Genomic DNA, 271,515 nt, shown 5'->3' with positions numbered 1-271,515 from the left:
TATTTGCCAACTCAAACGTATTTAAAATACCAGATTTTTTCTAATTGATTTCTTTATGGCTTTATTCTTTAACTGCTGAAGTAAGAGAGGATAAGGGGTCTTAGGATAGCATTTAATGTATCCCCATTTGATCTCAATTAGATACCATTCTTACAACGTACAGTTTTATAACTGTGTTACCTTTGGAGTCTGGGTTTTGCATTGTTTTTTGAAGTAGGGCTTTCATTTGAAGCCTGGCTGAAGACTAAATCTTGCTGCTTATTGTCAGAGCAGTCTCTGTCAGTCTTTTTTTTTCCAAAGTGTTTTTTCACCACTAATGGGATTATGCCAACACCACTCTAATCCTTCCAGATGTAATGACATCTGTCGTTCAACTGCAGTTCGTTTCACTGTACTATTTTTTACCTTCATTGTGGATATCTAAAAATCACAGAAGTATATTTATAACAAATTATTTCTTAGAGTGAAGACTTTTATGGTAATTTTGATGTGAAATGCCTGTACAATTAAATCTTTTTACATGGTGTAAACATGCATGTACTTGGTTAACTTTAAGGGCAATCTGAAATAACAAGGTAATGCATAGAGATGAAGTGCTGAAAATACACTTTGCTTTCCAAGTCGTACTGAGTGACCCATCCACTCCCATAGTTAAAATCCCCTCTCTGGAGATGGATGCTGGTCGGCCGGTATTTTAAAGTGCCTTTTAGTGATATTATTTCTTAAAAATACAACTGGGTGTATTTGGTTTATACTTTCTTGTTTTAGTTTTTGTTCTTAGTTCAGTTTTGTACAAGAAATTGTAAACAGTAAGTGTTCTATTCGGACAAGTGTATTTCAATAACAAATTCAAAACAAAGCTATTGATAAATTGTAAAACAAAAAATCTTGATACACAAACTTATGTGGACACACAATTGTGTCATGTTAGAAATGCTTTTCTTTTGCTAGAGGTACCAAATGAAGCAGAACTGCACTGCAGACAAGCCCTCCAGACACCCGAACAGAAGACGTGTTTGGAATCAGCAGCTGGGATGCTGCTTTTCAAGCTGCAGGAGTCAGTGCAGGAGCTGGCAGGATTTAATGTCAAGGTAAAGAAAACTCCTACCTAGCAGGCATAAGATGATGATGGAGACAATGGTTTGGACTATCAAAACAAGGAAGGCAATCTGTTCTACCAAACCACCTTGCTTCCTGATTTTTCCAAAGGCTTGTTCCCGTTTCTCCTAGGAATCCTGCTGCAAGGTCCCTGCAGATAGGGCTCCTCCACATGTCCTGCCTGACCAGTGCCTGAGGACTTCATGCAGACTTTTCCCCTCAGAGGAACCAGCAAACTCCAGGTGGGCTGCCCTGATTCAGCAGGTAATGTTTTCTGAGAAATACGGTGTTCTAGGGAGTACAGCACTTCTGAAAATGATACATGGCAGAATTCACCCTGCAAAACTTCTGTTAGTAGATTTTGTTCTGTTTTGGGCTGCTCGTTTCTGAGAAAATTTTTGCAGGATGGAAGTTCTTTCCTTCTGGGCTTACCTTGTCAAAACTTTTAACAAGACGAAAAGGTTTGTACTGGGAATAAGATTTCTGATGCACTGTTCTCTGTGACCTGAATTTGGCTGATTTCAGCAAATAGTTTTAATCTTAAAACACTAAAGCAGCAGCTAGTAAAATTTCCCATATATATGGAGAGTTAACACATTGCTTGATAAGTGTGGTGATGCAATACTAATGCTAAAAGCTGTTCAGTTAAAGAAGAAATGTATTTGCTTTGCAGCCACTTCTGCATTTATCGCTAGTTGATTTTGGAAGGGAGCAGAGAGGAAGTGAAGCAATGCTTAAGAGATCAAATTGCTCTTAATGTATATATATAGAATAACTTCTGGCTTTCATTTTCTGTTCCAAATTGTTCTGTTCATACCTTTTGCAGCTTTCTATAATTTCTCCCTGAGGTGGCTGTGTGTATGTTGCCATGTAGCTTAAATCAGTTCTAGACAATAGGTACGTGGAAAATGTAAAGTACTTCATATATGGCACAGGATTTCTGCTGTGGTAAGGGAAAGAGTCATAAAGAGACTCGGGAAGGAGGAAACTGAGAGAACACAGGATAAGGGTAAGGTAGCAAGACTTTTTACAAAATCTGAGAGAGTGCAAACATGCTTAGTGGTAGGGAGAGAAGTGTAAGTAAGGAACAAAAACCTGTTTTTTTTTTTCCAGGACTTTTCTTGGGAAAGTGCATCTGCCAGTGCGTCAGCCACCCATTCCAATTCTCTTTTACCACGATATACCTCGTTGCTGGGTTTAATTGGAAGTCTGCAGCTAGCTACAAAGAATTGTTCTGCTGTTTCCCCAGTTCCCTCTAGGCAGCAGCAGTAACCCACCTATGATTTAGGGAATTATTTGACTACAGTCAGCCTACAAACAGCACTGTAGGTGCAGCACAAATACAGTCGTCTTGCTGCTTAGTATTTCAGTGCTATCCTGTATGTGCCAGTTAGCAGTGAGCCATGGAGAAGACAGACAAATAGAGCCTTAGAAATTCGAGTGATAGTTTTTTTTTGTTAAAACCCACATTACTGCTTGGATTTTTTGTTGCAGTTTGCCTTCACGTAAGGCAGGGAGTACTGTCATTTTCCCTCACAGTTACGCTTTTCAAGGAAAAGCCACTGTCATTTCAGCTGTAAGACAACCAGCATGGGTTTCATAGTCTAGCCAGTTAACAGCGCCAGTGTTGGCAACAGGAAGGCAGCAAAGTAGTTCTTTAAAAAAGTATCACAATATATATACAAGGAGCAGTCCTATCCCACTGTAATGACTGTTTAGTGGGCTCTTAGATACACATTATGAATGAAGTTGATGTTCACAGCAGAAAAAAAAAAAAAAAAAAGCTCTTCAAAAAAAAGAAAAATAGAGAACCAAAGGGTTCTCTATTTGTCCTCACCACAGCTGCATAGTGAACGTCTGAGAACCAAAATGAGCGTGCTTTTCTTTACCTAATGCATTAACAAAGCTCTGTAAGCTTCGGCTAAACCACACAGATGCACAACAGTAAAGATGTGGCTTCAGGTGGCCACACATACAGGGCTTGGCATTGTATAGAATCAGAACAACATGGAGTGCTACTACCCAAAAACAGGGTAAGCTTGGGTTGATTCATATTAAAGCAGAAAGTGAACTCTTCAAAGAAGGAAGTTCACGGTGGCCCAAAAGAGTTCCAAGTCCTATGCTGCAGTTGATGAGACTTTTCCATTTTTTTTGAATACTGATACAATATGTTAAGGGTGGAAAATAAGGACTGGCAATTACAAACAAACAAAAAAAAAATCCACAGGATTAGTATTCTGTGTAATATGAGACCCTGAGATAATCTGAAGTACTGTAGCAATTCACACCAACATGTGTGCATCATGGGGAAAGGAGGTTAAAACTGGTGGGTTATGCTGATAAAATTGTCCATGTATGGACCTTTTAGAGCATCCATTGATTTGCTTTCATGTCACTATAATCACACAAAAATAAGTTAGGCTAGACAGAAGAAACTAAACAGTTTAAAAGTATTTCAATTTTGATGTAGATGTGTTATTGGCCCAGTATCAATTCTAGGTCTACAGTGCTGTCAGAACGTCTCAGTGTGCGTCACCAGGACCTCTTAACCACCTTCTGTTCCAGAGCATGATAATGGCCCTTCACAACTTGTGCCATAGCCAACAAAGCCTACATCAGAGCGCAGTGTCATATGTTTTCACAATCCCTTCCAAGGAGTAGGGGAGTGCACAACAAAAAGGCACGATTAGGTGTTCAATTAATTGTGTGCCTTACCCCATCCAATTTTAACTGCAAGCCAGACACCATTTGATTGCGGAGGGGTTTTAGACCAAGGGTGCCTTGCGTCTGTTAGGGGAAAAAAAAAAACAAACAAATAACAGATTATGCTGCTATTGCCAAACAGCCTGGAAAGGAGGGGTTGGCTCATTTTAACACATGAGTATAGGAGTTCTGCTCAGATCAAGCTTTACTATTCAAGGATTTCTTTCATACGAATTTTCCAAAGGCTATATTGTGAGCATTAATATATAAACTATCTGGCAAGAAAGGAAATAGAAGTGCGTTTTGTTTATGTTTGTATGCTGAAAAGCTATGGTATTGATTTGAAATTTACTTTTTATTACTTATTACAGGTTCCAGGATTCCATAGCAGGGTGTGCTTTACTTTGACTGTAGCTGACCCACTGCAGGTGGTGTCATCTGTCTACTCATACAAGAAAACGTGTCTGTCCTTGGGTGGGGAGAAGGGAGATAGCCAGCTTAAATTGCTCACAGAAAATTTCAAGTCTCATAACCAAGGCTGCGATGCAGCTTTACAGCTTTTTTCTTCTCTGTGTCTGAGAATGAGGAAGTCTTTCATTGTGTATGTATTGGCACTATAAATTATGCAAATACAATCTCACAAGTTTATGTAGAAAAAATATTGGCGTTTTCTGCCACCCTGAAACGGGATTTTTATATTTTGTTCTCCCATCCAAATTCACAGAGCCAGCCAAAGTCCTGAAGACTGTGGCTCTTGCCATTTCTATGCAGGGTTTTGAGTGAGGACAGCCAGTCTTGCCCTTGCAGCTCAGAGCACATCACTTAAGATGTGTGTTTGTCTTTTTTTTTTTTTTTTTTCCCTGCATATCACTTTATATCTGTGCTGAATTTCTTTTGCCAGTCATTCAGTCTTAAGGAGTATTTCTGCAGTTGTTCATAGTCATATCCGTTCTTCTTGATTCTCTAGATACCTTAGTTTTATTGCAAACTTTCCTTACTGTTCATTCCTTGTTCCAGGTCCCTAATGCACTTGCTGAACAGCACAGGCCTCCTGGAAAGAACTATTTATTCATGGTCATTTGTTAGCCTACTTGTCCCAGTTAGCATCTACAACTGAGAAAGAGATTGCTTGAGCCCTAAAGCTTCATGAGAGCTGAAGCTTCATAAATGCCACAAGATGGTGCATCATGGTGCACTGATGCTGAAGTCAACTGAGTTTTTTTAGGACAGGGAGGGTATGTCAAGACTTGACTGATACTTTATTTAGCTATGTGAGAATTCTTGCTGCAGTCTCTTTACCACATAATTTTCTTACTGTGTGTGTTTTCTAATGAAGTATCCAATCGTTAGTCATTGTGGCTGTCACATACAAATCAAGTTTAGAAAGGAGTGTGAAAATGATCAAATACCAGATTTAGTCTTTGAAGAGGATCTCATGGCTGTTAGGTGATTCTTCTGACTGTCTTGAATGTTTTCAGTGATGATTTTGGAACTCCGGAGCTCAGCAGTAATCTCAGTAAAATACAGATGTATCTTTCCATCTCTGCTGCACTGAAATGGCTGTTTAGGACAACTTTTTCCCTGCTAGTTGTGGGGAAAAAAACAAAATCTCCGTCAAATAGTGTCAGTCTTTTTTGGCTGTGTGCTAGCCAAGGAGAACAATTAAATTCAGTGCAGGAGAAATGGTCTTAACTTCTTTTAGAGGAAAAATATTCTAAAACCTTCAGAAAAGCTCACTGGGCCTCTTAAAATTTCAAACAAAACATTTTATTCTAATGCGCTGCATTATTTCTGAAGTATTCTAGAGAAAGGAAAAAAAAAAGTGCTTACTGCCGGGAATAGGACATCTTGCTGAGACAGTTAAAATAGCAATTATTACATCAGGGTGTATGCAAAACCAAAAATGGCTGACAGGACTGACCAGAGCAGAAATGCAAGAGAATATCTATAGGATACAGCTATTTACAAATAAACACATGAAAAATAATTTATTTGAAAGTCTACTGCATGGATGTTTCCCGTAGCTTCTTAAATATTTTTCATCGAGATAAACACAAAAGGAATATGCAAGACAAAACAGAAATACCTAACTTTGTTCATAACGGCAATATCACAGAATCTTTTTAATTGACAAAATATGTGCAGTGGTGGGAGATAAAGTTCAATAATGTGTAAATGCACGTCTTCCGTAAGTAACAGCAAAGGGCTGTATTAATTCAAAGTCATACTGCAGGCAGTCCAAAATTCCACGTCTTTCCAATGTCCTAGTAGTTTCCATGGAGTGAATCTTCTGGTTTCATTTAAGGTGAAAAGATGTTTGAAATAAGTGATCTGTGGTACTTCTAAAAACAGTTTTAAAATGTTAATTGATTTAGTCTTTCCTCTCTTTTTGAAAAAGCATATGATTCAAGCTTGGATTTTCTTTTCCCCCCTACTGGTACACTAGTGCATATGGAATTTGTAGCATAAATACATGTATACAGTATATGCATGGAATTTGATTGTCTTAGCTTCTGATGAAGTGATAAAGGCACTCAGGAAAGTATGGACAGATAACCATTTCTCCCTTTAACGAGCATTTCTGTGTCAGAAGGACAGCAGAATCTGAGGGCAGGGGTTGCAACTGTAGTAGCTTGCTGTGTATGGTACTCTTGGACAGGACTAGGGTGCTCTGAATGCTACTGTCCCAAGATGGAGTTAACAGTGATGGAATAATTTTTTTTTATAAGATCATGTCATGGTTTCAGTGAATGGTAGGCCCTTTTTTCTGTTCACTGAAGCAGCCTTTATTTATAATTAGGAATGTGAAATCAAATTGTGTTTGAACGAGTATGTATATGGCATTCACAATCCTGCAGTTACTGGCTGTAATAGCTCATGGTTGGAAGGGCTCTACCATTATGTTTGTTTGGAGCCTACTGACTCTCATTGTAAGAGTCTTGACTGCTGTCTGCTCAATTTAATCACTATTCTCCAAAGACTGTAACTCCATTAAAATTGTATAGATACTACAAAAATGAGCTTTAAAATACCTACCTGAAGGCAGAGACTCACTCAGTATTCTTTGTTCTCATGGTAGGCATTCCAAATAGATAGGTGAAATAATCAATGGCAATCTCAGCACCAGTCCTGCAGAGCTAGTATCTACATTTGGCTGAGAACAGGTCTGATCCTGCTGTCAGAACCAGGCACTTGTGCCACACAAGTGTTAACAAGCTGATGCAGAGCAGCTTCTAACCCGACTCCTGATCTCTGCAGGAGATGCAGAGAGCCAGGCCCTGGCTTATTTGACTGTGGCATGTGGGTGAAGTTACCACAGCCAAGCCTGATCTAAAGTTTGGCTGTATTTAGCAGCAGGTGTGCCAGAAGGGTGCTTTAGTGCTTTGCTGTAGCAAGAACCTGTGTAATGTTCCTTGTGTCTGAGCTTGCATTTCCTTAAGCACAGTGTGGTGAGTATGCACCTAAGCTGCAGGCATGCAGTGGCCAGCCAAAAGATAACCATGTGGTATACGTGGCTGTACTGCAGACCTTACAACATTCAGATACAGATCTCCCCACAAGATGGAGAGGTATTCTTAAAACATGTTGGAGGAGCCAACAGCTGGCCTTCAATTCAGTAACCGAAGGGCATGAAGTAACTTGAAGACACAATCCGCACCCTCTGTCTAAGTGAGGCAGCTCAGCATAGCAAGTGCTAGAAGGAAAGTCATTCTAGCTGTGTAAGAGAGAGGTAAGTAGGAACAGCAGTGGTAAGGAAGCAGTACTTGGTGTTCAACATAAATGTGCTCAGATTCGTGGAATCACAGAATGGCTGAGGTTGGAAGTGACTTCTGAAGTCATCTCATCCAAACCCCTGCTTGAGCAGGGCCACCCAGAGCAGGTTAACCAGGATCACACCCAGGTGGCTTTTGAAGATCTCCAAGGAAGAGAGACTACAGCCTGTCTGGGCAGCTTGTGCCAGTGCTCAGTCACCTGCGCAGTAAAGTGGTTCCTGATGTTCAAATTAAACAGCATTGTAGTTAGGTGAAGAATGGAGAGCTGCATTAAAATTTAGTACAATCTCAAATTTTCAACCATCAAAAAAATATGAACAACATTAACTTGGGTAGACTGAATTTCTTTACAAGAAATTCATATTAAACCATCTCCTACGTAGGTTTATCAGAAAGTGAGAGAATGTGATAGCAAGAGGTATTTTTGCAACACACAGACAAATGTCCTAATGTTTGTTACCAGTTATGAATAACAGCAAAATCAATGGTATTTGTCTTTTCGTATTTGCCTTTATAGCAGTAAGAAGCTTCTCTTCTCACTTCACCTAAGTAAACCAAAAACTGCAAACAAAGTCTTGGCTTCATTTCAGGTCAGGATGGTAGGAGCAGAAGGAATCTGTTTCGTTTCACACCCAAGTGGAAGTTTTAAGAATTTGCTATTATAAAACCAAAGCTTTTGACACACAGGCAGTTAACACTGAAGAGCTTCAACTTTTAGTATTTTTTAATCTCATTTTATCTCTAAGACTGTACGTCCATTTTAGTCATAACAGTACCCTGACAATGGTACTCTGACGTTTTATGCTTGGTCTCCTGCTTCCTTATTTTATTTTATTTTTTAGATGAAGGTACATTTAATATTTGCTGACTTTATTTCAGTATATTAAATTTCCTATTTATATAGAACCTTCACATCCATTTCCAGCAGCATCATTGGAACACTATCTTGTCACCTGCACTGATAAGAATGTGAGACAAGGTTCAAGTGACTCATCTTTCAGAAGCTATTTGAGATATCACAAGGATAGGGTAGGGAAAAAAGGATAAGGAGAAAACATTATCTTTTCACTCAACTTTCTGTATGCACAGCCAGCTGTTTACTAGATTGTGGTTGTGATACTTGGAGATGTCATAGCTCAGTTTGCTTGGATTCCTCGACAAGAATTTGGTTTTGTGTTGTCATAGCAGGAAGGTAATCATTGACTGGGTCTTGAATGCTCGTAAGAATCTGACCTACCCCTCGGCTGATTCTCTGCCCATAAGAGCCACTGCTGTTTTTGGCTGAGATTGTCTGGCCTCTGTAGACTTGAGCCTGATGCTCACATATTCCAAACTTGCTTAGCAGGATAAACACATCTCTTTGGAAAGCTTTGGTGAAAATAGCATATAGAAATGGGTTGGCACAAGAGTTGAGTGGGTAGAAGAGTACCAGCAAAATCTTTGAATTAGTGACAGTTATCAATGGTTTGTTCATAATGGCAGATAAAGCATGGAAAGAGATGGGAGCCATGCACAGAAAGTCAGTGAAAATCAACACAGCCATCCGTTTGGCAATCTTGGTGTCTTTGTCCCCTGACTTGTACTGAGGGTTTCGCACAGTGATGTAGATTTTTATGTAGCAGGCACAAATGATGACAAAAGCGATGATGTTACATATTAAAACAAAGACAACGTAGGCTTCAGCCACTGGTGTTTCTGTGTCCATAGGCAAGCAGATGCTGACTTTGCTGTAGCTGCTGACTCCAACCAGTGGCATAAGGGCCAGAAGAAAGCACGAGAGCCAACCTCCCAGCATGATAACCAAAGCATGCCGGAGGCGAATCTTCCGATCTGGGCGCATGGCAAACGTGATGGCGTACCAGCGCTCCAGGGTGATCACAGTGAGTGTGTATATAGAAAGTTCACTAGCAAAGACTGTGAAAAAGCCTGCTGTGTTGCAGCCAGGCCCTGTCTGCCACTCTATAGCATGATTATAGTACTCTGACCTGGTGTAGAGATCCACTGAAGCAATCAGGAGAAGGTATAACCCCATGCAAAAATCAGCAAAGGCCAAGTTACACATAAGAAAGCGTGGTACAGTCAATTTGTAGTGGCTAGTCAGAAGGATGAAAAGGACAAAAATGTTACCTAGGATGGCCAGCAGGTTCACAAACCATACCACAATCCTCAGAAATTGATATCCCATTATGTCCTCACAGGGATTAAACTCATCAGGTTCTGGAGTGCATATTACATCCTCGTTGCTTCCACAGACAGGATAGTCATAATGACTGTCAAAGGTCTGCATGTCGTCCGTTTGAGGGTTCTTCAGCTCTTGGCCAAATCCAACATTTCCTTCCCCATGATCTTCGAAAAAAATGTAATATTGGGAATTTTCATGAAAATTTCTGAACTTGGTGTTTTTGTCATATGTAGTATCAGTGTGGTCTGTGTATTCTTCTGTATAATCTTTGTAAAGTGGACCTCTGAGAGTTTTGACTGATCTTCTCTTACGAAAGCTGTGACTGCTGGTCTGGTTACACATCAGATACTCCAGAATTCTGAAAGAGTACAGGGGAGAATTACCACTGGCATTTACAGTCTGAGGTAAACAAAGGGAACACTTCAAAAACAAATCACTGAATAAGAATGTAGCTATAAAAGTGTAATCAGACATATTTTTGTTAACATAAAGTGAACAATAAGCTTGAACGTTTCTAGGGTCAAACATCTCAGGAGACTTCATCATCACAATAGCTATTTTTTTTTTCAGTCTACGTCTTTCCTTTCTCTATTACTGTCAGATATCCCCAGTAGTAAATTGGCCTGCCACCATCTATAATCCCTCTTCCTTCTTGGTAGTAGTTCACAAGATTGTTTATAACGCCTTAGATGATACACGCAATGTTATTTTCCTTTTCATTTTTACTCACAAATCACTTTCTGTAAGAATTTTAATCACTTTCATTTCTGTTCTATGTATTTCCTCTACTTTACTTACAGCTAACTAGTACCATAGTAGTTGGGAATACAGTGCATCATGGTGTGATGCACCTGCATTTGTAGTCAAAATTAATTTGTATTTATTAGTAGAAAAAAGTTGCAATTCAGCATCATTTTTTGTTTAGAACTTGAAATCACTTAAAATTTAAGATTGCGTAAAATTCAGTCTGAGATATGTTCATGTTCGCTAATAGACATGCATGTCCGTAGTGTTTTTTTTATTAGGTTGTGCTGGGTTCCTTCTGCACATTATTCCTGTCCAAGTTTTGAATCTCTCCCGTCTTATTTGATTGTCCTCATTTTTCCCAGTCCATTTTAACTGTGAATGTTATTGGTACGTGAGTTTTTTCTTCAACAATTCATGCACTTATCGTAGCATATTTTCTAATATACTGTACACTGCAATGGCAAATACTGCATTACTGAAGATTGAGGCTGTTTTCCTGAATTGAGGGCTGGCCTCAGTAAGAGTTCATGGCTCTAAACCTTATTAAATTTTGTAGAAAATTACACTGAATTTGAATTCTGAAGTAGAATGCTGCTAACCACAGCAAGCCATTCCCTCTTGTGTGCTCCCCTTCCCCCCATGCAGCAGATTAGTTGCTGTGTTGAAACAGGACATCTATAAATGTATTTTTTCCCTCCAGAAGCTATCAGCACCTCTTCTGATGGGAAGCTGGAAATCCTGCTAAAATTACTACTGCAGAATATCGTACATCCTTGGTTTTTCAGTTAGAAAACATCTGAAACATGAGGTTATAAACCCTCAAAAAAGTTATTTTTCTAGTCCTTGCTGTAGCATATTCTGGTTGTTCTTTCTACCATTTTTTTTTTTCCTTCTGGGCTTAGCAAAAGGAAGAAAAAGGTCCTACACATTGTGTATCAAAAATTATATCAAAAATTCTTTTTTCCCTCAGCTGGAATTGTAACCTCTGTTTCAAAGAATGTCCTCTATACCTAGAAAAATGTTCATAAGTGTCAATATATGTAACTTTATATTAGTACTAAAACATTGTCTTCATTTAATTCCTTTAAAAACTCACCCACTGCTTTTTTTCATGTGCTTGAAAGCACAGCAGTGACTTGGATAGGACAGATCAGCTCGCATTAGTTGAAAAAAAATCTTTACAGCTGGTAACTTCTTTAAAGTCCATGTGTTTTTGGCCATTAGTTCTTTAAGGCTTTCCAGTCCTTTGGCTGGAAGATTAACAATCTCTGTTCTGGAGATATCCCTAGGTAAAGGAAGAAACAGACAAACTTCAGAAAATAAAGTGACTGGCTCTGAAATTTCAGATTCTTACAGTGATTGATGAATTTTGTAGAATTCTACAGCAAATATCAAATCCAGGGGAGGTTTTAGCAAGCTGCACAGGTATTTTCCACTTTTGAAGCACAAGAGCAGTTACTACATATTCTTTTGAACTATATGTAAATAAACCCTAACTTGACACCAGGGACTGATTCAATCAATTCACAAGCTCAGATTCAACTAACAGTTTAGCATATAAATAACTTTATGTACAAGAACATGTCCATTTCCTTCATTAGGAATACTATGTATACCTTCCAGGCATGTACATATACTGTCAGTATGTTTCAAAGATTTATTATATCACTTTGCTAGGTTCTGATGCCATTCAAATTCAAGTACAAAATTAATTCCTTCTATGATTTTCTCTGTGTTTTAAAGCTTATTTTTAATGTCTCGGAGAACAGACATGATGAAGAAATACTAGGACTTCTAAAATAACACCTTTAGAGCCAACCATGTAATGCATGTACAACAAAAATACAACAGTTCTTCAATAAGACTGGATCTTCCACTGGAAGAGCTATTTTCTTTTGGGCTTACTCATTTTAACCTATTGGGATACTTCAAGAGAGAGCACTATAATTGCTAAAACAACATTTTTCATAACCTGAAATTAAATTCCTCTACCTCAGCATATCCTGAAACTCTCAGGAAATGTAGTATGTTTGATGCTTTCTCTTTACTGAGTTCAGCTCAGCAGTTGCATTGCCCGGTTTGTGGATTTCCTTTAGAACTATAAGCTGCATGCCAGCTGATTCTGCTAGTGTTTTCCACTCATCTGTTTGCTTTGTCCCTAAACCTCTCTGTAAAGAAATAAACCAGTAAAAACGTTTCAAGTGTAGGAGGAACACTAAGCACTTGCATCATGAACACCCATGCTAATAAATAGTTCAGCTTTTTCTATGCATTGTTTTCCAAGAGTGCTGTTCTTGTCACGCTGTGTTTTACCCGCTCTGGCTGGTTTCTTGTGTCTAGAAGAAAATTATTACTAATTTTATTCTTTAAATAAATTGCTTCTCAATCTCTTGGTTTTACTCTGCCTTATTTTTTCTTTTGTTTTGCTAGTGTTTGTTTATAATTAAGTTGCTTCCACTGTTTGAAGCAGGGCTTTTTACTTCTAATAGCTTCTTTGCTATCATACATATTAAAATATGTCACAAGGAGTTGATTTCAGTAACGTCAGCTTCTTTTTTTTTTTTCCCCTCAGATCTGTTTTGGTAGATTGTGTTTCTGCTAAGGCCTTGAGATGGGTCTTAGAACAGTTTGAATGCTGCCTACTGTCATTTTATCTTTGAATCCAGAGATCATCCAGTTTGACCTCTGTCCTCAAAGCAGGATCATCTAGAGCCAGTTGCTCAGAGCTAGGTCCTGTTGAGTTTTCAGTATCTCAAGAAATGTATACTTCACAACCTCTCTGGGTAGCTTGTTGCAGCTTTTGACTACCTGCACAGTAAGGACGTTTTTGTTATGTTGAACTGGACTTTTCTGTATTTCAGTTTGTGCTTTTTTGCCTCTTGTCCTGTTACTGGGTACCACTGAGAAGAGGCCTGGATCCATCTTCCCAGCTCCCTCCCCACCTTTCAACTATTTATACACATTGCTAAGTTTTTCTTGAGTCTTCTCTTCTCCAGGCTAAGCATTCCCAGCTCTCTCGGCGTTATCATGAATGACAGTTGCTCTAATCCCTTATTAACTCAGTTACCTTTACCTATTTATTTTTCACCAGTTTCCTCATTTTACGTAGACCTCCTTCTGATGCAAAACATCTTGTTAATGCACATCTTGGACAAGACCTTACTAAGACGTAGCTGGCTGTTTGGCAATCCCTATCAAGTACTCATGGTGGTGGCAGCTACCTGCAGGAATGGACCATGGCTAAACGTCATGTGATGGGAAACGTTAATGCTTTTTGGAAGGGAAGTGACACATCACAAACTCTTGGGAGTTCTTTGAAGGTATTCTCACACAAACATAGGGAGAAAGGTGATGCTGTTTGTACAATGAACTTTTTTTCTGAAAAGCCTTGTCAGTTAGATATCAATTGCGATTGAGGTAACTAAGATGTTATGTGACAAGAGGAATGGCTCTCATGGATTAATAAAAAATTAAAAATAGGGGAGGAGCTTGGTACCTAGCGAGAAGTATTCATACTAGGAGAAGAACAGAAAATGAACTGGTATCAGAATATACATGTTACCACAGCAGAGGCCCACAGAAGCTAAATTAGTGCTGATAATACTGAAATATTCATAAACAGTCTGAAAAGAGAATGAGTAGAAGCAATGAAGTTTGTTCCTGCCACAAAATTACACAGGGTGGTGAAAGCTAAAGCTAACCATGAAAAGGAGCAGAAAGATCCTGTAATACTAAGTGACTGAGCGGTAAAATAATAGATGTGATTTAATGCTGATGAACATAAGGTATGCTTAGGAAAAGCAATCTTAACAGTATGTAGATGACAATGAGGTTTAATTTACCTAGCACTCTGGAAACATCTTGGAGTCCTCACTGTAAATGTCATCTCAGTGCTATTCAGTAACGTTGAAGGGAAATAGAATGCTAAGGATTTTTAGGAAAGAATGAGAAAATAGAACAGAGAAAAATCACTCTAAATCTAACATGACTACATCTCAAATACTTTATGCAATTCTATAAATACTACACGTATTTTACAGTGTGCAAATAAAGTAGAAAAGCATAGAAAGGATGATCAGAAGTATCAAAAACTTCCTATATGAAGTAATAAGGAGTAGGTATAGAAGCTTGATAAAGAAGGCTCAGAAGTCTGGAAGTTTCCTGGGTCCCCAGTTTGGGAAGTCCCTGAACTACTGGTACCGTGTCTGCCACCGAGAGGTCTTACCGCCTGTCTGTACCACTGCTATTGCAAATAGAAAACCCTCTTGGGAGTCTGGTGGTAATTTGTTCTCCTCTGGAAGGTAACGTTGCAGTTACCCTACCTAAGCCCACACTTTGTTAGCAGAGCCTGTCAACTGGCCAGAGGAAAAAATGTGGGCTTGGTTGGGATTTTTTTACCTTACCAATCCAGTATTGAAGATTATATGTTAAGATTCTCATACAACTTCAAACAGCTCAGCAGCTGTCTTGAAACTAGAAAGCAGAGGATTGGAAAGGTTTTAAATAATAACTATTAATCTTCAGAGCAATGTGTATCCAAGAAGTCAGAGTTACCAGGCAGATAATTGAATCTGTGTCTGTATTAATATAGAGGACAAGTTTTCTTAAGTGTTTTTCTTCTGTTTCACTGTATGATCAGCCCTTACTCTGGGCTGCTCAGAAAAATGGGAAGTGACTGCAGCTACGACAGCCTCACTAATACATATTTATATAGATAACTAAGACATTATTAAAACACAGCAAGTGTACAATGCACAGAGTATCCTGCTACTACTGCTAGGCTGTAGCTGGCTCAAAGACGCACGAGAATATACAAGAGATCTGATAGACTCAGCAAGAGCATCTGTCACAAAATTAAGTGACTATAGAAGAGGTTGGGCAAGAAAACTGAGACAATGAATGATAATGAGTCAGGAAGGAAATGGTCAAATTAGCAGAACAGGTGTGCAGCCTCCAGCTTAGCCCTGCGTATTCGCAGGATAGTAAGGTAGCCAATAAGCCACCAATTCTTGAAATGTTGGGGAGGATTCTTGAAATGTTGGGGAGGACAGTGGAAGCACAGGCCTGTCAGTCTCATGTCTGAACTGGGCTTTTTCTTAGAAGTTCAAGCAAAAAGTACAGTTAATGAAGATATGGGTTAATATGATATACCTGAGGGAAGTTAGCATGTAAAGGGCTTTTGTAAAGTCCCACTTGAGAAATGAACCTGAGTGTTATGAGAAAAATTTGCTCTTAGAGCATCCTAGGACTTCTACAAGGCCTTTGACAAACCACCACCAAAGGCTAATATATAATATGTATATAATATCATGTCCAATATTTTATATAATTATATATATTTTTTGAATGTAAATATATAATATGTAATTACAATGTTATATATTATAATATTAACAAGCAAGCAGCATTATGTGAGACACTGAATGTTCAGGGTTATCTTGAAGTGCTGGAAAAATTTCCTGCAAGCCCAGATCCAGACCAGACTCCAGCATTTAGCTGGGATATAGAGCTGCTCAGGTAACTGGTAGTGGTCGATCTTCAGTAGTACAGAGCTCTGCACTGCGGAGTGTAAAAGTAACCAAAGTGCATTCGCTCACTTCTAAAACCATGGCTCGTTAGCTGTTTCTTTTTTCCTCATGGTTTCTCATAAATCTCAAGACATTTCTAGGAATGTCTTGACATATCTAAGTAAGCTGTTGCTTAACTTACATGAAACTTGCACATTAGATTGCAGAGACATGGGTGAGCTTCAGAGGAATATGGGAGTAAAACATAGTTTATGACCTAGGAGATGTTTTCTGAATGAACTGTATGTATGATACAAGTATCAAATCTGGGCAGCTAAATATTTGTCTTATACTTTTTTCTGGATTATCATTGTTGGACTATTTCTTTATGAAGTTCAGAACTAGATGTAATGGGTAATAGCTTTTTTCAACAACCTCTTTCACAGCCAGAAATGTGGTTGTAGTATGAAATCAAATAATAAGAAGAACTTAAAAGGTTGAGAAAATGAGATTGAATGCGTAGTAGCACAATTAAGAATTTTTACCTAATCACACATAGATTTCTGAGTATTGCAGTACTATAATAGTTTAAAAAGCACAAGATATATGTGCTTTTTATATGTGCTTTTTTATATGTGCAAGATGGGCTTAGATTCCTCATATTATTTCTGTTTACTGAAATAGTCTTTAAATTGACAAATTTGCACTGTTTGATTAGCAGAATGTGGAGTGTTCCCGTTCCTTGGAGACTTGCTTGTGCTCAGTGGCAGGAAGAATGGAACCTCCATAGGTAGGACTTTTTCCTAGACCGGGAAGTGATATTTTAAAGAGTGCTTCTGCTTTCTAAAGATGATCAATTGCCCACATATATCCTGTACGACAATAATGTTTTGAATTTGGGCTGCATGTTTTGCGAAAGCCAATTGCACAATAAGCCTGATTATGTTTATATTTTTGTTGTATTCTACTGATTTTGTGTTCTAGGCAGCAGCTCTTCTTGAAGTATTTTTGTAAATCGGGTCCATTGAATCTCTGAATACTAGCCAAGAATCCATTGTCAGGTGAAGAACAATATGCTGCTAAAATAGTTTTCCAAAGGTAGCAATCTGTGTATACATCTGAATGTACAGCAGTGACAGAGGAATCAGAATGACCGGCGTGTGTTCTGTCTTCAGTGATGCCACCCCCCACTTCCTCTGCTTTTGCAAACTGCAAATACGTGAAAAAAGTACCTAAATTTTTAATATCTACTTAAATATACCACCTAACCAGGTGGTCTGAGAGCATGCCTAAACTCATGTAACATACCTAGACAAGGGTAATTATTTTGTAGTTAAATATTTTCCATTGGCTTTCATTAAAGTTAAAATGGAAGAAAATTTCCCCATCAGGGTAGATCCAAGGTAATTATTTTGATCTCCAAGTTGCTGTTGCTGCTGAAATCCTGATCAGGAAAAAAAGCATTAAACAATAGATCTGTGGCACAGACATTTGTTCCATCAACCACAAATTCTCTCACTTCAGGAGTGTGTAAAAGGCAAACCAGAGATGATGAGTTCTGACAGCTTGGTAGGGAGGCAAGGCAGAAAGACAATCTCATTTTTGAGCTCGATAGATACTTCCACCCCCTCTCCTTTTAATTCTGCTACCATTGTAGGCAATGCCCTTCATTGCCCCAGGAAAAGGAATATTCATCTTCTGGCAATCATTTTCCATGGAGTTATTTTTCAAGAAGGAAGAGTATTTAAGTGGAACTTTTTTCTTGAGGAAGGTCCAATGTCCACAAATTCCTATGCCAGCTAATGAAGCTAACAACAGCGAGATGCCTGAACCAAAAATGACTTAATTTATTTATTAAAGTAAGCCAACTCATTTACACTACCCAAGTGGCATATGGAACAGCCATATTGGTCAGACTTCTGAGGCTATTATGCAAGTTAACAAATCTCTCATCTCTCTATAATTAACTCACTAATGTTAGTCTTGATGGTGCAGCAGGGTTGTGTAATAAAGCACTGATTGCAAACACATTTCTGTCCCCCGTGGGAGATGTTACTGGCCCTCAATATGACACAATGATAAATCACAGTGTTTGACTCAGTTCTCATCCATTTTGACTTCAGCCTTCTTAAGGAAGCACATAAGTGGGAGTTTCAGAATTTTTTTTCCCCATTAAAGTAGTTTCTGAATATCAAATAAGGGATCTGTGGAGGTGGAAGGATTCTGCTGTAAATTGGTTTTGGAAGATATCTGCTTAATAACAAACTCTTCTTGCGTCACACATGCAGAATAATTCCTAGCTGTTCACAGATAATAGGAGTCTCTAAAATTGCTACTACAATTCCATTAAAATTAAATTAAAAATTAATACTCTAAAGATCTTTAGCTTAGTACTAGCAAATCAAAAGAATGTGATGTGAAATACTCTTTTTTAATCACTGTTGATATACTGATGCTTACATGCTATTTTATACCTTCTGCCTTTGAGAACAATACCTCTCTGTAATCAGTGAGTGTAGTGATAGGACAAGGAGTAATGACTTTAAAGTAAAAGAGGGTAGATTTAGGTTAGATATAAGGAAGAAATTCTTCACTCAGAGGGCAGTGAGGCCCTGGCACAGGCTGCCCAGAGAAGCTGTGGATGCCCCATCCCTGGAGGTGTTCAAGGTCAGGCTGGATGGGGCTTTGAGCGACTGGTCTACTGGGAGGTGTCCCTGCCCATGGGGTTGGTATTAGATGATCTTTAAGGTTTCTACCAACCCAAACTATTCTATGATTCTATAATATCACTGTAGTATCACATCCCTCTTTAATTATAAATACTACTGTAGCTATAGTCTACCATTCTAATGGGAGATGGATAATTGGCTGTTTAGATTGTAGATGTAAAACATGCCCTGAGATGAAGGGTCAGTGACAGCTATGCTAGCGCTATAATTACAGAAGATCAGAAAAATTTCAAGTCATTTCAGAATCTGTCTTGAAAAGAGAGGGTAAGGTGAGAAGGCAGTTTTCTACAGTTACATATGTATATTCTAGGAAGTGATCTCTAGCCCCTGACACAAGAGGTTTGTGTGGCTTAAATACATCAGCATACAGCATTATTATTAACCCACAACTCTTTGCAGCATGTCATCACTTGTACACCTCTCTGGCATAACAATGACAGTGGTGCTCTAAATGCCCACAGTAACTCCAGGAGTCAAAATCTGCTGCTGCAGGCTCTCACCTCCCTTTTTTTCTTTTGCCATTCCTAGGAGGAGCTTTTCAACCCTTTGTGCCACCTGTAGTCCCAGAGGGAAGATGTTCAGTGAGCTGTATGAGACCTCAAACATAGCAGGAGAGTGTGACTTGGTTTGAGACTGCACATTGCATGTGACAAAGTAGTATCATAATGAAAATATGGTGTCTAGGTAGCATCAGATGGAAAACTTATTTCTGGTCAGATACAAAACGAGAAAGGGATTTTTTTTGTTGCCATGTGCAATATTAAGAAAAAGGCCTCATCAACCGAATACTAATGAAAATAGTGGCTGACTCAGCACCAACACAGTCTCTGCCAGTTGTACTACCATGACTGCCTCAGTACAGAGGTGGGTTGCCTGAGCCTTCCTGGAAGGCAGAAGGCAGTCCAGCCAGCAGGGAAGCAGAGCAGCAATGGCCCTTTCTGGGACAAAACTACCACCCAGGTTCCCTGAGCAGGAAGTTTAACAGCCTCTCTGTAAGCTTTTCCAGTGTTCCCTCCTGATCTATTGCCTTCTGATTCCAGAAAACACTCTTCTGCTCTGCCTAAATGGGCAATTTTCCTGCTGATTGTGGACCATGATCTTAATTGTATTTTTTGTCCAGAATATATAACTTCTAGGAACCAGTTGGAAAACACTTCCTCCTCGTTGTCATCTCAGGATCTGGTCACTCCTGGCATAACTGAAATTTAGCCCTCAGGTGACTCAGTGACAGGATAAAAAAAGTAGGCATTTTAGTCTTTGACAGCATCTCGAGAGACAGTGCAGTGTGTTCCTGCCTTTACCTATTCTCATACACACCTGTATCCCAAGGACTTTGCAAGTTAAAATGAAGAGGGTTGGACTAGATTCCTCCCTTTGCAGGCTCCCTGGAGAGAAGCACTGGCTGAGATGTCCCACCAGTTGGCACCTTTGAGGTGAGAAGGTTGTGGCATAATGTTACCCTGTTGACCTATGCAGTCTGCAATATTTTTTTGCAGAGGGAAGGGGAATGAAAGAAGTGAGAGGACGGGAGGAAGAGTTGGCCTGCGTGCCCTTATAAGCATGGCTGTAGGATTGGTGCTTCCTCTTTCAGATCTGGGGTTAGCTGGTGATGCATCATGTGCCACTGGGAAAGTGAGGAGAATTTAAGGAAGCAGACAAAATGTCAACCCTTGTGTGATAGGAGTATTTTGGCACAATTTGTTGTTGGAATGACTCTGATTGTTATGGACTGCCCCCCCAGCATCCAGTTATTTCAAGTATCTGCTTCAGAATTAGGAATGCGTGGTCTGTGCTTCTCCCTCCCCCCAGGCTGGTGAAAGGAAAACCTGATACTCACCAGAGCTTGTCTCAGACCCTGTTCTCTGCTAGCAAGTCCAGTGGACCTTGTGGTAGAGAGTGATGTGGAAGAATAATGTGGCCCTGAAAGGTGGGCCCTCAGCCAGATTTTCCTCTTCATCCAACAAGGCCAAGTGATTTAGACAACTGAAGCAGAAGACAGGCTACCATCCACACACAGGTCTCACAATGCATCTGCATTTAGATGCAGGGAACAGAGAGAATCAGAGATTTGATAATGACCTCACTATCAAAGGTGTGTTGCAACTTTGCACAGTAGGTACACAACTCTCCTTAGCATAAAGTTGTATCTGAAATGTCTGCATGTAGCTGGTAGCCAGCCTGATTTTCTGGAGTCAGCAAGATTCTGGGAGAAAAACATCTGTATTTTTTCATAACTATAGCTAATTACTAGGATTCCTTATGGAAACCACACACCATTATGCTGATGTAAAGGTGCCATTCTGAAGAACAGAAAGTGAAACTGATTCTTCCGTGGAGGAAGCACTGCCAGCACCATCTGGTTTTGCAGTGGAGGAGGGAATCTCACTTTTGGCACCTCAGTTTTCCCCATGATTGGTTCTACGTGCGATGTTAAATACTAAATGAATAGAGTCAGACAATATGGTTCTTCTTAAAGTTGTGTCACTCCATATTGCCATTTCTAATTTTACTGGAGAGTTTTTGGAGGATTATGAAATAAGACTGGAAGCTGAGTTATGTGAGAAAGAAGAAAAGGCAGCACCAGAAGTAACTATTCTGTCTAAAATTCCTTTAAAAAAATCTTTTTCCATTTCCTTTACATACATGCTACTACAGTCCTTAGTTTTACAATTGCACTCCAATTGTATAGTCAGGAGACAGATTGTAGCACAGAGTCTTTCAGAAGAAAAACCTGTAGGAACACTATTTCTAACAATAAATGAGTTCCCTAAAGAACAGCTTTCACTGCTGATCATCTTTTTGTAAACATGCCATTCCCACTCTTGCTGCTCAACTGCTGATAACAGTTGGAAAGAAAGCATTGTATTATTTTAAAAGCTTTCTCTACTTCATTTTCTCCTACTCACAGTAGAGTTGGTCCGCTGTGTACTCCCAGAAATGCGTCTTCATTGATAACTTTCAGGTATTTGTTCTTGTGCAGATAGCTGCAGAAACAGACAAAACACAGGTATTTGGAAATAGTTACCCATGGGTTAAAGATCTTCAGTTTACTTGCCTAGTAGATTTACAAAAATCATATGTAAAGGGCCACCCTGTCCCAGTGTTGAGTTGAAGGTACATGGTTGAATGTAGATAATGCAGTGCTAATGAACACTCAAAACAAAACAAAACAAAAACAAAACAACAACAAAAAAAGCACCCAAATGGAACGTTGAATTTTTAATTCAATTCTGTGTTTTTAGATTACATTTTAAAATGATTGATTAGAACATTTTTTTTAATATATATATTTTTAAGCTGGATTCCTGTTTACCGTGGTCTGAAACTGTCGTTTGAAAAGCTTAAAAGTATGAGTTGTTATTGGAGGTAATTTGGTCAAGTTCCAAATTGCTTTATATTTATCTCAGACTTTGTTCTCAGTGGCCTAATACAGTTAATGAAGGTTTTGTGGGAAGATCTGGGAGAAATAATTTGTTTCAGTAATTCCACAGTTGCAGGTGTACAAAGAGAAAGCATAAAAAACCTTCAGGAGCAATAGAAGCACCAGCATCCTATTTTTATGCTGGAGTCACAGTGAATGTATGGCACTGAGCACTTTTTAATGACATTCTGCAAAGAGCAGATAGACATGGAACATGATGAAATGGAAAAACAAGCATTATTTTTATGCATATGGTGCCAGCTTGTGCGTGAGTTGGGTTTACTTGACACAGAGTTAGAACAAAAATGTGGTTTTGGAACAACTGTCCAGCTAAAAAGTACTTCACAAAATGCTATGGGCATGCTAATTTCTTTGACGAGGTGGTACTACAATGCCAATCCCAGTACCTCCCTGGTTAGCCAGGAGGACTGCAAGCAGCCACATCTTCTAAGCATAGGCAGGAATATGTGGAATTTGCTGAGCAATGAAGAGAGACTGAAGATGAGGTTGTGATACGTACACGTGTGTGTGTGTGTGTCTATATATACACAGACACCCCATACACATACATGTAGGGATACAGGTAGGACTTTACTGTGATAATTCTTTCTCTCAACTAGGGATTAAAACCTAGATGGTGTTTTTACTTAGTTCAATCTAGTTCTGTCACAATGTTTACAAGATTAATAGCTTGCAGGCATCAAATCTAGTTGTGCTCGTTAACTTAATTGAATTGGAAATTGATGTCTTATGATGGCAGTCATTTACGAAATATAGTAGTCCCTGGAGAAAGATGAACGAACATCTCTCTCTCTTGGCAGAGGGACACTACATAAGCAATGAGATACTACAGTCCAAGCATTTTGTATCTGTATTATGGTAAGTCAAGACCTCTGAGAGAAGCTTGAACTAAGGCAGCAGTGGAGATGGTGAAAAGCTGCAGGGCTGAGCTTCAGAGCAGAAGTGCAGTGCAATCCATTAAAGAGAACACAGAAAATTGCCAAGGGGAATGTGTAATCCCCTTGATGAAAAGGCTGTAAAATGATCAATGCTATAAAGGCCCTGAAGGAACATAGTGCCTTAGGCACCTGTGACTATCCCATTTATACTCAGAAGGTTTTTCCTCTTTGTATCAATTTTCTGTGTAGTGAGAAAGGTAAAGTCTAATGGCCCAGTAGCAAGCCACAGATTAAAACATGAGACTGTGGTCTAGGAGCAGCAACAACAGCCCCAAGCTGCAGTATTACAGGCAGCTCAGGTTTGGCAGAAGCAGGAATGTCACCTATCATGTTCAGAATGTCATTGTTCAGAATTGTTAAGATAATTATAAGTATGATAATCTTAAAAAGAGGATTTTTGTAAAATTTCAGTGTTGTTGGCACAGAAATGATAAGATACCCAGACCAGACCTATTATAGAAATTCAATGACATGAAAGGGTAAAGAGTTTGATATTACTGATTCAGGCAGTAATACTAAAGGTGAAGAGGGAAGGTAAATGTCAGGATGCTGGGTACTATAACTATTATAAACATTTTAAAGCTAGCTTGTGATGTAGCTAGGAAGGCAAAAAATATGAAAGGAAGGTTGTACACCTGCTTTCAGAGTGTGTCAATGTAGATGCTGTGCCCACTGTGCCAGTTAATGGCAGAGGTATATTCCCTGTCAAACCTTTCTTAATTCTAATCTCTGTAACAAAAACACCATTTGAGGTGGTGGCTGTGGAGATATTTCAGTCAACTCAGAAAATGCAGAAGACCACCATTTTACCTCTGTGCTGCAAGAATCTTTCAAATTCAGATAGGTGAACTGGGGTTTGGCTGTAAAAACAAAGTCAAAGCACTTGTTTGGTTTGGAAAAAAAATCAGGTAAAAATTCGAATCCCATCCTAGTTGATGTCATTGGCAAATTTTCCTTAACAGTCGTTGTATACAAGCTTACATTGATCACCATAGTGAGAAATGAGCAGAAGTAAATGCACTTCAGCTGGGTTATACAACGCTAAATCTTAGGGAGCCATGCCAGGATAAAATTTCTGGCATGTTACTTATTGGACATTGCCCATGCCTAAAGCCTTGCTTCTTAGAGAGAAAAACAGCCTATTCTTTCTCCTCATCTATTGGTGTTTGAAATAAGCTTTGTTTCTTCAAAAATATATGACATTATAGTATCACATTACATTTGTGCTTTCTCAGAAGAACTCAGACTTTTATATTCAGTAAATGACAGCCTAGTCACCTTTGGTTTGAACTATTGCTTCAGTTTGCAGATTTCCTCATGATTTTGTCTGCTAATTAATGCAAACATCAAAAACAGAGCAAGAGCTAAGAATTAATCTAAGATTTCAACATCTAAGTTGTAGTTTTGAAGGACAGAAAAACCTGCCTGACCTAATACAACCCGTCTGCTTTAATAATTAGACATTGTTATACAGCCAAGTTTTCCCCAACATTTGAACACTATAGTGAGTGATAAACCTCAAATATAATAGTTTGCATATGCAATAAAAGTCTTCAAACTTACAAATAGAAAGAGCTAGGTGGAGACTTAGGGAAAGGTCATAAGCGTGTGTTACCAAGGAGGGGCTACAACGTTAGCTGCCAGTTTCCACATAGATGAGTCAGGCCCATCAGAATGTACAGTTTCCTGACGCTAATTGATTTCAGTTGTTTAAGCTTTTACTTTGATAGGTACCTCTTTAAAAATTGAAAGAAATAAGACTCTAGTGAATAGTTATTTGATAAAGAAAGTTTATGTATAGCCAGCATAAGTCCTTCCAAGAGTTCCTTTAATCCTGCTTTTACGCATGGCCAAATGGTATAGAGTGTCATTTAAATACAGGGCAGAAAAGAAAACCACAATTGTGATACCCATGTGTATAAACAAAAGTCGAAAGGCTAACAAATCACATGGGTGAAGTGGAATATCTGCCCTTGGTGGGGACATTAGAATAACAGTCATTTTGGAAAGTTGGTGGAAGGCAATCAGATAAACATCACCATCACGATGCAAAGTACGCAGGAAGTCTAGAGTAGGATAAGCAGATGGTTTCATAGTGCTATCAGTAAAAGAAGGGGTTTTGATCATTTTGTTTTAAAATCAGATCAATAAGCTAATGATAAGCTAATAACCAATGACTAATACTGAATCTTGATGGGCTCAAGTTCCAGGGGTAGGTGGGAAATATATTTTTTCAGGTCTGTACTACCACTGCCCCACCAGGACAATGTCACTGTAGTATGCAGAGGAGCATCAAGAAACCTTAGGAGGACATGAGACAGTAATAGGGCATTTAAACTACTGTGTACAATAGGACAATGTCATGTCAGGGCATGACAAAGATATGAGTATTAAGACATTATCAATGCATGCTTCATAAAGTAACAAGTTAGAGAGTCCATCTGAGGAAAAACAATTCTTGATTTCAATTTGAGTGGCTTACGGGATCTATTTCAAAATGTTACTGTCTGAAGTCTGTTTTGTAAGATCAGCCACCAGGTACTGATAATCAGCAACTTTGTAGGCCCAAAAAAGACAAAGAATATACCACAGCTAGAGTCTTCAAAAAGGAGAAATATGTATGTATGAGAAAAGTTCTTTAAAAGTAAACAAAAAGAAGCAGGTATAAAAGTTGAATTACCACAGGTGTTCTGGGAACTCTTTAGGGATACCATTTTGGAGATACAGAGAACATGTGAAGAGCATGAGATGGTAAAAGAAAACCAAAATACCGATGTAGTGGGTTTATGTGGCAAGGTTTTGGTAGCAGGGAGCCATAGGGGTGGTTTCTGTGAGAAAGATCTAGAAGCTGCCCCATGTTTGGGAAGGGCCCCATTGTTTTCAAAGCTGAGCCAATAAGCGATGTTGTTTTGCGCCTCTGTGAGAGCATATTTAAGACAGGGAAAAAAACGCTGCGCCAGACAGCAGCCGGGAGAGTCAAGGGAGTGAGAAACAGCCTGCAGGTGCCAAGGTCAGTGTAGAGGGAGGGGGAGAGGTGCTCCAGGCGCCGGAGCAGAAGTCCCCTGCGGCCTGTGGTGAGGACCATGGTGAAGCAGGATGTCCCCCTGCAGCCCATGGAGTACCACGGTGGAGCAGGGTTCCACGCTGCAGCCCGTGGAGGAGACCACGGTGGAGCAGGTGGCCCTGCACCGATGGAGGCTGCCGCCTGTGGAAGACCCCTGCCGGAGCAGATTCCGGGCCAGACCTGTAGCCCGTGGAGAGGAGCCCACGCCGGATCAGTTCATCAAGGACTGCATCCCGTGGGTGGGACCCCACAGCACAGGGGACGAGAGTGACCGAGAAGGAGCGGCAAAGAAGAAGTGCTGTAGACTGACCATAACCCCCATTCCCTGTTCCCCTGCGCCGCTCGGGGGGAGGAGGTGGAAGAGGGTGGATGGGGGGGAAGGTGCTTTTGGTTTGCTTTTTCCTTTGTTTTCTCACTTCTCTCGCTTGTTAGTAATAGGCAATAAATCTTACTATCTCCTTATGCTGAGTCTGTTTTGCCCGTTACAATAATTATTGCGTGATTTTCTCGTCCTTATCTCAATCCTTGAGCCCTTTTCACATATTTTCTCCCCATTCCTCTTTGAGGAGGGGGAGTGAGAGAGCGGCTGTGGTGGAGCTCGGCTGCCCACTCGAGCGGAACCACGACAACCGAGTATTCAAACTCCTCAACTGAGATGAAAAACTGAAAAATGCCAATAGGTCCAAAGATATTTTTACAAAATATTTTTACTAAAACTGTGTTTTCCTCTGGGGGTTAAAGATACGAATGAAAAGTGCTGACCAGCTATTTCAACTAACATATAGTTTCACATACCTTTATTTTTTCAGAAAGTGTTTAAAAAACTTTTATTTCTCTTCTTTCATAGTCCAAGGTTATTTATGCCATCCCCTATATTGTAGCTGGACACAGCTTTCTCAAGGTGTTTTTTTTTGTTTTGTTTTGTTTTTTAAGCTAGATTATTTCAGTGACAAGGTTTACTGTAGTCCTACAACCAATTTATGAGCATAAGGAGTGATGGAATACGAATAAACAGATTAGAGAAGAAGGGAGTTTTCTCAACATTTTCTTCCAAAGGATCACTTAGTTAAAACCAACTAAAGTTACAGTTTTATTTCAGCTTCTGGTTTTAAAGTAAGCCCATAGATTTTAACAAACAGGGAGTAAAAAACAAAACAAACCCACAAAACAACATTGGCCACACATTTACAGAGCAGCACTATAACATTAAATGGGTTCTGGACATAAAACATGTTAGTCTGTTTAAATATTGTTGGTTTATGAAATGAAGGTTAAATGATGAGCAGACAAAAGACGTGTGTTGGTAAATTAGCAATATTAAGGATTCATCGTGTGGTTTTACCACACCATTGCTTATCTTGACTCTGAGCTCAGCCAACCATTATAAATGATCCCTGGGAGTGTATACCAAAGTAAATATATTCCTTTGGAGTTTATTTTTGTAATTAGATTTTGTGATTGCACACTCTCCGTTTCAGTACTTTAGCTCATGTCAAATATATTTTGCCATTTGCTGGAACTATATTTTTAAGAAACGTCTTTCCTTCCTTGCAGAAATAAACACTGGTGCAGGAGCACCACATTGCAGAAAGTCTGCAGAAGTGACACAGTTCAAACTGTATCTTAATGTTGTGTTAGATCAGGGATTCAATTTTCAGATGAACACTGTTCAGTAAAAGTATTCACCTCTTCATTCATGATTCTTTACTTCCCTGCCTTTATACAACAATTATATACTTTTATTATATATTATATACTGTGGCTTGCTCTAAAACACAAATCCTTGTTGAATGAGAAGATTTAGTAGGTAGCACCATTATTTAATATGATGCAGGAAATCATTTATGCAGAACTGCACACCTATATCTGTGTTAGTTGTTTTCACCTCATTGAATTACATAAGTCAATACTGCAAGAGTGGTTGAAAGACATGCTATGTTGTAGAAGGTATCCTCAGAGATACCCAAAATTTCTGAAAATTTCTAGATGGTATATGGAATCTTTGAATGATTTCTCAAAAAAAAAAAAAAAAAAAAATCCCAATGTTTTCCTTTTTTTGCCTTTTTTCTTCCTTGAGGTCATCGTTCAAAACCCATTAAAATCTCTTTTTCTTGTTCTTTTTCACTCTTCATTACATTTAGTCCAAAGGGCCTTGCATCAGACGCAGAGGAAAACAGCTACTTTCTTTGCAGTTCAGCGTTAGATAAACAGGACTTCAAATTAGAAATGTCAGAATACAGAAAATGAAATATTTGCCTTTTGCATTAACTTAATGCTGCTGTTAGAAACAACAAGTCTCCAAGCTTGCACTCAACAGAATTACACCTTATCTTGGCATATGGTAATCAAACTACTTCAGAAAATTAGTTTAGAAATTTCAATATATTTTATCAAACAGATAAAGACTTCATCACTGATGTTCTGCTCCCTAGTTTGCCTTGTAAATCTGGAGTAGTGCTTTGCTTTAGGTAAATGTCATATGATTTAATTAGGAGAAAACTGTTTGTTGTAATGAACCATTTTTCCTGCTGGTAGACAAAGCCCTGAAGGTAAGCCTATTTTTAATTCTTTAGTATATATTTTTTGTCTTTAATGCTTTTAACTAGCACATCATAACCAGTCTCTGGAAAGATTCACTTAAAAAATACTACTTATAAACTTTTTCTGAAAAAAAAGTAAGCAGTATCTGCAGAACCTGGTATGTGTTTTCTCCTTTTCTACTTCCACCCATTCAATAAAGCAGATGTTTGAGCCCCTGAATCGCATAAAAATACATTTTCACTTGATAATAATAAGGAAAATTCCAGTAAGACCAGAAACAATAGTCCTTACACACTACCAGAGAAGCAAAAAGAAAAATTTCTACAAAATCATCTATAAACTGTCAAAGTGGAAGAGCTGCACAGTTCATATATATTGGCTAATACTTAGAAAGGTATTAAGCATTTCATATACAGATTAGCAGGATTTGGTCAAGACACTGAATTCATTTAGCCATACTTTGCATCTTGTGATTTTTGTAGGCACTAGTACAAACACTATGTCATCATGAAAAACTTCTTTTTCATATGAAATAACTGAACTAAAGTGAGTAAAATAAGACCTATCCCGATTCTTTAGTTTAATTTCAATCTTTTCAAATTAAGGTGTTAAGGAAGAAAAGGTGGTTTGCAAAGATTCAGACCATGTGAAAAATGGTCTTACAGACTTTTTTATACAGTTAAAGTCCTATTTAAAATAAAGAAGTACTGAAAATAATTGTGTATCCTCATACCTCTCTGCTTAACTTAAGAGCTCACAATGAAGAAAGCTCTTTAACTCATGAGATAGATTGCCAATCAGATTCTAGTCAGGCCTCTGTAGGAGCTGAGTAAGCTCTGCCAAATCGAATGGAGCCTCTGAAATCTTTTGAGATGTGTTTTGTGTTAATGATTGATTAAGATTATTTTGGGAACAGTGTAAAAAGGATATTTAATCACTAGATAGTTGTTTTCCAGAAACTACAATAAGGTGAAAGGAAAGCTGGAATGGTTGCTTCATGTTTTGGACATGCACATCTCATTTCTAGTGCAAATGACTGTTTCTTCTCAATTGCTTCCAGCACTTTTTTATTTTTTATGTTTTTTTTTTTTTTCAGGTAAGATATTTCTGTGAAACGGCTGCTACCATTATCAGTATTACAGTTGTTAAAATAAACTGCCTTGTAGGTAAAACAGCATAATTGTATTTGAAATAGTCTTAGAAATCTTACTGATCATAATTTATTTTATTATAGCTTCAAGCCAGAAAGTTAAACAAAATTTACAGTAGAATTACCTGCCATTATTTTATATATATATATGTATTAACAGCTCATAAATAACTCAAAGCACACTGCAAAAGACATTAAAATGCCCATATTTTTATTGCTGGCTGAAATTAATATCCTTTTTTTTGCTCCTTAAAAACAATTAGAATAAGATATGCATTTGAGAGCCTCCAGCAAGAATACAGTATTAATTATAGTTGTGTTTTTTGTATAGTTTGTTTTATTTTTTCCCTGAAAGAAGAAAATGATCTGCTACTTACATAGCATCTAGATTTGTCCCATTAAAAGCATGGCCTTGGATGCTGGTAAAACCATTATTGTAGAGTTTGCTGCAAGCAAAAAAATAAAAATAAATTAGTGTATTTTGGGGATGCTTCAATAACTGAATACCTATCATCTTATGTATCATTTTCCTTGGCAACAGCACATTTATGGATGAGTTAATTTTAATATCTTGAAGAAGTAGCAATTATAGTGCAAGGTCAAGCAGATGCCCAGCAGCATTCTTGTAGAATTAAGAATACTGTGTGGCAGTTGTGCTATCTTTTTACTTCTTTTTACAGCAAAGATAGAACTAGACTAAAATGTCTTGCCATAGCTTTCCTACTCCCAAGGTAAAAACAAGGAAACGGAATTCTGCAAGGACCGATTAAGGAAATAATGCATACAATATAGGTACCTTTTTACTCTAAGGCCTGTGTGAATATTTCTAATTTATTTAGAATTCATTCTTTACCCTTTTAGTACTGCCCTCCCTAGTTGAGATCCTAACTTATTACAGTCATTTTCTCTCCCCTCTCCTCAGTCCTTTTTTGTGGCTCACATCGAGTATGACTTGCATAACTGAATTAAATATAATTCTTATATTCTTATATAATTCTTATATTCTTAAATATAATTTTAAACATTTTTTCTCTTAAATAGGACTTCTGGCACTTGCCACCCATTAGTTTTCATAATATATGCCACTTAGGTTGCAAAAAAGTTAAAGACAATTCTAACCATACTGTAGCTTTAGAGAAGGAAAACTAAAAGTTTTTGCCTTTGATTTTCACCAGTATAATCATTTCTTGCCATTGTCATACCAGAGCAAGAATGTTTTAGTAAGCCAGTTTACAGAAAAGTAGCTTGATTCAAATTACTGCCACGGTAGAGGATTTATGCAAACTAGATTATGGATACTACATATGATGCTTCTCTGTTACAAACTACTTAGAGAGTAGAACCAAGTTATATTTTTTAACATTACCATGTGCCTGAGAGACCAAGGCAAAATAATTGCCTTGTGACTTAAACTGGAAGGACTTACAGGGTTAGAGATTCATTACAGAGCCCATGGAAAGCATTTGCAGGCACTGAAGTCATGAAAGGATTATCTGCAATTTCACTGGAAAAGGAGACAAAACATCACAGTCAAACATCTGCCTAATAGAACTTCTCCAGAACAGTCTTGTTATTAATTCTTCTCTGCCTTGATAATAAATAAAAGTGTAGAATAATTGTTTAGTTACACCTACGGTCAGAAGTGGGATGATAAAGAATCAAGTAGGTTCCAGCAGTCAGGAAGTGAGCTTGTGAAGTAGTTGGGTTTTAAAGTCCTGGTGAGGTGTGCCAGCCTGTGTGAATCCCATGGTTAACAGCACAGACAGATTAATTTTCCCAAAAGCCAAAGAATTAACAAAGTAAATAATGCTGCAATGTCAATGGAGTCAACCCAAATGACTTTAGAGTTGAGATCCTGCTGTTTAGCTATGCTCGGCTGAGCCATCAGATAATACGTTGTTCAGGACAGGCATTTCACTTCACAGAACTGCATCTAACGCAAGTGAAATAAAAATTTACTGTGTGATCTAACCTAATTAATTTTCTCAACTCTTGTCCAAATGAGTGTTTCACCGTCTGTCATTTCTTAAATACTTAAGAAATGCTTTAATAAAGAAGTAAGCTTAATAAAAGAAATACTTAAGAAATTTGTATTCTCAGAGCAAAACTCTGTTGTGATAAAGAGACAAAGAAAAAACAAAACTTATGACTAAAATGGAGAGGAGAAAAAGCTGGCAGAAACAAAAGTGTCTGATAGTCCCTTTCCTGCTTTTTCCTGAATCATATTACAGTCTGGAAAATGAAATATTCTGCAAATTCTTGTTTTTGTCAGATGACATTCTTGTGGATGAGACATGATCTATTAAGGCCAGATTATAATGTACATCAGCTGAGAAGTCCTAACAATAGTTCATGTGACAAGAACAATTTTGTTCCTTTCCTGTGCATATCATGTGTGTTAACACTGAACTGTACTACAACTATCTTCATTCTTCATTTCACCAGTAGCTGTTTTCCAGCACAAATTATTCTGGTTTGGCATTTTTCAGATTGCTTTACGTTTCTAAACAAGTGTTTACTTCTAAGTTGCTTATAGGCCACTGTTGTGGTTTAACCAGGCAGGCAGCTAAGCACTATGCAGCTGTTTGCTCACTCCCCTGCAGTGGGATGGGGGAAAGAATCAAAACAGGTAAAATACAAGATGTCATTGTTGAGATAAGGACGGTTTAATAAAAAAAGAGAAAGAGGAAGAAGGCAATGCACAACACAATTGCTCACTACCAGCCAGTTAACACCCAGCCAGTCCCTGAGCAATGGCAGCCCCCGCCCTGGCCAGCTCCCCTCATATTACTGTTCAGCACAATGCCATGTGGTATGGGACTTCCCTTTGGTTGGTCTGGGCCAGCTGTCCTGGATGTGTCCCCTCACAGCTCCTGGGGCACCCCTGGCCTCCTCGCTGGCAGGGCAGTATGAGAACCAGAAATGTCCTTGGCTTTGCAAGCACTGCTCAGCAATAACTAAAACATCAGTGTATTATCAACATTATTTCCATCCTAAATCCAAAACATAGCACTATGCTGGCTACTAGGAAGAAGACTATCCCAGCTGAAACCAGGACAACCACAAAGGTGAATACTGATATAATGAACACTTTTTCCCCAGCTATACTTTATATATCACTTAGAAGCCTACTATTCTTCAAGAATAGGTTCTTTTTCTTGATAATAGAAGTGAAAAGATTATTTTTCATCGAAGTATACACCGGCAATTTCAAGATAGGCATTTCTAAACATTGATGATATCCAGTTCTGTTTTCACTTAGTGTAAGAGTCATTCCAAGAAGTAATCTCTTGGCTAAGAGCATCTGCAATCAGGACGCTTCAGTTAAGTGCTGCTGTCACTGGGAGGGCTGAGCTCTTGTAAGTTGCACTGTTGGGACACTTCTGTCAGTGTCCATGAGGCCAAATTACTCACTTGGAAGCATAGACACAATGGTTGTATGAACTTTTACTTCTGTTTCATATAGCCTGTTTATTTCTTGTTTCTCTCTATATAGTAAGAGTAGGGTTTAATTCGCAACACAGTAATGCTTAAGCTGAAGCCCATTTGATCTCTGAGGATCTCCCTAGTAGTTCTTCAGATTAAATATATCTCACTCAGAGCTCTAGCTAACTCAGATTTCCATCCTAGAGGCCTACAGCTAAGGCAAACAGCATCTTCAGGTTATGGAGCAGGAGGTAGTACAAGGTTTACCTCTAGTCTCAGAAGATCCTTGGGAAGTAAAATCTCCTTGCTTAATGCAGGTCTAGACTTTTCAGCAAAACAGCCAGCATTTCCAGCTCTGAGGGTCACCTGGCACCCGGCATACCATGAATACAGTGGGGACAATGACCATTCACAGAATCACAGAGTAGTTGAGGTTGGCAGGGATCTCTGGAGGTTCAACCCCTCCCCTGCTCAAGCAGGGTCACCTAAAGCAGGTTGCCCAGGACCACATCCAGGTGACTTTTGAAGAGCTTCAAGGAGGGAGACTCCACAGCTTCTCTGGGCAACCAGTGTGAATACTTAGTCACCTGCACAGCAATAAAGTCTTTTCTGTTGATCAGTCATAACCTCTTGTGTTCCACTTTGTGCCTGCTGCCTCTTGTGCTGGCACTGGGCACCTCTAGAAAGAGTCTAGATCAGTCTTCCTTGCACCCTTCCTTCGGGTACTTATAGACATTGATAAGATACACCCTGAGCCTTCTCTTCTTTGGGCTGAACAGTCCCAGTTCTCTCAGCCTTTCCTCATAGGAAAAGTCCTCCAGACCCTTCATCACCTTGGTGGCCCTACATGGGGCTCTTTCTGACTTGACTCAGAACACCACTTTGCAGCACTGCAACAACACCTACGGTATTCCACCAATCACCTCTCTGCAAGTTACCTTCTAGAATAATACCTCTGATTTTCAATAACCTCTTACTTAGCCCATCTAGCTGTCAAGCCTCTTCCAGCTGAACGCTGCTACCATATAGAGACTGCAACACCTAGGTAGTGACTGAGATACTTTAACCAGCCTGCAAGTCTTCATCTGAGCTGCTCCTTCTTGGCTTGATTGCAACCCTGAATTTGGGCTCAAATTGTAGGTTAAGGCACAGAGAAATAAATAGGGTTTGCTTTCTAAATGGAAAGAAACACTTGCTCTTTTAATGATAGTACTCTTTGTTTCTGAAATACCTTTAAGGATAGCAATGGGATATACACCACCGCTACCCCTGCCACATTTGCACTCCCTTTCTCCAAGAAGCCATTCTGCAATTTGCTTCAAGCCATTGAAGCAGTGAAGGGTGGGCAGGAGAAGAGATCTTAAATTCAGCTAAAGTAAATGGTTTTAGTGTGATGTAGGAGTGCTTCGTGTGAGCAAACTCAAGTAAATTAGCAAAGCTTGCTAGTAGGACAATTCTTTTCAGCTGAGGACTGCAGTTAATAAGAGAGGGCTCCACCTAGGAAGTCTTGCTTAAAAGTAGTTAATTATCACTCCTTGTGCTTTGCTTGTTCAGTGGGATAATAGAGTTGTGCTTAAAATGTGACTATATAAGTAAGGTTAGGCAAGAATATTTAAGCAAAGTATCTATTCATATAGGCTTATGCTGTGACTCTAAAAGAAGATATGTACCTTGTTCAACTACTGTGAAACCAGGTGAGTGACAGAAAGGAGACAGGCACTCTCTCTTAAGGGTGTTTTCTTAAAGTAAAGCCAAATAGTTTCCAGGAAAGATGTGACCCTTTGTTCACAGGAGGCTTACGGGTGAAAGGCTTTTCTGCCTTGGCTGGATTGGTACTTGCAGGCTGCTGTCTGATGTTTTGATAACAGAAAGAAGACTTACTATCCATCGCAGTAAGGGCAGAAGTATGAGAAGTAAGGGAAAGGAAGGTGGCTGCAAGTAGGAGAGAAAGAAAGGAATTCAGAATACCTAAACTAGCGAGAGGCATTGGTGCTACCAGAATTACATCAATGTCTACGGACACAAAAGGCTATTCTGGAGGTTGCTGCATCCACTTACAGTGGATATCCATATTCAGTTTCCTCAGTGTGCTGCAGTCATTACGTACAGGGGAACAGTGATGGACCCTGAAGAAGCCTTATGATGTTAGGGAAGGGAGAAGTGTGCTTGTTGCAGTTATGAAATAAGGATATTACAGTCGGGACTAATGGAGCCCATCAGCTGAGGATGTGAATTTATACATAGGATTGCTGTTGTGCTAGAGGTACTGCTAGCTCTTCCCACGGACCCCCAGGGCTCTTCCTAGTGTTAGCAGCTCATTAACAATCAACCACAGTCTGAGGCGTGGTAATGTATGTCCAGAAGCACTGAGATACAATAATTAAATTTCAACAGTGCAGGTAGGTTCTTAAAAGAAAGAGTGGTAGTGCCTGATGTTAGTTCCTACTAGTTTCTTACAGCACAGATCTCTTATTTTTTTCCCAAACTGACACCAAAATTGGGTGTCTGCCTGTGACTATACTGGTGGTGTAGTAAGAGCAGTGTGAATTCAGATAGCCTGCGGTGAACTCAGGCTCTTAAAGGAGGCCTGTGATGGGCTAATGTAGAGGAAGTAGTGCAAATTAGCTAAGGTACAGCTTGCTGTGCTGTGGCCTCCCAGGTTTTCCAAGGCTTTTTGGTATTTGCTGCAGCACAGACATTTAGGATGTTCAGAAGTACTCTTAGGGCTGCAGGTATGGATGAACGCATGTTGTGCCAGCCTGAGCTGACCTCATTGTCATGAAACCAAGGTGCTCCTGAGTTACAGACTTAGAAACTCTATTTCTAAGCTTTGGTAATTTGCTTTTTTAAACTCCTTTTCTGTTTTGGGATTTCCTGTATTAAAACATGAGTTGTATGAAGCAACATATTTGGGGTAAAATAAACCTTCACCAAAATGTGAAGGCTTCCTTAAAATCTTTCTTCTTGTGAAGCCTTCCTTAAGGTTCAGGCCAACACTGAGCTTTTTTTAAAAGTGTAAAGATAAAAAAAAATTGCTCTAAAGATTTTCCAGTTCTCCTGCTCTTGAGCTGTCTGTACTCAAAAGAAAGAAAGCAGATAGCCAGCTGAGGTTACGATTCAACAATGTGGGACATTAGTGGATGCTAGTATCTGAAAATGTGTACCACAAGCTCACCATGCCAGCACAAATTTGTCAGAAAGATGTTGACAGGCTGACTACATGTTAGCAGGCTGCATGTTAGACCACGTCCCATGTGTTATACTATTCTGATGTCAGGCTAATTCAGCTATTGCACAGCCAGCGTTAAAACAAAATAAGAGCAAAAGGCCCATAGAAATTATGTATCATGTTCTTTGGGTAATTTAAGAGAGATGTGATTGTGTGTCTCATCCAGGTCAAATTTTATAGTGCTAGATGACCTGTCATTTTCCAGATTTGATACTAATGATCGTTGAACTACAGCTTGAGGAAAAGTACTTTGACAGGCGTATTTGATATTTTTCTCTAAAATGTAAGCCTTTACAGTTGGTTTTCTTGGGATCTGAGGATGGCAGAATTCTAACCATGATACTTACAGTAAAAAGTTCACATCAGATGAGTAGATTTTGGTGAGGTCAGGAAATACTTTGAGTCCAGTATTAAAAATACCACTAAAGCAGAGAGAGGAGAAAGAATTACATGTAGGGGATCACCAGATAAAGACATACAGTGTATTTAAATCATTCAGCAGTGCAGTATCAGTATTTCTTTATTGTCAATCAATTCACTGTCCAAATCAACTCTCCAAAATATTATGATGGAAGAATAAAATAGAAAATAAATCAGAATACCAAATTTATGGTAAATGATAGAATCTAAAAGATGGAAACACAGAATAAAATGCAGATAAGTAGGTGTGCAGGGGGAAGTAGCCTGTGAAGTAAGTAGGAAGGAAAAAAAAACAAAACAACTTAGTGCACATTTCTGAGATTAAGGCTGCTTCAGACTCTTGTCTGGGCCCCAAATCCTCTGTCTTTCATTGAGGCTCAGAGCTGTTGAAATACCTCTAAAAAGGAAAAAATGTTGTCTTCTAACATGAATACAGTTAATTCCCCTTATTTCTGAACTTCTGTAGGGTTCAGGAAATACAGTTCTCAAATTTTAAAACTATTTTGAAATTAAATAGTGTTGATTACATTCTTTTTTTTTTAATCACTTTTGATATATAGGAAAAATCTGGGAAGTCTTTCTTCCTTGTTGCTATCCCCACCACAAGCACACAACTCTTTTCAGAGTCTTCTGAACATTACTAAAAATTACAGAAGATAATCTTTCTCTTCTTCTATTTCCCGTGCAATAATTTTATAATTCTGTGGTTTGGTTACTCTGTGCTGCTCCTCATATATATAGAGAATATATATATAGATATAGAGAATCCCCAAGGATTTCTTTCTACCATAGAAGTAATGAAATCAGATATAGACTTATTTGTCACATGTAGCTGATGGATATTCTCTAAAACCCTATATAAATATCCAGCAAATAGAAAAGATGTGTAATTTCTGTTATATCTCTCTTCACAGTATTCCCTAGATAAATATAGTATGACAGCACCATCATTAGCAGAATACTAGCTGTGGAATGTGGTCAGGCAAAAATTTGTGTATTGCACTTAATAGATCACAAGAATAGTAAAACTACTGATGAATTTGTGAACCTTTTCCTTTCTTGCAAAAGTAGTTAAAGTTCCAACCACTTATTATAGCTGATGTTCTGTCATTAAAATAAACATGGAAAAGCATTGCAACCATTTCTAAAATGAAATGCAAATAAACTGTTGTGTAAAAATAAATAAATAAAAAATAAAATAAAAAAAATAGAGTTCTCTGTAAGGCTTAAGTGCCAACAACTTACAGATGCTAAATACTTACAGGTATTTCAACAGTGGGAGGTTCTTAAAGGCATCTGGATCTATGTAATCTAAGTTTCTAAGATTTCGAATTTCACTGTAAAGAAAGGGGGAATGTTAGCACATTGATAATTATGACTAATCATTTCTTTCTTTATTTTAACAGAAACTAGCAACGTTAAAATGAAAGTTAAAATGGGTGGCATGGTGGTGTGGGTTTTGTGGGTGATGTTCTGGTCTTAGGTCAGGCCAAAAAGTGGGCATAGACATGGTGCAAACCAGTAGTACTTGCATTAGCATGCCTTTGCTTTGGGTTACTTGGCAGTGCAGTGATCAGCCTAGACAACATAGGGTATCAGGAAGCTGGATTTTAAGAACACCTCTGCGACTGGAATCATTCTTACATAATAAAATCATTATAACCAAGTTATCTGAGAAATGAAAGTGGGAAAGGGTAAGACAATAGATAAATCAGTATGTGGAGACCGGTGCCAAGACTTTATCTTCTACGTATGCTGCTTTACTGAGAAAACAGTTCTCCATCTTCCAAGCCTTCATTTTCTACTGTTAACGTGGTAGGGAGACAAGGGTTTAGCTTCTACTTGCACGTTAAACTGATTCAGTTAATATCTGTAATACTACTATTAGAGCAACGTATTCAAATGTTCTTTGTGTCTGTTAGCTTCTTTGAACAGTACTGTTTCTGCTATTAAGAGAAATCTTCTGTGTCAGTCTCTTGCTTCTCTCAAATTATTTTATTAGTTATGTAGCAATCACACTTCCAACAGTGGAATTTGCTCCACAGATCTGAACTGACAATGTTTTTTTCATCACTGGCTGCATTTGAAAAGCTGGAGTCAGGAGCTTCTTGGCTATATATTCCTTTGCTGTGGACCAAATGTATTCCAGGGGAAGAGAGTTTTCAGATCAACATTCAGTCTGGAAATGGATAATACATTGGAGTACCATAGAGTCATTGAGTTCTGGCTTGTTTCTATTCATAGTACTCTGCAGTTTGGAAGAGGGTATTGAAAGTAAGATTTCAAAATCTGCAGATGGTACTAAAATTGGAAGCACAGAATAATGCGATGAGATCCAAGCAGATTTTATTAAGTAACTAGGCCAAAAGAGGGCAAGTGCTGTTTAACAGAGCAAAATGAAATACTAGTTAATCTGTGAATAAAAGATTTAAAATTGCCAGATGAGACATTTGGCACAGTAATATGAGAAAAGCTTAAAGACTGTTAGTGAGGAAATCAATATATACACTGAACAATGAAGAAAGGCTTATGCCATTGCTGTTTCATTTCCTTGAATTGGTGATGCTGGGATTAGGGAAGAAGTGTACTTTGAAATATAATGTTTTTTTATAATTGCATTTTGTCCTACAAGTTGTATTATAGAGGTTTCTTATTTTCTGGAAGGATGAAAAGTGCCCATTGTGGGCACTTTCGACAAACAGTTGCCCATAAGTCTCTTCTCAAAATGGATGAGAAAGAGGGTTAGAGAGGTATAAAAAGGGAAAAAGTGATTTGACCCAAGTGAATGTTAAGCTTACAAAAAAAATCAGGAGAAAACTTCATTTTTCTCTGCTTCTAGTCCAGTCAAATGTGTTTCTTGAACTTGACTGGCTGAATATGTGGCCTCTCATTTCACATGCATGAAAAAGAGAAAGATCTTCAAATTTAGTTCTATTCATGAAACTGTCCTTGTTTGCATACTCAAACATCATTAATATCACAATACTGGAAAGAATCTTTTCTAAAACCTCAGATTTAAAGGATATCTGTAGCTCCATCAGCATTGCAGCTTATGAAGTAATGAAAGTTATTAAATAGTTCTGCTCTCACAAGCTAACAGGACAGTGATACACAAGATAGATTTCATAATTTATTCTATGTGAATCAATCATGAATAGTACATTCAAAGGTGCCTAAATGTTATGTGATAGCAATTTTCAAATTGTAATCAAAAGACTCCTGTGGTTTAAAGATTACTTCTAAAGGTTCCAAAAATGAAGAAAAGATTGTTGATTATCAGTAGATTCATTAGACAGGGTTTGTATTTCTATCGGTAATCTTTTCTAAATCAGTGAACTGAAAAGATTGAAACACAGATTTTGAAACTTAAGGTTCCTTTTAAAAGTAGCTCTGAGAAAAATGTTAGTAGTTTTAGCTGCCTAAAACACAGAGACAGACAAAGTATATACTTAAAAATGTCTGGCAGGCTAATTCCCTGGTATATAAGTGCCTACGAGAACCAACTTTAGGTGACTTTTGAAATGGAACTTTGATACACAATATAAATACAATTTAATCTTAGCATACAGGGCTTAAATTCTGTGCCCAGCAGCAATGTAACAATTCTGAGTATTTCTGGGAACAAAATGATTAAAGATATACTAAAACAAAAAACAAAACAAAACAAACAAAAAAAAAAAAAAAAACAAAAACCAGAAAAAGATATTTAATAGGTATCCTTGCTGAGCACTTACACAGAGCGGTGAAAGGTGTCCTGGACAAATCTTTCACTTCACAGTCCTAACTAAAATTACTTAGAAATGCTAATAAGAAAGAAGGCTGATGCTATCTACCCTTAAGATAACAGAATTATCTGTGGAACACTCATAAAATTACTGAAAATTACAATACAAAATATTCATCTTCTGTTTTACTTTTAAAAAGTACGTAAAACCATTAAGACTTGGCTTATGTGTGATTTAAAGTCAAAGTTTTACATTTCATTTCTGGCCCTCAGACTAGTAATTAAAAATGTGCTAGGTTCACAATCAAACCAAAATCTTACTGTCCATGAATAGCACTTAAGTTTTGCTATTTAAAGAAATTACTTTAAAAACCTCAAAGTGTCAGTAACACGTGCAGAGAAAATTACTTAGTGGCATACTTACAGTCCTGTGTTAACACTTATAAGTATGTTATTTATAGTTATTCATGTTCATGAGCAGACGTAAGTATTCAGTTCCAAATCAAAATTAATCTAAAACTGAAACTAATAATCATTTGAATATTAGTCTGACAAATTAGTTAATGAGCTGCAAGTTTGCAAAATAAACCCTAGAAAAGTTAATAAGTGACTTCACGTCTTATATGAATTTAAAAAAGGAAAAACATTCACATATTTATGCTGCTTCTAAAATTAATTTACCAGATATCTTTCATACCTGCCTTGCAGTATTGACACACCCCTGAGTTTGTTCAAGACTAGAGCTCAGCTATTGCAAATCAGAGCAAAGTCTCTATATAATGCCACTATGCTGAAACATGTATGAATAATAAGGATATCTAGGTCAGCAGTTCTAAAATGTTTTAAGTCAGCTGTTTTCTTTGTCTTAAAATAACTAGACCGCTCTCCACTTTGATTTACTTTGTCTATAGCTTCCCTGGTCTCTATGATTTGTACATAGACTTCCACATTTCCCTCTCCCTGCGCAGCCTAGCTGCAGTCCCCCCAAATTGAGCTGTCTGTGGCATTCCACCTGCACACAGCTGTCAAGCTTTTGCATCACTAGCTCCAAAAAATTGGCTCAGGCTCTAGCCTGTCTATTCCCCACCTCCAGACAAAAGCTCTTAACAAGATTTTTTTTCTGCACAGGTCTTGTTCCAGTGCCCTGCAATTCACTGCAGGTATACAGTAGTCCCCTTTATTCAGATTCCTATTAGGGCCAGCTCTTCCCTCTTTAACCTTTCTCTCCAGTTGCTTCTCTGACCCTTCTATAAAATCATATCTCCTTTCTGCAGCCTGATATGCCATGACTTGGCTCCCTGAGCTGGCTGCAAGAATTGCAGCATTTGCCTGGAGGCTGGGGGAGCTGCCCCAGCACTTGACCAGTGCAGAGATGGAGAGCAGCCCCTGCAAGCTCTAAATGATGTTGCATGTACAAGGGCAAGCCACTTGAACCGCAACCTTTGGCACTACTCCCATATGCTCAAAGGGCTTTTCATGTGGTTGTTCAAGAGGAGAGAGCGTTTGGAGTAGGGAGGAGTTGTGGAGAAGTGAGGGAGAGATGAGGAGAGTGAGCAGAGACACAGGGAAAGGGAAAAGAAACAGTTTTCCTGGTGTTCCTTACATGAAAATGTTTTCCTGAGAAAAAAGACCTTGCTCCAAAAGCTCTCAAGCCTGATGCTACCAAGCTGCAACACACTAGTAAGATATGTACCCAGAGACATTGCTCATCTGGCACTTTCACATTTATATCTACAATACAGTTTTGTCACTGTATGGGAAAGACAGTCCTGAATTTGTAAACATGTTAAATTTGTCTTGCAGGTATACTTAGAGACAGTAATGACTAAAATAAGGAAAAATAAAATATTGTTAGACCAACAATCCCCATCACTGGGGAAAAATTAATAAAAGAGTGGCTATTAATTACAACTGAAATGAGATCCATCTCATTAAAACACAGCAGTTGATCAGTATCCTCATTTTGCAGAAGTTACTCAGCACTCAAATGGATTAGGTTCATATAAATATATATATATTCAGAGTTGCTTGTAGGGGAATATGGACAAGCTGCATACATCCAGCTAAGGTCTGGAGGGAACAGAAAGTCGGAATGGAGGCACAGAAGCAGAACCGAACAAGGACCAGGAAAGCGGAGTGCTTAAGATGAAAAGTGAGGCACACTAACAGGCTTGGCATGAAGTGGTGACAAACACAGGATGCCTATTCACATGACACTTGACTCAAGCCAAGCAATTAGTTCTTCCTTTCCATAAACACTAAATTTTCTCATATGAAGTTCTGTAGAAAAACAAATGTTTTAAAAATTAAACTGTGTATATAAGTTTAAGTTAGGGTAAAAAGATTATTTATTTAAAACCGTACTCTATGAAAAGTCCATGAAAAATGAACCTATGAAAGCTAACCTCTATGAAATGACTTCTTTTCAAAACTGTTCGAGTAACTTCAACTTCCTTGAACATATCCTGTGCTACTCTTTATCCAGTATTTTAGCAATAATAGTTTGAAAATAACTATGTAAGTGGAGAACATTAAACAAATGCATAGCACAAGACATACATTTATCCCTAAATAATCTTGTTCTTTGGAAAGTAAATCAAACCCAACAATAAGTGTTAACAAATCAGAGGAGTTATGGAAGCAATTGAGAAAAATAGTCAAATTTATAAATAGCTTTCTTTTTCTGTTTATATTCAACTGCCTAATTTGCCAGATATTTGTGTACTCTCTGATTAAATAATGTGTGTGCTGTACTTCCAAACTGATTTTAAAAGTGTATAAATGCTTTTGAGTAGTACAGTTAGCCCTTCTTCATGGGATAGCTGCAGAGGTTGGGGTTTTGCCTTTGCAAGTAAGCTTTTGGTTCTGGTGTGTTGTCTTGAAGTATTTATGGTTCTTTCATAATTATATGTATATAGTTTGTCTATGTACATTTTCTTTTTTTTTTTTTTTTGGTAGTGCCTTGTGAGAAATAGAGTCTTACATTACCCTCTATAACAAATGAGGATAACTCCTCCCCACTGTGCCCTCCCCAGAGCCTGTACCACAGATGAAGAAGGTGTAATTACCATTGAGCTCCACTGACTCCTACACAGGCTGCAGCATCATGGGTGGCACATGCAGGCCATGGATCTGACATGAGTGTGATAATGTGTTGGCTTCAAACCTTGTTGGTGTGCTTTGACAGGGTTTCTGGGAGAGAAGGCCTGTAGGGTGGGTGTGGATGTAGTGCCTTACAATAGGTTGGGTGCTTGGTGCTGAAACATTCTGTAGAATACCAGAGGGTTTCCAGAGGAGCCTTTATGTGCCAGAGGAGGCACTGAAAACACCATAGCTCCATCTACCACTCCTTTAAAGTAGTCACATTTCAAGATGCACGTTTTTAGGGAAGTGTCCTTTATATGCAAAGGCTTACATTACCCTTTGAAAGAGATCCTTTGTGTTATGAATTACTATCCTGAAGTAGACTTTTCTAATCCATTCTTCACTTTGAATCTAATACAGAAATAATAGTAGCTATCTAACCAGCTAGTTCCTCTTTTCCTCAAGCCATTCTTAGGAAAACTTTATATTCATATAATTTAAAAAAATATGATACAACCCTGGGTATTGCATAGAAGAACTCTGCAATGAAATGAGATGGCCCAAGAGTATTTTATTGTCTTTAATTTCTAATAAGGTGAACCACAGGTGTATAGTGCCAAATACTCCATTACTTATAAAATGGGATGCCAGTGTTTCATTAAATGTTTTTTTGTTAAACAAGAAATCCTAAAGACACAACAACTTTGAAACAGGAAGGGAGAATGAGTAACATGGGCCTGGAAAAACAATTTAAAGAAGAGACTGGCTAAATTCAAACCAAAGATAAGTACTGTTATAACACTAAAGCTTTCTTGTGACACCATTTCAGGAATATTAAAGGAGCATGTTATTGGACTAAACTAAGTCTCAGGATCCTGGACTCTACTCTTAACTTAATCTGCCAGGGATTTGTAGGGTAGATGCTTCCCTTTTCCAGCATTAGTTGCTCTCTATCTACAGTAAGAGTAATGATATTATCTCCTTTATTTTTATTAACCCTTCTGTTTCATAATGTATAAATTAAATGCAAAAGAAGTATAGAAAATAGAGCAGTGTTGAGAGATCACCTAGTTCAATCTTTTTCTCTGAGTGAAGGTTAAATAGACCTATGGAGTTTCTGATTACAGACTTAAAGGCCTCCAGTGACAAAGACAAATTCCCTAGGAAAGCAATTGTATTTATTTATGCCAACCATAAGAAAGCTTTTTCTAGATTGCTCCTTAATCTAATTTTATTATTAGTTTTGCTTTGTCAGTGTGAAAAATGCATAGTAGTTTTATGCCTTGCAGCAACCTTTTATACGCTTAAAAGATGTATCTGCCTCTGCCTATTTTAGTTTTGGACACTTTATCTTTCAGATAAAGTTTTCTGGACCCTTAATGACTGGCATTGCTCTCCCATGGAGTCTCTTCAAACAAAAATCTCCAAAATGTGCCAAACTGCAGCTTATATGAGCTTTTTGATACTGACACACTTTTTATGCCCTCATTTGGATCAGAGAACCAGGTGAAGGATGGATCCTGTGAAGCCCTATTCAGTATATTAATTTCTTATTTTGACAGGGTAATGCTGAATGACAAGAATTCTCTAGGTGCAGGTATCCTGCCACTTTTATATCTGCCCCAGTACTATTTCAGTTAGGCCTTGTTCTGCAAGCCTTTTTATAGTGCAGTCTTGTACCATATAGTGCCAAAAGCCATAGTACTGTAATTTTGACACCTTCTTCCTGTTGCAGGATAGCCTGATCTGATTTGTTCTTAAATCCATGTAGCTGTAATTTCATTTCACAGTATTGTGTTTACACAATTAGTTTGATTACTGGTTCCAGATTTTTTTTTTTTTTTTTCAGGAATTGAAGTTAATCTGCCTTCATCACAGTTTCTTTTAGAAGACAGACCCAGTTTTTGCCCTTTTTTCTTTTCTGAAAAAGAAAGTTTTCTTTTCTTTCACTCATCCTTTGCAAGTTCTCAAAGATAGCTGACTTTGTTTCATACAGGACTTTAAACATTCTAATGTTAGGTTTGTTTGACACAATCTGAAAATCTCAAGTAAGAATAAGCAAAGAAGAAGTTAAAGAATATTAAGTTGGTATCTCTTCCCTTTGTCCTTGATGTTAGTTGCACTTATGTTTTTTTTTTGTGAGGACTGATAAGAACAAAAAATATAAAAACTTGTCAGAAACCTTTACCCATTCCATTTAATAACCAGACAAATACTCTTTGTTATTATACTATTATACTATGCTATACTATTATATTCTACTTAGTGCACTTCCAGAATGATTACTTGTTACTCTTCATGTCTCTTGCTAGTGCCATTTTGCTCTGTGCTATGGCCTTTCCAATTTCACTTCTTATGCTTATGTTACTGTTTTACACTTACATGTATGTTTAGTAACTTGACAGAACCAATTCTTAAGTTGCCAGTTCAAATAAACTTGCCACCAAGCCAGAGCTTGCAGTGCAGTCCCACATATTTTTCTTACACTTAGGAGGATATGGAAAAGCAAGGGAACTAAAAAAGCACAAGAAAAAAAAACAGACTTTCTCCACAGTACGGAGAAAGAAAATGAGAAAAAGAATCCTGTTCTGCAAAGGAGAAGAGAATGACAACTCATAAATCAACCTGTATGTTACTCCATACACCTTGAAATTTATTCGAACAACTGCATTCATTTAATTATGTTTAATTAACTGCAGTACTTACATATGAGTGACTTTACTTAAACTGTTGAAGGAATGGGCCTCCAGACTCTGAAGGGTTTCATCTATGGAGATATAGCTAAACACCAGCAAACAGAAAAAAGAAACAAGTCACTGACCTTGGCAAGCAATGGCTAGTACTAAACAAGTCACTTTATTTTTCCTCTCTGTTCTCATCCACCTCATGGAAGGTGGCACCGATGTTGTGTGACAAAGGAACTTTTAACAGGACTTTAATTTGGGCTGATGTTCTAGATGTATACTATACTACCATTTAAAAAAAAAAAAGCAATGTGATAAGTACTAAATATTCAGATTTCACATTTTAGAATCATATTCCTTCTCTTTTCCCACTTGGTATTCACCTTGGTGTTCTCTAAGGAACCAAGATCACCTTAGTGTTCTCTAAGGAGACCTAATTCTCAGGTAAATTGGCATATTTTTCTACATCCATGAATAAAAAAAGGAAAGACACAAAGATGGTCCTTGGGCCATCACTGCAACAGTTCTCACAATTTCTCTATCATCAGGGCAAATGATTTACTAATTGCTGAGGAAAAAATATGCTGTAACATGAATTTAGAAAGAAACTCTAGCCACACAGTGAATGTCATAAAGGGTATAAGGTGTAATGTGGCTCCAAAGCAAAACAAAACAACAAGCTTAAGAAATATTAATTTACAAAACAGTTTAGACTGAGTAGCAATTATACTGCTGGTGATCTACTGAATGTGGTAAAAAAAAAAAAAACAAAAACAAAAACATCCTTTCAGAGTTTCTCCATCACTAGGAATATGGTAATGTTGGAACTACTCTGTTAAAGGCTTTGAAGTGTTGAATAAAGCTGCAATACAACTTTCAGAGTAACATTGGCATTACTACTCAGATTATGCGATTCGAAATCTCAAAATTTTTAAAATGTTTTAAAATTGATCAGTACTGGAATAACATTTAAATGATGTATTCTTGTATTTTATTTACTTTTCTAATCACAATTCACATAATATTTCTAATCTATAGATCTTTAAAAATAATTGGAATGCCTTGCATATTCATTATATTTATTATATTAAAATATTTAACTGCTATCTTTACTTAATTTGCTACTTAACCAAAAGAAAGTAAAAAGAAACATTTAAGTTTTAAAAAATGACAATATTTTTCTCAAACTGAATGTCACATGATCATGTGTGTACAAAAGTAACGTCAAAAGATTTTTAAAAAATCTGGTTCTAATTGAAGTTACTGACTCAGTTTTTTATATTTTGCATGTTTATGCATCCCCTGAGCAACCTGGCCATTAATTTAAATATTAAATTTAAATTAAATTGACCAGAAGAGACTTAGAAGTTAATTTTAAATGTCAAAATAGAGTAAAATATAATAATAAAGAGAGTATTATATGCTTTTCCTCCTCTTTAGTAGGCCTTCAAAGACCCAGAGTCAGATCTTAACTATCTAACTGGAATTTTGCATTTATTCTAATTGGGTTGTGTTGTGCTTTGTAAACAAAACAGAAAAAAATCTGTTAAATAGAAATGTAAGTATGATCTTTTAACTCAGGAGGGCTTTTAAATGAAAGGTATTATGGATCAGATTTTTTTATTCTTTTGTTGAACTTTTGTGAAAGTTGAAATTTAACTTATTTCAATGGATATTTCAGAAATACTTGAAATGCTTTAAAAAATTGGAAGCAATACTTTGTGAGCATTTTATGCCTTAACAACCAGCAGATGACTAATGCTACTCACTGTTTCAAGGGAATTTAAGTCCTGCCTATTCTGGAGCTAAAGACATATTACCTGAACTATTTTTAACTTTTCTAACATGAGATCTACTTTTTATTGCATATTTTGGAGATGTATTCAGCAATGTTTGAAAAGATAGCAGAAGTTACAAGTAGAGATTTCATGATCAGTGGATTCTCTTTCCACAGTAATAGTACTTTTAAAAAGCTACTTCAGATCCAAAAAGGAAGGAAAAGAAAAAGAGGAGAATACAATAATGTATTTCCAGTCTGTATCTGAGATTATTGCAGCATTAGATGCATATGTGAGATGCTTTAATTTTGTTTTTCTTGTAAGCAGTAAATGCCTACTGCCCAAGAAACTGAAGTTCCAGTCTTTGCAGAAAAAAATAATTATTCCATTTTAGCAGAGCCTACATTTTAACACACCAAAAGATAGGTGATATCAATGACAAATAATGATAATAAAATGCTGTTCTATGTTGCAAACAGCTGTATATAAATCAGCTTGACAGAAAATGAAATGAAAACCAGAGAATGAGCAAACATCGCATCCTCATGCCAAGCAGCTGGGGTTGAGAATTAGAGAGCACTTTTCATGTGCCCCATGGGTCAGCTCACCCCAGGCAGGCAAGCACCTTTTTCTCATGTATGAGAGGAGGCAGAAGAGCAGCAACAGTGGTGGTGGTGGTGTTTCCTCTTCCCCTCCCTCACGCCTGCAACCACCACTTCCCTTCCCAGCACTCTGCATGTCACATTTTTACTGCACTGGCTGGCTTGGAGCTGGCTGAGTTACAGTTTTACATCTTACAGCTGCAGGAGTAAAGTGGGAAGGAAATGGCTTATTTTCTTTGCATGTTGACCTCCATTCTCCTGCTTTGTAAACAGGTATAATTGTGTATATTAATTAAACAACATCATCAGTAATAACATGCATAGTTTTACAGGTATTTGTTTCAGTGTCACCTAGATCAACACTTGATGAACATGCACAAACATGCAGTCTCCTCTGAGAAAGAAATATCAAACTGAAAAGTATTAATTGTACATAAATATTTACTTCCAAGTGTTCAAAGTGCTTCTGAACTAACCAATGCCTTGGCTAATGGACACATAATACAACACATTTAAATGCAAGAAAATCCCAGCAATCAGAACCAGAAGGAGTTACCCAGGAAAGAGAGGAAAAGTGTGCTGAAATTCCCAAGTTGAAGACATCTGGTAATTCGGCACTGTCTCTCTGTACCAGCTGTGTTTAACTTGCAGGATTCCAAAATGCCTCTGACACCCATCATGAGTACAGCCACAACCTAAACACTATGTGCACAAGTTCTCTTTTGGAGAAAGTCTGTTTGCAGTTAAATAACTTTAATCGTTATTGAGAAGAAGCCTGAGAGCACAGGATTTTAAACAAGCCCATGGCAGTAGCCTCAAGGACTTCTCCCTGCCCTCACTGTTCTTCTTTCTCCCTCTCTTCACCTTCCTTTGTTTTTCTCCAGCCTCAGTGCTCCCTGTCCTGTGCTGTGTTGCTGCCTGCCACTTGCTGAAGCTCCCATCTTGTGCTGCTGGAGGGCAGCTCAGTGATGTGGGGTGCCTCAGGGGAGCATAGGGGCTGGCACTGGGGAGCAGGGGAGTTGCTGTGCAGTGTAGGAGCAGTGTGTATGGGGTGTGAAAAGGTACTGGAGATTTGGAAAGATAAAGGAATTGTGTAGAGAAATACAGTGCACGGAAGAAATGTTAATGCTCTGTGTGGGGCTGCTGGCAAAGGGAACTGTGCAGTGCAGGGCTGCTGCCTTGTTTGGAGAAGCTGTGGAGAAAACTGCTTGGGGAGCTATGCAGCAGGTGTCTATAAGATACTCACAAATGTCCTCTTCAGTCCCTCTGAGCCCAGGAAAAAAGTTCTTTATGTTTGACCTTAAAAGTACTGTATGTTCCACCTGTCCTAAGTCAGAACGGGATGGAAATACCAGGCAAAGCCTTTCTACCAAGATTTTTCAACATTAAGATGAAAAAAAAAAAAAGAGAAATTTCTATTGCATCTGAATGCCTTATAAAACATTTTTTTCAGTGTTGTTATTGTCAGAATGAAGCATATGCACCTGAGTGCACTGATGCATTTCTGATAGGAATTAGCTTTGCACTTGAGCATTTCATTGAAATGCTTTTTGTTTCATTCCTGTGGCAAAGGGAAACAATCTCTACTTCTGGTTATCAAGAGTACATAGACACACATTAATTTAAGAGAATAGTAGCTTTAAAATTCTTGTTTAAACAAGGTTCGTAAAAGAGGCCAACTAAATCTTTTATTCAGCTCAGAGAATAAAAAAAAAGTTAATTTGTGGAAACTGTATAGTAGAAACCATATAGCAAAACAATGCAGTATATTTGGAACAGTAAACATGGTCTCTATCATCTTATTGAAACTTCAGAACATTTTCTAGATGAGTTTACAAAGCAAGGAATGATCTAGTAGTTTTCATTACTAATGGCAGTTATGGGCTGGGAGAACCAAATGAGGTGCGTGGTATATTAGAGGCCAAGAAAAACACACAAAGAATTGTAGTTAAAATCTAGGTACTAATTCCTTAAGCCAAAATTTTTAACAAGAATGTGAGAGTTCATTTCATGATTTGTAGTAGTAATCATGCTATAAGAAAAATCCAGAAGGACGTTGATGTTACTGAAATTTAAATCTTTATTCTTCATAGGCTTTTGCAAATTAACAACAGAAGATGTTGTAATTCAGGAAGAATTCCACAGCAGAAGTGCGGTACTGATGCCTTCTGGAGGAGCGTCTTTGTTTTTCTATTCCTTCATACCATGAAGCACCTGGCACCAAGCGGAAGACAGAACAGGCATGTTTCATCTAACGGTAGGAGAGAGAATGTAACGCTACCATGTCAGGTCATAATTTTAGATAGGTTATTGCTATGTCAACTGTATGCATGCTGTATGTATGATTCCATAAGTTATTTTCCTACGCGTAAATGTGGAACGGGGGAAGGTAAAACTCTATATTCAGTTAATATCTCTGAAGAATAATTCTGAAAAAGATACTGACATTAGTTTGCTCAGCTAGCCTTGAAATCACCAACCAAATAAACTGACACGGATGTCAACGTATTATTTCAAGGTGTATAAAAAGCACCTATTATCTCATTCACGGCCATAAGGACTTTGCAAATGTGACTTTCCTTTTCACTAAATTATCTGCTGGTTATCTGCTACCATGTTACTACCAAACAGTATAGGCAAAAGGTTGTCATTGGTTCATAAGCTGGGTATATTTAAGAGAAGAGTTCAATTAATTCTTTAGATGAACACCTATACTTTTACAAATTCATAGCTATTACAATTTGAGAGTTTTGCAATCTGAAAGGCGTCTAAGCAACAGATAAAGTGTTATTCAAAGCCGAAGCAGAGATTACTTCCTTTTACATTTAAAAGAAGCGTGTTTTGAATAAAGTTTATCAGATTTACATATGATACTGTAAGTCATAGGAGAAACTTATCCCCCAACAAAACCAAAACAATACACCATCTATGTGATAAAACTGAGATGCCGAATTAGGCTGCAGATATTTAAGAAAAATTATTTTTAAGGATTTTAGAAAGTAATTAATTCAATATAGTTGGGTAAAATTATAAAACATAATTAGGCAAGCCTCAATGTCTCCCCATTTTCATAAATTCTTAATTACTAGTCCATCTCAGCAATTCAGCCAATGCTGAGCTGGAGATTAGACTTGCAAGGAATGTTAAGCATAACAAGAAGGGCTCATATTACTACATTAGTAATAAAAGGCTGAAATAAAAATATGGACTTCTTGCTGATGCTGGTGGTTTATTTAGTTACCATTGGACACAGATAATGTTGAGCACCAGGCTGGATAAAACCCTGAGCAACAGGGTTGGACCTCATAATTGGTCCAATTTTGAGCAGGTGGTTGGACAAGAGGCCTCAGGTCCCTTCCAAATTACATGACTCTATGATTCTAGGGAGTGAACTGGGAGATGCCAGAGAAGTTCCTGCATCAACTGGCCATATATAGGATTAAGAGCAAGAATTAATAAACCTGGGACACCTTTGCCTCAAGACTGCTGACATCAATGAACAGGGCAGTACAAAAGCAGGCAGCCACTTGTTAACAAAAGCTGATCTGAGGCAAGTGTGTAGAGGCTGTTGGCCTCCATTTATGGACTGTATCCATGCGTGCATTTACATATAAAGGAAGTGACACAACAGAAGTCCTCATTTCATCACAAAAATACTAATGTTTTAGTGAAAATTCATTCCAATTCTAGAAAAAAAAAATCATTCCTGTTCTAGAAAAGCCACAGATTCTCCAATAGAATGAGTTAAAAATCATGCTGGGAGCTAAAACAAAAAAACTTATTCTACTCCAGCAATAGGATACGCAATTTATTATGAATGGAGACATTTTTCATATTTTGTTAATGAGAAAAAAAAAGACTTATCTTTATTGAAATAGATGTGATAGATAAGTTCTCATCCACTAATGCCTAGCATGCCTTGTTATGGCCAATTCAGGTTATAAACAATTGAATAATTACCTGCAGTTCTAAAATGTGAGTGGTGAGGTAGCAAATGTGCAAGAGTACTGCAGGAGGGGAAGAAACATTATTTTTAATAGAAGAGCTAAAAGAATAATATCAAAAACAGAACTTACATCCTAGAGATGTTGGGGAGATTAGAAAAAGCTTCACTTGGAATTGTTCTTAGATGAGTCTCCATAAACCTCCTATAGAAATAAAAGTTTGAGTTAATATCCCCTGTTAAGTACATTTCAACATTAAAAAGTCCTACACAACTCCACCTCTGCTCCAATATTTCTGTTTTTATCTTCTCTTTTCTCAGTGTTTCCACCTTCATATTATTCTTATTCCTGTTTCATGCATTGTGGTTTGCTTGGTGTGCTCTCTCAATCTAAATTAGGACCTTCTGCATCATCTTACCCAGGAATTTGGCATTCAGTGGTAATGACGGACCTTCCAAAAACCCAGAGCATTACTGGCAAATACATCTGTTCATTGAAGTAAACGACATACTAAGAGTATAAGCATTCTTTTAACCATTTTAGGCTCTTCAGAGATGACCCATCCCTGCTTCCAAGTAAGAAATTCAGGTACACCAGCTGAAATGCAATTAGAGCAATTGCATGCTACCTCCATAAAATTCTCTACATGCTTTGTAGTAAATACACTGTTTTTCCATAAACATCTGATGTGGAGATGGCACAGTACATTGTTATTTTTTAACAAGCCCAGTTAAAGCTGCTCTTCAGGTGAGAATAGAAATACATATCATATCCATCTGCAGAATTTTCAGAAAACCAGACAATATTTAAGGGAGACATTTATCAACAGCCATGTTCTTAATGGAATGAATTCCTAGCAGACTGACTGCTCAAAACAAAACAAACAAACAACAAAAAAAGAGGAGGAAATGCTTTAGAAAATTAGAATATAATGTCTGTTATATTTAAAGTTACAATATGTCATGGCTGGATGAAGGCATTTTTGGTTTTCCAGTACATCTGGGAATACACTTACAAAATACATAGTAAATGAACAGTCTGAAGAGTAACCAAGAACAAATGATAAATGTTTCCCATAGCTGCTGTTTGAACGGTTCCATAGAGCATAAATGAACAAGCATTAATGTTTTCTGTTTTGTAACATGAAGTATCAGATTATAAAATTATATTTGATTTACACAGATAAAATATTATTTTAAGATTTATAACGTTTCTGGAACTTGTATGCAAGAAATAAAAATATCTGTAGAGATTTTTAAAACTTCCATCTTGAGTAAAAATACAAAGCAAGAAAACATACTCTTGTACCATCACAAGGGAAGGCTCTTAGGCATAAGGCTCTGCTTGTTCTTAAGTATACATCCCTTACTCCATAGACATGTTACATGAATGAGTAGAAAGAACCTAAAGACAGGTTTATCTAATGGATTGATGTTTTTCCTGACTTCAGTGCACCCAGCTTCCACTGAGCCCACAACCAGAGGAACATTGGTTGGTCTATGGGTGTACTAGCCTATTCCCCTGCACCCAGAGCACCTTAACACCCATACCACTCCCTCCTCCATTTCATAATACTTCTTCCTCCTATTACCACAGTCCTGAACAAAATGTTTGTAAAGAACAACTATGGTCTGCTGATCTTGCTGTTGTAATCTAACATCTGTCTGTATTTCGAGCCCTTTTAGGAAGCTGAAAATGATGACAGAACTTTCTGGTTCCAAACAGATTTTAACAAATCTTCAAGTAGAACGGAGTGGAGGGATCTTAGCAGGCTGGAGAAATAGGCTGACAGAAACCTCATACATTTCAGCAAGGGTAGCACAAAATACTGCCCCTAGAGGAACAACCCCAGGCCCCAGTACAAACTCAAGGTAACCCAATTGAAAAGCAGCATTGCAGAAAAGTACCTGGGGGCCCTGATGGACACCAATTTGAGCATGAGCCAGCAGTGTGCCCTTCCCATAAACAGGGCTAACAGTACCCTGGGCTGCATTAGGAAGGAGATCTAAAGCTTCTCCCTAAGACTGTTAGAACCCAGAAGTCAGGGAAAACATAGCTTAAGCCACTTCCAGCTATCCAAGCTCACTTTTAACCTGTCTCATATTCCTCTGGTCTTCTGTTCACCTACAAAATGCTGGCTCACGACATCATAGTTGCCTCCCACCAGCAGTCACACTTAACCTATAATTCCATGTTTCAGGAAAGCATGAATTTAAACACCGTTGTAAGTCCCCTCTTGACCTCCTGCTTTTATGTCAAACATTCATCCCTCTCCATCTTTGTCATGGAATGAACTGAGTCAGACCCATCATGGGCTAAGAATTCATGTTAATCTTTTATTGACATAGCTGAAATTTACATATCCCATCAGGAAAATGTGGAAATTCTGAATAATATATGAATCAATTGCTATAAAAGTTACTATACTATGAAATGGATCTGCATTTACAGCTTTCTAGATAAGGCTTCTAATATCTCAAGTACAGTACAATGAAGATCATTAGCTTTGAATATTGTATTTTGATTGAACAGCTCATCAATCTATTTTATAGGTTGAAAATGGTAGCATCATATTTCTTCCCATTTATTTGCTAACATTTAAAGATATAACAACATTCTGCAAATATGATGAGAAACCATAGGTGATACAGAATGTATCATAAAGGAAATAGAGACAGTGAAGTAAAAGGACAATGAAGTATGAAGAGAGAGAAATCTTAGGCAGAAGATCAAAAATTGCACATTTCTTGACAAGAACTTAGTTGTGAGATGAAACAGTATTAGAGAAGATCAACAAAAATAAAAGACTCCAAGTTCATGTAATACACCTACTAGATAAACAAGACACTAGTAATAGCATATATAACATATAGAATCACAGAATCACAGAATTTCTAGGTTGGAAGAGACCTCAAGATCATCGAGTCCAACCTCTGACCTATCGCTAGCAGTCCCCACTAAACCATATCCCTAAGCTCTACATCTAAACGTCTTTTGAAGACTTCCAGGGATGGTGACTCCACCACTTCCCTGGGCAGCCTGTTCCAGTGCCTCACAACCCTTTCAGTGAAGAAGTTCTTCCTAACATCTAACCTAAAACTCCCCTGGCTCAACTTAAGCCCATTCCCCCTCGTCCTGTCACCAGGCACGTGGGAGAACAGACCAACCCCCACCTCGCTACAGCCTCCCTTGAGGTACCTATAAAGAGCGATAAGGTTGCCCCTGAGCCTCCTCTTCTCCAGGCTCAACAAGCCCAGCTCCCTCTGCCGCTCCTCGTAGGACTTGTTCTCCAGGCCCCTCACCAGCTTCGTCGCCCTTCTCTGCATCCGCTCAAGCACCTCGATGTCCTTCTTGTAGCGAGGGGCCCAAAACTGAACACAGTACTCAAGGTGCGGCCTCACCAGAGCCGAGTACAGGGGGACGATCACCTCCCTAGCCCTGCTGGCCACACTGTTCCTGATACAAGCCAGGATGCTGTTGGCCTTCTTGGCCACCTGAGCTCACTGCTGGCTCATATTCAGCCCACTATCCACCATCACTCCCAGGTCCTTCTCTGCCTGGCAGCTCTCCAACCATTCCTCTCCCAGTCTGTAGCTCTGCTTGGGGTTATTGCGCCCCAGGTGCAGGACCCAGCACTTGGCCTTGTTGAACTTCATGCAGTTGACCTCAGCCCATCAGTGCAGCCTATCCAGATCCTCCTGCAGAGCTTTCCTACCCTCAAGCAGATCGACACACGCACCTAACTTGGTGTCATCTGCGAACTTACTGAGGGTGCACTCGATGCCCTCGTCCAGATCATCGATGAAGATATTAAAGAGGACCGGCCCCAGCACCGAGCCCTGGGGGACGCCACTAGTGACTGGCCTCCAACTGGACTTGGCTCCATTCACCATGACTCTTTGGGCCCGGCTATCCAGCCAGTTTCTAACCCAACGAAGCGTGCGCCAGTCCAAGCCAAGAGCAGCCAGTTTCTTGAGGAGAATGCTGTGGGAGACGGTGTCAAAAGCCTTGCTGAAGTCAAGGTAGACCACATCCACAGCCTTTCCCTCATCCACCCAGCGCGTCACTTTGTCATAGAAGGAGATCAGGTTCGTCAAGCAGGACCTGCCTTTCATAAACCCATGCTGACTGGGCCTGATCACCTGCTTGCCCTGCAAGTGCTGCGTGATGACTCTCAGGAGGATCTGCTCCATGAGCTTCCCTGGCACTGAGGTCAAACTGACAAAATATTTGTGTATATAGTGACAAAGTATTTGGTGTATGCTAGCTGCCATTCTTCAACTACTTGCTGTGTAAACAGATTGGTGACTGAGTTCAGTCAATGCTTATGCAGACCATGAAATAGAGTCAATGCCTGGGGCTAGGGGCAAACTTTTAGGCCAGCCTTTTTGTACAACCATCTGCAAAGCCCCAGTTCTTGCTGAAGAACCTGTGGACTGATACACCAAAGCTAGTTATAAGTTGCCTTCTAAGAAACATAAAACTCAGCGGGAAAAAAAAAACAACACAACAAAAGACAGCTCAGGGCTTCCAGACAGACAACCTGCCAGTTTCTGGCACCCACCTTAACGTACAGTTTGAGCATATGATAAATAATTGGGAATTCATAATTGGCTGTGATTCTTCCTGTCTTGCATGTATTAGAAATTGCTTTTTAACCTGAACGTTCCAATTTGCAAATTGGCAAGTGAGTCCAGTATCTAGACACCCACAGGGTCTTCATTAAAAAAGTTTTTTCCAAATGAAGGCAAAATACACGTTACTGGCAAACATATACATTTTACTGGCAAAATATACATTGCTTTTCCATGCGAGAAAAAAAAAAAAAAGTAACTATAAGTGCTCACATATTTAATAGCTCATTTAATTTCCTTCCTATATTAAGGCAAAGACAACACACACGAGAATGTTCAATCTTATTTAATGAAAAATTGCTCCTGAGTACTTCCATTTATTTCTACTTTTATTTTCTCATTCAGATTGAAAGCTTCAATAAATACTAAATCTGGAAAAAATCTTCAGACTGTATTTCATAAAGTCTTTCAAAAAAGAAGAACCCAAAGTCTGAGGTCATTTTCATTATAAACATGCCATCCAGATTTGCAAAGATGCAAAAGCATACAAACCACATTTTTAGTAAATGAGTTGTTTTAAAAATGGCAATAAGATGTTTGAATAAAACATTTTAAGTTTTTTAGTTTGCATTTCCTGGTTTCACAGGTCAGTCAGTTGAAGTTTTTAAATTTTCTTTCTGCTTTGATATTTACACCAAGTTTACCCTGCATGTTCCTTAAAGACTATGTCCTGAAAAAATCTCTCTACCTGACAACTGGTAAGCAAAAGAAAAATATTAGCGTTTTGTTTGTTTGTTTTTAAGTGTAAGATCATGTGGATAGACTATAAAATATTTTATATCTGCATAGGAACAACTCAGTTTCTGACTAACAGAAATACAGGTACAAGGACTGTGAAGTATTCAAAATGACATGTATCTGCTTCATTTTAATGACTTTACAATACTGATGCACAGAGCATTACCCACAAATCTGGTAGATAATAATGTCATATCTCTTTTAAGCACTGCATTCCTAGTACTACTATGCACAAATGTATTAGTTCTGCTTTGCTCTTCTATGACAGTTAATCTAGTGTCCTACCTGATAATGCACCAGGGAACTCTATTCTTGCTGTTGTTGGTGCCTATGTTCCCATCAGATATGAGCTACCTAAGAATAAATATTTTGTTGATTTCAGTATTAATTAGTCCCATAAGAGCAGGCAGCTTAAGGTAGGCATGAGACAATGAATCTGTCAACTAAGCAAGTGATGTTACTTGCAATGTAATTAATGTTAATTGTCTTCGGTCTATTTGGTTGCATCACATTCTTTTTTTTTTACACTGCACTTTTAAAAATATTTAAATAAGAACCATTAAAATATTCAATTTACAGATGGCTTTAAAAAAGCCACTAATAAAAATAAGAAATAATTTCACAGAAATATTCCATTAATAAATAAAGATTAAAAAATAGGTGTAAAGCTTTGCTATTATATGAAACTCTACTAACTATTCCGATTATAGTTCTTGATTATCCATTTAGGAGTCCTCTACTTTAATGTTAAGTAAAGCTATAGTTTCATTTCAGAAACCAGGAGTTCTTCACTTCCATTTGTGCATTTAAGTGAAAATTGCAGAACAGCTGATTTTTTTTTCACTGAACAGTAACTACAGTTACAGAAAGACTAGTAACAAGGAGTTACAACAAAACTCAAGTGATGATCTCAGTTCTCTTTTGAATGCATAAATGCACAAGAATAGAAACTGGCCCATGATTTACAAAAGTCAGTGTTTAGCATATAAGGAGGTTAAACTCAAAATGTTGATAGAAATGTATTTTGTTTCTCACAGGTGGTCATTTTCAAACATTGAGATTCGTGAATATCAGATACACCTAGCAAGCAGGACCAGAGGAAAAACATCAAGCCATTTTCCATTTGACAGGTACAGACAATCTGGGTGTAACTTTGTACTGCTGCAGCCTCTGCCTACTTGTGTTTGACTGTATCAATTTCATTAATCTCTTGTGTTAGAGAGAAAAAACAAAACAAAACAAAACCAGGGGAGAATGTATACAGCACTCTTAACACCTCTTCATCTGATAAGTAGCAAGTAGCACTAACAGCTTTATGTAACCAAAATATTGGCAGAGTGTGAAGGACTTAGAGACTTAGGTCTGATAGAATACAGGAAATCTAAACAGAAAACATTTCTACTGCTCTCCGCCTTATTTGGTGAATCACTTGAAAGCTTTACCTCTCATTGCTGATGAATCCTCCCTCAGCGCTGAAGTTCCCACAATAGCTTAAAGGCATATGTAAGATATCTATTGCCTTACACTAAAGCCATCTATAAAAAACAGTCCCCTTTTTTTAGAAGATGTTTACAATGGTACTTAACCACCAGCTTCTCAAGAGTCTCTCTCTTTTTCTCTTTTTGGTTTGTTTGTTTCCAAAGCAGGAGACTGCTCATATAGGTCAGAAGAAGGGGATCCTTCCTATCTATTATCTGGTGATAGATAAGTAATAGATAATACCTGATAGATAGATAATACCTGATAGATAGATAGATATCACCTTGTGGTGATGACACAAGAGAGCATGCCTTCTTTGAATAACATGTACAATGACTTCTTGCCCTTATTCTCCAGTACCCTACACCAGGCAGACATCAGGATGAATAGTCATGTCCATCACCTGAATTTACAGACCAGAAAAAAAATACAGTACACTGTGGTAAATGTGGAACCTAGACGCTTAAGTGCAGAATAGGAGATGGGAAAAACTGCAAGAGGAGTCTGGTGCACATTAGCAAGTAGATCTAACTAAGGTAGTCAAAACATGGTCCTCTACAATATAATGGCAGAACTAGATGGAGAATTTGGGTGTTCACTTCTTAGCTGTCCTTCATAAGCCTCAGCATATGAATATGAACTAGCCAGGGACCTGGGTGATAGAAAAAATGAGACATTCCTTTCAGCCTTTTATGAGATGACAAAGTACCAGAAAAAATGGTAAAAATACCAGATTCTAAAGTGACTGGACATATTCATGGAAGAAAAATACATCTGGGTGTAGAGAATACAAAACCTTGGTTTCAGTAAGTGCATGAACCACAAATATATAGGCTGGGACAGTACTCTGCGACAGTGTCACTGAATGTTTGTATCATATACTCTTCATGGGGCATACTTTACTAGTCACAGCTGCAGGCAGAAGGTGGAGAGATGGAGATGGCCTGATCCTGCACAGCCAATCCTCTGTGCTTATGTGTGCAAGCCACTGGACATGGGGAGCTCTTGCAAAGTTCAGTGCTGAAGAGCCCTCATCCCAGCACAGGCTTACTTAATCATCTGAAATGTACAGGTGGTAGGTGTTGAATATTTCAAAAGAGACACAAGATAATGATTACTTGTGAGAGTTTTCTTCTTTCTCCCCTTTTGGCTTTCCAGCACCCTGACAGAGGCAAAACTAAGCATGGTAAAGTAAGCCTTTTATTTGCTGTCTTCCTCCCCTCTTGTCATTTTATCCATACTTTCTTGTCAATGTCCGTACCATATAGAAATGTGACCTTCATATTCTACATGTTATTTTTCAGCAAAATCAAATAGAATTTCACTTAATAGATAATATCATGAGGATTTACTACGTAGATAGGGCAAATTACAGTGATCAGATACTGGGCTTGGTCAGACAAACATACTGACCAGCCCCATTTTACACCTTAACTGTACACCCCTTTTTGTCTTCTCCTCCTTTGTTCCACCCAACCCCCATCCCTTGCACATTGCCTCATCTGTTTGCATGGTTCCACCAATTCCCACCCTCAATATGCAGGACCCCCGGGTTTGCACACTTATCTGTTATTAAGTCCAGGTTGGCCCCTCTTTGAAGTTTCTTGATAGCTCATTGATAGCCTGCAGTTTCTTGATAGCTCATCAATTAGTATGACTGCCCAGGCTGGTTTCTTGTCATTATTTTGTTGTTCTTGTCATTCCTGTCAGGTCTGCATCTCTGAATGTCGTGGTTTAACCCGGCTGGCAGCTAAATACCACGCAGCCGTTCGCTCACCCTCCCCCCTCCCTCTCTGGGACGGGGGAGAGAAATGGAAAGTGAAGCCCATGAGTTGAGATAAAGACAGTTTAATAAGACAGGAAAATAATAATAACAAAATAATAATAACAATAATAACAATAATGTTACAATGGTGATAATAGGAAAATAATAATAATATGTACAAACAAGTGATGCACAATGCAATTGCTCACCACCCGCTGACCGATGCCCAGCCTAACCCCGAGCAGTCCGGCCCCCTTCCCCCGGCTAGCCACCCCTATATATTGTTTAGCATGACGTCAGATGGTATGGAATACCCCTTTGGCTAGTTTGGGTCACCTGTCCTGGGTCTGTCCCCTCCCAGCTCTTACTGCACCCCCAGCCTGCCTGTTGGCAGGACAGAGCAAAAGTCTGAGGTGTCCTTGGCTTGGTATAAGCACTGCTCTGCAACAATTAAAACATCGGGGTGTTATCAGCACTCTTCTCATCCTAAGCCAAAACACAGCATTCCACCAGCTACTAGGAAGAAAATTAATTCTGTTTTAACTGAAACCAGGACAGTTTATCACTTCCCTTTGCCTTAGCATCCCATTTGACAAGTCATTGATCAGATAACCTTAGGGATGCAGACACACTCTCTCCTTCCCCATACCCTTACAGGTAATTTGAACAATTCGTCTGCATGATATAACAACCCAGAATGAGTTTTTAGTATTTTAAAATTTTAAGTGTTTGAAAACCTCAAACCAAACAGAACTCTTGTTTTTCAAGCTCCTTTGTCTACTCAAGCATGAAAATTCGTAAAATACCACCCCATTAGAAAGTACATGTTATAATGCAAATGGAAATATTTGACTAACTACAAATATTAAACTATTCACCTAAACAATTAATTCTGATATTTATTAGATTAATTCAGTGTTTGTACTGTATTAGGTTTCTCAAATCTGCCCTAGGAAGAAAACTGTACAAAATATGTAGCACCTAGTTTAAAGCATTATTTATTACATACACTAAATTTTACCCCAGAGTCTCCCACTTATAATTTACACTTGATCATTTCCATTCACAGCAGACTACTGAAGAACTCCACCTTATGTTCAAGACCTGGATATTATTTGTTCGCTAGGATGAGTGGAAGGCCTGATGGTTCTTTCTTCCCTTTCACTGTCTCCTGAGCTTTGAATCTACTCACTCCACCCCTATGGTTGCACTGTGCTGTCTCATGGACTACTCCTGCACTCAGGCTTTAAGAAATCTACCATAAGACCGGTAAGAAGGGAACTGACCCCATGGACAATGAGGTCAGCCAATGGTGATACGGCAGTAGAAACTTATTTTTGTCTTTTCAGTGTCCATGAAGATAATTACTTGTGATCATCTCAATAGCAAAGAATTTTTTTTTCACCACAATTTAAAAACTCTATCTTAGGAGAATATTTCAAGAGTCATTTAATAAGTGTTACAGTTCACTGAATCTTGAATTGCTGCTGCAGTCAGTTTTCATTACGTTGTTTTCTTTTGACTTTAAGTTTCCAACCCATTCCACTCAGAAGCACACAACAGCCTTCTTCTGAACTGAGAAACAGTTTATTGATATAACTGTAAAAGGAAAGAAAAAGCTTAAAGATTACCAAATGCTGTAACTATTAAGGAGCTGTTTACGAAGCATTTTTTAAAAGCTAAGAATAGTATATATATTTTCTACTGGTATCAGTTAAGAAAGCAACTTTTCACAAATCTAACTTGTGCAGATGTTTTATATATCTGCAAAATCAAGAAATGTTTGTTATTTTCCATAACAAGGGTTTACAGAACCTCAAAACAGTCTAAAAAAGGTGATTATGTTTTGAAAACTGGACATTGTCAGGAAGTGGTTTAAGGAAATATAAATGACCTGCCTTCATCAACAACTGTTATGGAAAAATTTAACATGTGCTACAGATAGACTACTGTCAAATGCTGATTTACCAAAATAGGGATGAGAAGTATGTAGCACAATATCAGTTCCTCAAAATCTTAACTTTAAATATGTGCTTTTGTGTTCTGCTGGAGTCAGCCCTTGCACATCCTCATGTTGACAGGATAAACATTTCCACAAAATGATTCCACAAAATCCAATGCTCCTGACTGAAGTAGACACAGTGAAAGCACCTATAGTGAATTTGTTGCAATTTAAATCTCTTTATGATAATGAGCTATTGACACATGCTAAAATCAGACCAGTCTCTCTTGGTTTCAAGGAAGCATGTGATCTGCCTGGATCTAAAGAAAACATCATAGATTACTTTTATGGAATTCTTCTGAGCTTGTTTTGAAATAAAAACTAATGTGGCAATATATACAGCAATTACTATCCCCACTTAATGAAAATCATTAATTTAATGAAAATCGCTATATTTCTTTACTAATGTCTTCAGCATAATGGCAAAAAAAAAAAAAAATGATGGTCTTAAGACTACTGAAGACCTCAATCTTCTACTACAGAAATAGTGCAGATTTCTCCCCTGGTATTACTTCTTATCCCTGATATCTAAGACAGAGTACCATTGGTGGAAGAATATTTTGTTCTTAGATTTATTTCTGACAACTACTAATAACAGTTTCATAAAAATACTGGTATATGCTCACTATAATCTGCGCTAAAGCTCTTAACAGCCTCAGATCACACCCAAGCGTTCTTTAAGACCAGGGTGACCTGTTCAGGCTGACTGATGATGGAGAGGCTCTACCTGGTACTGCGGACCCCACTGCTGGCCACTGCTCAAAGAGCCCATTGCCTTGCTCCACCTGTGCAGGATGGAGCACACACTCTGAATGCGCTTCTAAATTATCAAGATGAGAGTCTATTAACGGCTGCAAAGAAAGTTCAGATGGGATTGTGAAATTTCAGAAAACAGCAGCCAGAAGAGGTTCACTTCCTACAGGAAAGAGAGCAAGAACAGGCTGTAATTGCTGGCTACTATTGTTTCTAATCAGAGGACCACTAAGTGCCTATAATTGCTGCCAGCTGCTCAGCAGAGGTCAAAAAGGCAATCTGAATGTTAGGAATTACTACAGCAGAAATAAAGAACAAAACAGATAAAATTGTTTTTGCCACTGTGTGGATCCTAACTGGAAAGGCAGCATAGATAGCACTTGAAAAAGGATGTTCCAAAGTATAGAACGGCTTCCATACAAAAATTACTCCATAGGAGCCACCAGCTCTGTTTCCCCAGATCCTCCTTTTTGCCTTAATGGAAGGTGTGCGTGATGTTTGCCTTATTTGGCCATCATGAATCTCCCTTGTTCACTATGACCTTTCAAAGGTAATAGAAAAAAAAGAGTGGCCTCACAATGACACCAAAAAGCTTCCTAGTACAATAATTCTTAAATTTCTCTGCTCCAGGACACTCCAAAGGCTCAGTACACACACTTGTCCCACAGGAGGTAATGACGTAAGCTGCTTTCAACTCAGACCCCTTTGTCAGAAAGGAAATGCCCACCAAAACAGTGTAAAAGACTGTTAAAAAATGCAGTTTTGTCTTTAGCCATCTAATTACAGAGTTTCCACAAATGGTAATACAAACTAGAACTATACAAAATAAAATTTTCTTACAGAACTTCTCTGCAATGGTGAAATTCCTCTCCCTTCCTTGACAAGGACAACATGCAAGCTGGGAAAAGGGAAGTGTCTGTCACAACAAGAGAGTGAACAGAAGCTAAAAAATTAAAGCCTAAAGCTTAACACAGCTGTGAGGAAATAATTTTATTCATTTATTGGTAAATTCAGTTACAAAGAAAACATCATCCAAGAATGTCTTCACAGGCTATCGCCATTACTATATTTTGTCATGCCTGAACGTGGCTCCATAGATGCAACCAAGGCTGAGACAATCCTGATGACAATTCTTAAATTTGTGTAGCTCACAACAAAATGTTTGTTCCCAATATAATTTTGAACATATGTATCTACATGGAGTGCAAAATCACAACTCTATGCCACAGCATTAGTTTTTTACTACAGATCCACAAGAAAATGTTCATCCTCTCCACCAAAATTAAGTATTCTCTTCCCACTTAGCCCTTCTTTCTCACCACTTCCATATATTACAGATTTTTTCAGCTTTTTTTTGTTCATTTTCTTGATTTCCCTATGAGTCAGACATATGGGTTAAAAAGTAGTTACAGTACAGAAGCCATCTTCCTAGACTGTGACAATGCTACAGTGGGTTGTATTTCCAACAAAGACCAGCTTTAAAGTAATCTTTGCAGGTTTATTTGGGAATAAGGAGGGAATCTGACCAGTTGAACAGGGATTATAGAACAGCATGCTTTAGTTAATACTTTTCTTTAAATTTCAAATGCAATTCCATATGAACAAAAAAGTAACGTGGCTTTGTGAGACAAAAAAGCAACTCTGTGCTGAGATCATATGTATAGGAAGCAAACAGGCTTTAAAAATCTTAGAGGCCTTTATAAACAGTCAGAAATACTTTAAAATTCAGAATGATCTCTCAAGTCCACTCTTTCATACATATGGCACACATTAAAAGCACACATGAAAGTGTAAAGAAACTTTTGTTATAATACTGTTAAGATTCACCAGAGGTCTTTTAGAAATAAAATTACACAGGAAGTTACTTCAGAACTGCTTGAATTTCTGCTTAAAACAAACACAAATAGTAATTTTGGCTTCATTTACCTTAGTGTATAGGACTTTCATTTATGAATTACAGTAGTGCCAGTGCCTACCTTAGGGGAAGGAAAAAAACTTCTGTAGAAATCTGCATATATTATATATGTATTATATATGTAAATATATATGTAATTATACAGCTTTCTACTGTCTTACTGATGCCATGCCTCCTCACCCCAGCGTTTGTCTATATCTATCTGTAGTCCCCTGTTATTTTCAATTTTTTTCCAATATTTCCAGGAACCATTTATGTCCTGTCTTTGTACAATGCGTACAGTTATAGGGGTTTGATCTACAAAAATGAAAATCTACAAAATTAAAATCTTAGATGAAGAGACAAAGATGGCAAACATGGTATTGCAGTTATGTGATAAGGCTGCTAATATACAAGTAAATAGACTCAGGGTTTGAGGCCAATCAAAGAGAGAATATTCAGTAATTCCTGAAGTAATATTTTTATTTGTTATTTTCTCCTAGATCTTCCTTAAGAAATAGCTTTAACTGTTACTTTTATCATGCATAAATGTTTATGTCAGGATTTTACATATCAAAAACAAGTTTATGTAATTATCTCCTCATGAGGGAGACACTTCAGTATACAAGGAAAAGTTAGTTCTCCCCTTGGAGAAAAAATGTTTAGTTAATTTCCAAGATTGTGACAGTTTGGATAGACACACTGCAATTAACTTATTAGTTAAAATAGAAAACAAAGGATAAGAGTAAATGAAGTTCCACAAGGATTTTCATAGAGGCTTATGCTGTTTAATACATTCATGAATGACCTAGAAAAGGGAGCAAACAGTAAGGAAACAATGCTTACTCATGCTAGAAAGTTATGGTAGTAATGCTAAGAGCTGACTGTGAGGATTTTCAGAAGGCTCTTATAGGACTGAGTGTTTGGAAAATAAAAGGGTAAATGAAACTTGGTGTCAGTAGATCTAACTGGGGAAGTTCAATTCTTCTGTTGCATATATTGAAAAAAATAACAGGTTTAGAACTCACTATTTTCACTCCAGAACAGGTTTTGGCATTATGTTAGATCCACGAAAACATGGATTCAGTGCTTAGGAACAGTCAGAAATACCAAATCAAATATTAGGAAATACTGGGAAAGGGATAGAGAACATACTTATGCCACTGTAGAAATGCAGGGTTTGCCTGGACCTTGAATACCTTCAAAAACAAGAACAAAATGCTTTATGTATGAAGCCAAAGAAAACCAAATTGAGAAAGATAGGAAAAACAAACAAACAAAACAACAACAAAACCAAAGAGAAATCTTTCATCATACAACAGGAAGTAGACCTGTGAAATTCCTTGTTGAAAGACATTATGGGCACCAGGTGAAATTGGACATGCTGTTGAAAGAGAGATCCACTAAGAATCATTGAATAGGCAAAAAAAGGTGGTGCAGTTGAGGCAGTCTAGTAGTGCAGGTAAAGGATGCCATCCAGAGAGATCCTGACAAGCTTGAGAGGTGGGCTTGTGTGAACCTCATGAAGTTCAACAAGACCAAGTGCAGAGTTCTGCATCTGGATCAGGGCAATCCAAGCACAGATGCAGGCTGGGCAGAGAACAGATTGAGAGCAGCTGTGATGGGAAGGACCTGGGGGTGTTGGTTGATGAGAAGCTCAACATGAGCTGGCAATGTGTGCTTGCAGCCCGGAAAGCCACCAAATCCTGGGCTGCATCAAAAGCAGCATGGCCTGATTCTCCCCCTCTACTCTGCTCTCATGAGCTCCCACCTGCAGTACTGCCTTCAGCTCTGGGCCCCCAGCACATGGACCTATTTGAACAAGTCCAGAGGAGGGCTACAAGGATGATAAGGCACTGGAGCACCTCTCCTACAGACAGGATGAAGGAGTTGGGGTTGTTTAGTCTGGAGGAGACTGGGGAGACCTTATAGTGGCTTTCCAGTCCCTGAATAGGCCTACAGGAGCTTGGGAGTGACTCTTTTTCAGTGAGCGTAGTGATAGGACAAGGAGCAATGGTTTTAAACTGAAAAAGGGTAGATTTAGATTAGATATAAGGAAGAAATTATTCGCTGTAAGGGTAGTGAGGAACTGGAACGGGTTCCCCAGAGAAGCTGTGGATGCCCCATCCCTGGAGGTGTTCAAGGCCAGGCTGGATGGGGCTTTGAGTAACCTGGTCTGGTGGGAAGTGTCCCTGCCCATTGCAGGGGGGTTGGAATTAGATGGTCTTTAAGGTCCCTTCCAATCCAAACCACTCTATGGTTCTATTAATGAACAGGCTCAGAAAATTCCTTCAGTTGAAAAAGTTCAGAAACTGAGAAAGTATTAACATGTGCTTGACTTGTTCATATCCTTCTGGTCCATCTGTGGTCTCTCTCAAGTGGAGGATAGTTGGTGAAATGGGTCCTTGGTTTCAATCAGCAGGGTTATTATGTTCTTACTGTCATAGCTGTAACCTAATAAAATCAGTGTTTCTGGTTTAGATGAAGACTAACTTCACTCCTATAACACAAAAAAAAAATCTATTTAGGTAAGTAATGGAATTTTTGCTAATTCCATCCCATAGCAGCTAGAAATAGTTAACTGTGTTGTTGTTGTTTGTTTTATTTTTCCAGGAAAAAATACATCTCTTTCTGACCTCCCTACATGTGTCATTTTACATCTAGCAACATCAATTCTATGCATAGTACCTAAACAGTACAGATACTGATACATGTTGGAACATCATATGTCAGGAGAATTGTCGATTACTTGGAAAGAATCCAAAGAAAAGCATTAGGAAGACAGTGAAGTAACGGAGAAGATTGCTGAGGGGAACCTGTAAATACTTCATCTCTGAATGTTTTTAAGAATAAAATATCTTCTGGAAATAACATGAAGATACATGATTCTGCATAGGGACAATAAGAACATCTGGCTCATGAATCACCTTATTGTTAGAGGTAAAGAAAGTATTAGAGGAAAAGTATAATATTCACTTCTCTTTTTCTTATACTCTTCTTAGCACCTACTTATGAACCGTACAAGGAGCAGGACAGTGGACCTTTGGCCTGACCAAGTACAACTATTCCTCTGTTCTTAAAAGGATTTCCTTTTGAGGTACTTTTAAACAATATTTTTTCCATGGGTTAATGATGTCATAGACTACTTTTCAAATAATTCAGTTACTAGAGGAAGGTGGACAGGAAACCTGAAAATTTGAGGAGATAGAAAAAAGGACATGTGATCAACTCTTAGTGAAAGTGCCTTTCAGTGACAATGTTGTTATACTGATCTTCTGTTTTTGTGATGAAGGGAATGGTTATCTTTGTGAGAAGAAAAACTTATCTCAAAGATAAAAAGATTTGAAAGTTTCAGTAAACATTTATTATTAGATTTTTAGATTATATGATTTTAAAATAGTTTTTAGTTTTAAGGAATATTCAGATGTAGACTCTAGTGTTTCTAGTCAATAAATGATTCTTGAATACTAGCACCATCTTGTTTTTATTAAGTTGGTAAGTGAAAATTTTCATCTGAGGAGCTGAATAGAGTAAAACAGTTTGAAAAAGAAAGCAGATGAGGGGAAGATATCGTGTGCAATCCCTACAGTAAGAGTAGCTATTGTCAGGTACAAGAATAAAGGAAAGTAGATGCTCTGATGTGCTGAATGGGTGTTGAATTATGTAACTCAAGCAGATAACAAAGTTTTTGTGAATTGTAAATTATGAAGATGACACTGAAAAACAGTGGTTGGATAAACAGTCAGTTTGGTAAACTGAACACATGCAGACCACACACACTGAAAATAGATGAGCAGAAAAAAATGTAAGAACAGTGAACTGCAAATTCTTTGTATATGTTTAGCAGACACTACTCTCAGTAACAAAGGCTATGAAAAAAACTTAAGGGATATGCTCAACTGATAACTGATTGGCACTCTATGCCCAAAAATGTTTCATAGAACATATGGGTAGTTCAATTGTAATACTCATAGTTGAAAAAGGAGATAGAAATATTGCAGACAGTATGTAAAAGGATTACAGGGTTAAACAAATTACTGAAAAAACATGCCTTAGAGTGTAAGACACTAGATCTTAACTTTCCCAATTTATTAAAACAAAAAGGAGTGATTGAATCACAATGTTAACTGTGAGAATGACACCTTCATCTGACAGGTAAAGATCCCACAAAATCTGGTGGTGTAAAGATACAGTTGCACAGATTCCATCCTCTGGCAGAAAGGATTTATCCCTGCTAGTTGCTTCAGGGTGGTTCTGGCACTGTCCTTATGTGCAGTTCAGTGCATCAACATAAGAAGCCTGAATTTCTTGGAGTCAGTACAGAGTGGTTGGTGCCTCCAGAGTGGCTATTAAAAGTGAATAAATTCACCTCTAAGTAACTGTAACAATTGAGATGTTTTATGCTTTTATCTTACAGAATGTCAGACTAGATGATCCCATGAACCCTCATGGCATTAAGCTCTCATTAAGATCTATGTATCTACAACTTACTAAGAAATGAAAACAAATGAGACTAACAGAGAAGCACCTACTATTTTATCATAGTATATTATATCATGTGACAGTTTACAGACAGTTTCACTTAAACAGTTCCTTTTCAAAGAATTATGCTACACTTGTGACTTTCCATTGTTCTGGTGCCATAGCTGACTTTAACACTAAGCTCCATACTACTGTACGTAATTCAGCAATTTTGTATTTTAATGTTTCTGGAATTCTTACTTTAGTACTATCTGGTTCAGGGAATTTAATTCTTTTTTTTTGTGTTTTGTTTTGTTTTGTTTTTTCCCAATTTGTTTCAAACAAGCTTTATACTGATAGTTCAAGCTTGATGGAAGTTTTTCCAGACATTCTCTTTTGTGTTTGAACAAACATATTGAGTTTTTAAGATTTGACATGTTTCTCCTCAAAACCCTTTTTGTATTATATTACTTTCATTTCCCAGAGATTCCCTTATTTGGACATGATTTCAGTTTTCCAAAGGATGCCCTAATAGCTTCCTCCAGTCGGCTATTTCACCATGTCATTGTGTTTCCTGTTCTTTCAGAATTTCAGTACTTCATCATTAAAATAGAGGTAATAATTATGTGCTTATGTTGCGAGGTTATTTATGAAGCTGCATTTATGAGACTCCATACTCGATTCTGAAGTAAGGAAGTGTACAAAAAGATCGTGATAGAATTACCTGAAATCACAATATCTCTGAATTTCAGACAGTTCCTAAGACAAAGACTTGGGAAAAATATATTTTATATCAGTTATTTTTTAATATAAAATAAAGACATCATCATCTTCAATTTTACTTGTAGCTTCTGTGAGCTCAGTATGGCTTTTCTAAACTGCAGAAAAACACGGTAGTACACCAGGCAGGATATTGAGAATATTGGGGCTGGGAAGAAGAGATTAATTTATTTTAGTAAGTGAATGCAAGAAAAACTTTATTTGTTTTATTGCAAAAGAAAAAACTAACAGCAAGCAATGTTAGACTCATAAAATGAAAAGCATTCAGAACTCTGTTGAGATGATGTTGGGATACTCAGACACCATCTGAGAATTTCATCATAATGATGCCAAGAAAGATATTGCTTTCAAGATATTACTTGAAAAATACTTCAAGCATTATGATGCAAGCATATATTTGGACAAAGGTTCAGTGGTGGTTTGGTGATCTACAAATTTAAGTTGTTCTTAGCAGTCATTAACCCCCATGTCCTAGTAGATCTGCTGGCACTGAAAGGCCAGGATCTTCCATGGCATGTTCCACCAAACAAGGAAGAGGTCAGAGCACCAACTACTGCTCTGCTCCAGCACTGTGCTGGTGAAAGTGGAGAGCAATGACAGCTGTGGGACTGGGACAGGGGTTCCATCATCACTGTGCACATACTGCCACTGTCTGAAGGAAGAGGAAGGACAGGCAGAAGCAGAAGCAAAGGAGGGCAAGGAAGAGGCGAAATGGGGCCAGCCCAGGCCAGGCTGCCAGCTGTGCAGAGAGGCACAAAAATATTACAGCTGTCACAAAATTATCAACACCTAATTTCATATTGTTTAGTACTGTATTTCAATGCCACTTAGACCTTCTTTCCTACCATAGTATGGCATGGGTATATAATCCTTAACATCAGGCAACAAGGCAAGCTTTGCCCATAATACACAAAACCTTTTTCTCTCTACTTATTGAGTTTACTCGACAGGGTGAAAATAAATAAATAAATAAAAATCTTGTCCTGAAAAAAAGCAACATCAGAAGCAGTATCTATGCACTTAGCCATTCTGGGTAAGCACCTGCATCAACTATATTTGGACAAATACATTAAAAACACTTTAAAACAAACACTCTTTCCTGGCTGGAGTTCATGACACTTTTCTACTAGATGAGTTTGGAAATAAATATTTTTACAATTTCTTATAAGCATGGCTTGTTTAAAAAAAAAAAAAAAAAAAGTCCACACTGCTCTTTTAAAGTAGGGCAGAGAAATGAGAACAGTCCCGACTGAATAATTGGAATGAAACTTTAATTGGAGTTTCAAGATCCCATGCATTGAAAAGAGCTCATCGTCTCCAAGAACTGGCAAAGTGTTCCTAGATTCACCACACCACAGCTGCTGAGCTTTACAAATTCTACAAAACTGAATAGCCACATAAGGAAGTTTTAAAATCAGTAATCTTGAGATTCACACACAACAACCCAGAAGCAAAGTTACTTTACCTGAAGTAACAAAGCTGCTGAATTTGGGGAAATTTTTAGATATTTTCAACATATAATGAGCAAATATGTACTTCACTTCAAATGAAAGGTTCAGTTAACAGAAACTTTGCTTATTTTAGAATCTTTTGTCTCTAATTCAGAGCTGTTGTCAATTGTAAGGCAGAAGGATGCAAAACACGATAGAAGTAGCAGCACACACCTTACAATTCCTCATGAAAATGGTTTGTATTTTATCCTCTATGTGAAAATCATTCCAAGGTGTCTGAAAACACTGAATGGAATACAGATGAAAGTAACTGTTATAACTTCCATTTAATGTACAGAGGGAAAGAAAGTCATTTGCTAAGAGCAAGGGACTACAGCATTTGACACAGTCCACTGGACTTAAGCAGTTCGGATAATAACACAGACAGAGAATGTACACACTTTCTTCAGAGAGAAAACTATACACTGAAGTGAAAAAAGCTTTTTTTTTTTTTTTTTTTTGTGAAAAGAGATGTTTTCTTCCTTATTTTGCTAGAGAATTTTCCTGTTAATTTTCAAATCAAACAGACTACACAGTACATGTTCTACCTTTTCTAGTACATACTATAAATTACAATTGTCATTAGCTGAATTTTTTATTGTATTGTAATGGCTATGTTAGGGAGTACACTTCTTCAGTTTGCAATGGTAATTCCAATTGGTTCAGATGATTAAAACACACCCAAATAATTATAAAACAATTAAGTACTTTTTCATGGAAAGAAGATATTCACTATTTTTTTTTTTTTTAAATCTATGGCTTATGATCTTAGTGTCCCTTAGTGTTTAAATTGTTGAATAAAACACTGGATGTGCAACAGCCCACGGCTTTACCTGTAAAGCTGTATATGGAGAGGTACTTCTCGGTCCTCATACCAGCATTTTTCATAGAAACCATCCAATTCTATTATATTATCTCACTGTGTCTATTAACTATTTTAAATGCCTGTACAAAGATGGATTTCTCCTATAAGCTGAAACTGCTTTATTTTCTAGCTTGTCATAGCAGATTTTGAAGAATATACTCTATATTACATATATTACATATATATATTACATACCTTACTACAGTTTCAAGATTTATAAACATTATATACAAAAGAATAAAATACAATAAAAAATGTTTAAGATATTACTTATCAATTGAAATGCTTGCATGTCTGCAGTCTAATTATCCAAAAAAAAAAAAAAAAAAGACAATATTTCCATTCATGTTAATGGAAATAACATGAGTTTTCTCTGTCTTTTCAGGTAACTGGTTAATTTGCTAAGCTTTTACTTTTAAGTGTTAAAGTGCATCTTGAGAAAACCCATTCAAATAATTTCAAAAAATGTCATGGTTCTTATTTTAAAATAAAGTCCTGAGAATCATTATCAAGATATAAAACTATCAACCTGTAATGTTTTTATCTTGAAGTTAAATCAAATGAGTTTGAGTTTGTTTCTTTCATCAGGAAGTAATTTATATACAAATGAACTTCCCTTTGGAGACTAGAAACTTTTTTTAACTTAGGAGACAAAGGAAAAGGCAAGGAGTGATTCAACTGCTTAGCTAAAGCTGACTGGTGCCATTTCGGTTTCCCCACAGTATCTGTCTCATACACCTGTATGGAGCTGACAGATAGAACATGCAGCACTCTTTTGGACTGGCAGTGAGAATCCAGACAACATAGCCTAAAGTGCCTGTAATGGTACTAAACCCTACGGTTTAGGTACCTGAATGGCTCTGAAATGTCTATCACTTTGGAAAGCCCCAAATTTGCTGATCACATACTGTGCAGTTTTGTTTTCCTGAAGTACTTTGTCTTCCAGATGGCATGTTGGGATTCCCAGTTCCCATGGATTCTTTTTGTCAGGCTTTGTTTGGCAAAGCAGCTGAAAGTGTGCAGAAGCTTTTATGAAACTATTTGCGACATGGTACATCCAATTCCTATTCCTTTTATAATGTAAAACTGTGTTTTTGTGTGTCCCCTCCACGCATGGGACACACAAAATCCAGACTTCCAATCAGCTTGCTCACAGTCTGGTGACTAATGTTCCCACATCCTACCCTGAACTTTTAAAGTCAAGCATCTCTTCACATCCCTGTAAGGTTTAAGGGACACTTTCCTTAGGTCTGCTAGACACACACAGGTTGTGAGCGCTGCCCTTCCCCTTATGTTGTGCTGCCCAGGTAAGTTACAGCACTTCCCCCCTTTGGCACTTCCCTCTCTCCTCTCCCAGGGCTTTAGCTCAGAGCATCTCCTGCTTGCACGGTACAAATAGACAGGCTTAAACCACCGCAATGAACTCACAGGGTCTGAGTGTGCTCCGGCAGGCTGGGGATGAAGTGGATGTCCCTGCAGGTGATTCTGTAGTCGTCCCAGTCGGAACACTCGCAGAAGGCTGAAGGGCACGGCTCCGTGCCCTGGCTGCACAGCACCAACACCAGCACCAGCACCAGCTGGAAGGCTACCGGCAGGCACTGCATCTTCTCTGCCCACTCTCCCCCCGGCTCTGCCCCTCGCTCCTCCGAGGGGCCGGCAGGAGACGGGCGAGCCGCGGGGCGCCCGGCGCTGCCCGGCCGGGGGGCGCCGCCCGACAAAGGCGGCACCGCGGGACTGGGCAGCGGCGCCTCCGCCCTCCGCAGGGTCGGGCAAGGTCCGGCCGCAACCCGCGCCCTCCCCCTGGGGCACCATCCCTCTGCCTCGCCCCGTTCCCAGCGCCCGGCCCGCCCCGGGGTCCCTCCGGCATCCCCGCTGCCCACCGCCGGGCTGGCTCCGCTACGGGCGGCGCGGGTGGGGTGGCCCCGGTGGTCCGTGAGGGGCCCCTGCAGGCACAGCCGTTCTGCCGGGCCGTGCTTCTCAGCAGGTGGGAGCCCGCTAGCTGCCAGGTAGCTGTGGACTAAGTGCAAAGAAGTTGATAATACTGTTTTGTATTAGAAATTGCAGCGAGTGGTTTTGAAAAGCACACGATAAAAGAGAGCGAAGCGGAAAGAATAACTTTTCCTGAATGATCCGGAAAGATAAAAATCCTTACGCCAAATGAGAAAGGGGAAATATCTACCCTTGAGAGAAATGGGGTGGGACCATTGCCACCTCCAGTAGCAATCTCCTGTGGTCACTGGTAGGACACGGGTACGCAATGGGCACGATACAGAGGCTCCCACACTGCAGGAGTTGTACCTGCATCTGACAGACACAGTGAAAGCTGAAAAAATCTGGTTAATGTTCATTTAGTTATGGGTTTCTTCATAAACAAAAGATGCTCCTTCTAAAAACAAGTATTTAAAAGTAGAGAAAGACAAGGAAAAAAAAAGAGATAGTTGAATTGTTGAATTCAATGAGGACAAAGAAAGCTCTTTAATATTTGCCTCAATTCCTTTTACCTTTTTTTTTTTTTTTTTTTTTTTTTAATGCCAATGTTTTCTCCTTCATGCAGATTTTGTGCATATGTGGGTACATGAGAAAAATGCCAAGAGAAAGTCAACAAAAATGTTTGTAACTCTCTAGGGAGAAGGAAACTGAAAAAGGCAACCTACTCACAGTGAAAAACTAGATCATGCTTTTGGGTAGATAGCTCCCCTGCAGCCTGATCAGTGATATCAAAAAGATATGAGTACAAAACAGCAGATGTTATGTCAGTGTAACTTTTTACCAGTAATTTAAGTAGTTTCATCCACAAATACAATTAGTACCCTTAGCATGTATTTTTTAAGGTGAGGAAATAATACCATGCCCATGAAGAAACAAAATATAAATCCCAGTTCTGCAGACCTGTTAGAACCTAGACTGTGTTTAAGTGAGGCATCCCATCAGACACATTTATCCCTTTTAGTTAAGGGTGTTTATATATATATATATATATATATATATATATATATAAAGGACATCCCAGTGAGGGTAAGGCAAGCTGAAGCATTCTCCACAGCTGGACTGCCCTAGGCAACTTACAGTGCATTGACTGCGATTCCTTTGGCATTTGGGACTTATACTGCTGTAGCCACACGGCCGTAATTTTAAAAAATGAAATGCACATACATCAAAGACCAAACAAGAAGAAAAGTTTAGTTTACTTTAGAAAAGCAGAGCTAGGCTTGGCTTGGGTCCTCTACCCAAAGACAGTAATCAACCACTTAGTTTCATCTAATGCTCTATGTGTTATAAAATTCAGACAGTGCTTCAGCTGCCTACGGGATTTTCCTAGGATATCAAACTTCTCTGCTGGTTTTCTTGTTCTTGCTGCCAAAGTAGCCAGCTTGTCCTGGGGACACTGTATTCCATATTAGCAATAGGACATGAAAACCTCCATTCCTTTTAGCATGGGCAAAGAAATAGTTTGGATGACACAGGCTGACACAGAGGAGTACATCTAGCAAAACAAATGGATCACCAGAGGAATCTGTCTTCTCTTGGATCAATGCTCTTAGCTGTCATGAGTCTATTTTACACTTGATTTCCAGGCAGTGGGTAAAAGCCATAGCTGTTTCACACAGCAAACAACATTGCCTGACACTGCCAGAGGCAGCTTGTCAACTTTGAGCACTAGCATTAAACTCTTCTTCCAGCTTAATCTCTGTCCTCTCATAACTGCTCCTGAAGACCCAATGCTACTAGGAGCACAACAGAAGAGTCCTTGCTTTTCACAGCAAGCAAGACCTGGTTAGCAGGAAGAGAGCGGGGAGGTGCATCCCCTCTTTAATGAAAACTGGGGTGATTTGTTACAACCTCTTATGTGCAGTCTTGCAAACTCTCCTCCCTCACTTTTATTCTGATGTCAGCATTACTTTTTATGTACTTTTTGTGAACTAAGCAAAAGAATAACAGTTTTATTGGGGGACAGGTAAGTAGTCCCAGAATTTGAGTCATTTCAGTAGGTTTTCATGAACCCAACCATACTCATTTATTTGGTGTACTAAAGATATCCTTATGCTACTTATCTTTACTAATAAGCTACTCTATTAGCTGCTCCATTGTAATAATGCTTCAGGCTCTTTAACTAGAAGATGGCTAAATTGTTTCATTCTCTTTCACTGAAGGCAAAGTAATTTGAATTACATTTTAGTTAGTGGGAAGAAAAGCATGTACGCAGATATTGGTATTAAAAACTTTGTTATGTCAGCTGCTCCGTGGCAGCCACAGAAGTCCAGAAAGTGTTAATGGAAGGAACAAATACCTTCCCAGCTATTACTAACAGAGCCAAAATGGCAACTATTAAAGACTGCAGACCAAAGAAATGATAAAGCTGCCATCGAAGTTGTAGATGTTCTAAGTAGATTTCAAAAGGATTAAGAACCATAACGTGTTTTCTGGACTTGAACCTGAATGACAGAAGCACTGGATTCAAGGCCTGATAGCCTTGAAGGAAACAGGACAAAACTTCAGCCTCAGGAGAGCTCCAAGTCTGGGTGTGTTGCCTCCTGGGCTTTGAGACCTGTCTTGCATGTTCAGAACTGGGAACACTAAGAGTTTCGGGAGAAAAAGGGCTCTTGCTAACTGCATTGTTTTTCCATGGGCACTTGCTTAGCTCTCAGAAAAGTTACGCTCTGAGCAAGATGACATTGTTTACATTACAGTTTCTCACATATGCCGAAATGTATAAGGACCTTGCCAGCAAGGAATCTGCAGTCAGAGTTTGTTTCATTCTCTCAAGGCTCTGCCCTGGCCAACCTCCCCACCCCATTGCCAGACACCCTCTGCACAGGCCCCAGGGCTCCATGCCAGCATAGGCTTGGGCACCCAAACTTGGCAGGAGCTATGTAAAGGTTGAACTCAGGCCTACTCCTGCAGCCCTTGCTGCTGGCTGGTTTCCCTGTGTGTGCTTGGGACCTATACAGAAGGTAGCATTGTCTCTGATCTTCTCTCTGGTCCTTTCTCCTGGATGGAACATCAGTCCAGTGATGCCACACCAGGCCAGTCTCCAGATCCCAACATCCTAGCCTTGGGCCTCAGTGAGCCTGGCCTGATATCTGGCTGATGTCCCAGCTTGGCCACTGCCAGACCTCATCCCCATGGAGGTGCCCAGTGCCTGGGGCTGCTCTCAGCAGCCCTGCTGGGGCGATGACATGGGTCCCAGTCAAGTTGGTCCTTGCCCTGCACATGTTGGCAGCCATGCTTTGGCTTTCCCATGACACCTCTTCGTTCTTCTGTTCAATGTTTTCCTTAACAGGCTGGTGGATGGCAGAGCAAAAAGTACAGTTGTAAAGCTACCTATAGCCCCAGGCTAGTGAGGTATGTGATCTCTAGATCAGATTTTAAAATTACTTTGGTAGCTTACCAGGTTGTAATTCAGAAAAGAAAAATGCAAGTAACTACATGCAAGAAGACTCCTCCTGCCTGGCAGAAAAATGGTACTATCATTCAATTATTCCACTTTGAATTTATAGTTATTTGGAATACTTTATCTGGGTTTGTGCACTAATTGCCGAGGCACATGTAAAAATACTGGGGATTATTCAGAGGGTAGTAAATAAGGAAAATAGAAGGATTAGGAACATAACCTGCATCGAAGGAATTATGGAAGAGTGTTGTTTAGCATAGGTGAGACTTCAAATATTTTTAAAGGTAGAAAAGAACAATAATCAGTTCAAAAAAAGAACAATAATCATTTCTGAAAAGTGACATTTAACAGCTCAGATTGACTGGCAACTTGCCAGACCATGTAGATTATGAATAAATATTCCTTTCTTTTATGCTTAAAATCACAGTGTATTAAAAGTATCACCCACACTTGTACATACGCAACTATATATACATCCTAAGAACAGACATTCAAAATCCCGTATGCCTTGAGTGTAACAAAATGATGTGGTTTTAAGTGATGGGTACTGCTTCTGCTCTAGTCCTAATGAACAAATAAAACAGAAGTCAGCTGTAAAACTGCAGATTGCAATTTGTTTTCCTGGTGCTTACCCTCCCTCCCCTTTCCCCCCCCACCTTCCCTCCCCCACCCAGTTCCTATTATGTTAACCATGGCAAAAATTGACAAGTATATTTGACAAGTATATTTTTCCACTGTTACAGACACTCCCCCTAGTGACAGCCATGGTCACTCATCGTGTACTTATCTCAAGCACTGTAAGGCTCAGAATTCCATTTTTTTGGGAGGTTATTTAAAAACAAACAAACAAACAAACAAACAACAACAAAATAAATTACTCTCTGCTGCCAGATCTGATATAGTATCTTGGGTATCTTTGCACTGATTATATGTTTAACATGCAAATCAGATAAACCACAACAGGTTCTTCCAAAGAAGCAATTAGTTCTAATTGCTGTTCTACATAAACTCCCTACGGGATTACAAGATGTCAACAGTTAAATCTTGTAATATCTGTATGAGGAAGTGTTCAAACTGGAGAAATCATTCAATAAAGAGTGAAATAAAGACTTAGGATTTTTTTTTTCTTCTGATTAATCAACAAATTTAGCCATTCTAGACATTTCTAAGATATGCCAGTTACAATCTTTTTCTATTTCAATATTTGAAATAATTTCTGTCAGAAAAAAATACATTAGAGATACTGCTTTGACGTTGCACCAGTCATCAGTCCAACTGTTTGACTAGCTACATGAAGGAATGTTTTCTGGGTTCTTGAAGATTCTTGTCTCTATAACCAACTTATCTCCAACTTCAAGAACACACAGTTATGGAATTTTATCATTATGGGACTTAAGGAACTCTTGTGCTTCTCATTTTGCTTTATTTCACACACACACACAAAAGCCATGAAAAAGCTGTAAAAAAAAAAAAAAAGTACTCAATTGACTGAAGACTAAATACTTCTTCACACCCTCCCTTCAGATAGCAATATGGATTGATAAGATTCCCCTTGAGCCTTCTCTTATGGAGTTATCTCTGGAGCTGAATACTCCTGGCTGTCTCGGCATGTCAGTAGGTCCCTCAGCACATTCCATTTGGGCCAAGGACCTACATATGTCAAGTATGCTTTACCTTATCTTTTTCCACCAAAGGTAAGTCTTCCTTTATCCAGACTTCCTCCTAGTTTTCTTGCTCCAGATTTTCCCCCTGGTTTCTGAGGCCTTGGATTCCCAAAGGCCAGTCTTGGTAGAAAAGACTCAGGCAAAGAAAGCATGTAGTACCTCTGCTTTCTCCATCCCCTGTGTCATCAGGACTCCTGACCCCATGAAGAAGTGGGCCCACATTTTCCCTAGTCTTTGTTTTGCTACTTACATACTTTTAGAAGTCCCTCTTGTTGCTATTGTCATCCCTCACCAGACTAGGGTACAGAATAGAATATAGCTGCTCTATGTACTATTACAAGACCTTTTCTTCTTGTCTGCATTCATCCCATTTATCCTAAAAAACTTACAGTTGTTTCACACCCCCAGATTATAATGCCTGTATCTCTGCATCTAAAGTCAACTTTCTAGACATCTTTGATTCCATTCTGTTCAACCTTCATCTCTTGCATAGGCCTCCATACTGAGAAATAGCATCCAGCAAAAACTACTCTGCCCTCATAATTCAGACTCTAGAGGAATCTTGCACTTTTGTTTGACTTGGGTCACGGCATATACCTGCCTTGGTTTGGAGACCAGCACTGTTTAATAAAGAGACTTGACTCATTATTATCACACTCATACGTCAAAAATGGGTTTGAAGTTTACTGACTTAGGTGACAATACATCTAGTCCACAATGCTTTCCCTTCTTTTATGATAAAATAACTAATTTTTTGAGCTCAGTAAGTGATGATTCTTTAAGCCATTTTTTTTTACATACTTAGGGGTGTCTTCTCTTTTCTTTTTGATTGATTACTTCTGAAAGAAATATCTAAACAGTCTCCTGCAAGCCACAAGAATGATGATGACCTGTCATGGATAAGTGGTGTAACACAAAAAGAGACCACTCATGACAAATCCAATAATTAAAAAAATTCAACTTAAGCCTAACAACAACAACAAAATTATAAACAAACGTTTTTTTTTCTTTTTTTTTTTTTTTCTGGATTTTCTATTCTTGAGGTCTGTGTCCTGAGACTCCCTGTACATATATTTTTATATATAGCAATGTGATGGTTTGTAATAATCTTCCCTTTTATTAAAAATGGATGCTCATTCTTAAGTTTATGAGTCAAGGGGTACAACGACGTTAAACAAGCAGCACTAGCCTTAGGGAAAAAAAAGAAAATGCTGGCCTCTCTAAAAGCTATCATTGTCAAGTGACTGTTGCAACTCAGTGCCTTAGATAACAGAGTACAGTTTTTGATTTCATATAACATGAAAGTGTTCTGTGCTTGAAAAGTTAAACAACTTCCTTAGAAATATGTCTGGTACAGTAGATTAATAATGTAGGTAAATCATTGATTTCTCACACATACTCTAAACTGAAGAGAAATTCTGTAGCAATCCTATTCACTTAGATTTAATATCTTTATTACAAAAGCAAACAAATAATTCATCATATTATTTTTCTCCTCTATAGATATCTTAAAATTAGTTCCTGGTTCCAGCCACATCCAGGACACACTCCTTACCCCTTCAACCACTCTGTGATTGCCCGAGAGACTACTGAGTCAGGAAAGTAAATATGCATATGGATGAATTCCAAAAGACTGTGAAGGAGCAAGCCCACTGCCAGGTGCAAAGGTGGGAGGATAGGAGAGCTTTCAGAGAGCTTGGGAAGTTTCAGGGCATGTTCCTCAGAGACCTCTATATGCAGCCTCATGAGATGAGACGAGAAGCAGAAGCTCTGACTCTTGCCCTGTATTTAGGCCTGCCAGCACAACTTGACCACGCTGCAGTTTGCTGAGCAAAGGCCTTGGCAATGGTCATGTGCTGAAAGCCAGGGATGACATTTCTTCACTAATTATTCACTAATGCTTCAGCTCACAGTGACGTGAGTTATACCATCCCATTTCTGTTCTATATCCCAGAGTAACTCACCTGCCTTCGGCTCAGGCAGCAGCAGGGGCCAGCAGCAATTGCCAGGGCTGTTGGTGGATGCTGCCAGTGTGTGGGGCCTGTCTCATTCCTGAAGTGTGCTGTAACTGTACAGCATGCAGTCCTGCCTGCTGCATTAAAGGCTTGTGGGGGAGCCAACAAACAGTCCTGCAAGTCAGGAACGACGCTAGCCGGTATGGATATCAGCCACACTTTATGACTGTGCTTAGAGGCTTGGGGTAGCTCCTTGGAGTGGATACCAAAGGCAGCATGGACATACGTTGGTTTAAAATCATATGTACCTTGGGCTTGAGTGCTTGCTTACAGGTGACTTGCAAACAAATTTTAAGACTTTAGGACTGTTGCAAGCTCCATCCAAGTTTCAGAGACACAGTCAAATGTTTCCTGTGATCATTCAAAACACACTTTCACTTTTCTCTCTTTAAGGCTTTTCAGCACTGTAATCTGTTTTTGCTCATTGTTACCGCACACACTGGTGGTAGATACAACATTCATGACCAGGGAGATGCCTGGCAGAAAGCAACAAGTTAGGAAAAGCTGTAGGAGAGAGACAGAGGTATCATCCTTGCCACAAACGCGTGCTGTTTGAGGTGGATCATCTAGGCGTCAGTCTCCTCACGCCCGTGGCGTGTGGCACATACACCTGCTTTGACAGGGCAACAGCTTTGGTTTCAGCACTTCTTGTTTATTTCACTATCATCTTTGGCAAATGTCAATGTTTGTAAACGTTAACGTGCATTTTGTAAAGGTGTATCTTTTACAAGCCTTTATAAACACCAGTCACGGCCTGTGAAGGGCCCCGCCCTCGGCTCTGCGCCGCGGCCTCTGAGGTGCCAACGGCCGGCGGGCAGGGCGGGGCCGTCCTTCAGTCACCACCCCTGCAGCCACCCGCCGGTCGGCTCTGCCGGCCGCGCCGCAAAGCCTCTTGGGAACTGAAGTCCTCCGCTATGCCTCCTCCATGGCCGACACCGGCCGCATGACTACACATCCCATGGAGCTTTGCGGGAGTGCCCGAGCTCCCGGAAGGCGGCTGCGGCCGCCGGTGGCAAGGCGGCTAGTTCAAGTTGCCATAGCGGCGAGGTGAGGGGAGGGGAGGGGAGGGGAGAGGAGGGGGTGCTGCGGGGCGGGGGCTGCGTGCCTGGGGAGGGCGGGGGGCTGCGTCGGGAGGGGAGGGATAAAGGGAAAGGGAGGGAGCCCCAGGGGGTCCCTCGGGGCTGGGGTGGGCTGTAGGGTTGGGGGTGGGTGGGCGCACGGCGCGGGGAGGCTGGCACGGCGATACCTGGGCGCGGAGGGGTCGCCCTCTGTGCCCGGGTGTGGGTCGGGCAGGGGCCGTGCCTGGAGGGTGGGTGCAGCGGTGGTCCCTGCAAGCGCGGCGGGGGGATGTGGCCGTGGTGTGTGGCCTGCCTGCCGCCTGCAAGCTGCTCGTGGCTCGAGCAGAAGTGCTGAATGGAGGGGGCTGTCCTGTGCCCTTCTGCAATGGCCGTAGGTTTTTTTTTTTTTTGTTAAGCTCAGCCTTAGCGATAAGGCTCCAAACGCGGCTTTAGCCACAGTTTCCTAGCGATGGAGTAGCGCGTGTGGAGATAAACAAATAAAACCCCTTGAGAACTGATCAGGCTGTGTGTACTGAGTTTGTCTTTTCCTCACTTGAGCTGGAGCAGTTGCTGTGGAGACTGTCAGCTGCCTTCGTGCTTGCTCTTATCAGGAACGTCTCCACGAAACAGAAACGCCTGTGTTCCAACAGGGAAGGCGGATGCTGAGCGTTGACGTTTTCCTTGGTGCAAAAGATGTTTTAATCTGTCTAGGTGGACTCAAAGTAACAATAAAAAACAAAAAAAGGCAACCAGTAATTCTCGGTCAGGTAGGCTTTATGATTGTGTGCTAAAATCGGTTTAGCGGTTTAGGAAAAGTGTTAATGCTCCTCTTTTTTTTTTATTTTTTATTTTTTTATTTTTTTTGTAAATTATAGCAAACGCTCATGCAGAATATTTCTACAAATTTATTCTTCTGTATGGTTTTATTTTTTTTTTTTAATCTAAAATAAAACTTCTGCAGTTCCTTTTAAAATGAGGATGTCACTTTATGTGAAGCGAGACTTCTCCAACTTATAAGTGCCTACAGTTCCTCTTAAGTTGCCCGCAGGAGCAAAGAGGAATTCTGCTCAACCATAAGTGGAAAGTTTTCTGCAAGTGCCCTTGTGTATAGCATTTCTTCTGTTTCCTTCACTCACTAGCCTGTCTTTCTACTTTGACCAGTACCTTAATGAGCTATTTTTGGCCAGCTGAAAACAAACATTGATATCTTCTGCTGTAAATCATCATTTCCTTCTTTATTTTTATTTTTCCTACAGTGTCATAACTTTTCTGTGCATTTCTTATGATTGAGATGCTTCTCAGAATTATGTTTTGAGTGCATCAGTCAACTATTGTTTTTCATTGTCTTTTTATCAGTGCCTATCTTTCCTCTGACATGAGTTGCCATATTCATCTACCTAGAGGTAAATGTAGCATTGTGTTCAGAGACTTGGTTGCTTTTGAGTTTGGGAAATTTTTAAGGATGTAGTTCCCATCAGCTGAGTTGCAATAACTGCCCTTTAGTGTTCTGCTGGCTTATAGCATTTCATCTTGAAATGAGTTAAAACACTTCTGACCATTTCAGTGTTCTGATGTGTACTTCATTTCTCTATCTACTAAGGTATACTTAAAAAGCACGTTTTTACTAATGTGAAACTGGTAATGTTGTAAATGATGTTATTTGGGGGCTTGTGGATCTAGAAGGAAATGTGACATGGTGGAAATAAGAGTTCAACGCAGACAAGCTGTATGAATTGCATAATGTTAAGGTTGCTTTTCTAAGTCTCATGGGGTACTGCTGTGCAATATTCTACATACAGAGTCGATCCAGCCTATGCTTTTCTGCATGGTTTGGGAGGAAAAGAGAATTTGCTTCCTGTGAAACTATTACTGCGGTTTTGAAGAATCTAATTTGCCAAAACAACTTTTATTATGACTTTGTAGTTGAGGAAAAAATATGACAGGCACAGACCATCAACCATTTGGTATGATCATTAAAATTAAACGTGTTTCAACTGTAAGTGTGATGGGTCAGGCAAAATATGCTGGTGCATAGGTACGTGAACAGGTAAAGGCTGGATTCATGTGGATTAATGTCTCAGGGTTGGATTCCTGTTCCGTCTTGGGACTGATCTTGTGTTTCGTTGTTAGTGTGACCACTAATTCCATCCCTCCTTTGCTTGGTGTCTTAAAAATATCTTCCAAAAATGCTTTGAAACTGAGAACCTTTGTTAAGCTTTGCGGAAGCTGTTGTTTATTGGGTTTTGAGTGCTTGTGCTGCTTCTTGTGCATGGCGGATGAGAACAGGAAGAGATGTTTAAGCCCAGAGAACTGACAGTGTTGTTATAGGGGAACTTAAAAATTACTCTAGAACAGGTGATGCCAGATCTGTTCAGGAGAAGTATTGTTTCATGCTTATCAGTGATACTTCTGGTTTGTGCCCTAGAATGGGGATCTCACTGATACCTACGTGAAGTTCCAGTAAAGACTGACAAGGAAAATAAAGCTTGTTATCGTGATTAACAAGACATAGTAAAAATGAAAATTAGTACACGTTGCTTTGGTACCAGTGGTTAATTCTTTTCTTTTTCTCTGCCCTTCAAAATTCTCCATGTTACCTTTTTGCTAATGCACAATGTTTGTGCTTCCTCAGCCACATTTAGGCTTCATTTCAGCTGATTGGAGTGAGAAGTTCTGGAGCAGTGAATGCTGATATAGGCAGGAAGAACAGGCTTTAGTGAGATAAGGGCAGAAAGGATGTGATAAATTCATCATTTCAGAAAAGAGTTGTAAGGAATATTGGTGTACTTGAGCACAAACTGATTATGTTGATTTACTCTTTCATGTCAAAAAGGTTTCTGTACAAGTCTGGCAGACAGAAATTTACATCATAAAAATGTAGTATACAACTCTGGAAAAACGTTGAGTGGCACATATATAAAATATATCATAGCAATTGAATCTAGTTCCACTGGGTGTGGTGGTTTTACTGTGCTGGTTTTACTGTGCTAGGCAGCTAAACACCACAACCACTCTCTCACTCCCCCTCCTTAGATGAGGAGGGGGAGTTAAACTTCTGCATTAATGGTTAGAAGAATGATACCTTTACTGTGGCTTTATTTATTTATTTTTTGTCTGCTACAGGACCAAAAGGAATTCAAAATTTTGCTGGCCTATTTCCTTTTCCCCAAAGTAGATTCAGACTTACTCTCCAAATATACGTGGTCAACACCAATCTTATTGACAGTGATTCTGTGACCTCTAGGCAAACTGCTGCAGTGCATAATAGTTTGAGCAAAAAAGTTCCATATAACTTCAAGTGGATTTTCTTTCCTTTGCCTTCTTTTAATGACACTGCATTGCCTTCTTCCGTAGTATCTCCAGTTCTCCTAAACTCCTTAAATACACTGGTTCTTAGACTTGCTTCCCACAATTAATTATCTGGAGTTACTGTCCTAGTTGAGCCCAGCTGGTCTGAATATAGCTTAGAAATTAGTGTGAGGCAAGGAGGAAATTCTGTTCTGCTAGGATAAAAAGACAATAGCTCAGCTGGAAGGGACCTACAAAGATCATTGAGTCCAACTGCCTTGCCTCCTGAGGGCTTCATCATCAATTTTCCTCTGCTCTCCTGATGTCTCCACTGTATGTTTTTCAGAGAGAATTTGTTTTGGGCTATGGTCTTAGCCTGGGTACTGAACACCTGGCTGTGATGAGGGTGCATCTATTAGTTTAATTCTGTCCTACTGGGCTCTGCTTCTTGCGTCTTGGCCACTGCTTCATGGTGTGAACAAGCATAATAACTGAGGAACAGTTGGTAGATCAGCTCCAAAAGTACATCCTGCTTCAAAAGTACATCCTGCTAATGAATGACAAACACCTCTCTTGTGAAGAAAGGTTTAGAGAGCTGGGCCTGTTCAGCCTGGAAAAGACCCAGGGGCGACCTTACGGCAGCTTTTCAATACTTAAAGGGGGCTTATGAAAAAGATGGAGAGCGACTTTTTGCTTGGGCAGATAATAAGAGGACAAGGGGGAATGGTTTTAAAGTAGAAGAGGGGGGATTTAGATGATAGGAGGAAATTCTTCACTTAGAGGGTGGTGAGGCGTGGGAACACATTGCCCAGAGAAGTTGTGGATGCTTGATCCCTGCAGGTGTTCAAGGCCAGGCTGGACGAGGCCCTGGGCGACCTGACCTAGTGGGTGGCATCCCTGCCAATGGCAGGGAGGTTGGAACTGGATGGTCTTCAAGGTGTCTTCCAACCCAAGCCATTCTGTGATACGATTCTAATACAGTAGTCTGAGTAGTTTTGCTTTGGCAATGTTGTGCAAGTTGAATCTGTTCAGTAACAATCAGGATTTAACATTTGTTACCTTTTCTGGTCTTCCTACCTAGGTTTCAAGATACTAATGGCACACTCATCCAGTGATTCAGATGACTTTCTTAGGAGTCGAATAAGAAGGCAGCCACCTTTGAGGGCATCCCTCAACAGAACTCGGAACAATGGTGCTGAAGAAGTTACAGAGAAGATACATACTTTAGCAAGCACTTTACAGGTTGCTTACAAAATACAGTTTTAAAGTATATTTAGAGTATGTAAAATAGAGTCTAGTTTCCACTTCTGAAGTTTGGCAAAATACTGTAGTGCTGGGAAATGTTGCTTTCTGTGCAAACCAAAAGGGTTTATGAAACTGATCATATTGCCTCTGAGCTGAAAGTAGGTGGCTTGCTGTGGTCTGAGATAACAACTGTATGAAAGTGTAATAGAATATTCTTAGAAACAATGATGTGTTTGGCAATGGTGTTTATAAAACTAGCAAAATGAATAATGCAAAATTAACCTTTACAGATTGTTAGAAGAGGCATTGAATTTTGTAGTAGAAAACTCCAGCCCCCTCTTAACTGTCTTGTACTGTATAAAATTTCTAAGTTCTAACTAAAGAAAATATGTAGGTACTCTATTGCTCATAATAGAGCTTACAACTGAAATTATTTCTAGATGTGGCACAGCATTGTGAGAAGCAGTGTGTGTAAACTTATAATGGATTCATCCCTAAGTAGGAGAGCGTTCATCTGCTTCCTGCTTCTTCAGTGAAGGCAGCAGACAAGGCTTCTGAAACTGTTTTGTGTATAGGAGGAGACATTTTGCTCCCTTGACACCATTTGTCACTTCAAAATTCATTAACATTCTTCAGTATGGAAGAAAAAAAAAATCTGTATGGTGAAAATAACTGTTCTAGCTGATAGTTCTGAGGACTTAAAGGGCTTGTGCATTATCACTTGTGTTTAATTATTGTTTGGCCTGTATATATACACTGTGAGAAGAGAAAAATGCATATTCAATGGTTAATTTATATTTGAGAACTTTTTGTCTGGAAAATGATCATTAAGCTAGAAAGAGATGAGTTAATAAGAATGTAAACTGACAATATTTTTTTAAAAGGCACTCTTCAGAATTGTCCTGTTCTTGTCTAATCTCTTTCTAGCTGCTCTTCTAAGATTCTGATTTTAAGCTAATTGCTTATTTTGTACTGCTTTTTAGCAGATCTGCTACCTGATCCTGTTCATCTGGTCACAGGAGTGCTTGTATAGAGGAGGAGGAGGAGGAAAAAATATGTTGAAGGGAAGGGTAGGACTGTCACAGTCTGGTTTAAGGTGCCTTGAGCTGCTAAGAAATTGTGCTATATAAACTAAATGATGGAACTTGACCAAGGTGTTCCACAGTAAAGAATGCAATAAGTATGTTTTGACTTGGTCATCTTTAACCAGGCAGTCCTTTCCATTATTGTATAGCTTTTGTGGTTTATTACAGGCTGTGACAAATGCTGTACATGGCACAGACAAATGTAGTCTTGAGGGCTGAATAATCTTGCAGTGGCTTTTGGAGAGCATGTTAACATGGCCAGTTTTTTCCTCTTAAATCCTATTTAAGAGGCCTATTTCCTGCCATCAGAGGGATGTCACCTTACAGCCTTAATAATTTCTTATTTTTTTTCTTGAGGTGAATGTTTTAATGGGTGTCTTTAGAATATCTGCTGTAGCTCTGTTTTCGGTTGCCTGCTTGGTGAACTTCCTTACCTTTGCTCAATATGCTCATCTTCAAAAACTTGCTATTTCTCAGTTTACCTGCCCACAAAATAGAATTAAGTACTGTAAGATCTTTGGATAAAAATATTTTTCTGGAGAGTGGTTGAAAATGTACACACTTTTTGTCTGAACCTGAGTCCTCGCTTGCATATGTAGTGTTCAGTTTTGTTCCTTTAGCTGCACTGTACATCTTCGGATTCTGTCTACTTGACTAGGATTTGGAATTTTGGAATGCTAAGACCCTACAGAAAAAATACTTGTTTTATTAGTGTTTTATAAAATACATATATATATAATATATATATATATATATTCTTCATTTTATAAATGAAGAATAGTAAAGACAGCTGTTGGAAGTTTCTATTTTGACTTTTCTTCCTCAAACTTTTTTTTTTAAGGATACCAACAGAAATCTGAGACATGTTGACCATTTACTAGGACAATACAGAGAATACAACAAGGAACAAACGGAAGCAATAGCAACTGTGAGCAACTTTCAGTTTATCTTAACTTCTTACATCTTTTTTTTTTTTTCTTTTTTTTTTTTTTTTTTTTTTTACCTAATAGCATTCATAGCTGGAAACTTTGAAGCAATGCACAGAATATATCAAGAGTTAAGAAGACACGAACAGAAACTTTTCATATTTATTTGAACAGTATAAAACAAACTGTAGTAGTTTGTTATATAACTACACTAGCATTTTTTGTAGCTTTATTACTCTTCTATTTGGAGCTTATAAACCAGTTTATATTATAGTATGGTAGTATAGTATGAGATAAATAAGAAAAGCTGTTATTAATCCATAATGGCACTAGGCTAAAAAAGGGCTCTGATTTTCTTAATGACCATTTTTTCTGAAAAATATCTTGCATATGTGTTTTCGTATGTGTCTGTGTTCATATTTCAGTAAAATGTAATTTCTTTGCAGTTAAAAGAAACGCTGGAACAGTCTATAGGTCAGTTAAGGAGTCAAAGATTAAACCGAAGCTCTGGAATGAGAAGTGCTTCTCTCTCAAGCTTGTACCCTAGTGATCTGGATGGAGAAGCAGTTTCAGGTAAAATACTTAAGGTGCTTGAGTGTACTTAAATTATGTTGTATTGATATTATATTGAATGAAGAAATTGAAAATAAAAATGTATAAAGGTATTGGCATGAAGATATATCATGGATTATTTCAAAGAAATTCAGTTTAGAAATCTGTGACACCTGCATTAAGTTAAGCAGTTGTTTATTAGGTAAATGATTTCCATTGCATGTTTTGTTTTTTTCCTGCTGATATCTCAAGAGATCAAATGAAACATTGATACATGAAAACTGTCTTACCCACTTTATGATTTGTAGGTAAATGTAAGTCGAATCAAAAATGTTTTGCAGTTTCTGAAGCTTGCTTCACAGCAAAATGAAAACATGAATTTTAAATGCATAAGGTTATGGATATGTAGGTAAAATTGTATAAGGCTTAGTGGAAAAGGAAAAAACTAAACCAATGTATAATATACAGAAAAGTAGTTTTTTTTTCTTCTACATCTCTTAAATTTCATTATTTTGGAGGGCGGGAAAGGTGTATTTGAGAGGAATATTCTTTCCAGAAATAGCATTTAATATATTTTAGTAGAAAACTTTTTAAAGTTTTCTGTTTTTTTCTGGTGTAAAATCTGTGGCATAGTTTGAAACTGCAGTAGATCCAAATAGAGGAAAAAACATTGCTTGGGCAAATAAAATTTGAATAAAAAAGTCTACCTAATTCTTGGAGGAACAAAGGAAAGCTCCTTCTCTTTATTGCCCATCTCATATATCTAAATATTCAAAAATATTTCAACTATATGTCCATGCATTTTATGTACCTTTAGTAATTCTTTTGTTTATAACGTATTTCATATTGGCAAGATGAAACATGAGTTTTTCTCAAAGTAAAATTAAATGTTTCCTGTACAAAGCTTTGTCTTTCTTATTTATTTCTTTTATAAAGGGAACCGCCACTTCCTGCCTACTTCTCCTCTCAGGGATTATGGAGACTCACAGGACAGTAGACATCGAAGATCTAGATCTGCAAGTGTTCGATTCGTCAATGAGGCAGATAATTTGGACCAGGTAAGACCACTAATGGGAAGCTATTTCCCTACGCAAGCAATACGTGGTTACCAGGCTCTTTAATGTTAAATCAAATGATAAAACTAAGAATTTTACAGCTGTGAAGTGCCCTTTCAATGTTCTGTGCCACGTTTCATGACAGTCATCTATCATATCTATCAGTGTCAAAAAGTTTCATGCAAATTTATCTTTATAGATAAAAAGGTACAGATGGTAGTAATGTCAAAAGTTATGAAAATGATTTCTGTAACTTTTTGGGCAACATAGGAGACAGAAATAATATCTGAATATTTAATTAGCATTATGCATATGCTGAAATCTGGTGTAGCTATAGAGGGGATTGCTCTTTAGTTAATAGCACTGGATCTCACTGCTTTTGCCATTCACTTCAGTCTAGTCTGAACTGATCTGTAGTCAGCTAGTTCTTCATTTTAATTCTAAATCTGACCTGTGAGTAGGATAATTTAACTCAGTACTTCAGGCAATTGTTGTGGGTGTGAGAGGATGTGTATGGCATGGTTGATTTTCAGACCTCTCCAGTCATGTCTACCTGCAGACTCTTCAGAAAATATGAATTAACTACTTTAATGGTTTACATTAAGTGAAGGTGTAAATATATAGTTTTTTTTCTTATTTTTATGATGACTGCTAGTTTATTCCTTACCCTTGCTTTTCATTGAGTGAATATAGCTTTACTGGATCATCAGGTATTTTATAAAAAACAAACAAAAAAACACTACAGTGTTTTGAGGAATGTTGAACTCTCTAGAAATAGCCATTTGTTATGACCATAGGCAGAAATTGGGGCAGAGATAGAGTAGCACTACTCAAATAAAAAAAAAAAAAAGCTTCAGCTCTTTCTTATTTATATAACCACAGCCCCTTTCTTCTGTTCTGACTGCTTCTGGCGAAGGTAATTTTCTAGCGAAATGGATTTTTGACACATTTGAATCTTTGTCCTTCTCAAACTGATACATTCTGAAGATGTATTGTGTTTGTCAAAGCCTCCTAGACCAGGCTGAAATTCCTGGTCTGTCACACAGGGGAGAGGTTGATGCCTGTGCCTGAATATTGAGGGCAATCAGCTGGGCTGTGGAAGATTCAGTTTAAAGTCTTGCATATAGAACAAGGAGATGTTATAAGTGAGGGTTTTCCCAAACAGTGGCCCTAACCACTGAGCTGTTTACAGCACTCTGGTGCTTAAGCTGTTGCTTTTTTTTTTTTCCTCCCATGAAGGGTGGATGACCTATTACCTTTCTATTCTCTCTCTTAAAAGCTTTTACTATAATGACTATAATGTTATTATACACATTATATGACTATAATGTTAAGTCATTATAAACTATATAGTTTATAATGACTATAAACTAGTCTGCTAAATAAGGGAAACAGGAATCTAAATGTGACATTTTATTGAGGAAAATGGTGGTTTGTTTTTTTTTTCCAACTCTGGAAAAAACCTTTCTAAGATAGTATATAGAAATCTTGGGCAAAGTAAAATAGAATTCCTCAGTGCTTTGGTAGTTTCTGAAAACATCGTAGTGCTCTACTTGGTCACTTGCAATTTTACATGCTGTGCTTCTATAGTAGTTTACGTAGCTGAGCAGAACTTTGTCTCATTCATACTAGTATTTATTTAGTTTGTCCTGATGCCACCTGTTCAGATATTTCAATTTATCTTGTATTAAATTAAAAAGATGGTACAATGTAAAGTAACTGAAATGAACAAGGTCTGAAGAATAGAAAAAATATAGTCGGGAAACTTGTTTTAGCAAATCATGTACTGGAAATTAAACTGGATGAGCAAGTTTTGTGAAGAGCTGATAGAAACAGAAGCATACAGGCTTCATCCAGGCTGCTCTTCAATTCATGCAATTTTGTTATTTTCCAGATAAAAATAATCTGCTGCACTTCATTTAATATTTTCTTTTTAAAAGCGTGTATATATGTATTTTTGGAATATCACAGATAAAAGCATCCTTAAAATTTGGTGCAATTTCTGTACTTTAATTTACAGCTGCATTCTTTCCACCAGTCTCTTCGAGATCTCAGTAGTGAACAAGTTCGTCTAGGAGATGACATCAGTCGGGAGCTTTCAAGAAGAAACCGGTATAAACAGAATATAACTTCCATGTGAATAAATAATTCTTAAATTCCTGTGTTCTTTTGTATTAAAACAAAATAATGTTGGAGAGTGGTACAGGTGAAACCAGTACTATGAAAGGTTCATTACCCGTAATCTCATCCAATGTTTATATGTATAAATGATGCACACACATTGATTTGTATAGTATATGTGGCTACCTCCCTCTTTTTATATGTGGACAAAAAGACAGGGACTTGGGAATTTCTTTTACTAAAACTTTCCTTTATTTTTCTTGATACTGGAGTCTATTGAGGATAAGCTCTTATGCAGGCCATAATTTTTTTTTTTAGTATGTGCTGTCTCAACATACGGTGCTTTGTCTAATCACAGTAACAGGAATTAGTCTTCTAATTCCTAGTAAGAACTAGTCCTATTCAAAAGGATTGTGTTGACATGTTCATAATTTTATACTTGTTGACCTGATACCTAGTCTTTCTACTTAGATGCTCTGATGTCTTCACTAGAGGAATGGAAATGCTTTCTATAATGAATTTTCCACTTGAGGCTGGTCTCTAATTATGCTAGGGTTTTAGAAGCCGTAGAATGACTCGGAGTAACCTAAAAATCCATGAAATTGTTGCTGCTTAAAATTATCATAGTTGATATTTAGTTTTTGCACTGCAGAATATAAGTCTTACCTGTATTTTTCTGTGAAGGACTGATGCAGAAATGAGAAAAACTCTAGCAGAATTGTCTGAAAAGCTTACTGAGTCCCAAAGACGAGAAACGGTGAGTGTGAATAACATGAAAAGATTTCTATTTAATGGTCTATGCAGGATATGGGTTACTAGTATAATATATGTTTTGGTAATTAGTACTATGTATTGGTGTATATCTGAACAGGATTCTATCTAGGTTAGGATTGGTGATTGTTAACCTTCCATAATGAAATCAGCAAAACAAGTGCCTGTATCTCAGGTGCTTGTTTAAACTGAAAGTGAATGTTTTACAAATGTGTATATAGTGAAATTCTCTCTGAGAAATCATGTTTTTAGAGAAAACTGTTGTTTAACTTTGAACATTGGTGTGAACAGATAGCTTTTGAAATATACAAGTTAGTTTTTGCCATGTTGAAGAACTTCCATGATAACCATGGAATCTGAGTAATAATATTGATTCCTCTTCCTCCTTCTCTCCCTGTCCTTTTCAGTCCTTATCTGTGAAGCCTTTTGAAAGGGAAATGTCTCTTGTGGCTATAATTTTCTCTGGAGGCTCTGACAAATCAAAGGAGGAAGCGCAGCCATGATGAAGTCTCTTACTTTTTGCCTCTTGTATCTGCTGGAAGGAGATACTCTAGTCTATATCACTCAAATATGGAGGAGATCAGCTCTTGAGACGCAAGTCAAAGCAGTATTGCTGTAGGCACAAGGGAAGCTGAAAATCTAGTTAGGAGGTAAAAATCCTGCAGATAGGTCTTGACTTGAAGACTTGAGTCTATGCTTTATGTAAATGCTAATGTGATATCAGTAGCCATGCTAACATCTCAGAGCAAGTGTTATTTTCTCCTAGGTGGATCATCCTTCCCTAAAATTGCATGAATTGGTACTAAAGGACCTGGCAAGAGCTTTAGTGATGCATGTGTCACCGATATCAGTATTGTTGGCAAGGGCTGCTTCTTGGCACCAACAGACTTAGTAATTGTTTTTGTGTAAATTCCTGACTGTAGATGAAATAAGAGAGGGATTCAAGAGGCTGTGATCTCTCAAGACCAGTTATACACTTAACATGATAGAATCCATCAGTGGAAGACGACTTTCCTCTTCAGCTGTTGTAGAAGAATTTAACAGGCTGTCCTTGTTAGAATGTTAGCACTGTTTATATGGTAAGGAATTCTTTGATACTTACAGCTTCCTATGAGTGTTGTGTCCTGCTTCTCTACATACTTTTTTTTCCTCTGATGCACCAGGAAATAAGCAAGCTCTAAGTTTTAAGAAGGACAATTCACAAGAAAACAGCTGCTGCAGCTGTCTACGCCACAACTGTTCTGTGCTGTTGAATGAGAGAAACAAACCGTCCTCCTCAATCCTCTGGAATGCTGGCAACCACTGTATTTACATAAATGAAAGAAATAACTAGTTTTGGTTTGTGACCTCCTATAGCAGGATTTCAAGATTTGAAATTGGTTGCTACAATTTTATTCTGAGACAAGCAAAAGAGAGAACTGTAACAAAGAAGCCTTCAGTATTCTTCTTTGATATTCCTCTTACTGTTAAAAAGAAGTCTTCTATTTGTGAGAGAAACTATCATCCCATAAAGCTTTGAAAGCTGAAATGTTTAATGAAACACTTTTAATGAAGATAAGATTTCTGCAGTTGGCTGCAGTCACATGGTTTTCCTGGGTAGGACTAATACGACTTCAACAGGAATGTTCTACTCATTGCTGTTCATTAACTGTAGGAAGAACATGGGCAAAACAGAGGGAAAACCAGAAGGGTGGAGGATGGAGAAGGCAGGTCATTCATTTAGATCCCTCTTTTGAAGGTTAAAGCAATTGCTGTTGTTCAGTTTGCAGAAGGGTTATGCGGAAAGGAGAGACCTAGCCCTGTATGATGGAAGGTCAAAAAGTAAATGTCTAGGGAACAATACTAGGATACAAATGCATCTAACGATAGTTCTGTACGATACTACTTTACTTATTAGTTGTGTCTTTATTACTTCACTTCAGAGAGGTTGTTTATCATCTTCAATGTTACCATCTTTTTATTTGTATTCTATTTTAGGGGTTTTGACTGTAAATTGTCAATTTGAAATCTTGATAATTTGACAGAATGAGTTTGTAGCAGGAACATTTGTTTCAGCTTAGGGTCCTTAAGCCTTCATTTCTGTAGGGACTTGTAACCACATTCTTACAGCTGTACTGTTCAGAATGGTCAGTACTGTATGAAAACTGCTTATATATAAACTACAAAAATGTGATAATAAATGTCCAAGGTCTCTTCGATACAGTCAGTCTGAGTTACTTGCTTAGAATTTATTTATTAGAGGTTTATGATTTGAGAACCTTTTTGATGTTGAAGCTGACTGCTTTTTTCCCCCTATATTAGAGAGTTACACGACACAATGTGGTGGTTTTACTCAGGTGGGCAGCCGAGCTCCACCACAACCGCTCTCTCACTCCCCCTCTCCTCAAAGAGGAAGGGGGAGAAAATACAACACAGAGAGCTCGAGGTTTGAGATGAGAAAGGTTTAATTAGAGGGAAAGGGAATGGGGAGGAAAAAAAGAAACAACAGAAACAGTCAGTCCACGTGGAAGCACAGAGAAAGGGAAAAAAAAATTATTCTCTACTTCCCATCAACGAGCGGTGTTCGGCCATGTCCTGGGAAGCAGGGCCTCAAAACGTGTAGTGTCTGTTCAGGAGGAACAGCCCCCTCCCCCACGAGAGCCCCCCCTTTTATTGCTGAGTGTGACATCAGGTGTTATGGAATATCCCTTTGGTTGGTTTAGGTCAGCTGCCCCAGCAATGTCCCCTCCCCATCACTTGCCCACCCCCAGCCTGCTGGCTCTTGGGGGCTTGGGAGGAGTCCTGATGCTGTGCCAGCACTACACAGCAATAGACACAACACTGGAGTGATATCAGTGCTGTTCCAGGTACAAGTGCAGAGTACAGCACTGTGTGGGCTGCTGCAGGGAAAAGGTGACTCCAGCTCAGACAGACCCAACACACACAATCGATGCACATCAATGTTAACTTTAAAGGAAGCCTTTTCCAGTTTAGCATAAAAAAAAAAAAAAAAGATGACTGAGGTGGTGAGGCATAGCTGGATGCCTCTTTCAAATCAACCATTCCTTGTGACCGTATACTTGAGAATCTATGTACAGCTTTGGTAAAAAGGCTGTGGACTCTACAACTTCTGCTGTATTAAAATCTCTTATTTTTATCTAGAAATAGCTCAATAGATGATGGAACTCATAATTCTATGTTCTCCTCTTAGAGTATTCTCTAAGATGTTTCTAAGAGACAGTATCCTACACATCTGTTCTTTAACACTAATGGAAATCTTGGGATATGTTCTGAGATTTTTTTTCTTGAAACAAATTTGTATGTTTGAACTATACATTAGTTCAAACAGCTATAGAGGATGTCCATAAAGACCTATAAACAACTGAAAAAATGTTTATTTACGTTGTTTATATAAAGTATCCCTCTTTTTTTGTTGCCATCTCCTCATATAAAGGCTCATCCCAAATAACATAGAAAGCAACTGCTGCAAAGCACAGAGTTGTTCAAAGTAAGTAGATGCATAGTTGAGATGGTGCTGTTGGAAGGTTAGTGTAGGTTATGTCTGTGGAAAAAGACAGATGTCAAGTAAAACAAATCTCACATGGAGTTCATGTGGTTAAGATGTCCCAGAGAGACACAGTTACTTTTAGATAAGTAACTGTCCCTCAGAGGACCTGATGTAGAGATTTTTGGCCTTGCAAAGGTGACTGTTGTAAAATGCATTTCATGCATTAGTGTTTGCCATGAGGGGAATGTTTAACTCAATATTCAGAGTGAAATCTGTCAAAGGACTTTGTAATTTCTGTGTTTTTTATGACTTCTGCTTCAAGTCTGCATTGACAATAAAATAGATAATAACAAAAGCAACAAAGGTCTGTTGAAATAGATTTCAGCCAGTAGGACTTCTGCACCAGAAATAACAGTGGAAAGCTGAAAAACGGGGGAGAAATTCAAGAAGTAGGATACTGCTTTTTGTAAATTAGGCATCCAGCATCTTCTACAGAATTAAATTTAGCTACGACTTAAATGTTATCCTGGTTTTAAACAGGACATTCTTTTCTTTTTGCTTAATTGGTGATAGGAGAACTTTTTTGGTAGCCTAATCCATTTTCATAGATTTTGCTGCTACTTGAAAACCTAACACAGAGATAGAGCTCCTAGTGTCATGATTATTGTTCAGGTAGGCTGTGTTGCTGAAAATACATCCTTCAATCATGTTCTAATATGCACTGAATGCAATAATTTAGTTTTAGCATTTCATGTCATTATGTAGAACCTCCATGTTCCTTGTTACTGTACTTCAGTGAATCACTTGTCTGCACTACGGCTTTTAATCTGGGGACAAGATGTGTACTGTTCAGGTAGGAATGTTGTCCTGAATAAGGGTCATTTAGGATAGAGGAAGAGAAGTGAATTTTAGTCTCTTCTTCATATACAACTTACTGCTTACTTGCCTACTGCTTCTAATATTTCTTTTGTTGTTATCGCTCTTGTTGCATGTCACAGGTTCTGTGACAATCCAAGGAAGATCAGAGAAGCTACAAAATCAGGAAACACAGTTCTCATGGAAGATAATGTCTAAACCTGTAGATGGGTAACTGTCATGTTGGGGGAACTACATTTTTAGGTAGCATATTAACTACTTTGTAGAGCAAATAAACACAAACTATTCCAGAAGAAAAGCAGTTATTTGTTATAAACCACGTCCTGTGTGTGGCTTTTAATCTATGAAAGACTCGCTTTGTAACAATCACCAAAACAACAAACATAAGCTTGGCACCTCTACCATAGCAAAAAAAAAAAAAAAAAAAAAAAAAAAAGTAAGCTTTTTACAATAACATCTGATTTCTAAAAGGGAGTTGCACAAAAATGAGGAAGCTTATTTGAATAATGTCGGGCAATGAGGAAGGTAAAATAGTTCAAGACAATGTAGAAGAAATTGGAATACACTACAGTAAGGACTTTAATGCCTTAGGAGATCTGAAGGTGATCAAAAGATACCTGATGGGACTATACAAGGTAAAAGGAAGTCCTTCCAGAAGTTATAGCCAAATGATAGAAGTGGAAAGGTTAGATAAACTTCATCAGCTAAATATAAAAATGGAGTAAGGTAGGTTAAAAATAGTTTGATGAAGAGGTTCCAAAGTTACACACACTGATAAACCCTGTTTAATGCCATAGTGTCACTAGGAGAAAATATGATTAAATGAGAAACAACGTTCAGAAAAGAAAACACCTGTGGAGAGGATGGGAGGCAGAATCTGTTCCTTGTTTTGCATCCATTTTTACCAGAGAGGCTTCTGGAAAGTTCCAGTGTAGAAACACATAAAAAGATTGGTGTTGGATCTGGAGGGACCTGTGCTTGGACTTCAGCTGTTCCATAGTGTAAATGATAATTAGTTTGGAAAATATGGTGATATGTGACCCAGTTTGTGGTATTGTGGTGGTGCTAAATTTTCCAAAACAGAAAACGTAAATTTACTGCTTTCCAGAAAGTCTTATTACTAAGCATGGCTAGGACATGAATGTGACATAGCAGCTGTCACAGAGAATGCAGAGGAAGTTGCTAATGATAGTACTTGGTTCTTTTGCACTATTACAAGATACAACATAATAAACCTGATCTGCTGTGGACTTCTGTGCTCTCTGCCTTCTTTGCCTAGTCTCCTCCCTGACTACTTGTGCAACCCTACAAAAACTTATGTTGTATCCTAGCTATGTAAATCCTTGTACAAGAACTCCTATGTTTTTCCCATGTTAAGCTTCATCACCATACTAGCCCTCCTAAATGCCACGTTGCTTTCTTTCCATAACGCTGACTTCCCCACTACCTTTAATTCCTTATGCTACCAACATATGTATTTTTTAAATACTAAATAGCCTAATACTTCATTTCAGATTTTTTTAAAACTTTATTTCAGGTGTATTTAAAGTACACAAATGACAACTGTGACTGTCATTCCCTAATTTTCTGCGGAGATGCAACAAGTTTAATGATAGTGTTATTTTTTGTTACTGTTAGATAGAATCATTGTTAGCTGTATTTTGTGAATTATTAGAAGTAACAATAAGTAGTAGTTTTCACAATAGAAATGCATGTGTTGTGACATGATCATTATTTTTATGCATTAGTTTACAGTAATTACTCTAATTATGGCTGCAGAGCGTTCATAACTTACATGAAAGAACATGATTTGATGAAGTACATTTTTTAACATCTCATGATGGTTTTAAGAGAAAATAGAAAATTCCAAGTTGTGAGCTGACTACTCACCTGGCTGTGCAAACAAGGAACCTTTTCAACGCACCACTTTTTGTTATAAAGACAAAATGACTGTTTCATTCTTTTAAACCTAATGTTTTATGGTACTCATGAAGTATGAATGTGTCCATAATTATGTATCTGTTGCTACACAACTGTGTTGTTCCTGTTAAAATTCTATATCCATACACATGCATATATCCTAGTAAAAGCATGCTTATTGGTGAAAGTAGATATGAGAACTTGCTCCCCTCCACATACATCAGAAACTTGTAGTTGTACAAGTCTTTTAAATCTTTGTTTTATCTAGATACCGTTTAGTAATTTGGTAATACTGCTTTCTAGTGACTCCTTAAAGCTGTTAGTTTTGAAGTAGGGAGGATACTAATACATAAGTATTTTCCTTGCTGGTCTGTAACTTCAACGATGTAAATTTAATTTGCTGCCCACAAGAGGGTGCTCTCTGCTAGTAGCTAGAAATGCAAAAATAAAGTAGTTCTGGGTGTAGTTTAAAGTTGAATTATTGTACCTGTAATCCAGATTGCTTTAGCAATTGACTGGTGTTACTTATATTAGTTTGAATACGATTTGAAAAAATATTGGGGAAAAGTCTTATTGATGTAAATATTTTGTGCTATTACAGTCATTCTCATACTTGTCAGTCATGGATTTCTGCGTATGAAGGAGGCGAATGGTGGTCTGTTTTATAGACAGGAGATGTGAAGGAAGTGGCTCTCCAGAGATTAACCAGACCAGTGGCAGAGAAGCCAAGATTTTTATATTGCAGCCTCAGCTTAGCCTGTACCAAACTTGATATATTTAGCACTTGATCAGAACCACCACTGTAAAGAAAAATATCATAGATGTAAAGGAAGATATTGCTAACAAAATAGCAGGCCATTTCCTTGCTTGAGTACTCAGTGTTATAAATCTGGTTATTTTCTATACCATTCTAAATCTTCACAAAATACAAGTTGTTTTGTTTTTCTTTCTTTCTGTCCCATACTTTTTAATATTTTCTCAATTTCTCAGTATGTGGTAAAATAAGTTTCTCAGTATGTGGTAAAAATGCGCCCTAACTTCCTGCAGGTTGTTTTTCCTTTTGAAGGTGTCAGCCCGGGTAGAAAGAAGACTACAGGAGATAGAACAAGAAATGCATGCTGAAAGACAGCTTGTAGAAAGGCGCCAGGACCAACTGGGACAGATGTCTATTCAATTACAAGAGGTATGCAAATGAAAACTTCCTGTATATGTATAATTAAATTAGGATCTTGCTGTGTTTGTGACCCTGTACCTGTCAAACTGGCAAAAGTGCTCATATTTTTGGCAGGTTCTTTTAACTGTATCCAACCCACTTCCTCTTGATTTGATGACCAGATAATAACAAGTAGTCTCTGTTATTTGTGGTGCTGCTCTCAATCATGATACTGATTTAGACTTTTTTGGTAACTGGCACAAACATTATTTGAAAGAAAAGCAAATTAGACCATGTTAGGCCTTACCTTTTGGAAAACACTCTTTTTGAGAACAAAATAATAGGAATTCTGTATATGTTGCCTCTGTGTACTAGCATCCCAAGAGATATTTGTGTGAGAGTTTTGTTAAGAAATTTACTTTTGTTATTGAAAGTAAATTATACAAGAAATAGGAATATGAGAGTTTCTAAGGAGACAAAAGGTTTAGAACTGGTCTAATCTTGAATTTAAAACAAGCAGAGGAAAAAACGGTAGCAACAGAACAGGCTAAGAATTTGAGTTCTTGAGCTGTATTTTTGGACTATTTAATTTTTTTCTTTGAGTGCAGTGATACAGATGAATAGATTCAGTATGGCAAACTAAATAGAATGAATAATATAACTTGTTACTATGAAGCATTTAACATTTATGAATAGTTTTATAAGGTTGTCAACAATGTATTTTTTAAGTTGAATACTAGCTGACTTTTTGCGAATTTGTTCATTGCTTGCATCAGTGTAATTGTTTGATGTATTGTGCTAAAGTGTTTGTCTATTTCTCTGTATTATAGAAATATTAAATTTACCATTAGAGATCTTCTCAGTTTACGCTATTTCTCACAATTTTTATATATCCTATATTTAAATAGGCAGTCTTTGCAAAGCTGCCAGCTTACAAGGTAACTATTCAGCAACAACAACAAAAATTCCTTGTAAGAAATGTTAGATTTTTGTGTGTAATATATGTTGTCATTTTACCTTTTTCTTACTTATTACCCATTACTTAACAGTAGCATTTGCCATAAAGATTGCTTGATAGACAAGTTTCAAGACCAGAGATTCTCAGAGAATCCAGTGTAGAAGTTTACTTATTTCTTGACTGCTTTACACTGTGCATTTGTTAGACTTCATTGTACATTAAGAACAGCAACTTAACACAATAGATGTTGCTGATTTTCTCTTTTATTGTGACATTTGTCATTTGATACTTCTTTGAAACTCAGCTATTGCAGATGCTCTTCTCAAGTTTGCAAGTCTCATTAGTGCATTCCTTTGACCTCTCATGGGATGTACAGAATATCGAGGACCAGCTACTTAAAAATGTAGATCTCTTCACTTTTTTTTTTTATTTTTATTTTTTTTTACATTAATATGACTCTGTACTCACTCAGTTTCCTAGGGGGACATTGTAGGTGAAAATATTCTTAACGAACACAATCCACACAGGGAGAGGCTTGCTCCCTAGCTTCTTCTGCAGCTTGACCTTTTGAGCAGCTGTGCCTCTTCTGCCTTCCATTTGGCCTGAATTATCAGGAGTATTAGAACCAAGCAGCCAAGGTGCTTTCCAAATAAGTGAGGAATGTTCTTCACTAATGAAACATGAATGCATTTAGGGATAAAACATGGAACCCAAGCCAGTAAACTGTAAAGATCTGTTCTGGTCCACTGGAAGAAGGCTTGGAGATGGTGGTAACAATTTAGATTTCATTGTCCTAACATTTTTAATGGTGTTCATCTTCGATAATAACACTAACCTGGATAGTGGTGGTCTTGGAATGTTTTTGGTCCCCACTCTTAATGGTGCATGTATTCAGCCATGTAAATGTGTGAGCAGTTGCTTGAGAACTGAATGTTGTTAATCACTGTATTGTTAGAAACAGTTTAATAGGATTGAACTCGCATTGTTGTGTGTACTTTTGCATATACCCTAGTGAGAATAAAGCAAATAGCTAAATATTTTACTGAAGTTATTTGTGTGAAGCATGTCTCTACATCATTGTAAAAAGGAGGTTTTTACTTTGTTATTCTTTTTCTTGCCCTTTGTACTTTGAATTACGAGTTAGATGGACTGTTAACTCTGTCAGTGGCCTCAGTCTTGTGGTGACCATTGCATGGATTTAATGCTCTATTAAAGTCTCTTTCTGTCCTTTTTTATTTCTCCAAGATTCTTCCCAAGTAACATTACTGGAAGGAGGATGGGGTTTGGACTGAGTTCTGAAATCCTGTCATTCAATATGGCCTGGATAATTTACAAAGAAATGCTATTTAAAGCATTTGTGGCTATTTAATGAAACATTTTTTTCATTAGCTTTCCTGTTATTACATTTCAAACCCAACGAAATCAAATTTAAGTTTTGGATTTGATCAGCAGTTGTTTTAATTAAGAAATCTTGTGAGACTTAAGAGTCCTTATCTCTAGGGAAAGTGCAGTGTCCATAACTGACCACTACTTGTCAGTATTTTACCACCTTAAGAGTCATCTTCCTAAATCTCAGTTATTTAATTATATATTCTCAGGATCTAACTGAACATGATGATACATGTGTTTCTTTTTCTCTTTGTCTGATTTGTCTTTGCTTTTCTCTTGATGTGCAAACTTTTAAATTTTATTTCATTATCATCATCATCATGGTCTGATCATTAACCAAGATGATATCTGGTTATAAACTGACTATAAAGAAAGCTTGGCATATAATTTTTGCATTTTTAGTATCTAAATCTGTGTTTTTTTGAATCTGCATTCAATATGTGCTGTGTGTAGGTGGATACAAATTTTTTATCTTGAGTTGATGTGTATTCTAGGTGTGCTTAAATGCTATTTATAAAGAAAATCTTAAATTAGTGCAAGTCATGCATCTTAACTTTCTTCTATGTTTCCCTGATAGAAACTCTTCTGTTTTGAAAGGAGAACAAATATGTTCATCTTGTCAGTACCACTGAGATGTATATATGGATCACTTTAACAAAGTACATTTGTTGTCTAAATTAAGATTACTTTGAGATTCTTCAGTGCTTTGTTTTGAATATAAAGATACCATCCACTTTGTACTGTTTGTTTGCATATATGGTTCCATTTTCTAAAACAAATATAATTCTTAAAAAAGTAGCCTTTAAACAGCTTTTATATGCAAAGAGTGTTCTGGATGGCTTCAATAATTCCTATGCTCGGCTTTCTGGATTTTGGTAAAATGAGGTAGTGTTCGTGCTTTGCTCACTTTAGCAGAACAGTATCATATTTATAAAACATTTTTGAACACACTGGCTGTATTAAGGCAGTGACTATGAGTATGTCTTAAGCTAATAACTTATTCATTTCCTAGTGCAACTGGATACTTAGATCTCTTTGCCTCTCACTGCACGTACTTACTGTGAAGTGCAAGATGCTGGCAAACTTTAAACAGAGGGTGGGGTAGACTGGTCAAAAATGTTATTGAAAAATTCTCTTTTTGCATGACCTTCTCTGTGATCCTTTTAGACAAACATAAACTTGATCTGTGCTCTGAGACATCTGGATGTTTTAATGCATCATTGATACTTGCCCCTTGACTCTGTGTTATGCCAACTATGGCTAGTGGGTTTTGTTTTAATTGTAGTTTGTCTGGCTTGCATCTCTGCATTAGAACACAAGCAGGTTTCATACATATGTCACTGAATTATCTAGGCAGTCTGTCTTTAAATGCAGTGCATTTAAGGAAGCAGTAACATGGACTGCTAATGTGGCAGGTTAGAGAAAAAAATCAGATTAGGATGAGGTACATTTTTGTTTTATTTTAAAACATGGCTCAAGGTTGATCTTTTTGCATATTTCAGTTAGTATCAATCATTTTCAATGATCAGTCTCACTTTGAAAAAGATTTCAATTTGTGGTCTGTGCACTACCTTCAAATCTATTTTTATGTGAACAACAAAAAGCTAAGAAGTTAGTAGGCTCAAATATCAGTAAAAGTTATTTCTGTATGTTGCAAATGATTGAGAACTTTTGTTACAGAGGCTTCTGCACAGTTTTCTCCGTATATAAGAGGAAAAGTTCTACACAATAGGGAATAAATGCTTTTCTTATTAAAATTAGGAAGTTTGATGTATGGATGAGGTAAAGTGAGCTGGGGTACACCATGTATATTGATATTCTGATTCTATTTTGTGCTAGTAAAGTCTGTAAAAACACCTTAAGAATTGCTCCCCTGGGTCAAATCATAAGTTTGTCTAGCCTGTCAGAGATAATAGTCTGTTTCTAACTGTCTGAGCAGGACGTAGAACATCTAGCTGGCCCATCCTGAAATCACACAATGAAGATGTCTCTATGTGCATGTTCTCTGCTTTCTTGTGGCCTCCAACCTGCCTGCTGCCTCCAGGGCCTCACCAAGTTACACAAACTCCTTGTCAGCCATCTGCTAGGCAGCCTGGATATTAGTGTCTTCAAGAAGAGGATCTTGATGGGAGAATCTAGGGGACTGTAGACCAGTTTCCATTCTTTGGTGCTTCAGTGTTTCCAGGTAGAGGTCCCCTGAGCCATGCCTGCCTGCTTTTTGGAAGCCATCACGCAGGAGTGTATTGGAATGGGATGCTGAGTACAGCAGTTCCTAGTTCCCATTTTTGACCCTTTGACTCCCCCAAACTATGGAAATAACAAATGAAATAAAATCAGTTGACTCTTTACGTGGCATTTTTATTTTTATTTTTATTTTACCCTTCCTTTCCCAATAGAATCCTTTCACAGACAAATCTTTAATGGAGAAAAAGAAGAGTGACAAAAGCCAGTTAATAATTATTTAAAAGGGAACACAACAAGGAGGGCAAAATTAAACTTTTACCTATGTAATTTCTCAACCATTATTAAGATCTACTGCTTGTCTAGTTCCAGATGACCAAATATTTTTTTCTTAATGACATATTGATTGCTTAACTGATGGCCTATCTAGCACCTAGTGGAAAAACTTGTATTTCACAGCTGAAGCAGTACATGTTTGATATATTTAATGTTATTGTAAAACCACATTCTTTTTATAGTATTTTAACTGATATATATGAGCTGTTTTATTAATGAAATTGTTATGGGCTTTTAAAACTATATACAGAAAATAGAAGTGAATGTCATTTGCTTAGTGTCTGTGATATGAAAGACTGCCTTTTTATTTGATGTTATTTATACTTAATAGTCTAAATATCATTCAGTGATCATGGTAAGTTGAAATGACATTGATTTCTGTGGTTTATTCAATGAATTTGGATGTACTGCTGGTAGTGAGACAAACTTTTTGCCTTCAGTAGGGACATCTTTGAAAGTTTTCCTAGTGTTTCTAATTCCAACTCAGTTAAAGCTTAATTTTCATTAAACTGAATTTAAATTTCTTTATGCTGACTTCCATAACAAAATCTGCATATGATAATATATATATATGTATATTTTACAATTAATTACTAATTCAGTACCAAAAATAAGGTTGGCATACAGTTGACTTTTTATAACAAAGCTTCTAATTCTGCTGAAAAATGAAGCTGAATTGCAGTTAGAGTATATATACATCCCTAGTAGACCGAACTAGTACCTCTAGTTACTTAAAACAATGATTTTGTGTGCAGTAATGACATTAGCTGAAGTGTTGATCTTGGGTTTGTTTATTTGTTTTTTACCCCTATAGTTTAGCTTTTTTTTTGGGGGGGGGGGGGGGCGGGTTCTTCATAGAGTCTTTTTGAGTGAAATGGGTGCATCCAGTTTGTGTGCAGTGTTGAGTTATATAGGTTAACTGATAAGATAGATTTTGAATCTGTACTGAGTAGTTAGAGAAATACCTTAAATATGTTACAGTCTTGCAGTATCTGATTATGAATCAGTAAGACAAAAGCCTAATTCTTTATGTAGCATAATATTTTCAGTGGCATAGTTATAATAAATAGCTTCCACAATCTCAGTTTCTAGTATAAACTGTTCAGGCAGGAGAGGAAGCCAAAATATACTGAAACCCTTATGTTTTATGAGATGAGGATATAAGGCTGTATAGACATCCATTTATTTTTCTCCACAAAGCTACTTATAAAAGCAAAACTTCTACAGCTGAATTTTTGATCAAGTGAAAACCTTCCTCAGTTTTCAGTGAAGAGAAAATGTTAAAAAATTGAATGATATTGTACTAATGACAGGGAAGAGTTTCAGAGATATCTGTTTAAGGATATACTCCTATAAAATGAAAATAAAATGCTGCTCAGAAAGAACAGACTGGAAAAAAGGCATTTTGTTCTGGACAGGCTATGTTATGTGTTTTTGTTGTTTGGTTGCAGTTTTAGCAAGTAATGGTGGAAAGGCCAGGTGTACTTATGCTATGTGATACTGGATGAAAATCAAAGGTCTGAAGATCTCTAATGAAAGTGTGAATGAAATGCTAGTGTGAAAACTGCTTGGTGATGTTGACAGCAAAGAAATGTGTGACACAATTTCTCAAATTCAGAGCAAATTATGTCAGCATAGCTAGTGATGTCATCTTGTGTTTCTACCTGGTATTTATGATAAGCCAATGGCATCGTTATGGCTTGGGATGCTCAAGCTTGGGTTATTTAGGTTGCAAGTCTCATGTGTCATTAATATCTTTGATATCTGCTGCGTTCCTTTTCAAGTTATGGTATATGCTCAGCAAAAATGTTGGTTTAAAGAAGGAAGAGGTTTCAAAATTGGTGTTCAAGGCAACTTTATTTTTATAAGATGCTTTAGAAAATGTATGTAGCTAGTTTTAGACTCTTTAGTCAGAAAGAGACAGGAAAAGTCCCTGTGGTTGGTTGGTTTATTTATTTATTTTTGAAGTAAGGCATGACAGTGGCAGTAGCTTTAGATCAGGAATGTTTCAGTTAATCCTGTCTTAACAATGCACATCTAAGCATTTGTCAAGATTCAGATAAAATTAACTTCCTTTTTTTGGCTTCTAACACAACTTTATAGTAGTGTTTTCCTTACTGCAGTATGTTGTATTACATGTGACTGCATATTTTATGTTAGAGAATATATTCTCCTTATCTGAGATGTTCACAGTTTATCTGTAGGGATTCTCTTCAGCTTCTCAGTCCTTCATCTCACAATGTTTAGGGTCAGTCTTGAGCATCTGTGAATCTATACATCGGAAGGATGTTAATGCTAATTTTGACTTTGTATTTGGCCCAGTTCTGTGCATGGGTGTGTTTATGCATGGACTTATATTTATCTTTTCATAACAATGTACATTGGCTTCACCTAGAAATATTAGACAAAGTCAGAAAGCACTTGTGTAGATCTCTTCTTATACATGTGAGTAGATTCTTTTCTTTTAACATGCTTATAAGGAAGACTTCTGTAACTTCCGTAATGAAGTTCACATTATATTTTTCACTTTAAAGGCTCTAAAGAAACGAGATGCTAAAGCAGCTGAAACAGAAGAGCTCATGAAAAGTAAACTCGAGAAATATGAAAGTGAAAAGAACCGAGTAAGTCTTAATTTTATTTTTTATGTAAAGCTATGTTATATGTTGTAGTATATGCTTCCTCTTTCAGAGAAAGCAGCAGGATAAAACTTTCTTTCATCTTTAAGATGACTTGGTCGTTTTTGTTGTATCAGTTACACAGTGAATGCAACTATATTGAACTTGTCTTTCCTACAAAGCTTTTTAGTTACATTGTGTTTTTTCTAAAAAGTACTCCATCCTGACAGATAAATAAATTTATAACTTGTAGATTATCCTTGATTTCTTTTTTGATTTGTTGTTGAAAAGACAAATAGATGCAGTCTGCTGTCATGTATTTATGGCAGCTCAAAGGTACAGCTTTTCTTCATCCCAGCAGTTAATGTGTGTTTAATTATTTTGAAACCTGGTGAATATTAAGCGCTCTTTTTACTGACCTATCTGTTGACATATTGCTTTCATCCTGTTTGTAGGAAACAAAATTCATTATATTTCTGTCCCTGCAGATTGCTAGTGCAATGTTGCACTTTTGCTGGCTTTTTTGTCCACTTAGCTTAACCTTTTTGTCAATACTTCCAAAGTCTATGCTAAAGCTATTATTCTAAACAATCTATGTATTGTTACCCTCTTCATTCCATTACTTCTAGTCCTATTTATTTTGCCTGTTTGCCAGCCTCTTAGTAATCACAAAAAGGATGTTATCTCTGCAATAACAATTTCCGCTTTCAAAACTATTTTTATTTCTATGTGCATCTTTGCAATCTTTGAGCTATTTGTGGCAGAACTCACAAAATATTTCATAACTTTTTTTGTTTTTGGAAATGGTAATCAGTTTGACTACTTCTGTTTACATGCTTTTAAATTCCCTTGATAGTATATTTTGGGGAAAATTCTAATTGTCTGGAAGTCCTGACACGTCAATTTTTCAGTCGTCTTGTTTCCAGAATAATTGTAATATCTTTTTGCACAACATGGAGAAACAATTTACTACTTACCACTTGTATCAATAAGTGTCAACTTTAACATTTTTATGAATGAACTGTATAACAAAGGCTTCAAATGTGAACTCATTCTCAATTTTTATCTGAATTTGAATGCATGGCACAAACCCTGGAACAATTTTTAAAAGTTTATTTTATTTAACCTAGTAAAAAGTTGCTTTCATGCTTTTTTGTTTTATTTTGAATATATACACCACTTCACGTGTTATAGAAAAGTATATAAAAATTATAGACTAAGTTAAATTTTCATCGTCTAATTTAAATAAATATAGCAGAGATTCAGTACAAGTGAAAGCTTCCTTTAGAGTTTTGGACAAATTGAAATATGGTGAATATTATATCTTAATTTAAATAGCTGCTTACACTGATTAATTTGCACCAGAAGTAATTAGGTAAAGTATATTTTTTTCTATTGATGCATACTTCAATTTTCTTCATAATTTTTCTGTAATGAAAGCTTGAGCAAGAATTGGAGCAGTCCCGGAAAAAGTTGAATCATTCAGAAGGCAGTAGAGAAGCTCTTTTGCATCAGGTAACTGCTTTGGGGTGGTGGAAATCCTAAAGCTTTTGTATTTGGCTATGTCGTAGTCTTTTTGATTAATCTTCCTTTCTCATATTCTGATAACATTGCTTTGGGAAGGAGATACAGAGAAAAAGATTTGAGTCTAAAAGAGACTGAGACTGATTGCTCTTGATACTTTTTCTCTTTTCCAAACCTTCTTGCATATATGTTCATGTATTAATAATAAGAACAGTAGTAGCAGTTATGGTACTTCTTACATACATAAACACATTATTTGTAACTACCCTTCAGAGTATGCTTAAAAACAACTTCTGTATTAGTAATTATTATTATACAAATTGCATAACTTCAGATAAACCAGTGACATAGATGTATTGTGTGCATATGAGGGGGAGACAAACATTGGGAAAGCAATCAAAAATGTATTCTAAACAATACCTACTAATGTACATATGACTGAATTTAGAAGATGAAGGAACCTGGATTATAGCATTAGAAAAATGTCCTTTTTCCTAAATGTCTCTAGCCCATCCTTCTTTCAGAGGAGCTGAAGAAGAATACATGTATTGAGATAGGTAGGGAAGGAACAATTTGTGTACTTATCTGTTAGAAATAGTTGTTTCACTTGTGCATTTAGAAAAAAATTGAGATGGCTATATTACTGTTTTGAATTTAACTCATTGTGCATGACATACATACTGTAACACATATGGGTAATACGAGTTATTTTCCTTCAATTCATGCTAAATCATGTCTGTTTCCTTTATTTTCCCATATGCAATGTCATTGTTGCAAGCATTAGGCTATATATAATAAAAAATAAATATGTAACCCCCTGTATGTTTCTTGAGAATATCAATAATGTATATTTAATGAGCAGAATTTACATAAAGTATATTACTCTTGATATAGATATCTTCACTAACAGTGTAGAAAGTCAACTGAAACACATATAAAATGGTATTACTTTTTTTAATCTAAAGAAATTGATGCTCAGCCATGGTCAACATAAAAGACGAAAATCATTCCTTTTGATTTGAATAAACACTTTCTGGCCAATAACTAGGAACTACCTCATTTGTCTATCGTTTACCATCTGCAGCACTCTTGAAATTTCTAAATATTACTTGTACAGTCCCTTTTTTTCTTTTACAATTTAATAAAAATATCTTATTTAGTCCTTCACTCTTATTTTTTGTTAAACATTTGATACTTCTACATGTGTTTTAGATTGAAGATCTTCGTTCGCAACTTTTGAGAGCAGAAGAAGATCGTGTAGAGTTGCAACATCAAATTTCACGTGTTGCTATGCACCGCCAGAGCTCCCAGGATGTGCAAGAAGATGAAAGGAGAATTAGAACAGGTACAGCTCTCAAATTTTGCACTAGATGCCTACAAATTAGTTGACCTGGACATTAATTCTGTCATTGAAGTTCCAGTTCCTTTACTGTTTCAACTAAAACAGCTGATGAAGTTCTCAGCTTTAAGTTAATAAGTACTGGTGACTGGGTATTTAACAAATAAATATCAATGACAGTTAAAATTTAGGATGAAATACCTTGATTTCTGTGGTTAAAACAAATGAAGTGTATTACAGAAAATTAAAGGAAAGTGGATGGTATGTTTACACTATTTCTATTTACGAATTTTTCTGAAATTGTACTTTTCAGTCCATTTGCAGTTTAAATCCTGTCATCTTGAAAATCATAACAAGTCCATTATGTAGCTGGTTATAGACAAGCTGCTGAACTTCTGGTAGAATTTCTAATGAGTAACAGCATATTCCAGAGTATTTATAAATACAGTCTAGTATTATTCAGTCCAGGGCTTCTAATTGCAGTTTGAGAATTTTGGAGATGGAACCATGATACTTAGAAGAAAAAAGCATTTAAAAATTTCAACATGTAGTTGTGAATTAATTTATAGCTTTAGTGAGGACTATATTATTAGATATCTATCTGTATTTAAACTTTTCAAAATGTAATCAAAATGCATTGGAGAATGTCTTTTTTTTGTCTTTCTCTTCATTAACAAGGAAATGGAGTCAGGATTCCTCTATCATCTTGAGTAGCACTAGTACAGTGTCTTAGTGGTTTAATTGGTTTGGTTAATGACTTCAGCTATTGAATTATCTTGATTATTAAAACAGGACTTTGACTCCCTTTTTTAACAAATCTCATACAGAGTCCTGGAAAATGGTATGTGGCTTATGTTCAGAGTTTTAATACAGGATAGTCATTTTAGTAGCTTCTGTTCAGTCACTTGGATGTTAGTGTATCTGCTTAAAAGGAAATTTATTTGCAACTGTTTTTCTTGTTTAGCTTGTCTTGAAAGCATATTTTATTTTTCCATTTCTTTTATAAGAAGTACTGTGTAAAAGCAAGAAAAAATATGTACTTGGAGTTATTAAGAGACACACACACAAGAAATGAAAATTAAAGCAATTGTTTTTCCTTACTGCATTATTTCTCTTTCTTCAAAGATGCATGCAAAGAATACAGACTGATTTATTTTTTTTTGGCCTCCTTTAGCCATAAACAACTACTAACCTTTGAATTTCTGGCTGAGGATATTTACAGCTTATTCTCATCAGGAATGTCTTTTGTAGTGTTGGAACATATAATTCACAGATAGTAACACCTCCTCACTTGGAAGTCACACTGATGGGATAAAACCTTGGCCTTGAAATTTGTGGAAAATTTTCATTTGCACCTGAACTTCCCCAGTAGTTTCTTCCTTTTTTTTTTATTTTTCTCCAGGAAAATGCAGGGGGGATATGGGAGGAAACCCTTCTAAAATAACTGGATAATAATAAGCCCAAAAAATACTGTCTCATTCAGTGGAAGGTTATGATATAACTATAGCCATTTTTCACACATACTTCAAATAAAATCAATAGCTGTATAATAGTCGCATGTAAAGAAGAAAATTGCCAAAAGAGAAATGAGTGAAAAAAGTAATTTTCCACAAGTCTGTATTTCTGCTGGGCATATTGTTCTGTTCCCACTGTTTTATAGTTGCTGAAAGATATGAGAAAGAAAAGCAAGAACTGGAGAAATATATTTTGGAGCTTAAAGCAAAGCTGAATCATAATGCAGTAATGTCAGAGGTAGAAGAGTTAAAGAAATGCATAGAACGTAAGGACAAGGAGAAGGCACAGCTTGTAACACACATTGAGGTAAGTTTTCTTTGTAAGTCATTTCCCATATCTTTAAGATATGTGATATACCAGATTAGGGAGCAACCTTTAAAATTGAGTGACTGTCATGCTCTATTGAGTTTATTCTATGAATAACATTGAAAGGTGATCTGAGCTTGCAGAATTTTTTTCTCCCATCTCTTTAATAAACCAAAGAAATAAAGTATTTACTGTTGCCCCTGAATTCATGTATTGTATTATTTTATTATTTTTTTGTATTATTTGTCATTTTATGATGTCCAAATAAAAGGTGATCTGATTTTGTCATCAGTTGCCATTAATAGTGGTTTGTGGAATTAGTTTCATAAGTTAGTTTTTATTTGCTTAGCCCCAATTCTATCAATAGTAATTTCAAACAAACTGGAATTCCTTGTTCTATGAAATGGTGAAGTACAGTAACAAAAACAGTTTGTAACTTCTATTTTTTCACTATTAGATGTGATGCAATGATAGTAATAATTATTAGCATACTTATTTATGGCAAACACATACAATGTGTGGGGGTGGTTAGATACTGGAACAGGTTGTCCAGAGAGGTTGTGTGTACCGCCTCCCTGGAAGTGTTCAAGGCCAGGTTGAGTGGGGACTTTTGCAACCCGATTTAGTGGAAGGTATCCTTTCACATGTCAGGGGGGTTGGAATTAGATGATCTTTAAAGGTCCCTTCCAACTGAAACCATTCTGTGACTCTGATTTAATACGGTCCACCACAATGTCCTTTCCTCTAAGTTGTAGGGACATGGATATGATGGATGGACCATTTGCTGGACAAGGAATTGGCTTGATGACCACATCCAAAGAATTGTGGTCATTATGTCCATGTTGGAGACCAGTGATGAGTGATGTCCCTCAAGGGTCTGCGTTGGGACCAGGCTCAAGAGATGGGCCCTTGTGAGACTCATGCACTTCAACAAGGCCAAGTGCAAGGTCCTGTAACTTGCTTGAGGCAATCCGAAGCAGAGATACAGCCTGGGTGATAAATGAATTTAAAACAGTCCTACAGAAGACTTGGGGGTACTGGTGGATGAGCTGACAATGTGTGTTTGAAGCCTAGAAATCATATATATCCTGGGCTGCATCAAGTGTGATCAGCAAGTCAAGGGAGGTAGTTTTCCTCCTCTGCACTCATGAAACCCCATATGGAGTACTGCATACAGTTCTTAGGCCTCCAACACATGAGAGACACGGACTTGTTGGAGCAAGACCAGAGGAGGGCCACAAAAATGATCAGAGGGCTGGAGCACATCTTCTATGTGAAGAGAAGCTAAGAGTTGTTTAGTCTAGATAAGAGAAAGTTCTATGGAAACCTTATTGCAGCCTTCCAATACATAAAGGGGAACTACTCTTTCAAGATGGGGAGAGTCTCTTTATCAGGATGTGTAGTGATAGAACAAGGGTTAATGATTTTAAAGAAAGAGGGTAGATTTTGGTTAGACGTTAGGAAGAAATTCTTTACTGCGAGGATGGTTAGATACCTGGAACAGGTTGTCCAGGATGGATGCTACTCAAGGGGAATGTTCAAGGTCAGGTTGGATAAGAATTTGAACAACCTGATCTAGTGGAAGGTGTCCCTACCTAGGGATGAGGACAGGGGTGTTTAAGCTAGGTGATCTTTAAAGGTTCCCTTTCAACCTCTCTTGTTCTTTGTACAAAGAATAACAGTGTCTATGTCACAGGATTTTCAGTTGGGAGACTTTTAAATGTTAATTAAGATGTAAGAGGTGGCAGCCTTTTTAAGACAGGACATTTCTGTGTTTTTGCTTCCTGTCTAGATTAGTTATTGTAGTGAAATCCCTGAACAGAAGTGTTTCAGAACCCAATGAGGGATTTCATTAGTTGAGCACATAAGGTTTGTTGTATTGAGGTATTTAGTAACCCAGAGGTTCTGTATTTTGTGTATATTTTTCTAATGAAGGTACTGCTCTTTGAAATAACGTTGTATTACTTTGGAAATTCAAAAGTGGGAGCTACTTTTTGTGTGTTATCATAGATTCAAAGGCCTACACTATTCAGTTTACTTTTGGCTGGCTTTCCACCGTTCTGTTGTCAACTTTTGTGCTAATTTAAATCAAACAAATACTTCAAGTTGTGTTGGGAAAAAAAAATTAGTCTCAAAATAAGTTCTTACATACTTTATGTAAGTTGGCTGTTAAAAAGGCTTTCAGAAGATCTAGGCTGCCCTCAAGAGAAAACAGCAATCAGAATGCATTTCTGATGCCCCTCAGCATTTATGTTCTGGCTGACCAATATATCTCTACACTAATGTGAAGCATGCTGATTTTTTTTTAATTTGATTTTTATATATATTTTTAAATTTTGTCTTTATTTAATTTTTTAATTTTTGTATGGTCTGAGAAATTCCAGTTACATGGGTGGGGGGAGTTAGTAGGATACAAAAAAATGGAAAAACATCTTTTAACTTCTGTTTGTAAAACATGCTTTTTTAAGGGCCCGAATGATGTTCTAATACTAATTTCCTGCTCTGTGAAAATACTGATGGAAGAGGGCTAGCCAGGGTCATTGTCATTGCTGCAAGTTAGAAATCTGACTTCCCTGATTATCTCAACAGAAAATACTTTGTACTTCTTATCTGCTTCCCACTGCCATTCTCCTACAGAGGCAGCAACAGGAAAATAGCTAGTTTTTTTTCTTTTAATGAAACATCAAGGAATACAAGGATGTGAATTTCTAAACTTATGTACTAACAAAGCATTTTGTCAAGTCTGTTCTAACAGCTGCTCCTATCAGATAGTCACTTCCAACTGGGAATCAGACTGGTCATGTTTGAATTGAGTGTAACTTATCTTTGGTTAGTGGGGAGGATGTGACTCTGCTGTACATGTGATATTAGAAATTTCTTTTGATTTATTAAAATGTCATTGTTTTAAAGAATTTGAGTTGTGCTGTACACTTAGTCCCTGTCACCATAAAATCAGAATATGATATAAAATGGACTGGATGAGTAAGCTTAAGAATGTGATCATAATCTCATGTTTAGAAGTGAGTTCAATCTTTAGTTTTTTAAATTTAATAGAGAAAATTTTAATTTCAATTATCATAGTGTACCTGAGGATGCCTCTGTAAGAACTTGGAAATGTATGTCATTATTTTAAATATATTTTTCTATATGGAACTAACAGAGAAATTGGTCTAACTTGACTATTATAGATAAGAAGTAAACAGTGTATGAAAATTGTAAAGATACAATAAGCCAGTTTATCCATAAGCTTATATGGACTCTTTATGCTTGTGAAATAATGATTTACTGAAGATTTCTCTAATTCTAATTAGATTCTAATTAGGTCAATGGGGTCTTACAGTATTGTCCAGTAGAGTGTAACAGCAGGCAGTCAGTTTGTTAAAAATATTTCAAATTTTCTGAGGGAGAGATTTGTTTAATTAAGACATAAATAATAGAAATCTTCTAATCTTATAAAGGTTGATTTAAATTCTTAGCCTTATTAAAATTTATTTTATGGCTTTTCTTTCACTGAAGATGACACTATTAGCCAATTATTTTAATTTTACAGGTCAACTAAGATACCTGAAACCAATAACCGTAACCCACTTTTATAAACTTAAACAGAAATTCTCACAAATTATGACAAATCTATATCTTTGGCATAGACTAGCCTGTATTACTATATCAAATGGTTTTTAAACTTTGAAGTAGTGCTACAAAAACTTTATTGAAAGTGACTAGCATATGTACTTTTAAAAATCTATTCAAAATCACAAATCAACCTAAAAATTTAAGATGTTTCAGCTGTATCTTTATATAGACTATTAGTGATCAAGAACCAGTAGCAGTTCATGCTTGGGGAACATATGGAAAAAGTACCTCTTTAACCAGTTGATTTTGTACAATATACCTTTTACTGAAAGAATACGTTTCTTGACTGATTGACCATATGCATCTTTGATTTTTCAATTCATAGAACTTGTGTTTGTATAAAAGATCTAAACCTCCAGAATCAATGATTCTTCATGGTTAGATACATTATGGTTAGTAAGAGATGCAGATCAGATTGTGAAGAAATATTTGAGCACTGTATTCAGTAAAAAATAAATAAATAAATAAATAAGAGAAATAATTAGGTGCATGATTTAGATCACGTTGTTGAAAACAATACCAATGACAATCAGTATGATTACATAATGTTAGAAACTGGTGACTGTACTGCTGAGACCCATTACAGAAAAAGAGAACACTACATACGGATCTACTTTAGGTGATCAACATAATTAGTGTGGTTGAGGTGAAATGTGGTTTATTGTATTATCATTATAGAATGTTTGCACATAACTCATTTAAGGCATTACCTTGGATTATGGAAAATTGTATGAAATGAATGATCCTTAATTGTATTTTCAGTGTTCATGAAAGCTTTAAGGAATGTTACACTGAGAATGTGATGTGATTTATTTTCTGTATCTAGAGTGGAATTTCTTTTGCATTTTGTGGTGATTATTTTTAAATGAATTGTTGAAAATGCAGGTCAAAAATACAATATATGTAGTCAAGCTAGGGACTGGAAATCTGAACTGAGTAATCATGTGTTTAGAGCCTATGATGATTAGTTTACATTTTGGATAAATAACTAGTTTTAACTGGAAAATGTTGATCTTTTTCTCTGCTGCCTCCAATTTCTTGTGAAAGTTGATAGATGGGTTATATATTTGGATGTTGGCTATGTAGTAAATTAGAACTACTAAGCACAACTGTTTTACTCAGGGCAAATATTGCATCTGTCTCTGAGTTTGTTGATCACCTCTGTTCTGAATCATCTCTAGACGGAGTCTGTCAACTGAAGCATTCGTGTTGGTTCTGCAGTCTGAGGGATAACAAAGTTTCATCAGTTTTGAAAATAATACTTGCATTCAGATCTCTGGAGCATTAACTTGCTGTATCCCCAGGATCAATTAATTAAATTTAATGAATATTTAAGTGTTCCAGGGAAATAATTCCCTTTTATAAAAATCCTCAGATATTAATGCTGGTGGGAGGTTATTTGGTATTATTTTGGTGGCAAATGTGTTAACATGAGTATTGTAATACTTTCCCCTTGCTTCTGTAAACAGTAAAAAAAAATGAAAATGCAGAAAGAAATTTAGTCAACTGAGAAAAATTGGGACCCAGAATTGTTTTGTGTAAGGACTGAGAAGCAGCAATGTGCCCAAATCAGTTTTTTCTATAGTAAGAGCAATGCTGAAAACACTTAAAAGCAAACCAAAAACAACGCGCCCGTACAGATCCTCAGAACACATTTAACAAGCAACTATTCTAAATATCATGGGCTTCTCCTGTCAGGAGAACCTCCATACATGCTGTGGAACATGGTCATGCTTCTATTACATTCAGAGCACTGAGGTCGCCTGTTGAACAACCTTGAGCCATCAAAGATACTGGGTACTCCTTGGAATATGAGGTCTTATTCTATAAAGGCAGCATTTCTAATCTGTCTAGAAGTTTTTGTCGATCACAGAATTAGTAATTTACTTCTTGGAAGAGAAACTCAGATGTCCAAGGAATGTGTTTTGTTTTCTTTCTCTAGTAAGTGTAACCTCCTGATATTTGTTGTCCTTTCTCTTAGATGATCTGTCTTGTTTACTGCAGTCATAAACAAGAGAGAAAGCTGGGTGAAAAATAAACAAATCACATCTTTATATTTCCGTCTTGTGGAAATTTTTAAAATATTTAATTTCTAAATTACCTGCAAGGGTAAGATAAAGACAGGAATGTGAAAATTTGATACAGCCTATAAGGCAGCTATATCAAAGCTGCCAACTTTTTATGCCCTAGTAAAAAGGCAGTCTGCGAGGCTCAGGCAGATGGCCATGCCTGGTATAACCCCTGTCACTATGTACACATGTACACGTGATGCTGAGGCATTGTCCAGGCCTCAGTAACACAAGTCAAGGATATTTTCAAACATCTTCCTTTGGACATGAACCTGCTGACTTCAAGAGCTAAACCTTCTAAACCTTATATTACTAAAGTAAAGGTGGAAACTGAGATCTATGATAATTGTAACTTCTCTAGTTCTAATAGGTCTCTTGGCATTGTAAATCTAAATCTACCCGGGAGTTATGTTAAGGTGTGGTCTGTGGTAAGGGCTGATTTTTTTTTTTTTTTTTTTTCCTCTCTTTGACCAGTTCCTTCAAATCCTGCAGCTCTGAAGGACGAATTTCTTTAGTTTCTGGATGTTGTGGTATCATAGGACAGCTTCTTTCCTACAGATAACACAGTATTTCACCCTCAGTACAACACCACCACCAACAACAAATAAAATCCAACCTTCTAAACAAACAAAAACACAGCAAGAAAATCCTGTGGTGTCACACTTGATTATAATACCAGAATGTCCTCAAAGTTTTTGAACCAGCCATTATCTGGGTTTCAGGTTGTGCTGAATTTAGTACTGCTCTGGCCACAGCTGCCATAGAATGTTCACAAAACCAGCTGTGCAAAGTAAATAGTCAAGCTCTGTTCCTTATACTAAGGACAGCATTTTGTGATGTATTGTATTCATGTCCCTGCAACAAAGGCTGAAATGAAACTGAGGACAGAAAGGATAAAGGGGAACTGGGGAATGAGACTCCTACAGATGTTTTTATACAAATATTAAACATGATGGGAAGTAGGGGCTACCTATTTACTCCAGTTATTAAGAGTTGAGAATAGTTGAGACTGACCGTGTGTGCTTCCACAGTAGGATATAGATATAAATCTTCTATGTAAGATATTTTGTTTTTGTATTTGTAGTGAAAATTGATGTCTTTCAGGACTGAAGAACTTGACAAACTTATGAAAAATAGGCAAATGCTATTTATTAACAAAAAATAAAACATAGAATGGCTTGGGTTGGAAGGGACCTTAAATATCATCTTTTTCCAAGCCCCCTGCCATGGGCAGGTATGCCACACGTTAGATCAGGTTGCTGAAGTTGCCATCCAACCTGGCCTTGAACACCTCCAGGGATGGGACATCCACAGCTTCTCTGGGCAATGTGTTCCAGTGCCTCGCCACCCTCTGAGAGAAGAGTGTCCTCCTAACCTCTAATCTAAATCTCCCCTCTTTTATGTTAAAACCATTTCCCCTTTTCCTATCACTGTCTGCCCATGTAAAAAGTTGCTCTCCATCTTTTTTACAAGTCCCCTTTGATTACTGAAAGGCTGCAATGAGGTCTCCCCGGAGCCTTCTCTTTTTTGGGCTGAACATCCCCAGCTCTCTCAGCCTTTTTTCATAGGAGAGGTGCTACAGCACTCTGAATTCTAAATATGAAATCTAATGGTTTTTGAAAATACACTGAAATTGAAAAATGTGATGCTATGTATCCAGCTTAATTATCAACTACTTTTCATTTCTTTCTAAACAACCTTTACAACTAAAAGCCAAGGTTATAATGTCATGCTTATGAATTGAAACTGTATGGTCATGCTTTCACAGCTTACCACTGCCAAGAACAACGTTCTTCCAATGACAACAGTAATTTACATAATCACTCCTTACTATCCAAACAATCTTGGTTCCCATAAAATCAAAATTAGGCTTTTAAAATTTCGTAATAGTTTAGCTTGTTTAATGGAACTTTAGATGCGTTGTATTAACCATATGCCATTTGCTGGTAGTATAGCTCCACAAAAAAAAGTGGTAATCATTTTCTGAGCAGTGTTTGTCTGAAAGGGGTATCGTCTTTAGCAAGGTATGCTCTACTGGCCCTTTTGATTGTTATTTCCAATCAAAACCATCTTATGGGACAGTTTTCATTAAATGATGGTATAGATGTTAAAGTACCAATGTAGCCATTTGTTACTGAACTATCGGAGTTTGAAGATGGTGCTTTTGCTCTTGGCTTGTCAATTTTAAAACTGTGGTATATTTGGTATTTATTTTGGAGATCTGACAGTATGTTTTAACCTTAACTCAGAACTTTACATCTTAATTTTTGAAATAAATGTAAATTAAAAATATTTTTATTTAACTACTTTTAAATACTTTGGCTAAAGGATAGAAAAAAATGCATTATTCCTTGAGAAAACATCAGGCACTGCTAGAAAGCTATTAATATGTTCAAGTTAACTCATGTAGGATAATTCTGGCATTAAAATCAGCTTAGGGTACAAAGCTATAGGCAACAATATATCTTTCTCTATATCTGTTTCTAAGCACATAGGGGGACATACAAATTAAGTCATTTAGTCAAGCCCTATCTTTCATAAGGATTTTTCGGACTTAGAGATGTTTGTTGCAGTAGAGGGTTGCTTCAAATCAGCATTGATGTGTGCAGACAGATAACGACAAATGTCAAAGACATTACTTACCTGTAACTGTTCTATTAGAAGTATTATCTAAAAATGTGCTTGCCACCAATCCTTCTCCTTTTTTTCAATGAAATACTAGAAACTGATGTTGTGTTGGGGTTTTCCAAAGAACCAAAAGGCCGGACCACAACCTGTCCTTTTTTTATTGACTTTTAAGCAGCATATATAGACAGTAAAGTTTGAGGTGTGTTACTATAGATGCTGAAGCAAAACCACCTCCAACAAATAGTGCTTGTTTATGTCTGTTCCCAGAGCTTGAATAAACATATGCACCACATCTGGAGGGAGGTTTCGGAAAATTATTGGTAACCTGATTACGTGGTTTAGCGGTAGGCTTGGCAGTGCTAGGTTAATGGTTGGACCCCATGATCTTAGAGGTCTTTTCCAGCCTAAAGATTCTGTGATTATATTAAACTATAAATATAGTTTAATAAAAGGTGTTTTTTTTTTTTTTTTTTTTTTCCTTTTCTTATGACAGCCTGTATCTGAAAAGTTGTTTATTTAATTTTTTAAATACCCTTATAGATCAAACAGAATTTTGACAACTCTATGCAGGTTAACATACAGATATAATATGTCACAATAGGAATTCAAAAGTACAGGTATATTTGGGACTCCTGTTATGAAATATGAAAGTGTAGAGACCTGCTCTTTCTCTATCCCCCCTTATTTTGTAGGGAAGGCTTCATGAAAAGTTGGTATGCTGTGATTTTTCAGCTTACATCAACTGCTTTGGGTCCATGCTTGCTTATCTTTTCTGAATGAAGGGCAACCTGATAGAAAAGATCAAACTTATTTTTGTTAATAGTAAAAATAAAACCTTAAAATTCACATTTATGTGTGTATATTCATGTCAAAGTTTTTTTTTTTTTTTTTCCCTCGTGCGTATTTGCTAATGTTGATGTATTTTATATCCAGTGGTGAAATTCTTTACCATCGCAGAGTGGGAGATTCTGTGTGCTAACATGATACTCAGAGATCTTTTACTCTCTTCATATTTTAGATAGAAAAGTGATGTAAGCATTGCTGTATGTAGTTTAATAAGGTTTCATACTGTATATCTTTAGGGTTGAAATTTTCATACTTTGCTATGATGATTCTAGGTGTTAACATCTGACCTGGAAAACAGGGAGAAGCAACAGCAAAAAATGCTAGACCAGCTAAAGGAAATACAGAGTTGCTACAAGGCATGTGAGAATGGACGTAGGCAAACTGAACTCCATTCGGCTGAGTTAGCTCAACAAGTTGAAGAAAGTACCAAGGAAGCAGAACGATACCTCACTGAATTCAGGCATTCAGAGGCACTCAGGCTAGAGACTGAGAAAAAAAGAGAAGATTTGAAGGTGAGAGCACAGGAAGCCATCCGACAATGGAAGTTGAAATGTAAGAAACTAGATTATGAGGTGGAAAAACAAAATGAAACTATCAATGAACTGATGGACAAGAATAATCAGGTAAGATTGACTCTTATTTGTAACCTTATCATTTATTTTTATAAATAATTTTTCTTTTAAATATATTTTTATATAGCAGTAGTTGATGCATCAGGAAGATCTTGTAACCTTTTTTTTTTTTTTGTAGTAGCAATTGTGTTACTTATGGTAAATGTACTGTAGACAGTGTTTAAAAAATTACATGGTAAATTGAGATAAGTAAGAATCAGGAATGGTGAGTGCAACAGAATCATAGAATACCACATTCTGTTAAACTTGTATGATTCTATGATTTAGTAACACATGCACTTGCAGTGTGAAATATTTCCATCCAAGTATTTTCTAGAATTTTTTTTAAACCTGAGATATTAATGTTGTGAGTGGGAGGGGGGAAGGACATAAAACCTCGCACCATTAAGCTGTTTAGGAAAACAGCAGTGTTTTTATTAAATGTGTCTGATTTTCATTTTAAGGTCTTCATTCCTTATCTTTCATTTGAACTCGGTTTTCAACTACTATTGATACTTCTTCAGAGTGTAGTTTCAGAGTTTAAAGGCAATAAAATATTATGTAATATTTTAGAAAATAAGCAAAACAAGCCAGGCTATACAATGGACCTATAGGTAAGGTATATGTGGCCAGTAGTTTTCATTATGTTGTTCTTCATTACTGTATTGCGTTTCTTGTTCCATACTGCTACTTGAAAAATTTGCAAATAAGACTATCTCAGTCAGACAAGAGGATAAGAGAAACGGGGTATTAACCTAAGGCATCCCTGCTTAGGTGTCTTAGTCATTTAAGGACAGGTATACTTTGAGATCACAAATGTTCTGCACCTAAATTTAATACACTGAGTAACTGAGCTCATTAGAAGCAATTTGAATTGCGTTTTTGCAGAACAGAGTAGCCTACATGTTCCTTAGATGTTAGTTTCCAACAATTTTCTTTAATTACTTTAGGTGGCATTGGATTTATTTTTTGTATTTCCTAGATCCTCAAAGAAAAGGATGACCTCAGAAGTCAACTTCTCTCTGCTATACACCAAATAGAAAACCTTCGGAAAGAGCTGAATGATGTACTTACAAAGAGGGCCCAGCAGGAAGAACAACTTCATTGCAAAGAAGTAAAACTGAATGAAATGAAATCGCAACAGTTGTGCCTTGAAGAAGAGATTAAAGAAGTTCAAGGTACTGTAAATAAATTGGAGGATGAATTGAAAAAGCAAGTCTGTCTACAAAATCAAATGCAAGCTGAGAAGGAACACTTGGAGCAAGAACTTGCAACTAGTAACTCAATTCACGAAAAAGACCAGGAAAGACTCTTAGAAATGCAAGCAGATATAAAAAATCTGAGTGCCATACGTGTGGAACTAACAAATAGAATAGCAGAAGAAGAGAAAGTCAAAAAAGAACTACATAAGAGCCTCTCAGATTTCCAGAAACAACAGGACTCTAAGCATGAAGAGATGACTTCAGCTAACAGGCAGTTGAAGATGGAAAGAGAGGTTCACCAACAGGAGTTAGCAGATCTTCGATCAGAGTTACAGAATGTTAAAATCAAGCACGAACAAAACATTCAAGAGCTCATGAAACTCCTTAAACAAGAGAAGGATGATGCAGATGCTCAGATTAGAATGCTAAAGGTACTTATTCTGAATAATTCAAAAGCTATTTTCTTTCTACAGAGTGATGAAAGTATTGAACTATGGGTTGTAAAAAGTTTAACACACACACACACTTTATTTCAGGTCATCATAAAAGTTTAAAATTAATGGTTGAAAATGTAATCTCATATTAGTTTAAGGGAAAAAGCTATTAGTATGGAAGTAATGACAGTAGGTATGTCAGTGATCAGAGCAGGAGGAGATGTGTAAGGCTGTAGTTTTAACGCCATTTGATCCTTTCTTTTTAAACTACTATTTTAACAAGTTATTTTCATGGTTCTACTATAGAACTTGTATTATGTCAGGGATAGTACATTTTTGTAAATGTTTAAATTGCATAATGCTGGTGTACCTGGAAGAACTTTCAGAATATGAACAGTGATAATATATCTCATTAAGATTAATTTTTGTAGCTCCTTCTATTTTGAAGGCTTTTTAGAATTTCTAATTCCTCAAGGAAGTGGCTACATGTGCAGTAAATTATGAAACTAAAACATTTTATTCATTAAGAAACAAGTTAATGTCTTCAGCTCACATCCTTTGCTACTGATTCAAGGCTATTGCATTGGAAAGAAAACATGTATTTCAGTGTCTTAAGTGGTCTAAAGAGAATTGAAGAAGTTAAGTTGAAATGGATACTCTACATAGCACAGTTAATTGTCAACAGTTGTATGAAAACTTGTGTATAAGCTAAACATTGCACTGTTATTGAAGCAGTTTGATTACATGATTAAATATATATGTATGTTAGTATTTTTTATGAATATACAAATTATTATTAGGACATATTAGTGGAGGCAGTAGTTTTCCAGACGGGCTGTAAATTACCAACATAATTTGAATGTACTTCAGAAGCAGTATAAATGCACTTTCCATCTCAGTCCCATCAGATATTTTTTAATTAAAATTTGCTCATATCAAAATTCTGCCAATTTAACCATAAAAAGTTATAATATCCTTAATCAAAACTTCAGTGATTCATGGTGTACTTCATCATTGGTAATATAAACAAGTCTATTTCTTTTCACACAAATATGCAGAGTCAGTGAAAATGCGTATTTTCTGCATCTTGGCAATTATGAATTAATGTTACTTAGAAAAGGATGGTTAGTTATTATATCAATCATAATATAATTGATAATAATTCATAAGTACTGCATTTAATGAAGATAGCAGTAAAAAAATCTAGGTAGCTGTTAGTGGAAGGATCATTAAAAATAAAAAATATTTTGACAGCAATGCTTAACATTTTAGGGACTTAATTTGTGATGTGTCTAGTATTGTTATTTAGGTGATCTATCCAAATATGATTTTTTTCTTTGACAATGAAATTGCAATTAAGACTGTACGTTTAATGTCAAGTGTAGAGAAGGGGAATATGTTCTAGATGGTAGTAATCAAAAAATGAGTTGATTGTGACTATGTGTTCCCCTTAGAAGGAAAAGTCAGTCTTATAGCATGGACCTCAATATTGATACTGGTTGTACCTAAACAGAATCTTTAGAGAATTCACTTCCTTGTTTCATTTACAGAGTTGTGACTTAACCAGAATCCTTAATCCACATGCATTTTTTTTACAGCTTCATCTCTCTGAAGCAGAGGAGTGGAGGGATTAAGGGAAATGATTTTTTTTAAGATAAATTTGGGTAGACTACTTTATTTTTTTGGAAGTACACAATGATAATTCAAAATAGTGTCTTGATTCAAACATTGTAAGAGCAATGAAATATCTGGTCATATTCATCCCTGGGAAAATCTTTTAAGAATATATTGTGCAGGTGACTTTCTTTTTGTCTGAACTCATCATTTCATTGCAAATACCATCTCTCTGGCAAGCTTTGGACAACACTAGTAACCAAAATGGCAACAACACCATTGGATGATGGGAAGACTGCATGTTTAAAAACCTGTATGCCCTCCTCCTGTTTCTCTGTTTCACAATTCAAACTGGGTTTAAGTTTTATGGATAGAGTTGTCTTCCAAGTTAAGGTAAATTTTTTATGTGAGTTATCAAAGTATATTTAAATACTATGGTTTTGGGATTAGAGTTTAGGGAAATTTAAAAGAAAGTTTCATCTTTTTTTGTGCCTAGTGAGCAACTGTCTGTTAATCAGGTAATCTTGACTTTATTTACAGGTCAGCCTTGTCTGACCCTTGTAACTGTCTTTGTGAAAAAATATACATAACCCTGTCCAAAGGTTGTTAATGGCAAAGTCTAAAATATAAAAGTCAGTTGGGAGGCATGTAGTAGGGGTAAAGGCAAAATGAACACATTTCTTAAGACTCAAAGCCTAATTTGAATTAGAGAAGGAATTTTGATGTTGAAAGTGCCTTTTGATCCATTATAGTTCTTCACTCTATTGCCTCTTCTGCAAGAAAGGCAGAAAAAAAAATAAGAAAAAAAATAGGGTAGTTAAGGATTTTTATGTAATGGGACAGTAGCATAGGGATATTGCATGTTGCTGTAGAACTGGAGAAGCACTCAGCATTTTGTATGAGATGTCAGTATTGAGAACGATCTTACTGTCTGAGTACTGAGATTCTGGTGCTAAAGTTTTTACTTCTCTTTCTATTAGGACCCCTACTGGAAGCACAGTGTCTCTATAATTTTTTCAAAATGATAGGTAAACTAGGTAGAGAAAATGAAGTAATTTGCTTAGTAGTTCCCAAACACTGTGCATTCAGAAGCCCTGAATCTGTCCCCTAATTTTACTACCTGCCCTCATTTACTTTTAAAAACATCCATGTGTTTTTAGAATAAGGAAATATAAAATTTACTCATGGCTGACAGCAATTTCAAGTTATGTCTTTAATGAATGATTATGTAGAGATATGTATAAAATTGTATATAAATGTCTTTCTTTTTGGATTAACTTTTCTAAAATTCAACAAGTGGGTGTAGTTTTATTTTTCCTGAAAATAACCAGAAGTGGAAATTGGTTTAAATCTAGATCAATTCAATTATGTCCACAATTGCCTTGTCCATATTAGAAATTAATAATTATTTTTCAACCTCATGTCTCAAACTAATGTACAGGAGGAATCTGTTTCTTGGATTGTTTCCATCTATATATATTTTTTTATATGGCTACCTTTAGTAGGAACTGAAGAGAGGATTTTATAAACATACTCACAGAAACTATTTTAAGCACTGCAGGCTTGTATTTGTGTCCTAAGTCTAAATTAACTTGTAAAACTTTTCTTACACTTCTTCACCATAAAATGTATATGTATAGTCTTATTTATAGTCTAATCAGAAGAACAGAATTTTTGATTTTCCTCAAGAAGGAATTTGCTTTGGAAGTTTATATTTGTGTGTAACTGCATCCTGCAATTCATCTTATACGAAGCTGGTTTTGGATAATGATATTATGCGTACAATTTTCTTCTTAGCTTTGTTTACTTTTTTGTGTTTTGCAATTATTCTGGAGAATTCTCAGATCTGTCAGTTTTACTAAGTTGAATGAGCAGCAAACCCCTTAATTAGAAAGACAGGTCTCATTGTGTTTTCCACAGAAAACCAATATATTTTGTTCACTTGACTACTTAGGGCTCTTAGGACCCTTAGAAGTTCTTTTTTTTTTTTTTTTTTTTTTCATTCTTACCTGTAGTATCTGCATAAATAGAGTTAAACTCACACAAATTAGAAATGAAAAAATAACAAAATCTTTAAAGTTATTTCTCTGCAGATATAAATTTCATACCAGGTCCTGCAATGAAATGAGTTTTGGAGTTTCTGATTCCAAATTATTTCAGTAATGGAAAAGTTGCATAAATACTGAACTTTTTAAGGTGATGTCAGCTGATGAGTGTAGCAGAGTTGAAATGCAGAATCTGAGATTTCTATTTACTGCTTTTAAATAGCTCTGTGGTACTGCAGTGTCTTGCAGAAATTTACAACATACCTGGCAAACATCAACATTCTTCTAAGCTGATTGATCTGGTTTTGCAGCTAAATTTGCATTATTAGTAAAATGTGGGAAAGCTCTACACTTTAAAGGGAAAGTCCATATCATTTAACTTCTGTGTCAGCACTAATAAATCATAACAAATAATAAGTGATATTAAGTCACAGTGTACAATTTTATTTTCATTATGTGTTCTTGAGTTGATCATTATCTTCAAATTTTGTGATACACGTTTTCCATGTTCAGATAAGTGATTGCACTTAATATAACTTAAATGTAAAAAATTAAAGATAATTAATCATCCATGATCATGTTCTGTGGTTTTGAAGCTTTAATGTCTGTGAACATTTTAAAATAACCTATATAGTAGTGACTTTGTCATCTGTTCATCTGTTACCATCAGATGGAACTTGTAGAAGAGAAAAGCACAGTCAAGACTCAGTGTCGACAACTGGAGAAGATAAAAGTTGAATGTGATAAATTGACAGAAGAATTAACCCAAAGTGAAGAAGAAAATATAAAACTCAGGCGAAAATGTGAGTTTGTAAAACAAGAACTGGAGAAAAAGGTAAACATAATTCATCAGTCTTTGAACTTTATTTAAACTTTAGGATAAATATCTAAAACTGTGAACTAAAGAATTAGGCGATGAATCTAAAATGCAAAGAATACATATACACATTCAAGAATATATGCAATCATACTGTAGTACAAAGTTTCCACACAAATCAAACAAGGCAGAAGTGATTTGGTTGAGTCATGAATGGTATCCCTCCAGGGATACACTGATATTATTTATCAGTGAGTTATATCAATAATTTATCAGAGTAGGAATATAGGTACTACATGTACATTCCTATATACTTCTAACACGGGCAACTAAAAAATACTTAAGTTCTTCCAGTTTTCTTCACGTTCTCTGGAGTTGCAGTTAAGTTACAAATAATTTAGAGCAAATTTGAATTAGATAGGCAAGGTAATCACTGTAAAATAAATTCTAAATATCTTGATAAAAATTATTTACTGCTTGAATATTTTAAACACAGCAAGCTTTTAGGGAAACATACATTATTCTCTTATACTGGCATTACATTTCTAGAGATCGGTGATCTCTACAAGCCATTCTTGTTTAATGTTCTTATTATTAATTACTATCAAATACAAATTTGCAGTTTCACTATCTGCAATTGTCAGCTTTTGTTTTTTAATAAATTGAGTGATAACTTCAGAGTTGCTGAAGTCATTATATATTGTAACTCCTTTTACTGCTTTCTTCAGTTCTTCTTTTTTGTTTGTTGGTTTCCATGATTGGTTCTACAACGTTGCTTTTTAATGTTTTTCTTAACACAAGTATATTTTACCTTGTGCAATTTTTATATCTTAATTTTTTTTCTGCAGTGTTGTGATTTCAGATGAGTGTTTCTGTGCATGGATGAAGTTTTACCTTCTCCAGTGTAAAGCAGCTGTCAGTATTTGATTAATTCATATTAAGAAAGCATTGATTATTTCTCATCTTTGATAGTTTTAAGTTCATTTCCTAAATTAAAATTCAAGAAAACATTAAAAAAAAAAAAAAGCATCCTGCAGGAAATTGCTTACATATACATATTTTTTGCACTATATCCTCATTAATTTTTTTTTTAATGGAGCCTCTATCTGCTTCTTATTCTTCTATGTCAGATTACTATTTTTTCATCCGTTTTGCGTTAAATTCTGTGATGTAAGTATTTATCTTAACATGATACAAGAGTTTTATTTATCCATTGCACATAGGCCACTGGATTGTTGTCAGTTTCATTAGGTTAATAGTTCCAAACTATTTAAATCTGGTAACAGTTGACTATTGATATTGGAGATCCCTTATGTTTGTTCAGGTTTTCCAATTTAATTTTCAATTCGTATTTTGTTACTATAAATGAAGTGTACAAACCTCACATAGAAGTTTAGTTTAAAATCTAACAAGTTCATTTTGAATATAGTTTAGGTAAAGGGATTATTCCAAAATGCTGTTAACTCCTTTTGTCATATTTCTTCTATCTTCAGCCTATAATGACTCTTTACTCTGAATATTGGCCCTGAGAAAAAAAGGTTTTCTTCTTTTTTGAAAGAATGGAATAAAAACCTCTTGACATAATGTAGTTAGCTCCCTGCCAATTTTTCCTTCTTGTGTAAGAAGGATATCAGACTTTTTAAATGTATTGATAACATGCTGAATTAAATGCTGTTTTTGACTAAATTAATTTATATACTGAAATGCTGTTTAAAAGCCTTTAAAAACAGTGAGGAAGGCTGCTGTACATTAGTATTATTAGCTGCATCAACTCTTTGGTTGTGATAACTATATTCCCAAAATTTAATGTAGTGTGTAGGTAGAACTATTCAGGGTACAAAACCTGTTGCATAAATTATTATTTTCATAGTTTGCTAGTGAAATACCTATGGATTAAAAAATCTTGGGACAGAAGTTTAATTGAATTACTGTAATATTCCAACTTCCTGCATTTTCCTTTTTCTGCTAATATTTAGGATCAGTATTGAATTTTATTTTTTCAAATTAAATTTTCTGATGAATTCAAAAGACTGTATTACTTTTCTATTATTACAATAAGTATTTTCATAGAATTTTCAAATAGTGCATCCAAGACTTACAGGACATGAATATGAAATCTGGCCTTTCTATTAGCTTGCTTTTATTAGACTAACAGGAAGTGCTTTAAAAGCTCAACTTTTCAGGCTAATAGAAAGTACTTAAATTTAAAATGTGTTTTGTCTAGGTTGGGATTTTAGCACTATAATATTTATTGTTAAGGAAATGTGTCTGTAGAAGTGCACGTTGTCTTTTGCAGTCAGTTGAAAACTAGTTCCAACTTCTGTCGTATTAGAAAAATACATCTTTTAGACAGAGGTGGTCTTTTATGTTTAAGGTGAAAAAGGATGGAGAAGCTTTTAAGCACAGAATCATTTTTAAGCAAAGAAGCCTATCTAAGTAAATGCAGATAAAGTAATAGCAGTGAGTTCTGTTTCTTTGTGTTGAGTTGGGTTGTCAGAAAGGGATGTGAGAAATGTTCAGGAAATGAAAAGGAGTATTAGGGTCGTGACCTTAGTGTCAAAAGGAGTATTAGGGCTAGGAAATGAAAGGAGTATTTATTGTGGGCTCTTTTTCTCATGAAAAAAAGTTTCATGAGAGAATGTCTAGTTTTGACTCTGAAATAGAGCTCTGCGATTGTTGGGTTTGGATTTGGTGTGGTTTCTTTACAACTAGGAGACTTCCAGGTGAATAGGAAAAATTAATAGGTGATTTTGTGTACTATGAGAATATATTATATTCCATGGCAAAGAACTGAACACAGTGCCTGAGTATAGTGTGATTATAAAATTAAAAGATATATTGCTATTTATGCGTGTTATGATATGAATACAATAATTTGTGGATTTTTTTTCCTGTTTTTTTTTTTTCCCCTTTGACTGCAGAATAAACAGATCAGTTATGAAGAAGATCATTTGAGAAGGATGGATGAGGCCAGACTGCAGTTTAAGGATCAGTTGCATCATTTAGAAATGGAACAGAAATCCATTCTCACCATGATAGGAAGTGAAATTGATGCTGCTTGTGAAATTTTTTCTCGGGACTCCATGGAGAAATTCAAAGTAATTCTAAGTTTTTAAGTATGCTGCAGATTTTGTTGTGTTCTTAGTGGGTGATTGTAGCAGAATTTATGTGCGCTGTTATTACCTGTCACTCATTTGGTATAGATAATTTAGGGGCAGTAGGATTAGGGATATTTAGCTGATGTGGGTACAGGTTACTAGGTATTAGAACGAGATACTGTGAAGATCTGTCCATGTGTTGCTCATTACTGTGTTCTTTTGCAAATCTTTTTGTGAGCACTCACTCAGATTACGCCGTTCTTCTCTTGCCATTTAATCAGTGCATGCTTTCTTATCTGGTGTCCTTGGTCACTTGGCTGGACTGCCTTTGAAATAGACACTTTTCTGCATTGATACTGAAAATCCATTATCTTTTTAATATTTTTTTGTTTTCTATCTTAAGTTTATCTTTCTAGTTGACAAACAAGCTTCCTCCTCTGTGTCCTTACAGATCTGTTGTTACTTACTAAGCCTTTGTGATCTGATATATTCTTGAACATCAAACCATGCCTTTTTGGACTTGCTTCCCACCTCCTGCAGAGTTTTTGTTTTCTGGATAAAGCTTTGCTGTTTCTGTTTTCATAATTCTCATAATTTATCTAGTTTTGTTATTGCCTTTTATATGCCCTATTTGCCATATTGGCAAACTTAAAAGATTTGAAATTGAATTTTTGACTAGACATGTGAATAGAAATGTTACACAGCTCTGTGGTGTCTGGTCTGAAAAATAAATTAGGAAAAGAAAAAAAAAGGTAAGAAATTCCCTTTGTTGTATTGTTCTTCTCCCCAGTACTTAGTTATTGTCAAGGTTTCAGACAAGTTCTTTACTTCAAGGAGTTGCCACTGCAACTGAGGTGAGCAGTGAAGGAGTGGATAAACGCTTGTGACATAAAGACCTGCCTTAATCTTCCCTGAATTAAAATAAACAGGATTTTTTAAAATCACCATATACTGGTGTTCTAAACAAAGAATACAAATAATTCTACATATATTTCTCAGATTTACTTTCCCAACCAGTATTCTTGTTACAAGAAACCTTACACTTGGAATAACTACACCAGTCATGCTTAAACTATGGACTGTATACTGCCTTGTTTGAATGTTGTGGCAAAGAATCATGTTTGCTGCCATAGAAGTCACAACTTGTGGTTATGCATTGCTTTGTTTGTGGTCAACATGCCTAATAAATCTTTCTTTTTTTCAGATGCGCCCTTCTGTAGCAATAATTTTCTTATAAAACATGGAAGTCTGTAATCAATTGGTACTGCTTAGGTTTTTGGTCTTGGTGTTTAATAAAGCCCTTGTAAATACCTGTTAAAGAAATATGCTTATAATAAAAATTATCAGCCCTGGTCCAAAATGTACAGAAATACACACTGAATTTCAAAATGTACTAAAAAAATTGGGGGAAAAAGCCTAAAAAACAACCAAACAAACCCAACAACCAAACAAAAAAAATCGTATTTAAATTAGAGAAAGGCACAAAGTAATCATGAGATAGGGCCAGATAAGATAAAGGATGAGCTAGACATAAGGTTAATAGTCAACTTCATTTTAAATAGGTTTCAATTGTGAGAGATGTGTATGACATTTTTTCCCTTATCTGCCAACTACAACAATGAAAAAAAGCCATTATCACAATTTTTTTAGTAATATAGAAAGTATGTAACAGTACCTTTTGGAAATGTTTAACACCATTCAGTTTGCAGAAAAAAGGCATATCACATTTTCTTGTTGTTTGCAGTATTAATGAAGTGTGCCAGTGCAAATTTCTTCTATCAACTTAGTGAAATTTATATTTTTTCTTTTTATACCTATAAAATATTCCAAGCAAGTGATTTCTTCTTCATGAAAACACAAAGACCATCATTGTGCAACACAAATATTTTAAGATTTTTGTTGTTTGCCCTTTACCACTTTGTGACCAGTCATTTACCATGCTGCACATAGCATTTCTGTAGATATACTGGTGACACGTAGCGTTTCTGTAGATATACTGGTGACAATTCAATGACTAACAATTGGTTATGCTACTTTTAGTTTATACTGTTTGGTTTATACAATTGAATTGCTGTGAAGTTGGCCTTTTCTTGAGAAGCAGGCATTTTAAAGCAGTCTGATTGTGCTATTTGGAAAGATAATGTTTTCAAAAAAAGAACACACAGATTCAGACTGAGACTATACACCTTGATGCAGAGAGAAGTCAATGAATTTGTATATTTTGCTTTTAATTGTGGCTAATTTATAGTTACAGTTCTATTAAACCATTTTACAGATATGATTTCCAAACTGTTTTTTTAGCAGAGAATATTTAGTTGACAATCTTTCAGTAAGCTGGAAAGTGTTTCTCCTTTTTGTGTCTAATACCCTTTTTTTTTATGCATATTTCTTTCTCCCTCACTACTCCATAGGCAATATCACTTACACCAACGGTGCTGAATGATCCTCATCGCTGGTTTGCAGAAACAAAGGTAATAGTCAAGTCTTTTGAAATCTTACTGAATAATGTAATATCAAACATTCATAATCATTCAGTAGAAAGTGTGTTTGAAAAGATAGTTAAAGGGGAAAAAAAACACAAAATCATTCCTTTGGAAGCAGTTAACGATAATATCAGGCTATTTCAACTGATAAAATTATTTTATAGATTTTCCTATCAACAAGAAATAAATATCTCTATAGCCAAATAAATAGCAATTATACCAAAAAAAATAATGCATTGAAGAATCTGCAGTGGTAGCCTTTAGATCTGAATTTCCCACTGTATAAATTATTTTGAGACAAGAAAAACATGAGAATGAAGTCAGCTGCTTATGTTTCTCCTACAGGATTATATATAATAAGGCAAGTAATAATTTGAAATAAGGCTGTTTTTTATTGAATCTAAAGATTATTAGATTGGATTTCTGGAAAATGATCCTTCCACAGTTGCTTAAAGCTTCTGAATTCTATAATGCAGGTGCATACATGCTTCAAGACTTCTCAGAAATGATGACTAGTAACTTAAAGCTATTGTTTTTCATTTTGGTGCTTCCATCCTTAAACCCCAGTACATGCACAGAGACTCACTTCCAGTACCTTTTAAAAAGACTAAGCTTGGTGGAATGCACAAAAATTTTTGCTTCATGTAGAATGCCACAGGAGAACTAACTTAAGGAAAAGTTTCAACTGTTTCCATGTAAGAACCATGAGGTTACTGTTGATGTATAGTCTAAGACTTGTAGACCAAGAGAGATTGCCAGTGTAAATAACAAAGATAAAATGAACCAAAAAAGAAATGTTATGCAGAAAGCATTTTCATTATTTTAAAAAGTGGCAATGACATATTAAAAAGACCTTTTAAAGTAAAACTAATAATTATTTCCATGAATTTATCATGTAAGTTTCTTTAGCTGCTATAGGAAAGTCTAGAATGAATGAAAAACTTGGTGTCACCCTTTCTTTGCTTGGTTGAAATAAGCAGTGAAAGTATTCATTATAAATAAATAAAATACAATATGAATCTGGGAATATCTTGCCGTAATAGTTAACCACATTTGTATTTCTGGGTTATTGCAACTGCTGATAGGTATTCAGAACTTAAAGTCTTCTGATTTTCTCTTAAATTTCTAAAAGTGAAATTGTTTACATCACGTCCAAGGAGTGACAAAATTTGTATGTAATAATAATGGCCTTGGTACTGATTTTTTTTTTTTCTGTAGTATAATTGTTGTGCTCACTTTTTCAAATACTTCTGTAGTTAGAAGTATTTACAAATGGTCCCTTTTCAAGAGTTGGTTTTCTTCTGTCTTTTGATTTTTCTCTCAGTTACTACAATCTGTAGAAGGAACAAACTTGCTTCACATACAAATATTTTTGAGATGTGACTTCTGAACTTTAGTGTTAAATATACAGTTTGGTCCCTGCATTTTTCATAATGTTTCTAGCACTGCGTGCTTCCACTGAAGAAGAGTTATGAACTGTAGGGTATATTAATAGTGCTGTAGAAATTTCACAGTTTGTGTGAGGGAATACTGCTTGTGCACTGAGGCTATAACAACTACCACTTTAGAAAAGTGCTGTACTTTTGCAGTACCCAAACCTGCAGCTTTAAAGAGATTAATTTAAATAGTTTAGCTGGGGAGGAGAGATGCTCCCTTCTGCAGTTATGACAGCTCTTGATCCATGGCAAAGTTAACCTTTTTTTTTTTTCTGATGCCTTTTGTCTCCGTTATGTTCTTTAAGTGAAATCAAGTCTAAATTAAGAATCTTTGAAAGTTCTAGGTTTACTACTGTTTTGAGAAATAATATGAAGTTTTGGTCTAAAAAAAAAAAGGATTATTTAGCCCTTCAGAAAGTTCACTAATTTCTTCACGTTTGTGAACATGAGGATGATTTTGATACGAATTTCTGGCTTTTTGAAATATAGAAGTACACTGTAAAAATTACAGAAGAAAATCCCATCTTTATAATATCCCAGCATGATAATTGCAATTCATCATGGAGGAATCTCATTCTGTATATCTGCAGAGATTATACTAAGAATTTGTGGTAAAGGCTTATTCTCGACAACAGGTGTTTCAGATTCTGTACTTATTGTGACAGCAGGTATGGGAACATCAGCTATAAGATGCTCTGTTGTTTGTGGTATGTTACATTACAAAAAAAGGGGATTAGAGCTGTGAGATATTTAATGTTCTACAGTGCCTTTTTTAGAACTAATATTTGAAATCAGGTAGGTGCAACTCATTCTTTGGAAAGATTCTTCATGTATTTTAAAGACATATGAATTGGCGATGAATTTAAGATATAGTATATCAGTTCCTGGCAGGATTCCTAAGTTTCAATATGAGATTTGCAGGCAGAACAAGTGAAAAAAATGACTTTGTCTTTATGGGATACCCATACTTTCAAAATGTTTGCTGTGTTACTTTTCACCATACTACTTGTACATTTCCTCTTACTCAGGTTGGGGTTGCCTTTAGAATTTTTGCAGGTTTTGTCTTTTTCCTCATTCTTCTTAAACTGTTCCCCTGCCCTGTGCCCTCCCCCTTTTTGGTATAAAGAAAAAAGTTCTTTGTATCAAAAAGAAATTGTGTAAATATTTCACTGCTAAAATCAGGATAGAAATTAGAGATGACAGTACATTTTATTATGATTACTGTATTTTTGTATTTTCTAAAAATAATGTTTATCTAAGACAGAAGGAAGATTTCTACTGATCAACATTTCATCCAACCAATTAACAAATTTACATTGCTGAGCACTTTCAAACCTATAGGCTTTTACTGAAATAGAAAGGTCAATCAGTTTGACTTCAAATCAAACAATTGTTGCCTGTAGCTTATAACCAGCACTTATACATCAATATCATGCTAGTCATTGCTTCTCTGTCCTCAAATTCTGAGTTTTGTTTGACTATCCCTACTGTTTTATTAAGTGGCTGAATCTGACAAAGAGCAAAACATCTTTCCAGCAGGAGTTAATATAACATGGTACATTCTGGGACTTTTGAAATATTTAGAATGTAAATACAACATGGAAATGGAGGTACCAGAGCAGAGCCAGTCATTAACTACAGGAGATGCTAACTTTTTTGAACGGATCCTGATACACCCCATCTACTCTATGTATGAGATTTGAAATTCCAATCATTACCCTTTTTTCTGTCTCGGTTAATTTGATTGATTTTTTGATGGTAACAGAAATTTAGTCAGCAAGAAAGAGAGTGAGAACACTTTGAATAAAGGTTACACAATAAGCATTCAGTTTCACAGATGAAGAAGTAAATGTTTGAGTTCTTTCAGTGGTGACTTGGTCTCTCAAGTCCTCTGATGATAAATTAGCATCACATCCAGTTGATAGTGCTAATGATCCTGCCCATTTCCATCTTCTTTGCCTTATACCCTCTCCCTGTTCATAAAAATTGTGTAGATCTTGCAAGTCCTTTTAGGCATAACATTTTAAAGGGAAAATGTGCATCACTATTCATGATGCTGCTGACTGCCATGCTTTTCTGGAGTACATAGTCCATGTGACTGTATGCTGAATCTCCCCTACTGTCTTGTACTGTTTAGATCTGTTATATATATTTTAAAGTTGCATGAATTTGAAAACATTTAGGGGGAAAATTTGTTTCCTAGTATGGAAAGAAAGTAATGTAGGTCTGTAGTTAATAATTTGAATATAATAGAATAATAAAATATCCTGTGTTGGAAGGGACTCACAAGGATAAAGTCCAGCTCCTGGCTCCAACCAGAATCACCCAAAAATCAAACCATGTGTCTGAGAGTGTTGTCCAAACACTTCTTGAGCTCCATCAGACTTGCTGGTGTGGCCGCTTCCCTTGGAAGCCTTTTCCAGTGTCCAGCCACCCTCTCAGTGAAGAACCTTTTCCCAATATTTGGTCTGAACCTCCTTAGTTGCTGTTTCATGCCATTCCCATGGGTCCTATTTGCTGGTTGCCAGAGAGAAGAATATATCTCATTTTTTTTGTGTCTTAAGTCCTACAGGTAAAAGATAAGGATAACCTTTTATATTCTTCTGCATCCAGAGCAATATATTATTTAAGTTTGCTCTTTTCTGATCAAACAGTTGGGTCATTTATGTATCTATACATGGTCTTCTCTTCTATTGCTTTTAGATTCACTCTGACCACCCATCATCTATAGTATCTATAAGCTCTCTTTTCTTTTTCCTCTGTATGAACCTTAAATGTTGTCTTTTGCTGACTTTAAAGGATTGATGTCACTTAATTTTTAATGTGGATGGGAAAGGAGGGAGTACCTCTTTGTGTCTATATACATACCCTAATTAAATTTGAATTTCCTTACCCACACCAGCAAATTCTTGCTCCTGATTAAAAAAATAAAATCTGTGTATTTCATCTTCACATAGTTATCAGCCAAAATATATCTCTTTAGAGATTCTTGAAGGCTCAAGATATATCCTTGTAATATATCCTAATGTTCACTTTTATTATTATTATGCAGTAATGCCTATAAATAAATAAGCTGTAATTTCAAAGGTAATTTGATCAATTAACATTTATGTCCTAATATTTTTATTAGAATTCTTTTATTTTCCTAATTTTTTAATGTAGACTAAACTTCAGTGGCTGTGTGAGGAGGTGAAGGAGAGAGAAAGTAAGGAAAAAAAGCTGCGATGCTACTTATTGCAGAGCCGCGAACAGCTTAAGCACTTTACACAGATGAAGGAGTCTGAACATCAGTCTCTCTTTAAACAGATAAAAAAGCAAGAACAACTTTTGGAAGAAGTTCACAGAGAAAAGAGAGGTATGTTACTGCTTCCCTTTTGTTAATGAAAGAACAAAATTTTAAAAAATAATAGTTATAATTCCTGTGCATTCAGATGTATTTTATCAACTAACTATTACAAACTCTGATTTGGTGACTTGCTAGTGATAACCAAGATAACAATTACTTTTTGTTTGTTTTCTATTTGTTACATTTGCCTTTTATTTTTTGGTCAACTGCATTTCAACCCAGTACAGGCTGAATAACACAATGCAAAAACGAAAGAGCCCAAAGCACTTCATAGTCCTGTGCAGTTACTCTTTTTTGTCTACATCGTATGTACAAAGAATTTTTTTCTAATCCTTTCTTCTGTGTTGTCAAATGGAGTAAGACAAGCTTTGGATCTAATTAAAATGAATGATGTAGTCGTCATAATTTCCATATTGAAGTAGATTCTTTGGTTCCACCTCTTTCATACGAATTTTTGATAGAGGATCTAACTAAGCCTGACAAATAAAGCACTACATGGTGAGAAGACTGTATTTTGACATCTATAAATGGCTGGAGCTAACCTGACCTGTTCAGGAGAATAAAGTACTTCTACTGAAAGTTATCATGTAGATAAACCTTGAGAACTATTAACATGCCTTATGAGTTGCTATAGTCTATAAATAGGACTGACTTATCTGTTTTGCGTCTTTGTGCAATATTTTAGACTAGTATTTGAATACCTCAAGATTTATACCTATTCTATACCTGAATAAATTTTTCATTCGATTCTATTCCCTCAGTTTTAGCAGAAAACATTAGCTATAAGGTGTTCTTTTCATATGTTTTCTTTAAAAACTTTGTTCTGGCTTTCATTCAAGACTCAGTACTGATAATTATGGGCCAATTATTGTCAGACATAATAAGTACTATATTTTAATTGTTTGGTTAGTCATTTTGTATTTAGATTTGATGTAGACTCCGATTAGATGAGAGAAAGCTTTTAAGTTTAGTTATAGCTTCTGGTAGCTGACTTTATTATTAAAAATGTTTTGTGAAATTTCAACAAAAGTAAAACAGTAACAAAACAACATTAGCAATAACAAATAAAAGCAAAGTGTTATCATAAATATTTCGTAGAACAATACAGATTATTTGTTTTACAAGAACAGCAAGATCCTGTCAGGATTTTCTACCTCCACTTATAAAGAACATTGAAAGAGAACATACTTTGATCTTTCAGGCTTGAACATTTCTATTATTATCCTTCATTTTATTAAAATGATAGCACCAAGACCCTGATATATGAATAGTGAGTAATTATCTGCTAAGATGATCTCCCTGAGGCCTTATTCGCCATTTTTAAGTCCATAGAAAAATAAAGCAAAACTTACTTAGTTTTTAATTCTATTGTATCTGATCTGGTTCAGGCTTTCTCAAAAATTCTCAGCCTGCATTTTAATTTCAAGCTATAGGCAAAATTATGGCTAAATATTATATGGAGAAGAGTGGTGAAAATTAATCTATTCAATGAGCACCAAAGATAGTATATAATCTTATGCCTTCTATTTATAAAGAGCATTCATTTGTTCCCTACAAATATGCACAAGTACACGCACATTTGCACATTACTTGATGTGACAATTTTTGTAATTCTAAGTAAAAGATAGTCTTTTCAGTTTACTTCTGTAGGCAGATGCTGGTTATAAGTATCTAAGAAAAAGGAAGTAATGCTTTTTAAAATGTGGTTACATAGTCATTAGTTTCCTATGTAACACAAAACAGTAAATATGCTTTAAAATTCCAACAAATACAGTATAAGAAATAGGAGTCTTCTGAAAGGTTACAGGATGCAGACCCTGCAGCCCAGTATTAGCTTTACAGCCAATATGAGGTTAGCAACCAAAGATAAAAGTGTTGGAAACCAGGAATACCAGCTGATATACTTGGAGCAACAATCAAAGGCTTTAGTTTTAAGTAGCCGCATATGTTGCTATAGTTAACTTTTACTCTTACAAAGCATTACCAATATTGTGGTCCAGCTGAAAGGGTGTGATGACCCAGAAACTGCTAATCAAGTCTGAATTGAGGAGAGATCAGATGAACTAACTAGCTATGACTACTATTGATAGATTTTCCCAAAACATACCCCTTGCATTGTTCACTTAAAAGTATTCCTAAATGATTTTTAAAAAATTTCTTACTTTTTGCCTTGTAGTAATGAATTTATTTAGCTTTAGATGCTGTGGTGTCACAAACCTTCCAGTTGTGGGTCCTCCACTCTTCATAGTATTCAAGGCTTTAGAACAAACTTTTATAGAATGAATAATTAGAAACATGGAAATAAAATAACAGAGATTTACTACAGGTAATCAAAGCCCAGCATCCTGGTATTTCTTTCATTTGATAAGACAGCTGGTAGTTACCCACTAGTTGACAATTGTAGCGGAAGACATAGCATGTCATAGTACATAGCCTGTATAGCCTTCCCTTGTTACGTGGGACTGTGTAGGAAATAATTAAATATAAGAACTATAAATTAAATTAATGAATGTACACCTCTGAGAGTCAGATGGGTAGTTAGTGAATGGGTTATTTAGTACTGTTTTACAGATCTCTGTGTACTCACTTTTCTTCATCAGTTAGCTTAGTATAGAGAGTAAGGAATATAATAATAAAACTTGGAGCCTTAGAAGATTTGTTGGCTTTGTTGATACACAGAGAAAGTGTATCCTGGGATTGTTTAATTGCTTTTACCTGGTGCCAAAGAAGGAACTTAAATTTATAATTTCTTTGTACTGTTATTTATACCAACTTTTAATTTATTCATAAAGTGATGCATTTAAATGTTTATAATTTTCTTTCCCTTTATATAATGTTCCAAGACAAATTATGGCTATTTAAATGGCAAATACTCTTACATAAAAGCCCAGGTTTTAACTGTAATGCAACAAATAAACTGTAAACTTGTTGATAGTAAAATGTATAAGTGGCTTGGAAAAGAAAATTGGAAAAGCTATTTTTCCCAAAGGAAAAGGACAACACGACTAATAGCATAGGAAAGATGTTAAGCTGAAAGGAGAAAACAATGCAACAGTGATAGAGGATCCAAATGAAGGAGACAGGATGTTGTTCGACTTTTTTTACTTAATTTACTTAATTTACTATTATTATAAAATAATGGATGAAATCATTCTTACAGAACAAAGACAATCAGTGGTAATATTATGGGTAAATCCCAGATGCAGGAATAAAGCAAATGAAGGCAGAATGGATTTTCTCTAATTGTTAAGAAGGCACCCCACTCTTTTCATTTTGAATACCAAAGTATAGTTGACAGTACATCTTAATAAAATGGATTTTCAGTCATATTTTGTGCAAATGGGTAAAACTATTCTCTTCTGCATTTGGAATGATTTCAATTTTAGATGAAAAGTTTATAAGACCAACTCTGTGAATATTCGTGGATGTGGTTGAATGCCTCTACTAACAGCGTAACACAAAACACTTGTCTGAGTACTTCGTGTAGTCTAAAAATACTTAATGAATTTAAATCAAAAATTATAAAAACAAGACAAATTGTGTACTTGAAAAAATAATTTGTTGATTTGTCATTCTATGGATCTTGTATTACAGCTTGTTTGTGTTTGATTTCATGGGAAATAAAAAGAGATTTATTGTGGACATACAGTAGGTAGGATGATTATTTAAACTGCTTTATTGACAAACATGTTTCAGGAAGTTTTACAAATAATAAGTCTGTTAAAACTATTTTAAATACATAGTCTTTTGCCTTTTCCTTTCTTCACCAAAACATATGTAAATACCTAGGAGCTTTCTTGATTTTAGGCTTTTGGTGGCCCCCTTTAGGTACTGGAAGGCTGCAATGAAGTCTGCCTGGAGCTTTCTCTTCTCCAAGCTGAACCACCAACTCCCTCAGCCTGTCCTCATAGGATAGGTGCACTGGCCCTTTGATCGTTCTCTTGGCCCTCCTCCGGACTAATTCTAATACTTCTATGTCCTTGTTATGCTGGGGACCCCAGAGCTGAACACAGTATTCTAGGTGGGGTTTCACAAGAGAAGGGGAGAATCCCTCCCTTGGCATGCTGGCCATACTTCTTTTGATGCAGCCCACGGTATGGTTGGCTTTCTGGGCTGCAAGTGCACATTGCTGGGTCATGGTGAGCAACCTGGTCTAGTGGAAGGTACTCCTGCCCATGGCAGGGGGGATTGGAACTTGATGATCTTTAAGGTCCCTTCCAATCCAAACCATTCAATGATTCTGTATAGAAGCGCTATTATTTAAACTGACTGTCTAAATATTATAATCCTGACAAATAAAATCAAGATTCCTGAAAAGGAAAATAATAAATGAAGGAAAATACAATAATGTAGTATAGAAACTCAAGAGTGTTTGCTGGGTACCATAAGTTCCATAGCTCTGTGATGACGTATTGAGATTGGCTTTGGTTGTCCTCCTGTCTTGATGATCATACCGTCTTGGAGAGCTGAGAAATTCAGAGGACCAGCAATATTTCTGAATACCTAAGAACTGAAGGTGATGTGGTACTGTTTTCAAGTTAGTGGGTTTGCCCTTGGAATACAGTTCACTAAAGTTATTTATCGAGCATTCCACCTAACATGATTTCAATGACTAAATGAGTAATTGGATAAAAATTAAATTCTCTTAGTTTACTCTTCTTGATTAGGAGTTCAAACTCACTTCAAATTCATTTTTAAGAGCATTGCACTAGGTATTAGGTATTTTAACAAAGTTGACAATGTCTGAGGAAAGACAATATATAAATTCTGTTTTCCTATCTAACTTTCATTTGACTTGTGGGATGAGTGAGTATGGGGAGGTGTTCTTACAACTGTTTCAAAATTAGTTCAAACTACAAGGGCCTTATTGTTATCACAGAGAAATGTTTGTAGGTAGGAAAAATGCTGTCTTCATGAATCACACCCAAAACCTGACCCAAATTTGTTTTATTTACCCAAATTTATGTGATCTAACTAGCTTAGGTAGTGTGAAAGGCTTAACATACCAAACTGGTTAGAGCTGATATTTGAACCTTGAAGCATCCATTGGCTTTACAGACTTAGATCTGCTTCAGTTACTGGTTGGTTTAGTCAAAAGAATGTATTCGTTCTGTGTGTTCATCAAGAGCAGAACATCAGCATTCTTGGAAAACATACCCAAACCCCTTAAGTCTTTCACCATGTTCATTCATTCCTTCTCAACTGTTATTTCTGTATACACAATTGTAATTTATTCTCATTTTGTTTGTCTGAAATTCTTAATTTCTGATTATGAATGTTTTTAGCAATGTATTTTGCTAGCCTTAGCTCAGATGAATAGCTTTCTCTATGTTCTTTTGTGATCTTGCTATCTTTGCTTTGTGAGATTTCACTAACTTTATCCATATTTGTCAGTGTGCTGGAGTATTTATATATAATCTCAAATTTAATCTGATAACAGCTAATCCTGTATGCATAGCGTTCAAATTGCCGATTAAAAGAAAAAGCAACGCTAAGCTGCAGCGATCCTTTTCTGTTATTGCCTAATTCCCTTTAAAATGTTATGGGTAACGTAATGTTGGCATAACTGTTTATTTAAAGGTGTTAAGAGTATGTGATTTTAGGCAACAGGTATAACACACTTAAATATATAACTTCTTCCATACAGCAGTACTATTTTCGTGTTACATTAGGGCTCATGTATACTATGGGAATGAGTACAGAGAGGAAAGATATAAATAGGTATAAATGATATAAAGAAATTGTGGAACACAATCCTTCCAAGAAAATCTATCTTGGAATGTATTGAAATATATAGAATTTAGGTATAGCATAGGAAAAAGAAAATTGTTATTCTGTTTGCATAATTCTTTTGTTTCAGGATAATACGCTGTTACTCAATAAAGACATGTATGGTCAACAAAGAGACATTGTTTGGCAAAATGAGGCCTGATGTGGTTGGCAAGGCTCTGTCTATTTTTTTATAAAGTTAGTGAAGCAACAGTGATGTAAGTAGAGCTGGTGAATTGCTCTAATGCGCAGACCTTATACTGATGCAATTTATCACAAAGATGTAGTATAAATATTCTGCAAACACTCTTCTATGTAATGTCCCAGGTGATGTCAGGCGTATTCTGTATGACTTTTTAGCACGTGCAATCTATATTCACATCCAAATTACTGAATTTTTAGAATTGCTCTGATCCAAATTATGCTTATTAAGTTAGGCCTTAGAAGTATAATGATTATAGTCCTGAATTTGGATAGATTTATGTTGCATGGTTTTGTCACATGCATAAAACTATACCAGGCAATTCAGGTGTTATGCTTTATGCATTATGTTTATCATTCATTCTGTTTTCATTCTAATTACATTCACTATACTCCAGAATCAGAATTATTATTTTTTTCTATGCATTGTCTTAGATTGGAGCATAGAAAATAGAATTTCAGAAGAGACTCTTACATTTTTGGCTGCTTGTAAGTGGCACTGTCACCTGTGTTAATCATACAGTTACCCTATAGTTTCATCAACTGTGAAGATCAGGTATATTTACAGAGACTTTGAATAATTTAAATGGTCTTTGAAGCAAAGCATCCATTTTAATGTTTTGGGATTGCATTTATTTATTTATTTATTTATGTCCAGTCAGGATGATTTCTGATTTAACCGCTGTGGAAGATGGAGATTCATAGATGCTGTTATCTTAAAGCAGATTCCAAATTTAGATAAAACTTTGCTCGGATGAAATTTTGTCCTACAAATTATTATTATTGCCTTTTAGAAGCCAGTAAGTCCAATTTTTGTTTAAACCAGGAACACTAAAGCAGAAAGTATAAGCAGTTCAAAATAGAGACCGTATGCATGCAGTCAGTTCAGTGCAAATACATTGACAATGAGCAATCTCTGTTGCTTCAGATGAGAAAAATAAAAGTAGAAAATAGTAGAGTATCAGTGAAAATAGAAATACTGCAAAATACTTCTTATGAACTATTATTTTTTAATAGTGAAGTGCATATACTGTTTATTTACCTTTTTAACCTTGTTTTCAATCTTGTTTCTTTCCCATTTGTTTTATTTTTTTCCTTGTTATCTCATATTGTCCTTGTATGACTACACATTTTTTTCTGTGGCAACAAGAAACATCACAGTGTTTTAATGTCATTCCTTATTGACTAGTGAATGGTACCATCAAGTAAAGAAAAGTCTTTTTAAGCATTCATAAAGGAAAGAATCAGAAGGATTCCAGAGAAACTCTCCATATTTTTTATGGTGAGCTTGAAAATGCATTAACTTGAAATATAATTGCTATTCAAATAATTAATTTTTTCTTAATAGTGTTCTTGCCCTTTAAATAATGTTTGGTTTTTTTAATGTGATGGGGGAAGGAGGAGGGAGGACTTCTAAGTTATTTTAAACTTTGCCAAAATGAACCTGCATTCAGAGTCTTAGAGGAATGGAAGTAAACCTAAATCATTTGGAAATCTTATTCTGTGTTTCTTTATATTGAAAATCTGCAAATAACTGTCTGGATATCCACTGCTGTAACAATTTAATATTTTATGCAACTGTTTTTATTTGCCATTATGTTTTTATGCAATCATAAAAATATGGCTGCCATTGTGAAAAAGTGAAGGTAAGACATGGGATCAAACTGTAACTGAGATGTTTTAAGACTTCTTTTGATTTTTTTATTTCTCAATCACATACTTTAAATGCTTGTTTGAAACTCATGTACAGATTTATAGTTTAAGAAGCATGATGTGTCCTTTAAATATTAAATTGCTGAGTTTGTAATGGACATAAAGATGCTAAAATCATTAGTTTTACCTCTTAATTTTACTTATACATATTGGAACCTAAATCAAAATTAACAAAAGTAACCTGGAATGTGGATTTAATGCATATTAAATAGGTAGAATATATTATTTAATCTTCTCTTTTTCCTGTTGTGAATTATTCTTTCTTTAAGCTAGGCTAAAGAGTTGGTGTTCTAAGAACTACTATATTGTTTTTTATATTGTTTTTTACCCCTCCAGCTGTTGAATTGATGGCATAAGAGTGTGTATCATCACAGGGATACAGTAATGCTGCTTTAACATTACATGAAAAAGAGAATCTTGTAAGCAGCTGTACAGCTTGATTCGAAATTGTGTTATTCTGGAAGGCTTTATCAGGTTTTCAGGTCATACTCTTCAGTACTGAAGAAATAATATAACAAGTATCACTGATTTACAAGTAACTATTGAAAAAGAAATACAGGTGCTTTCAAACTTGCTTGAATAATTTCCTGAAAGTTACATAATTGAAATATGCTATATGTCACTCAGTCTTCATTAGGTAGAAATAACATTCCCAGAAAACTGATATATGATAAGATGCTTGTTTTAATTAAATAATACACTGTATTACAGGAAATGAATCTGAACCAAGGGTTCTGTGGTCCTCCCACCTATTGCCATAGTCATGTCATTTTCATCTAAAAGACAGGTGAATCATGTTGCAGATTTGAGCAGAAATGAAAAGAAACTTGCTGAGCATCTAAGATTTTTAATGTAAGAAAACTCCTGTAGTTCAGTGTAGTTCATTGATATGTTCAACAGCTTTTGTTTTCAGATGACATGCTATTTAAAACTCTTTAGGAAATAAAGTTAGTATTAATGACATTGTGTTCAGAGAACTGAAGTTTCAGTTCTATTTCAGTATTAAGAAATTTCTTTGAGAAGAGCTTTAGTCACCAGTAAAGCCTTCTCTTAATGTTGACTGTAAACAACAAAATAGTTTTGATTACAGAATAGACATTAAAAGTGAATCCTTGTAAAAGGGAAAACAAGCTGCTGTGTTTTTTTCTTTTTAATATAATACAACTAAGTGTTTAATTAAGTGGTTTGCATTGTTTTCCATCTAATGGTTTAAATATGATAAAGTGCTGTATTCTAATCAATTTAATGAACTCTGATTAGTAACTTCAAGGTAACAGTGAGCTGTATCTGAAATTCAGCTTTTTTTCCTTTACTGTTTTGACTAAGTCTCCTTGGTTTTAGTTTTTACAAAGTGGGAACTGTACTTTACAAAATCTGTAAAGCATTTACAACTTGAATTAAAAGCAATTTTAAGGATTTTGGTTTTTGAGCCAAGTAAGGGAACCAAATGAACTGTATAGTTCATATACTATCAATGATTTGAACAAAAATCTATAAAGTGTTTATTTTGAAATAGTGTGTCTCAATTATTCATTTAAACTCCACTTGTAGTAATGGGCACTGTTTTTCACTGGGGGACAAAGAGTCACAGTATTTTTCTTGTCTGTGTGTGTTATCAGCATTAATATTAGGTGATAACCTAGTCTTGTACATGGTTTGCATACTTTTGCCTATATTATAACAGAGTCTGTTTACTGATTTAGCTTAATGATATGGTTTAGATAATTGATATGGTTTAGTGGAGGACTTGTGGGTCAGAGGTTGGACTCGATGATCTTGAAGTCTCTTCCAACTTAGAAATTCTGTGATTCTGTGATTCTGATTATTAAACGCTGTTATTTAACACATTGTTGCTGTAAGATACTGTTTTCTTGCTGGATTGGCACAACATCTCAGTCATAAAGATAATGTGCTTGCTCCTGGTTATATAAGAAAAGGAAAGGAGAACTGAGGATAAAGCTGTGTATCCTATTTCTCAGTCTAATTTCTTAATTCTAGACCATCTTTCTACTTAAGAGAATTTTATTTAAATAAAAATTTTTATATTACAGTCCTCATTTTCCAATATTTCACCAGCAGCTTTGGGCAATGTTATATACTACCAGTATCTTAATCTCCGTTCAACAGAAAACATTTAAAATGAAAAATTATTAATCATGTTAATCATTATTTCAAAATTATTGATTGTGTTGTTTGTTTTAAGTATGGCTAGTAAATTCAGATACAGAAAGATAAATGAAGTATAAACCCAAGAAAATGCACTCTTTGAAAGATGTATGCACTTCATTCATACATACATACTTCATCAACATATGTTGCACATAATTCAGCAGCCTAAATATAATGCTTCTCTGATGTTAATCAAACTTTTTGTCCATAAAATGCTACTTTGCTGATTGTTCTGAAGCTCTAAGAATAGCATTTTCTGAAAAGAATGGTTAAATGGTGTACATTAGGAGAAATGCCTGCATTTACAAAGTAAAATGACCAGAGAGTATGCCATCTTGCAAGAATCTATATCAAACAAAAGACCCTAATGAAAGCCTTTTATTTTACTGTAATGCAATTAGAATTCGTGGAGCATATTTTTAATTAGAGAAGAGCTAAAAGGAAAATTAACACAATCTTGTGTAGAATGCAAAGATTATAAAATGACCATTAAAAAAAATAATAATTTCAGAATCAGAAACTGAAGATGTAACTGTTTTAAAATGTGTAATAGAAACTTTATCTTCTTCACAACCTTTTGTCCCTCAGTAGTAATGTATGCTATCAAGAGCAGTAGCACTTGCTGTTCAGTTATTATTATTATGCCCTTCAAACACTTTCTTCGTCGTATTTTGGCTCCCATTTGGCTTTCTGGTTAAAAAATGCTGTGACTTTCAAGGAAGTTGAGTTCAGAATGTTTCTTTTATCTCCATTTTGACATAGGACAATGTCAAGGAGGCAGTATCATGCACAATCGACTGTCTAGTTTGAAAAAACAAACAAACAAAAAAACCAGCTGAATTGTGGTTCACTTCTTGAGAAGGCACTATGGTGGCTTTTGGCTCAAGCAGCACTGTTTTCCAGAGGCCTTGAGTGGAAGCACTCTCCCTCAAAATACTTAACTCTAAAGATGCTGTCAATAAAAGTATGCTTTACAGTTTTTAACAAAGGCCTAGTGGTGAGATCAGGGAATTGTAGAATGGCTTGGGTGACATTAAAGAACACTTAGTTCCAATTCCTCTGCCATGGAGATTATACACCTCTCCAATAAACTTCCACTAGACCAGGTTGCTCAAAGCCCCATCAAAACTGTCCTTGAACACATCCAGGAATGGGGCATCCACAACTTCTCTGGGAAACCTGTTCCAGGAAGAATTTCTTCCTAGTATCTAATCTAAACTCTTTTAGTTTAGAACTGTTAACCCTTGTCCTGTCACTACACTCCTTGATAGCTGAAGCTCCCTGAAACTGTCTTTCCCCAGCTTTTCTGTAGGCCCCATTAGGTATTGGAAAGCTACTATAAGGTAACTCAAACTCTCTTAGCCTCTCTTCAAAGGAGAGGTGCTCCAGCCCTTGGATCATCTTCATGGCCCTCCTATGGACTTGCTCCGACAGGTACACGTCCTTTTTATGTTGGATGTCTGAAGTAGTATCAAATAAAGGTGAAAACCTAAGATCCAAAGATCATGCTGCTTATTTTGAATAAAATTCAATTGAAAAGTATAGTTTTAAATAAATATATCATACGTAATACATTTATATATTTCTTTCATGTCTGTCTTGTTTTCTTAGATTGACTTTCCTTATCTTTTGAAGCATTCATAAGGATTTAATTCATGCTGAAAAGTGACATCAGTTTAATTAGTTTTCTTGTGTCTGGATTTTTGCCCCCTTTAGAATCTCATTCCTTATAAATTTCTTCTGTTCTGAGATTGTTTAGAATTGAAAATAGTCTGAAAGACTAATTCCAAGGTTCAAAGAATTTTGAAGGAAAAATTCTAACTGTACTTTTTTTTTTTTTTTTGCTTTTAAAGCAATAAAGTAAATTTAATGCTTAGTTTACATGAGAAAAAATAAAGTAGGTAATTTATTTCAGAAAAAGTGTACTCCATTACTGAATTGCTGTATCAGTCTGATTCTGTCAGTCAACACAAGCATTTAATTGCATGAAGAACTGTGAAACTGAGTAGCTTCATGTAGGTCTGTCTTTCAATGTTTCCTTGAACACATCTACGGATACATTAGCAAATGCATATCTAGGAGAAATGTAGTGGGATTAGCAATTCCAGCTGTCAGAGGGTAGTCTTTGACCAAAGTCTTATTGTCTTTCCAGTCATTTAATTCTTGTCCAAATCAGGCTAAGGAAGGAAGTGGGTTCTGTCGTGATCTTAGATGTTTGGTGATCCATGGTTTCCCTACTCAGTTCTAAAGGAATATTACTAATTGCTACTTTTACAAGGAGCCTGTTTAAATTGACAAAGGACTTAGATTCTTTAGATTGTGAACTTATTTTTCTTCTGTCAAGGCATGAGATGTGAGATGGAACTTGGAGGAAGTTTGCATTGCATAGCTTCACATCGTCTTTGTTTTGGACAAAGAAGGGACTTCCTTTTCCAAGGCTGTTGAGCTGATGCGTTTCAAGAACACTAAAGAGATTATGCTGGGTTATGTTTTATTATTAAAGCAGATTCTTAAGTAGGAGTGGAATATAAATATTCTGTGTGTTTCTCTACTTAAAAGGTGGAGATACTGTATTTTTCAATTCTTCATTGTTGCACAATGAGATTTATGCACACAGAACTGGTTTAATGAGGTACTGTGGATGTTGTATGTATTACAGTGAAATGCGCTGCTAGAAAATAAACAACAGCATAGAATTAAGATCTGACCTTTAAGCTTGGACTATTTCTAACTTTCAAATTTGAAATAGTTTTGTAGATACCAAATTTTGCTATCCTTCTAGAAATTCCAAATTTTTCTATCCTTTCTATCCTCTAGTGTGTGTATAGCATAACATCTTCAGACTGACTTCTGACATAATAGATGTTTTCATTGTGAGAAGAATGACCATGTTTTTTAATTTAGTATGTTTACAGTGCAACATGAATGCTTATTCTGATGCGATCTTAAAACATTTTGGATTCTACTTTCTAAAATATCTTGATTAAATAAAAATAATTCATATGTAGTCTTGCTGTAATCAACATATTATGCTTGTTGTATGGAAGGAAATTATGATTTCTATAGAATCATTTACAATAAAACCACTATTATTATTGTATAATGATGAAAGTTTTTCATCCTCACTGTGTTTGAGAATCATTAGCATGTCTGTACAGGTCATTCAGTAATATGCTTATGAATTTTTCGTATGCTGACCTGACATATTTTTTTACTTCACAAATTTACTTCACAAATATTTTTACTTCACAAATTTGTAGCTTCATATTTCTTCAAAATGTACTCTGTGGAAGTAAGGTATAATTTGATGCACATTTTATTTTCTGCTACTTGTCTAGTTTTTGAAACTTACTCCTTTTGGTTTCTTTTTATTGATTAATTTATGAATCAAATAGTGCACTTTGATTTGCTGGCTTCTATTAATCTAATTTACATGAGTTGTACCATTATGGTACTGGACAGATCCAGGAACCACTCTTGTTGCACCTGGGTTTAGAAGAAAGGCCACCAATTATAGTCAGTTTACAGACACTGTTACTAGCTGTAACTGGGGCACATTTACTGAGCTGCATAAGAAATGTGTGGTCATCAAAAGTTGTGTAGCTTCTTACTTCATCTGAATCACTGATATGACAATGTGCAATTCTAAGTCGCTGAGTCGGGACAAAGCTGTATCAGGTTTTTCATACATTAAACTTGGTTGCATATGTTCTGTACTCTTGTGATGTACTGCGTGTGTGGATGGGCTTCAAGTTGCATATCTCACATTATTCTTTCTCATGAGCCTTGCTCTTGATCTGAGGCCTGTAAAAGAAAATGTTTGTTTTCTTCAGTTAAGTAAATGGCTTTAAAATCATCTTTGCACTTTCTCAGCATAGCAAAGAAGACCTGACAGAAGCTGATTTTGTTCCAGAAAAAGTTCTGATGCCGTTGTCCTTCAGCCTAAGTTTGCTAAAATACATGTAAAGGCAGCTATAAGACAGACATTAATAAAAACCAGTCATTATTCAGTGGGAAAAAATCTCAGTAATTGATAAAGTTAGTTCTTTGGAAGAAATGAGGAGAAATGAACTTTGAGGGTCAAATGTGTTTAGGAGAAGCCCAGTTATGTGCTGCACTGTGAAATTATGCTGTGAGTAAAGGATAGGGCTGGAAAAGAGGCTGTCAGAAAACTTCATATAGTCAGATAAATATAGCATGATTAAATTTCAAGATTATTTTGAAACTAAACGTTGTCTATGATGATTTGTATCTTATTTTCATTGTTTGTTGTGTCATACAGAAAAAAATAACTGTTTCTTATGTTGCATGAAAGAGATTTTGAAATAAGTATGCTGGCAGCAAAAATGTAATGTCACATCAACATGAAATTATGCTAGGAATCCACAGAAAAGGATACAGTCTCTTGGGTAAGAGGCACAATACAGTTTTTGAAAAGCAAAGCCAACTTTGTTTTGTTTGTTTTCTTGTTTTCTGAAAAAGTTTAGAACCATATTTTTTCTCAAGTTTCATAACTCATAGAAGTTTGAATTACAAGTCTGAAATAAACTCCCTGGTAGAGCTGTTCTGGGAAGAGAATGTTGATCTGCAGTTGGATCACACAGCTATTGACTGCAATGTGCTCTCCCTTTTAAATGAGGATGTCAAAATTACAGATACCCTTTGGGCAGCTATTAGCAGAATTCTATATGGTGTTCAATACCCACAGCAATGTGATTTTTAAATGCTCTTTTTTTGAGAGCTGGATCATTTCTTAATGCATTACTAAAGACTTCACAAATAAATACAAAAGGTATTGGAGACAAGTAAATATTTCTGTAAAAGCTATGGACATATAACAGCTTACTGAACTGTCATTAGCTTTGCCCTTTATATGCATGCTTCTTACCCTGTGTGTTCGGATCCTTTTGATTTGGAGTTAGCTAATCTGTTCTAGCTAATGAAAATTTTACTAGTTTTCTGAAAAGTGTACACTAATGAAGTGACCTTCATTGCTCACTTTATAAACTACCCAGTAAAACTTTGATATTCACTCAAGTTCTGGTAGTAAGCATATCATTTTAACTTATGTATATTGTCGAGTTGTTGAAATAATAGAATTACAGTGTAAAACATTATTGTAAACCTTTACTTTTAGGTTCAGGATCTTTAATGTTTTGTTACTGTATTTTATCTTATACAACATAAAAAACATGAGGAAAGACAAATTTAGCAGTTTATTAAGATTGCTAAGGGGTATGAAAATAGTATGACTTTTCAATACTGAGTACACATTTTCAGAGACTACCTTCCTATAGATGGTTCTCAGTTGGCAAGAGCAGGTAAATGCATATTTTAATGTATGTGTAGTAAGTTTCACACTTTAAGGAGATACCCAGTGGAGAACACTTGATATTTGCTTGGTGTCTCTCTCTGTTTCCCTCCTTTCCTGATACTGTTGAGAATTCATTCCTAATCTAGGGGATGATGCCCCTGCTATTAAAGTCACTTTCTAGGTTTATGTTTGTCAATATACTTTATGAAGTGTGTTTTAAGAGGCCTTTGTCATAAATGAATATCAAACGTTTTATCAGCTTTGCAAAATTTAGTTAATTCCAGCATTTTGGTGGGATTTAACAGACATAATGTAACTATGTTGTAAATAGGTACAGGAATTAGGTGTGTGGGTTATACAGTGCGTTCTCCCATTTATATTGGCTTTTTTTTTTTTTTTTGTGGGATTGCGATGAACTGTTTACCACTTCTTTGCTAAATGTTAATTGAATATCTGTCTACCTGTAGAAATTATGCAGTGGTGGGAGAATGGGATAAACAATTACAGTTTCTTTCTCTAAAGCACAAGTTGACAGATAGTTGACATAACTGCTTGTTGTATTAACTGTGGTTGCTAATAGCTATCTAATTAGTAGGAACTAATGTGAATTTTTGGAAGTTGTCTGTATTGTGATGAGAGACAGTGGCCTCTGTGTGCATATGTTTGTTTGAAGTGTTTTCTTAGAAGATCTTTGGGTCTTAGTGATGCATAGGGCAACCAGGTAGAATTAAAAGCTTTCTTTTAGTATTTATCAAGGACTGAATCCCACAAAGCTGTTTTTGCATGCTTTACTTTTGACTATTTATTAACATGCCCAAGCAGCTGAAAGATACTTTTTTTTTTCCTGAGACAGGTAGGGAAACAAAGTTAAGACTAGCACCTTTCAGCCTCCTATCTTTCCTGCTGTTCTTTGCTGAAAATGTTGCAGGGCTTGTTTTGCTCTGATCTTCAAATGGACTACTTAAAAATACACTTCTAAGCTCCAAACAATTGTTCAGCTCAGGTAACAAATGTCCTTTGCTAGAAAAGCTTTCCATGTTGCAGCTGATAGCCTTCCTCAGTTTTCCCAGTTACTACAGTTTGAATGAGTTGTACAAGCTGCTTCAGAAAATTTGTTATCCTTAATCTTTGGCTTGTCCTTAGTTGTTAGGTCCAAGATCAGTTCTCTGTACTTTTGGGTATTAAGATACACAGCTGTCTTTCAGATGTAGCCAAAAGGAAATTTGCTGATATGCATAAATATGTTTGGGATAATAAACATGAGAAAAAGAAAAACATAGGATATTAAGTCAGAGATCTCTGTCAAGAAAGTGGCATTCAATTTCCTGTTTTGTCATTTATATATGCCATACCATAATTTTTATGTAGCTGCTATGCCCATAAACATATCAACATAATTTTCTAAAACAAGAAATGACAAATTATCTTTTCACACTTGCACTTGGTGAATGAAAACAAATTAAGTTTCAATTTCTTTCTCTGCACTTCTGGGAGGTTTTGTTCATCAGCAGAAAGGAAATGTTTCTCCATTTACGAGAGAATTGTAAAAATTCAATTCTATATTGTATGCAATAACAAAACAGGATGTTCATCTATATTTTCTGTTTAAAATATCAACTGTTCTGGAGACCTGAATTTGAGAACATTTCTTATTGTATTTTGTTTTATGTAATAATTCCCCTCCCCCGCCCCCCAGTATATTCAATGTTTTCTAATCAAAAGTGGGGGATGGGAAGGGAGTGGGGGGAATAGGGAAGCCCTTGATCAGTTAGCCTGGATAGCTCTGCACTGTATCCAGAAGTTTGATTACAGCTCACATACTCAAATCCAAAATAATGATGAGTTAGAATCATAGAATGGTTTGGCTTGGAAGGGACCTTAAAGGTTGTGTAGTTCTAATGTAGTTCTAACCCCACTGCCATGGGCAGAGATACCCTCCACTAGATCAGGAGTTAGTGGGTCAGACTATAGTTTCACATTTAGCTGAGTTATTTAATTTCTTATTGCAGACAAAAGGCTAAATTCTTGCTTCCTTATCACTCCCATTGGTGGTATTTACTCCTTCCTTTTTTTTTTTTTTTTTTTTTTTTTTGTCTTCTCATCATTGGACCCCTCTGTAACCATTTTTTTTCCTTATCCTTAACCACGTAGGGCTATTTGTGTTTTTTGCCATTACAGACTATTCCCATTGTAATAAACTCAGTTGTCCCTGTTGAAGGTTCAGTGACCATTAGAGCCAGGACAAAGCAAGCCAGAGCAGTACATGTGCAGAAGCAGGGAGCAAGAAGACCTCCATACCTGCATACATGCAAAGGCAGTGTATGATGTGACCTGACCACATCTTCTGGAACTGGTGCATTAAGTATCAGCACGTCAGCTGGGATTTCACTAGCTTCTGTTCTAAATGGTAGAATCAAGTCAAGTCATCAATGAAACACTGGCATTGAGGCTTTAGAAGCACTGATAATATTCACAAAATAAAATTCACAAAATAATGGCAGTAATTCAGCAAGGAAGTGGTATCTGCATCTACTTAAAATTGAATTACTCACAAATCAACAAGAGTATGCAGTATGGAAAGGCTGACATATGTTTATTTACATCCCTTGCACTGGAACCGTCTGTGGTATATGGAAGATCATATTTACCCCAGGACAGATGATAGAATTGTATACAACTTTTGATAAAATCTGTTTTAAAGTGAGCATCTATACCTGCTCAAGAAGAAGCTTGAAATCATTTTGGTTGATGCTGTTCAAGATACCAAAATGAAATATAAAGATAGGGAGTTTTCTTGAAGTTCTGGTGGTTATCTTGACTGATCTTTTTCATTTCATCGTTTAGTGGAAATTCTACTTCTCACATACTGTCAGATTCTGTAAAGCTGTAGAGGAAAAAACAGCTATTTATTAGCCTTTTGTAGAGTTGATAATATCAGTATGGTCTCTAACAACTATTTACTAACGTGATTTACAGCATCTTCACCTAACCTTCACAATCTTCTGGTAGATGGTTGCAAAAAGTAAATGAAGCAGATTTTTCCCCACTTTGACATTTTCAAGGTGACTTATGTTGTCTTTAAGTTTCTCGAATGTCAAAATAAGTCTAAATTCAGTTGACTTCAATGACCTTCTTTGTCTCCCTCAATTATCTTTCTTTTTAGTGTTCTTAATCTTGCTTTTTCTTCATGAGAAGATCTGCATAGTTTTAAGTGAAAAGGAACTTCTGTGACTGTGATCAATACATGTCACCCTAAGGATAATAAAAGGAAGAGTTGTAGTCTCTACTTTTATATTTTGATGTTTTTCAGTAGATAGTGAGAAGAAAAGCATTGCAGCTTATTCCAAATCATGTTTCTTTTCAAATGTATGTATGTATGTGTGCTAATGTGTGTTCTCTTATGGATTATGTATCTTTGACAATAAGCAAGATGAAGTACCACCTGTATTCCCTGGTACTGAAATTTAAATAGTATGTTAATTACTGCAGTTAATGGTGCTAAGAATTTTGTTTCCCATGAAGAAAGTTCATCTTACACTTAAAACAAACAAACAAACCTGCCTTTTTACTTGTGAGTAAAAAACATAGTCCAGAATTTTACCATAATGTTTCAGATTTGGATTTTTTGTTGATAAAAAGTGTTGAAGTGAGGTTACAGGACAATGCTCTAAGCTAATGCTCACATTAGAGAAGGGCACAAGCACTAGCAGTATTGATTTTCCCTGCTATGTTCAATTCTACCACCTTGAGTGTGTTAAATGGAAAATAACGTGACACTGACACTGTAGATTTCTGATTACTTTATTCACTGGCATCCTTATTAGGTTACTACAACAATTGTTGATGGATCTAAATTTGGATCTAAATTTGTACAAGCCATGAAGAATGTCCCGTGATGGGAGTAGTTCACAATTATTACTGCATGTTTTATATGTTTTATATCATTGATTTGAAGATAGGTTCAACCAATGATTGTATGACTTGTGTTTTAATCTTCAGTAACCTGTTTACTGCAGATTTATGGATGTATTTTTCATAAGTAGATTTTAATTTGTAATTGGGAAACGACATCCTGGAACTCTAAACTGTTCTCAAAACAGCCAACCAAGATACTAGTTAAACAGCTTTGATACAAAGTTAATTTTGGCAACAGTGTATATTGTGTCCTCTTTTAATTATCATGGCAGAAGTGATGCATTTGTGATAAACTTTTGCTTTACTGAATCATTTTTTTTGTGTATTTCTTCAGGTTTTGTTTCATTCTGCTGCCCTTAACATCTCTAATTATTTTTTTTAGACAATTTATTTTTTCTGCTAAAAAAACATTTTATTGGGAAATATATATATATATATATATATATATATATGACTAAAATGCCGTAAGTCATTAAATAGATGTCTAAAGATAATATTAGCCCATTGTTGTTTTCTGTGTCAGTAGGCCTATGATTTTATGAAGGCTTCAGATAAGAAAAAGCTCTGGTGGTATCATTCTACAGCAGATGAAACAGGAAAGTCTGTAATGCACTCTCATGTATCTCATTATATATAGGTATTGCTGTACTAATAAATATGTTATAAAACATACACAAAACAAAAATTAAAAAGAGATGAGATAAAGTTGAAGTAAACACTTAAAATATTTTGTATTTGTCAATGGTACACCCAGCTGACGTGTGTGTACCCCACTTTGGAGACCACTGATGCATGGAGACCGCTATTATTCTAAGCTTTGATCACAGTTTCATAATGGTCTTTGAGAATAAGGCAACCTTTTTATTTTTCACTTCTGGGTTAGCCCTCTGATTTTACCACATCAGTGGAAAAATGTCAACACATTTCAAGAGTTTCTTACTAAAGCATAGTGAAGTATCTAGGAAGTGATGCTTTCTTTAAGTTTTTCTTCAGTCATTATTTAACTAAGATACTAAGGTCCCTCAGGGGCTGCTTGGAATCCTCTGCAGCTTGTCTGTTGCTACAGAAAAGTCATGCAAAATTTGCTTACCTATAGCTGTTCTTTAAGATGAACACATATACATATATATGTGTATTCCTGTTCACAATCCTCCCTCTTGCGCCTTCTGCACTAGCTCTCATTTTAGAATGAACATGGTCCAAAATAACTGCAGTCAACGTAGTTTAACATCTTCCTCAGCTGATAAGTTAGGCAATTGCTAAGACAAAATGATTGCTCTGTTATCACCTTTTACAGTGATAATGATATCTTTTGCATGGATTTCAGTGTATTGAAAGTCTTACATCAGCTCTGTGAAGATAGGGAAATATTTTTCTAAGCCTCAGGGAGTGGAAAGAAAGCACAGCGCATACAATTTTCTGCATAGCAATAAGTCTCTTTTGTGGGGAATCTGAACACTAAACTTCTGTCTCAGCTTCAGATGCCTTTTTTTTCTTTTCTGTGTTATGATCATGAGTTCATGTGAACAAACACACCACTGTAGATTTAAGAACCTGTTTTCACATTTCATAGTGAAAATAATAGTGTATACCAAAAAGGTTTCACAAAACTGAATTTGTTTAAAACAACAACAAAAAAGATTGTGTAAACTAAATACCTTTCCAGATACTATGTTACTTACTAAAGACTACAGCAGCTAATATATTGCTAGAGTTTAAGAGCTTGTTGAGGCAAAGAATTCAGCAAAAACAAATCACTTTTTTAAAAATGGTACTCTTTTGAGGTTGGAGGTAAGGAAGCTATTGATTTAGATTCAGATAAACAGCTGATTTACTCTTGTTGGTGATGAGCACTGCAGTGATTGCAGTGGTAGTAACCAAATTACAATCTTTAAAGATTGTGTAAGGTGCTCAATACTAATATAAAAAATTGCTAATAAACAAGTAAGCTGTAATGAGTATTAAAAATCGTTTGAGAATTTTTAAGTTTAGCAGAGCTACAAATAAAAAACAAACAAAAAAAACCACAGTGACCATTGAGTTTGGCCATGACAAACATTAACCAACTGAATGTAATTCCAGAGGAAATAACTTGAAAATACTTTTTTGAGGTTTCTCCCTGCTTTATTTTCTTTCACGAGTTGAAAAATATTTCACTGTTTTTTGTTCATCACTTCAATGTTTTTATAAATTTTAATGCTTAAAAGAATGTGCATTAATAAAAGGGGATTAGTATAGCAAAAAATCTTTATGTTCATGAACAGCGTGCGGTTGGAAAAGTTGTTGTAAATTCATTTACAGTGTCAGGAATATATTTTAAAATTTATTATTACTTTAATATGTGCTGCAGGCATGCTAAAGTAATTTATGATCTGAAGACTGCACAGCCTGTAGTCAGGGGATACAGACAATCTAGTAAGAGTTTAAGTGATTTTCATTCAGTTTTCCTTTTAAGTTCATATTTACTTTTCTGCATATTGTGTTCTAAACCTATGCATATGGTAAGGATGAAAGTAGCAGGATAGAAATATTCAGTATTTTATGTCCAAATTATAATTTCACATTTTGAAAAATATCTTGATTGGGGTTATTATAAATGTGCTTCTATTCATAATTTATCAGTCTTTTTCTACACTAGTAAAAATTAAGAAATTAAGTTTCTAAGAAATACCTATTTCTCTAGAGCTCTTCTAAGATAAAATATATAGAAATTCTCTTAATGATTTGAATGCATGGCAAGCACAATTTCAATTAGGTGTTCAAAGCACGTCCCAATACTGTTTTTTGTCTCAGTTGTATATAATGCTTGGGTTATTTGTAGTGTCCAGCATAACTGTACAAAGGTCCAGACTCACTGAATCATCTTCTAGTATCCAGTGTTTCTGGACCTGTGTCAGGATACTGTGAAGCCATTCACCAAAACCATACCAACATAGGTACAGTGCAAAACAGCAGTTCTTCTGGTTGGGATAACCATGAGCATATGCATTGTGAAACGTTTAGCTTAAAATGATTCATTTAGAAACAGCTTAATTCATCCCCCCAAAATAGGGCCTTAACTCGTTAGTAGCATAATATATGATTCAACTTTGCTCTGCAGGCATATGCGAGATAAGTAATTTATAGCTGGGAGAAACTGGTTTGTTCAGCTGCTTGAAAATTCCCTCACACTTTATGGAAACCTGCTTGGCTGTCTTGTGTATCTACAAAAATGCTGCAGTATCTGTTCAGCGGCTTTCTGGGCAATATATCCATATGATGATTGAAGGCCATAGCATGTATATTTGAAGTCAGAATGATATGGAAGACTTGAAATAAATCTACAACAATTTTCGATCAAAGTAAATTTAAGGATAAAATCATCAGCATACAACATAAAAAAACAAATTTCCAAGACTGCAAACCTGGGGAAATCAAAAATAATTTTACTAATATATAACTGAAATTCCTGACTTGTGTCTTGGAAAAGAATGGGTGTTAGCATGGTGAGATAAATATGTTGATGCTTTTCTCCAAACTGCTGTTATTCTCTGGTAATAGCCTGGATTTCTTGTTTTAACACCACATAGTAGAAGTATTGAGATTGCACTTCCTTTGAGTGCCATGGTTATGCAGCGCCTGCATAGCAGCCTTCCTCATTGACTGACCCCAATTTAAATATGCAGTTATGTTCTTTTAAATCTGCAGTTAGCTAATAATACTTAATGTTTTCTTTGAAAAATAAATAACTTGCAAATATAATCGTAGTTTCGTTACTAGGTGTAAGGTAGCTAACTACATTCTTTCCATTTTACAGGTGGAAGAACAGAAAACCAAACAAGAGTATTAGTATATTCCCAATATAATAATTCCTATTGGTATTGAATTAGAGATAAATTTGACTAAGGGAAGTTAGTGGTGGGACTCATTTTGAAATTGGCATCTATATGTTGGTGGCTACGTTAAACTAGTTGGCTGAATTCCTGTTACAGTCAGTCGAGATCTAGTCATAGTCAGCAGAGCTTAGGCAGCTATTCTGCCAACCCCAGTGGCCCACAGACAGATATTTAGTGTTGTATGATTTGACGTACAGTTTCCTATGTAATCTGTAGCTATTTAAGAGGGGTGAGAGTCCTGTGTCTAATGTGCTTTCAGCATGCAGATAACTTGCAAACTTGCATAGTTTATGGTATCTTAACTATGTATGGGGTACTGAATTGAAGTGCAAATGTCAACTTTAGTGTTTTTTTGTTTTCTGCTTTTTTTTTTTTTTTTTTTTTTGTATATGTTTTATATGTTTTAGAGTTCTTGGACTCTACAACTAGATACCTGTGACTGTAAGAACTAATTCTGTGTACACATCTGTATTTGGGCATTCGCCTTTGCTAGGACAAGTTAGGAATTTACGGATACCAAATTATAATCTGTTGTGGTGTTTATCTGTTTTTTAACTTTTCTCTGAAACTTTAGTCTTCACAGAGAATATGAAGTAGAATGTAGTTAATCACTGTCTTTGGTTTCTTAAAATGTGAGGTTATGCAGTGTTTAAAACCAGTTCCTACTACTTAATAATGAATGAAGGCAGTTCAGTCTCCTTTCTGAAATAAATCCCTGATTTTTGATTCAGATTTTTAGGAAGTTGCTCCAGGTTGTACAGAGTCAATGTCTTGTTTCCCAGCTTCTTGCTCTCAGCATAGAGGTAAAGGAGCTGAGCTACTTTTTAACATTTTACAATTAGTTCTGCATATCTTTTTTTCATCATGTATTTAAAATTATGATGAAATGTTTTAAATTGTAACCTGTGTATTTCCTGGAATTTTGATCAGATAAATCTTAAATGCCATGGTATAACATCAAGGAATTCAGCTGTGCTTACTGGTGTTCATAAGCTAAATGTGACATAAACCTTAGATGGTTTGTTTTTTAACCATTTTTAATACTTTTTGTAAAACTGCACAGAAGTATGATCCCTAATTTTTCACACAATATTCTGAATTAGCTCTTGATTTTAAGTGTTACTAAAACAACTGAAACATATTTGATTTTTGACTGGTTTTAGCTTATTGCTCATTATAGGATTATGTGCTTCTTAGTGAGCTAAAAATAAAAAAGGGAAATATGTTGATTAATACCTTTATTTGTAAAAGTAATTTCTCTTTTTCCATGTATATGAGTCATATTTTGAAAAGAACCATTGGTGCCTGATGCTGCCTTTGTAATGCTTTTTCATTATTGCTGATTCTTCTAGACAATCTATAAATTGATGTGTTCTGTGCTCCATGAAAATGAAGATATTTTGCTTACAAAAAAAAACAAGAACCCTGTGGTTACGTTAGACCTTAAAAGATGGTCATAGTGGGATTGTTGATAGATGTAGAAACTCATGGCACAGTGCAACTTCCTTTAAGAAGAAAGGTATAGTTAGAGGAACTCAAGAGACTGTTCGCTGGATGAATGGAAGGAGCCTTCACTAGAGCCAGTGACCATCTTTGTTATATTATAGACATGATGCATTCTCTATATGTCATTGTAATGTTATTTTTTTGGCAATGAGTATTTTAAATATGTTTGCACATTTAAATACAGCAGATAAAAAACATTATCAAAACATATCAAAACATTATTTGATAATGTTTTATCAAACAGAGCTTTTTAGATCAAGTAGGCAAATATATTCTGTCATGATGAATAGCCATATTTAAAAGAATGATTCAATGTGCTGCATTTTTAGTGGACTTTTTTGTAAAGCTGTATAATATGTATTGCTCCTTTTTTCTTTTTCTTTTGCTTCAGCTTTGCTTTCTTAGATGAAATGTTAAGCAGAATCATCAGTTTTGGTACAGAACTTGGTTCTTAAATACGTGGTCATAGAGGGCAAGTCCGTATAGTATGAATATGTTACCATTTAAATAACATCACTTCAATAATTACATACTCTTCTGGGGTAAAGTTTTGTGAAGCCTCCTGCAGGGCAGCCAATTTAGGCAGTGGTATAGTAAAGAAAATTAATTCTGGAGATTGCTACTTTCAGATACAGAACTTTCAAATTTAGAGTAGAAATTAGTTCAGTTTGCATTACATTTATAAAACTTCTTTGAAAAGAACCTTGTAATAACATCCTTTTCACTTAGAACAGTAATGTTAGTACAATGGAATGTCAAGTGTTGCACTATAATTAAAATAAGCCAATGTTGATTATAGAAATCTCTTTTTTTTTTTGGTCATATGGAATGCAGGGAAGAATCTTCCATTTCCTATCCCTTTCTCATAGATTTAGTCCTCCCTCCTCACTTTTTTTTTTATTAAAGTTAGTACTACAATACTAATTTGTACCAAGTCAATTATAATACTGGAGTATACCCAAGGAAAACATTCAAGGAGGCCACTTTCCAAACCCAAATCTCTTAGTAACTAATGGTGATGGCAGCACATTTGGCTACAGTAATTTACATGGCAGTTGAATCATTGTACTGAAAAGCATACAAAAGGATAATACAGAAACATATGAACATGCCAATAGAAAGTGAAGAAACAGTTATTTTATTAAAGAAAGGAATTGAAAAAAAATGCATAGAAACTAGGAAGGAAGAACAGCAAGTCAATATCTCTGCTTGTGAATGAAATAATTAAAAATTTGTGTATGTTATCTTTATTCCTTTTAAAGGACTAATGTCCAAAACCAAGTCTCAGGTAACCTGTGTGTAGTCAAAAATGGAGAATGAGGTATGGGAATAAAAGTAACAGGTTAGGGGAGCTCAAGAGGAGACGTCATAATGAGAAAGGAGAATGAAAAGTAAAGATAAGCTAAGTAAAACAGAAGAAGGGATAAAAAGGAGAAAATTTGAAGAAGGCAAATTCTTGTTGGTAGAATATTCAAAGCAGCATTTATTGTACATCATTTGAGTTTATCATTGATAAGTATGTGTATTAATTTTCAGTCATTATTTCTTAGGTGTACACAAGTACTTTCAGTTAGCTGTATTGTGCTGAAGGAATTAACAGTCAGAATTCAGTCCTCTGAGGCTTGTTCAGGCAATTTTGTAATCTCATAACTGTCCTAATTGCTGGGAAACTGCAGCACATCTTGATTCAGTCACTGGCTTAGTTTACAGCAGTGCTTGTTTCATGCAAAGATCTTAAGAAACTTTCTGATAGTTAAAGTAGTAATAAGCCTGCAGCAGGTTGATGTTTTTTTTTCTGCTCTCCGTTGGGTTTTAACTTTAAGCAGTCTAGAGTAAATGTTGATAAATAATTGCATTGCTTTTAGGATGTATTGCTGTTTTAGTCGATTTTCAGAGTGAATCTCTTTGCTTCTTTCTTTCATTCAAATCTAAAACCACACTTAAATATTGATTTAAGCATAAGGAAGTTTGTCCTATAATAACTGAATCAAATCTGTTGTCTTTTGACTTAATGTCCTCAAGAGTCTATGCTTGGAAACAATTGTATCACTTACACATTTAATCAATTAATTTAATTATGTCAAAAAGAAAGCTGTGCAAGCTGTAAAATAAAAAAAAAAAAAAAACCAGACTATTTGACACAGTATTTTTCCTGTGAGGCTACAAGGCAAGAAGGTGAATTTACTTGTTCCATTTTTCATTTTACAGAGCTATTAGAGAAGACACTCAGAAGAGAGGAAGAAATGGGAGCTCTCCAGGTATACTTTCTGTATTATTAACTAGCTACACTTTTTGTTACCCCTGAAATTATTAAATTGTATTACAGCATTACAAATTTCTGAACTCACTTGTGTCTTGAATTCAGCTTTGGAAATATGTGCAGCCAATACAGACTTGATAGCTAATAAGACTCAATGTTGAGTTTCTGCCCATTGATTAAGTTACACATTAGAGAAGATTAAAGTAGTTAGCATTCTCCAATGAGTCAATAAATCTAGCCCTTTAGTGAAAAGAATGCTTCTTTCAAGTCACAGTATATACTGAAGTTGTTGTCTTATGTCTTACTGCTGGCTTCACTGTATGGGAATAGAGGCAGTGTAAATCTGCGTTCAGAACTGCAGAGATGCTTTAAATTCTACTTCATTGGTTGTGATAGATTTTCTGGAGTATGTTGCGTTCTTCTGTATCTTGGGGAAAAAATGAAAAAGATTTGAAGCAAGTGCTTCAAATTTCTGAAATGTTAAATGTCATCACCATCATCACCATCCTGAGGAAGAAAGGACCAGCTGATATATGCTAGGACTTGATACGATGTAAGTAAATCCTCATTGTATGGTATCTAGCAGTAAATCTGCTTGTGTTAAGCCCTTTACAGTTGTGCTTAGAATGTGAGAGTTACCTTAGACTCAGCTCTGGAATATTATTTAAGCATTACAGTCAAAGAAAACGTGCTCCTTTGAAATGAAAATGGCTAGGAACACAAAACCAAGCTGGAATGTCTAAACAGTGAAGTTTGGGAAGTTATGATGGTAGTGCCTGTATTCTTTAGAATACAGAGTGAAAAAAAGAAATTTTAAACAAAAAATCACAGCAAGTAATGCCCAACATGCATATAAAAAAGCATAGATACAGCAAGAATAATATATCAGTGGAATAGGATTCTGTAACTGTAGTGGAAGCAGAACATTTATGAGGCAATTGATGACACTAAAGCTGTTAGGTCAAAAAGTAATTTTGTTTACCTTGATTTTTGACCGTAAGAAGTTTGTTTGAAGGTATGTTGACTCTGCTCATATAGTAAATATAATGCATTTTGAGGGCTAGAAGTATCAAACAGTTAGTGTAGAAACAGTTTGATCCAGTAAGAAGAGACAAGTTGCAAGACCCAAAAATTACACAACACACCGATCCAGCTGTTTCCTGTTCAAACAAAAATCTTGGCCTAGCTTTCTGGCAGCTCAAGTTCAACAAGGCTGAGAGCTTGTCTGCGCAAGCAGTTTACACAGGTGCATATCTAGTTACATCAATGTAAAAAGATCTCCTTTCATGTGAAGAAATTCAGTATCTGCTTTCCTGTGAAGCACTATAGTTGACAAATTGTTCTAATGATGTTCCTTGTGACTGAATGAGGAATAATATTATGCAGGAGAAAAGTTGTGTCAAATTAGTGTTTTGTGTGCACATATATATATGTGTGTGTGTATGTACTGGTGCGTATTTCTGAAGGTTTGTCCAGTTCCTGATTGGATTGCTCTATGCCGTTCCCTAACTGACCGTTCTGTGTAAGAGTGTGACTTGTACAGCTCTGACTGCTGTATTTGTATTCAAGTGCTTGATAGCTGTTTTTTTTTTTTTTGTTTTTTTTTTACGTCTTCAAATGCATGTACTTTCACAGTTGAAGTACTCAGCAAGAACATCAATTACTTTTCCAGATAATACTTGTCCACTATGGTCCGTATGTTTCAAAATGGTCCCAGTTTGGGATGCTGTGTTCTTGCTCTGTTATTGTAATGTTTTATTCTAATCTTTCAGTGGCTGAATATATAAAACTTTGCTAGAAAATAGGTGTTAAAAACAGCTCATGTACTTGCAACTGAACATCCCCATGCTGTTGCATCTCAATATATAAAGCATAGGAAGTAAGAGGAAGGTGAGAGTTTCTTTAACTGTGACATTTCATAGAGCCAAAACTCGCACCCTTTTTAACCAGGTGACATGGAGCATTTGTTTCTTCTGACCCCCAGTTCAACAAAGTATATATATGGCTGGCTGATGTATGAATGCTTTCATTGAAGTAGATTGCTATAACTTAATTATTTCTCATTAATGACCACTAGCATATAAAATAGTACTCTTTGTCCCTAAGGCCTTGAATATGATTTCTTGGGTGTTAGGGCCTGCTCAGTAAGTCCTTGGTTCAATAGACAACAGGTGATGTTAATTGTTGTAAACTTTTTGTCTACAGTTCCCGGGGTCCTGTTTTAATAAGCATCGTATATGTACAGAGAATTGTGTGTATTAAGTCAATCTTTAATGCATTTTCTTTGCATCTAAATAGAATGTATGTATAAAGCACATTCAGGAAACAGGTGGGCAGAAAGCCTGTGTTTTAGACTGTGGGCAGATGATTGAAAGCAGCCAGGTTATCATAGTTGAGGGAGTTATTTCTTGACACTTGAGCCATGAATGCCAACTATAGTTTTAGAAAAGCCAGACAAGAAAGGAAATCTATCAGAAATCCATGTTTTGCTGTGGAGAAATGGTGACTGTGGAGATACTTTGAGGTTCTTTCTCATCAAGTAGCAAGAGCATTCCCCAGAGCTAGGGATGTGTGTTTTAATGTAGTTTTCATTTGCTCATTTTTTGACGGGAGGCAAACATTATCTTTTGTTAAAATAATTCAAATGAGGCATAGTGTATATGCTTCATTCTTGCATATAGAATTTAGTCCTATTTTATTTACATATAAAGCTGTATGATTTTACTGGAAAAAAGGTCTATATTGTGTTCTCAGGTGTTCTCATCCTAAACCAGAACATAACATTCTATCAGTTACTAGGAAGAAACACCCTTTTTATCAATCTTTAAACAGCAATTACTAAAGCTAAATTTTCCACAGACTTCTCCTTCTTGTGCTAGTAAATAATCCAAAGCTAGGCAATTTTGATACAAAGCAGTTCTCATCTTTATAACTCATTTAAATCAGTTCTCATCATTTATAACTATTTCTATTACAGCTAATAATTCTATTAAGTATATATACTGGGGTCCTATAGTCCCAGGATCTGTCTTCTGCCCACGTAGCTGGATCATAATAGGCAGACGCCTTCAGTCAAGGAGTTAGGCCCGCTTTCAGGGTCACTTCAGGCTTGTGTTACTGTTCGGCCTGTCAGGGTGATCCAGCTCCTGTAAAACGAATCACAATTTTATATAGGTTTAAAAAAAAGGTTTGAAAGGAGCTGCTTCTGGCTCTCAATTTCTTCCATTGGTCTAAGAAAATGTTTCCAAATTAGTGAAGCCAGTTCAGGATTTTGTCTTTGGATGTTGCTAGAATAAATCCAGATTATTACAGTCATTTTTACCTGTTAGGAAGGAAGAGAACGGGAAAAAGTGTAAGGATTCTTAGCTTAATCTAACCAGAAATGAGAAGAAAACAAACAAACAAACCCACACATTCAAAAAGATAATATGTGAGCAAAGTAAAAATTCTTGTCTGAATGGTCAGGTGGGCTCAGCTAAACACTTAAATGTACGTTTTCTCAAATTCCTTAAAATACTATGTCCAGTCAGGACATAGTGCCAGAGTACATTATCTTGATTTTACTAGCTCAATATTTTTCTTAAAGATACTTTAAAGCGGAAAACTGAATGTTAAAATATATACAAGTTCTATGTTTCCTGTATTTTGTGCTGAATTAAAACTGACACGAGTTTATTTTACTTGCATTTTATTTCTGTCTGACGTTAGCCATTGTTTTATTAATAACGAGATGACGTTAGTTGTTCTTCAGAGCTATTTCTGGATAGCAGAATAATGCTATGGAATTTATATTTTAGTTTTCTAAATAAATGCCTAAAAGATAACTAAAACAGTTGCTAACATGACATAAACTCCAAAGTATGCTAGATTTAGAGACACAGATCATCAAAAAGGGAAGGCAGACTTTGGGATACATGAGTAAAATCAACAATATTGAAGGTCTAACAGTACTATTTAAAAAAACATTGGAGTAAGTATTTTTTTTTTAATTCTTTCTTTCTTAGTTTTTAGGATGTTTCTATTACTTTTCTTCAGAATAAATTTCAAAGTGAGTTAGTTTGATAAGTGGGTCCAGAGGTCCACTTTTTAGTGGCATTTTAAGTGACATTTTAACAAAATCATTGCACATCATACAAACTGCAAAAAAAAATATAAAAATAAATCATGCTTTTTTACCATATATTGCATTTATGTTCTTTACTTTCTAACCACAACTTGTATTTTATTTGTAGGAGCGAATTACGTCCTTAGAAATGGTAAGTTTCTTAAATTCTTTTTCAAACCAATCACAATGAGATTACTGATGATCAAAAATGTGGTTTTTATGTACTTTTATTTTTTTTAAAAAAAGGTGCCATCTGGGTTTTTAACTATAATTTTAAGAAAATGAAGACACATGGTAGTTTTATATTGTACCTTCCAGTGGAGGCTTCGCTACAGTGTTTTCACTGCTTTATGAGCAATAGCTATATCAAATAAAATGTAAGGTTGTATTTTTCTGTATAGTTCAGTCCGCATCCCTAGGAAGAGAAATGTGGTACATTTGAGCCATACTGAGGATGTTTTTCTTCAACATAGTTGAGAAATTAAACTATTTGCCAAATAGTTGAGGTATATGTGATAGATATAATCACTCCAGTGACTTGTGTGTACATTTCACTGGACGTGCAGACAGAGTCAGTGCCCACATTACCACTGGAACCAAAAGCATGGAGGAATATCATTTTAAAATAATAAATTTGAAGGACAAAAGCCTTAATGTATGTACGTGCCATGAATGCAGCTGGATCGATTATCCACATGACTCAAGCTAGGAAGTCTACCAGGTGGACTAGATAGGATGGGTCTGCTTTTTTTTTTTCTTTTGTAGACAACTCCAATAAGACATCATATGATAGTATATGTAAGAACTATAGTTTCTTTTTATTGGAAACTCAGAAAATTTCACGTAAAGATACCAGTACTGAGACAATGTAAGTCTGCAAATATAGACTTCTAAAATTTGCTTGTGCTAATTATTTCATCCTCCCTGATAACTGTTGTCTTTGAAAACTGCTTCGGATCTCAAAAATGTATTTGAAATGTATTGAATATGGTAAAAACAAACAAACAAACAAACAACAACAAACAAACAACTTGCATTCACACATAAAAGGCCCTTTGTAAATCAGAGTGCAGTGTTGGAACTCCTGCCTTGTTGGAATAGGGAATTAATGCTCAAAGTCAGAGGCCTGGCACTTTGCATAGTGCTGTGTGACTGTAAATTGTTGCCAGGACATTAGTTCTGTTCAGAAGCATCTCTTAATCATGGTTTGCTTACATGACAACTAGTCAGGCATGTATCCACTGCCATCCATTTCTCACGAACCATGAGTCAAGCTGCCTGCAAATGCCATGCGCTTTCTGCTCCTAAAGCCCAGTTTTGGCACAGGCAGAGGGTAATTGCTTGCAAATAGCAAAATTTCATGCAAATCCAATGTGTGTTCAGTGATGATGTTTATTTCTATTTTTTCTGAAGTCTTTCTTCTTTTTTTATACTTTTAATCTCCTCTATTTAGTACTAAATCTTCCTGATATTTTTGTTTGTTTGTTTCAAGTTACTGTTCAGATAGAAGAGGTAGAGGATTATTATCAGTAAAATATCATTTTCATATTGCAAACTGAGAGGTAACATCTGAGAGCAGGTTTTTAATACTAGATCCTAGAACTTGAAGTCAATCAATTCTTTCATTATTGCTGACATAGGACGATGTGTAATGTTAAACACTTAGACTTCAGGCAAGAAAGGTATGGTTGTCCCTAAGGCTGTTGAATACTCCCAAGGCACTGATTTTACTTTTGCTGTAAAGTTCCTTTATTATGCCAGGCAAATCACTTGTGATTTAAAAATCTGAACAATTCACTTGTTCAGATTTTTAAAGTACTGTTCAATTAATTGCATTTAAATGTTACATAGCTATTAATGAGTAATTTTCCTGATTACTGTAGTAATCAGTTATGTAGTCTGATATTTTGCAAGAATCAGTATGATTTCTCTACAGGTAAAGTGTAATTTAGTAAAGTGTATCTTTTTGGGTGTAGCTTCATTCTTGCATATAGAATTTAGTCCTATTTTATTTACATATAAAGCTGTATGATTTTACTGGAAAAAAGGTCTATATTGTGTTCTCAGGTGTTTTTACAATGGGAAATGTATCTACTCCTCATAATTAACACACTGCTACCGTGTGGTGCTTTTGACTTCAGTGGGTTTCTACATCAGAGTCTTGTGGGAATATGTGAGAATAAACTGCAAGTCAGATTCTTCTGCCTTAGTAGTACTAAAAATACTGGGAAATTGAATTTGAAATCAACCAGTTATTCCAGTGAACATATGTATTATGTATTCTTTGATCAGTAAGACAGCTTGCATTTTTGGTAGAGAACCCAAAACTGAGGATATCACTTGCATAAACTATTTGGATCAGACTTTTATGGACATTATTCAGCTTTTTATTACAAAGTCATAAATTTAGGATAACTCCAGTAATGTTCTAAGTATTCTTCAGTATTGTTTTTTTAATATAAATTTCCTTTCCAGTATGAACAGTTGTGTGTTTTGGTTTACCTTGTGTTTTATATTCATGAAAATAAGGTTTTGAATACCAGTAAAGCAAATTTGTTTGGACACACTCAGCAATGTGAAAGCTACCAGATTCTTCTACTGTAGTAGCAGGCTCAACGTTGCATCAGTTTTCTGATTTATCACCCATTTTAAAAGAAGAACAGGAAGGCTGGCTGTCCCCAGTGCATTTCCAAGGAGATTATGGACTGCCTGATGCTCTTCACATTAGGGCTCTTTATTTTTTCTTTTCTCTCTCTCTCTCAATGTGCCTTCCATCAATAAGCACACTGTACAATTTGCTCTTGGAACTATTTCATGGTTGTCACACTTTGCATGCATGGATGTTTAAGACATTTTAAATCTAAGAGTTAATACTTTCTTCTGTTCTCGGTTTGCTTCTGTTGTGTCTTGCCAAGACTACCATTACATCAAAGGCCTTCTGGTCCTCCCAGAACACAGCAGCACTTTGATCTTATACAAACGCCTGGGAGAGGAGCAGCACTCTGAGATCCTCCATCCTGCCTGCCTCTCCCTTTCCTTTCCTTTCATCAGTGAGCCAGTGTGTCACTTCCTTTTGCTGGGGGTAGAGAATGTTCCCAAAGTTCCCCAATTCCTTCTTCTACTCACTTCCACCAAGTAACTTTTGCTGCCTGATTGCACTCATAGCCAGGTGTGTTTTTTGTTTTTTGTTTTTTTTTCTCCTGGCACTCACCTTCCTCTTCTTCCTTGCTGCTGTCTGCAGCAGCAGTGTAGTGTCTGCAGTAAGAAAGCATTTCTTGATGTCCAGATGAAACCCCCAGTGTTTCAGTTTATGCCCATTGCCTCTTGTCCTATCACTGAACACCACTGAAGAGAGCCTGATTTTGTCTTTTTTACATACTCCCATCAGGTATTTATACACATTGATGAGATTCCTCCTGAGCCTTCTCTTCTCCAGGCTGAACAATCCCAGTTCTCTCAGCTCAGTCCTTTAAACAAGGTTAGTTGCTCTTCGTTGGACTCTCTTCAGTATGTCCATGTCTCTTTTGTTCTGGGAAGCCCAAAACCAGACCCAGCACTGCAGATGTGTCTTAACAGCCATCAGTATAGGGGAAGGATCAACTCCTTTATTTAAGAGGTGTGTGAACATGGCAGTAAAGGACATTGTTTAGTGATGGGACTGAATAGGTCAGCTGATGGTTGAACTTGCTGATTTTGAAGGTCTTCTCCGACCTAAATGACTCCCATTCCATCTCGTCCTTTGACCTGCTGGCAATGCTCCTCCTAACACAGCCCTTACATTCTCTAGGCAGAAAGCTTCTTTTGGTATTGTGAAGATAGTATAACATGTTCAATAAGTTGCAAATATTGAACATTTTTGCCAGATTTTGATAAGCCAAAATAATCCTGGTTTTCTGTTAGAGAAAGTTGAAATCTCAGTATAAATCTTTATTACAAGAGACTGATTTTTTTAGATATCATAAATTATTTCTTAGTTTACCTAGGAATATTAATATACAGTGGTCATCACTAAAGATTTTTTTAATGTAGTGTGAATATATATGCATATAAGTGTAATTTTAAAGAGGAATCCTGTTTCTTCCACTTAAAAATGCTGACCTTTCGTCGAGGGAGGGTGCATCTATGAATTCTTTCACAGAATATAGGATGCTTATAGTGTGATAAGATAAAGATATATGTGCTATAGCATGCATTTTCTCACTTAATTTATCACAAAAGTTGAAGATGTTTGACAACAAATTGTCTTGTTTACTAGAATGTTTCTAATGCGCTGCAAAGTCCTTCATTTTAGATTTAAATTTTGTATTCTGTCAAATTATAACCTTAGAAACACAGAAATTAGAACTATTAATGCTACTATAGTGGTTTTTACTTTTTGAATGTCATGCAGGTTTTGATTATAGTGGGGAAATCTATAAGTTAAATTCCTATTTTTTTTCCTACTCTGACACTAATTTGTTCTGAAACCTTGGTTAAATCACTTCTCTTTGCATTCAAATTTTTTTCAGCTATAAATGTGAACAATATTTTTTGTTCATGGAGACTGTGAATTAATTTTGGTAATGTTTTCTGAAAGGCTTAGTGAAATATTATTAGTGTACGAAAAAAAGTTAATATAAATTACATATAAAGATTTTTAGCCTGAAAAGCTTCAGAAATCTGATGTTAGCATTATGAATGACAAGGAAGTCTTTATACCTTTTACAAATCTGTGCCCGCTAACTTTGTATTATGCGCTCTGCCTCATACGTTATATTTCTTTTGATATCCTGTAATTATTTCTGGATATCTTTGATCAAAATCTTAGTAAACGATAAAGAAGAGATTCTTAAAATTTAGTTCTGTGTACCCCAGTAGTACTAAGAGCTCTAGCTGATGATTTACAGAGAGCTGGCTTGCCAGAAGACTTTACTACCTCCTCCACATTTCCAGCTCAAACAACAAAAAGTTGTTTGATGCATATGTGCATCAACTGAAAAATTGTGAAATACTTATCTAATATTTTTCCATATAAACAATTCTGTAGTTACCATAGGGATGGGATGTTAAGTGATAACGTTGTGCGAAAAGAGACGGTCCATGTCACTGTGAATGTTAAGCATCCATGAAACTCTGTTAATTAAAATGTTCTCCACCCTATACAAAATCATCTAGAGTCTGAATTAAAAGTTCAGTTACTATGACATTTGCAATGCTTTGTTAACAAAGGTTTTCTGTTTTTCATTAGTACAAGTGCAATAGTTGCTTAAAAAAATCTTACTAGCTTGAACGTCAATGAAACAATATTGTTTAATAAAAGTCAATTGAACTTGTATATTGTATAACTCAGGTTTATATGTATTGTTTATTTCATAAATGTAAATTGATTTCTTAATGTGATGAAATCATCAAAACAATGCTATAATTGAGAAGCGGTATAAGCGGAATATAATGATATACAATATTTATATTGTTTTCTCTTAAAGTTTCCTCCACATGGAAGATGTACTAGGTCACAGAATGTCCCATTGAGAGTGGAATTTGCCTGGTATATGAAGGTCAACAAAGAAACTCAGGCCTCTTAAATAGAACCACACACTGTTAAAAGAAGAGCTTATCATGCATCAATCTAGTTCTGGAGATGGAAGCTGACAATGCATAGTTCTGCAGAGATTAACAAGGAAAGCAAAGATACCTTTAAAAATGCTGGATACATCCTATTCTTGCTATTTAGGTATTCAACATGCTAAGTCAATTTAAAAATGTCATCATAGGTCACCTTTAAGATTACATCCTTCATCTGAATTATGTGTAACTCCCTGATGTAATGCATTGCAGTCAGTTAAAATTATAGTTGCATTTAATCTTTTTATGGATATTCTTTGGAGATTAGCTAATGGTTACTTAAGTCAGCTCTAATTTACAAAAATATCTGTGCTATACAGATAGCCATTTGTTTTTACGTACCTCAGAAAAGAGCACCATATGTGAAAGTCAGTGAAGTTTGGTTTCTGTTTTATGTGTTTTCAGTCTATTTAATATAGAGACAAAATTTAAGAGAACTATACACAAACCTGCTTTGATTTCTGTGAATTTAGCATTGAAGCTTCAAGACTAAAAATAATATGTGTATGTGATCTCAGTTTAGATCTGTCCCTTGAGATAGTGTGAAACTGTCTATCAACAAGAATACATCAATATAGGAGGATTAACTGTTCAGATGCAGTCTGAACATCAAAGTGTTCATATGAAGTCGTTGAAAATGAGTAATTTGTTTTATCATTTTCTGAAAACATAGAACACCCCTTTTCAAAGTAAATCGTCTTTATTTTAAAAACATGAAGATTAATAGCACTCACTCTATGGAGGAGTCTGCTCTTAAGTAAAATACTATGAATACAGCATTACTCAGTACAATTGGTGTTTCTTCCTCTTATCAGTTCCATCAGTACCTTCTGTTCCCTGTTAAATAACGAGCAGACAGATGCGATTGCTCTCTTTAGGATTATTTGTATGCATTATGGCATATAGCTTTCCTGTTTCTTGGAAAAAAGTTAACAGTACTTAAATGCCCTCTGTGTCAGGTGCTTCCAACATCCTTTTTCACATTTTATCTTGTGTGTCTAAATCCATCTCTCTTAATAGAATAGAGTGTAGTCATTAATGATACAAGCGTGGCATTTGATCCATGTTGTAGAGGTTGCTGTGCATTTCACTAAATTACCAGACCAATTTCTGTGGGGCAGCTAAAAGCTTTTTCATCATCTTTCCCTCACATTTTTCAACATACTATTTTCCTTCCTTCTTCTTTATTGACGTTTCCCTAGGGAACTTTTGCTTTTTATTTTTTCTGTTTTTATTTGTACATCACCACAATTTTCTTGGTTAGTTTTATGAAAAGAGAATACATTTCTGTCTCTGAATATACTAGTGTATATTGTCCTATTCAAATCACTTCACAAACTGCTCAGAAAACTTAAGACAATTTTAGAATGTAATAGCAACCAAATTACAACAATGACCCAAATATAAAGCTTAAGGAAGAGTGTATGTTACAGGATAGGCAAATGTTTTGTTTCCTATTCATTCATTTGGTCAGATTCCAGCCATTCAAAGCTCAGAGACTTCCGGACAGAGATGTAGTTTCTATGCATTTGGAATCCTTTCCTGAGGTTTCTCATTCATGCACTGACCCGAATTCTGCTTAAATTGTGTGACTTGTGATTTTAAGCAAATTGGTCATTTCTCCCCTCAGGCATCTGTTGTCTTTTCTGAAGAGTCCTGCTCCATTGAATGATTGTATTTAGTCATTCCTCATGTGAAAGAAGCATTCCATGGCTTTGGTTGATCTTCTAGCCCTTCTCTGAGCTTTCCCCATTCTAACTGTTCCTCTTCATATGAGCTTCCCACTGCTGCACTCAGTAGGCAAGATGCAAACTTGCTGTGGAGTCATACTTCTGAGTAGTTGTGTTCTCTGGCTTGTTTTTTTCCTTTCCTAATTATGTCCTGTGTTGATTTAGCTTTTCTAATTGTTATTGAGCACTGAATTAGCAGATGCTTGGAACTGCATGTTGTTTACCTCATGATCTCATTCCTGCTCAGTAATTGTTAGCTCAGAAACCATCATTTTGTGTGTGGAGTTAGGATTACATTTCATGAAGCCAAAAAAACTGTCAGAAATCCAAGAAGCCTATATCAACCCTTATCCACATGCTTTTTGATAAGACAAAGAAACTAAGGACTGAGTATGCATATAACCCAAAGGTTGGTCTTCTGCTTTCAAGAACATTCCATAACGTAACAATAGCTTTAAACGACACAAGCTAAGGCACAGCTAAAATTTTTCACAAGTAGTATGTGACATAGATGGGATATGTTTAGGAGATACTTGGAGAGAAGAAATGATGAGCACCTTCCTTCATTTACAGTGTGTGTTGATATGAGGTCTTGTCACTGGAATTTAGAGAAAGAATTGGCAAATGGGATGGCTTAAGGTGTGGGCATACACTTAAGACCTGAGTTCCTTTTATGATGAGAACAGATTACAGGTCTTTATTAAAAAAAAAAAATAAATTTTTGGAGTTGGAAAACTGCTATAACTTGAATATACTTCATAGCATCATGAGAAGCCATGACGTTAAATTTGTCTTGTGTCCCCTACAACTTTATTTCAATTCTGTATGACATCTCAAATGTCTGTTTTCCAGCAGTTCACTCCTTCAGCAAATGTGTTAGGTAATATATACCATAAGCTTAAAGTAGTTATAGCTTAATTTGGTGCTGGACCAAGAAAAGAGCTGGTGTTTTGTTACAATTCTTGTATTGTTTCCTGCGAGGAAGGGGTTTATTTCTGAAGGAGTGGGAGAGTTTTTGCTCTTCAGAATCAAAAACTTCATGGGCATGTATCTGTGTGATAGCAGGATGACTGCTGATTGTTGTGAATCAATATTTTGATCCACATATAGTTAAGTTTGCATTTAATGAGACCAGGTGTAGGTTTGATTGCTTAGAGTCTATTGTCTCTCATATATTTCTCAGCCTCAGAAGCATGCATGCAGACCAGGGGCTACTCAGGAAAGAAGCAGCAAACATTACAATTCATCATAAATTAATGTAGTGGAAAATCAATGCTTTGATGAACATAAGGCCACTGTAAATGAAGCATGAAATATGAATGACTACTGCTTTACTGTGGTAAAAGTGAAATGGTTGATACTTAGAAGAGGGAAACATTAGTGAGTGATAGATACCTCTAGGCAATTGTATTTTGAAGTTGAGAGGTATAGTAACATTTGGAAAAAAAAAAAAGTATTTTATAGCTATAAAAAATTCTATGCTATAATCTGTGAAAAACACTGTAAACACTATATGTAGGCCTCCTGCCTGACTGCACGCTGGAAATATGAAGAAGAATCCATTTTATACATTCATTATTAATGTATATCTGTAAGTTCTATAATTCTTTTCTGGTAAACAACCATATATGTTACAGGAAAAAATAATACTTTTCTCCTAATAAATCTTTGTAGATGAGTTTTGTAAGTTTTTTTTTTTTTTTTCTTTTAATAATAATAAAAAAAGCTTGATAGCAAATTAAATTGCACATTAAAATACAAGATTTCTTATGATGATAAATTTTAGTTTGATCTAACTACAGCTAGCCAAATGCAAAATCTACTAACACCTCATGCAGCTGTTGAGACAGAACGCACTATTTTCTTGTTACAAGTTAATAAACTTTATTAGTTCTGACTGAATTTTGCAAAACTGATTGGACCTACTTTCTTCTCTGGAGATCAGCCCAAGTATGCACCTTCCTGTCATTACAGGATTTTGTCAGTATTTGTCATCATCAGATGTCAACCTTGCAATTAAGGACTTGTTCGTACTGGGTGTCCTCAGTGCTTCCCACGGCAGGAAGTGGTTTACTTGTCTTCCAGGCATATCTCCGTATATGCAGTCTTACATAATTCCTGTACAATTTTTAAAATTAAGACTTAAAATCTAACAAAATTAATGCTTTAGTATAAAAGAAAAGCTCTTTGTGTTTTAGCATTATACCTAGATTATCTCCACCTTATTTTCCACATTTCTATTCTATTCTCTTTTCTATTTTCTTGTTCTCACTAAATGACTAAGGCATCTTTGTTTTACTCTGTTTCACTTTTGACAACTCTTCCTCTGTTTCCTCAAATGTAAAATATCCTTGCTGGGCAATCCTTTTTCCCCCATTTTGTACGCTCTCCACATACTATTCCTCTCAAAGCAGCAAGTTTCAAGAGCTTCTTGGTCAACCATCTGTCAAAATTCTTTCCTCTTACCTGTGGTGACAATGTTCTTATTCTTCAAGCACCATTGGCTGGAATGTTTTCCTGCTTCATTGTACGTTGTGTGAAGAGCAGAAGTTATTCAGAAAAAAAGAGCTATATTTGAAACTTCATCTTAAGTAAGATAAGACAGGAGTATATCTGTTTTTTCTCCAGTTTTCTTCCATTCCTAGAGCAGAAAGAATTTAGCAGTGGGATGAGAGCAAAGTAATTGTTAATTGTTAACCAGATGATTGTTTTATAGGAATAGATCCTAATATCATTGTCTGCCAGTACAGGTTTTTTCCTAATTAAACTAAATAATTGGAGAAGCAGAGAAATCACTGTCTCATGTTCGCTAGCCCATTTGGTCTATTGGGCCTGAGTATTGGTTTCAGGTTCAGTTTTGTGAGGTGCAAATGAATCCCATTTGGTCTGAAACTTGATCTTCATTTTTAATAGGAAGCGTATTTCTTACAACCTTAAAAACAATGTTAGGAATTTTTAGGAAAGAAACATGCAACAAGACAGACAACATGATTGCTTCTAAATTGATGGTGTATCAGACATAAGAATGTTCAAAGGCATGAAACTTCAACCGTATGAGGAAAAACTGTATGACGCTTCGATTTCTTCTTTTCTTTCTTTCTTTTTTTTTTTTTTGTTTGTTTGTTTGTTTTGATGTTTTCTCTTGTGTTCTCTTCATTAGAGTACTCGAGTTGCTTTAGACCATCTGGAGTCTGTTCCTGAGAAACTAAGCCTGTTAGAAGATTTCAAAGATACTGCAGTGAGAAATATTTTACTTAACTCTTTTTCAATAGTTCTAAATTATTTTGGTTAATTAATGTCCTCCCCATATGTATAGATAAATGAGTTAATTAGATATATAAAATTACATATGACAAAAACATACAGTAAGCCTTTGTTGTTGTTGTTAATATAGCTTTATTGATGTCATTAATTTAGTCCTAGTTAGTACCACTGCTGGGGTGTTCCATATGGTAAGCAAACATTGAGTATTGAGTGTAAAAGGTCAGGGCCTAACGCAGAGTATGCGTGTTGAGTGTTGAATTCTGATATTCATTGTTTAATGTTCAAAATACTGTAATAAAATAAATTCTACCAGTTTTTTCAACATTTAAAGTAATGAGTGAAAATAGATGAGCTTTACAGATGCTTTTTTTAATTATCATTTTTAAACACAATTTTTGTTTACAAATGTCAAATCTGCTCTCTCAGTATCACTGTTGGTGGAACTTATTGACAGTAGCAGTGAGGTACTGTCAAGAGCATATAGTCTTAAATTAGGTAGTGGCTGAGTGGCTTAACCACTGCATTATCATTGCTTCCCATGAATGAAGTCAGTAGTTTACTAAAAGAGAATTTGGGTTCTCATTGGACAAAATAAATTTTAAATCAATATTAAATCATAGATAAAAACATAACATTTTGCATTTCATTTGCTGTGCAGAGTTTCTCCTCCTCATATATTCACAAGCCTTTCAAAACACTTGTTTGGAACATTGTTTATTCAAAATGTTCTTGCATGAGGTCATGTGTTAAGACAGAGCAGATTCAGACCTTGTTTTATGGTGTAAAAATAAACTTAAATTGGTATAACTTCAATTATATATTCATATATATATATTCAATATATTCAATATGGTGTAAACTATATATTCAATATGGTGTAAACTTCAATATGGTGTAACTTCAATTTCATGTTTCCAAGTATCCCCAGAAGAGGTTGACATTTGTCTTCTGTTTCTGATGGTTCTGCTTTGCTGTAGGAAAAATTCTGCTCTAAGCTAGGCAGAAGCGTGAATGTGGAGTTCCTGCAATCTCCTTCACAGTTTCACTCTTTACTTGAAGTTACTATGAAATTATGTTGTCATTTTCTAGTTTGCCTTAGTTATCACTTAGCCAGCATTTATGAGAATGGAACCCAAATTCTCTGTTTTAAATTGAGCTCTGTTCCTCTCCCGTAAATTTTTAAGTTTTCTAAAGACTGCTTTCTTAACATGAGACCCTGCCAACAAGTGTATGTTGTTTAGTAAGTAATTTATCATTTATGCATTTATTATTCAAGGAAAGTAGGCTTTATACCTTAGTTGTGAGAATTATGTCAGTTTTGAACTTCCATTAATTCTATTTGAAGTAATGCATTGGAATATTTTGTACGATAGGAAAAATGTTCTAGAGCCTGTTAAAAAGCTATATAACAATGTCCTATGGTAGTATGATACATATCTAGCATATTTTATTCTGAAGTGGTATTCATGAATGAAGTATTTCAAAGCCATTCATGGCTTTCCAGAGTTAGCAAGCTGTTTCATTTTTTTTTCCATTGGAAGTGTAAGGAAACAAAGTAAATCTTCATCTGAAAATGCCTCACAAGTTGTGGGGTAGCTGTATTCATTCAAGTGAGTCCTTAGCTGCTTGTGAGAAGCATTATGTTTTCTTGTTCTGAAATACTGCTTTAGTCCATATCCTTGGACTTTTTTCTTGAAACATCTGTTTCTGAAGAATTGCAATTAATTTTTTTCCATTACACAATTCTTTGTTAGAAGCTATGTTAATAATAAATTTTAGAAAGAGTTACAAGATATCATTTACCAGTTAAGGATGAGGCATTAAAATGTTCGCATTTTAACGTGCATTCATTTTAACATTACTCTTCTGTACAGAACATCATGCTTTCATATGAGCCCTGTACTTCAGCTTCTAAAAGTTTGTGATTCATTTGTTCATTGCTGTATGGAAAACTCTGGGTGATACCAGTACTTACCATAGCCAGCCAACATTTACTAACCCTTTTTCACATTACAAAATCATTTAAATGTTTCAATACGTTTCTAGGAGTCCCACTGCCGAAGGGAAAAGATTGAGGAAAGGTATACAAAGTATAAAGAAATTGTGAGTTCTCTGCAGCAGCAGCTGGAAGATTCAAAACAAAGAATCCAACAATTCAAGGTATGTGTGTGTATTCCACTTTTGTTTTGTGATTACTTTCACTCAGCAATCTGAGCTTACTTAAAGTAATATTATCTCATAGTATTAACACAGACTAAATCATACATGAATGTTTCTTTGTCCTGGAATGGCAGAGTTTTATGTAGCTACTATGGCTGGTGTAAAATTTGGTGACAGAAGTGTCTTCATTATCAAGTGAAAATTCCCCCCCCCCCCCCCCCCCAAAAAAAAATCTTAAAAAATCCATGGAAAAGCTATCCTGTGTCTTACTATACTCTAGTGTTTACTTATGCCACTGCTTTGTCAAATTTCTTCTATGGAAATTTTTGGCTTGGTTTGTTCTCTTTTCCCTTGTCCTTTCACATAGAAGGTAAATACTGAAATCTGTTTCCCGCCTTAAAGGGAATATTAATTTTTTAGATTGCATGTAATGATTTTTCACTAGTTTATTTTTGCATTCTTTACAAATGATCATGTCCATTCCATACATTAACAAAACTGAGGCAAACAGAGAAGTGATTTGCAAAACGTCACTCATCTGACTAATAGCAGGGTTAAGCTTAATTTCCTAACTCCCTGAAATACAAATCCAGAGCTCTTAATTTAGAACCATTGCCTGGAAAAAGTCCACCTTTCCAGTTGTTAACATGCTTTCTTTCTGTTCGTATTAGCTTGTTCCTTATCATATTACTTCATATTACTGCGTGTCCTTATGATAGCACCTTACTTTAGGACAACTACATTTTCTTATGCTGCAGAACTAGGCAGTGATTCAAATAAATGACCAGAACTGAAGAATTGTGCTAGTGTTTCTGCTACTGCAATGAATCAAGATTCATTGGCAATGTATTTTCAGGTGTGTCTCTAAGCAGCTGAGCTCAAAATCTAGGATCGAGTACCATTTTCAAAAAACTTCAAGCTGTTTGTGTCCCCCACCTCAGCAGCAGTATTTGATCTGTGAAATGTTGACCTACTTACCTTAGGTCTTCTAAAAACTAGAAAAGGTAAAACGAAGACAGTGCATTTTAGCTTATTAAGTTGCTGCTGTAAGAAGGTATTGAGCTACTTGAGATAGCCATGTTGTTTTTTCAGTAGGAAAGAAACAGGGCAGATTCGCTTTCAGACTATTGCTACTGATAATCTTCAATTTCTGGAATTTGTTTTGCCTTCACACACGACTTACTAATTCAGTAGCCACTGAAATTTGGAAAATATTGAAAAATCTAAGTGGAATGTAATCAGTTGAGAGTTAGAATATAATATTGCACTAAGCTGACTGAGCTTACAAATCGTGTGATTTGAACTCTGTGTTCAGAATCCGTAAAAGGCTGATTTCAAAACAATATTTCCTCTTTCTTTAGACAAGAGGGAGCATTTAATGGCTTTCTTTTAGTCAGGCCTAATTGGGTTTTTGCATGACATACAGTCTTCTTTGCTGTCACAGCTGTTACAAATAGAACAGAATGTTCAAAAACAAGTAACAGACGGGTGCTAATCTGATTTCAGTGATCAGGCTGGCTTAGTCTAAAAAATCCCTTTTTAATGCTTGCCTTTCTTACCCTCCCTTGGAACTAACTGCATTGTTGTTTCATATTTTTAAAATGTTGATGATTTGTCAGTAAGGAGTCTCTAAAGTTGATTGGTAGTAGCGTATAGTCAAGGACATCAAAGTTCATTCTTTCTGATGGTTTTGTTTCGTGCTCTATACATAATGTAGTGCTTCTGCTGTATAAAGCTGACAATATATTTGGTAGATAAGAAAATAGATGTGTTAAGAAAAGGAGTTTTTGTAAAATATTTTACATTAATTCCACAACTAATTTATCCAAAATTGTTAAACTTTCTCATCAGATGCGATTTCTTCCTAACCTTTCTTGTAGCACACTTCATTCAGCTTGCTTGCAAGCACTAATCTCAGACAGGTATTAACTAATCCCATGTTTTAGCCTCTTTCGTTTTAAGGAGCAAAAATGAAATCACTGTGAAAGTTCTCCTTAAAACAGTTATTAGTCTTCCTTATGATTTGTTTTGTCCCCCCTCAGTCTTTCCAGTTCGCTTTAGCCTTGTCAGGAGTCCATGAGAAATACCTTTTGCTTAGAAGCCTGGGAAAATCATAATTGCTATTTGTATAGGCTAAAACGTAATATTTCCTCTAATAATGGGGGCCAGAGGCTGACAGTGATTTTCAACAAAGAAAGGATAGTAGCTAAAGAAGAAATTGGGGAAAAAGAAGGTAAACACATACAATAATAATAAAATAAGTAATAGAGAATACCAAATAAAGCAAAATCAAAAGGAAAAGTGAGAAGAAACCTAAAGATAAACGTTACAATTGATAGACTTAAATATTTTAGGACAGTTTCCCTGCTACAAACATCTGACCAACAACTATCAAAGGGGAATGGCTTTCAACTAAAAAAGGGTGAATTTAGATTAGACATTAGGAACGTGTTTACTCAGTGTGGTGATGCACTGGCACAGGCTGCCCAGAGAAGCTGTGCATGCCACATCCCTGGAGGTGTTCAAGACCAGATTGGATGGGGCCCTTGGCAACCTGATCTAGTGGGAGGTGTCCCTGCCTATGGCAGGGGATTGGAACTAGGTGATATTGAAGGTCCGTTCCAACATAAACCATCCTATGATCTAGTCAAACATACCTAAATGTAAATAAAATATGTGAGCTACGTTATGAAAGTTGATATTTCTGTAATGAGAAAGGCATTGTGTATTGTGGATGCTGGTAGAAGTGCCTTTTTTCTTTTCTTTTCTTTTTTTTTTTTTTTTTTAAAGCTTTTCTCTAACATAGCATTTCTGGAAGCAGAATGAAAATACTAACATTTTTTTTAATTCTTTTGAAGTTGTTATTATATTATGTACATTTTAGGTATTAAGTCTCTCATCAGCACATAAGGGGATTAATATGTATAATTCCCATTAGTCTAAATAGAAGTAAATCCCTCTTCATTGATGGGACAAAAGATCATTGTATCTCTAAATTAATGTTGAATTTTTATTTTGTTTTCTGTTTGGTTTTCAAATCTTAGTATCAGTATGATAATAAATTGCAAGATGTTTTAACAAAATTCTCCAAGGGTGTTTTTGATAAGAATTCAGTAGCAAAATGGCATGTTTTATGTACTGATGCATTTGTGCATTATTATGTCTTCTCATTTCAAGAAACTGAGTAATTTGGATACCAAGTCAAGCTTTTAATCTTATTTTGGAAGGTAATGGAACTGTGGACTGCTTGCTATATTGTTGATAAAGATTTACAGAGATTTTTGTTTAAATAGCCTTTTAAAAATTATCTTATTTTCTAGCTTATAAACCAAACGACTTTGCTTACCAAAAAGCTATGTTGTATGGGTCTAGATGTAAATACTAATATTGTGATTCAAACTTTATTCAATGGCTAAAAGAAAATAATGAAAAAAACATCTTGAGGTATTTTGTTATGAAAAATCAATGAAGTTAGTTTCTTCAGTGGTGGGCAAAATGTTTAAGTTTTGTTATTACTTACTTGTTGAACTTCAGTAAATTAACGTAGACAGTTCATTGATGAAAAATTCATTATTTCCTGATGTTTGCCATGCCAATATGCCCTGTACTGTGGATGTTATGTAAATAGAGAAGAGAATGTTCTTGCAACTTATAATAGTAACAAAGACTTGCAGTACTCCCAATGCTCTTCTCAAGGCAAAGCAGTTTGCGCTAAGATTTTGTAGTGATGGAGCAGGCATGAAATTCATGACCAAATTAATTTGATCCTAACTGCAATACTTAGTCTGAGAATTCAAAACAGTATTTTCCAGGATGTGTGAAATCACAGCATATACCCATGTATTACTGTGTGCGTTTTGTTAAAGATTACAGCTGTTTAATATAAAGAAGTTTGTTTATTTTTATTTGGCTTCCATAGGATGTCGTAATGGATGCTGACATTTCTGATATACAAGTCGCTGCTCCCTCTTCTAGCTGGCGAACTCAAAACAGTTTTTTGTCCACCTCACTGCTCTCAGAATCAGGTTGTAAGTATTGTTTCAGAGGAAAAAAAAATCACAAGTAATGTATTTCCTCTTTTAACGCTGTTTTACTTGAAAGAGCAAGACATTCTACTTTTTGACAAAAACTGCTAGAACCATCTTAAGAGGCCTGCTGGCCTGCTGTACTTGAGTATTAGATACCAGATGGGTGTCTTTGTTTAAGAAATACTTTACATCACAGTGATACTTTTTTTTTTTAACTGGGTAATAAAATATTTTCTGTTTGTCATCCAAGCCTAGCCCAAAGAAATGGGCTGTACTTGTTTTCTGAATCTCTGCATGAACAATCATACCCATGTAAGTTGTGTATCTTTTCAGGTTCCAAAGACACATCCTCATCCAAAAAGTTCTATCCCACATCTTTCATTTGTACTGGTTAATCTTATGTTTTTGAAGCAGCTTAACAGTAAGAGTTGAATTCACTAATTCTGCTTGTACTTCAAAATTTGTTTTTAACTATTCTTTCCATCTCTTAGTGTACATATAACTTGGTCATAAAAGCTTACAGGATCTCTGATACAGATAGGAACTGCTCACTAAAAGATAGGACATACTAGGTCTTTCTCAAGTAAAGGAACACCCTTCCGTGAGTGTCAGTAATGACTTAGGAAAAATTTATTGAATGTTTTTTTTCAGCACACCAGATATCAGCACATGAATATGAAAAACTTTTCTTCAGAAAGATATCACCTTCCATTTATTTTCAGTAGAGCCAGTTTGCATTCTGGCAACCTTGTGAATGAACCAGTTACGTTCTATGTCATGGAAAGTGCTATTTCAAGCTTCACTGCACTTTCAAACCTCTTTGTCTTGGAATGAGTACACTACTGTACACTACTAATTATCAGCAATAAATCTTGAGTTGATTTGATGAGGTTGAAGCTAATTGGTTTCTTTTCCTCTCAAAATCTGTAGGTTGTGATTAGTATCTTTTTGCAGAGTATACTAAATAATAAAAATAGCAACAAAGCATATGAGTGAAAGCCTCAATCTCTTCTGTACTTCAGGAACAGTTTCCCCCAACTCAGAGTTGTTTTTCCATTTTCCTTAATATCATCCCTGTCAATGTCTACAGCTCAGCCTGGTACGGGTATAGAAAAAAAAAACAAACAAACCATACCTTAAAGGCAAGTTGGACTGTTAGAATAGGTCCAGAGGAGGACCATGAAGACAATCAAGGGGCTGGAGCACCTTTCCTACAAAGAAAGGCTGAGAAGCTGGGGCTGTTCAGCCTGAAGAAGAGAAGGCTCTAGGGTGACCTCATTGTGACTTTTTAGTACTTGAAGGGGGCTTTTAAAAAAGATAGAGAGCGACTTTTTGCTCAATCAAATAGGACAAAGGGGAATGGTTTTAAATTAAAGAAAGGAGATTTAGATTAGAGGTTAGGAGGAAATGCTTAATTCAGATGGTGAGGCACTGGAACAGGTTGCCCAAAGAATCTTTGGTTGCCCCATCCCTGAAAGTGTTCAAGGTCATGTTGGATGAGGCCCTGGGCAATCTGATCTAGTGGGTGGCATCCCTGCCCACAGCATTCAGTCATGGCTAAGAGACTTTTTTCTTGTCTAAAACTTTAAGGAAGGTATTTTCCATATCACAAATGAAGCAGATCTTCATACAGGTATTTCATATTTTCCAATATTTTCCAAATCCTAGAGTTGTGCTGAGAAAGATGTTTGTTTTTTACTTTTTCCTATTCATTTTTAAGGGAAAAGAACTGGTTGTAAATAAATAAATAAATAAATAAATCATTGGAGTTTTAGTTCCTTAATTGCATTCTATTACAAATCCATTTGTCAGATTTTCTGAGGCTAAAACAAGGAAGTAGTCTTAAGATAATTTTTTCTATTTCTGATTTTACATGTATTTGACTGTGATAGGATAAAGGTTTTTAATTTCTCACTTTGATGATTCTTTTCACCTAAGTGCTATTGTATATTTGTTGTACTCAATTTGTAAGTAGGAGAGCAAGTCAGGTGCCTGTTGAAGATATCTCATGTATTTTATAAGTCCTGGTATATTCGTCTAGCTGTCTTTGCAGGAAGGCACAGGTTTCCCATAAGTCCCATCACATCTTTTGAATCCCTTTGTGGATGTTTGTGATACCTTAAGGCATTTGAATTAATCCATAGACATTGGTTAGTGACTGAATGTTTTATGCTGTCCCTGTACTCCACCATTCAAATTTTAAAGTGTATTTTAGAGTTGTTGCAATAGTTCTTCAGTGAAGGTTCTGCAGCGGTATTAATGTCACAAGAAGCTTTTCTTGTAACTGGCACTGAGCAGCAAATGATAAAATCAGCTGCTTCACTCATCTTAGTCACATAAACTCCATGAACTTTTAATTTCAGTGATGATATTAATTAGTTGTAATTTGAGGATTTGACAATGAAGTCAAATTTGAAGTCTTTTGCTTCTAACCTCCTGTAGCTTTTAATAAATCTACCTGTAAGTGTCATCACCTATTTGCTGTGACTAATTCATCTCCTTACTTCTTCAGAAACAGAAGAGTTGTTTTGTTTTTTTTTTTTAATTCAATTTTCAGAGCAGTTTGCAAGCCTTTGTGATCTCTCTTAGACTCATAAAACCTTACAGATTATAGAGTCAATAGGTAGTATTAGGAAGTCTCTTCCCAATTTGTCTCATATAACTTGGAGAGAGCAGATGCATTTAATGTACTTTAAATCTCAGGGGAAACCTGAGATTTAAGTTCCAAATTGGTTGAAGAAAGGGGAGAAAATATGAAAGAATAATTAAGAGAAAAGACAGTCTGCATCCATTTAACGTAAAGTTGCCAATCAGCACAAGGGTGAAAGGAAAAGTAATTAGTACTCTGTTTTATGTCTGGTCTTCATGTTTATAGAAGAAGTTCTTAGAAAGCATGATATTTAACTGACATATTATAATTTATACAAGGAATTGTTCATTAGATATGGTTTGCAGTCTACGTTATTATCAGATCAAATGGTTAGTATAAAATTTTACTATTTGTTGTTATCTAAAGAATAATACTCAGAAATTGTTTTTCATGGCCACTGTGCTTTTCTTCAGTTTTACAGCACAAAGGTCCCAAGAGTTACAGATGCTTTACATGAGCTTTGTGAATTGGTTCCTCTCTCTCTTCGTACAGTTCATCACTTCAAGGTTTTAACATGGATCTTTTCCCAGCAGCCATATGGCTTTCTGGCTTTCTGGTGTTATTGGGAATTAATGTTCCAGGGCTTCGTAAACTATGACATTATGGAAAAGAAAATAGCCACCAGTTTTCCCAACTTCTGTATCTAGGATCACAGTCTTCTCTGACCCTTTGGACCTGGTGTTAAACAACACTCTTGTTTAAACATGGTATATAGTAGGAATGATATCATGGCTGAATAAAAACAAGTTGCTGTAAATGTTGATTTTTATTGTCATGACAATTAACTCCTGCAATGTATGCTGATGTCTCTCTTTATCCCTCTATGTATACTTTTTCATAAGCTCTTAAGACAATTTGAATTGACATTTATAACTAACTAACTTAATTAAAATTAAGAAGACATAATGTCATAATACTGTAAGACTCCATTCTAGAACAATACCTTCCAGTGTTGCACAATGGTAAGAACCTGGAATAACTGGAAACTGCAAAATGCAAATTCATTTAGAGTAGCAATGAATTTTGTATATGATTTTTCTTTTTTCTTTACTTTGAATACTGATCACAGGAGGTACTGTTGAAAGAGCGTATAGTAGTATAGTTCCAAACAAATACTTAAAACTACGATGAAAAATGTTAACTCGTTGTTTTACTAATGTCTGGGGCACAGTGGTGTTATTTTCTTCCTGGACGTGGAAACATATGACTCCTCCTAATTAAAGTATAAGGACTATAAACTTGCTTCCTATTAAATAACTAACTTTTGGTTATATACAGCTATGGTTTTATGGGAGTATTCAGAAATAGCACTCCCGGTATTTATAATAAAGAATCAAGAAGAACCACTTTTCTTACATTCTTATAACATAAGGAAAGAATGGCATATTGTAGAAATAGATATCTACTTTCTCCCCCTTAATTTCTGCTTTTTTTCTAATAATTGATTGTTGTTTGGATATTTGGAATCTTTTCCTCCGTCATTTTATGATAAGATGATACATCAGTTCATATTGTCCAGGTTTTGATACAATGTAACGTATTTAAAAATAAGCATTGTGTATTCACCCAGCTGTAAAAATATATATATATCTGCATGGTATGGCATCCTATGAGTACCTATGCAATGTCACTAGTTTACTTTATTCTATGCTATTGAATAAGGTATTTCCTCAGGAATTTTCTGAGTGGTTTGTCTTGCTTTATTTAAACAAAAATGCTAGAAAATTAGATGTTAGTGAAATTATTGAATTTCAGAAAATACAAAAGTTTGTTTCTCTGGCTAGAGCAACGTCTCCTATGAAGACAGACTACAGGAGTTGGGACTGTTCAGCCTTTAGAAGAGGAGGCTCCAAGGAGACCTTCCAGTGGCCTTCCAGTGCCTAAAGGAGGCCTATAGAAAAGCTGGGGAGGGACTCTTTGTCAGAGAGTGGAGTGATAGGACAAGGGGTAACAGCTTTAAACTAAGAGGGTACATTTAGATCAGGTATTATGAAGAAATTCTTTAGTATGAAGGTGGTGAGGCACCAGAACAGGTTGCCCAGATAAGTTGTGGATGCCCCATCCATGGAAATGTCCAAGGCCAGGCTGGAAGGGGCTTTGAGCAACCTGCTCTGGTGGGACCATGGCAGGGTGGTTGGATCAAGGTGATCTTTAAGGTCTGTTCCAACCCCGCTTTATTCTATGATTGAAAATAGCATTAAATTATGTTCCTCTAGAAAAATAAATCTGTTTCTCAATTCATACCATTATTAATATTGAATATTTATTAATATCATATTATAGCTTGTAAAGGATAATATTACATCATGAAACATATTTCAAATAAACATATACATGCTCAGACACCAGAATGTGTTTTTCTAAAGATGCTTAATTACTTTTTTTGTCTGACTCTTATTTTTAGCACATTTGAAAAGAATGGTTCCTTTTGATACAAGTGCCACCAAGGAAGATTCCATTAACGTTGCTGTCAATGAAATGAAGCTGCAAGCAGAAAGAGGGAAGCAGTAGAACATTGTACAAAAATGCAAAAGCTTTCTCTGTGGTAAATTCCATCCCACTCTCATTCTTTTTGAGCAGTAGTAATTTCATCTGCTGTAGGAGGATATACCCTTAATGACTGAGCAGTTGCCAAACCCTTAAGTGGAAGAGCCCCAAGAACAAGTCTAATGGGCTGCTGTTATAATTTATGTAACTTGTGCACCAAAGTTTTTTGGGGACTATGGTATCCTCTTGCATTTGTTTCTGCAGTCCTAAACTGATTTTATTGTATCCCTTAAATATTATGAAATGAAAGAACTGTGATGTTAATCTTTGCTATAAGCGTATTTACCCCTACACAGGAATAGTGTGGATATTTGTTTTTGATAAGATTTAATAACACTATTAATAATCAAAAAAAATATTCAGAAATTACTTCGTCCTGATATTTATTAAAAGAGTCATTATGCACTGTTGTATAGACACATTTATGATTTCAGGTTCTTCAATTTGCAACAATCATTTAAGGAAAAAGCAATAAATATTGAACAAAAATTTCCTCAAAATCAGTGGAACTTGATATGATGATTTCAGGTTCAGCATATGTCACTTGTGTCACTCTTTAGTGCTATTCTTCTGATCAGAATAGATTTGGCAAATCTGACCTTGTGGAGCCTATGGTGAGGCATTTAACAGCACCAGCATTTCACCCATCTGTATGAAGCACATTGAAGGGCACTGCCATGTGGCTGTGAAAATTTTATTAGCAATGTTTAACGATCACTTATTTATTCTGTTTTCTACTCTATTAGAAGAGACATCATACTGAATTTAAAATGTTATGAAAATATGATACTGTACCATTACATTCATTTGGATGTCTCTATTTTAAACAGATAAGGTACAATTCTGCATTACTGTGATCTCAAACAGCACATTGCAGCAGAATCTTTTGCTGTCAGAAGAAATGCTAGTGTTTCTGATGGTCCTGGTTTTATTACCCTTCTTCAGTGCTTCTGGTTGAATCACTACTGATGTGCCTTAAAAAAAACCCTGCCAAATCTATCAGAGTACTGTAGCGACATGAACACCATTACAACAATTCTGGTTTGTATGCTTTTTCATACTTAAGAAGTGTTTCTCTGAAACACTATATTTTTTAGCACTGTAGATGCTCAGGTCATTATGTGCCACCTGGAAATAGGATCTTTTTATCTTTTTAAGTTTCTGAAGAAGTGTTCTGAAGTCCCACTTGACAGACAGAATGTATATGTATTCAGCCTGTTTCAAACAGAACTTCTTGCTGGGAACACTAAAATTGGACAAGAAAATAAGAAAGTTTTGAAGTAATTTTGCTTTTTTTTTTTTTTTTTCTATACAACTTTTTTTTTTTCTAGCATAGTTTAAAACATTTTTTTTTACCTTCTGTATGTGTATAATGCTATGCATTGTAGTGCTGGCATTGGCTTTTTGCAGACTTCTGGCACATCTGTTAATTCAGAAGGTCAGGAAAGCAAAACAGGCACATCCATCTTTTCTGATCTCAACAGCAATGACAAGGCCAGGACAAAAATAAAAACAAATAATCTATTTTGGAGAAGGCAAGACAAACAGAAACCTGTTTGTGTCATGGTCAACAAAGAGTGTAGAAGTCATGAAGCAGTGCTTAACTCAGGCCACAGTTACCATTAACTAAACTTACTTTAAGTGTATCCAACATTTGTAATTTATTCTTTTTTTTTTTTTTTAATTAGATCAGAGCACAGGTGGAAATAGAGTGTTTAAAATATTTTAACTGGTTTGGTGAAATATTAGAAAATTGCAAAATAAAATGTCACCAGCTTGCAGACTTTATGGCACCTAAAAATATGGCTAAAAATATAGAAAGGTAATATTAAAATATACTATACAACAGTAAATCATGCTCTCAAATTACATCATGTTCAAATGAGTCTGATGCATGGATTGCTGATAAGTGTATGCCCAACCCACTTTACTGAAGCTGAAATAGATTTTGAACTAAAGCACCTGTTGGTAAATGAATGGTGGTATAAGAGTCTCAGATGAGAAGCAATATGAAAAATATCATCCTCTCTTTTTCTTAAGTAATTTGTAAAAAATCTGGATATTCGTTGCTCTTACCATTTTATGTATTTATACATTTTTTCCTCACTTGTAACTCAGAAATCTGAAATTTTTCCTTAAAACTACTAATATCACTACTACTTTGTAGCATTTGACAACTACGGATAAGCATTCTGCACTCCCTCACTACTGCATAAAGTATTAATTCATTTTTTAACAAGGCAGGACAGAAATGACTGCTAGGTGAATAAATTCAGTATGTTCAGTGCTTAGTATATTTGCCTGTGGCTGTGTGACTGGGTTTATAGTAGAGTTTTCTTTCCTTTTTTAAAATTTTCTAAAAGGAATAGAAGGGAAGAAACCAAACCACACAAACACACACTCGCACACACACACACACAAAAAGAGGAATTTTTAATGAGGAAGCTTATAGTTTCCAAAGCCAGGAAATTGTTTCTTAAATTTATCCTCTTGGCCTGGCAATCCAGATATCATGTAATATTTGCCTCTCTTCCACCTTTGATAGAGGTTCATATTACGAAGGAATTTTGTTTCCTTTTTACTGAAGGCTAAAGTTCCATTCATGACATTATATGAAACTGTCCCTTTGTGGTTTAAGAAATAATATTTTTTCCATATTGGACTGAAATAATATTCCTCTGACCAGTTTCAGTTTTTTAAAGTAGAAAACCAGATCATTTTTGTATAAAGCATATAGTATATTTCATATCTTAAAAAATTATTGTCCTTTCTGGTTATCAGAATTGATGTTAACCTGTTCCTTCATTCTTGCCTAAAACAGTAATTTTCAATAATGAAAACAAGTGGTAACCCCAACTAAATTGGTGTTTGATTTTTAATCCAGTCAGTATTTAGTAAATGAGGTAACTTTGTATATATGTACTAATTAATGGATATGACAAGCTAATAGAAGGCATCAGTGTTTTTAATGCTGTCCTGGAATACAGTGGTTCAATATAAGGCTTTCAGAAATGCATCAAATAATTATCACTACAGTAAACTTTAAATTTTGTAATGTCTTTCAGTTTTTTAATTATGTACAGCAGACTTAAAAGTACTTATTTTTAATTACTTTTGAGAAGATAATTGCTAAATATTTAAAAGAATTTATTTTTATTATGTAATTGTTATCCTAAGAAAAAACTTCAAAATAAAAGTAGAAGGAGGCAGTGTCTGTCCCTTGTGCAGTGAAGTGGAGCAGGACTAAATTATGATATAAAACAAAGCATTTTTCTTACATGTCTCAAAATTTTCATAGAAGCCAGTGTTCAGTGATGGTGAAAGTACTCCTTGAATAATTAGACCTCAGCCACATTACTAGTCCTGTTTCAGCTATCTCACCAATATCAATAAAAAAGATAAAATTCCTTAGAACAAAGGAAATACTATTCTTATATTTTCTAAAGTCCATTTTTTTGAGCTAAGGAATTTGCATATCAGTTCATCTCTGGCTTACAAGGCATAGTGTCTTCACTGTATAGCACCGAATGGACTTTTCATGAATGAAAATGCTGATGTTACTATTACAGTAAAGAACTGTGTATTTTTGTAATACAGATACCATTTTTATTGCTGCAAATCAGTAGTTTAAGACCTGAATACATTCTTATACCTATAATACTCAGAATTCATTCATTCTTAGACTTCTGTAGACTACATGTTACAGTGAAATTTTACCATGGTTCTCTAAAACTGCATTACTGACAAATTTATATGTCTCTAAGCCCTACCCCACAGAAGTAATTGATACTGAAGTTAGTGAGAGCTGCAGGTCAGTATCTGGGGTTGCATATAGAGAAAACCTAGTAATACAAGGAATGGGAAGCAGCTTATGATTTAAATTTCAGAACACTTTTGTTCTTGGTGTTTTAATTTAAGAACTGCTTTAGCACGGGTATCTGCATCTATATAAAAGCAATCTTTAAGTAAGATCCCATCTCGGATGAATTATTTTCTTTACATATTAAAATATTTTCCACTCTAGCTCAACTCATGTCAACCTCTTACTGTAAGCATTAGGAGCTGTTAGGAGCTTTCTTTCTTTACTATGTAAAGAACTAAATTAGATTTTAAATCTGAAAAACATATTAGTACTGCATGCAGAAGTACAGCAGGGCAGAATCTGATAACCTTGGTCTTTCAAAAATCTGAACATAATGCCTCTGGGAATGTTGACAACAAAAATGAAAGAGATTACTGTGGTTAAAATACAGCAACTTCCAGTATTTATCATTTGTACTAACAACAATAGCAGTCGTGTTTCCAAAGCTGAAGTTGCAAATCTGCCATTACTTAGCCTGTAGGAATGAGCCTTTTTTTACTTGCCATAATAGTGGTAAAGTCTGAAATATCATATGCCTTCAGAAAATATGCAGTGACAATTTTTTTAAATTTCTCATCATTTTATTTAAGCATCTATGTGGTACTATTTCAAACTAGATAATCTTGGAACCTGATTATAACATGCTTTCATTAAAATATTATATTTAAGTACAGGAACTGTATAAATAAACCTCTATTAAGATTAATTCTGCTATCTTTATTTAGGCAAATGGCTCCTTAGTTGGTGTTTTGCTTGAATAAGTACGGGAATTTTTCCTTTGTTTTATTTTTATATGTTGTCAGACCAGAATTATTTTTATCTTGGACTGTTTTTCTCGTCTGTCATCTACATGTCAGAATACATATCATAATTTCTGCACTTACTCCACATTAACAGTTTGGTAGTTGATATGCTCAGGGGTTAAAGTAATTATGAAGGCACTTGTTGTCTATAACATCTTTTTTCCTGTAAATTCTGCCACTCTTACTTGTTTGCCAGAATAAAGCTTACTTGGTAAACTATTATCAGATCACAAGTCTAATTTTAGAGTTTATCCCACGGGCAAAAGCAAATTTGTCTTACTAGGTTTGCTGAGATTTTTCTAAATGTTATCATTCATTTTACTATCAGTCTGTAGTGGAAAATAGCGGAAGATAAACATTACTGTGGTAATCCTGAAATATTATTAATTCCAGGCAGAAAAAAAAGGCCTAAAAAGGCCTACAGACTAATGCAGATCTGCCTAACTATAGTGTAGAACCACAAACTCTCATATTACAAAGAATTTTTCTTCAGTATGTCAGTATTATTACTGACCCTCAGTATCCTCAGTAGAAACAGTTGTTGATATCTAAAATATTTTTGAGAAGCAATACTAAAATTTGCTAAAGGAGATCACACAGTATCATTCTGCAAATGTGGATTTCTGTGTCATGCACATTGTTAAGTAAGCATTAAACTGGGAAGTCAGCCTTATTTATGTACTGGCATTAGGCTATTCACAGAAACCACCAGTGACCCAGTTTTGGACTTACTGTGGAAAATGATGAAGATGAGCTGTGTTTTACTGTTGGCCAAGAGAACAGTTTGCATCTGTGGAATAACCTATTTTGTATATGCAGCTCAGTGAGTGCACCATTTTTAGCGAGGCCTTCGCAGCCAGGTCCAGCACTGACAACACAATCTCATCCAAACAGCTGCAACCATGAAGACATCGTGTAGCTGGCAGAATTTTTGTTGTATATTTTGACTAAGAGAATGTCAGTAAATCCATCAGAAACCATGGAGTTGTTTGTTTTGTCTTCACCAGAGAGGTCTCTGGTGAAGTCATAAAGCTAAAAACCGCAGAATCCATAGTGTGAGATACATCAGCAGGCTCTCCAGCCATGGAATTTGGATTTGTTAGCATGCTGTCCACTGTATGATTAGAGATCTGTATGTTAATGAAGCACTGATCAGAAAAGGTTTTTTTGTTTTTTTTTTTTTTGTTTTTTTTTTGGAGTGGATTTTTCTTGTAAAATAAAAATATCTTTGTGAAAGCAGGAAATAATGTCTCAGTCAAGAAACACTTTGTTTTTCCAGAATGCAAGTACTTTCTTAAATTGTAGTGACTGCCTTTTATAGACTACCTTTCTAGCCCCTGAATATATTACTCAACAGGCATCAGTCCCATCTCATATCATCTTTTACTGTAAGAGACTTGCATTGTCTTAGACTTGATTATACTTTGGGCAGTTCTCTTATATGCAGTGCACTGGAAAAAAGTGACAAATAGGCATTTAGACAGTATGTAATGCAAGATCGTTCATGCTGTGTAACACTGTTTTTGAAGGTGATTCACTTTTGAAGCTGAAATTTATAAATTTGCTTATTAGCAAATGTTTTTTTTTTTTTTTTTTTTTTTTTTTGGTATTGTTTGTTTGTTTTCCCCTGGGAGTATGTGAGAAAACAAAAACAAAATAAAACAAAAAAGTCATTTTTGGGTTCTGGAATATTTTATCATTTTATGCTGCCAGTTCCTGCTTAATTTAGAGATGAATAAAAAAACAGCTAATCCCAATACCACATAGCAAGCTCTCCTAATTAAGTTAATTGCTGCATGAGTAATTTTCATTCAGATCTTTTGTTTTTATTTAATTCAAATTAAACAATGCTTTTCACATTTAGTATTCTAAAAGTGAAACAAAATGAATCTTGTGATTTGGCATTTCAGCTGGGAAATTCTTAAGCTCAGGTTGCCCAGGCATCCAACACATGTGACAGTGGACATGTTACATCGCATTTTCTAGTCCACACATCCTAGTGTTGCTGCTGCAGTATGTTGTAAAGTGACTGCACAAAATCTTGGAATTCCACTGAGTTAGATGTGTGCAGGATGCTCTGTACTGGTATAATGTCAGAAAGGTCAGTTAGATACCTCTAAACCTCCTATCTGTTAATGTAATGGAGATAGGCCTAATGGAATGAAATTCCTTGGCAAACAATTATTTCCTGACATAAAGTCCCTGAAAGACTTTTGCCAGTAGTTCAGCAAGGAGTCTAGCTCCTGATTTAATAAAAAAAGGCTACCTGACCACATTCCTATATAAATTCAACTCTCAGCAGAGTATTAGGAACATCTGTGTGAAAAAATGTGTATCTGTCTTTTCTTTGTTAAATTTACATCCTATTTATTCTGTCTCATAGATTTGTTTCTGTGTGTCCGTAGAAACATACGGTTATTTTTCATTCCTCAAAAATATAATAGAAAGGCAGCTTAGTGAATCTGACATTGCTGAAGTAACCAGTTTCTTCCATATTTGATTTCCAAAGTGTAAAGGTGTGTTGAGACTTGCAATAGATGTGTAGACATCAAGTATAGTCCTGTTCACATAATTATATATCTTATAGTCATAGACATGCGTAAACATTTATGATCATACACTGTAAAACTTTATTGGCCTAAAAGAAAACTAATCCTTTGTGCATCAAAATCCAGATCTCATTGAAGTTAGCAGAGGCCTTGTCGCGAATATCACTGGAGTTAGCATTTCATGATGAGCTTGAAGAAAGGAGAAGGAAAAATATTCTCAACCTATATTTCACTGCATTTTGGAGGTCTCCAAGTCCACTATATGTGTTGGTCCAGTAAGCAAACAAATACATACTAAAAAAATCCATCTTATCAAAATATCTTCTTAGCAGACTGTAAGTATTTGGAATAATTACACACTATCGCTTTTCTTTAAATAAGAATTTTTCTCAAAAAAAAAAAAAATCTCAGAAATAAGATTTGGGGTTCAGCTGGGCTCTTGTACTAAAGTACTATTATTTTTCAAGAAGACTAAAAATAAATTATATAATGAAAACCATTGTACTTCTAAATGGCCTTAATATAAAATTATGAAATTTGAGAAATTCAGAAAAATGTTTGTTGTTAATGTGGGATACCACAGCTTTTTCAAAATAATAATTGAACCTTAAAGGAGGGATAGTTCATCTCTTTAAGATGCATCAGCTATATTTCACAACACTCACCGCTACATGTTCTGTTTCACATCAGGTTTTCAACAAAAAACAGTACTTCAAAAAATACCTAAAGTTAAAATTTTCATATTTGTAGGCAGAAACTAATTATATCTTACATCTAAAGAGCAACTTTATTGCTATGCCTTCATTTATTTATTTTGAAAAGGAGACTTCTGAAATAAAAACAATTTTGTCTATTTTTCAGATATTCTCTAACTTTTGCAGCAAGTCTTTCAACATATGACTATATGATAGCTGTGATACCCGGTTGCTTTCCAAGATGTTTTCATTTATTTTTATTTTTTTTTCCATTAGCTACCATCTTTTAGGATGGAAAAAAAATCATCTCAGCTGTGCTAAGAACTACATAATGAATTAAACTACTGCTTGGCTATTATTTTTGTGAATTGCATGGATGCATGTACAACTAAATCTACAATTCACATTTTCAGAACACCTCTCATGTATTTAGGAACAAATCATTGCGGAAGTATAAAAGGAGAAATTTCTTGCTATGTTATTCTTAAGCATGGGTCCTTGTCAGCCTGCGAAGTTTGCAGTGCTTGGTTACATGCATGAGGTCTGACTCATGTCACATCAGCGTACCAGTTTTATTGTTGTATGGCTGCACTAACTTCAGTATGCCTATGCCTAATTTATATCAACATACAGCAAGGATCAAATTTTACTTTAAATAAAGTACTAGGCAGAATGCTAAGTGGTGAGATCATGTGGATTACATTTCAAAGTATAAGAAAGCCTTATATTGTGCTTTGAGTATGCTGCTGTAAATTGATGGCTTGACATAGGATCTGCAGGTATGTTTATGTATAAGTTTGGTTATGGCTCTACCAAGAAAGTTCATTATGTTACGTTAATTTAACATCAACATTTTTACCTACTTTTCTGAATGTAAAATGTTAGCCAATGAGATAATAACAAAAATATCAATATTTATTAGTATTTGCTGACTTGAACTTACACCAAGCTGTTTCTGAAAGCAAGATCACAAATGTTTATTGCATCTCAGGAGACTGTTAGTGCCTTTGCAGGTTCAAAGTTGCTAGCTTTGCTCATAATTTAAGTGTAACATGAAATGCCATTTTTGTAAGCTAACAAAATAAATTATTTTTCCAAGCAGCACATAGCATCTGTATTCATTTACATAACACTGCCAAATTCATGTAAAAACCTGTTTTATGTAATTGTGGTTTGTTTGTTTGTTTGTTTGTTTTGGTGAAATCTATATGCTTGATATGGATTTAATTTGTTTGATTTTGTTTTTAGCCTGCTTCTGATACCAACAAAATGCTCTTGGATTTTTGATCCGTGTTTTCTTTTGTCTGTTGTAAGATTTGCTTAAAAATTAAGATGGTAGTTTTGAGGTGAGACAACATTTTTCTTTAGAAGGGTGTGTTTAAAACATTTATTAGATAAACATTTATTTAGATAAAAGATTTATTTGCCATTATGGTACAAAAAATGAGTTTGGCAACATGTAGTCTTACAATAGGAGTAGGTGTTTACATTGGCCATGAATCACCATGTTTTTTCAGAGGTGTCCTTGAATGGGACAAACCTCTTACCAAGTGTGAAAGGGATTCATTTGACTAAACTTGGGTTTGTACAGAATGCATGCCTCTGTTTAAACAAACCTACCTTTGCAGTCAGCAGAGTGCCCAGGACCTATGGCATGATTCATCTAGCCCCAAAGGAAATACTTAAGGCTTGATCAAATGAATTGCAGCCACCTGCACTAATGATGTTCACTAGATCTCCATTTGGAGAGAAAAAGGGAAACAAACATACTCAGATACTTTCAATGCATAGGCACTTAAATCAGGTGGTTTCTCTCCATGAGTGTTTCTTCTGGATTCCATGGTAAGTTCTTTATTGCCTTAAACAAAAGATCACTGAAATCAATTGGACTGGATGCATTTAAACTTTCAAAATGATTGAGCTATTACAGTATTTAATGGGGAAAAAAAATCATTGTTGCTGAAAAGTTCTAAATTTCTATGGAAACATTTCATGGAAAAGCAAAGCCTTGCATTATAATTTCAAATACAAAGTAAAACCAAAACTAAGATGATATGCATTGCATTATTTTGCATACACATTGCATCGTTCCATATGAAGATATTTTCTCGTTCTGGTTTCTCATGACTGACTGACTGATGGCCAAACTACACTTTCTTTATATCAGGAGAAATCACTCATTGAAACCCTGTAATTACTTTATTAATTCAGTTCTCATTATGTATTCCCTTTCCTCTTGTAGTTAAGAGTTTTTGCTTGTCTTTTATATAGTTATGTGATCTGCAGTTTTTTTTTTTTTTTTGTAGTTGTGTTTTGTTTTGTTTTTATGGCAAGCATCTCTTTTCCTTCTCAGACAATTTTTTTCTCTATCATCAGTAGGTAAATTCTAGTGTTACCTGAAAAACTAAAGTCAGTAAGGTTGACAAAGGAGTTTTTACTTGATGGTGTCCTGTAGTGATGTCAACTGAAATCACGAATTTACAAGTTTTCTTACACACAAGCAATAAAGCCATAGGAGTAGTCACAGACACCACAGCAACAGTATCAAGGACAAATTTTACCGTGACTATCTTAGATGTTATTGGAGCAGAAAGATGCTGTTTTACAGCAATATGTTTTAAACACTTTCTTGCATTCAAGATGGTATTTCAAATGAACATTTTGTAACTGACATTAACTGGTTCAGGATTTTAAAAAGTAATTTTTGGCTCCAGCTCCTGCTACCCCACTGCTAATTTTATGGAGTTCTAGGGGTGGATTGGCCTAAAGGGTATTGAGCTAGAATAACTCCCAGCTGAGATTATTTACGGTCTTCACTAGCATCCAAGATTTAACCTGGAACCTCTTGCCAAATTCCGGTTTAATTTGCTACATACTTTTTGTCTACCCTTTAGCACTTCACTGAGATATGGAATTCTTTTTTTGTATCAGTATTATATTTTATGCACTCCTGTTTTCTCTGGGAGGAAGGATAGAGTAGTCTAAAGTGATAGGGGCAGAGAAATAGAGAATCTGAGTGGTATGAACTTAGACCTGTCCTATCCTACACTCTCTATACCTGACATAGGTATGTAATTTTTTTTTGTCTCTCAGAGCTGATTTCTGGTGCACAGGGCCATTGATTTGGTTATAAAACTATAATGGTATTATATCTATGTTACATGTATAATCTATAGTAAAATCTGTCATTATGTGTTTTGGTCCACATTTTTAATCATATTGCTTATATATAAATTATATGGTCTTGCAGTAGTACCATTATGGAGAAGGAGCTGCGGGTGTTGCATGTGGCTGTATATATAAGGTATATACACTGCAATTTCTTAAATATGGCATATTTACTGTGCTTTTATCAATTTCTTTGTGGCGTTCATTTCCAGTGGATGTTTCAGGCATGTACAAATCAACTAGAGTGTTCCTTATTTCCAAATGCAGCTCCTAATGAACATATTCAGAGCAAAGCAGTTATGTTACTCTTTAAAATGTTTTTTAAGGACACTTGTTAGTTGAAGTCACAGTTACTCCAGGAAGAACATGTTGTAATTTTGATGGCACTTTATAAGAAGAAATAGTTACAAAAAGAATAATAAGTAGTATAGGATCCACAAGGGAAAAAAGAAAGAAAAGAAAGGCCAGTTCCTAAGAGATACAATAATGCAAACACTCTATAGGATGTTCCTGGCCTAACTCCTGTCTCCCATTGTGTTAAATGCCACAAAGAGAAGAAAGCTTATTACAGCTGTCTTAAAAACTTTCAAAAGTAGACATGGGTAGCCAAGCTTTGTATTAGTTTGTTTCAGCTCACCTGTACTAAAGAATGGGTTATAGAATTGTCCCTGTTGGCAATAGGCATGGAAGGAAGGTACTCAAAACTGCTGGCAGTTTTGGATGGAGATCAGCTTTAATTGGGGCATTCTTGTGTGCCTGGTCTGTGGAATTACGTACTGGCCTCATAAACTGTCCTACAGTAATGAGATCTCTCTTCTTTGCCTCTGAAGGAGGAACCAGGCTACAGCTGCTAATGGAGGCTTCAGCCTGAGATCTGTCCTCTGACAACACAGCTCTGATAGCAGACAAATAACCTGCAGGCCTCTTTACAAATTAAAAACAATAAATTTATTCTAGTCTCCTTTTGACTATGTTAATAACATATGATCATTAGGTAGAACTGAAAACCAACAAATTTTGTCTGGAAAAGACCACCTGAAAAATGAAGCTTCAATGTTCACCACGGACAGGATACCTATGAAGCCAGGTCAGTATCTCTGACACGCTTGAACACTGCATTACAGCTCACACAAGATTTTTCAATGAATAAGGAAGGTGGGTTGATATAAAGAGTGGGCCAATTGGCTTCGCTAATATTTCAGGGGTGGTGTCAGGAAAATGCACTTGTTATCTTCCAGACGCTCCATCTAGCTGTAGGTCAATGGTGTGGATCTCACCTTATGCTTGTTTTGTGATTGAGGAAGCCACTGAAGTATGAAGTGGTATTTCTTCCTGACCTGCCCCTGTCTACCTCCTGATGCCTCAAATTCAGTTAGGAGCTAAACCAGAGTACTGGTTTACTGGGTCTACAAAAGGTTCCTGGGAGATGTGAAATGAGAACAATAAGCAATGCTGAAAATTAAAATTTGGTTTTTATCTTGGGATCTGAGAATTACTCTGGAGCAATGTACAAACCAGTTAAAAGTCAATTTTGTGATGACTTCCAAAAGACAATGATAAAACATACTGCAGCACTTAGCACGGACTGCTGCAACCAACATCAGCAATAGAGACAGAACAAACTAAATCTGGCTTTACTAGAGTTCCCAAAATTTCAACCCACATCCACCCTGTCTAGAAAAGCAGTGTTATTCCTCTTGGCCTCATGTAAGTTCCATTTTGTGGTAGAAATTGTTGGATAAAAACCATTAGGACATCCACCAAATACAGATAAAATAAATCTCACCAACATAAATCAAGTTAGGAGAATAGTTTTTCAGATTTTATGGCTAGGTTTTGGGTCATCTTTTCAGAGTTCCTGAGAGTTGCTCTCTTGGCATTTCATCTGTTGATCTTACCTCAGGGCACACGCAACTTTCCATTTCCCAAAGCTTTTTGTCTTGTAATCCTTGTGCAATGGGTCATATTTGCTTTGTTTGTTTGAGTTTATATGACATGCTTCTTTAAAAAGAGACTGATGGGGTCAGGAACCTTCGGAGAAGGCAGGAAGACTTCTCCCCAAGGAGTAAGTGAATGTGCTCAGGGAGTTTTCATGAACATGGGGTGGGGTTTTCAGAGAGGGAGAACTCAGCAAGAGGTGAAAGTAGGATGTTGCAGAGAGAAGCAGGGAACAGACACTGCCAAGCTGAAGAGGTGATGGAAATAAACATTCCTGGGGACTTAGAAGGACGGACTGTGCAGCATTTGCTGCAGCTCAGAAAATTGCCATGATGCTGGTCTGAGACCATGCCTAAAAAAATGGACTCATTTGTGGGCAGGAAGAAATTTGTTAGTAGACACTATCAATCTTACACTGGTTTACTTAAAGATTTTAAGGCTTTTTTTTTTTTAAATTATTATTATTTATTATTTTTAGAAAGGATAGTTATTCTAACCTGTGTTCTGACAGTCTTTTGTTTTTTCCCTGCTTCAAACCTTCATAGTCTTTGAGGGGGGAATTGGCCCTAAGCTGAGGTTCACAGTGGTCCACATGACATCCCTGGTTGTGTCTGGGCCCCATCATGCTGTCTCTTCATGCTCTTCTTCAAAATTCCATCTCCTTTCAGAGCAGGTGAACTCCTGCACTGCTAATTACCCTTTACATCAGGGTGTCAGTACACAAGTCTCCAGCTCAACTGGTATGTGCCTGTCTGTGTCTGTTCATTCTCTCATTCCTGTTTGTTATTTGTTAGCCATTCTAATCTGTCCCCCAATTCTATTCCCTGCCTCCTGTTCTCAGCTGCAGCCTCTGACCTTGGTGGAGCCAGCTACTCTTCTTCCACCAGCAGTCAATTAACTAATCACAAGTTGATTAGAGATTTTTTTCTTCTTTCACAAGTTGTTAAGTTGATTACAGTTGTTTTTTTTTTTTTTTTTTTTTTTTTCTTCTTTCTGTCACGTCATTACTTAACGTTCACATTATTACTTAATGTTCATATGATCCCTCTGGCAGGGAAGTTTCTGGGTAACCCAGGGAATGTTACATATCCCAGCTCTTTTTGGATTCTTTCTGGTTAGATTCATGATGGTAACTGATTCTAGCTATTCCATGTGTTCAATCACTGCCTGCTTGTGCCATCATGCTATGGCTACTCTTGGCACTTGCTGGCAGTAACCCCTGATTTATCCAACTTTCATCATACATTTATTGGCAAGAGCTGAGCTTGGAGCAAACCACTCAAGATTTTAAACACTCTGTTAGAAAGAAAAAGTACCTGAATGCAAAGTAAGGCAATAAATACTCTCTCAGGAATGTAAACCACAAGAACAGTGGTACAATTTTAAGCAAAAGTTTCATCTACTCTAGAATCCTGTCTCAGGATATCAAGGAACAATACTGAGAACTGTGCAAATACATCATGAGCGTTTTTTTCAGGGTATTTTCCTAGCAAACAACAATTTTTGTTTCATGGAGTTCCTGAGCCAGTGGTGATAACTTTATATTTAATAACAGCCTCAGGGTTTCTTCTTTCTTCCATGAATTTGTGCTGAAACATTTTGAATCTGTATCAATTTATAACATCCATAAGATTCTTCAGCAGAGCTTTGCTGCTTGACCATGCAGTGTGGGTGTTGTCACCCTCGCATTCTGCAAGTCTCTAATACAAAAGATATAATTCTTAATAGAGTAAAATAGATTTTTTTTTCTTCTGAAGATCCTTCTTGTATCCTAAAATTTGCTCTTCTAAAATTAACATAGAAAATAAAATATACAAGTTATATTTTTCCTGGTCAGCTTCTGTGGTTGCCGCTTGATATTAGAAGTGCTTCTGCAGTAAGGATCCCGTCTGGATGGGGATTTTTTAAAAAGGATGAGATTTTAATAGAGTAATTAGTTAGTAGAGGGAGGTTAGACCCTTCTGGCTTTATTCAGCAGCACTTGAAAGACAACATAAGACAGCATATGAACCAGACATCCCATGACCTCTGATGGAGGACCTGTTGCTTTGAGACATCTCAGTCTTCTTGAGAAAGTATCTTTTTTTTTTTTTTTCTTTTTTTTCTTTTTTTTTTTTTCTCTTTTTACTGAGGAACAGGGGCTGCTGTGCTGAACAGATAAGGTCAGCTAATAAAACAAATGAGACTAGCTGTTTTAGAAGCTGGAACGGAACAAATGGACAGAAGACATTTGGAACCCAGCAAAACCATTATCTTCAAGGTGGCTTTTCTGCATGAAGGTGAGGATAAATGGCCTAGACTAGTCAGGTATGTGACTGCAACTGTACCTTTTTATGAAGCAGTAGATAATATTCAGTTGTTTTATACTGGCATTCAAAGCCCGTGTAATCATCGTGGGATCTCAGCAGACTGTTGTAAAGTGGAAAGAATTTCCCTTTGTGAGATGTTACTCTGTGCAGGTAAACCTATAACGCATTCCGTTCAAGCATACACAAAACTTAATCTGCAAAATAGCAACCACTGCTGTGTATAACTGGACTCTTAAATCACTTCTGATCCCTGCCCGTCTGGAAGTGTTTTCATCTTGTCTGACCCTGAAGAGTGCAAGTTTTTTTCCAAGTTGGTAATTCTGGGTGATGTCCATTGTTTTGTGGAGTATAGGAGTGTTTTTCCTTAACAATTGCTATGACCACCAGAGTCTTGGCCTGCTGCTAGCAGCATCTATGCTATGGGCAGCTGAGAGGGTGTTGTAGGGAGGAGCTGTTCTTTACTCAAGTCGGTGCTGACAGCAGTATCCTCTGTGGTGCCAGAAGGACTGATGTGGGTGACTCAACAGGGGTTGCTCTTCCATCTGTGTCAGTACCAAAACAATGTCCCAGCATGGTGCTGGAAGCTACACAGGGGATGAGATGTAAAAGCCTACTTTTCAATGCTCTATTACTCTGTTTAGTGTTTGCTTGTCTTCTCTATTGTGTGTTTGATGAAATTTTAATTATTATTTATTATACTTTTAATGCTGCATGCGAAATACTGAGGATGCATGAAGATGGTTGATAAATAAAATAATTAGTATTATGTGCAACAATAATTTTCTAAAAATTGGCCCTGGCTTATTACGAGTAACTTCGGTGAGCTGGTACTTCTGCAAAGTATTTTACTATTCATAGTGTTTCTTCAGCTTTTCTTCCTACATGTTATAGCAGTAATTAAATCTGCCCTTTTTTTTTTCTCATGTGGTAGGTAAGGAGGGATATCCATTTTTAACTTTTGGTTTAATTTTCACATATATGAAGTGTCTTGGCCAAAGAAAAGATGCAACCTTTGGCTAAACCAGGAAGAGTCCCGGTCCCAAATCTCCTTGCTGTAGCTGTAAGACTCTGCAGTAATCTTACAGTATTCATGGGCAAAGTTATTTATCTGCACTAACAATGACATTAACTAGTATAACAAGTTGCCTTTGTTAGTAGGCAGGCTAGGCAAAGAGAGAGACTGCAGTGGCACTTCTATTTTTCACCAGAAACTGTAATATATCTTTCTACCATTCATTTTTCAATTTTATTTTATTTTTTAAAGAAATGGCAAGAGGCTTGCAGAACCTTTAAAAATCTTGCATTATTAATTTTGAGTTCATGTAAATGAGCAATTGTGGGGCACAGCCATGCCAAGCACAGAGGAGAATTAGATGTGAATTAGGGAAGTAGGGAGTAAATCAACACAGGAAGACTTTGAAATTAAATGCAAAAGTAATGGAAGGAAAACAGTACTTCAAAAGGCACGAGTCTGTGATTGGTTACAGCTGTCAGAAAACATCATTCCTGCTCCCAATCTTCTTTGCTATTTAAGGAAATAAAAGAAATCTGAAGAATTTAATTTTAATTATATAAAATAACAAGCTGAGGAAGTTGGGTATGCCAGGGCCTACCCTGTATCTAAAGTTTCACATAATTTGCCTGCTGCCCTGGCTGGGAACTCCTATATATGCCTGTCACATGAATTGCCATTCCTCAAGGCTTTGGGATTATTTTGTTTTTGTGCCATAACACTCCGTTCTTGCTGCTTTAAACCTGATTAATGAATTGGAAGTTTTGTTGATTTAGTACTTCAGGTACCAGCATCCAATTAATGGTTGTAATAGCTTTCTCAGATCCTAGTGGCCTACTCTTCCTGTTATCTTCAAAGAAAGGAGAAGAGCAGCAGGTTAAATTTTAATATAACTTTGTTTCATTAAGCCCTAGAGACTCAGATGCAAATAAGGGGAATAGAAATAGGGTGTGTTATCCCTCCCAATGGAGTCTCCAGGCAGTGTTAGAGCAGGTACATTAGCTTCAAAGACATGCAAAATTGTTTCTGTGCCTTGTTTGCCTTCCAGCTAGGAAAATGTTCTGTCCCCCTTTAACAACAAAAATGTCAAAGGAACAACGAGGGTCTGCCCAAGTAAGAGCAAATACCCTTCTTATCCTCCTCGGTGCTGCCTGGCATGAGTGTAGTCGGGTGTCCCAATACACTGGAGGGAGTTCAGAGCATAATCCACAGCGCAGCCTGGGAACAGGAAGCGGACCTGGGCTGCAGAGTGCTCCTGCTGCTATGCCAAAGTGTCACAGAGCACTACTGTGTTCTCCATGCCCCCAGCTCGAAGGGAAAGTTTTGTTCCATCTGTTCTGGCAGCTTCACAATTCCCCTTCTAAGCCTCTGAAACTGAGCCGTGGTTGTGTCACATGAGATATGCTGTACAAGGAAAACGGCACAAAAATCCCAAAGCCAGAACACTACCTCTCACTTTAATGTTGCCCATTGCATAGGAGCAGCAGATAAAACCAGTGATCAGGGAAAAAAGACTACTCTGACAGCACCAAAAATGTGCCACTGTGATAGACTGCCAGGAAGATCATCAGTCTCCTCCTGGGAGAGCTGTCCATGCCCAAACATATGCTATAACAATGGATACAAGGACAAGAAAGAATTAAGTTGCTTCCTCTGGAAATCGAACACACTTCTCTAACCTTTTCTATTCTTGACATTCACTGCTGATAAAAGGAAAAGGCAACAGAGAGTGTAAAGTTCACTGTTGTGCAAGCTGATAAACTATATACATGTATTAATGGGCCAGAATCTATTTCGAATTTTCAAGGATAGCACTGAATTTTAGAGTGTGAGTCTCAGGTTACTGACGGCACAGTATTAATATGTCCTAAATCCTGGGTTTGTCATGCAGATTTAGTACATCTACTGAACGGAAATCACACTAACTAAACAAACCCAAATAATCCCAGGGGTTTACGTAGGACGCTGTCTCAGCTTCAGATGTTTCAAACTTCGGGTGTTCATTTCCTTTAATGCAAGTCTCCAAAGGTCTGTAGTTCAAAGAGGAAAAAAACTGAGCAGTTGTGCTTAAATAACACTGTGTACTGTTTATTCTATTAGTGACGGTGATCCAGGCACTTGTATCATTCTTTGTATCAGACTTTGACACTTGGATGTCTATCATTGGATTGGCTGTTAGTTACAAAAGGCTGTTGCTTCAGTCATTTCTTGAAACACTGGAATGAAGCCTGAGCCTCTTGGACATTTCAAGTAGCTGGTTTATTTGTCTTTCCAAAGCAATTTATCTAAATAGGCCAACACAATCAAATTACACGGGATTCTAAATATTGCCCAGTCTGACATCTTAATTAGAACTTTTAAAAAATAATGGTTACCTTTCAGCTCCCAAAATTTCACAAACCTTTCTTAAAAACTGGCCAGTGAATATCACTAACAGCCACACAAAGCTATTTGTTTTTCAGAGTTGATCAGACTTTCCATTGGCACATATCCTGAAAAAAAAAAAAAAAAAAAAAGGCAAGGAGGAATACAATTTACACTAGTTTGAAAACACAAAAGCAGAGATTCACTGATAGTTCCAATTATGATCTTTATCTTGCATAAAGCCTTTCTTATCCACATTTGTCTTTAAAGTAGTGCCTTATAAAAACATTTCTTTTCAGACGTATCATAACCTAATTGGGTTACACAATATTGTGAGTAATTTAAAATACCATGATGATTGCATTGCCTTTTCCACAGTGCTTCCAGCTGAACTTTGTTTCCACAGAGGCTGTGGAAGTGGAGCAGTTGCTGCTAAGTGTAACTTTGACTTTTTCTGTATTCATATAGAAATTGCTTCATGTGCCTCAGAGTGAACTCTCATTTGAGGATGAATGATGAGAAATATTCCATGCTACTGGGAAATAGAAGACTTTGGAGTGTGTGAAAGACAGAGTATCAGAGCTAAGGGATGATGATTTAACAAGATGCTAATTAGCATTATTACCTCTTGCTTTTCTGTGGGTGATCAAAACTAAAAAACAAAACAAAACAAAAACAGCCAGCTGTTTTTCACCAGACTTTAAAAATAAAATCTCAGAATTTCAGTATAGCTGTTAGAGTTACAAAAGTTTCTTTTAAAATTTTGTTCTAGATGTGCACGTTTCAGTGTCTAAATACTAAGTTTGAGAGAAGATGGGTATTTGCCTTCAGAACAGTTATAATTGACCACAAACTTATTTAGAAGTCCGCTGCTCAAGGTAAGGTCGGTACAACTTGCTAGAAATTAAAACTTGTTAAATATTATTACAGTTATTTATTTTTTTTTTTTTCCATAAAAACAAGGCTCTGTATAGTGGAAACTAAATTAGTAGTTTCACTCCAGCATGTCAAATGCACAGCAACCCCAGACTACCAGAAACAAGAGCTGGGCCTTCAGGCTACTTCAAACCATATTCATGACCCCTTTCATTCTATGTAACCAAAATGAACCTAGGCTGACTTAAATCCCTGAAAAGCAGACAGCTGAGGTGTAGGAGTCTCAGAGCAAGCTGCTTTGATTCTGCTCCTGTATTGTGTAAAATTGCTCTGTTGAAACTTTTTCTTGAAAACCACTTTCATCCTCACAGATATTAGGCGCTATTCGGTTGCAAACTATCTGAGCGAAAATAATGAGCATCGAATGTTTGATGGTGTGTATGTTGAGATCATAACACAATCAGTTTCTATATTCCTTATCTGCTTGTAACAATTCTATGGTCATACTTCTTTTATTGCACTTGGATGATCATACTCAGTTTCTATTACCACAACTAGAGTTATGCCTAGTATTTTCCATTAAAGTTTTGGATTATTTTACAGGGTAAGACAGTATCATTTGGATCTTATGACAAATTAAGCAATGTACTTACAGAAGAAAAAAGGCCAGTGCTTTATATTTCTTTCTTGTAGTTTAAGTGTTCCTAAAAAAGCTTAGGGAATGACTTCTCAAATGAAGTTGTTACTGGTTTTGACTGGATCATATTCTATTCTTGCTCTTCTCATAATTCATTCAATACAGTTAGTCTCATCTGCTTTTCTGTCTCTGTATGGAGAGGCTAGAGTGCTGCTGCCAAAACCAAAGGACTCTTCTGTTCTCAAGCTGTTGCTCAGTGAAAGCAGGAGTCAAAGTTAACAGTGGGAAGAATGGATGAATGAAAGTCCAGCAACCAGGATAAAGCTGTCAAGTACTGAGGAATCCATTTGGGAACCTGTATAAAACACAACAGAAGGAATGGGGAGAGTCAGAGACTTATAAGCAACAGAACTGTAGGAGAGAGATGGCAGCACAAGACCGGTTAAGGAGACTATGAAAACAAAATTCATCAAAAGCAGAGCAAGAAAATGATGCTAAATGAGGGAAGACAGAGAATGTTGAAGGATGAGTTGCCACCAGAGAAATTCAGCATGATCACCTAAGAACAATGGCAGCTCTGCATGCATAAATTGTCGTAAATTTATGCAGTAGATCTAGTAGCTGTTTTGTTTTCTGAGGAAATAACAGCCAGTTGGCAACTCCTGGAGAGGAATTTATAGATGGAAATGATGATATCAAAGAGGAATTGGACAAGATGACATCCAGAGGTCACTTCCAACTTCAACCATTATGATTCTGTAATCTTTATTTGCCTTCCTAAAAAGGTGAGAGGGCAATTAGGTTGAGATATAAAGAAATACTGCAAACATCGTTTTGTTTACTGGTTAACAAGTAAGTGATAATGCAAGTTTATGACTACTAGGTCAATATAATTTGCAGGCTGCTCATGGAAATATTTGTGAGAAATAACCCAAATTGTTTGTGGGAATGAAAACTGCACTGTTGTACGTATTAAATATGTACTACATATTTATGTAGTACATACTTATGGCTATAAGCTCTTTAGAAGGGACAGGCAGCACAGAAGGGGTGGTGGTGTGGCTCTCTATATTAGAGAGTCTTTCGAGATTGTAGAACTCGAGGCTGGGAATGACAAGGTCGAGTCCCTTTGGGTTAGGATCGGCAGGGACAACAAGGCTAGTGTCCTGGTCGGGGTCTGCTATAGACCGCCGAACCAGGATGAGGAGACGGATGAGGAGTTCTACAGGCAGCTGACAGAAGTTGCGAAATCGTCAGCTCTTGTACTCGTGGGGGACTTCAACTTCCCTCATATATCCTGGAAGCACAACACAGCCCTGAGAAAGCAGTCTAGGAGGTTTCTGGAGAGCGTGGAAGATAGCTTCCTGACGCAGCTGGTTAGTGAACCTACCAGGGGTGGTGCCCCGCTAGACCTTCTCTTCACAAACAGAGAAGGACTGGTGGAGGATGTGATTGTCAGGAGCTGTCTTGGGCAGAGTGACCACGAAATGGTGGAGTTCACTATTCTTGGCGAGGCCAGGAAGGGGACCAGTAAAACCGCTGTATTGGACATCTGGAGGGCTGACTTTGAGCTGCTCAGGACACTGGTTGGTGGAGTCCCTTGGGAGGCGGTTCTGAAGGGCAGAGGGGTCCAGGAAGGCTGGGCGCTCTTCAAGAGGGAAGTCTTAATGGCGCAGGAACGGTCTGTCCCCACGTGCCCAAAGACGAGCTGGCAGGGAAGAAGACCAGCCTGGCTGAACAGAGAATTGTGGCTTGATCTTAGGAGAAAAAAGAGGGTTTATAATCTTTGGAAAAGTGGGCAGGCCACTAGGGAGGACTATATGGATGTAGCGAGGCTGTGCAGGGACAAAATTAGGAAGGCCAAAGCTCATCTGGAGCTCAATCTGGCTACTGCCGTTAGAGATAACAAAAAACGTTTCTATAAATTCATCAACACAAAAAGGAGGACTAAGGAGAATCTCCATCCTTTACTGGATGCAGGGGGAAACTTAGTTACAAGAGATGAGGAAAAGGCGGAGGTGCTCAATGCCTTCTTTGCCTCAGTCTTTAGCGGCAATACTGGTTGTTCTCTGGATACTCAGTACCCTGAGTTGGTGGAAGGGGATGGGGAGCAGGATGTGGCCCTCACTATCCATGAAGAACTGGTTGGTGACCTGCTATGGCACTTGGATGTGCACAAGTCGATGGGGCCGGATGGGATCCACCCAAGGGTACTGAGAGAACTGGCAGAGGAGCTGGCCAAGCCACTGTCCATCATTTATCAGCAGTCCTGGCGATCGGGGGAGGTCCCAGTTGACTGGCGGCTAGCAAATGTGACACCTATCTACAAGAAGGGCCGGAGGGCAGACCCGGGAAACTACAGGCCTGTCAGTTTGACCTCAGTGCCAGGGAAGCTCATGGAGCAGATCCTCCTGAGAGTCATCATGCAGCACTTGCAGGGGAAGCAGGCGATCAGGCCTAGTCAGCATGGGTTTATGAAAGGTAGATCCTGCTTGACGAACCTGATCTCCTTCTATGACAAAGTGACGCGCTGGGTGGATGAGGGAAAGGCTGTAGATGTGGTCTACCTTGACTTCAGCAAGGCTTTTGACACCGTCTCCCACAGCATTCTCCTCAAGAAACTGGCTGCTCTTTGCTTGGACTGGCGCACGCTTCGTTGGGTTAGAAACTGGCTGGATAGCCGGGCCCAAAGAGTCGTGGTAAATGGAGCCAAGTCCAGTTGGAGGCCAGTCACTAGTGGCGTCCCCCAGGGCTCGGTGCTGGGGCCGGTCCTCTTTAATATCTTCATCGATGATCTGGACGAGGGCATCGAGTGCACCCTCAGTAAGTTTGCAGATGACACCAAGTTAGGTGCGTGTGTCGATCTGCTTGAGGGTAGGAAAGCTCTGCAGGAGGATCTGGATAGGCTGCACCGATGGGCTGAGGTCAACTGCATGAAGTTCAACAAGGCCAAGTGCCGGGTCCTGCACCTGGGGCGCAATAACCCCAAGCAGAGCTACAGGCTGGTAGAGGAATGGTTGGAGAGCTGCCAGCCAGAGAAGGACCTGGGAGTGATGGTGGATAGTTGGCTGAATATGAGCCAGCAGTGTGCTCAGGTGGCCAAGAAGGCCAACAGCATCCTGGCTTGTATCAGAAACAGTGTGACCAGCAGGGCTAGGGAGGTGATCGTCCCCCTGTACTCAGCTCTGGTGAGGCCGCACCTCGAGTACTGTGTTCAGTTTTGGGCCCCTCGCTACAAGAAGGACATGGAGGTGCTTGAGTGGGTTCAGAGAAGGGTGACGAAGCTGGTGAGGGGCCTGGAGAACAAGTCCTATGAGGAGCGGCAGAGGGAGCTGGGCTTGTTCAGCCTGGAGAAGAGGAGGCTCAGGGGCAACCTTATCGCTCTCTATAGGTACCTCAAGGGAGGCTGTAGCGAGGTGGGGGTTGGTTTGTTCTCCCACGTGCCTGGTGACAGGACGAGGGGGAATGGGCTTAAGTTGAGCCAGGGGAGTTTTAGGTTAGATGTTAGGAAGAACTTCTTCACTGAAAGGGTCGTGAGGCATTGGAACAGGCTGCCCAGGGAAGTGGTGGAGTCACCATCCCTGGAAGTCTTCAAAAGATGTTTAGATGTAGAGCTTAGGGATATGGTTTAGTGGGGACTGCTAGTGATAGGTCAGAGGTTGGACTCGATGATCTTGAGGTCTCTTCCAACCTAGAAATTCTGTGTGGTTCTGTGATTCTGTAAAACATCTCTCATGCTCCTGAAGCAATCTAGGCTTTTTCATATTTACTCTAAGTAAAAGAAAACGACAATGCTTTGCTAGCCTGAATGGTCTGACTTTCAGTTTATCCAGGATATATAGCTTGTCTTGAGGTCTGTACTTCCACAGCAGGACTTCCTTTCAAGTAGGCTAACTTAAAGCTTGTCTGAATTTCTCTTGTAGGATAGACTTGGTAGAAGAGACTTGTCCACAGCTATTGAGTTGTTGGTAAAAGTAGTTCAACTTGTATTAATTGAATTGTTCATCTTAAATGGCACACATTAAATAAAAAATGAGACTGGGTCAAAACTTCTTCAACAATAGAAGCATACCAATTTGCACAGCTGAAAATATGAAACAGAAGAAAACAGAATTCTTCCAAGCATTAAAGATTTTAAAAATCATTTTCTTTAGGAAGACCAAATACCTTTGGAAATTTGTCAGCTTACTCTAACATAGCAATGGATGATTGCACAGGTACTGAACAAACACCGTGCTGGAGAGATCTGTACATTATGTTCAGACACCAGTAAACACAAAGTGTTGCCAAGCTGAGCAAATGTTAGTTTTCCAGTTGAGTGAACAAAACCTGATGTGCTTAATTCAAACTGTGCTTGAGCTTGTACTTTTATGTGACTTCTTTATTAAGGTAGTTCTGTTGGCCAACATTTTAAACACCCATTAGTTCATTACTGAAATACTGAAAGATAATTGACATATGTAAAAAGGAAGAGAAGTCTCACAGATCTAGATAAAAAGTAGAACTTCCACTTGTAAGCAAAATTAGAAATGAGGCATCACCTAACTTAACCCTCTGCAATGGAAATAAAGGCAAGTCATCAAAGAAGCAAAGTTCAGTTTCTGTCTGCTTAATACAGACCATGGGTGAAATCTTGTCCCAGTACAAAGCCCTCTGTACTTACAATGGTGGTATACCTACATTGGCTTAGTGTCCCAGCCCCTTGTACTTAAATTACAAAATTTCCATCAATGTCAAGAAGAAAAATCAACTGGGATTCTCCTTTTTCTTGACTATATCCCCTTTTCTTGTGACTTTAAGGAACTTTGCAATCTCCAGTCTTCATTCTCATAGGTATGGAACCACTGGCAATGCTTATGTGCAGGATCTACAATACTGGGTCCCATCTTTGATCATATAGGCAAGATTTTGTAGGTCCCACAACAGTAAGATGAAATTCAAGTGATATTTCATGCTACAGACTGGAAGATATCACCAAATTACAAGACTCTCAGCTCTTTTCAAGTTTTGGCCGTGCTAAAACTTTACAATGCTGGAACTTGAAATCTTTTTTAATTCAGACATACCAGAGTTCCAATTCTTGCAAGTTGTTCAATAATATTAGTATATTCATTATTTTTATGTTTTTGGTTTACATATATATATATATATAAACCCTGTAAAAACAAATTTACAGCTTTAACAAGCTTATACCTATAATAATGGATAATTCATTAACATGAGTGACTCAGTTTGCAGAATTAGTTATTGGTCTTTAGAGGCCTTCACAAGAAAGCAGTAAAACTTTAACTTTATGTATAGCTCGAGGTATTCTAAATATTGTTATCAATACTGTTTGACATTTATCCTATAATACAAATAATCATGAATGACACCACATGGCATATATTGGACAACCAAATGATCAGACCCAGTCAGCATGGGTTTATGAAAGTCCTGACTAGTCTGATCCCCTTCTATGATAAGAAGATCCATTTAGTGGACAAGGGAAAGGCCGTGGATATTGTTTACTTGGACTTTAGCAAGGCATTTGATAATATTTCCCACAGCCTTCTGAAGAAACTGGCTGCTCGTGGCTTGGACAGATGTGCTGCTTTCTGGGTAAAATCTGGCTGGGCCCAAAGGTTCGCTGTGAATGGAGTGAAAATTATTTGGTGGCTGGTCACAAGTGGTGTTCCCCCAGGCTCAGTACTGGGGCCAGTTTTGTTTAACATATTTGTCAATGATCTTGATAAGGGGATTGAGTGCACCCTTGGTAAGTTTGCAGATGAAACCAGGTTAGGCAGGAGCGTTGATCAGCTTGAGGGTAGAAAGGTTTGCAGAGGGAACTGGAACTGGACAGGCTAGATCAATGGGCCCTGTGAAACTGTATGGCACTCAACAAGGCTAAATGCTAAGTGCTGCACCTGGGGCATAACAACCCCATGCGGTGGTACAGGCTTGGGGAAGAGTGGCTGGGCAGTTGTCTGTCAGTAAAGGATGTGGGAGTGCTGGTTGACAGATAGCTGAACATGAGTCAGCAGTGTGCCCAGGTGGCCAAGAATGTCAATAGTATTCTGGCTTGTATCAGAAATAGTGTGGCCAGCAGGACTATGAAAGTGATTTTCACTTAGCATGCAACATCCGTGAGACCATATCTTAAATATTATGTTCAGTTTTGGGCCCCTCACCACAAGAAGGATATTCAGTTGCTCAAGCATGTGCAGTTAAGAGCAACAAAATCCCTGGTGAAGGGACTAGAAAACTAGACTTATAAGGAGTGACTGAGGGAACTGGGAAGGGGAGTTTGAGAGGATACCTCCTCACTTTGTACAACTAACTGAAAGGAGGTTGCAGTGAGGAGGTCTCTCTCTTTCCTATGGTGGCAAGTGATAGGATGCAAGGAAACAACTTCAAGTTGTGCCAGAAAAGGTTTAGATTACATGTCAGGAAGAAATTTTTCACTGAGAGTGTGGCTAAGCATTGGAACAGGCTGCCCACGGAAGTGATGGAGTCCTTATCACTAGAGATATTCAAGAAATGTGTAGACATTGCACTATGGAATATGGTTTAGTGATGAGAATTGGTAAGTCATGTTGATGGCTGGACTTGGTCCTGAAGGTCTTTTCCAACCTAGATGATTCTATGATTCTCTAAATGCTAGGTTTTGTTTGCAATATGGAGTCGTTAGTTTTGAGGAGGATCTTGAAGGTGGATGAAAAAAATTCTACATATGGTTTAAATCAAAAACAGTCATCTGAAGGGAGAAGTAATAAGAAAATCAGCCAGCCAGCTAAGCAACAGAATAAAATTCCTGCTAAGTCTTTGGCACAGAAGTGCCCTCACAATGCCCCAGAGCATCTGGGGAATAAATATGACATTCAGAGCCTGACAGATGGTGAGAGCATCCTGCTTGTACTCACACCGTGCTGTATCTTTGCCAGCTGATTTTACCTGGTCTTTAATAGTCAGAATTGCATTTAAATGCAAGAATTTTTCAAGCATCTTAAAGCTGAGCTCATCTAGATGAATACAATATTGGGCAAATATAGTTTTGCTGGTTTCGATGAGAAACAGAACAATGGTTTTGTTATTAAAGCAAAACACCAGAGCCCTTAGAATGAAAGCTGAATGCTTCTCTCTGTGAAACTGTGTTCTTTTCAGATCCACACTCTTCTTTAAATCATCTTGTGTTAGCAACTATGTGTTACTGAGATATTAACTCTTTCCCAGACAGATTTTTAATGGAAGATTTTTCTGGTCCTATTCCTTGTGGAGAGCAAACCAAAGCACCCGTGAAGTAGGCAACTTCTAAGTGCCACCCCAAGAATTTTGGCTCCATGGACAGCAGTTGAATAGGTAAAAGAGGCATGTCTTTAAGGAGCAGCCAAACAGCTTTTCAGACTGCTGACTTTTGCACATGGTGGGTAAAGGAACATGTATTATCTCTAGAGCTTGATCTGTAACAGGCAGGATACCCAAACGGTGTCAGTTCAGCTTTGCTCCAACCTTTGCTAGAATTTGGAGGGAAAGTTATTATATTTCTAAAATATGTCTGTTCAAGTGAATTTCTATTTTGTAGGAAGGTTTTCTGAATACTGCAGAGAACTCTGAAGGCTCTCCACTTCCTCCTACAAATAAAATACATTGCATCTACAACTGCTTTTTAAGAGGAGAAAGGATTAAGTTAATTGAGGGATTGAGGCAGATGGGGTTATGCCTAACAGCTGGAGGATGGACAAAGAACAAAAGATTTTGAGATGTTGGAAGCAAAGGAAGAGAACATACCCATTTGATATTCTTTCTTTTAATAAGTAGCAGGAGCTGGGAAGTCCTGTCTCTTTGAGGGGTGTATTTGATATGCTTCCTTGTCATTCCATGTGCCATCTGAGAGGGAGGATTCCTGGGACCTCTGAATGTATCTGTCCTTTAGCATGTGATCTAGGACTAGGAACTTTGCATTTACTGCCATAGAAATCTCTGCGCTATTCTGTTTGTCTTTGTGAGCCAAGAAATCCAAATAAAGTCAGATCTCCTTTATCCATGTGCTTATCAATTTCTTCAAAGAATTTCAACAAGGTTGTGAGCTGCAATTTCCTTTACCAAAGCTATCCTAATGTTTACCTAGGATATCAGATTTATCCAAGTTTCCATCAGTTCTATTCTCTGTTACAGATCCTATCAATACATCCTTTACTGATCCATACTCTTCCAGTTCTCCACTGGATTTTTTTTTTTTTTTAAATTGGCTTCAAACATGTCACCTTCCCATCCTTAGGTACCCAAACTGTATTAAGCTACAGTGTAACAGAGGTTACACAAGAGTGTTATTTTATTAAAAGATTTTTTTAGGACATTGTTGATCCTGGTGACTGGTAATTTTTCAGTTTGTTATTCATCCTACAGTATTTCCTATAGTTGTTTAAATTTCAAGCAGACCTCTGGGCTCTGTGTTAAGGTAGATTCCTTCATGGGAATATTCCAGAAGTCTTCCATAGTGGGCACATACAAAAAGTATTCATTTAGCATCTTTACTTATGGTATTATTTTTTTCAGAGTTTGATGATTTTTTTGTTTTTTTTTTTTTTTTTTTTTTTTTTACAGATCATCTCTCATCCCCAAAGGTTCTGACAGGCTTCCTAATTCTGAAAAAAAAAAAAAAAGCTTTTTGGAAATATGTTTCTGAAGTTCAACTCTGAAGCATGGTGGTTTTGAACAGTAGAATCATAGTATTTTTAAAGTTAACTCATAAGAGCTAATGATATATTATTTATTTATTTGTTTATTAGTTTTGAATACAACTCCAGTTTTCTGAAATTACTAATTACGTCTCATATTTCTAGCTAGCCATATTAGTATTATTCTATTTCTTTGTAAGTTTTCTTAATATGTAGTGTACATTCACCACGTGCATCTAGTAGGGCAGCTTTAGACAGACACCATACTGCTTTAAAGGGTTTAAGTCTCTCAGTTGTTTCTTGGACCTGATTTTAAAGGATATATTCTCATTTTAATCTATTTCTCATTTTTGAAGGTGAATGCAACTGTGTTGTTTCTTGAGATGTTTGTTTGTTTTCTAAACATGTTAAAGTCAATGCCACAATTCTTTAATTGTAAAGTTTTTAAACCTGGTCCTGAGCAACACTCAGCAACAGGTCAAGGGCTGTTTTTGTCATGGGATCCGTAATTGTCCACCCCATTTGTTGATTGTACATCAAAATATAGGATCAGTGTCGTATTCCAGTGTGATGTCCATTCTATTTACACGGAGCTCGTTGAAGTCTACAGTTAGCCTTGCAAATAATTGTAGTGAAGTAAGCATCACCATCTGAATCAGTAAAGTATATGCAATACTATAGTTTCATACTGATTTGGAATCTCAGTAGGGATTCTGTGTTATTTCTTGAAGTGGTTTACCTCTTTCATTTTTTTTGACTTCAAAATTTCTTTAACATACAATAATATTATATTACCAACACAGCTTATTGCTGTTTTCCTTGGGTGTTTTGTATCCTGGTATTACAATGTCCCAAGAGGATTGTCTCTCCTCACCAATATTTGGATATGGCTATATTTTCTGTGACTTTTTTTTTTTTTTTTTTTGGGGGGGTGGGAGGAGGGGGGGAGGGGGAGGGAAGGTGTACCAGTTTCTATATTTAAATTTTCCGATTTCTAACATTCGTATAGAAATTTCTATACCACTGCTTTTGTTCTTTTTCACGTAACAGTGAACTGGCAGTCTTTTTCATCTGTCTCATCTAATTGAGTGTGGAGGATTTCCTTGACCTTGCTCATAGTCATTGTACTGCCTCAAACTATGTTCTGTATCTGTAAATAATGTTGAAAGTATTTGTTGGATATTGAAAAAATATCCAAAATTTGGACTTTGAAAATTTAATTCATTATTATATCTATGGGGAGACCTGGCAGACCTACCCAAACTGAAAGGACATCAAATGCTATAAATGCTGTCAATAGTACATGTTTCAATGCTGTTAATTTAATTTTTGTGCCATGAAATGGGGTGATGATCAGGAATCATCATATCTCTTTAGACGTAGAGCTTAGGGATATGGTTTAGTGGGGATTGTTAGCGTTAGGTAGAGGTTGGACTCGATGATCTTGAGGTCTCTTCCAACCTAGAAATTCTGTGATTCTGTGATTCTGTGAGATGACTGACAAGGAGAAGGACCAACTAGTTTTCTGTCCACTGTCTGAAGTAACAATGTCTTTGCAGTCTCCTGATGCTTTTGGGGATTAGTTGTTACTGCTGAGGAAGCACCTGACATTTTACTTGTTTTAAAGAGCTAAACTGCCATTTACAGTTCATAAGAATGATGCTAATTCATGTTCACAGAAAATATTAAAAGCTTTACTTTGTATCTGCAGATACAGAAAAGAAAGACTTCCAATATTTCGTTAACCTTGAGTAATTTCTCCATTGAACGTGAATTGAAAATGTGTTCTGATCTCACTGCTGACATCAAATGCCGAACATAATTTAGTTTATGATATTTGTACATAAATACCTTCCAAGTATGTAGTTAATGAAAACTGGAACGAGGATTTTTATTCATTTATTTATTTATGTGTTTTCAGGAGTTCCACAGTCAGTTATTGGTTAAAATATGATACATTTCACTTCTAGTATTTTTACTTTTTTTTTTTTTTTTTTTTCTTTCTTTACCAAAACTCCACCAAAAGTTGAAGGACCTATCCAAGCTTTTAACTAGTTGTGGTTAAAGGCATATTTTCAGTACAAAGTTGGGAACTAGAGCTGTTTTTCTCACCAGTGGTCATGCCTAAGCAAATTTTACTGAAAAACAGCAAGTTTGTATCTGTAGAGCTACTAACACATTTGATAATGGTCACTGATTTTGCTGACCCTTCCACAAACTGCAAAAAACTTCTCATATTTTATATTCTATGCAAAACTTTTCCTAAGTATCTTATATAGTATTATAATAGTACAATCTACTTCAAGATAGGAAAAAGAAAATTCTTCAACTGTAACTGTAAAACAGAAAAACTAAAAAATCAGAGATTTCAAGAGATTAACATCTGTATGGCAGAATCTCGATACATTTGCTTGTATTCTACAGAAGAAACTGATATCAGAGCTTTTGATCTCCAGCTACATTATTTTTAAAAAGTAAGAACGTGGAGAACAACCTCTGTCTTTTCATTGTCCTTTGTGTGGGAAAGTTTTAAATGAAATTACAGTTTCTCTTCCCTAAATAGGCCAACCTCCATTACCGTATAATACTACCTAAGCACACAACTGAAATGAAATTCTGAAGCCAAAGACAGCTTTTACAGTGTAGCTGTTAGAACAGATCCTGCTTACGAGCTTTGTGTTTAATTTTCATTGTTTTACACTCTGTAATGGAAAGGAGTCCATAAGATGCTGGAAATCAGACCACACTGTCTGCTTCCATTGTTGCAGAGTTCAGTCCTGTGGAGGCAAATACTGTTGTCATCTTTGCTTTAGCATTAGCCAGTGCTCCATACTGACATATTAGAGCTGCGGGCACGATTTTGAGCTGTGAATGCAAATTGTTTCTTGGCTGGTAAAAATCACTAGGGAGGTGTTAGAGCCATTGTGTGAAGTTTATTTTTGAATGCCTTCCATCTAAGAGGCAAGATGCCAATTTCCTTTGGGTTCTTTTTTCTGGGTTTCCTTTGGCTTCCATAATGAAGAGCCATCTCCTGATGCTAACAAAAATTTCCAGCTTCTCTCTGTGTTGAAGCTTTAACTCTCCTTTCAGATGTGATGTAGGATCTCCAGTGACATGTGAGTTATATGCACACACAATTATGTATTCTTCAGGGAGCGATCAGATTGTGTTCACTGACGAACTCCTGATGAGTTAGATTTATAATCATAGATTTAGCAAATGCCTTTAATATTGCTTACCTGAGATGCTATTGATGCTTATCCAGAGCTTGACAGGAGTGATTAGCATCCACTCTACTCATTTCTTCCTGAATATTCACTGGGAGCAATAGCGCACAGCTGCCCCAGTGGGAATAATTGCCTGTTTAAATACGAAGTTCACAAAAATATTTTATCCGGCTGCTTCACTACCTTCTCTTCTGTACACTACGTTCCTTCCTAGGCTATAACCTCTGTAATGCAGTACTGTCCTTGCAAAGATCTCGTTATGCCATGAATACAGTGAATCTTGGTAGTGGCAGAGACCTCAGGAGGTTGTACCAGTCAGTCTAAATGCTAAATGCTAAATACTAATATACTAATGTATTAATAGCTATTAGTTATTTTTCCTAATACATAGCGAAGGGAAAAAATGTTTAGTGTGGTTTTAAACATTAGGAGAAAAAGTATAAATAATGTGTCCAGATTTGGAACGTTGGGGTCTTTTAATTAAGAAACAGATTTACTTACTAATGCAGTCAGTTGTTTTTTTTTTTGGGTTTTTTTTTTTTTTTTTTGCTAAAGTAATCTTAGCTTCTTTGCTTTCACCTTTACCTTGCAGATATTACCAAGCTCAGCATGAATCTGTCATCTTACCTGCTCTCTATGCTAGGAGTGTCCAGTCTAATAAACATTAATGACTGACATTTATAATGGCATCAATCTCAAATTGTGTTCTACCAAAGGTTACTTTACTAGTGAATCCATCCTTCACCTCCTTTCTCCACTGAAATGAAGTTAAAGACATCAGTCAATTACAGAAATGCTAGTGTAAGAACACATGAGCAGCCCTTTTGTGTCTAACTGGTGATCCATCCAGCTTACCAGCCTGTGATACTGTCCAGCAGAAGATTCTTAGAAAGTATTGAGTGAACTCTATATTCAGTTTCCCTCAAGCAGTTGTTTAGAAACTGCATCCAGAGCACTGAGTATTAGTCATGATAATAGACCTACTTTCCAATAGTCTACCTCCGGAACCTTTTTGTTTATTTAGTGCTCATATCATGTAGCAATGAATTCATCTTTTTAACAGCGTGTTGAGGGAAAAGTTCTTTCTTGTTTTGGGCTTAAACCTGCTTCCAGATCATTTATTTTGCTGCCCTATCCCAGAATGCTATTAAGAACAGCAGAATAGGATTTGAAGGATCCTATCCAGATCCAGTTTGTAGAAGGACGGAATATCAAGACTGTAAATGGCCATGACTACCAGACTTTATTTTTATTGCAACATCTGTCAAGGCATTGAGAACCTCAGCCTTCCTTATCTTCAGTAGTTATGTTACCTTCTGTGTCCAGTAAAGGATGGAGATTCTCCATGGCCCTCCTCTTACCCTCAATATATTTGTAAAAACGTTTTTTGTTATCTTTTACCATAGTGGCTGGTTTGAGCTCATGCTGGGCTTTAGCCTTTCTGATTTTCTCTCTGAATATGCTAGTAAAGGCCTGCTATAAATATGCTAGCAGAAGTCTGATACTAGATGTCTCTTTGGAAAAGGATAGAGAATCATAATTATTGCTGCCACTGCCCAGACAGTGACCTGAGAAATGTCCTTGTGCACTGTCCTACTTCTACTCACAAACATCTTCAGCTACTTTTAGCCATTCCTGCCTGCAGAGACATGGCCAATAGGAGTGTGTCAAGCACAACAGCAACTCAAGGAGGCTGTGAAAAACAGGGTACAGAGGAATAAGGTGAGGAGGAGACTGGAGTTAGAAAAGCAGATAGTAGTGAATGTAAGAAAGGTCATGCTAAGTCAGACCAAAGATCCATCTAACGTAGTGTCCTAATTCCACCAGGGCTCACTTACTAGGAAAAGAAGCAGAACTGTTGTAGACCAGAACTGGTCATGAAGTGAATGGTTAGTGGAGCAGTGGTTCCCTCACATGGCCTGAGCCTTATTGCAGCAGGATCTTTGAGACAGGGATGTTCATGAAGCCAGGTAGGTGATGCTGGTGCTGGTCAGCTCATGCTCTCTGCATAGTAGAGACAATATGAAGTTTAATAAGAGCAAGTACTGAATTCTGAACTTGGGAAGGGACAACCCAAGTGTGTCGATGTTTGAGAAGTCTTTCAACAGTGATCTTAGATATATGGTTTAACCTCAGGATATTCTGTGATTCTATGATTTCAGTCTTCCTGGTTTGTGCTCCCTATTTTCAGTAATACATGTCCTTTTTTTGATATCTTTTCCAATTCTACCTTACTTCTTTAGGGAAACAAGTATAAGACTGACTCACAATTTTCAAGATACCAATGCATCAAGGAGTTATACAGTGGAATAATCCTGTCCTCATAATTTCTAATATTCCACATGCTTTATTGACTGTTTCAAAATATTAAAATTGTGTTTTAATTGAACTACTTAATAAAACCTCAAGATTATCATTCTGCTTGGTAATAGTCAGCCCAAAGCAACAGTTTGTATGTAAAGTTCAGGTTGTTTTTTTCCCACGTGCATTTATCTAATCTGAATTTCATCTGCTCTTTCTTTGCCAAGTCACTCATTAACATGAGGCTTTTCTGAAACTGTCTCTTCTTTATTGCCTTAAATAGTTTAGTGTCATCACTATTCTTTGTCACCTCAGTATTCTCTCCCCTTTAATTCATTTCTGAAAATGCTGAGAAGCTTAGGTCCCAGCACAGAGTCCTATGGGAAGTCATTGGCTTTTTATTCTTCAGCTCTGTTTCCGATCTTCTAAACAATTCTTTACCCATCCAAGGACCTTCCCATATTGTTTAGTTTATTTAAGAGTCTTTGGTTGAAGAACATTACTGGATGCAGTTTGGAAATGCAAGTAGACCATATCAAAGGGATATTCTGTGTCCACATAGTTAATTGCTTTTTCAGAGAAACTAAATAAATTTGTGAGGCACAATTTTTCTTAAAACAAACAAACAAACAAATCATGTTGACTTTTCCCTATTCATCTTTATCCATATGTTCACTATATTTTTCAGAATAATTTCCACTAACTTGCCCAGAGTGTTGTGTAGCTCATTGATTAGGTCTTCCTTGCATCTGTCTGGAATTTCTGAAAAAAATAGGCACCTTGTTCTAGTACCAAAGAAATTTTAGGCAAGAAGCTTTATTCTACAATTAGCACTTCTCTATTTCATCTTGAGTTCCCTTAGAACTTTGGGGTGAACTGCAGTTGTCGATGGCTCATTATTAGTTTCTTACATCTTTTGCAAGTTCCTTCCCATGCTTTTTTTTTTTTTTTTTTTTTTTTTTTTTTTTTATGGCCCATCTTACTGTGATTTTTTTTCTCTTAACATGCCAACACTTGAGTTTTATGAAGTGTTTTCTTGCTTTAGAATCTGACTTTATCCTGCTTTTTAGTCAGGCTGCCTTTCTTCTGGACCTTTTTCAGTCTTTCTCTATGTGTGGTACTAGTTTTTCCTGAGAATCCAGCAAATAGTGGCCATTCCAAGCTATGGGAGGATGCTGATAATGGTGGCTGTAGAACAGAATGTAGCAAAGAAAAAGAAGTGGTTCAGAGGAGGGGAGTGTACTTCTTGTGATGAAGTCACTTGGCATGGCTGTACAAGAGCAAGAGAGCATTACCTATACTTCACCAATGCATGATGGTCATGAAATTTTGTTAAAAGGCATACAGGATGTTTGCTGTAGAGCAGAAAATTGAACTCAGATCTTTAGAGTTCAGGACTGTCACACAGCCAAAACACCAGATGAATCTCTCTTGCTCTTATTATAAGTGCTATTTCTAGGGTGATCTTAGTCCCATTAGCAAGTCAGCATTTTCACTAACACAGTGGCTTAAATAATATTACAAATTAACTATAAAGAAAAGAAAATAAAAACAGAGAGATCACTGCCAATGGCTTTCAAAGGAGTCTGCTTCTTTCTCAAGCATTTGACTGATTGCTTCAGGAGGCACTTGTGGAGGAAAAGGAATAAATGCAGGAAATATAAGAGATAGAAACACTTCTTTAATATGTTAAACTATGCTTCATTTTAAAAGGTCAGACGCTGACAATTGCTTATCTGGAGATGTATTAATGCAGACCTGTTTCATAAATATGGCTATGTAATATAGCCATATGTAATTTAAAAGAGTGGTGCAGAAAAGAATACTTAGCTTCTACTCTTAGCTCAGGCATTGATTTCTTTGTAACCTCTAGCATGTTGCTTCACATGTGCTGTCTGTTGTTATAGTAAGTACTTATAATATGTTGACACTTAGGTTATTGGTGTTATGAATTCTCATCATATTCAACTTTCAGCATGTGTGGTTTCTTTTTATTTTTAGTTTCCTTCTTTTCTTTCTAACAGAAGAAGCTATCTGGATACATTTTGACTTTCACAATCTATTTCTCCAGGAAGTAGAAACAGAAATCTCCAGGAAATAAAAATCTTTATTATTATTATTATGTACAGTAGTTCCATATGTACATTTCTGTTCATTTTTGGTATAAATAATATGCAATGTAGCTCTATTTTTAAAATTATTTCATTAAAAATAAATAAAGAGCTTTAGAGTTATGAGCTATTATAAATGCTGTTTATACAATAAACTTTGAGTTTTAGTAGAGAACATTTTAAAATGCCTTGGATCAGTTGTTCACTCTTGGATCAACAAATCTTCGCCTTGAGCCCCACTGAAGATTAGGGGGCATAGAACACAGTGCAGGAAAGAATAGGAAGCTTTGATACAGCTCTCTCTGATATAGAGAGCTATATTTAAACCCTTGCTGCTTGTGCCATCTGTGCCTTTGCAGCACAGGGATCTGTAATGTTGAAAGAAGATGGAAGAGAAAAAATGAGGTACTTCAGGTAGAATGGAGCATATTGAAGATGTATTTCCAGTTTTAGAAGAAAAAAAAAACACTACAGCTATACTTCTTGATATTGATTCCTAATTGATACAGTAACTTTAAAATGATTAGTCAATTGTGAAATGGAGTTTATTTTGTAATGAAGCCAACTGAGCTAGTTTTGGGTGTTTTTTTTTTTGTTTGCAACTTTAAATATACATCTCAGAAGCTTTTTCTTTTCTTTTTTGATTATAGTTTGTTCCTGATTTTGTAGACTTCTTACAGCATTTTATGTGCTATCAACCTTAGTATTCTGCATTTGTAGCTGTAATACCATTTATAAGATGCTTATCTTCAAGTCAGAAGAAGAACAAAAAATAATTTTACAATACCCATTGACATAGTATTGCATATTCAGTGTTTTTTCCTTTATTTCCTTGCCCTAAACCTAACAAATATCTTTCTCTACTGTGTACTTTATGATGATTTCATACCAGACCCCAAGTTTGTTAAATACAATCATGGCCTCGTGAAAGTAATAAATGAGTACTGTGAAATTTTGAGATGTTCCAGCTTTTCCCAGATAAGAGATAAGACCTTCGCCTCTTTCAGTGTTCAGAATACTAGTCTCTTTTGAATCTATTCCAGTAATGTAAAAATAAATAAAGAATCAATACTTCCTGGAACCTTGTACAAGATTTGGAAGAGCAATGGAGATAAGATAAGCTTTCCCTGTGTGAAATCCTTTCACCTTTGCAGTTTTTCCTTGTGTCATGGTTTTCCAGTGAACTAGTTTAGCAGGAACTGACATAATGTTCAGAATGAAACCGGGTGGATTCCCTTTCCCGTTGTCATTTCACAAGCTGTACTAATGGCTGTACTATTCTGCATACTGAAGATCATTGATAATATGAGGGTTGGAAGTGGGTGAGGGACAGTTCTGTAGTCTTAAAACTTTAGATTCTGGAGAATAATAAAACAACTTCTGAAGTGCAAAACATGAGGGTGTTGTTTTTATTCTGTGACATCTGACACAAGTCTTCTGGATTAGATAGACAGTGGACATGATATATATGGTAAGATATATATGGTATGATGTAGAAACTCCTAAAAGGAAAAAAAAAAAAAGGGAGTACCGAGTAAACAAAATGAAGACACAGAATAAATTTTCTGACATAACTACCATGAGTTGGAAGGCATTTTGCTGCTTGCTCTTTGGATGAGCTCCCAACAGAAAAGACTAATATTTAGTCTTGTCCATGGCTGTCTATCAGGAAAATGTGTTGCATCATTTGTCTGCTGCTTCCAGGTGCTTAAAAAAGCTCAGTGGTTGCTCCCATTGAAACTTGAGTGCTGTCCAAATGTTAAAATAAGTCTCTAAAAAGCTCAGTTCATTATAGAAGGCCATGTCCTATGGGACAAGAACCAAAGCACCCACTGCCCTACTTCGTCACTATCATTGGCACTTTCCTCTCAGTTTTGCTGGCACAAGTCTTTGTGGAACCATGTGGTAAACTGGACCAAGGGCTGAAAAACGCCCTTCTTTTCTGCTGGGTTGTTTTGAAGCAGGATCATTTCCCTAATTCATCTTAAGGTGTGATACCACAAATAGTTGTGCCAAGACCAGTGACAGTATACTACACAGCTGGCTAGAAATAAGTGGTAGAGTTGGGAATATCTTAAGCTGCATTATTATCAGTGGAAAATTTCATCTGATTTAGTCAATCTGATTTGCTGGTTAGATAAAGCTGTTGTACTACAGAGAGACCCCAGAGGGCATATAGGCACCAATATTTCATATGCATTGAAGTTCAGAGCCTAGAAAATTTTCCCAGAGAAAGGACACACTATGAAGTCTTTTGAAAGGCTGTGCATGTTTATGAATAGTTTGTGTTTGATTTTATTTGATTCATTTCAGTTTCTATTCTTCTCCAATACAAAAAGTCTTGTTACTTCCTTCCTAATTTCACTTAATCAGTTTTTTTTTCTTTTTTCTTTTTTTTTTTTTTTTTTCATTTATTATACAAATAAGACAATTGGAATAAATGCTGGAAAAATGAAATTACAAAAATATGTGTTCTAAATATGACAAGCTGTAAATACTTTATGCATATGTAAATAACGGTCCCTTCTCTGAAGACTTTACAAAACAATTTGAAAGAAGGCAAAATGAATGCAATAATTAGAAGAAAGAGCACAAAAGAACAATAGTTTTCTGATCAGATTCTGATAAATTGTATCAGGTCATCATATGCATAATCTTTCAAAGAAGTAATTTCAAATGAAAGAACACTTTTTCATGAGGCATTCTCCTCCGTGTCTTGGTTTGACTGGGTGCAAGTTTAACCATCGTCTGCCGCTGCTGGAAAATGAGCTTGTGACTACTGGGGATTCCTCCTGGTCAGTTGCAATCCATCAAGATCACACTACAGTTACAACCTGGTCAGCAGACTCAGAAGACAGAAGGACCAGACCCCTGCTCCACCCAATGCAGTATCCTGCTTTAAGAAGAGGAAGCGATGCCAGTGCTCTGAAAAGAAGGTGCAAACACCAATCCAGGCTATATGAATGGTGGATGATGATTTTGAGAGATGGTGGTGATGATGATATACACTATAAGTGCATTTATTCCTTATATTTCTAATATGATCGTGCTTCTTATCTTTCAAAGTATCCAGCATTCTTCCAGGGTGAGGAACAATGGTAAGAGTCTGTGGGGAAAGCTTTCCTCTCAGCTTTCTGCACTATACGTGTTCTGTGAATAAATAAAACTTCACTCCCTTAGGTTGACATTCACTGAGTCAATTTATTTGAAACCATTTAAACAGTTCTCTTTAAACTCCATAGAATAGAATATGTTTAAGGAAGTCATTATGAAACAGAATCTGGACTCATCTTGGGAGGGTTGGTCTCTCCCACCTTATCCTCACTTCTAATTAGTACAGCTGGGGTGTGGCACTAAGCAGATAATCTCCCCCTCTGGCAGTACAGCTGAATGCTCTTAATCTTTCAAATTGTCTTTATTTTATCACCCTCATTCCTTAGTTTTGTGTACACTCCATTACAAATAGGAGTATATCCCTAGTGGAAGGATAGCTCTTCTCAGCAAAGAGAATTGATCTCAGAGAAAAATGAGTTGTGATGACATTGATTCACATACCAGCTGAGGTATGAAAAACAAGAAACTTGTTGCAGGTTTTTTTTTTTCCTTGGTTGCCTTTTTATTTATTTATTTATTATTATTATTTTTTTCTTAGCAACCCTTTAAAAATGTTAAGGATAGCTCAAATTACTGGTAATTTAAGAGCACTGAATGTAGTAGAACTTTAACCTATCTTGGTTTTGCTTATGGCTTAGGTGTTGCTACATGTGTAGCAGCAGGAGGAACCAGTCTGGTGTACCCATGCATACTAGAGGAGCTCCCCCTTGCATGCAGACACACCTACCTGTGTAGTAGGGAAATGGCTCTAAACAGATAAGCATAGTATAGGTGTAGTGAAGTAAAAACTGCTTTGCAGTATTTTTTTGTTCCTTCTTGTTCATCTTTGTATCTTCACTATCCACATATAATTTTATCCTCCTTTCCCTCTTCCTTTCATATGCTATGTATTATTTTGATCCAAATCTAAAGTTTTTTAAGTACTCTGAATTATCTCAATATTAATAGTATGTTTAGAAGTATATCCTTAAACTTTAAATGCATCCTGCTCATGCAATGTGTGAGCCAGGAGTGTTCAGTTCTGACAGGTTTCTGGATGTACTATAAGGACTAGTTATTCTTGCAGAATAGTTCAATATATTCGGTTTTATTTTTATTGTTTTCCTTAGGGCTTTTTGTTTGTTTTCTTTATTCTGTTCAAATTCATCTAGGGTGAAGTAAGTTCAGAGAACCAGATTTATTAAATGTTAAAATGGGAAAAAATAAGATTCTTAGTCAGAAGTTTCCTAAATCTGAGGTCTTTACTACAACCATTCTACACAGCTTGCATCTGACTGCCCTTACAACAACTACAATAATAATTAAAGCTAGAGGGATATTAAAATATTTTAAGAGACTCAAAAATGTGAAAAAACTGTTTGAAATCCTTCATGGTCTCATACTTGCTTGCTTGAGTGGCATAATTAGCCTTAGTTTAAGAGATGAAAGTTTAAACACTTTATATATATATTTTTTTAGAATAGACAAAGAGGCTGGGATTATATTAAAAATTTCACTGAAAATAATACAGATGCAAATTTAACTAACCTTCCCATTGGAATTTCCTGACTTTTAAAAGTGGTTTACCAGAGTTGGATCAGATTTTTGAAGCATTCGTACCTCTGTATAAATTTGTTTATACATGGATAAATTTGGTCATTAGATAAATGTCCGCTGGAACATAATAGTGCACTCTAGTTTTGTAATTAATTTTCTATATTATTTTTTTTTTTCTTACAATGCTTGAAATTTCTCATTTAAAATTCTCCAAGTAATATTGCTGAGGGTGAGGGAGGTCAGTAGATGGAGAACTGCTGAGACCAATTAATCATTAGAAGCCCCTCAACATACTATGACCTGAAGCCACATGACTTTCCAACTCTTACCTTGTCCTTTGCTCAGATTTTCTTGCCAGATATTAAGTAGTGAGAGATTAAGAGACCACTGAAAGAATGCTGTGGGGAGAGAGAAGGACTAGGGGCATTAAGAGTGTGAAGTGAAAATATTTTTGTCTACAGCTTGGTGGCTATGAGCTCTGACCCTAAATGCATGCTGTATTTGTTTTAAGCTAGCACACTTGTATCTAATCATTGCAGCAGTAAATTTATAACTTAAGATGCTTTTTATTGAGGAAAGTATTTGATCAAGGCCATTCTTGAGCAGAATTCATCCCTTTCCATTATAGGGAGGTGCTAAAAAATTCTCACTTCTGAAGGAAAACTGAAGGTGGTTCTAATACCCAATTAATTACAGAAAATAATTAAAGAACAATCTTTGAAAATTGGCATGAATTTCATTTTCTCAATATGGCTAAAACCAAGTTGGTGTTTGGTACTTCAAGCAGTTTGAGTTACATACTTTATTTCCTTTAATATGTCTAGTTTTCCTCTTCCATTCTTTCATTTATGAAGTATTCAGCTGCTGAGTGTCAGCTTGATGCTTAAGACTTAAAGTGCAGCATAGGAAACAGAAACTTATTCTAGAGCAACAGGGAGATTTGGATTACTTGTGAAAAAGATGCTTTCCATTCCTGTTCTTACCACAACAAAATTCAAGCAGCTTTTCTCAAATGGGTTTATCAATTTCACTTGAATTAGAATAAAAACAAACCCTTTCATATTTCAGCTAAAAATATGCTCTGAAGAAAAATTTATAGTCCTTCTTCTGTCTCCACAAAGGAATCCCTCTGGCAAAGATGGGAACATTTGAAGAAGCTGACTAAGAGTAAAAGGTTTTACAATTATATTCATGATGTACAGCAAAGCACATTGAAGGTCTGATTTTTCCAGTTCTGGAAAAGGTATTTGGTGACATTCTCTTGTCTCAAAACTTCCTTTAACAAATTTCTTCCACATATTGGAAGATATCTTTTCCCCTCACAGCAAGAATAGCAAAGGAAATTTGGTTCTTCTTCCTTTACAACTGTTGATGCAAGAAAAACAGATTTATTTTTTTTGCTTTGAGATCCTTAGATGTCAGAATTACCCTTTGGAACTATTAGTAGCAGGTGTTAATTAGAACAGTCTCTTGGCTGCTGTGATATACTCTAGGGGCAAGCCATGATTTTAAAGCCATATGTACATATCCACTCCAATCCCCCTTCCTGAGCATTACAAAATGCTTCTTGGCCACAGCCCAAGATCTAGATCTGAATAATTAAAGCAGAAATTTTGGCATTTCACATTTCAGCCTTTTTATCATGCTTTTGCCCTTGCACTGATTTTTAAATGTATGAATGGAGTTTGTGTTAACAGTTAACACAAATGTTAACAACAGTTAACACTCATGGTGTTCTTTTGCTTCAGGGTATTGCCGATAAGGAACAAGGAATGGTTTAATTTTCTACATCAAGTAAGTTTCTTAAAAGCTACTCACAAAATACAGCCAGCCTCATACATTTCCAACCAATCTGTGTTTGTATCTTTTCAATACAGTTTGGAGAAGATGGATGAGAAAAATGTTAAATGGGATTCACTTGGGCACTTACTTTATCAAAGATGTGACTTACACTTAGCTCATTGTAGTTGCCTTGGTGGTTAGCACACGCATTTAAAACAGTATTTCCTCCTAATTCCAGTATATCTCATCATGATTTCAGTACCTCTCCACTTGGTTTCACTCTCTGACCTTGGATAATCAGAACTTGCTGCATACACAGCAGTAGTAGATGCATTCCGTTTGTGACCAAACCCAGAAAACACCCTAGCATAGCGTTCAGTGGCGATCCATTACCAATCTAATCTTAAAAACTTAAAATCTTAAAAGTCATGTCTTAAACCCAGTCAGACACTTTTCAAATTCTGTGCAAGCCTTACAGAGTGTTAAGAGAAAGCCAAGCAGTAACTTCTTAGCTACTGCATTACATTTTATCCTGTGTGTAACGGAACTGAAAGTGCTTCTGTGTGATTTGAAACCATCTGGCAGAGAGTGTGCAGACGCAATTCCAGGAATGCTCTTGCACCTTGTAGAGGAGGCACTGGGAATAAAATGCCACTGATAAGTATTTAGGCAAGGTTACATTGGCGATGCTCTAATAATAAAGCAAAATACATCTTAATGCTGTATACCAAACACACCGGGAATGTGGCGGTACAAATGTCTTGAAGTAATGGGAGTTTGGGCTGTTGCTATGTGCCCGTGGTGCATGGTTCTGACCTGGGAGCTGGTGTGCAAAGATCCTCACACTGCTCTGCAGTGTTGCCACTGTGTTTTCTGACATCACTGAAAACACAGAGCCCATTGACATTCTGTTTGGCTTGGAAAACAGCAGAACAGCTTGTGGATATATTTTAAAAAGCAGATCTCACTTAAATGCAGTTCCTACTGTAGAATAAGGGTCACAGGGGAAAAAAAAAAAAAAAAAAAAAAAAAAAAAGGTTGAGCTAAAAAGCCTTACTTTAATTAGCAAGCATTAACCTGGACTGTAAGATATCCATAAATGTACTTAAGGCCCAGAATTCATATTTAAGTATGAAATAGTTCCTTCCCCCCACGCCAGGGAGAATAGCTGATATGAGGAGCCATGCTAGGCATGGAGCTCTCATCCTGACTCTGCTACAAATTTAGTTCAATTTCCCTTCTTTCTAATTTCTCACCCTTTAGAAGGGAGGTGAAGGGAAGATTATTTGCCATTAAGGCATTTTATGATTTTTTATGAATAAAGAAATTCTACCAAAATAATTTTAAAAATATGTTACTTCTTCATTTTATGTGAAAATGTTTTTAACATCAAAACTAAAGAAACTGGAAAAGGCAAGATTGAATTTAAAAAATTTTTGCCAAGTTCTTAAAGGTTTGAAGATGAACACTTTTTCATCAAAAAGCTTTATTGAATTATTTAAGTGTCAGGAAAATGTATTTTGAGGAAAAACACAGAAAATGCTAACACTAAGGAATGCTTCTTGTGAAAATTTAATTTCATTGGAAAAGCTATATATATATACATATAAATTATTGCCACTTTTTTTTTTTTTTTTTTTTTTTTTTTTTTTTTTAGTCAGGATTTGCTGTAAGGCTAAATTCACTGCTTCAGAATTATCCTTTTTCTGCACGTGTAAACTATTAAATAAGAGAAATCGATTTTCTTCTACTGCATAGTGTTTGGGACTCTCTTGTTTTTTCTTTTCACTTAACATGTTTGGTACCAAACTGATGTTACAGATTGGAGGGACAGTGAGGCACAAATCTTGATTGCTAGGTGGATTTGCAGACTTGCTCTGTTAACTGGCCGCTGATGGCTTTACTGTCCCTATACTTTTAAATTCTTTTAAATTCTTATTGGAGAAAGACTTTTAACTTCTTTCTGTGTGCCCATCCCTTCCCTGTCCCCCTACTTCCAAGATGATATTTGAGTTGCAGAGCTGGAATATCTCACAGCAACAGTTCAAAAAGAGTTTTGAAATACACTTGACCAATTCCATTTGCTAAGTTAGCATACACTTAAAATTTTATCATGCTGTGAACTCATGACTCTCCTAAATCCCGAGATCCTCAGCACATCAAATCCCTAGAGGACTGCAGAGTTTAAAAGATTTATGATCATTTTTCATAGGGCGTGTTCTTGTTAACCCCAAGGGGCCATTTTGCAGACTTCTGAGAGAATGGTGTAAGCTGGAGCCATTGGTAACAATAAATACATCTGATATGCACAGAGGCTTGTTGGAGCTGGGGCTGGTCTCTCTTTCATTCCCTTTTCATTGCTGCTTTGTTAGGAAGAGGTCAGGTTGCCTTGGGAGAGCAATCTTTTCTGTGTGCAGCTCCCTGTTACATATCTTCTTCCTACATTATGCATTCCTGCAGGAGATTATGGCAGCGGAGGGAAGGGAACCTGGCTGGATTGTGCTGCAGCAATTCCCAACCGACATCAGGCTTTGGCGAAGCAGCTGGTATAGATTAGAGCAGCTCTTGGAGTGCTTTCATCTATGGAAGGGCTGGGCTGGCAAAGAACTGGCCCCAGGATAAGAGAAATGCATTGGCTTTTTATGGACCTCATCCTCAGCCTACTCCTTAGTTACATCTAACGAACAATGGCACAGCTGAGAATGAGGCCACACACAGTCTGGAGAGTTTCTTTTTGTAACTAGATCTTGGGAAAGATTTCCCTCCAATGCAGAATTTCATGGATTTCCTTTGTGTGAGTTGTGAAAATAAGCAAATAAACCTAGTCTTGCAGCTGGAATGTTCCTGACACCGTGAAATGAAATTGATTTCCCTGTGTGGTAGTGTCCCGAAGGCACTGCTCCTTACAGAGGGCCTTGTAACAGATACCCTTGTGATATCTGAGTATGTCTGGGTGTGGCTCTTCCAGCCAAGCATCAAATATCTCGAGTGAATGTATACATTGAAGGTGAGATTATTTTGTTTTTGTTGGATGAATGAGAGTTTGGCCACCAGAGCTGCCTCACAAAGTCTGTCTGCAAGGTTGGTTGTCAGCTGTGCTCCAAGGCTCTTCAGTTTTGTGTGTCAGTTTTCCCACTGTCAGACTGGCACCAGGGGTTTTATGTAACCTGCCTATAACCAGCAGGAGGGTCATGGAGCGGAAAGCATTGAAGAAAATTACAGGATGGATGTATTTGCAAAGAAAAACACAAGTAGGGTGAGATTCCATGAGAAACTCCTGAAACTAAAGGGAAGAAAAGTGAAAAAAATTGTATATACTTCCCAATCACAGAATGGAAAACCTCTGCAAAACATCAGAAAAGCTCTAGAGAAAAGACAAGGGAGGGGATGGTACCATGCAACTGTCCGTAGGGAGAAAAAAAGGTAGAATTCTTACTTTCAGCATCAGTGCTCTATTGCTTTGGCTTAAATATCCACTGAAATCTCATGTAAGACCATGTGAATGTATTACGGATAACTGAATGCAAGTGTGGAACTATATTCCTTTTCCTGTTCATGTATACCCGGGTCTGGTCACATCTCTTTCCAGAGTGAAAAACAGCCAGCAACCACAACATTTAATCATGTAATGCCTTTGCAGGATGTCTGAAAGAATTTCCAGCTATGATAGCTGTGATTTGACCTTCATCTGTTTTCCATGGCTTGGTGAAAAGCATGATTTTCCAATACTTTCTCATTTTTATTTGTGGTCAAGCCAGCAAAAAGATTGCACCTTCAACTTCCTGTTTTAAAATTATTATTTTTAAATGTTTGGAATGTGATGTAATGTGGAGAACTGGAGCAGAGAACTTTTCTCAAGAACTTGAAAACCATACTAGATACCAGGAACACAACGTGTAAATTAAATACTGGTTTCAGGAGGCACTAGGGAATAACAGACAATAAAAGAGGATTAGTTTACTCATTTGCAAACATGTGCATATAGACTAGCACAAGGCATGAACTTCAGTGAAGCAGCTCATTTTAGATCCCAACTTATTTCTACTGCGATTTGCTGTTATCTAGTCTTAAAGCTGTCGCTGGGAAAATCAAATCACTGCTGTGGTTTAAAATTCTTATACATGTGTTTAAAATGAATTCTATATCAATGTCTAACAAATAAATCACACAAACCATAATTCATCCTGTTGCTGACATACTAGCTGCTAGTTGTCTGACTGTTTCTGGATGGCTGAGGGGTCCCTCTCTAATGTTTTTAGATGACGTGATACGGACAGCAGACTCTCTGACAATTTCACTGCCTATTATGACTGTTAGAGTTTTGTTGTTGTTGTTTTGTTTTGTTTTGTTTTGTTTTTGTCTTTTAAAGCTTATGCTCACCAAAAAGGTCTGAGGCCTTTAATAAAGGTGATGTGTGACTGCATTGTTGTTTTAGAAGTTAATGTCACGCTTGAGTGAAAGGTGGAAATGGAGAGACCCTTCTTTCAGTTCTTATTCCTCATCAGTGCTATTTCTATGAGTCCCAAAAAATTTATATAAATAAAGCCTTTCAACAGCTTCATAATGTACTGAGTTACTGATGCCTCCATGTTTCTGGTGGGTACTGAAACAGAGAGGCAAATGGCTTCCTAAATAATGTCCAAGATGCAGACAGTCTCCTGTTTTCTCCTTCTGTGAACCCTGTGACCTGCAACAACTTTGCCAGTGTGCTAGCTGTTAAAGGTTTGAGGCAAATCCCATTAAAATCAGTGCAAGTTGTTCTGCTGGCTCTTATCAGCTTCTCTGTTCTTTGGTGTTATGGAAACGGTGTGACCCACAGTTGACTTGTAATTATACACTTGAGGAGCAAAGAGAGTGATAAAATGAAGTTGATATTTTATTCCAGTAATAAGCTGACTGAATAGGGCAGGATTTACTGCAGCTGGCCAGGACTAATGGCTGTGAGTACTGTGGTGGCTGCAAGTTCTCTCTCTCTCTCTCTCTCTCTCATCTGAATGGAAACTCTGAGGAAAATCTGACTCCACCAAGACTGAAACAGTCTTACTAGTGGGAATAAAAGGGATCACGTGATATGGGGATGTCTGTCTCTGGGCTGGGAATACTTCCAGGCAAGAGACAAGGAGCCAGCATATTGGAAGTTTGGGGTAGGACACACAAGCTGCTGCTGAAAGGGCCTGTCCACAGTCGTCTTCTGCACATCCAAACAGGGAATCTCCTCTAAGGGAGAGAGTTTTTTTTTTTTTTTTTTTTTTTTTTCCCATTCTGTTTTCCCATTGTTGATTTTCTTCCAATTCTTTGATTAAGTGAGCAAAAAGTGGTCTTAGTTACATGCAATGGTTGCTCCAATGCTTTTTAGATAGTGGGGTCCCCTGTTAAAGCTCCCTGCAGTGCAAGTGTTGTGTCTGTCCTCTCCCATTGTGTTGGGTGGCTGCTAGCATGTGCACCACCTGCACTTAGTTCAGGGAGAAAACTACATTGAAAGATATTTACCAAGAGTTACAAAGTTCTGGTGGGGATGAATACTGCTTTCCTCAACATCAAAACTTTCCTTGCCTGAGTACTGGGTGAAGTACTCAGGGTAGAGTAACTAAAAAATTTAATAGAACATTATTAAATGCTTAAGCCTCTGGTCTTCATCTACTACATGCTCTCTATAACCAGCCGTAATTACCCAGTAACAGTCTGAATTTCTAGTACAGTTTTTTTCCCTTCTGATGAAAAAGTCAGTGACTCTAAGGCTATAAACTTTGCTTGTAGATTTTCAGGTAAATTAACATTCTTTGACATGTCAATCCAATTCTAGAACTTCAGAACACATATGCCAAGTATTCCTTCTAAATATGTATCAGTATCACCCACTGTATACATATATATATATATATACACACATACATACTATACTAGGTGATACTCATACTATACTATACAGTATCACCCAGGAGTGCCAGGTCTTGTTGCCTGAGGTTCTCTTTTGTATCAACACAAAAGAGAGAGTCTGAGTGCTAGCAAGTTTACAAACTGTTTAACTATGTTTATGGTACTTCATGCTTGTATTCTGGCTCCAACCAAAAAATAACTTTACAGTGATCCAGAAGTATCGTGCTATTAGTTTCTTCTGTGAGAGGTGGAGGAGCAGGAGACAGAAAAACACATGTGTTCATATACATATACATACGGAGGTAAGCATACGTGTACCTTGACAGACCAATACTTTGGAAGTATAACTTAGTGTAACAGCACCAAATAACCTAGAAGACATTTCCATTCCCTGTACGCTGCTGGAGTACCTCTATGAGGCACATGAATATCCAGAGGATAGAAATGTTTGGGCGACTTGTTGCTCCTATGGCATTTTTACAGAAACAATCAGCCAAGTAGACATGTGCGTGTGCATCATTACGAAAAGAAGAAAACTATTCTACTCCTGAATCCAACAAAAATGAATATTTGGATTAGGACAGCTTATATGATTCAGATAACTTTCTGAACTCCCACTTTGATTTTGAATGACGTTAGTTTTCATTGAAATGGTATTGTGTAATGATTCTTTCCCATCGTCTGAATTCCCCATAAATAAGAATCCTACTTAAAGCCAAATTCAACACTCATGAAACTCTAGAGATGAATTTGGCTCATCATACTATAGACATTTATTGTTATATGAACTTTTAATCTGGTTTCTTCCTTTTTTTTTTTTTTTTTTTTTCTTCTGGTGGGGCTTTGCTCTTGGATACTCTCTGCTTTATTATTCTATTGTTATAATTCAACTCCAGTTACCCTCTCAGAACTGCATTTGTTTCTTATTCTCCTGGACTAAATTCAGCAAAAGAATTTGACTTGGTGTATTAAGATTACTTTTGTCAGTAAATGTACTATATATTAATGCATACTTGACATGAAATAATAATAAAAAATTGTCACATACAATATCAAAGTTGACTTCAGAAACAGATCAAAAAATAATCCCTATATTCATATAACCCAAGATATTTCTTCCTTTAGAAAGCTCAGTAAGAAATCTGGCTTTAATTTTGACTTGTGGCTCTTGTTAGAGCTTGTTAACTTTATTAATCTTTCTTCTTACCCATGCAATACTTCCTCATTTTTATGTTTAATACTAATATTTCAGTTGCCAAAAGATGAATGAAAATAGCCACTGCAGTATGAGCATTTTAGTTAGGAATTCTCTTTTATATCGTAATGTATTCATTTTTAAAGTGAAAGGGAAAAAATGTAGGGAGAAGCACATTAGCACGTTTCTTCCTGAGATCTCAGCAAGGTAATTCCTCTCTCTTTGAAGTGTCTCTTTCAAAGTCTTCCCTGCTTGCAGGGGCTGTTTAGGTTAGAAATTAGGAGATACTTCTCAGAAAGAGCGGTCAGGCATTGGAATGAGTTGCCCAGGGAAGCGGTGGCTTTACCATCCCTGGGGGTGTTCAAGGAAAGGTTGGATGTGGTGCTTAGAGACATGGTTTAGTGGGTGACATTGGTAGTAGGGGGATGGTCAGACCAGATGATCTTGGAGGTCTTTTCCAACCTTAATGATTCTATGACTTTCTTCTTTCCTTGCTGTTTGTTGTATGGAAAAGTCATTAAGACCAATATGGATGGCATTCATTTTATCAGGATAGAATTGGCTTTTTAATTTGTGATAAGGGCCTCCTGTTGGAGAAAAAATTACAGTAAACACAGATATTCCAGTGCATCATCCTTTATGTTGTCTAATCTTATGGTGTTACTTCAGTTTTCCATGGAATACCCTTGGAAATTCCAAGGAACTGTCATTTTGCTTCCCATTTTGCTGCTAATAGCTGCAGAATGGACATACAATGTACTTTCTCACAGAAATGATTTACTTTTCATTTACATGTTATTGACCTTATCTGGACAAAAGTAATTTTAAAAAATCATTTATTTATTTATTTATTTTTACTTTTCTGTTAGCTACCTCTTGCTTAGTCAATTTTCAAGTAATTTACATTTCCCCCACATCCTCAACCAACACATAGCACACAGTCTTCAACACTCATCATTTCCCTTGGGACTTGTCTTACACATACATGTATTTTTAACTTTCTTTTTACAGTGATGTAATATATGTTCCCCACTGAGTGGGGACATCTATGGCATAAATGTAACTTGTACAGGAGAACCAAATTTTCCTCTTCAGGTATTAATATCTCTGTAATAGCATGGCCTAAATATATTTTCCTGGCTTCATCTTTCCTCTGGGGGAAAACAACAACAACAAACACCCTCTAAAGGTCGAACATTTTCTCTAATGTCTACCCAATCACACAGGTCTACCCAAAAATCAGAATTCAGACCATATGACTGAGAGCACAGTTCAACCTCCCCTGTTGCAGCTTGACTCCATTCCCTTGGGTCCTATTGCTGGTCACCAGATAGAAGAGATCAGTGCCTGCCCCTCCACTCCCCCTCATGAGGAAACCGTAGACTGCCATGAGGTTTATAGTCACTGTATTAATATCACCTAGAGCAATGCATTTGGTCCTAATCATGCAGGTGGTAATGGCCCTGCATAAGGCTGAACAAAGAATTTTCAAGTAAGACCCTCTAAATTATTCTGGCCTCTCCTTAGTGCTTAGTGATTGTCTTAGTGCTATGTGAGTGATGTTAATTGCAGATTGGTAAGTAGACTGCACTCAGTATAGCAATACAAGCTCACAAGGGTAGATAAGAGATCAATCTACTGATACTCCCAGGTGCACACAAGTTATGTTAATGTGGTGCAGAACTCAGTCTTCACTCAGGGCTTTATTTGGTTCAGAAATGCTAGGTCAGAAATGTGCACCTAAGTGGGTGTATATCTTTGCACTGGATATGCCAAGGGGAGGAAGGAGAGAAGCATCACATCAATTTACATCTTTCTTTACATTTCTTCTGGACCCGAGCTGTGGTTCTAAAAACATGAAGGCAAATTCAATTTTCCAATGTATATTTCATGTAACTGCTCTGAAACTGGTAGAATTGCACTAGACTTACAGGAATGTACTTAAGGATAAAACTGGGCTGTTACCACTGAATATGTTCTAAGAGGATCTGTAATGTCACTTCCTGAAGTCCTCCTGAAACAGTAGCTGTAAAAAATAAATTATTTTTATGGTGAAATTACATTCCTTATATTTTATATTATTTTATTTGGGCCTGGCTTATTGTGTTTCCACCTGGCATGATTTCAGTGTGACACAGAAAGTAAAATTTGTCCTAAAGTGTTTACAGAGGAGTAAAAGGTGAAAACAACAACAAAGGTAGTAGTTTTGTAGTTCTTTATATTTTTGCCTTTTCCAGATCAGCATATGCTTTGGAGTTTGGAATCACTGTCTGTTTAATTTTGTCAAATAATTTTAAATTTAGTATTTGTTTAAGGTCACACTACAGAATTGTTGCATAATTTTACTTTTTCAAAATTAAAGTATGTTTACTTGACTGTTCCAGAATAAAATTCCACTGTTTATCCTCTTTCCAAAACACATGCAACTAGATCCTCCCTAACTTATTTACTGAAGATGATGCAAGAACCAGTGCTAAAAGATATCCTACAGAAGATAGTTGCCATTATCTTTCCAGGGTATGCTGAATGTAGGTGGATAAAGTTGCAGCTGTATGCAAGGACTACATGGTCAGAAGGCTTGCCTAAAACAATAGGTGAAAATTTCTGGAGTCAGTTAAAGCTGTGAGAATTCTCACTTGAGGAAATCTTGTAGCAGCCTCATCTGGTCTGCTCTGGTTTTCTGCCCATTGCTTAAGAGCCCTGTCCCATAGGCACATCTTCCACCACTCCTCAGTGAGGCTGTGGTACCTACTGCCTCAGATCTGTCACCAAGTTTGGCCTTTTCAACCTCCTCACATGCAGAGGACTTGCTTGCCTAGTTGGTAAATGCTATGTAGGTATTGAGATGGGGAGATGAGCTGTGCAGTTGTCACTGCTGAACATAGCAAGCCCTGAGTTTGTGGGAGAAACCAGCACTTCTTAGATTATTTGGTGTTGCTGTAGGTCTGTTAGAACCCTACTCAGCACTGGGAAAGGCTTAGCATGAAAAAGAAAAGTCCCAAACAACCATAACTTAAGTCTCCACTAAAAAGAAGACAAGGGTTTCAGGTCCCACCCTTAAATGTGATCCAGGCCTCACTAGTAGAGACAGGCTTCTTTTTAAAGATGAGTTGGCGAAAGCAACTCAGACAGGAAAGGTTCCTGCAGCTAGTTTGTTTGAGTGGTGACATTTATCTTTCTCCAAATGAAAATGAAACCTCTTCCTACGCTGCATGACCTCTAGTGAGGTTTAGTCAGTTGAATCACGATGAGACGATGTTATATATCAACATCTGTTTCCACTGTGTCTATTTCCCATACATATCTTTCCATTTTGTGAACTTTTCCTCTCTTTGTTTTTCTCACTTTCATTGTGCTTCTATTATTATTATTATTATTTTTTTTCTTATTACATCTCATCTATCTTCTGGCATTCATATTCGGTAGTGTGACAATGAGGAGAAAGCTGTTTGAATGTTCTGCTTCGTCCCCAGTTTCTCAGTCATTTTCAGTTTAACTAGCCACCTTTGCTGGAAGGGACCTTTGTGATTTTGTGCTGACTTTGCCGGAGTGCAAGTAGTATAACAGACTCCAAATTAAATTAATTTTAAATGTTGGAGCAGAAGCATGGTGTTACATATGTTCCTGTTAGGAGTGGGTCAGGGAAGGAGTTTTTAGATGCATTTGGTAAGAATGTTGGCTAAGAGGACATTAACTCTCCACTCAGAATGAGTAAACTTTTAGAAGAAAGAAGCATGCCAAATTCAAGTCAGAAATTTGATATTTTTTCCTGCATTATCTGCCTTAATCTAGTTCTTTAGTTAATTCTTCTTTCCAGTAGCTGTTTCTCTTGGAAAACATTTTGCTTGCAAAGTCTCTCTTTGTGTAAAGAACTCTGATTTCAGCTGTTTTTTCTCTGATAGCTCTCTAGGATATAGAATCCTCAAAGTTAAACACACCATGCAGAATAAAAGCGCAGCATGTATAAATTGAATCCAAGTCCTAAAAGTACAACTCATGGCAAACTCATGGCAAATACTTAGTGATGCTGAATGATAGGATAGCATCATCATCACTTAACCTTTGTGATGTTCTATAATCTATGTCTTTGAAGCATCTTGACACTGTGGTGCTTATTTATCTACAAAACTGTTTTCTGTGCAGGAGATTACTTCTTAGTTGTCATTTTGTTACCTCTTTTTCTTGCAGACAAGCTCCTTTTTTTTTTTTTTTTTCAGTGATGCAGAGGCCTGTTAGCCTCCGCCCTGGCAATATCAGCTTCTATTCTAGAATCTGCCCTCCAGTCATAACAAATTTCTGAATTTGGTTCTGGTAAGGCAGGGGAAAGAGATTCCATATCTGAACCAGAAGTGCTTTTCACTATTATTGAGAGAAGAAAGACAAGGACAGTGCTAGAGTACAGATTATTGCTTTGTTGTCCCTCCCTGTCCATCTGCTTGTGTGGTACATGACACAGTAAAACCCCAAGTCTGAGAGAGACTTTTGGCTCTAATATAAGATGAGCAGTTAATAGTAAATCTGCCGTGGAGCATGACTCAGCTTTGGTAGTAAGATAAGCAGATGGAACAAAATAGGTCTCTTCTGTCTCAGGTTTATATATACTGCAGATTCTAAGATGAATTCAGCCCTGAAGCATGACATCCAAACAAGAACATTTCACTGGATCAAAAGATTTATGAATCACAAACAAGTCATATGAAACTGAAATCAGTACCTACAAAATTACTTCCTAAGAGTTGTAAAGAATCCTGTGAAGCACTGAGGTATATGGACAGATACATGTATAACTTAGAGATAAGGTACTATTAAAGAAAATGCTTTTATGATTACTTGAGTTAAGAAAACTGGATCTGGTAAGGGTTACCTGATATGTCTAAAGGCAGTCAGGAGCACAGACAATACTACAAGCAATGGTGAGGTATAGAGGGAACAGGATTCCAGCGCAGATACCAACTGGGAAAATATGAAGAGCTCTACAGGACTTCCCCTGTAAGCCCACTTAACTCAAGGTGAATCCACTAACTACTCCTTTCTGGTAGCCTTTAGATTGGCTCTTCCTGGTGCTGTAAGAATAGGTTACAGCCATTTTAAAATGAAGGAGTACAAAAGCTGCTTTGCCTGTGGAAATGCTTACTCACTTCCAAGAGCATGCAGCAGACAGAGCAAATGGGTGTGAAGGATAACTCTTTGCAGATTCATGTTGACAGAAGCAGAGGAGAAACATGACACAGACTGTTTTCATCCTTGTACATCTCTTTTACCTCAGGAAAATGTGCATGTGTGGTGAGAATTGTTGAGCACAGAGCTCTAAATGGACACATTTCAAGTTATATAATCATCAGGAAGACCAAATAAGGGGATCCATGTTATCCTTTTTCACACACCCATTTCCAAGACTGCATCCATCCAGATGATTAGTGGTGTTAGTGTTTCTCACAATCTCACAACCACCCTTTTTTTTTTTTTTTTTTTTTTTTTTTTTTTTTTTTTTCCCCTCTCGGGGAATTGCTCTTGCCCACAGCAAGAGTACCTGTGGTTGAGCAGCTGCAAAGAGGTCTCAACATGACATAGAGTGCTGACACTGCAGTTTTATTCTCACAAAGCAGAAATGCCAATTCTTGCTATTCAAAAGGCTGTAAAAGGAAAACTCCTTAAAGTAGAAGTAGCAATGCTAGCAAACTCAACTGTGTTATTATAAATATCTGTGTACCTACTTTTGGAAGAGACTATACTGCATTTAGACTGATTGTAGATGCTTTTTTGAGGACCTAAACCTGACCATGTTTTCTTGTGTTTGTTTTTTTTTGTCTTTAAAACAAATAAACAAAAAAAGAGCAGCAGCGGATTTTAATCGTGCTGCAGATTTCACACTTGAGAGAAATCACAAGATGTCCCATCCTTAGTCTGCTGAACAGCTAGAAAAACCATCAGTCTTAGCTGGTCTAGTGTTGGAAACTGTATGGAAGGATTTCCATCCAGCAAGCAAAGGTACATTGGAATGAAGACAAAATTCACATCTAAGGAGGAATTGGAAGAGAATTTTTATTTTCATCTCATATTTTAAAATTTTGTTCTCTCTTGGGTGAGATCCTGAAAACAGAGGGATAGAGAGTAAATGTTTTCACTCTTCATTCTCTCTATTGCAAGATTATATCAGAGTCCATGATTAGTTGTTAAAGTGATGAAATCCCCAACGTTAGAGATGCCAAACTGCTGCTGATGGCTATATTTTGTAGTTGTTAGTCCATCTTCATACAGAGGATTTAAGATTAAATTAGAACATTTCATTTTTCTTTCTCTTTTGAATGACCAGCAATTCAGAGATTTATAGGGTACATTTGCCTCTCCTATAAGCTCAGTATCATCTTTTCATCTTTTCTTCCCATATGTCCACTGATCTGTGACAAAGGCATGAAAAAAGAATGAATGCTGTCTCTTCTATCCACCTACCCCCCCCCCCCACTTCTGCATCTTACTCAATACCAGAGATTGTGAAATTTCAAACAATGATCCATCAAGCTCATTCTGAATGCCTGAGGCTTCAGAGAAAGGCAGCACCCATGTCACTTCTCCGTGCCTCTGGTCCACAGTTCAGAGTTGTGGCTTCTTTAGAACACAGAACTGGATTTCATCACTGATCTTTGGTGATTTGCTGAAACAACAATTTATGAGCAGTTATTAACCCTCCCTTAACATGTAGAATTACAGAAGCTGGTGGCATGAGTGTTTTCTTCATGGAAATCTGTTTTAAGTACTTCAGAATTGATCTGAAACAGCACATTGAACAACTGACTGTGTTATCAATCAGGAAAAGTTTCTCCTTGCCCCCTTCATTTGGTATTTCACACATGCTTTTTTTTTTTTTTTTTCAGTAAGTAAGCTCACGCATGAGCATTTTTGCACAGAGAAAGAATCACAGAATCACAGAATTTCTAGGTTGGAAGAGACCTCAAGATCATCGAGTCCAACCTCTGACCTAACGCTAGCAGTCCCCACTAAATTGTTGAGTGGTAAGAGCTGTTCATTTAGATTCCCTAGTAGATTATTTGCAAAATGCACATTCCTACTGTAGTCCTACTGCTCTTGTCTAACTCTGTCTCCACATAGCTCAGATTTGGGTATGGGGAGGCAAAGATGGGTCATAAAAAGGTTTTGCAAACACCAACAGTTGCAGTGCCAGGGCAGAGGTGTGGACAGGAGGCAAAATGTGACAAAATGCCCCCCCCAAAGTGATTCTCTCCATCTGAATGCTTGTATTGGAGACTTGCTCTTTCAGAGATCTGATCTGGGGGCCAACCTTGTGGTCTGCTTAGATTCCTTAAGGAGATTCAGTCAAACTCTAACCCTCTTACACATGAGAGCTGTTCCATATTTATACCCATTCCCCAATATTTTTGTTTCCCTTTTTATGTAAGTGGAGATGTTGTCTTTAGCCATATGTACATCTCAACCTGTTCTAAATCCTAGAAATCTCAGAGTACCTTATAGATGTTACAGTTGTTATGTATGCTGAGATAACTGGTCACAAAATTATTTTCTTGCTCTGAGTTCGAGAGATGTGAATTTACACATTCCAAGAACATGTTGATGAGGGAAGGATCTTTTTCACTTTGTATTGAATTTCTCAAATTCTGTTCCCTAAGCACAACTTTTTTTGATGCAAAACAGTGCCAGAATGAGAATAAATACATTTACCCCTCAGACTTCTAAGGATAAAATAATTACAAGTTTGAAAGTTTTCCTGGAACTTTCTGTCCCTCATATTTTTTCTCTCTGCCCCTTTGCTGAACCCAGTCATGACATAAAAGAGTGACTGGACATAACACAGTTTTTGTTTTGGCTTTTTATTTGACCGTATGACTCAGCAAGAGTTGTTAACTTAAGTCCAGATAAATGGTGTTAATACACATTTAAAAAAAAATATAGGTGTAGCTGAAACTATTGGTTGAAGGAAAACACTATGGGAGAAAAGCAAAGCCAGTGACAAGGTGGTAATAAAAGAGCTGTGATACTTGTTTCATAGCAGAAGCAATGGCAATAGCATGTTTAATGAAACTGCTTCATCTTCTTTGTCTTTTTTCCTTTGTCACATTTGTACTGTCCCAGAAGAATATACATTTTTTCTTTTGCAGGAAAGTTTGCTTTGTTTCTCTCTTCCAATCTTTTCCCTAAATTCATTTAAAGAAGCTGTTCATGAGACATTCTATATTGTCAATATATCCTTTATGTGTCTGACTAGATGTGAGGTATGATTAGACTTCATGGGTTGTAAAGCACTTTTAGAGCTCAAGTTGGAGCTGGGAGGAAGTTCAGTATTTATGCAACCTACATATGCAAAAGAGGGCAGCAATGCAGAACGGGTGGTTGGGAAGTTGGTCACTGAAGTCTAAACTGCAGGCCTAGGAGACCACTTGTGAGCTCCTAAATCCAGTCATATTTAGGGAAAGAATGAAGTGTACAACAGCCAGCTGCTGGTTTTGGCAAAGAAAACATTCATGCATATAGCTTACAGCCCTTGTGAGGGGTACATTCAATAACCAGGTTAGATCTAGACATGGACAACCTAATATAACAGAAGTATTGTTGCATTCTTATAGGAATGTTATCATGAGGTTTGTCCTCAGATGTGAGGTTGGTTTCTGTTAGACCACGTCATCTGATCTACCCGTGCCTCAATCTACTTTTTAAAAAAGTTGATAGTGGTTTATGATCTTTCTCTTTAAAAATGCTTTGAAATCTGCAGTGGTGGGGTAAAAAGTGTTAGTGATGATCTTAGTAGAGACTGATGAACTGCAGTGAAGAACAAAGTATTTTTTAAGTATCTGAAGAAATAGAGCACTGTGTTCTCACAGGGTGTAAACGTGGAAAGGCTTCAGCTGATGTCAGTGGAGCTGTGCTGGTCTACATCAGCTGATAGTCTGGCCCACTCTTTATGAAGACCATTTCATACTATTCTGCATGCAAAGTGACCTACAAGGCCTCTGTCTCTGGCTGTCCTCTTATTGTTGGCCACTGGCTTAGTCCTTTCAGCACAAAATCTCCCTGCCAGAGGCACCTTGTGCTCCAGATGACAAATGATACGTTGAGATTATGAAAACCCAGTGTATCTGGCATCTGCAAAGCTGTAGTTTGCAGACTCTTCAGCCATTTTGCAATAATGTTTCAGGACTGGTGCACTAACAGGTTTAAATGTGCCTTAATCCACTTATGTAATTTAAGCTCCTCTGGAAGTGGTGGCCATTCATTAAAGTATTATTTATTTATTTATTTATTTATTTTATGGTGGGAGTTCTATCATATTGAGCCAGATGCTGCTTTCCATGAGATATCCTATTGTGTCTGGCTCAAACTAAGCTGAATAACTCCATCAAATTTGATTAGACTATAAAATAGGTCTCTGCTATGTATTAGAACACATCAGAGCACATCCTTGGCTCCTCTAAGCACCTGAAAAGGTTTCCTGAATGTAACTTTATCAGCTATGCTACAGTTGATAGTTCTTCCCTTTCTTTCAATATTACTTTTGACTTTTTCTACATCATTACCCATCCTACAGACAAATGCTCATAATGGCTGATTTAGTTGAGGAGGATAAATACATTGGTATGCAATGGCTTAGGGGTCTTCTTTATTGCTTAATATCTCAGGAAGGTATCCAAATTAGAGCAAACTTCATTCTGAAGGGAACAAAGAAAAATGATTCAAGACCATGTTCTACATTATTTACTCATTCACCATTTAGTGAATTAATATATTTCACAACAAAATAGCCCTGCATGTTTTGCAAATGTAGATCCAGTCCTGTGTTTCTGCCATGCCCAGACTGCTCTTCATCTTGCAGGAGTTTGGAATTTGCTAGGAATGTGAGGGCAAACAGTCATATAAGGCACGTGCTCTCTTGACATGAGTTACAGCTGAGATAAGGCCAGACCAGAAGCCCTATAGGTGTAAATAATATATACAACAGCAGTATCATTGTTTTTTCAGTTCCTTTTTTTAATTTCAACTTTTATAGTTGAAATTGTCAGCATCTCCTGGATAGGCCTGAAATATGTTTTCTGCCTTACTTTCTCTGTTGGCTCCCAGGGAGAGATAGTTGTGTGTGTTTGCACATCACCAAGCACTATTTCTTTGTGGCTTTTGTGCTCTGTAGTCTGTGCTTGGGCAAGTTCAGTTTGATTCTCTTGAGCTGTCAGTTTAGATTGCAGCCAGTGTGCTGATACTGCTTGATTTTTTGCTGCTCACTTTTCTAGGACCTGCCTGGTGTTCTGCTTCCTGCCATATTGCCCAAGTGCTGCATCGCCTTGTACAGTCACTGGGCAAGGCAGGACCTCATCAGTTGCACTCTGCCTAGCCAGGCGGAGACACTGATACCTGTGTCTCCCATGTCAACAGGCCTGGTTCCTGAAGGCTCTGGGTCTTATGCATATCCCTAGTGCTCCTTTCCATACTTCATACACTTTCATTTATTTAAAAAGTAAAATAGACAAAAGACAGCCTGTCCATGTCAGAAGTGTGTAGCACAATCACTGTTAAATAATATGCCCTACAAGAACTATGTGTAGATTTCTGTAGGTATCTGCAACTTCAAGAAGTGTTCAGTGTAAGTCCTATAAATCCTTTATTGAAAGAAACATATTTATGGTTTGAGCGTAAGCCAGAGCTATATTCTTTTTTTTCTGAGTCAAAGAAATAAAAGTAAGTTCTTATATCATATTTTGAAGATTACTCTTCTCAATTTGTAGACATTTAGGCATCTTTTAGAATATGAAATAATAAAATATTTTTTATGGAGTGGGGAGGAAAACAAAAATCCACAAGAAACACGATAACCATGTATATCCTCTGTGTAATAAACTAAAAAAAAAAAAAAAAAAGTTTGACTCAAAATCTGGCCAACTTCAGTGTTCCCAGATGCAACTATCTGAACTGAAGCTGCAAACTGTCACAGAGCAGCTACTGAGACTCAAAAAATCCACCTGTAATTCCAGACAGGTTTAGCAAAAGTGAAGGCTGCTGGGATGTGGCCTACACCACTCCTTCCAGGCCTTGCAGCCAGGCCTTGTTTGATGAGGCAGCTCTGGGGTTCAGCCCTGGCACAGGAGCTGGTGGGTCCCACTGACTGAAGTTTAACTCTGTGCTGTCATGGACCCCTTCTGACCAATCTCAGAGTGGAGAACATGGGGAGAAAAACCACCCCTGGAGGGGACCTGGGCTCCCTGGCACAGTGTCCTGAACCATGAAAGAGCGAGCTCTATGTTCCCTCCTTGACCTGTTTTCAAACCACGAACTGCTGCCTGTAAAAACAGGAACATGTGCTTAGTTCAGCACTGATCTTGTGCAGCTCCTGTGCGTTTTCTTGTCTCTGCACAGCAGCAATATTTTATCATTTGTGCAGCTGGAATACAGACAAATGCTAAAAACAGCAGCAGAGTATGGTATATAGAGGAATCTGTAAGCAACATATAGATGATCTGGCATTAGACTTCAGTGGGTCCCCAAATGTAGTGGCTAGACTTATGGCTTATTAGACTATTATCCTCCTAAAAATGAAATAAATCATGCTGCTGGTGAGGTGAGAGTGTCCCATACCCTTCTATGGCCTGTGAATGACAATTTAAGCAGCACTATCTAAGGTAACTACAGTGTCGACTACATTCTCTCAGAGCCAAACCTGTGAAAGTCACAGAAGTTAAATAAAAATGTTATTATACACATGGAGTTTTATCACATGCATCTGGAGCCAATCAAACACTTCCCTAATGAAATATGTAATGGCAAGTCAAGGACAAATTTTTAAAATACACATTTTAGGAAATTTCTTCGATGAAAAGTCAGTTTGAGAGTGACAAACATTACATTGCTCTTAAAGATGGTGGCATACAATTTAGTAAATGGTTTTAAAGAGAGTTCATCAGCTCTGAAGGAAATATTACCAGCAGTGTTACAAGATTTAATGAGAGTAGAAGGGAAGAATGTTACTGAAATGCCTAGTTCATTTAGGACTAAGGACAGTTAATGAGCTCCTGACATGGGAGGTCTTGTTCCAAGTAATTTCTCTGAATTCCTGGAGTATATTAGCCCTGATCTTTTTCCACGGGAGTCAATGGGAATGCCACTACTATGCTGTGTGGGAGCAGGCCTGTCTTCTTATTAGCTGCTTTATGGTAGCCAATGAAGACATGGTATTTTGGGTTTCTTCTATTTAGTTTGAGATTGCAGATGGAATGTTATGGGCTTTGTGTCTATTTTGCTTTTTTCTTTATGTCTATGCCAAAAATACAAACAAGGGCAGAATGTAACATTCAAGATTCTATATCTTAAATCTATCAGAAGGTAACTCATCACTAATGCTTTTACCCCACCTAAATGGAGAAAAAATATTTTTTTGATTTTCTTTAACTTCTTCGTTGATTTTTCTAAACAGCTGAGATTTCTAAAACAATGCTTACTACTCATAGATGACTCAGATAGACACTATTCCACTGAAATTTTGTAAATATTATTTATATATTACTGTTTACAGTCTGTTCTTTTTGTCCCAGATATCAGGTTCCTCAGGTAAACTTGAAGAAATGTTATTGTATCTAGATAGAGGGAAGCAGTCCTTGACAAGACTGTGAAAAGACTATAATAGACTTTAGGGTAAATCTAGATTCCTGAAAGGTATTTTCTTCTATTAGTGCTTCTTATGGTGAATTTGGTGGTAGTTACCAGCTTCACTTTTATTACTCCTGAATAGAAATCCTTCATAGCTAAAAAGCTATAACTTGGTGTCAGTAGAATTAGGTGCTTCTTTCTTTGTGAGAGTTTCCCATTTTGCCTTCATCTTTTTAGCTGCCAAATGAAACACCAGTTTTCGTGAACCATTTACTATCTATGCAAGCTGTGGAGTTCCTCACTTGTGACATTTTGAAAAGACACATTATTTGGGAAAAGCTGAGTTGCTGTTCCTTGATAACCTAAGCCAATGTAAATGTGTTTTTTGAAGGCCACCCAAATACTATCACCCATGTCTATCACTCAAATTAGTTCATCCTGATGTTAAGTAACTCACTCTAATAAAATGGGTAATAGAAAAAACAATTATAAAGCCTCCTCTGCTACTCAACAGACAGCTGCCTTTCCAAACATAGTTTTGGGTTAAAATTTGTGTTATTAAAATAGAGTGCACATGTTAAAATGTTAAGCAATTACATAAAAAATATACTGGAAGTTCTTACATGGAATAAGAACCCTGTTGCAAATTCTGATGTGTGGCTGAGTAGTAGAACAGGCAAGCAGATGATGAGAAAGTGATGTATGCCATTACAGAGTATGAAGCCTGGAGACAAACTACTAAAATGCAGAGTCGCTTGCTAAAGCACATATGTGGTAGGAAAATATTTTATGAAGAAAATCTCAAAACTATTTACAGACTTTATAACTGAGGAAAGTTATGTTGTAAAGGATTTGTAATGACAGGCTAGAAGGGTACAAATTACCTGACACAACACAGTTTTAGTGTAGAACAAAAATAGGGTCATTTAGGAGTGGTCCTTACTTCAAAGCTACTCCCAGAATTGGAAGAACAACTCAAATGGACCAAAATAGTCATGGATGATGAGGTCCGAATGGTAGACACACCTATTGACATTTTTCTATCTGCCAATTTTTATAACCTTATAAACAATCAGCAAGTGGGGCAAACACCACAGTTTCTTGCTTTCACCACCCACAGAAAAAATTTTTTTCTGTAGGAACCTCTGAGACCTAAGCAGCTCTGAGATTCTGGTGAACCTGGAATGAAGTACAAAACCAAAGTCCTGACCATTTGTGGTAACCAACATTTTCATGGCACTTCTTGTGTGAGTAGGAGTGCTGGCACCAGCAGGCTGGCCAGAGCCATACGGGTCAGCACGTTCTGGTGACCTGGAAAGACCCAGCAAAAAGACCCAGTCCTGTGTAGTATGCTCACGGGTCAGAGACCTTTAGGTTGTGCTGTGTGCAGCTAAACAGCTGCAAAGTTCTTCCCTATGGTGGGTAAAGCAGGGACTGATGTGATTTTAAATTTTTAGATGTTTAGCAAGGAGATACACATCAACGAGATAGATATATGTAAGAGCTTTAAAACAGATTCAAAGAACCTCAGAACTATATTTTGTACATGACTTATGCAGTCTATATAGCTCACTGGACCTCTTTCAACATGAAAAAGTCCAGTACACCTCTAGAAGGATATTCTGATGCAGATACTTGCTTTAAGAGGACAGAAAAGGAAAAATGCAATGGAAAGTTGGACTGGCATCCTGGTTCCATTCATGTTAATGGCAAAGAGCCCTATGATTTAAATAATTTAGGATATTGCCTTAATTGGTTCTGGATACACAATCTTCTGTTAATGTCTTTCCTCCCACAGTTTCTCTGAAGGAATGTGCTCTAATGAGAAAATGTTCTGTCTATTTTATTAAGGACTGAGTGCTAGCCATGAAGACAGTTCCCATAAAAATCACCATGCAGAGGTGGATTAAATCACGAACTCCAGAGCCAAGGGCCCCAGCTGCTGGAGTCATGTGATTATCACAGAATTCAAGCTTCTGTCTTTTGTTTAGGGGAAGAAAAAAAAAAAAAAAAAAAAAAAGATTTTAAAAACACAACTACTGTGTCACTGAGGAAGCAATGTTTGAAAAACACAGAGAGTCCTGAGAGGTACAAACTGTATCTTAGTACAAAACCAATTCCAGATTCATTGGCTAGATCAACACAACAAACCTCTTCATTTGCAAGTGCCTTAAAGCAGTTTGTATGAAAAAAAATCTGAGAATTTAACTGAAGTGCTTCAGCCCAGGCCACCAATGGATACTGACCCAGAGGTTAGGAACAAAGTCCTCATACTCCATTCTGCTCTGTGGACACAAGAAGTAGCCAAATTTTTATTTTATTTTGCCTTCTGACCAAGTGTGCCTCCTGATCACGCTTTGTACACCTGAAAATCAGGCAGGCACGTGGCAGCTGTCACTGCTTGTCCCGGGCAAGGAATTAGGCTGCAGAGATCCCTTGCAGTGCACTCTCCTCCCTCCACACCCCAGCTTTAGAGCCTTGGCTCATCACAGGCTGTGAGTGAAAGTAATTGCAGCCAGCAGCTCTGCTGCTACACAGTCTGAGAAGATTTTTTTTTAAAGAGATTCATTACTTTAGGATATTTTGTTTACATTTATCCTCTTCTACTTGCAAAAGGGCATCAGGAAGTCTTGACAGCAATTCAGAATGAAGAGAGAAGGGAGAGGGAAATGGTTACAGAGGGTTGTTGCTGGTGGTTCAGGCAGGCTTAGATATAGTAAAATAGAAAGATTAACTAAATGTTTGTGTTGCTTCATGTCAGAGCCTTGTTGCATCACTTAAGGGCTCATCTGTGGGAAGAGCCTGACTTGGATGCCGGTAGGAAAGGTGAAGTGCAGAAGCTAGACAGTAAGTCATTTTGGGATGAGGGAATGAGTAGGGGCAACCCCAGCGTCACTCAGGTATAAAAGAATCCTCTGCCATTTTATCCCACTAAGAAAAGAAGACCATATACTGGCCTGGAAGGGACAGAAACCGTTTACTAGTATGCTAGCAAGAGAGAAGAGAGCCTTCTGTCTTTTCTAGGGCACCAGGGAGTCATCTCCCAGCCCTGCACTTTCGATCAGCGGTTCTCTTTTCCTAGACACAGCAAGAGGTTAAAGCACAAACATGTTTATGTGCCTATGAGGAGGGTGAATAACTTTACCTTTTTTTCTTGGATGAGAATTGTGTCCTCACATCTGTGTACATGTCTGTTTTTTTTTTTGTTGTTGTTCATATAGCATGTGTGATGTTTTGGCTATGGAAATTAAAAAGTTAAAATGCCTGTATAGAATTTAAGAGTAACTGTTTTATCTAGGCACCTCTATCTTTTCTGCAAACTCTGCACATAATAGATTATAGTTAAGTGAGCTTTCAGTATGAATAATAATTTCAGCAACTTGCTTCAGTAAGTTGTAGCCACTGCATCTGCTTAATGGATTATTGATTATAAGGGTCCTTGAGATCTCTCTGCAGCCTATCTCCGGTGCATTTTGAGACACATCCTCTATGGGCCTTCATGTCAGCCTATTGGTACATATAGCCATGTATAACCCTCTGCATGCTATATATGTGAACAGATATGCTTTTGTGTCACTCCTCTGCATTTTCTCACAAATATATGCATTTCCTACCAAAAGCTATAAAGGCTTGGATGACCTTGTATTGTTTTTCCTTCAGGGGTTTGTTCTGAATGTTTCATCAAGTGAACATGGTTCTCTAATACTGTTTCTTGAAAATTGGTTCAAAGTTTTATATGTAAATCTCAAAATCTTAGCTGACACCTGAGCTCCTGAAAATTGGCAGTGAAATTATTTTGCACTGCTTAAAAAATTGAAGCTACTTAATTTCCAGTGAAGACTGGTTCTAACTGAAGTTTTCCGATTTCCTAACATATAGCTCAGGAAGGCTCTTGCTTTTGTACATTTGTAAGAAGTTGGAAGGAAGTCTGCTCCCCAGCATTACCCAAAGTTAGAGATCAGTGTGTTGGGTCTTGTGGCACCGCAGTGATTTTGCTATGGAACAGTTTTGTCTGAAGTGACCATGTGAAATTAACTGTGGTACTGCACTGAAGAGGTACCATGTGCAATCTTTTGCTAGGGATATGCAAATGGTTTCCTCCTGTTCAGGCATTCTGTGGTTGAATTTTTGTGTAAACATAGTGAAAGAATGAATGGTCAGTGGCACAGAGCAGGACTTTGATATTGATTGGTGTCACCATTGCATAACACATAGGGACCCTGGAAGAAGCAGGGACAAATCAATCTTTATGTGTTTAAATACCCAGAAAAAAAGTGGTGGAAATTTTTTTTGGAAAAAAATGATCAGATCTTACCAGAACATGATGTTCATTAATCACTGAGCCAGACCAAACTCTCCTCGTCTTCAACAAAGCTGTGATTTCACCAGCTGTTTTTGCTGAGGCAATGATAACAGATAATTAATATTGAAATCAGTGGAAATGCAAGGCAGTCTACATATCAAAATGTATTTTGCAGATTCATATCTTCATTTACTGAAATTAATAGTGTGGGCCACATGCTTATGGCTTTTTGATGCAAGAATATATGCAATTCCAACATTTACGTCAAGGTAGAGCTGAAATCCCTAAAAATGTATATGTTTATATTGTTATGCTGAACATACACATGGGAGTGTGAGGCACAGAGAGCATAAATGATTTGCTTAGATCACCTGGCAGATTCACGAGGAAGTAGGCTATATTTTACTTGCCTTTATTCCCCATCCCAGGAACTACAAACATCCACTGTAGGCAGTGGGCAGATAGTGGAATTTGAGGCCCTCTTGTATCAGCTTTGTGTTAGAAGAGTTCTATGGCTACATAAACACTCTTTCCACTTTGAAGTTCATGGCCCATTATTTTCACCTAAAAACGCCTTACACTGGGAAGTAATCTCTTTGGTATATACCCTTACCCTGCGAAGTAACCCTTACCCTGGGAAGTAATCTCTTTGGTATATAATTTGTTTTTGAAGCTGTTCTTACATGTGAAAGTATAGATTCCACCTGAGATTATTTTTGGAGTGGCAGCAACTAAAGCTTGTATGTTTACTGGCAATCTGTATCTAATAAACAGATCAATAAATTAATTCTTTTGGGGGTGGGATTAGAACTTTAGTTTTAATTTAGATTCACACTCAGAATAAAACTACAACGTAAATTCTAGTTCTGTATCAAAATATCCTCAGTATTGAGCTAGGCTGAGATGTGACACTGGCTTCTGATTTGTCTCCTCAGATTTTTCTTTTTTTTTCATGATTCTTTTATGCCTTTTTTTTTTTTTTTTTTTTTTTTAATAAGGATAGTTTTTAATCTTGCCTATTGGCACATGAAACATTCAGCTTTCTGAGAGAAAGAATGTATTTCTAAAATAGCTGAAGTAATGCTGTTTTAAAATCAGCTTTGAGTCTGGAAAAAGCTGTTTTGTGAGGTTTCCAGAGGTTCCTGCCAAAATGCCATGAGACCATTTTTTCACATTTGCTTCCAGATTTATCTGGAACCCAGAAGTGCAGACACAACATAGAAGAGCTGGAAGAAACAAGAGTTCACCAGCCATTTCTGAACTTTCAAAATGAATTATTTCTGGTTCAGTTTGAGAAAAACATAGAACTTTGTGCAGGGAGGAAGTTGACTTTATTTCCCAACACTTTTCTATTCTAAAGCAAATCCTTTTCAGATTAAAGATCAGTTTGATTAATTAGAAGATAATTATCCATTTGCTGACTAAACAATAGTTTCTTCTGTTGAAACTAAACAATAGATTCTTCTGTTGAAGTCTATGCTTAAAACATGGTCCTATTCAGAAAAAAAAGACAGAATAATTGCCACAGAAAGTTTCTATATTTATTTCTCACCAATACCAGAAAAATATGCTCCATTTTAGAGAAAACAAGAATAGAAGACAATACTCATAAAATAACTAGTATTCCAGCAAGTGGGACAAACTAGCGTGTATGTCAGAGTGACATTCAAGTGTTTGATCAGAGTCAGACAGAAAAGGGACTGAGTCCAAATCTCTCTTGTGCTGTCTAAAAGCACTGCCCATCAGCCAGGTACCTATTTTGGGCTTATCCAATCACTGGTTTTGATTAGAGTTGCTATCCTGGAAGGAAGCTTTTGTTTAAGCTGTTCTACTTTTAAGAAGAATTTCAGTTTCAACAAGCTGAGGTTTTCAGGCAAAACGAATTTCATAACAAGCTGCATTTGATTAAACATTTGCTTTTAGGGAGTTGATTTTTTTCCCCCTTTCTTAGTATCATCCTTCATTAAAAGGAAAAAAAAAAAAAAAAGTGGTGTTCCTTCAGCCAAAGCCTGCAGAGTTAAACCAGTTCATACTTCAACTGTTCAAACTTCAGGTTAGTCTAACATCTGAGGGTATGTAAGCTACATTATTCAGTGGTGGCACAAACATCTAGTGAAGCACAGCACTGTCTACAGGTCTGCCTGAACTCAAGGAGAGCATTTTGAAGATAACTACAAAGTTTTTGTGCTGCCTGTGAAATTGCTTGAGGTATGTTAAAGGGATCATGACAAAATATTGCAGTTCATCTGCTTAAGTTTCTCTTCAATATGTACATGTGTATGTATATGTGACCATGTGGTACAGAAATAACAGTTTCTGCCAGTAACTCACTTATCAACTTGCACGTATTGGCAGCAGATCTTATGTGCATACTGAGGAAAAGGTTGACAAGTTACGTCCCTGTTGGAATGTGTGCATGTGGAGGGAAAAAAAACAGTCAAGTCTTACTGGAGAGGGGTGATTATAATGCTGTGCACATTCCTTCAGGTATATGCAACTCAAATACCTACTGACCTGAAGCAGTCATGTTTCAGGCAGCCCAGCATGGCTTCCTGCCTGCTGTGAGCTGGCATAGCCTAGGACAGCACGAGGCTCCTTGGCGAGTGGCTGGCAGCCACTGCTTCAATAGGAGTGGAAATTCAAAGGGTGGTGATAGAAGACAAGACATTCTGCAGTTAGCTTTCTGAAGTCATGAAATAGACAGGTTAATTTATTCAAATTATTGCTTTTAGGTACTGGTCATTCTTCCCTCCCTTTTGCTGGTGAATGGTGAGCTTTCCTGAGTAAAGGTCCACACCTCAGTACTTCTCTAAATGCTCAGCGAAGACCACCCTCCTTTGGACCTTCTTTGATTTTTATTTTTTTTTTTCCAGTGAGATTTATTAGAAGAAAACTGCTTTCTCTAAGATAAAGTGCATTTTAATTTCTGGAAGGGACTTTTTGTTACTATCACAGCAGTAGACAAGCCTCAAGGAAATCCAAGTTGATTTTCATAAAGCAGAACACAATAGCTTTTGTCCTTTTCCACACAGCTTGGTGCTCTTAAACTTAAGGGTAGGTGTATGCCCAAATATACTAAAAAGGAAGCATTTCCTGGGGTAATTTGATGCTCCTGTTTGGGTCTAGGTGGGACCAACAAATGTAGAATCCATTACAGACATGAGAAATAGCTGCAATAATTTGCATTTGTGCAGTGGTCCAGATACTAACAATAACGGGCTGTGGTTTGAGTGAGAATGGTAAAATGGCTGTGTTACAAGCACATTGCTTCAAACGAAGCAGTGAGAAGAAGGGAAAGACATTAATTATATTCAGGCTGGTATACTTTGATTAGAGGTATAGCTGCCTATGAAATTGATATGACTGTTAATTCAACAACTGACATCACTTAAATCAAAATAATGGATGTGTGACAATTTTAAATAAAGGTAAGAGACTTTAATTACCTAGAATTTAGACTTGCTTGGGATTGCAGAAAAAAGGGACAGGTCATACATCATACCTTGTGTAAAGGCAGGTCTCATTCTGCTTTACACATAGAGACAGAGTCAACATCAAGTAAAGGGTTTCAATAGGTTTAATTCATGTAGTGGATTCCTCTAGACAGTTTAATGACTCCTACTGTACCTAGGCATATTTCGCCCTCAGATACAAAAAGATCTAAATTTTCTTTAGTAAGGAAACATGACCATTTTTGTTATGAATATAAAGGGAGCAGGGGAGGCCTGGAGCTGACTGGCATGATTTGGTCTGAAAAATAAACATGGAGAGGAACAGATGCTTTTACTTGCATTTATAATTCTTGACAGCAGTTACTGAATTTGATGGTATCTTTTTCCATACATATTCTTGGACTGTATGTACTCAGATAGTTTGTACTATATGCACATCGATTTGTTGTGCCAAATCCACAAACAACAGTTACTGCCCATTCAAAACATCTGGTAATCTCAGACAATTACTGGGGTGACTGCATTTATAGTTTCAAAAAGAAATATATTTTTCTCATAACAGCAAGTGGGAACTGTCTTTCTAGTAACTTTTATTGCATAAGCACTGAATTAAGACAACCCAGGCTTAGGTGCTATCATATTAAATGCTAAAGAATACCCAAAGATATAGTTTGTGTCTTAAAAACTCTTACAGGGTCAGTGGAAAATACGAGTTAGTGTTGACTTTGTAACAGCAGTGTTATCCTTGCATCCCAGGAAAATCAAACAACAAATCACATTCATGCAGTACTCATCAGTAAAATACAAAGCTGAGCTGAACAACATTTACATGACATGAATCACAAACTGTAAAACGCCCAATAAAATTTCACAACATACCTGTGGAACAAGTTTTGCAATGTGCAAATAACACAGATTCCCCATTACCAGGAACTAAAAAAAAGTCTACCAACGTACACAATACGAATTCTACAGCATACATGAAAAACAAGTTTCACCGTATGTATGAGGGTTTGAAGAATAAATAGAATATCTTAATAGTTGCTTAAACCTGAAGTGACCCATTGCTTTTTTTTTTTTTTTTTTGGTCTTCTGTTGCCTCAGGGTTTCATTTATGAAGGTGAATTAATGTGAGAACTGGTCTTCTAATCTTCTAAATAAATTTTCATATCTGTGACCTGAAATACCAAAAACAGGCTAGGTCTGGTTTTTCATCAGTCACATGGACTGGCCACTGACAGATTCATGAAAGCTTCTGCAAAGCAGAAATGCAGATAGAAATGAATATGACCACCTGAAGCACAGATACAAAAACTCTGAGCTATGTACATGTGCAACATACACACTGCAAATTCATGGCTGAATGAGCTTCCATCAAGAGGAAAGACAAAATGCATTATATATATTTACAAAACAAATGATGCAATGAATTACACATATAGGCTTGGGCTTGCCTCACATAATTTTAAGCACCTAAATGTGATGTGTCAGGCTCTTTTTAGTTTTTGCTCCTTCCATACTTGGTGAAGACTACAGACAGCAGTTGGCCAGGTTCGTAGTCAGCTCATGTGGTATGTGCCAGTCTGCCCTTCTCTCCCAACCTGCCAAGTCATTGCACACTACCCTCTTTGCAGGCGAGGCAAGAAGCAGCATCTTCTGAGGTTGCTTTGAGGATATACATGTGCAGGTCAGCTAGTTGTGTGGGTTGGCTAGCTACGTGGTTTGTCTTGTTTTGTGGGTTGGCTATCTTTGCAAGCTGGCAAGCTGTGCTATTTGGTTAGCTATGCTGGTCAGCTAGCGTGTGGGTTGGCTAGCTGTGCTGGCTAGCTTGCTGTGTGGATCGGTGTGCCATCCTGGCACATCAAGCAGAGCTCATAGCTATGATGCACACGGGGTAACCTTCCCTTCAGGTAGCCTTAGCTTGTGTCTTCCATCTCTCTAGCTGCTGTTTTTTCACAAAATACACGGAAATATCCTATTTCAGAAACCTCTAATCTGTGTTTGGTTTTGTGTGTAATAAATAAACAGATTACAGAAGTTACTGGGAGAGAGAGGGCAGACAGGTAGGCAGTAGCAGCATGATATGGAAAGGTTTTTCTTCTTAGGAGACCAGATAAAATAGCACCACAACAATGAACAGGAGATGATAGGAGTAAATATCCCTAAGCATTGTGACCTAGGGAAAACTAAAACAAAACAAATCATTAAACACAGCTACAGATAAAAGAAATAGCCTCAATTTTATGTTACTAGCTAAGGAATAGAAGATATGTGAAGGAATCCACACTCCTAATATCAGTATGTAAGCTAACTATCATTGCCTTTGAGTTAGAAAGATGCATCTCCTCTTTGTTAGTTTTTCCCAGTTAGATTTCTTTGAAGTACTTGTCCTTGCAGCTGTGGAGGCATATGAATGTTTCCTTAGCCATAGGAACCTCTAGACACAGAGAAGTTTAATGACAGTGTCCTAATAACAGCAGAAGCATGCGAGAACTCAAATTGAAGAAAGGAGATGTATATTTCTTTGGCTTTAACTGAAGCAAAAAGGAGTGATGGAAAAGAAGAGTAGAAAGAGAAGGAAAGCCTGGGTATGAAGAGAAGAACAGGAAAGAAATTTACAAAAATAAAAAAGTGGAGAAAGTAGAAAAAATTAGATTTACCAATCCCAGGCAATCTCTCAGGGAGAGTATTAAAACATGAAGAGCTTTATTCTTATTCAGGAACATGTGCAGAGTGGAAAAGTATCCCATTTGTCTACAGTTGTTGGAAGGGGCATCTGTACTTTTCTTTCTCAAACAGTTTCCTTGCATTAAATTATTTGGCCACATATTGTGTAACTGGGGAAAGCACAAGTCCATGTGGTATCCAAACGGGCAGCACTGTGCATTAGGCTGTGTCAGTTCAGTACCCCAGCAATATTCTTTCCACTGATGCTGCTGATTACGGTGATGATGATACTCCTTTGCCTACCAGAACTCTTCTATACAAACTATAGTTTATCTTTGGAAAAGGGTGACAATTCATCAAAGAATGACAGGCTTTGGGTTTCCGTGAGGCCTAGTCCACCTACATCCAACAACTAACAGAAAATTATTAGATGTACATTATCTTTTCAGTGCTGTTTAATATCAAATAAATTCGAAAATCTGACAGTAAATGAATATTCATGCAATTAGGAGCTGGAATCTTGTATCTTATTCCTGTCTGATCGTTCAGTTTTCCTTTGTGGCCTTAAAGTATACTCTTAGCTCCACTTGTTTGTTCCACTCAACAAAGGAGGCTCATATGTTTAAAGTAGGGCACCTACTTAAGTGTTTAGTTGGATTAGGGTCCTTCAGAGGATTTCCTCATCTCTGAAAAAGGAAAAGAAAATGAAAAAAAAAAAAAAAAAAAAGAGATTAATTGTTTAAGCATTAGGCCTTTAAGGCCTAGCCTTCCAAGAAATTCATGTCTCCTGGGCTAGGCTGACTGAACCATTTTATAATGGCCAGACTTAGAATTTGTGCAGGTTTTTGTCTTCTGGGTGTTGAAGAGAGGGTGAAAACAGGAAGAGGGGAGTGCTGAGCAAGTAAAATGGGACTTAACAACCAGAAGAAACAGTGGAAAGGAAAACAAAGGAAAGCATGCTACAGTTACAGTTTAAAGCTTCCTCAGGACATAGTTATGGCGGAGAAGATAGGATCAGATTCTGCCTTCTCATTCAGTTATATCTTATCAGCATTCAAGATGAATAAAATCAGAGCTGTGATTACACTAAATTTTAAGATGTTGCAATTGACCACAAAGCCCTGACCACATTAGTGATAGTAATATAGCTTTCCAGAAATGCTGTGCACAGTAAGATAAATCATAAAGAAACTTCAGAAATCTAACAACATTTGGAAGAAGGGTTAATGGTATGACAACTAGCAAAGCCCATTTCTTTTTCCCATCTGAAAAGCATCATTGTTTAACATGACAATTCTTTAACTTGATTAGAAGACCTGAAAACTGTTAAAAGTTCCCATAGTCACCCTATGTCCTCAAGGACCTTTTGGCTCCTCTTACATGTTGCAAAAAAAGCTAAAATTACTTTCCTGCCACCTTGCACATATTTTGGATAATTTTAGCCAGTGATTGGTTTCCACGTAACCTAGTCCCTCGAAGTGTCTTTTGTTCAGAGTTTGCCAAAGGGTTTACTAGAAATGTTATTTCTTACAAATCTCACCTCACTTTGCTCTGACTAAGCCCTCCTGAAATGCTGTCTGTTCCACAGAGCATTCCTTCTACGGTGATCACATGCCACTGTGTTTGCTCTGCGCTAACTGAACTGCATTGTACTTGCGCATGCCCCTCAATTGTTTTCTCAAGAGAGAGTTTCTGTTCTGCCCTGTATTTTTTCCTTGGTTGTGAATAACTTATGGTACTCTATAAATGACAAAAAAGCTCATAACAATCTTGAATAGCAGAGGAGATCATCCAAGGCAAAAAGTGAATAATATAGCACTTATCTGAGTGTTGATATAAACTTAAATGATGGTATGAAGCAAGTCAATAAATCACCTTGCAGTGCACTTCAAACGCCTTTTTTTTTTTTTTTTTTTGACACTGTGAGTAAACATACTTGCTAAGACAGGTCAGACCTGGGATATCATAGGGTTTTTCTAAGAACTGAAGTTTTCCCAGGTATGCAGGAGTACTTTGTAAGTTTAACCTGCTAATCCTCCTTCACCCTTACCACCTATTTCCCCCAGCTCTCCACATTTGAAATGATTTTTTACATTGTGTTCATGGAAATACTAGAACAAAGATTACAGAGCTCTGAAATTTCAACCAAGGAGAAACTTTGCCAACAATTTTTACCCAGAAAAAAAAATGCTTTTCAAAAATAAAAGATAAGGCATAGTCTTTGTTTTAATCTAGAATTGCACAAATCAGTTGGCTACTCTGCGGCATAGTTATTTGGCATAATGTGTTGCTTTGAGAGCTGTTTCCAGGTACAGTGCAGAGCAAATCAAGCCCTTTCTTGTTTCTGGGAGTTCCCTGTCCTTGCCATGGAATTGCATTAAGCAGTCAGATTGCTGTGGTCACTGGCATAATTGGGACTGGTCCCGGAAATGATGGGAATTAAGCCAAAGTCTCTGAGGGAGATAGAAAGGGCTCTGTAAACAGTTGTAATTGGGTCTGACTTTGAAAAAATCATTAATGGTGCTGTGTCTTTTAAAGTCCTAAAGGCACTTTTACACCCTAACCCACCTTTCAAATGTCTGCATTGTGTGCCTATTGTTATTCATATATCTATACGGAAGACATAGAAGAGACAGGTTGGACTCTTGCCTTTTTTTTTTTTTTCCTCCATTCTTTTTTATCTCCCCTCTGGTTTGAGAGACAGAAATACTGCTAGGAGGCAGAAGTATTAAAGGTTTCTGCTACCCAGTGAGGCAGCCCCCTGTATGTAACAGGAAAATCATTGCAAGTTCTCATTCCTACCATCACAGCTGCAGTTGTATGTAACCCAGCTGATAAGCAGGTTCTTTGAGTACCCTGTCTCCTGAGTGATCTTTCAGCAAATACCTGAATTGGTTTCCACAGAATCTGAAGGACAGAGGTACAGGGGCAAGATACCCAAAGGAAATCAGTCATGTCAGATAATAGTGCTTTCTGTTGTGAAAGAACTAAATGTGAGACAGGAAAAACAGCTGGGTGGGTGGGTGGGAAAACAGCTAAAAGTTGGGAAAATAATTGTATCTTTAGTGTCTCTTCTGGTAGAGAAGGCAAGAAAAAAAATGTATATCCATACACCTTAAAGAAATTATTGGTGTGTGAGAAAACAGGATGAGTAAGGCTCACAGCTTTTTACATGAGGAACTTCTTGGTCAAGACAATGAAATCCCATCCTACAGCTGACTTTGTGTGGCATAAGGCAGGCTGGGCAATTTGCCTTTCTGCATTTCTCCAGTTCTAAGATGGTAAAATGATATTTGACATGTTTTCGGTTTTGGGCTCAGCAGGGTGGCAGTTGTAGGAACATGGAATGGTTTTCTTTAAAGGTCTTTCTTGCCTGTGAGAAATGACTGAGTCAGATCAAGTCCTCAATGTGAAATAATAAAAAAAAGCTTAGAGAATGATTTTTCCTGAAAGCTTGTCTGCTAGTTGATCTGACAAAATATATTGACTGTCTAGAAACTTTGTTCTAGATAGAAATAAACTAGAGTCATGGTGTAAAATCTAATGTCAAGACAGGACTTTCATCTTGTTAAAAAATGGAAATGCAAGAACCAGAGTGTAACTGCATCCTGTCTGGATTGGCACTCCAGAATGGGTCTCTACTGGTGTAAGTTAACTAAGACACTTATGTTAGGATTGGTGTGTGATATATCTGATGATCAGGAAAGAGTAAATAGGATGTTCTCTCTGCAGGCATGGATCTACACACAGAAAGACAGCTGTATTTTTCAGAAGTTGAGACTATCACTTAACTTGCACACAATGTGTGTAATTCATTAAAACTAGCACTGTTTTCTAACTAGTGAAGAATGGCAAAAATCTACGGAACTGAAATCATGTAATACTCTGAAAGCCAGCCCCATCTGTATTTAGGAGAAAAAATGCAGTAGACACAATGCAATCTGAGAATCATTTCTCTCAGATTTAGTTCTCATCCCAAAATTCAGGGATGGACCTGTCTAGGTTTCTGCTTTTTTTGGCCTCATCTCGGCAACATCTGAATGTTTAATGGTGTTTGGGAATCTTCATGATGCCTCTGAGGTAGGAAAAGTATTCTTGTTTTCCTGTTGGTTTAAGGAGGAAAATAAAGATATGTTAACTGAATTGCCAAAGGGCATACTAATATCTGTGCCAGAGCCAGAAACCAGCTGCTTATCTTCAGTGTACCAGCCCAGTGCCTGAACTAGCAGATTTTTCTTTTTCCATTCATATCTATTTATGCACTATACGAATAGGTAGATGTGTTGTGTAAATGTACTATGTGTTTGCTCAAAGTATGGGTGTTTTATGTAATGGCTATGACAGTATTGGAGCATTCCTTGGTTAAACACACACTGAACTCACTTTCTTGAAGACCATTTCAGGGTTCTGATACACAAAAAGTGGCTCTAATATCTTCCACCTTCTAGGCCTCTATTCAGGGTCAAGGGAATATTTCCAGCAGTTGCTTTTTTTCAACAAAGAATGTTCTGAAGCCCCAGGCTGTGTGAACTGAATAAGTGTTCAGAGCACACACATCTATAAGAAGCTTGCTTGCCTACTAAGCAATTCTCAGCAATGTCTTTGGCCGCTAGCTATTGTTATTTGTTTGTACTGTGGCAATGCCTAGAGGCTCCAGTCATGGATCAGGGACCCATTGTGCTAGGTATTGTAGAGACACAACAAAAAGGTCTTTGTCATACTCTTAAGACAAATCTGAGGTGGGTCTGGGAAAAGAACTTTCCTGAATCCAAAGTCCCAAGGCCAACTTCTAAGCAGTTTACTGTACTCCAGGCTCTGGTTTTATCCTTGTTTTCTCATCTATATGGTTAATTCAACACAGATAATAAGTAAACTCTGAAAATCTAATGAAAAATGCAAAAAACGGATGTAATTGTTTATATACTTCTCACTGCCTTTTTAAACGAATATCCAGTCAGTGACTAATGGAAGTACCTTGGGGACTCTGTTGTTGGGGTCACCTATCTTTGGC

At 36.7% G+C, this 271,515-nt stretch overlaps 2 protein-coding genes across 6 annotated transcripts; one reads left to right on the top strand and one right to left on the bottom strand.

The window, feature by feature from the left end:
* Positions 1-5,555: 5,555 nt before the first annotated feature.
* On the bottom strand, positions 5,556-75,400 carry TSHR (thyroid stimulating hormone receptor). 3 transcript variants are annotated; one of them, XM_082761662.1, is made up of 10 exons: positions 75,055-75,400; positions 52,898-52,969; positions 46,464-46,538; positions 38,212-38,286; positions 36,877-36,951; positions 31,301-31,378; positions 30,252-30,320; positions 21,646-21,723; positions 11,600-11,788; positions 5,556-10,114 (listed from the first exon to the last, which is right to left on the bottom strand). In XM_082761662.1, the coding sequence occupies exons 1-10, from the start codon at positions 75,228-75,230 to the stop codon at positions 8,704-8,706; spliced, it is 2,298 nt and encodes a 765-aa protein (XP_082617788.1). In that variant the 5' UTR covers positions 75,231-75,400; the 3' UTR covers positions 5,556-8,703. The 3 variants fall into 3 exon arrangements, with proteins under 3 accessions (XP_082617788.1, XP_082617790.1, XP_082617789.1); XM_082761664.1 differs by lacking the exon at positions 11,600-11,788; XM_082761663.1 differs by lacking the exon at positions 31,301-31,378.
* Positions 75,401-83,717: 8,317 nt separating this feature from the next.
* CEP128 (centrosomal protein 128) lies at positions 83,718-193,565 on the top strand. 3 transcript variants are annotated; one of them, XM_082760814.1, is made up of 24 exons: positions 83,718-83,744; positions 88,125-88,285; positions 90,215-90,301; positions 90,746-90,872; positions 91,788-91,909; positions 93,945-94,018; positions 94,712-94,784; positions 102,148-102,264; positions 109,633-109,719; positions 111,154-111,228; positions 112,450-112,582; positions 114,237-114,397; positions 123,846-124,196; positions 125,167-125,817; positions 130,150-130,314; positions 133,218-133,394; positions 135,806-135,865; positions 140,476-140,668; positions 167,330-167,379; positions 171,614-171,637; positions 181,981-182,058; positions 184,131-184,244; positions 188,164-188,272; positions 193,327-193,565. In XM_082760814.1, the coding sequence occupies exons 2-24, from the start codon at positions 88,139-88,141 to the stop codon at positions 193,431-193,433; spliced, it is 3,282 nt and encodes a 1,093-aa protein (XP_082616940.1). In that variant the 5' UTR covers positions 83,718-83,744; positions 88,125-88,138; the 3' UTR covers positions 193,434-193,565. The 3 variants fall into 3 exon arrangements, with proteins under 3 accessions (XP_082616940.1, XP_082616938.1, XP_082616939.1); XM_082760812.1 differs by having other exon boundaries at positions 93,927-94,018; XM_082760813.1 differs by lacking the exon at positions 83,718-83,744 and adding an exon at positions 84,396-84,522 and having other exon boundaries at positions 93,927-94,018.
* Positions 193,566-271,515: the final 77,950 nt, after the last annotated feature.

Source organism: Aythya marila, assembly GCF_965140915.1.
Source record: "Aythya marila genome assembly, chromosome: 5".
NCBI lineage: Eukaryota > Metazoa > Chordata > Aves > Anseriformes > Anatidae > Aythya > Aythya marila.
Note: the sequence above shows the minus strand (reverse complement) of the source record. Positions and strands in the feature narration are given on the sequence as shown.

Coding starts and splice junctions, on each gene's coding strand:
- TSHR (XM_082761662.1), bottom strand. CDS start 75,230: ATGCAGTGCCTGCCGGTAGCCTTCCAGCTGGTGCTGGTGCTGGTGTTG. Junction 38,287..46,463: donor TTAAGTAAAGTCACTCATAT/GTAAGTACTGCA, acceptor CTTTCTTTACAG/TGAAATTCGAAATCTTAGAA. Junction 11,789..21,645: donor CACAGCGGACCAACTCTACT/GTGAGTAGGAGA, acceptor TCCTTTACCTAG/GGATATCTCCAGAACAGAGA.
- CEP128 (XM_082760812.1), top strand. CDS start 88,139: ATGGCACACTCATCCAGTGATTCAGATGACTTTCTTAGGAGTCGAATA. Junction 102,265..109,632: donor TGTCTATTCAATTACAAGAG/GTATGCAAATGA, acceptor TTCACTTTAAAG/GCTCTAAAGAAACGAGATGC. Junction 125,818..130,149: donor CTCAGATTAGAATGCTAAAG/GTACTTATTCTG, acceptor TGTTACCATCAG/ATGGAACTTGTAGAAGAGAA.